The sequence below is a fragment of the Amaranthus tricolor genome, chromosome 1 (genome assembly GCF_026212465.1).
Source record: "Amaranthus tricolor cultivar Red isolate AtriRed21 chromosome 1, ASM2621246v1, whole genome shotgun sequence".
Classification (NCBI taxonomy): domain Eukaryota; kingdom Viridiplantae; phylum Streptophyta; class Magnoliopsida; order Caryophyllales; family Amaranthaceae; genus Amaranthus; species Amaranthus tricolor.
The window spans coordinates 7,370,310-7,619,902 of record NC_080047.1 but is presented as its reverse complement, the minus strand read 5'-3'; the positions used below and the strand labels follow the sequence as shown (position 1 = coordinate 7,619,902).

General features: G+C 32.0%; 25 protein-coding genes, 4 non-coding genes and 2 pseudogenes across 44 annotated transcripts; 17 read left to right on the top strand and 14 right to left on the bottom strand.

The window, feature by feature from the left end:
* The first annotated feature begins 10,751 nt into the window (after positions 1–10,751).
* LOC130828658 (BURP domain protein USPL1-like) lies at positions 10,752–12,715 on the top strand. Its single transcript, XM_057694620.1, has 2 exons — positions 10,752–10,932; positions 11,448–12,715. The coding sequence occupies exons 1-2, from the start codon at positions 10,882–10,884 to the stop codon at positions 12,330–12,332; spliced, it is 936 nt and encodes a 311-aa protein (XP_057550603.1). The 5' UTR covers positions 10,752–10,881; the 3' UTR covers positions 12,333–12,715.
* Positions 12,716–13,209: 494 nt separating this feature from the next.
* On the top strand, positions 13,210–18,258 carry LOC130828663 (ATP-dependent Clp protease proteolytic subunit 6, chloroplastic-like). 3 transcript variants are annotated; one of them, XM_057694624.1, is made up of 9 exons: positions 13,210–13,617; positions 13,719–13,783; positions 15,797–15,863; positions 16,556–16,763; positions 16,851–16,916; positions 17,163–17,303; positions 17,396–17,449; positions 17,613–17,705; positions 17,870–18,258. In XM_057694624.1, the coding sequence occupies exons 1-9, from the start codon at positions 13,523–13,525 to the stop codon at positions 17,915–17,917; spliced, it is 837 nt and encodes a 278-aa protein (XP_057550607.1). In that variant the 5' UTR covers positions 13,210–13,522; the 3' UTR covers positions 17,918–18,258. The 3 variants fall into 3 exon arrangements, with proteins under 3 accessions (XP_057550607.1, XP_057550616.1, XP_057550611.1); XM_057694633.1 differs by having other exon boundaries at positions 13,214–13,617; positions 16,565–16,763; XM_057694628.1 differs by having other exon boundaries at positions 13,214–13,617; positions 16,562–16,763.
* A 154-nt stretch (positions 18,259–18,412) lies between these two features.
* Positions 18,413–25,670, bottom strand: LOC130828674 (uncharacterized). Of its 4 annotated transcripts, none has more exons than XM_057694640.1 (9): positions 25,354–25,670; positions 24,423–24,601; positions 22,194–22,242; positions 21,347–21,617; positions 21,199–21,257; positions 20,708–20,891; positions 20,504–20,600; positions 19,656–19,738; positions 18,413–18,919 (listed from the first exon to the last, which is right to left on the bottom strand). In XM_057694640.1, the coding sequence occupies exons 2-9, from the start codon at positions 24,446–24,448 to the stop codon at positions 18,912–18,914; spliced, it is 777 nt and encodes a 258-aa protein (XP_057550623.1). In that variant the 5' UTR covers positions 24,449–24,601; positions 25,354–25,670; the 3' UTR covers positions 18,413–18,911. The 4 variants fall into 4 exon arrangements, 2 of the variants coding, with proteins under 2 accessions (XP_057550623.1, XP_057550626.1); XR_009047387.1 differs by having other exon boundaries at positions 18,502–18,919; positions 20,449–20,600; positions 25,354–25,659; XM_057694643.1 differs by lacking the exon at positions 24,423–24,601 and having other exon boundaries at positions 18,502–18,919; positions 25,354–25,659.
* Positions 25,671–28,308: 2,638 nt separating this feature from the next.
* Positions 28,309–30,832, bottom strand: LOC130828645 (organ-specific protein P4-like). 2 transcript variants are annotated; one of them, XM_057694610.1, is made up of 3 exons: positions 30,736–30,830; positions 30,213–30,257; positions 28,309–28,782 (listed from the first exon to the last, which is right to left on the bottom strand). In XM_057694610.1, the coding sequence occupies exons 1-3, from the start codon at positions 30,772–30,774 to the stop codon at positions 28,501–28,503; spliced, it is 366 nt and encodes a 121-aa protein (XP_057550593.1). In that variant the 5' UTR covers positions 30,775–30,830; the 3' UTR covers positions 28,309–28,500. The 2 variants fall into 2 exon arrangements, with proteins under 2 accessions (XP_057550593.1, XP_057550598.1); XM_057694615.1 differs by lacking the exon at positions 30,213–30,257 and having other exon boundaries at positions 30,736–30,832.
* Positions 30,833–35,894: 5,062 nt separating this feature from the next.
* LOC130828638 (organ-specific protein P4-like) lies at positions 35,895–38,447 on the bottom strand. Its single transcript, XM_057694605.1, has 2 exons — positions 38,331–38,447; positions 35,895–36,415 (listed from the first exon to the last, which is right to left on the bottom strand). The coding sequence occupies exons 1-2, from the start codon at positions 38,430–38,432 to the stop codon at positions 36,074–36,076; spliced, it is 444 nt and encodes a 147-aa protein (XP_057550588.1). The 5' UTR covers positions 38,433–38,447; the 3' UTR covers positions 35,895–36,073.
* Positions 38,448–44,150: 5,703 nt separating this feature from the next.
* On the top strand, positions 44,151–45,827 carry LOC130828634 (BURP domain-containing protein BNM2A-like). The gene is made up of 2 exons (XM_057694600.1): positions 44,151–44,324; positions 44,413–45,827. Exons 1-2 carry the CDS (start codon positions 44,271–44,273, stop codon positions 45,223–45,225), a joined length of 867 nt encoding a protein of 288 aa, XP_057550583.1. The 5' UTR covers positions 44,151–44,270; the 3' UTR covers positions 45,226–45,827.
* A 2,595-nt stretch (positions 45,828–48,422) lies between these two features.
* On the bottom strand, positions 48,423–54,662 carry LOC130821532 (probable leucine-rich repeat receptor-like protein kinase At1g35710). The gene is made up of 5 exons (XM_057687343.1): positions 54,659–54,662; positions 53,758–54,203; positions 48,741–48,756; positions 48,588–48,655; positions 48,423–48,488 (listed from the first exon to the last, which is right to left on the bottom strand). Exons 1-5 carry the CDS (start codon positions 54,660–54,662, stop codon positions 48,423–48,425), a joined length of 600 nt encoding a protein of 199 aa, XP_057543326.1.
* A 52-nt stretch (positions 54,663–54,714) lies between these two features.
* Positions 54,715–56,286, bottom strand: LOC130828628 (anthocyanidin 3-O-glucosyltransferase 2-like). Its single transcript, XM_057694595.1, has one exon. It carries the CDS (start codon positions 56,247–56,249, stop codon positions 54,816–54,818), a length of 1,434 nt encoding a protein of 477 aa, XP_057550578.1. The 5' UTR covers positions 56,250–56,286; the 3' UTR covers positions 54,715–54,815.
* Positions 56,287–63,652: 7,366 nt separating this feature from the next.
* Positions 63,653–91,634, top strand: LOC130828621 (phosphatidylinositol 4-kinase alpha 1). Its single transcript, XM_057694587.1, has 26 exons — positions 63,653–64,976; positions 66,419–66,760; positions 66,833–66,994; positions 69,334–69,504; positions 69,589–69,747; positions 69,829–69,956; positions 70,665–70,980; positions 72,467–72,635; positions 73,007–73,224; positions 76,083–76,241; positions 76,387–76,569; positions 79,079–79,606; positions 79,718–80,077; positions 80,504–80,718; positions 82,558–82,741; positions 82,836–82,972; positions 83,306–83,456; positions 85,330–85,596; positions 86,118–86,195; positions 86,296–86,343; positions 87,148–87,320; positions 87,409–87,604; positions 89,163–89,303; positions 90,108–90,316; positions 90,916–91,077; positions 91,171–91,634. The coding sequence occupies exons 1-26, from the start codon at positions 63,972–63,974 to the stop codon at positions 91,427–91,429; spliced, it is 6,120 nt and encodes a 2,039-aa protein (XP_057550570.1). The 5' UTR covers positions 63,653–63,971; the 3' UTR covers positions 91,430–91,634.
* A 2,615-nt stretch (positions 91,635–94,249) lies between these two features.
* Positions 94,250–99,992, bottom strand: LOC130828615 (polyol transporter 5-like). Its single transcript, XM_057694582.1, has 3 exons — positions 99,759–99,992; positions 95,625–96,216; positions 94,250–95,385 (listed from the first exon to the last, which is right to left on the bottom strand). Exons 1-3 carry the CDS (start codon positions 99,904–99,906, stop codon positions 94,518–94,520), a joined length of 1,608 nt encoding a protein of 535 aa, XP_057550565.1. The 5' UTR covers positions 99,907–99,992; the 3' UTR covers positions 94,250–94,517.
* Positions 99,993–109,697: 9,705 nt separating this feature from the next.
* On the bottom strand, positions 109,698–115,572 carry LOC130828610 (thioredoxin M3, chloroplastic). Its single transcript, XM_057694577.1, has 3 exons — positions 115,430–115,572; positions 112,246–112,474; positions 109,698–110,205 (listed from the first exon to the last, which is right to left on the bottom strand). The coding sequence occupies exons 2-3, from the start codon at positions 112,454–112,456 to the stop codon at positions 109,886–109,888; spliced, it is 531 nt and encodes a 176-aa protein (XP_057550560.1). The 5' UTR covers positions 112,457–112,474; positions 115,430–115,572; the 3' UTR covers positions 109,698–109,885.
* A 954-nt stretch (positions 115,573–116,526) lies between these two features.
* LOC130828603 (HVA22-like protein k) lies at positions 116,527–124,586 on the top strand. Its single transcript, XM_057694570.1, has 8 exons — positions 116,527–116,788; positions 116,930–116,988; positions 117,130–117,227; positions 120,420–120,471; positions 122,071–122,134; positions 122,824–122,919; positions 123,863–123,935; positions 124,161–124,586. Exons 1-8 carry the CDS (start codon positions 116,756–116,758, stop codon positions 124,295–124,297), a joined length of 612 nt encoding a protein of 203 aa, XP_057550553.1. The 5' UTR covers positions 116,527–116,755; the 3' UTR covers positions 124,298–124,586.
* A 2,612-nt stretch (positions 124,587–127,198) lies between these two features.
* LOC130828590 (deSI-like protein At4g17486) lies at positions 127,199–133,074 on the top strand. The gene is made up of 4 exons (XM_057694557.1): positions 127,199–127,462; positions 128,892–129,159; positions 131,125–131,412; positions 132,048–133,074. Exons 2-4 carry the CDS (start codon positions 128,949–128,951, stop codon positions 132,287–132,289), a joined length of 741 nt encoding a protein of 246 aa, XP_057550540.1. The 5' UTR covers positions 127,199–127,462; positions 128,892–128,948; the 3' UTR covers positions 132,290–133,074.
* Positions 133,075–133,216: 142 nt separating this feature from the next.
* LOC130828596 (NEDD8-conjugating enzyme Ubc12) lies at positions 133,217–137,336 on the bottom strand. 2 transcript variants are annotated; one of them, XM_057694562.1, is made up of 6 exons: positions 137,145–137,336; positions 135,611–135,724; positions 134,144–134,252; positions 133,917–133,995; positions 133,725–133,841; positions 133,217–133,642 (listed from the first exon to the last, which is right to left on the bottom strand). In XM_057694562.1, the coding sequence occupies exons 2-6, from the start codon at positions 135,717–135,719 to the stop codon at positions 133,502–133,504; spliced, it is 555 nt and encodes a 184-aa protein (XP_057550545.1). In that variant the 5' UTR covers positions 135,720–135,724; positions 137,145–137,336; the 3' UTR covers positions 133,217–133,501. The 2 variants fall into 2 exon arrangements, with proteins under 2 accessions (XP_057550545.1, XP_057550549.1); XM_057694566.1 differs by having other exon boundaries at positions 135,611–135,719; positions 137,145–137,293.
* An 11,044-nt stretch (positions 137,337–148,380) lies between these two features.
* On the top strand, positions 148,381–154,065 carry LOC130828584 (dolichyl-diphosphooligosaccharide--protein glycosyltransferase 48 kDa subunit-like). Its single transcript, XM_057694551.1, has 13 exons — positions 148,381–148,782; positions 148,875–149,011; positions 149,691–149,816; positions 150,946–150,999; positions 151,101–151,214; positions 151,348–151,403; positions 151,479–151,520; positions 152,537–152,612; positions 152,797–152,868; positions 152,964–153,089; positions 153,169–153,273; positions 153,559–153,642; positions 153,848–154,065. The coding sequence occupies exons 1-13, from the start codon at positions 148,515–148,517 to the stop codon at positions 153,896–153,898; spliced, it is 1,311 nt and encodes a 436-aa protein (XP_057550534.1). The 5' UTR covers positions 148,381–148,514; the 3' UTR covers positions 153,899–154,065.
* Positions 154,066–155,485: 1,420 nt separating this feature from the next.
* LOC130801248 (small nucleolar RNA snoR83) lies at positions 155,486–155,633 on the bottom strand. Its single transcript, XR_009039545.1, has one exon. It is a non-coding gene; the product is annotated as a small nucleolar RNA snoR83 (small nucleolar RNA).
* An 8,826-nt stretch (positions 155,634–164,459) lies between these two features.
* Positions 164,460–166,834, top strand: LOC130828579 (UPF0496 protein At4g34320-like). The gene is made up of 2 exons (XM_057694546.1): positions 164,460–165,296; positions 165,473–166,834. The coding sequence occupies exon 2, from the start codon at positions 165,501–165,503 to the stop codon at positions 166,617–166,619; it is 1,119 nt and encodes a 372-aa protein (XP_057550529.1). The 5' UTR covers positions 164,460–165,296; positions 165,473–165,500; the 3' UTR covers positions 166,620–166,834.
* Positions 166,835–169,168: 2,334 nt separating this feature from the next.
* On the bottom strand, positions 169,169–173,077 carry LOC130828568 (probable 1-acyl-sn-glycerol-3-phosphate acyltransferase 5). 2 transcript variants are annotated; one of them, XM_057694539.1, is made up of 5 exons: positions 172,666–173,077; positions 172,205–172,283; positions 170,559–171,294; positions 170,058–170,188; positions 169,169–169,692 (listed from the first exon to the last, which is right to left on the bottom strand). In XM_057694539.1, exons 3-5 carry the CDS (start codon positions 171,125–171,127, stop codon positions 169,238–169,240), a joined length of 1,155 nt encoding a protein of 384 aa, XP_057550522.1. In that variant the 5' UTR covers positions 171,128–171,294; positions 172,205–172,283; positions 172,666–173,077; the 3' UTR covers positions 169,169–169,237. The 2 variants fall into 2 exon arrangements, with proteins under 2 accessions (XP_057550522.1, XP_057550518.1); XM_057694535.1 differs by lacking the exon at positions 172,205–172,283.
* A 3,794-nt stretch (positions 173,078–176,871) lies between these two features.
* On the bottom strand, positions 176,872–180,931 carry LOC130828541 (probable 1-acyl-sn-glycerol-3-phosphate acyltransferase 5). Of its 6 annotated transcripts, none has more exons than XM_057694508.1 (5): positions 180,682–180,931; positions 180,440–180,478; positions 178,002–178,617; positions 177,579–177,709; positions 176,872–177,498 (listed from the first exon to the last, which is right to left on the bottom strand). In XM_057694508.1, exons 3-5 carry the CDS (start codon positions 178,535–178,537, stop codon positions 177,044–177,046), a joined length of 1,122 nt encoding a protein of 373 aa, XP_057550491.1. In that variant the 5' UTR covers positions 178,538–178,617; positions 180,440–180,478; positions 180,682–180,931; the 3' UTR covers positions 176,872–177,043. The 6 variants fall into 6 exon arrangements, with proteins under 6 accessions (XP_057550491.1, XP_057550497.1, XP_057550501.1 ...); XM_057694514.1 differs by having other exon boundaries at positions 178,002–178,614; XM_057694518.1 differs by having other exon boundaries at positions 180,836–180,919.
* Positions 180,932–185,267: 4,336 nt separating this feature from the next.
* Positions 185,268–185,682, top strand: LOC130821436 (uncharacterized). Its single transcript, XM_057687244.1, has 2 exons — positions 185,268–185,287; positions 185,364–185,682. Exons 1-2 carry the CDS (start codon positions 185,268–185,270, stop codon positions 185,680–185,682), a joined length of 339 nt encoding a protein of 112 aa, XP_057543227.1.
* A 3,066-nt stretch (positions 185,683–188,748) lies between these two features.
* LOC130828537 (40S ribosomal protein S30) lies at positions 188,749–191,298 on the top strand. The gene is made up of 3 exons (XM_057694503.1): positions 188,749–188,981; positions 189,088–189,225; positions 191,109–191,298. Exons 1-3 carry the CDS (start codon positions 188,978–188,980, stop codon positions 191,153–191,155), a joined length of 189 nt encoding a protein of 62 aa, XP_057550486.1. The 5' UTR covers positions 188,749–188,977; the 3' UTR covers positions 191,156–191,298.
* LOC130801176 (small nucleolar RNA snoR86) lies at positions 189,631–189,755 on the top strand. The gene has a single exon (XR_009039525.1). It is a non-coding gene; the product is annotated as a small nucleolar RNA snoR86 (small nucleolar RNA).
* Positions 191,299–194,713: 3,415 nt separating the features above from the next.
* Positions 194,714–199,656, top strand: LOC130828528 (cytochrome c biogenesis protein CCS1, chloroplastic). Its single transcript, XM_057694498.1, has 8 exons — positions 194,714–195,284; positions 196,136–196,355; positions 196,442–196,553; positions 196,635–196,907; positions 197,047–197,312; positions 197,526–197,682; positions 197,780–197,863; positions 199,100–199,656. The coding sequence occupies exons 1-8, from the start codon at positions 194,888–194,890 to the stop codon at positions 199,253–199,255; spliced, it is 1,665 nt and encodes a 554-aa protein (XP_057550481.1). The 5' UTR covers positions 194,714–194,887; the 3' UTR covers positions 199,256–199,656.
* A 7,041-nt stretch (positions 199,657–206,697) lies between these two features.
* LOC130828518 (protein DETOXIFICATION 33-like) lies at positions 206,698–211,864 on the top strand. The gene is made up of 7 exons (XM_057694489.1): positions 206,698–207,009; positions 208,553–209,097; positions 209,203–209,289; positions 210,070–210,126; positions 210,218–210,456; positions 210,791–210,996; positions 211,479–211,864. The coding sequence occupies exons 1-7, from the start codon at positions 206,767–206,769 to the stop codon at positions 211,539–211,541; spliced, it is 1,440 nt and encodes a 479-aa protein (XP_057550472.1). The 5' UTR covers positions 206,698–206,766; the 3' UTR covers positions 211,542–211,864.
* A 1,839-nt stretch (positions 211,865–213,703) lies between these two features.
* LOC130828478 (4-hydroxy-3-methylbut-2-enyl diphosphate reductase, chloroplastic-like) lies at positions 213,704–218,719 on the bottom strand. 2 transcript variants are annotated; one of them, XM_057694469.1, is made up of 10 exons: positions 218,266–218,719; positions 217,144–217,340; positions 216,178–216,357; positions 215,950–216,081; positions 215,783–215,857; positions 215,583–215,688; positions 215,411–215,505; positions 214,590–214,775; positions 214,419–214,505; positions 213,704–214,177 (listed from the first exon to the last, which is right to left on the bottom strand). In XM_057694469.1, the coding sequence occupies exons 1-10, from the start codon at positions 218,528–218,530 to the stop codon at positions 214,100–214,102; spliced, it is 1,401 nt and encodes a 466-aa protein (XP_057550452.1). In that variant the 5' UTR covers positions 218,531–218,719; the 3' UTR covers positions 213,704–214,099. The 2 variants fall into 2 exon arrangements, with proteins under 2 accessions (XP_057550452.1, XP_057550449.1); XM_057694466.1 differs by having other exon boundaries at positions 213,704–214,505.
* A 514-nt stretch (positions 218,720–219,233) lies between these two features.
* On the top strand, positions 219,234–220,960 carry LOC130821358 (putative receptor-like protein kinase At3g47110; annotated as a pseudogene).
* A 2,044-nt stretch (positions 220,961–223,004) lies between these two features.
* Positions 223,005–223,078, top strand: TRNAI-AAU (transfer RNA isoleucine (anticodon AAU)). Its single transcript has one exon. It is a non-coding gene; the product is annotated as a tRNA-Ile (tRNA).
* A 169-nt stretch (positions 223,079–223,247) lies between these two features.
* On the bottom strand, positions 223,248–223,321 carry TRNAI-AAU (transfer RNA isoleucine (anticodon AAU)). The gene has a single exon. It is a non-coding gene; the product is annotated as a tRNA-Ile (tRNA).
* A 2,629-nt stretch (positions 223,322–225,950) lies between these two features.
* On the bottom strand, positions 225,951–245,868 carry LOC130828491 (4-hydroxy-3-methylbut-2-enyl diphosphate reductase, chloroplastic-like; annotated as a pseudogene).
* On the top strand, positions 228,724–232,994 carry LOC130828454 (probable LRR receptor-like serine/threonine-protein kinase At3g47570). Of its 2 annotated transcripts, XM_057694444.1 has the most exons (3): positions 228,724–231,458; positions 232,018–232,430; positions 232,555–232,994. In XM_057694444.1, the coding sequence occupies exons 1-2, from the start codon at positions 228,791–228,793 to the stop codon at positions 232,422–232,424; spliced, it is 3,075 nt and encodes a 1,024-aa protein (XP_057550427.1). In that variant the 5' UTR covers positions 228,724–228,790; the 3' UTR covers positions 232,425–232,430; positions 232,555–232,994. The 2 variants fall into 2 exon arrangements, with proteins under 2 accessions (XP_057550427.1, XP_057550433.1); XM_057694450.1 differs by lacking the exon at positions 232,018–232,430.
* LOC130828510 (uncharacterized) lies at positions 236,961–238,396 on the top strand. The gene is made up of 2 exons (XM_057694485.1): positions 236,961–237,587; positions 238,238–238,396. The coding sequence occupies exons 1-2, from the start codon at positions 237,306–237,308 to the stop codon at positions 238,259–238,261; spliced, it is 306 nt and encodes a 101-aa protein (XP_057550468.1). The 5' UTR covers positions 236,961–237,305; the 3' UTR covers positions 238,262–238,396.
* Positions 245,869–249,593: the final 3,725 nt, after the last annotated feature.

Genomic DNA, 249,593 nt, shown 5'->3' with positions numbered 1-249,593 from the left:
TATAAATTTGAAAAATAAAATTAATTGTTAAATAGTGATTATTGTTCAAGTGTAATCATTAAAAAACAGTTGTGGAATATTCTAAAAAGGATATATATATATATATATATATATATATATATATATATATATATATATATATATATATATATATATATATATATATATGTATATATAATGATAATGTAATATCCCAATAGGTTTTTATGTATTGTGAGTTGTGACATCTGCCTAGTGCTGGCTACTAAAGGCTAAATATCTAGTAGGGATGCAACTTCATGCAATAATTTTAAAATGCCATAAAATAACAAGCATTTAATTTATTTGATAATTCAATTAAGTAAAATTATTTAAAAAATTTGCTATTATTAGCCAATTAAATTGATAGACACTAAAATAGTATATGAATCAATATCCAAGTATTGTTAATAGCTGAAGTCAACCGTTTAAGAATCATGCTTCGAGTACCATTTTTTATTATTGCTTCGAAAATATGGGGAATATTATTCGGAAATAATAGATTGCTTGCCATTCTCATTAAATGGAATAATGTTATATATAAGAATACAATTTATAATTTAGGAAACTAGATATTTAAACAATAATCTACATAATTATATTGATCATACAAAATATACTATCAATTAAAAGATATTATTCTAACACACCCCCGCAGAAAAATCGGGAGGTTGGCACACGCTGAGACTGGATCGAAAATCATCGAATAAGACCTGAGGAAGTCCTTTAGTGAAAATTTCTGCAATTTGATAACGAGTAGGAACGTGAAGTACCCGAACATCACCACGTTTAACTTTCTCACGAACAAAGTGAATGTCGATCTCAATATGTTCAATGCGCTGGTGATGCACTGAGTTACCGGCTAAATAAACCGCACTAACATTGACGCAATAGACAATAGTAGCCGTAGTAATAGGACAGTGGAGCTCAAGGAGTAAATTACGAATCCAACAACTCTCAAAAACAGCATTAGCAACACCACGATGTTCAGCCTCAGCACTGGATTTAGACACAGTAGGCTGTTGTTTAGCGAACCAAGATACTAGATTATCACCTAGGAAAACACGGTAGCCAGAAGTAGAGCGGCGGGTGTCAGGGCAACCACCCCAGTCAGCATCGGTATAGGATAAAAGAGATAAAAATAGGAGAGCGATACAATTGCAGACCGTGGTTTAGAGTACCCTGGACATAGCGAAGAATGCGGTGATAGCAACCATATGCTCAACTCGAGGATCATGCATATATAGACAAACTTGCTGAACGGCATAGGAAATATCCGGTCGAGTAAAAGTAAGATACTGTAAAGCACCATCCAGACTACGATACAACGTAGGATCATCACAAGGAGAACCCACATTAGCACAAAGTTTCCTAGACGTAGCAACAGGAGTAGAAACAGACTCACAGTGAGACATGCTTGCTTTTTCAAGAATCTCATATGCATACCTCTGTTGAGAGTGAAAGAGTCCTTCAGAAGTACGAGTAACAGCAATACCCAAAAAATAATTGAGAGAACCCAAGTCCTTCATAGAAAACTCAAAGCTAAGTTTGAACATAATAGACTGACAGAGCTTATCAGAAGAAGCCGTAAGAATATATCGTCCACATAAAACAAGAGATAAGCAATATGAGAACCATGACCTTAAACGAAAAGAGAATTATCAGGAATACTGTTAGAAAAACCAATAGTAGTCATAAAAAAAATTGGCAAACCGCTGGTACCAAGCTCGGGGGGCTTGTTTGAGACCATAAAGAGATTTGCGAAGAAGAAAGATATGATCGGGACGAGCAGGATCACGAAAACCCAGAGTTTGACTCATGTAGACGGTTTCAGTCAGGTGACCATGAAGAAAGGCATTCTTAACATCCAGCTGATAAATGGACCAACACTTGGAAAGAGCAATGCTTAAAACAATGCGAATAGAAGCAGGTTTCACAACTGGACTAAAAGTTTCATCACAGTCAATGCCTTCCCTTTGAGATTTACCATCACAAAAATAAGATGCATTTTATAGCGCTCAAAAAAACCATCGGACTTTGTCTTTAGACGAAAAATTCACAAGGACCAGATGACATTAGCATTAGGAGGACGAGGCACAAGATTCCAAGTATGATTCTCAATTAAGGCATCAAATTTCTCTTTCATAGCTAACTTCCAGTTCGCGTCATGAAGGGCATGGAGGGGACTTTTGGGTAAGGGTGAAAAGGAAACGGATAAGGCTTGGAAGTAGTATTTGGGGTTGGGTTTGAAAATACCATGCTTACTGCGTGTGACCATGCCGGGTGGTGAGGATATAAGGTCGGTATGGGAAGAGGAGGAGAAAGAAGTGCGCTGGCAGGGTACTGGGTTGCGTGAGGCAGGTCCAGTATAGGGGGTGGGAGGTGTATTGATGGAGGAGATTAGATCAGGCCCAGTAGTAATGTGAGAGTTGGTTTGGGTTATTGGTCGGCCGGAAACAGGAGCAAGCCCATCAGATGGCGTAGGGGAGCAGGGAAAAGGAGTGTGGGTTGCAGTTGGGCCGAAATGAGGAACAGGCCCAGTAGGAGGCTGGGCTATTTTGAGTAAAAGAAGAGGAAGAGAATCACTGAAGAATTGGCATGCTTTGGGGTACGGTGTATAGGAGCGGGAAAAGGGAAATGTGGCCTCATGAAAAAGAACATGTCGAGATATAATAATTTTACGGGATGAGAGATCATAGCATTTGTAACCCCTATGAGAAGAAAGGTAACCCAAAAAGACACACAGAGCGGAACAAAGTTGAAATTTATGGATAGTAGCAGAGGGAAAGAGAGGGAAACATAAACACCCAAAAACCCGTAGATGAGTATAGGAAGGAGACTTACGCGATAAAGTAAGTGAGTGGCAGTGAGATTCCCAAGGAGTTTAGAAGGGAGAATATTAAGGAGATAAGTGGACGTGGTTAAGGCGTGAGGCCAAAACGACGGAAGAAAAGAAGTTTGACACAAAAGAGTACGAATGATGTTATTGATGGAGCGGATTTTCCGTTTGAATTTGTCATTTTGAGAAGAGGTATAAGGACAAGAGAAACGAAGAGTAAGACCCTGATGAGCACAAAATTGATGAAACATTTTATTGTCATATTCACCCCGTTATCACATTATAAAGATTTGATTTTGAGTTCAAATTGGGTATGAACAAAGGTATTGAAATTAACAAACACATCATATACTTGGGATTTGCGAATTAAGGGAAAAGTCCACACAAAATTAGTATAATTGTCAAGAAAAAGTACATAGTATTTGTATCCCGATGGACTAGAAATAGGAAATGTCCACAAATCACTATGAGTAATATCAAAAGGCTTAGTACTCATAGACATAGAATTAATAAAAGGCAAGTGAATATGTTTTCCCAAAGGACATGAATGACAAACAAAAGTAGGGTCTTTATTGCATTGAATTAAACGAGAAGAATACAAGGAATTTAAAATCGCATTTCTCGGATGGCCTAAACGGGAATGCCAAACACTAGTAGAAAAAACGGAAAAAGCCGACGATGTGGATGAAGTAGTAGAAGCTCCATGTGTTGATTGGAAAGGATAAAGATCACCCGTGCTATTAGATCTCAGAACGATGTTTCCCGTGGCCAAGTCCTTCACAGAAAATCCAAAAGGATCAAATTCAACGGAAACCAATTTATCATGAGAAAATTTGCGGACAGAAATTAAGTTTTTAATAAGTTTGGGTGCATGTAAGACACTTTTGAGGATAAGGGATTTTTGTGAGGAAGGAAAAGAAATTTGCCTGTGACCATGAACTGGAATCATATTACGATAACTAACAACAATAGCATTATTTAATTGATGCTTTAAAGGAAAATATGACATTAAATACCTTGAGATCGAGTCATGTGAGACGTGGTACCTGTATCCATGTAAAAATGCTCATCAGGAGTAGACAAAGAAAGAGTATTCATGGGGTGATCAATATTCGTAGGAACATAACCCATAGAAGGACTAGTCCCGATGTGATAACTTTGAGCCGACTGTGGGCCTAGAAGTCCAGAAGAAGAGGAGGAGGCGTTGCCTTGTGTGGGATGAGGAGCGCATGGAGTAGTAGGAAAAGGGGCAGGTGGTTAGGCCCAAGTCTGACCGGCCCAGTATGACCATGGAGAGGAAGACCAAGGTGTAAAGGGAGATGGGCTAGGATGTTTGGTATTGTTGTTGGGCCGATGACCAAAAGGTTAAGTGGGCCTGGGATTGTGACGTTGTAAGGAATGGCCAAAACTGCTGGTGAAGCCGTGGTGGCTGCCACGGCTGTTCCGGCCACCGCGACAAGGCTGACAGTGGCCACCACGGTGGTGAGGAGTACCACGGGATGCAAAATTTTCGAAATTGTCTTTAGGTGTAGTAACAAGAGCCAAATCTTAAGCAATAGAAGAGTGTTTATGGTTTGAGCGCTCTTCTAATTCCAACATAGAACGAAGAGTATCAAAGGAGGGAATTGGATTCATATGTTGAACAAAAGACCGAAAGGTTTTATAATTCGAATTCAAACCATGAAGAACTTGAAGAGCCAATCGATTATTAGAGATAGAAGCACCAAGATTAGTAAGAGAAGTAGCAATAGTCTCAAGTTCGTTGCAATAAGCTTTGACGTTGGGAAAATTCAAGAGAGAAATTTCATTAAATTGAGACTCAAGATGAAGAATCCAGGAGGTTTTATTATTTTGAAAATTGTTTTCAATACGAGTCCAAGCATCAAAAGCACAATCATCGAGACGAACAATTGATTGGAGAAGGGATGGACTAATAGAACCATAAATCTATGTGCGAACGATGTCATCAAGTCGTAGCCATTCGGAATCTTTAGAAGCCGATGCTTTAGAGAAGTCATCGGGAAGAATGTGAGCATCCACAAGATGAGCCCGACAATAAAGTTTAAATAAAGTGACCCAAGTATGAAAGTTGGTGCCTTCTTCATCAAGTTGGATTGGCACACTAGTTTTAATATTAGTACCAAAGTTGTGGGATGAATCTTTGTGGGAGAAGCCATAAAAGGAACAAGAAAAAGACAAGAGAAAGGGAGGAGAAGTAGGTAGCAACAGCCGTGGATGGTGGCTGGTCGGCAGGGCAGAGGAGGTGGAGGGAGTAGGATGCAAGAAACCTAGGCAAATGATACCATGAAAAAATAAATTGCTTGTAATTCTCATTAGATGGAATAATATTATATACAAGAATACAATCTATAATTTAGGAAACTAAATATTTGCACAATAATCTACGCAATCATATTGATCCTACAATATATCCTATCAATCAAAAGATATTATTCTAATACATTCTACATTACCATGTTTAGGTACCAAAAAATAAGTAGCCGTACTTTTATATTTTTTAATTAAATACTATATTCGATACTTTTTTATTTTCGTATGTCCGTCTTAAATAAAATTTACGAATTTTAATTATAAACTTTGATTATGATTTTGCATGTGGGATATTGATACATTCGTCTCAATATATATTTTCTAAATATCAACTTTTTAAAAATTTAAAAAATCACTATTTAAATTATTTGAGTTTTAAGTTTGCATTGAAATCTACAAAAGAATAAATGAAAAAGACGAATAAAAACAAAGCGAGTAATTATATTTTATACATGAATAGAGAAATTTTATATAAGATATTTAAAATAATGTGTCAAGACACTAGAAGACAAGTTTTATTCAATAATAGTGAATTTAGTTCTTTTGGTAAATAACTAGTTATATTTGGTTAACAAAATTATATCTCGTTCAGCTCAATTAAGTTTATTTAATTTTTTGTTAGATTGAGGTAGCTAAAATGGGACCAAATTATCATACATACATCCTTCTTGATTAAGATTATATGTCTCGTTATAATTTATCGGTTTTTGAGTCACAATCAAGCAACATAATTAGATCAATTTTAAATAGAATTGAATATTTAATAAGTACGTATATATTTATACGCTTTGTTAAATTAGGAGTATTAGTTTAATGATTTCATTATTTATCCATAGTATATACCTCTTTCATATCATTAATTAATTTTGTCTTCTTTTATTTTTTAATATGAAAAAATTGAAGATAATATGAGATAGATTATGTTTACTTTAAGATTTAAGGTCAACCCAACATTAGTATTAGTACTTAAGCATCAATATACTCTTTATAATTAAGTTGTACAATTAGTTTAGGAGATATTTTTGAGAAAGATAGTCTTGTTGAGATGATGACACAATAAAAAGTTTATGTTAATAATTTTACTAATATTTAGTTATTTAATCTATATATAAAACATGTCTTACGGTGAGACTGTCTTATACAAAAATTTGCTCAAAATTATTTCTTTTCTACTATTCAATTTGTTGTTATAAAAACCTTCAATAATTTAAAAATATTGACAATAATAATGCTCAATTGATTGATAAGTACGTGTCAATATACCATGCTAAAACAAATATATTAATATTAGTATATGTCAATAAAAATATAAAATTTTTATAAATGTATACATCTATCGTAACTCATTAATTATTACATTTGGAAATCTTTTAACTTATAAATAAATATCAACTTCGATCGGCCTTTGTATTTACACTAGAAACTAGTAAATCATGTATTCTTTGATAGTGTATTACGTGTAGTTAGCCATAAAAATATATAGAGTTAGCGAACATATATTAATTTATATAAGTATATGGAGTTGGCAAACTAAACGTATGTTAATTTATCTATGCATGTGTGTTCAATCAAACATGTAGGTGTAGTCATTGAGATCAGTTGAAATCACATAAATTAAAAAAATTAAATAGTATATGTAAATACATGTTAGAGTTAGTTAGTGTATTGTATTTCATGTAGGTGACTAGAATTCGAAATCCATTAAGTGTATTTTACTTTTTTTTTGACATCTATTCTTTATTTTCCTGAATTATCACTGGAATCAACTCAACTGTCATGCTTTTCTGTTATATATACTTATGTCATAATGACTTAGGCCTAGATTCCCTTGATTGTAGATATTTATTTACGAAAACTAATAATGAAAATTATTAAAAAGTTAGTAAATTTAATTTTAGTAATGATGTTTTAGAAAATGTTTGGATAAAGAAAGCTGAAAGAGGGGGAAGGGGAAGATTGAGGAAAGAATGTTGTTAATTTAATTCTCTCAATAAAAAAATGAATTTTTTAAATCGGAAGACTCTTTGATCGTATTTTCTTTATGGGTATAGGTTATCGTTTCTTATCTCTTTTTAGAATCTGAACATAATTTCTATAAGTGGAATATATTAGGCAAGATAATAAAATAAACTCCCCCTATTTATAATCTAAATGGAGGAAAATTAATTTATCCATCTTCTTCGATCAAAAGATTGAAAACAAGATGACATGATTGATGTTTGTGTAAGACAGTACATATGGTTAGTAAAGGGTGTGTTCTAAATACAATAGAAATATTTGATGAAAAATAAGTATTAATTACATTATTATTAGTGTTAATTATTAGAAGTTAATTTATATAAAGGTTGCAAATTTGAATCTCATTCATCTTTTATTTCAAGTGAAATATTAAGACTATATCAGATTCTGTTGCATACAATTCAATTTTTTAGACCTAATTAAATTGGAAAATCCAGTTATTTTGTAGGCCTGAACCTAAAGATAATTAAAACAGATCAGATAATATGATATTTTGCCCAACTTTGTTATCGAAACCAATATGACCCGACATCAAAAATTAATTTTCAAATTATATAAAAATTAATATAGACACAAACCCCATTTTAAAATGACTTTTGATCAATTGTTGTTTCTCGATTGATGTTGTGATGATGAAAAAATTTTATCACTTATTATGGTTTGAAATTTCATCATTATTTCTGGAAATTTCCCAACAGGGCTTAGTTGGTACTTTTGAAAGCATCATTGATAGTGTTAGTGTAGTACTAGTGGTATCATGCATATCCAAAATGATGCTTTTCTTTTTTAATTAGCTTATTTGTTATTAATTATTAATTTATTATTATTCTTAAACAAGTTTAAAAGCTTATATAACCTGTAATCCTGTATGAAAGGCAAATTCTAGAAAATAACTCGAGAACATTTAAGTCGGATTATCATGACACGTAGGCTATATTATTATTTAGAAACTGACTTTTTGTCCAATTTTTTTTTTTTTTTAAGTTTTTGCTTCATGTTAGAGAATTTCAGGTAAAAGAAGAAAAAAATAATTTTATTTATAGCCAGAATGAATCAAACTCTATCATAAAGGTAAACTTTTAACCAATAGGCTAACACATAAATCTTGTTGATTAATTTTTAACTTTAAGACCGCTTGTTTGGATCTTCAAACAACTAAAAACTTATTTGGTGAGTGACTTATAAATCAGCTTAAAAATTACCATGTTATATTGGACGTGGCTCATTTTTTTTAAATAAACAACCAACAATTAATAAATAATTTAATCAAATATTTTTAATAATAATCGTTGGCTTTACAATAATAAAAAATATTATTATTAAAGAACATAATCTTCATTCTTTTTAGTAGCTACTTATACATCTATATTTTATGTGAGAATTTTTTAACAAAAGTGTAATTATATAGTAGATAGTATCAAAAGAAAACAAAGGATACTATTAGTAAATTGCTAATTTGAGATTTGGATTTTATCTTAATTGGAGAATTAAGTACCACTTTTCAAGAAAAGGTCACGCGTTTATTTCTTACCTAAATCTTTTTCTTCCTCAACCTACCCCGTAATCAAAAATAGTAAATTGTTAGTTTCAAAAACAAAATGATAGTAAATTGTTGAATTCAACTGTTAATAATTTTATTTTATTTTCTAATTATAAAATAGACCGAGAAAAATGAGAAGAGTATTGATAATGAAATCTATAACTTCTATAAAAGTAATATTTGATCTCCAAAATATATATTTATTAATTTAATAGTATCACATAATCTCTAATAATTTCTATTAGGGGCCGGGCAACAAGTATTAAGTAGTCTTGAAGGGCCAAGGCATTTTGACAATAGGAAGTTTTTTAGTTGTCAACATCCCATAAAGTTTTAAAGCCAAAGATGAAGGGATCAACCCAAAAATATGAAGAAAAGAGGGAATGTATGAAACCCCAAAGTCCAAATCTTTCATATTTAATTTATTCAAAAAGAAGAAAAATTTATAGTGTTAGGGCTAGGAGTTTCCATTACAATAATCTTATTGTCATAATTAGTCCTCCCTTCAAATAAAGCAAGAGGGGAAAAGAGAAAACAATATCTTTTTTTGGGATAATAATCATAATGATTACATTATTTATATTCGTTCATGTAATAATACACATAAGAATGTAATGGGAGGACTTGACATTTCCACAATCGACTTAGAAGTATATATTTTTGATTAACTTTAATTATTATCATCATTTCAATAAGTCTCGCTCAAGACAAGACTGAAGAGAATAGAAAAGAAAGCAAACACAATACCCTCATTCTGAGAAAGTCGCGAAGGAGCCCTTCAACTCAAGTATTGCATGGCATTAAGGTACCTATAAAGTAAAAGCCTGCAAAAGAAAAACAAACAACAAAAAAATCATTAAATTTGAGGAGTTTATGACAAAGTTAATTGTGATTAACAAGTGGTTAGTTATTGGTACTAAATGATGATAAAAGGAATGATATTTAGTGAACAGTTTCATGAAATGTACAATGAAATGTACAATGTCACTGCATAGTAATGAAACATTGAATATTAAAAAGTTATTTTGTTCATAATTTTTCATTACCACCTAATACCATATTTTCGAATGGTAATAAATAGGATTGAATTTTATAAAGAAAATGAGACGATTATTGAAATAGAACAAGTATGAAAATTAAACTTATAAAGAGGTTTTCTGACCAAAAAATTACACAAAACTTTCATTATGATTGTTATGAGTTTTTAGTAGTTAATTGTATGAATTACTATTTGCGGTATAATAATAATGTTATTGTTAGTGCTTGGTCGTAAAAATTTGTAACATCATTTGGAAATATGTAATTGCTAAAAGTTAAATCCATTTTTATAACGTAATAAAATACATTTTTAAAATGTAATTTGTAACTACTTCTTGACAAGGATGATAAATAGAGTTAATTGTCTAAATTGTAAAGTTATCCCAAGAAGATTATATAGCCACCTAACGAAAGGCAAAGAAATAAAGCAAAAGAAAAATGTAGGATTAGGTGATGAAGATTAAGAGATGATAATGCTATAACTTTGGCCGAGAAAGTTGTTAAAGAGGTTGATTAAGAGATGACTTGAAATGCAGAGGATATATGGATAAAGATGAAAAACTGCATCACCCAAATAACCAAGGGGTTAGGAGAATTAGATGTATCATTATGGTGAAGAAGGTCAAGATAGAGATCGAGGAAAAGAAAAAAATGCTATTTCACATTAGGAAAATGTCAAAATAAGAAAAACTTAGTCAGATATAAGGAAATCTATCCATAGAACTAAAATCAATTATTTATAATTATCGAAAATTAAGACTTATCTCAATTAGAATAAATATTATTTTTTAAGAAAAATTTTGATTCTTAACTGAAATCTACCTCAATTATTTATTGAGGTGGTGTAAGTAAAGGTTGTCACAAAAAAGGTAAACTAGGAAGTGGGAATAGTCTTACATTGTGCCAAACATTATTACCTTTAATTGACTAACTCATAATTAATAGTATAATGTGTTGAAACTATGGATCCCTATTCCCTAACCATTCATGTGAGTTGACTTATACTCAGACAGCAACAGGCAACACCGTCACACAACTTTAAAATACAACAAAAACAAAACTAGATTGAGTTTTCCATTTTCCAACAATAAGAGATATGAACACTCAATTCAAACCTTCCATCTTCTTTCTCCTCTTCATTTTCCAAGTAAGTTTTTTATTCCTTATTTATTTAATTTCTACTTAATTACTTTTAATATTAAACAAAATAGCTAGCCAAGCTAGGAAAGGTGTAATTTTAATTTCATAAACTTCATTGATATATATTGAGTAGATCTTGTTCAAAATGGTATTTCTTAATATTGGGTTTTTGAAAGATTTAGACTAACAGATTGACATGATAAATTTGTTTGTTGTCCTTTTCAATTAATATATAAGAATGAAATAGCTCTTATATATGTGGTTTACGGTGTAAATTTAAAGGGACGGAGGGAGCAATTTGAAAAAAAAATTCATGTAGAGGATCTTAAGAAGTCTTGAATTGATTTATCGGTTGATATAGCTAAAGGAAAATTTCATAAAATTTTATATATTACCTCTGTTTTATTATATTTGCTACTGATATTGATATTTCTCACATATTCAGAACGATAGAGGAAATAGTTTTTTTTGTAGTATATATTTTTGCTTCTAAGTTATGATTATAATTGAAAAATATTGCAGTGCATGATCCATGGAAACTTCTGCAGAAAAATAGCTGGAGAAGCTGAACACATCATTGAAACATCATATGATAATGATCATTTGTGTGTGAACCATCATACCCATGATGATGATGAACATGTAAATGATGGATGTCAAAACAATATGATCCCTCATCATATTGATCATGGCCATTCATCATCATCTCAAATGGACCTATCATGGAACATCTTCTTTCACATTAATGACCTTAAATTAGGTAAAAAAATCCCTTTATATTTTCCCATAAAAAATTCATCAATTACGCCGCATATGATCTCAAAACAAGAAGCCGAACAAATCCCATTTTCATCATCCCAACTTCCCGAAATCCTTAAATTTTTCTCATTTCCTCAAAATTCACCCCAAGCTAAAGCCATAAAACACACCCTTATACATTGTGAAATTCCTCCTTTAAAAGGTGAAACCAAATTTTGTGCTACTTCTTTAGAATCTATGCTTGATAATTTAGCCTTAATCTTTGGATTAGGCACTAATTTTAAGGTTTTAACAACTACCCATTTGAAAAATATGATCCCTAATTTACAAAATTATACCATTTTGGAAGATCCTAAAGAGATTATAACCAATAAAGTGATTGCTTGTCATCCTGTGCCTTACCCTTATTCAGTGTACTATTGTCATGGGCAAGTAAGTGATAATAGATTGTTTATGATCTCACTTAAGGGTGAAAAGGATGACTTCAGATTTGAAGCTATTGCAATTTGTCACATGGATACATCTCAGTGGGACCCACATCATGTATCGTTTCATATGCTGAGAATCGAACCTGGAACCTCTCCTGTGTGCCATGTATTTCCTCAAGATAATCTAGTATGGGTTTCAACTCCAAGTTCTTCTAATTAGTTTACAACTATATGTTATATCATGTATACTTAAACAAGTGATATTGATATTGTACACTTGTAGTTGTAGTATATATTTAATTACATAATTGCGTCATTTTGTGTTAAATTAATATCAGTCCAAATTAAATTTGAGTCAAATAATATTGAACTAAAATTGAACTTATATATTGATTGTCTGTTAAAAATATAGTGTTATATTAAATTATTAATTTAGTTCACACTAAAATAGAGTGGGCACTTTCATTTGATGAGTATAATAGAATGATTCAAATCAAAAATGAGAGAATGTTTAGATTGTTTTATAGTATTTCAATGTTGATTAACTTCATATACTCCATTCATTTCATATTGTTGATTACATTGACCTTTTTGCATAATTTTCAAATAGAAGTTGAGTCACAATATTTATAAATAGAGTATGTTTTATAAAAAAATTTTAAAATATACTTTTATATTAAAATTCTTTATATCGAAACGAATCTGATAAGATCTCAAATGAATGAATTTTTGCCTTTATATAAATATTTTTTCTTTTGTATAAAATATTTTAAACATAATCTTCAAAATAAAAGGATAAAGCTTACTAGTGAGGTAGTTACTCTGAGGGGAGAATGCTAATTTTGCGGTTTGGTTTTTCGTTAAACAAAATCAAACCAAATTTAATACATTTTTTATTAATCCATATCTTAACCAAATTTGGTTACAATCCAAATCAAATTAATTCGACTTCAACTTTTTCAGTACAATCCAAACCATCTTTACAATTTAAAAATAAATATAAACTGTAAATTACATTAGAAAACCAAAATAATAAATCAAAAATTTAAAAATTATAGTAGCAAAAGTAGAGATGAAAAAAAAAACTTGAATTGATGATTAAATACGTATTATTGCTTGTAAGAGCGCTTAGGTTTATTTAATATTATAAATTAAAGTAAAAATGAGTCTATTAAAATTTAGAGTCTAGACTATATTCCTCTTTATTCGATTATAATTGATATGATTAATATTTTTGTCCGAATAACTTTTATGCCAAGATAATATAATAACCAGATTGAAATCTGCAAAGCAAAAGCGACGTCGTTGAACTATCGAGAATAGGTAAGGTAAGACCGTAAGAGGATCTTCACTCGGACCTTCCTACGCTCTAAAATCACATATACTCCCGCAAAATTTTGAGAAACAAAAATGGCGGCAGCTGCAATTTCTACTTATTTCACTTGTTCTTCTTCAGTTTCTTCTAAAACAACCACATCTTCGCCATTTCCATCACTCTCTAAAAGGTAAATTCTTTCTTAAACCCATTTTATGCAATTTCTCCCATCGAATTTAGTGTTCCTTTAATCCTTTATAATGTTGTTAACTTATTGTTTTTCGATTGCAGGAATTCGAACAAATCGATTGTCTCTGTATTATCCAATCCGTCCAAGAATTATTCTTCTCTTGCTGGTACCACATTATCAAAATTTTCAATTTCAATTTTATGTGAAATGTAAAAATTGTTAATGCCTCTTTGATAATGGGGCTATTAAAAATTAGTTTTGGGGGCCTGTGCAGTTGGGCACCCCACACCACCCAAAACCGCCTCTGGTGAAAGCATGTGTTGAGTCAAGCCTCAAATCTCAACATGATGGGGGTGAGTTCGATCACCTCGTAGCATACTCATTGGCTTGCACGTTAGAGAGGGTGATAGTGTGTTTGCAAAGGGGATGGAAACTTATGTTTTGGATCACTTGATGAAGTGATCAAAGTGGGAGACTTTGTGTGCCTTGATGAAGGCAAGGGAGTGCTCATGGAAGGTTTCGAAGGTGGCTCGAGTGGTCGAGCATGAAGAGCTCGATCGAGCCACAAAACAGAAGCTGTCCAGTGAGCTCAGAACTGGCGCTCGACTGGTCGAGCCAATCCAGCTCGGGTCGGGCAATGTGCAGCAGCCCACAGTTCGCGATTTTGTTTTGTATTCGGTTTTGTTTGGGCTTTTAAGTCTTTTGCCCTAGGTTATTCTAATATGTTTTAGGGCTATATAAGGAGTCTTAGAACATCATTAGGGGATTAAGTAAGGCATATTCAAGAGAGTAAAACTAGGGTTCACACCATAAGAGTTCTTCCTCTTTGTATTTGCATATGTGAGAGATTAAAGTAAAGGTTCAATCTTTGCTTTTGGAGATTGTTCTTAAAGCTTTGTAAGGTGAGTCATAAATTTATTCTTGCTTATATTAATGATAAGATACTTTGTTTGAGGGAGAGGTATTAGATACCTCATATATTCTTGTGTTTTGCTATTGTTATTGCTTGCTCTGTTTTTAGGTTTTTACTTTGCATTAGTTTGTTCATTGTTCTTCATCAAATATCATAGCCCATTCCCAACACCATGGGAGTTTAGAGATTTTGATAATTAAGGAATGGACTTGGATACTGACATTGCATTTAGAAATTAGAATGGTTTTATCTGTGATAGGTTACTTGATTCTTACCCATGTTTGAGTGCCAAAATTCGGAAAAACATACCAATGCAATATCCTAGTCATTCATGTAAGAATGCGCTTTTATCTTAGCAATTGTTGGAGGAATAACCAAGTAAGTTATATAATATATCTTTAGTTAGAACCATCCAAACCTCTTGAGTTATGGTTGTAATCCCAATATATGTTATATAATCTTTCAACAAGAGCTTGGGCTTCTTGCAAAGGTAACTATGGAAACACTTAACCGATCAAAACACTATGTGTATATGCTCAGGACTTCAAGCTCAGCTGTTACTTTTCTTTCTTTTTGAAGACCGGCATTGTGTCATTCTTTAAGAAGAAAAAGAAGCCAATTGTAAAGGATGTTTTATGTCTTCTTTAGCTTGTGCATTGCTGTAACGCCATGCTAATTCAAGCTGCTACGTCGGATACATTCTGTAATGTTTTGTGAAGTTGAGATAGGCAAAAATATGGGAGATGATTAGGGTATGGACTTATGACGGACATTGCATTTAGAATGGCTTTATCTTTCAAGCCATGTTGCTTGATTGGAGTATTGGTTTGTCCAGATGTTGTGATTTGACAATTTTATGATGTTTTTCCATTTAGTCTGGAATGAAGTGTCAAGTGTCCATACCCATGTTTGAATGTCCGAAATCCTAATTTAGACATAGTGTCAAAATGAAGAGCTCGAGTAAATACACTTATGGAATATTCGTTTTGTTGTTGATGTAAATCATGTGTTTCATCCAAAATCCAAATAAATAATCGAAGGAGAATGGAGAAACCAACTAGACAAGGTAACGTTGAATCCATCTAAAAGGACAAACCGAAAAAATAATCAAAACCAATTTGTGTATAAGTTCAAGACTTCACGTTGATCTGTTGAGCTTCCATTCTTTTGAGAATGATCATTATATCATCTTCTTTAGCTTCTGGATTGCTGTTGTGCCGTGTCTATTCAAGCTGCTACGTCATCTAAGTACTATAATTCTTGCAGGATTACCGAGTAAAAGCATCGATCTTCCTTTAAAGCTTGACCAGTCTGGACTATATACCACTCTAAGGTATATTGTTATCCTTTTCAAGGTGTTTTATCCAATTGTCAATTTGGATCAAGCTCTCTGTTTTCAGTGAGGTGGCTCATTCACACTTATACAAAAAACCTACTTGAATTAAAAAGTAAACAATATAGATTTACTTAATCTACCAAAATTTGTACCTCAGTAAATCATGTATATGTTGCAATTGTTTTTGTGGTTTCATTACTCATTGATTATAATGTGAACATTAACACTATGTTTGGATAGCAAAAAGGAAGGGAAGGGGTGGGGTAAAGAGGGAGAGTACGCATTGCTTGTTTAGAAGGGAAGGGATGGGAAACGGAAGGAAAATTAGTGTTTTCTCTTCAAATATTTCCACTTTAGGAGAAATTGTATTTTTAACAAAATTTCTCTATGAATTTCCTCCAAACCCCTTCTCTCTCTTTTTGTTAACGAAACAAGGGATCCTCCATCCTTCTAAATTCCTCTCCTTCCATTCTCTCCATCCAAACACAGTGCAAGTGTTCTCTTATTTAAGATTAAATATGGTTGCTAGTTTGGATAATCTGGTTCTTGGGTCATTCCGACATTAAGAAAGGAGTCCGATTTTGTTGTCCTGTTTTATATCATTGAAAGATAACATATGGTAGGGACCTTCGTTGACCACTATGGCCTCGCACATTACATTCTTGCTTATCTCCTTTATTTTGTTCAAGCTCCAGCAGTGAGTCTATTGAAGCCAAAAAGGGTAACCCACCCATAATGCCGGCTGTGATGACACCCGGAGGGCCATTGGACCTATCTAGTGTGTTGTTCAGGAACCGAATAATATTCATTGGCCAACCAGTGAACTCGCAGGTGGCTCAGCGGGTTATATCCCAGCTTGTAACTTTGGCAGCTATTGATGAAAACTCTGACATAATGGTATTCTTTCCCCTCTTCATTCAGATTTGTATCGAAACTCAAGTTTGAAATTTATTAAGGTTGATGTGTGTCTTCAATTTTTTTCAGATCTATCTAAACTGCCCTGGTGGAAGTACATATTCTGTTTTAGCAATTTATGACTGCATGTCTTGGGTAAGTTGTCCAGGAAATTTTTTGAGTTTGTTTGTTTGTTTTATTTTATTTTTGAGTTCGGAAAACTTTCCCGGCTACCCCTGTTTCGCCTGTCATGCATGCTGCTACCGTGGTAGCGGAGATTTTTCTCGTCACTGTATCCTTACACTTTTTATAGTTACATCTTGAAATATTCCTAGAGTAACACATTGTGTTACCCATGAATACTTGAAAGCTTATGCTGACAGAGTGTTATTTCACTTACAGATAAAGCCAAAAGTTGGGACAGTTTGTTTTGGCGTAGCTGCAAGTCAAGGTGCGCTTCTCCTTGCTGGTGGAGAAAAGGGCATGCGCTATGCAATGCCAAATTCACGCGTAATGATCCATCAACCACAGAGTGGGTGTGGGGTATGAACTGATTTCTCATAACCGTGGTGATACATGGCTTTAGTTTAGTTGTTTATCATGTTGCATGAGCTTGATCGTGCGTGTTCCTGTAGGGTCATGTTGAGGACGTCAGGCGTCAAGTGAATGAAGCAGTTCAATCTCGCTATGTTAGTATCAGTCTTTAACTCATGCTCTTTGAAGCAAGCATCATTCACATTTAGCTTTTGTATATCTGTGGACTTGGCGTGAATTTAGCCACAATTGAGTGTAACATAGTAATGATTTCGTATGCATAAACCTATAACCTGTTTCCTTGTGGCATTATTGCAGAAAATTGACAAAATGTATGCTGCATTCACCGGTCAACCTCTTGAGAGAGTACAGCAATACACAGAGAGAGATCGATTCTTATCTGTGACCGAGGTAATGTCAAGCAAGTTTAATTTTGCTAAGTGAACTGGTATCCCATCCCGTTTATGTAAGCTGTAGGTCGTAACCTACCTGAGACACCACGAAAGTGTAGTGATTCATTATTGAATAATGCTCAAAGCCATTTTAGCTCAACAATGCACCTTCTTCGTTTGCAGGGGATGGAGTTTGGTCTCATAGATGGCATTTTGGAAACCGAGTTTTAAGATTGCTATATTTGTTGCATTGAGATTGTTTTTCGGATGCATTCTTATAATACTTGTATCAGTAGCATAGTACACAACTTCTTTTGGCATATATTTTGATTTTTGATGTTAAAATTTGGCCTACTTAGTTGAGTCTTATTTCTGTTTGGAGGGACATGGATCATGGCCATAGATGTTTTTGTTTATTTTTAAAAGAGATACTATATTCTTTTCTTTTTCTGCAAAAAAAAAAACGTAAATTGTATGCAGAAATATACACTTGATATTTACTCTTGAAATACAAGAAAGGTGAACTAAAGTTTTCATAATTGATACTTTCTGTGTCCCTTGATAATGCAACCACTATAATTAGGATGATTTTTAAGGATTAGGGGAAAAAGATGTATTTCACAGAGGGAAATATGTATATAGATATTGTATAAGATGAAAAAATCAGTAAAAAAAGTAGTTGAAGATTAAAGATCATATCCACATATAAAATTGTAGCAAATTGAATTGACGAACAAAAAAAAATCGTAGAAAATTCTGTATAAAACATAGCGGTACTCGTACTTGTTTAGATGGCAAATCAGTAATCAATAAAATTGCAAGAAAAGTGCAGCTTTACTAGTACTAAAGCTTGAAGAATGTCCATGTCCATGCTGAGACATTTCCATAACAAAATTGTAACTTCACCATTTCCGGTCTAACAGACATAAGAAAACACATCGCTTGAATGTATCTTTCGACAATATTTTCACTCCGATGAACATGAGAAAAACACATCACTTGAATGCATCTTACGCTAATATTTTCAGTCCGACAGACAAGGACCAAGCTAAAACAAGACAAAGCAATCAAGCTTCACTCAATCCAACTTGAATCAGATGATATCCTCCATTCCATTATCCCTCAAGTATAGTGAGGGGAAGACGAGATATCTCCTCAGCTCCACAAGATTAATATTTACAGAATTCCCAAAAATTAGCTTTTATTTCTGCTTCTGCTATACTTGCTATTTGCCTGCAAAGAGACAATGGCCAAGAAATTGAATAAGATGCCTTGGACTTGGAATAAATAGAAGGCATAGCAAAAATAATGTAATAGCTCAAGTTCGGCATTTAGACAGCCATGCAATTGTTTAGTACTCATTTTGTCCCTATAAATTGCACCCATTTTTCATAGTGTAAATATTAATATGTAGTTGGAGAATAAATCAAAATGCAAATTGATATAAAAATGAGTAGTAAGATGAAAAAAATACGTTTGTTGATGAGATTAAAAAAAGGCAGTGAGACCATTGCCAATGAAAAAGATGGTTCAATTCCATAGGAATAAACAAAAGGCTTGCATCACAGCGAAGAAATAGAGAAATACAAGTTAGATTGGAGCAGACTTGGAAGCATATGTCCTTATCAATGTTATTTGCTAATTTCATGCATACTTTGCCCCAATGGTTTTGCTATATTTGTGAAATATGTTAATTCTCAATGAATTTGCTTGAATTCTATATTTGGATATGGTCCCACATTATGTCTCCTTATTTCAACTACAAACTCAATCTCTCTCTTTGTCACGTCCATAGTTTTTTTTTCGTATACTACTTTTGTCATTTTCTTCCAGTTATTTCGAGCCAACTACTAGAGTTTATAGCAAACTCCTTAGAACAAAGGGAGTCGTAGGTAGTCATTATCTATTGCCAAACGTTTATAAGGTAAAGATAAAAGTAAAAGGATAAATCACTCGATTCAAGACTTACCATAGTTTTGGCGAATTGTTGTAAATCTATATATGGCCTTGATTAAGGAACCGTGTTTGATAGACTTCAGATGGCCCATATGTCTACAATAAAACAAGTGAACAAAATGAATGTCTCATCATCAAAAACATTAGCATTCAACAAGCAAAGACGCAAGCTGCAGAGAAAAAAATCTGGGAACAGCAACACTAGTTTACAGAAGTTAAAGCAACTAATGTTCACCATTCACCAAAATCATCCAAATGAATCAAAAATATCTTATCATCATCATCATCATCATCATCATCGCACCCAGTGTATCCCGCTCATCGGAACTATAATCAAAGTCTAGGGAGGGATGGAAGACAACAACCCATACTCATCCCTCGGCTCAAGAAAAGACCCCCAGATATCTCCTAAAAATTAAATAATTTCCCTCTGTCAAAAGGAGAATTTGATAAATTAAACTAATATAAAGCACAATATGTGTGATTCCGGAAATTAAGAATAAACCCACCTTCCGTGAACCTACCCTGTGCAACAGTGAGATTGTGCGCCTATATATACTCTTTCATTAGTGGTGCTTAACTAGTACAAACAAACTTTGCTTTTAAGGTTAATTCTATTTGGCCTGTATCCCCTAAAGAAGTATGCATTGATTTCTGCATGGAAACACAAGAGAGTGAAAAGGAGGAAGGAGGGAATGGGTAGACCGGAGTGGAACTCAACTTCAAAGGGAATGCAGAGGAAATACAAAGGAATGCATACTACATCTTAATGAGGCATCTTAAAGTGGATGATGTAGACTGTATACTTGTTCAAGGGGCGGAGGCAGAGCCATGGTTCAGACTTGCAGAAGATTCACTTACACAATCTCAGTGTACCGCATCCTCCATGGAGGAAAACCGAGATGACATCTTGTAGGTCCATAAACTAATAGGAGATCAGGATCGGGACCAGAACACCCTGCAAACGATATTTAACAAAAGAAACAACAAAACTGGATGTTACTTGAGACTGGAGACTGAAATCTGAACATAAAACTTATACAAAATATTATAAAAGAAACAAACCAACAAGTTGTAAAGCCTCATCAAAAAGTGCTTCGGTAAATTTTGGCTTGTCTTTATCAGCATCTTTATACTTCAAAAAAAGTAAGTCTGCTGCTTTAGCAATGCCTTCCTTACCATCGGATGACGACACAAACTCTATAGATAATTGACTATGATTTGAGAATGCTTCAGTAGTTTCAACTCCCTGCAAAACAGGATACTTTTACAATACAGCCACTAGCAGAGCTGACAGCAGAAAAGAAAGAGGGGAGTTTGGGTAGAATTTTCGTCTCAAAAAGACATGCAACCAATTGCTTGGTACGTTTCTTTTTGCTGGCCCACTTGCCTAATGCCTTGGCCAAACAGAGCCTATGATCAGCTATATAATCAAATTATTTTTCAATATAAAAATTATACCTGCTGCTAGTCCAAAATGCACTCTGAAAGAAAAAACTACAGAAAATGCGCTGAATAGTTTGCTAGTCCAAACATATTGTGTAAAAAAATCTTACCTTCCATGGTCTAGCATAGCACTTTTCCAAGATGGTCACCTGTGATTCCTTAAGCATTCCTGAACAACCAGAATCTCAGCAAAATGATAACTGCAATTTGGGAAGAACAAAAAAGAGCTTTTGATACTTTTATACGACCATGAATTACCTTCTATATCAAACAAACAAACATGCTTTACACCAATATCAGCCACCAAATGAAGCAATTCAATAACTTGTGATAGACAATGAGCTTCTTCACTTTCAATTGCAATAGCCAAGTATCTAAGTTTACTCAAATCAAGGGATTTGTACTTCTTTAATAATCCACAAGTAATAAAATAGCTCTCAAGCATATGAAGCACATTATTTACCCAGTACCAAGTTGTAACCAAAAAGTGTAGAATGTTCCACAGTAGTGTAGCAGTGTAATTAGTAACCTGCAAAGGCAACTTTCATTATGTAGAGTAAAAAAATATGGAAAGGAAGTAACAACATATAAACCCCCCAAACACACACCAAAGAATCTCAATAGTTGGATCAACTTAGCAAAGAAGCTTCTACACAAGGAACTACACATAAAAGATATCAATGGATGAAGTGCGAATATAACAAATAAATATCTCATGCCTCAAGAAAAATGCTCATTATCAGCTACTCAGATATATGGTTCTGGAGTCTAATATATACAAGAAATTACACCCAATTTGACCTGACCCAATGGCCAATACATAGATTTACCCCATGGGCTTCCCATCCAAAGAGGAAAACAAAGAAATCTTTGCAGGGATTTATTTATCACCCTTTGATCAGAGACTTCCTGTAGGGGAGCGGGAAAAAGACTGGAGATTGCTAGAAGGTACACTTCCTATGTATTTTAGGGATTCATCAAACAAGCACTTTTACAATCTCACTTCTGCCAACTCCAATTACAGAACTTTGAAGCAAATAAAACCTCGGTACCAGATTAAGTTCACCAAACTAATGAACTTTCGTTTTCAAAAGAACTCACTCACCTTTGCCATCCAATACGAAACAAGATCCCTTTCTATAGAATTTCCAAATCTACAATGCAAACATCCAAAAAAATGTCAACATTAATTGAGAAGCGCTGTAGAAAAAACTGATAAGAACTCCACAACAAGAAAAAACAATTGAGAAACTAAATGGAGGATGGAAAATATCTCCAAAAAAATCCAACAGCTAATGTATGGACACATAGATTTCCTTTAAAAATGTGAATTTGAATATGAAATTGCAATTTATGAATTTCGAATGCAAATTTAGTGTTTGGGAAACATAGGATTGCCGATTCTGAAATTATAAATTCCAAATGTTGTTTAAGAAACATTGAAATTCGTGATCCTTCCATATAGTAATTGCAAAGTTTGAAAAGTTTGGGAATCATTAGAATTGGATAGAGTTAAGGCTACTGAAATTTTTTCCTGAACTGCATTTGACCGAAACTAAGACAGAAAAACACAGAAAAAGAATCATTAAAACCTTGATACTTTCTATGATCAACATGATATAAAAACCATCTGAAGTCAAAGTACACAAACTTAACTAACATAGCAATAACTCAAGAGAATCTCAAAAACCAACAAGTTCAAACTAATCCTTAAATAAAAATTTACAATTAAAATTTTCAGAAAGTTATATACAAGCAGCTGAGTAAGAGATATAGCAAAACCTATGTTGTATAAAGAGAGTCAGACTATATAGGTAAATTCATCTAAACCATGGAAAGGTTCAGTAATAAAATTCTGCAATTGATATTGGTGGACTTTCAGAACAAAAAAGTTCTCGAGGGTCTTGGCAAAAAAAAAAAAAAAAAAAAAAAAAAGCAAAAACAACAAACTTAATCTTGAAAGAAGAATAAAAACTTTATCAGAAGCGCAAGAGATTGGAGACAGGGAAAAATCATAGTCTCAGATTTTTTTTTGGGGGGGGGGGGGGGGTTAACGAGAAGATGGTGACGATAATTGAGGAAAACTGGAAAAGATCATTAATAGAGAAGAGAAGATGAACGAGGAATAAAAAAATTCCGAGAAAGGATAGGGAAGGTCGGGCAATAGGGCTTCAACATTTTAGAATGACAAGGATTGGGCGTGTCATTCTCATATTCTCACCTTTGAGTAATTTTCAAAAACAACATCCAAAAGCTCTCACTTCGATTCGCCTGATGTAGAGTATAGTTGTGCGATAGAATTGGTCCAACCCATATTTAACTTTACTGATTTGCATTTGCAAATCAATTTTTTATCACAAACATGCCAACAATGAGTTCAATTCCATCCACCCCATGGAAAGAAGATCAACTTTCTTCTGGAACGACAAACAAAATAGACAATTCAGGAAGAAGTGAAGAGCTTTAGCATGATCTTAACCTTAATTAATCTTGCATTACTCTTCCTTCTTCCTTTCCTAATTGAGCATATACTCTGAATGATACTTTAATTCCTTAGCATTTAGCTATTTATTATCTATACTCTAACCACCTCACCTCGTTCTATACTGTAACCATGTTTCGATTTTCATTGCTCCCTCCCCTTCCGTCAGCCTACACTATATCCCAAAAAAACTCATTCTAAATCATTCAAACTCTTATTTCCTAAACTATCTTTTATCCTGCGGATCCTCAAGGACCTCAACACTTTAACAGGGTATGTAAGACTTCGTTTTGGGCCTAAATCGAGGAATTTTAACATAAAGTAACCAACTTTTACATTAGCTAATTTAAGAATCATCTACTGTTCCATAAAAAGAACATTAACAAAATATTGATTCTAAATTCATTTCAAGCAATACAGATCAACATAATCCAAACTGATAATCAGAATCTCCACCAATGACCAGTCAAAATAATTTTATCGTTCAGAGATTTATTCAACCAATTACACATTTAATGCTTTCTAAACTTAAATCCCACTAAAATTAAGCATAAACAAAAATCAGAACTATAGTATAAATCATACAGAAAATAGGAAATCCAATCATGATATTAAGTTCTAATCACAATTCACACAGATCATCGCTCAGGATACAGGGGAGATACCCTTTTACGAAAAAATAAATGAAAAATCTAAAGTAAGACTCGATGGAAATTCCTACATAATTCAATGAAAATTAGAAAGAACAAAGTTGTAAAAAGTATAAACCTTTTCAACATATTAATGCAAAATAAACAAAATAAATAAATTAAGTCAAAAAGAAAGGGAATGTATCAAGTACCAAGTACCAACCTTTGGTGAACAGTTTGCAAAGTCATGTTATGAGGCTGCAAGTAAGGCTGATGGTCAGTGGTCAAGAAATGTGATATGGTCAAGAAAGGGAATGTATCAAGGAGTCAAGCCCGATTCACCACTATCAACTACGATTCACCGCTATCAACTAGAAAAGGGCTCCTCAGTGAAGTTGTTTCCTGAAGCATAACAACATCACAAATTCATCATCGTGTGTCTTGATGCTACTAAACCTAATATATAACATATTAGGTCTCCTCCTATGACCGTAACACGACCTAGAATCTACTCTAACAATCCAACATCCGATAAATAACAATCACCCATAATAACCTAAAGAAAATTAAGGTTGCTAATGCTCATACTTCTAATGATTTTTCTCAATCTAAACCCTTATTTATAGCATTTTAAACCATTATAATTGTACATGCTCTAATTTTAATTCAACAATATGTCAAATAGACTTTATAGCCAAAAGCCTAGAATTGACCACATTCTCTTAAAAATTATTCACACCCATAATTCTCTAAATATTTCTGAGTAAACTAAAGCAACATGCATTCTATCCCACAACCAATGATTTCCAAAAGAAACTCCTAATTCATTCATGAACTTCAAATCATCCATCACCTTTCCAATAACGAACATTTTCCACCTTTTTTCTTAATTTTAATGTTCATACATTTCATTATAATTATCAAGATCCATCAAATTTAATCCAACATCTATTAAATTACACTAATCATCAATTGTCCAATTATATGATTAAAACAAATATGAACAACAAATCTTGAATATTCCTTAAAGTATAATCAACAATTAACCAACACTAATCATGGTTAAAGAATCCTTGATGGTAAAAAAAAAAAAACAGAAAACTAGTAATTTAGGATTTACATAAGAATTGAGTAGACAAAGCAATAACCACAACCTTACAAGAAAACTTGAAATTTTCGGATCCCACGCAAAGGATCAGCAGCCTGTTTCGAGTAGAAAGCCGAAAGCTGTTGTAGGGGGCTTCGAGATTTAGGGAAATTGATGAGGGAGAAGGGCTTGAATCAGATTGAGAGTGGTGAGGGAGAAACTGCTACTTGTTCAGTTGTATGAATGGTTAGGGAGGCAGCAGGTTTACGTTTCTGAATTTACATAATTTAAAAAAAAAAAAAAAACATAAGGGATTTGGGGGAAGAGAGACAGGGGAGTTCAAAGTACTGGGCAAAAGTTCATTTATTTATTTTTTTTATTTTATTGTTAAAGGAGGAAAGCAATATTAAAAGAGGGAGAAAAATAATACTCCCTCTTATTCAATATTTTTTTCAATTTGATTTCGACACATTTTTTTCATCCCTTCTTGGAACGTCTCACCGTCAAAAGTTTATTATGGTAAAAGTTTCTACGGCTAGTTTTTTGAGAGACTGTCTTTTTGAAAGGTATTTCAAGCTTAGTCTATTAAAGATTAATGTCTTATTACTGTATTTTTAATGTCTACTTACATGATCTTTAACGTTTATTTACCGTATTCTTAATGTCTATGTTCAATATCTTAAATGTCTACTTACATCATTCTTAATGCCTACTTACAATATCTTTTTAAAAAAATATAATGGGTCGGCCTAATTAGAGATGGTCTCTTAAAAAAACCGTCTCTCATAAGAATTTTGTGTTTTTTTTTTAATTTGGTTTTGACACACTTACTAATGTGCTATTTTAATTTTAAGTATCTCTAAATATGCTTGAGTGAAAATTTAAAAAAATTAATATTAATAAAATTTACATTAAGATAAATCAATAAGATTTAATTGGACTATGTTTTAGTTTGTAGATTAAGAACAAAGCAAAGTGATTGACCAATAATGTTTAAAAATTAAATGTAACAATAATAGTGAATATGAGGGAATAATAACTTAATATTGATAATAAAAAAAATAAAGGAAGGTAATTAATTAATACATATCTTTACCTATAGCTCAAAATTCATTTTTTCAATTCAATTGTATTTTGGCTCAAATAATTTATGTTCTCTAACAATATAATTATTTTAAATTCCTAAATTCAAAAATAATATTTTCATATTTTTTTAAACGTTATAGACGACTTCAAGATAAGAAGTTTATAGAGGTAATATTTGTATTATTAGGCAATCAAGCCACATATATAAGGGTGTCTCAAGGTGAAACCTTCTCATACAGAAAGATTTCTGAGTGGGCTTGGCAATTTCTTACAAAGTTTACATCTTTTCTTTTTTATTTATAAAATTATTAATAATTATTTTCTTTCTCCTTTTGCATTAACTATATTTTACATTTTCATTTCAAATTTTTGCTGCAAATTTTAAAATTTGTCTCATATTATTTTTCTAAATCTCATATATACAAGTTACTATCCGTTGCTTCATATCTATTGCTCTAATGTTTGTTTCAATTACATTTTTTTTGCTTATTGGATCATTGCTCTACAAATTTTTATAAGAAATTTCTTTGGAGCTGGCCAAAAAAAAAAAAAAAAAAAAAGTGAAAAAAACAGACATACATAATATACTACGTTGTTTTGAAGATTTTTTATTTTTTATTTTTATTTTTTTGAAGGGACGTTGTTTTGAAGATTCCCATTTCTCTATACAGTTATTGGTTAACAACAAAAGATTTAAATTTAATTTGTTGAATTAAATTTATCTTAACTATGTTATTTTTAAAAATTGAATAACGCACAAGTTAAATCAAATATGGTAAAATATTCGGAAAATTACTTGTGAATAATATAAATTTTCACTGATTTTCATGTAATAATACTAATTTTTGATTAGCCATGAATAAAATCAACTTAGAAAGGTGTCTAGAATAATATCAACTTTAATTTTGTTTATAATATAGGTTATGACAAAAAACAAAGGTAAATTAATGGTTAAACAAAAATTGAACTAGATAGAGTTGAGATTATTTAGAAAAAATTACCAACAATAATCCAACATTTTCATGATTTTCCTACAATAATCCCATTTATTGATTAACCATGAACAATCTCACCTATTGATTAACCATAAATAATTCAAACTTTAGGATGTATTTGCCTAGAGTAAACCCAGTAACCGGGTTACTTGTTATAGTAAGTTTTATTTTTTAAGCAAAAAGATAAATTAAAATAAAATATTGAAAAAAATGTAAAAAAAGATATTTCTAATTTTTTATGTAATTTTCCAAATTTTTCTAATTTTACATTAATTTTCAATTTACTTTTTCGATAAATTATCTACTATAGTAGGTCATTTGATTACCTGAATTTATTTTAATAAAATGCCCACTAAAGTTGAAATTATTCATGGTTAATCAATAGGTGGGATTATTGTAGGAAAATCATAAATATGGTTAATCAAAAGTTATATTATTGTAGGAAAATTAGCAAAATAGAAAAATACTATTCTAAATTAGTATTATTTATAATTTATCAAAAGTTAATATTATTACAAAAAAATGAGAAAAAATTTTTATATTCACCATAATTTTATCAAAGTAAAATTGGTACTTCTTGTTTCAACTTAATCCGTTACTACATTGGGTTTTATCTTACCTTTTTAAAAATTTATGAATAAATATAAAAGTTTATGCCTAGATAGAGTAAATAATTATGCACTAAAATAATGGCAATAGAACAAAACATATGATGTGAAGTACATAAAAGTGACATTGAAGGAATTATTTTACGTTAGATTTTAAAGTTTAATAGCTTAAATGTAATTATTAAGAAACACAAATTCTTAAATAAAACGGTTTTATTGTAAAACTATCATTATTGAATTAGTCCATCTATAATTGGTTTATTAAAAGTGATTACTTATAATTTAAAATGATTAATTAGAGAAATAAGTTAAATATATAAATCCGACTCACCGTAAGACAAGTTGTATACTCAACATTAAAACATTCAAAATTATTAAATTTTATTTTTAAACAATAGATAGATATGAGTATATCAAAACTGATTTTAGTGCTAAAAAACCAGTTATATACCCTAATTAGCCATTGGCAGTAAAAAAAACACACCACAATCTCAAATTTAAAAGATCAGATTGATCTTACACAAATTACTGATTGTAAACAGAAAGATTTATAATTGGTTCAAATTCATCTGCAAATATTTTCTTTGATGCTGATTTTTCATCATGATCATGCTCTGATTTCACAGCTTCATTTGGACTGACATCATAATTTTTGAGGAAATCTTTGATTATTTCTGCTTTGTATTGATCTTTATTATATGACCTAGAAATTATGAATCGTTCAAGAGATTCAGGCATGGGTTCCCCCTTCATCATGTCTCCCCAATACTTATGTAGGTCTTTTCTCCCATCACTTGGCCCTGCAAGCTGGTTCAAGTTCAACATTTGGGTAGTCATCAGAGGCCAAATAAAAATACACAATAGTTTTTATATATTTTTATAAATTTGAGCCATAAAATTAAGTAATTAAACCATAAATAAAGAAATGCAAATTAACGTAAGTTGGTATTTAAAACATCTGATCGAATAGAACCCTTAATTAAAATTAGGGAAATTATCAATGGTATCCTCGTATTGTTTAGCATTTTACAATTGTAATCTTTTCTATTTTTTTGTTCAAAAACAATCAAAACCGTTAAATTTTTTCTTTTTCTTTTATTTTTTAAATGTTTTAAAATGAAAATTAAAAGAAAAGAAAAAAAATTTACGGTTTTGGACGGAAAAAATTAAATAGGGTTACGGTTGTAAAATGTCAATAATACAAGGATACCATTAATAATCGAAAAAACTTAAAAATACTATTACTAAAGTGCAAAAATTAATTCCTTCTTTGAGTACAATAAAGCACTTAATTATAATATGTTGATTGTTGTTACTAAATAGTAGTAGAATATAATATATTATCATTTCTATAAAGATGAAATTATGATCATAAGTAATTTTTTTTTTCACAGTTTTTCCTTACTATAATCTATCGCTTTCCAAATAATAATGCATTGAAATAAATATTATGAAGAAAATAAAATAAATTAATAGATATATATGAATTCTAAACTTATAAGAGTTTTCCTACTAAAAATACACTAATTATTTATTATCATTTTCACTGATTAATAAAGATTATCAAGTGAGTCGTTAAATCTATGGAGCATTATATGAGTTCTCATAGTCATGAGCTGGAATACACGGACACGTCCCTGGACTGGCGTGTCCCGTGTCGGACACGCGACGGACACGCGAAAATCCGTGTCCGACACGCCAAATGAAGTGTCCAATATTTTAATATTTTTTCGTAGACGCGGACATGACAAGGACACGGAAGGGACACGACAATGGACACGGCAAGCAGTCAAGGACACATTTTTTAAAAAAAAAAATTAAAAAAAAATTAAAATCATAATTCATAAGCAGAATTCTGAAGTAGAAGCACTCGTCACTCGAATTCCCTTCCCTCTATTTGTCTTGGCATGACGGATCTTTCTCTCGATGAGCCCGAGTTGGAAACTACTTTTGTAGCAGAGGATGATGATGGATGTCATATGGATGATGTGTGATGATCAAACTTAAATTTACCTATTTATTTGGTTTTCTTTGATTTGGTTTGTATGACTATTTTTAAATACTCATGTTGTTTATTTGGTACTTATTTGCATTTTATGTGAATTTTATATTTTTAAAGTGTTTATTTACATATATCAAATGAAAGATTGTAAAATTATCTTTAATTTGATATATTTATTATAATACCATTTTCGTGTCCCCGTGTTCGCCATTTTTAAGTTGGCGTTTTCCCGTACCTGTGTCGTGTTCGTATCCGTGTCCGTGTCCGTTTTAGTGCAAACCTAGGTCATGAGTAAATGCATGTTATTCAGCAGCAAAGGTTCCCTTTAACGTTGGACTACAAGAGTAAAAATGAATTATTGGCATGTTTATAAAAATTATTAACATAATTGAATACTATAGCTGAAAGATAATAAAATATGAGGTAGAAGTGTAATATTAAGTTATATTGAATTATAAAAAAAATAAAGTTATTGGTGATTGTGGAAAATAAACCACAAGTTCATGTTAATTATTATTTTCATATATACTAAATAATAGCGATATAAAATATAAAATTAAAAGTAAAGTAAAAGATAAGTGATTTTATTATAAAAATAAAATAAATTATATTTTAATGATTCAAATTATTCATCTATTATTACTTACTTTTTACATACTACATACATAAATTATCCGAATTTAGAAGTAATCTAAGAGGATATTATTCCATTTTTATTACTTACTATTACTATTAGTAAATGTATGATTAATGCTTACCAAAACAAGTGAGAGTAGGAAAATGAAGAATGTTTTCATATCTGCAAAAACCAAGATAATAAATTCAGCTATTAAAAAAATGCTATTACCAACTTTGTGGTGCAAAAACATTTCCGTATCCCATGCTTAAATACAAAATCCCACCAAAAAAATACAAAAACAAAATAATTGAAAATTTCACATTTTCAAGGCCCACTCCATATACTTCACGAAAAAGCCAATGAGAAAAATTCACAAAATCCAGACTAGTGTTGGAAAAGAAAATAATACTCACTTTGAAATTTATCAAAATATATTTCTCAAACTAATGTTTATTTAGAAACAAAGCTATTTGATTGTGGTTTGGAAGTTCCAAACCTCTTAATTATATCCAATGCTAAAATAACCAAAAATTAATTTAGAATTAAAACTCATACCTATCAAATAGAATTCTAAAATAGTTTTTATTTTTATTATTATGTTACAGCATCTTTTGATATGCAATACAAATATACAATAAGTTAACTTACTTTTTTTGTGTTTGTTATCTTTGATAGGTTCCGTTGGGTTCAGCTATTTATTATTATTATTATTATTATTATTATTATTATTATTATTTTATTGACTTTATAAAAAATATTTTTGCTATTTTTGACATATAAAAATTTAAGCTCATTTTGGCTTTTTTCTTTTATCAAACTTACTTTTTAAAGTTTAAAAAAAAATCATTTTGTGACTATAACAATAAATTAGTTATGCAATTTAGTAGTAGTTGAAAATTGTAAATATTAGTACATTCAACAATATAAACAAAGCTTTCTTTATAGAAAACACACACACACATATATATATATATAGGGGAGGGATCCATTGAGAAAAGGTTGAAAATGAGAAGGGTAAGAAGGACTCTACACCCTTGATTTCACTAAAATAAAAAAATTTATAGTCACGATTGAGCCAAAAACTCATAATTGTAAAAGTAACTATGTTACACAGAAAGGTAACTATGAAATAATTTTTAAAATGTTTTTAGTTTATAACATAGTATCCTTTTTTGTATATATAGTAACCAAACAAAATCAAACAAAAATCCTTCTCACCCTTCTTATTTTAAAATCCTTCTTATTTTAAAATCCTTCTTATTTGATCCTACATCTATCTATATATATATATATATATATATATATATATATATATATATATATATATATATATATATATATATAGGGTCGCGTTCAGGTGCAAACCACGGTTCTATGCGAACCGTGAGAACCAAAAAATATGTTACCTTTTTACAGAAAAAGTGCTACTTTTGTACAAAAACTGTGTTACTTTTGTTTTTAAAAAAATCTGGTACTTTTTACCAAAAAACCGTAACTGTCAGAAAAAAATACAAATCCAAAGTAACACGTTTTTCTTAAAAAAGTAACACCTCTTTATATAAAAAGTAACACCTTTTTATGGTTCTCACGGTTCTCATATAAGGATGGTTTTCACTTGAACTTTTCCCTATATATATATATATATATATATATATATATATATATATATATATATATATATATATATATATATATATATATATATATATATATATATATAAAATAAAAATTAGAAAATTAGGATATCTAGTTTTGCAAATACCATGATCCAGATACGATATCCAGTTTATAAACCGAATTTCCGGTCCAAATTATTCGGTTTTCAAAATCGGATCAGATATTTTAGAACATCCACAACTGTAAGTTTTCTTTTAAGTTAGAATATTATCATTCTGAGATTTGACTTTTATTTGTAGAAAAATTATTTGCTTTGTGTAGAATTAATAGATTTGGAACTTTCAAATCACAATTAAATAGCTTGAAGCATTGTTCGTAAAACGCCATCGATGGAGTCAGTTGATTCTTCAGGAGAGGAAGAATACGATTTTACCTGTTCTGTTCTCTTTTGCTTTGGTCATTTTGTAATATGAATAAACAAACAAACGAACAAAGCCTTGGTCTTTACATATGGAGATAACTATATGAACCAAAACAAATTAACGTGACATATCATTGGTAATAGAAATGCTATTTTCTTTGTCCTTATTTATTTTACTTATATGTATTTTTGTTATCTTTTCTGTATAGCTGCGTCTCCTATTTTTCCTATTTTTTTCGAGCCGGGAGACTCCTTTTGGTCGCGCTCTCCTTTATGGGTTTAAGTTTTCGCCATCCTTCCCTCCCCAGACCCTGTCCATAGTTTTTTTCTATGAGTGGGATACAATGGGTAGGATGATGATGATGTTTAATTGTTTTTCTATATAAACACTAGTTTGGGAAATAAGTTTTGGTGAACCCAAAGTGGGTATTTTTTGCTTTTCCAACACTAATTAAGCAAATCATTCATGTATTAAAGTGATCACTTACAGTTTTAAAATAATAACTTATAACTTTAAAATGATCAATTAAAAAATAAACTAATTATATAAATTTGTCTCATGATGAGATGATTTCAAACAAAACTAATTATATAACTTCTTAAATGTGATTATCTTTTTCATTATTTTGCCACCTATTGTATTAAAATTACCAAAATGCCCCTATGTACAATTTCCTTATAAGTACTCTTATGCTACTTTTTTTTTTTTGGAAAAATACTATCGTATCACTTTATAACACTATTATCTCTCTTAAAAAAACAAAAATTACTCTCTAAAAAATCATAAATTCAAAACATAAGAACAAGGAAAATTCAATCCGTAAACGAGAATTTAAAATAATTTTGATTTGAATCTTCATAAATTTATTTTAAAAAATCCATAAAGGGTCTACTTGCGTGATTTCTGGGACGCGTTTGTTGCGATGGAACCTTTTTCTGATTTTTTTTCTCTGTTGTATTAATATTTGTATTTGTTTACTTAATAATTTACAGGAGTATTTGTTTAGTTTCATTAATAATAATTTTAGTTTAGTTAGTAAGAAATTTAATTTATTAATTCATATTGATTTATTAAGTTTAATTAATATTGTGTTAATAAACATGAGATAATATGGAGTAGTAATTAATAATTATTTTAGTTTAATTATTAATAATATTCATATTAGATGCACAATCATTTAATTAATAATTAAGTTTTTATGTTGTTATTTTATAATAAAAATATGCAGTAATTAAATGACTTGTAAGTTGTAATCAAGGTAGAGGTAAAGCTTTTTTAGGGATCTTATTGACAGACAACAACTCTAGGTCAATTTTACTGCGAGAGACCCTCATAGGAGGTTCATTTCTGGGTTGGCTTGTCGTGCTAGGAAGAATAATCAGAGGCGACCACACATAGTCAGGTCCATCAATGTAGCACCTTGCACCAGGTGCGTACACCTTTGCGTGACCTTATGAGCGTTCGTGGTTATTCTAGGTCGAGCATTGACAGATATAGCGAGAATGACTACCATGCGTCTGTAGGGGAGCCTGTAGATTGGACGATAGTTCGGATCATGGGGTGGATTTGTTTGCACATGGGCTGACCCTAGTACTTGTGGTGGTATACCCCCAGCAGACAACCAAGTTGAGGATGTAGCTCCACAACCAACAGAGACTAAGGTGATCATTTCTAAGTAGAAATAACATGGGGTCAAGACTCAAGACAACCAACTTTAAACATGAACCTAATTTTAAAATTAGGGTCTAATTTTTTAAAACCCAAGTCTGGATTCGGATAAAAAAAATTGTATGGGTCTGGTTTTCAATTGCACAAATCATCAAACACCATAATGATATTGTTATTTTGTACTCCAATTGAATAAATACATGAAACATACTTAATTCATAGTATTTATTTATATTTTTTTCCATTCATTTAGATAGTATTTGGTAATAAATCGATCATTTTAAATTATCGATTTTAATTATCATTATCATAAATGAAGAATTTGAAAATAGTAAGGTTTGAATAGTCATTATTAAATTTTCAATTTTAATTACTTTTGAAAATAAAATTAGAATGTTTCAAATCCATTTTAATTTTTTTTATTTGTAGAATATTAAAATTTATCCAATTTTAAATTTTCAAATGAATGTATGGTTGCTAAACATAACATTACTAAATAGTTTCTACAATAGGTTAATTATACTTAGCACACACAAACATTCTAAAAAAAACACAATCAACAAATTAACCTAAAATAGAATAAGCTATTCTTATGAGACACCATCTCTTGGTAGACGACTTCAAAATAAGAAATTTATATACTACACAAATTCTTGTATGAGACGGTCTCACCTTAAGACACACCTTATACACGGACTAAATAGCCTAATAATACAAATTATTAATTTGAACATCTTATTTTGAGGTCTTCTCACTAGAGACAATTTTTCAAGAATAGCTTGTGATTATGATATATACACTGTTGCTTATAATTATAACTTACAAATTATAATACTATAACAAATATTATAAAAGCCCCATAATTAAAATTTTGTGCAGAGTCCCACAATATAATCAAAGATCCCTATGCATGAAGAAATTAAGTACTATACTTCCTTCGTTCATTATACTTATTATATTTGGTTTTTTTACGCAATTTAATGTATTATTTTGATCATTTATATATATACTATGCACAACTAAAAATTATAAAAAGTTAATATATAAAATATGTCATTAAAGGATTCAAACAAGATCTCACACATTACCCACTATATATAAAATAAACTTAAACGATAAATAGTGATAATAACCGTAATGTAATAAGTATTTCAGAAGGTAGAAAGTATATAACTTTCATACAATGAGTACACCATGCATGTCGCAATGCACCCCTTCAATTTTAAGGAATTGTGTAAGCCAAGTATCCCAAATAGTGTTATAACAACGCTAGCATGCACAATATTTTCATGCCCTTCACATACGAATATAAAACAAAAATGGCTCACTTAAGCTTCGATGGGGCACAAGATAATTTCCCCAATTATTAAAAAGAGCTGTATAACAAGTTAAGAACTTCTGCCCAAAAAACAATTAATCAGAACTTGAACCAATAAAAAAGCTAAAAGGATTTCAATAATCTGATCTAGGAGATTTATCCCAATTTAATTATTATGTGGGTGCAAAAAAAAAAAAAAAAAAAAAAAAAAAAAAAAAAAAAGTTGAGATAGTCATTTAACAAATAATTTAAGATGATGAGAAGAATTTAAAATTTCCAAAATAAGTAAATTTTATTTTTAAACAAGAGATATGAGTATATTGTAACTGATCTTAGTACACTAAAAATCAGTTACATACCCCAATTAGCCATTGGTAGTAGAAAAATTAAACACACCACAACAATCACAATCTCAAACATAAAATGATCAGATTGATCCTAAACAAATTAAATTATTGATTGTAGACAGAAATATTTGGAATTGGTTCAAATTCATCTGCAAATACTTTCTTTGATGTTGATTGATCGTCATGATCATGCTCTGATTTTAAATATTGTGCATGTTTATGTGATTTCACAGCTTCATTTGGGGTGACATCATTCTGGTAAACAGAAATATTAGGAATTGGATCAAATTCTTTGAGGAAATCTTTGATTATTTCTGCTTTGTATTGATCTTTATTATATGACCTAGAAATTATGAATTGTTCAAGAGATTCAGGCATGGGTTCCCCCTTCATCATGTCTCCCCAATACTTATGTAGGTCTTTTCTCCCATCACTTGGCCCTGCAAGCTGATTCAACATTTGGCTACGTAGTCAGTGGCGGATCCAGTAAAAAAAAGAAGTGATAGTTAATAATTTTAAAAAATATTTTTTATGTAAAACATGCTTTATGAGTTTTTCGAATTCTAGCTAATCTTGTGAAAAACAATACGTTAACTAATTCATCTAAGATATACTCCATTTACATATATTGTTTGATTTTATTTTAAATTTAAGTAATGTCTACTGACCTCAATAACCACATGCTATATCAAATCATGTGGGTACTCATCACGGGCGAATTATAAGCTCACATATTTTTTACATATTTATATAAAATCAAGTAATTAAACTAAAATAAAGAAATGTAAATTAACAAAAGCTAGCTAATATTTAAATTTGTGATTTTAAGGACTTTATAAGACCAGATGTCCAGATGTTTTGCACGTGCACAGTAACTCCAATGGTAAATTTTTTTTAGTATTATTAATCTACTTTACTTTCTTTGAATGCTAGCGATGATGGATTGATGATGAAGTGGGACAACTATAACTTATCTTTCTTAAGTATAAATAAGCACAATAAATTACTTAATTAGATCTACTCCAATTTAATTGTTGATTTTAATGGTGATAATATGAATAATTATTAGTATAAATCGATGAAATTCTGATTATAAATAACTTTTTTGTTTATAATTTTTCATTGCCACATAACGCTGCTTTTTCAAATGATTATGCATTATAATAATTTTTGTGAAGAAAATAAGATGAATAAGTGAATTTTTTTTTTGAAAGAAAGATGAATGAGTAAATATGTATAACTATTAAATTGTCAAAAGTTTTCCTACCAAAAATACAAAATTTTTCATTATCATTAATAATATTATTAACGACAATCAAATGAACCGTTAAAAGCATTGGTTAGTACATGACTTTCATGGTCATGAATAAATGCATGACCAATTGTTAATTGAGCATCCTAAAAGCTTCCCTTTAACGTTAAACTATGTTCTACACGTGTAATTACTGACTTGTTTTCAAACATTATTAATATTATTGAATAGAGCTAAATAATAAATAATATGAGGTAGGAATTAATTAAGTGAAATATTAAATTGATCATTGAATTGAAAAAAATAAAGATATTAGTGATTGTGGAAAATAAGCCATGAGTTCGATCATGTTAAGTATTATTTTTATATATACTAAAGTAATATCAATATAAAAAAAATAAAAAGTGAAGTTAAAATAAGTCATAACTATTATAAAAATAAAATAAAAAACTAAATTCAAATTTTTCTTTTTTACGTACAATACATAGATTGATAATTAGTATTAATTAGGAGTAAGTAATCTATTTCTATTTTATTTCTATTTTTATTTTTATTTTATTTTTATTTTATTTTTACTTTTTGATTTTTTTTATTTGTATCTTATGTTTTTTCTTATTTTTGTTTTTTTATAAATTATTGGTATTGACCATAGTGTGTAAGTTGCAGGTTTTGCGAGTAGCTGCACGTTCTTGAGCCGAGGGACTCTTTGACCGCACTTTTCTTCATGGGTATGAGTTGTCGTCTTCCTTCCCTCCCCAAATCCTGATCATAGTTTTCCTATGAGTAGGATACACTAGGTATGATGATGATGATAATCTAAGATTAAATTTTACTTACTACTTCCTCCGTTTTCATATGTTTTTTTCAAATAGAGTTTATGAATTTTAGTGTTAAACCTTAGCTAAGATTTCTTATTAATCTATAAGATAAAATATATTCAAGTGGGATCTTGTTAGATTCATTTAAATATATACTTTCTACATATCAACTTTCCAGAATTTTTAAAAAAATACAATAATTTAATTTTAAAGTTTACATTGAAATCTGAGAAAAAAAATAAATGAAAAGAATAATCGAAAACAATGGGGTATATAGATAATTAATGCTTACCAAAATAAGTGAAAGTAGGAAAATGAAGAAGATTTTCATTTTTGCAAAAACCAAGATAATAATAATGGTATTTCCAACTTTGTGGTGGAAAAACATTTCCATTTTCCATGCTTAAATACAAAATCTCACCAAAAAAATACAAACAACAAAATAAAAAAATATATCATCATTCATGGCCACTCCATATAATTCAAAAAAAGAAAAACTAATTACCCCACTCCATGTTTTAGACCTAATAATTTAATAATATAATTTATACTTATATGAATAAGTATTATATTATTTAGTGGGGAAATCATGACATATTGAATGACGAATTATCTCTACTACATTATTGAAATTATTCATAGTAATTTTTTATATTTAATTTGGTCCAATAGCCAATAATTAAGAATACTTCATTCATGTTTTAGGGCTCGCTTTGAATGAGTGTAAGTATTAAGAGAGTAAATATTAAAAAGTTTTAATATTATTGAACAACTTTAAGGAATTATTGAGTTGTTTCCGGTTATTTTTATTTAAAAAAATTAAATATTGAGTTGTTCCCGTTTATCTTTTGTGTAGTTTTATTTGTTGTTTTCCTAAGAAATTATTCTATTTATATCATAAATTTTAAACATAATAACTTTTTTATCTTTATTTTAATATTTATTTATGCTTATTGTCCCCACATATTACTCACGATCTTTATTTTAATATTTTTATATTACTTATATTCATTACATTTTTTCCAGGCCACTAACTTTATTTATTTTAAGATATTTTTAATAATTACTAATGTTTTTTTCTGCTAGCTTTATTTTAATATTTTTTAATTTTTATGGTCCCATTTTTTCTCTATAAATTCATTATTCAATAAATTTAACATCTAAAAGTTTCTATTTTTCATAATTATCGTGAAAATTTCTTGCGGGAATAACTTTAAACCGCGGAGCAAGTATCAATTATTGTTATATTCCTTCTATAACTTGAAAATGTCTCATTTGTTTATTGATTATTTACCAATTATATTTAGTTTGTATTTTAATTTTTAATCTATAGATTAAAATATATTTAAGTGAAACTTCGTTTGGTTCATCTTAAAATAAATTTTATTAATATTAATTTTTAATATTTTTTAACTAAACACAATAAAATATATTTAAAATTAAAATAATCAATGGAAAAAAGTACAAAATCAAAATGAGACATTTAATATAAAATTATTACTAAATAATAGAATTGGGATTTGGGACAAATGTTTCTAGTGTAGTAGATGAGATTGGATTCGCAATCTTTTTAGCTCCTTTATCGATTCAGATTCTGATTGATATATTATACCCACCAAACACCATTATTTTTGGGCAGATGTTTTTAACTTCTTCTACAGCTTGCTTTTGCTATTAATTGCCTAAGTGGGGCAATTATGTTATGCCCCATCGAAGCTCACGAGAGTTCTTTTTGTGTTATTATTGAGTAGCGAATCCAGAATTTTAATTATAAAGGTTCTTATAATTAATTATAATAATTATAAAAAATTAAAATATTGAAGGGGTCGCTTTAGGGAATGTTTAATTTGCATAAGAATTCAACATGAAGGGGTCGCTTTAGGGAATGTTTAATTTGCATAAGAATTCAACATGAAGGGGTTAGATTATGACATATTTTGCATATGAATTCAATAAGTATTATTTATTATTTTTATTAAAAAACTCGAATCTTTGCCTTAATAATGCTTTTCGGAAATTACACTAATCGAAAACTTATTTCCCATGATATCGTCCAGACGGTGCCCAAAATTTCTTTTTATTTATTTTTTAGTTTAAATCATTGTCACAAATGACGGTTTGGTGTTAACTTTTTAAAGAAACTGCTCTGAGATGGTGATTTAGTTTAAACTATAATTTTGAAAAAAATAAAATAAAAATATTAGAGTAAACCGCCTGAAAGAACGGTTTTACTTGTTTAAAAAATTTTGACAAAAAAAAATTATGGGCTTCATAAAAGATTGTGGGCCAAAATCGCATTAGTTAAAATACTAAGGCATGAAATCCAATTTAAAAGTTAAGGGCGCAGTTGGTTGGAAAGGTAGCATGAAAGCGCTTGTGAATAGTTGAACGCCGGTTCGATACCACCGAAGAACATTAGCTTTAAATTTTTAATTTTACCCATTTACAAACCAAACTGCTAACGGGTTACTCTTTTATACAAACCGTCTATCGAAAAAAAATTTTAAAATGTTATCCTACATGAACGGTATGTAAGGAAATATGTTTTCTTATTACGTAAAATGGAAATTATTTTATAAAAAAAATATTGTGGCAATAGGCTCTAAAAAAATTCAGTATAATTTATAATTTATGGTAAAGTTTGGGCATTTTTTGGCGTTTTATTAGTACATCTGTCATTGGTATTATGCTAAGTTTACTATGGTATCACTAAGGTTAGAAACATTGCCCAAAATATTTATATATTTAATTTATTAATGCAAATTTAAAAAGATAAAAAAATTATTGGATAATAAATTATTATTGTTTTTTTGAAATGGTTATGGCTTTTGTGTACAAATTTTAGTGATGCACTATATATTTTGTATGTAAAGGGCATGGAAATGGTGTGCATGCTAGTGCTAGCATTGTTAATATTTTGTTATATCACCATGTGGGATATTTAGATTTACACAATTCCCTTCAAATTGAAGCCTTGAAGGGGTGCACTGATAACAGAATGGTGCACTTATGGGATGAGAGTTATAGTATTACTCTCTTCATGCTAATGAATCTTAAGACTTAAAATTGTATTGTGGAACTCTGCACAAAATAAACTTTTCATATCTGAATAATGACTAACATTTTGGTATAAAAAATTATACTCCCTCTTATTCATTATTGTTTTTCATTTAGTTTGAACACATTTGCCAATGCACTATTTCAATTATAAATATCTCTTATTATGCTTGAGTAATAATTATAATAAATTGATATTAATAAAATTTAAGACGAATTAAATAAAATCACACTTGATTATATTTAACTTTTAGATTAAGAATAACACACAAATCAAGAACTAGTATTCACATATGAAGCAAATGGGATGATAATAATGAATAGGAGGAGCTAGTAATATGTTTTAGTGTAATGGGACCCACAAAGATAATCATTAACGAACCATAATTTTAGATTATGAGTATCACCTCTACATCACTTTATTATGAAATAATATCATACCATATTGTATAATAATACCCAGCGATCTCACTTATAAAGTCAGTGTCCGAAGTTAAGAGAGGACATGAGAAATATGGTCAAAGAAAAAAACAAAAGATAGAGCCCTACAAATTGACGTACTTTTATGATTAATTAAATACTAAATATAAACCATTTATAATTTTCTTTAATAAAAAATGGATTATGTTCTCCTTCTAGAACCTAACACCCCTTTCACTTCGTCAATGATACTAGTAGCATCAATAGACACTATCTAGTCCAATAATTGAACTCTTTGCTCTATTCATCAAACCTAAAACTTTCCAAGATGCAACTCAAATTCACCCATTGGAGTTTATCCCTCCATTTGTTAATATTAATGGTTTTGCAGCAAAATTATACTCCCTCTAACTCAGCACTCACGTTTCATTTGCTTTTTAGTCTAGACATTATCTATTCACTAATGGAAAAAAACGTATTTGCTGCTAATCATTTGCTGGGGTTTTTAATATACGCAGCAATAAATATGAAAAACAAAAAAAAAAAAATTCAAATGCTGCGGTTTTAAACCGCAGCATTTAAAATAGGTCATTTGTAACTATCACTATTGCTTGGGGCAAAAACCGCAACAAATAATGGCCAAAAAACCGCAGCAAATAACGTTTTTTCCACTAGTGATCTGTTACTCTTAATTTATATTTTATAATTAATGTATAAGTTAAAACATAGTCGAGTGCGATCTTGTTTGATTCGTTTCATTACAAGGATTATTCATATCATCTTTTAATAATTTTTAATTATACACAATTAGAAATATTAATAATTGAATAAGTACATTAAATAGAGTGTATAAAGTGAATGAGACATTAGTAGTGAATTGAAGGGAATATTGTGGAACTATACACAAATTTTTAACTATGGGTCTTTTGTAATAGAAGTATTTAATATAATATTATAACTTTTGTAATTAAACAACACTAATTAATTTATAAATAATACTATTCATATATAGTCTCACCATCACGTGACTTTACAAAACTAATTGACGTGTATTATTATCAAGTATTGAATAGAACTATTAGTAGATAGTTCTCTTTAATATAAAAATCATTTGTTTCCCTCCTTTCCACTTCAACTATAATACTCCTAAAATCAATAGACTATTTCTAGTCTAATAATTGAAGTATTTTGCACTATTCATCAAATTATTCACCTATCATACTATTTTTTTTGTTTTGATTTTATTTTCATTACGAAATTTCAGTGTCATGACATAAAACATCGACAGGAAAAATATTCTAACAAACAAACAAGGCCAAAAGTTTATAGGTATGACTTTACTACATTCGTAATAAACTTTGAATCTCTAAGCGTTTTAAGTAAGGATGGTTATGGGTCCAGGATTCTGTTGGATCCGCTCTTGATCCGCCCCTTTTTAAGGGTCTGGGTCTTATTTATTGAAACCCATTGGATCCAGGTCAAATCTGGATCTAGAAAATATTTGACGGTTCCGGGTTCCTTGGGATCCGAACCCGGACCCAAGACCCGCCCCTCAGACCCGGACTCGAACCCTATACAATTTAATATTTTTTTACTTTTTAGTAATTATTTTGTATTTGAATCTCATGGACTCGAACAAGTGTTTGTAATACGATAATAAGTTGCTAACAAAAATACAAAAAGACTCGCAAAAGGTTCAATTTTGACAATCAAAGAGACTTTGTTTAAGACCCATTAAGGACCCATCAAACACCCTAGACCCGTCAGATTCGGAGGGTCTAGATCTGGATCTGAAAATTTTGGACCCTTAGGGTCCGGATTCGGGTCTAAATCTATAAAAAATAAAAAGGTCCGAGTTCGGATCTGGCAAAACCCGTTCCAAACCCGCTCTATGACCATCCCTAGTCTCAAGTGTGTGCTATATTTATTTTATTGTATATCTTGTTTATTTAATAAACTTTTCATATTTGAATAATGAATTTTGAAATATAAAACATAATAATTTTTAGTATAAAGAGACCCACAAAGATCAACATCACTTTGTTACAAATTCATACCATAATCTTGCTTATAAAAGTTAGGATTCGGGGCAGAAGAAATAAAATCATATTCTTCCCTTGTCCAAAAAGACGGTGAGAGGAACGTGGTTAAATAGACCAAAAAACATATAGAGCCTTGCGAATTGACGTCTATGATTAATTAAGTATTGTAACAAACTCATATAATTAGTCAATCTTTCTAATTAATCACTTTAACACACTTAATGTATATGATTCAACTTAATAAAAATTAATGATCTTATCATAAAACCATCTCATTTAAGAATTTGTTTTTCTATAATAAAACAGCTAGTCTCTTAAGAGACCGTCTCTTTTAGAGACGTACTCTCAAGCCTAGCCCATTAAAAATTAATGCTTACTTACCGTATTTTTAATTCCTACTTACATTATCCTTAATGCTTACTTATCGTATCTTTAATGTCTACTTTTAATATTTTAAATGTCTACTTAAATTATTCTTAATATCTACTTATAATATTTCAATAAATATATGATGGGTCGACTCAATTAAAAATAGTGTCTCAAAGAAACCGTCTCTTCCGAGAATTTGTGATAATAAAAAGTGCATTATGTTTTCCTTCTAGAACTTAACACCCCTTTCATTTCATCTAAAATATACTTGTAGCATCAATAGACACTAACTAGTCCAATAATTGAACTCTTTGCTCTATTCATCAAACCAAGAACTTTCCAAGATGCAACTCAAATTTCCTCATTGGATTTTATCTCTCTATTTACTAATATTAATGGTTTTATCTTCTTATCCTTTTAATTTCATTTAATTCCATATATTCTTTTTTTATTTCCATCTAATTTTTGAATTATTTTTCTTTGCAGATTTGTTATGCAATTGGAGAAAAAACAGAATTCAAGCAAACCAATGAAAATATTGTTCATCATCATGATTCAACAACACCCCACATGGATCATTCGGTTCTTGTATTCTTCACACCTAACGAACTTAAAATCGGAAACAAAATTCAAGTCTATTTCAAAAAAATCACCCCTTCTTCAAATACCCCTCATTTTCTTCCTAAAGAAGAAGCTAATTTAATACCCTTTTCACATTCAAATCTTAGTTTTTTGATTCAACTTTTTGGGTTTCCCAAATCTTCTTCACAAGCTCAAGCCATGGAAGATACCCTTAAACAATGTGAAATGAGTCCAATCAAAGGAGAAACTAAGTTTTGTGCTGCATCTTTAGAATCTATGCTTGATTTTGTGCACCAAATCTTTGGATTAAACACCCAATTTAAAGCTTTAAGCACAAAAAATAGTGGATTATTGGATAATATCTTGCAAAATTATACAATAATGAATGAACCAAAGGAAGTTTTGGCACCAAAAATGGTTGCTTGTCATACCATGCCATACCCATATGTTGTGTATTATTGTCATTACCAAGTAAGTGAAAGTAAGGTTTTTAAAGTAACATTAATGGGTGAAAATGGTGATGGGGTTGAAGCTGTTGCAGTTTGTCATATGGATACTTCTCAATGGAGTTCTAATCATGTTTCGTTTCGGGTTTTGGGGATAATGCCCGGTTCATCTCCGGTTTGCCATTTCTTTCCTGCTGATAATCTTGTTTGGGTTCCATTGAATGATGGTGATGAGGGTTTTGGAGATGATGGTTTGAGTAGTGTTGTGTGATGGGTTGGTTTGTTGGTAATTGTAGTTGGTGAATAAGCGATCTTTCTGTAATGTTTGTGTTGTTGTATTAGTGTATCAATGAAATATGAAATGATCCAATTTGTGTATGAAATGGGGATTTTGTTTCATTAATGGTTGATCAAAAAAAAAATTTGATGCATGCCCCTTGTTTATGTAGGATTTTTTTGCGAATAATAGTTTTAATGTTTTTGCGAATTACAACTATTTATTGACCATTAAAGTCTCTCTTGATGGAAACCCCCTCCTCGGCGACCCTCCTCCTCGGCAACAGAGCGTTCCTGACCATAGACAAGGTAGGTAGGGATGTAACTAATTTGGTGAAAAATCGAACACCAAACTAAACCAAACCGAATAAACAATTTAGTTTGGAGATATTTTAAATATGTGAAAATACATAAGAAAGACTAAAAAAAAGAGCTATACAATGAAACAGTAGCAAAGACTTCACCATTACTGCTTCCAAGAAGTTTTTATGCTCCTCATCTTTTAGTACTTTATTACAGAAGAGAAAGATTTTACAATCTATTTTAGAAAAGAGGTAAAACTAGATACAATTATTCATCCAAATGAGAAGCATACATCCTATATATATAGATGGCTGGCTAACAACTCATTAAAAGAATCTGTTATAACAGAATCTGTTATAACAGAATCTTGTTATAACAGAATCAGAAATTTGTTATATAAGATTGCTGAGGTGGCATATGAACAAGAACCCAAAATACCCTTATATACTAACATCCCCCCTCAAGCTAGAGAGCATGAGTATCATGGATCCCTAGCTTGCTCAATAGATGATTGTGTTGAGGAGAAGGAAGAGCTTTAGTGAGGAGATCAACTAACTGTTTTTGAGAAGGGGTACACATGAGCTCAATGAGACCCTCCATAACCTTGTCTCTAGTGAAATGACAGTCAAGTTCGACATGTTTGGTTCTTTCATGCAATATTGGATTCTTTCCAATTTGTATGGTTGATTGATTGTCACATTTAAGTGCCACTGGTAACAAATCTTTAATGCCTAGCTCTTGGAGTAACCTTACTAACCAAGTTATTTCAGAAGAAGCAGCTGCCATAGCTCTGTATTCTGATTCAGAGCTAGATCTAGAAACTGTACTTTGCTTCTTAGACTTCCAAAAAATAGGTGACTGACCAATGAGCATGACATAACCAGTAATAGATCTTCTGGTATTAGGGCAGGAAACCCAATCAGAGTCTGAATAAGCATGAAGGGTGAGCTGAGGTGTTGCTTGCAGTAGAATACCTTGCCCTGAAGTATGATTAAGATACCTAAGTACATGTATAAGTGCATGAACATGAGGTAATCTGGGTTGTTGGAGAAACTGACTTAGGGCTTGCACAGAGAATGAAAGATTTGGTCTTGTGTGAGTGAGAAAATTTAGTTTCCCAACAAGACATCTGTAGTGAGTAGGGTCTGAATACACCTCTCCTTTATTACTGAGCAGCTTGACATTAGCTGGTAAGGGAGTATTGGTAGCCTTACTGGTGTCAAAACCACATTCTGCAAGTATTTCTCTTGTGAATTTCTGCTGAGTGAGAACTATGCCATGTGTAACATAGGACACTTCTATTCCAAGAAAATAATTGAGGTGTCCCAAGTCTTTAATGCTGAATATATGATGCAAAATGAAGTTTGAGATCTTTTATAGCATGCTCATTGTTGCCAGTGATGATGATATCTTCAACATACACAACTATAACTATGAAATCCTTTTCACAGTCTTTGATGAAAAGAGAGTAATCATTTTTAGATTGATGAAATCCTTTATGAAGAAGTTCCATGGTGAGTCTAGCAAACCACTGCCGAGAAGCTTGTTTAAGACTATATAAGGATTTATGTAGTTTGCATACTAAGTTATTGGGATTAGAAATTCCCTCTGGAGCCTTCATGTACACCTCTTCACGCAATTCTCCATGAAGAAAGGCGTTATTGATGTCCAGCTGATGTAATGCCCAATTTTTGCTAGCTGCAAGGGCTATGAGACATCTCACTGTTGTCATCTTTATAACTGGTGAGAAGGTTTTGAAGTAGTCTACACCATACTTTTGTGTGAACCCTTTTGCCACTAGTCTAGCCTTTAGTCTCTCAACACTCCCATCAGCTTTCAATTTAACCTTGTAAACCCATTTACTTCCTATAGGTTTTTTACCCTTGGGAAGTGGGACAAGACTCCATGTTCTATTGTCTTCTAATACTTCAATTTCCTTGTGCATTGCAGCTATCCATCCTGGATCCTTGGCTGCTTCTTCATAGTTTACTGGTTCAGTAACCTTATCAAGAACCTGAATATGTTCCTGAGTTTTTGATGATAGATGTGAAAACTCCACTAAATTGCACCAATGAGATATCTGTGAAGAAAGAGAGCAAACATAATCATCCAGGTAAGAAGGTGGCTTATGTTGTCTTGCAGACTGTCTGAGATCTGAGGTTATGGTTGTTGGTTGAAGATGAGAAATAGGTGGGTCAGAATTTGGTGTAATGTCAGGATTGATGTCTGACTATGTGGTTTCTGTTTGAATGACATTTTTTGAGGAAGTGTCAAGTTCTGAATTTTCATAAGGAAGAACGAAAGGATCAGGAGTAGAAGGAAATAATGTAGGTTCAATTTCAGTGTGAGCATGAAGGAAAATAGGCAGTGGTTTATTTGGTGTGGAAGAATAATGAAAGGGTAAATGTTTCTCATGGAAAGTGACATCTCTAGATATTATGATTTTATGAGTCTGTAAGTTCAGAAGTTTGTAAGCCTTTTGGTTAGATGGATACCCTAAGAACACACAGTTTGTAGCTCTTTGATCAAATTTGCTTCTATGAGATCTTAGGGTAAAGACAAAACAAAGACAACCAAACACTCCTAAGTGTTCTAATGAAGGCTTCTTTCCAAATAGCTTCTCATAGGGTGAAATGAAAGCAATGCTGCTAAGCTCTATTCTATTGATCAGATGACATGCACACAACAAACATCCCCCCCAAAACTTTTCTGGAACATTGGATTGAAAGTACAAACTTCTGGCAGTTTCCAACAAGTACCTATGCTTTCTTTCAGCAACTCCATTTTGTTGGGGAGTTTATGCACAAGTTCTTTGGTGCAAAAAACCATTTTTTAAGTAGAATTTTAACATATCACCTTCACATAGTTCCTTGGTTCTACTTCAAACTTCTAACAAGAATCAACGATTTCAAGAAATTGAACAAAGATCAAAACAGAAATTCTGCAAAGCCCGCTCTGATACCATGTGAAAATACACAAGAAAGACTGAAAAAGAGAGCTAAGATGTGATTGAGATTATATACAATGAAGCAGTAGCAAAGACTTCACCATTACTGCTTCCAAGAAGTTTTTATGCTCCTCAGCTTTTAGTACTTTATTACAGAAGAGAAAGAGTTTACAATCTATTTTAGAAAAGAGGAAAAACTAGATTCAACTATTCATCCAAATGAGAAGCATACATCCTATATATATAGATGGTTGGCTAACAACTCATTACAAGAATCTGTTATAACAGAATCAAAGAATTTGTTATATAAGATTGCTAAGGTGGCATATGAACAAGAACCCAAAATACTCTTATATACTAACAAAATATGATTTGGATTGGACTGAAATTTTAAGGTTATTCGGTGTTCGATTCGATTTCAGTTTTGGACCCTATAAAATCGAACTATTAATATTATATGTGCATTTTAGGTGGCCAAGCCCATTGAGAAAAACCCTAACTGGCTTCTATTGTGCCTCTTCTTTTTCCTTTCTAAATCGTTCCGTTCTTTCTAGATTTCTTCATGTAGCATGGTGATCTCTTTCATTCCATTGTCACTTCTTTAGTTCTTTCACAACATCTCAATGGAAGGCCAAAGGTAAATCTTTAATATTTTCTCTCTTTTATTTTATTTTACTGTTTTTTCTATGTTTATTGTAAGATTTGCATTTGATAGATGTAATTTTTTTCGTTTTTGATTTCTTTTTTTGTGAGATGTTTGTTCGATTTTGTTGTGAGATGTGTGTTCGGTTACTATTTTCTTATTTTGGTTTTTATATTTTCAATGTTAGACTATTATTTTTATTTTTCATATTTTTCATGATTTTTGTTAAATCTACATTGTCATTACTCATTCCCTTCGTTTTTTTTTTATTTTTTTCGTTGTTTAGTCATAATTGTTCATTTTTTTGTATAGATTTGTTTTTGTTAATTTTCATTCTTGTTAGATCTATTTTTGTTAAATATGTGACTATGTATTTTTCATTTTTGTTAGATCTGTTTTTTAGTCGTGGCTATGTATAGATTATTCGTTTTCATTTTTCATTATTATTAGATCTATTTTTTTACTCTTATCTATTTTTTAGTGGCTATGTATAGATTATTCATTATTCGTTTGTTAGATTTGTTTTTTAGTCATTATTTTTCATTTTTGTTAGATCAGTGGCGGCGGTATTAGTTTATTTTTCATTTCTTGAACAAACTTGAAGATGGTAACTTATTTACAAATTACATTATTATGTAATACAAACATGAATGCTTTTATTAATTCTTTTTTTTTTTTTTTTTTTGCAAGATTTAAGTAAAATGGTGTTAGAAGATTTCAGTGATGATGGCTCAACATATCACCATTGAGATTGAAGATTGATGCCGGTGGATTTAAAGGCTTATTTGAAGATTAATGTTTAAGTCTTATGTTGTATTAAACTTTATGGAATTTGTAATGAAATTTTTAAGTGAATTTGAATGTTAAATGAAATCATTTAAGTTGTTATAGTGAATTTTTAATAACTCTTTGAATTTTGAAATGTAATGACTTATGTTTGGAAATTTTCAATTTGAACCAATTTTGACAATTCAGTGCTATTCGGATTGTTTTTTAAAAATTTGGTTTGGTTCATTTTGGATTATAAAACTGAAAACATATGATTTGAATTTGGACTGAAAAAATTAACACCGAAATTAATTTGGTTTGATTTGAATTTGTGTATATTCCAAACTAAACACTGAACTTTTACCTCTAAAGGTTAAAGGTAGGCATTTATCTAGGGCCCAAAGTTAGAAAGGGCTCTAAAATTAAAAAATACTAGTTAATAAAGTAGACATTTAAAAATTTGTCATTTATGAGTAGTTTTTTTATTATCTAAGAATTATATGACACGCCTAAATTTTTAATGCTAACTTATAATATATACTGTCCGTATCTATTATTTTTTTAAATATTCGTTTTAAGTTTAGAATCGACTTTCCATAGAGATGATCTATTTTTTTCAGTTTGTGTTGGGCCATATAATACTGGAAACAACACTGTTCGGCAACCAAGTTTCCAGGAGCTCTTTTCTTTCTCTTTCAAGCTCTCACCATTGTCATCGAGGACTACTCATGTCTCTCTTTCTTTGCTTTTTCTCCATCCACCACCTCCTCTGAAACCTCCCTTTCTAGCGAACAATTTCCCGGAATCTCCACCTTGCGACTCACCTTCTAAAAAACCCTTCCCTAAAACCCCTCAACGACACGTCTAAGACTTCCTTGAACAAGTGAGTTCATCATTTTTTAATGTTACTTCATGTCCTATTAATGAATATTGATGTTGATGATGATGATTGAGATCTAATTGAGTTATTCAATTGTTGTTATTGATTAAGGAATGAGATCTAAAGGTGGGTTTTTTTGGGGATTAAAATTGAAATTGAAGGCTAAATGATAATTAAGCATCCAATTGAACAAAATAGAATCACAAATTCTGGATACGGCAAGTAGACATTTAAGATATATTTTTTAAATATTGAGGGTGTTTAGCAAATGACTGATAGTTGGTAGCTGATAGCTGATTATAGTGATTGATTTAACCAGCTGATTATGAACCCGTTGCTATAAGCAGCTTGTTCAAAAACAGTTTATACATATCAATAAGCTGTTCAAGCAGCTAATTCACCAAACACTAACATTAACTGGTTTGACCACCCAACATCTATTTAGATTAAAATAAGCTAAAATTGCTCAATTAGTTAATTTGTCAAACACCCCCATTGTAAGTAGACATTAAGAATGATGTAAGTAAACATTTAAGATATCGAAAGTAGACATTAAGGATACGGTAAGTAAGCATTGAAAATGTAAATAGGCATTAAAAATATGGAAAATAGACATTAATATTTAATAGGCTGAACTTGAGATATGTCCTTCAAAGAGACGATCTTTCAAGAGACTAGCCGAATCGAATAGATATTCAAGGCCAAATTCATCAAAAACCACACGTATGAGGGTGGTGTGTAAAGAATGGTGTAAGGGTTTTATTTTTTAGATGAAAAGTCAAATGTCACTTAGGCTTCTCAACAATCATTGGCATGTCATTTTTACCGAAATTTGATGATCTGTCTTGGATATTGTAGACTTTAATACTTTGATAACTGTAATTAGTGTTGTCTCTGAAATGTTAGAGGCCTTGGGCAAAACAAAAAAATAGGGTCCTTCTTACTTAATTTCTAAAACATAATTTTATAAAGAAAATAGAGATCCTATAAAAAAGTATTTAATAAACATGTTTTTCTTATGAGTTCTTCACAATTAATACAATTTAAGACAACATGCACGAACTCTAACAAGTAACAAGTAACATTGCATTTGTGTTTTATGGTTGATAAAAATGTGTATCATGCTTCTTAAGTGTTTAAGGCTTTAAACAAGTATTTTGAGAAATTTAGGAAATTACTAGCTTAAAGTATGAGTTATCAAACACATTTTTTACCATATAATGAAATTCCAACGGAATTATGAACAATCATTCATCAAAATAAATGACATAAGTTAGTACTTAGAATTCAAGTGTATTAAAACTATATACACATTACATTAAGCCAATACTAACTGCTAACTTAACTAAAACATTATATACCTCTTTTTTAGTAAGGTATTATAGCAGTTTAAAGACTTCACCTTGGAATTTTTAAAACTCCACCTTGCCAATCTTTCTTCACCCCTACATTATTTCTAAAGCCTCTATTCCACACACAAACAAAGAGGTGGAACTTAGTTGGGGCGGGTAGGGGCTTCGCCCCCTCCGAGATTTTCGGCAATTTTTTTTTAATATACATCATCATTTTGTATATTTTTAAAAATTTCAGGCCAACAAATAAAAGCAACACAATTAAAGGAAGAGAATAAATTACTTAAATAAAATTAAAAAAATCTTATAAGTAATAATGAAGTATAAAATTAGGAATGAAATTATTATTTAACAACTGATAAAAAAATGAAAAAGGAGGAAAGAGATTAGCAGAAATAGACAAAATAAAAAAATAAGCTTATAGTTCACAATTGAAGGATATAAAAGTTTGTTTTATATTTTAAATTGAATTTTCTTTTCTTTAATTTATTTTAAATTTATTTTAATAAGTAAATAATTGAATTACTAAAAATCCATACAATAGAATAATTCACGACGATTTTCTTGCTAATAATTTAGCAATATACATTTACAGACAAATAGAAAAGACATATAGTGTCAATGAGATTATAGACAATTTTATAGTGCTAAAAGAGTGTCGAGCTTTATATTTTAATAGACAATTGTATTGATTAGTCATATATTAGTTGAATTCTAAGCTCCGCCTCCGTTAAAATTTTGTTCAAGTTTTACCACTGCAAACAACAAATTTTCACCTTTTCATCATAACAAAAAAAATGAGATTGCTATTCAAAATCAATCTATCCTAAATCAAATAAACAAGCACAACCCATCAATGTAATTTATGCGATAACATTATAGAAGTATTATAAGTTCCAAACCATGGCATAACAAAACAAAAATAACATCAATTAATGTACCTTCTCATTTTCTCTCTGAGATCACTTATCAAAACATCAAAAATATGTTTTTTTTAACATTCAATGAATAATCTTGAACATGAACAATTAAAGATCATTTAAAAGCCATTGTTTCAGAGAAATAAACATGGGAAAACGAATAAGATAAAGGAGATTAAAAGTAGAAGTAACTCTTTGTCCCTTCCCAAGTTTTAAGTTTTTTAATAAGTTTGTTTTTTTAGCTAGCTAATTGTTCATTTCCAATGTATTGTATGTTTCATTTTTTCCTATTTGGGAATTGGGGCCCCTCTTTATTGAAGTCATTTTCATGTATGGGCCCTTTTTACATTTATTTTCTGTTGTCTTTGTTGAGGCCCTAGGCAGTTACGCTTTGGATATTTAAAAAAAATAAGATTATTTAACAACTTAATTCTAAAAATAAGCTCCGTGAAAACTTATTTCCCAAAATAAGCGTTCGTACATCCAAGCTTAGCCTCGGGAAGAGTCGCTGTTAGTAACAGCAAAAGTGAAAAAAAAAATAAAATAAAATAAAAGCCCAAAGTCGCTGTTAGTAACAACAACTTAAAAAAAAATTAAAAGCCCAAAATCGCTGTTACTAACAGCGACTAAAAAAAAAATTTTTTTTTTTTAAGTCGCTGTTAATAACAACGACTTAATGCGTTATATTTTTTTGCACAATTGATTTAATCTTACTAAACAGTATTTGTGAATCGAAATTCCAAGATCAGATTTCTTTGCATCCCCAATTTCTTCAGGAATACCCCCAGAAAGCCCATTATTCTCCATTTCAAGCCTTTCAAGTTGACGCAAATTTCCAATCGATTTGGGTATAGACCCTTCCAATGGATTATTCGACAAGATCAAAGTCTCAATAAGCTGATTATTTTTACCCATTAGATTTCCTATTGAATCGGGTAAAACACCAGTCAATTTATTGTGCGAAGCCCAGAAATTTTCCAGTGAAACAAGTCGACCAATAGACGAAGGAATAGATCCTGAAATCTGATTATTGCTTAAAAACAGAGTATTCAGCCTGGAAAGCTTACCAATCGATGATGGAATTGGACCAGAAAGATTATTATCAACAAGATATAAATAGTATAACTGAGAAAGATCACCTATAAACTCCGGTATACTCCCTTCAAAATTGTTCGACGACAAAAACAAAGTCGAAAGTTTTTGTAATTTTCTTATACCAATTGGAATTTTGCCCGAAAGTTTATTTTCACTTAAATCAAGTGTATCGAGATTATGAATTTTTTTTTTTGTTTTTTTAAGTCGCTGTTAGTAAGAGCGACTTTGGGCATTTTAAATTTTTCTTTTTTTAAGTCGCTGTTACTAATAGCGACTTTGGGCTTTTAATTTTTTTTTTTCACTTTCGCTGTTACTAACAGCGACTCTTCCCGAGGCTAGGCTTGAATGTACGGACGCTTATTTTGGAAAATAAGTTTTTACGGAGCTTATTTTTGAAAAAAAGTTGTTAAATCGTCTTACTTTTTTCAAATTTTCGTTACGCTTTTTAGCTGTAATTTGCATACAAAAAATAAGTAATTCGTAAAAGTTCATAACTTAAATACTATAATTTGCAAATTACTCATGTAAAAATAATTTTACATATAATTATTATGGATGAAATATCAAAAACCCTAATTGAACTAAAAAAGTACTACAAATTTTTTTTAACTAAAACTACTTTATTATGGAATGGACTAAGAGAAGAGAAAAATCAAATGAAATAAAATTTGATTCTCTTAAATCGAACTTTTTAAGAGATCTCTAACAAAAATACTCAACCAATTATAGGAAGAGCCACCATGTTCCAAAACCAACCTACATTTGTTCTTCAATTCCCTTATTCTATCTTTCATATCGTCATCCATACCCATCAATTTTGTCACACCAATTTCCACTTCCTCAGCTTTCACCAAAATCTTTGCTTCATTCTCTTTTAAATTCCTTTGATAATCCATCTTAATCTCGACTGCTAAATTAAATTCTTTAACCAATTCAAACGCATTCAGACTTTGTTCTGAATACATGGGCCATGTAGCAATCGGAACACCAAACCACATGCTCTCTAATATTGAGTTCCATCCACAATGTGACACAAACCCACCAATTGCCGGATGCGAAAGAATTTGAACTTGTGGGGCCCACCCTATAATTTTTCCTCTATTCCCTATTCTATCTAAGAACCCCTGAGGAAGTGCAACCTCAAAAGTCTCATCCTCACTAGGAACAACATAACTATTTTCATTCACCGGCTTTCTAAGTGACCATAAAAACCGATGACCGGAATGTTCTAGACCATTAGCAATCTCTTTTACTTGATCGGCATCGAAGCTTCCCATGCTTCCGAAACAAAGGAACACGACGGAGGAAGAAGGTTGTACGTCTAACCATTCCATAATCGAGTCACGTCCCTTTCGTAGATCTTCTTCGAGTGCCAAAATAGGGCCTACAGGATAAATTGGAGGAATATTCTTCGTACTTTGTAGATCTTCAATAATATTTTGTTCTAATTCCATGAGAGTATTTATCAAAATTCCATCAGTTTCTCGAAATCGGCGAGATAAATCATTGAAGAATTTCGACCATCCGCTACCTTTCTCGAAAAGAAGTAATGGCAAAACTCTAACAGGTACACGATTTTTTAGGCCAGGCAGATCTATAACCGCATCAGAATCAATACTATACTCTTCTCCAACATCAAACCCTTCCTCATCGAAACGCTTTTGTAAATCGAACATTAAACTCAATAAACAAGCGCCGGTAGTAAAATAAATATACGAAGGAACTTGAAATTCTTTAGCAATATCAACCAAATTCACACACATTAAATCAAGTACAAAACCAGAAGGTTTAATCGATCGATTTTCAATGGCTTGTTTAATAAGAGGTTTTTGAAGCTCAACAATGGAGTGAAAGAAGTTTCTAGAAGCTGGGTCTGGTGTATCTTCAAGAGGCGGTAATGTAACGAAAGTGATTCGATTAGGATCGATTTTGCCAGATTGAGATTCGATATACGAATCGACATTGGATGAATTATGGATTGGCATGTGAAATACTAGAACTAAAACAGAGATTTCTGGGTGGTGTTTAACGATTAGTTTCGTGAATTCAATGGTTGAGATTAAGTGACCTTTCCCTGGGGTAGGAACAAATATTAGTTCTGTTTTCGACATTTTTGCACCGGTTAAACAAAATGGAAGGAGAGAATTTGATTTTGTCGAATGTTTGATACTTGATAGTGTAGCACTACGTGTTATATAGTCCCTTCGTCTTCTTTAAAAAATAATTAATTTTAAGAAATTGGTAATAGATAAAGAAAGATAATTAATTATGTGGATGAAATTAAAAAAGATTTAAAATATATGGATGAAATTAAAAAAAAAGTAATGGGTCATTATCTAAAAATAGAAATGATGCAAATAAAGTGGAATGAACTAAAATGAAAAATATTGCAAATTATTTACAATACTATACTCCCTCTATTTCCTAATGTTCTTCCCATTTAGAATATTCTATTTTTGAGAGAAAATTTTGATTTTTTAAAGACTTATATAAATGATAAATTATTAGATTCGTCTTAAATTTACTTTTTTATTATATATTTTTTATAATTTTTATGATGCGTATTTAGAGATATTAAGACTCAAAGTATACTTTCAAAATTATGCAAAAAGTAAATGGGAAGAACATTAGAAAACGGAGGAAGTAAATAATACACTATTTATTTATTTCCGTAGTTTGTAATTAGTTTTTAATTTATAATTTATAATATAGTCAAGTAAAATTTTTTATAATTTAGAAATATTAATTGATGGTTGAGATTAAGACATTAAACAATCAAAATATATGTCTAATTAGTTAGTTTATTTAAAAATAGACAATAAGTAACTTTTATTTTTAGTGGATTGTTTATTATTAACGCTATATTTTTTTCTAAAAATGCTCAAAATGAAGAATTAGTAAAAGTTGATCTAGTCATATGTTGTTTCCTGCATTAGCTCATAGGGAATGCGAATAATTGTTAGTTTGTTAGAATTGTTACCGATTGTTTACATAATTCTGTTACGTTACATAATCAAAAAATTAATTAATAATCTTTTTTTTTCCTTTCCTATCCATCAGTATATTTTAAAAAATATTTTAGTTGTTTTTCTTTTATTTCGATCTATTGGTTTAGATTTAAAGGAAATCAAAATAATTAAATTATTTGATAAATCCAAAATATATCTAAAAAAGGAGTTATCAAATTTTGAACACGTAATTTTATTTATTTCTCTTCAACTAAAATAAGGAATGTTGGTGGATTAACTAAATATCTTGAATAAATAATTTTGTAACCGAAATAGTATTTTAAAAATTTTGAAAAAATTACTTAGAATAATACTCTAACATTTTCATTATTTTTATATACTAATTGCACATATTGATTAACTATGAATAATTCAAACTTTAAGATGTATTTGCTTAGGGTAAACTAATAACCGGAGGACTAGCTCTAAGAATTTTTATTTTAAAAAAAATAAATAAAAATAAAATTCGACAAAATTAGAATTATTTATGGTTAATTAATAGGTCAAATTATTTTAGAAAAGTCATGAAAAATTGAATTATTCAAAGTAATTCTTTAAAAAAATTTATACATCTTATCTAACTTTTGTTTAAAAATATAAAGTATTTTGAAAATTACAGCAAACTTAGATATCTTTGCAAAATTGGAATATTAATGTCTTATATAAATAAGACTAAAAACAACATAATTATATTTGCACGTTAATCTTCCTCCTCCCATCAAGTTAATCTTCTTCTTTATATATTATTGTTAATCTTCATATTTACCATTGTTAATCCACCTCCCATCCTTCATTAAAACAACAAATTAATTAAAGCAGAAATTAATCTTAGTATTTCTATGGCGGTAATCAACCCTCCTACACTCAATCTTTACCCTACTCCCATGCAAAACCCTTCAGTGCATCAACAAGAAAACCCTTCTACACTTAATCTTAATACCATGCCTATCCACTTTTTAAATTTCGGTGAGCAATATCCTTTAACTCTCGAAGAAAAAACCTCTTTAACTTTCGAAGAGGAAAACCCTTCAACTATATCCAAAAGAAAAATTCTTCAAACACTTTCAAAGAAAAAAACACTTTTAATCTCGAAGAGCATAACTCTTCAAAGCTCGTAAACCAAAACCCTTCAACTCTCTAACACAAAAATTCTTCAGCTCTTCAACACCAAAATCCTTTAAATCTCGAACAGCAATACTCTTTAAATCTCGAACAACAAATAAACTCTTTAACTAATATCAAAGAGCAAATGAATCCTTTAACTGATATCGTAGAGCAAAACCTTAAACGAAATTGCACTCCAATAAACAATACAACCACAAATAATTCATTTTCAGTTCATATACAAATTCGAAAATTGGATCTTAATATCCCTTCAACTGATGTCGAAGAGCTATATCCTTTAAATCTTGAAGAGCAAAACCCTTCAACAGATCTCCAACAGCAAAATCCTTCAACTCTGGAACAACAAAAAAAACCTTAAGCAAAATCGCAATAAAAAAAAACTGCCAAAAATGAGACAATAAAACCAATATATATGGGCAATTGAAAAACGGGCCAAAATCCGCGCAACAACCCATTTGATAGAAAACCAAATAAATACCATATCCGGTGAAGTAGAATGCATGAACTGTAATCAACATTATACGATAGATTACGACGTGCATGAAAACTTTAAAAAAATTGCACGTTATATTTTGGAGGAGTTCTATAAAATGGCAACGTCGTGCTCCTAACAGATTGTGCGACTGTACAACTATTTTTCCTACGTGCAATTATTTGGCCAAATTAACGGCCTTAGGCCTATAATTTCTAAAAAGAAAAGAAATATAAATTGGTTATTTTTCTTATATAGTCAACTTTTGGGATGTTGTAATTTGAAACAACGCAAATACTTTGGTAAGCATGCCAAAATTTATATTTCGGGGTCAATGAGTATAATGCTTTATTATACTTACTAGATAGTTCCGTGCAACCTATCATTTTATTAAATTTTTCGACATATTAGTATTTATTAAGAAATTAAAATTTTAAGAAATAAATCTTATATTATAGTTATATTTCATTTTACTCTGAATATATAGTTGTATACATTATATACATTGTATAATTTGTATTATGTTTTGCGTCGTACGTGCAGATAATTTTAAAAATTTAGTTCATGATAAATAAATCACAATAAAACGACCAAAAATTTGATTATATACTTAATATATTTATATATATACTTTAATTTATCTATTTTGAATAAAAGGGCAAATGGTTCGTACCTATAGTATACAATACAAAATTATGAATTTTTTTAATAAAAAATAACATACCAATTTATGCTAACAATAATAAATAGTATTATTTTAATTTTTATAAAGTATTACAACTATTAATAACACATTTGAAAATCAAATTAAACATAAAAATATGTAAAATTATTTTATAAAGTTTAAACAAAATATAATATTTTTTGTTATAAAAAATATAAGTGACATACATAAAGACAGTTACAACCTAAATTATATTAGAATTAAGCATTGCATTTGAGTAACCAATGATATAAATAATCAAAAAACAATCCTAATAAAAGTATATTATGTTTTAACCATCTCAAAATATCTAATACACTAAATATTACTCATTTAATAAATAAAATTAAAAATATTTAATAAATAATTGAAAAAAATAAAATAAAATACTTATATGATTTTCTAATACATTAAATGATGTGACCTAAAAATATAAAATCAATCAATATAAATAATATTATAGTCATAAAGTAATAAAGTCAAAAATATAAATATTAGTCATAAATAACAATGACATCATCATTAGATAAAGTTATATTATTATTAGAAAGAAATTTAATGTACATTTTATATTATTAGGTAAAGTTATAATTTTTTATCTGCATTTAATCATTAGATGTTATTTTTTAATGAATAATATGTGAATTATAGCGTTAAAGTTTATCATTTTTGTGAATTACAGCCTTAATGTTTATTTTTTAAGAATTACAATAAAAAAAGTATCAAAGTTTGCATGTTCAGGTCAATACACAGAATTCTGACCATTTTGGTGGTCGAAATTTTAGGTTAAGTGGTCGAAGCTATGTGTTTATGGCTTGAATTTATAAATTTTGATACTTTGGCGGGTGTAGTTCGCAAAAAATAAATATTGAGGTTATAATTCGCAAAGTGCTAAACTTTAAGGCTGTAATTTGTAAATTATTTTTTTAATTTTATATTGTTTTTCTTAAATTTAGGTTTAAATTATGTTTTTGTTTCTTTATAATTCATTGTGGTTGTCCATTGGTTAATAGTCATGCTCATAGCAGAAGCAGATGATATGTAAAAGTTAATTTTGTTGGTATTTGTTTTGTAATGTTATCGTTATTGTTTTATTAATGTTACAGTATAATATTTTAGGTCTTAATTATCATCTTAAGTTTTTAGTTGAAGTAGTTTCTTGATGTGGTATTAAAAGTCAGCGTGAAAAGAGGTCCAAGTATAAGGAGGACAAAGGATCCTCGTGTGAAGGAGAGTGTTAAAGTACACAACATATAAAGGGGCTTCAAGCCTTCAACCGGAGTTTTGATTGAGTTGGTTCTTTGACAATCATACAACTTATTAAAAGAGTTGTTAAATTTCACATGACACTCTTTTAATAAGATTGTACAAAGGTTCGATAAAATCCAAATGACAATATTTATTCCTTACCCAAAATAAGTAATTATTCATTCAAAAATAATGACATCAAATATTCTTATTTAGTTAAGTTTTTAATACTATGTGATACTTTTGCACTTTATCTTTGCATATTCAGCAACATTTTATTGTATAACACTATAAATTAAGAACGTTATTTACATTACCAAAAATAAATAGTATTTCGCAAACTTTTTATGCGGCAAAAAACATATATTGCATATCTAAAAATAATTAATTATTTGAAAAAATAATTTTAATTTTCATGTTTAGTTATGTTTTCAGTAAGATTTTATTATAACTTTTATTAAGAAGATTATTTATGTCTCTGAATATAAATAGCATTTATTAGACATATTCTACACAAAAAGGTTATTTACATACCCAAACATTATTTATACAAATTTTTTATCTAATACAGAAAAAAATAATTATGTTATTTTATACGGAACAATCACCTCATTATACAGTATTAATCTAATTTATTATATTATTTTTTATAATTCTTAGTTAAATTTATAGAAATTTTATGTTATTTTTAAATTATATTGTCATTCTAACGAAAATATGTAGTCATTATCTAATTTTCATTTCTATTAAAAACTTTTAACAAAAAAAAAAATCAAATATCTATTACACTTTTTCTAGTTTAATTACCAAATTAGGAGTATCTATTTTATCTATATAGATAGCACGCCGTTTTCCATCTACACTTGCACCTTCTGCATTATTTCTTATAAGAATTAATCTCTGGTCATATACAATCAAGTTTCTAAAATCTAAACTATCATTCATTGAAAGTTATCATGTACATTAACTTTTTAAATGAATTATTTGAAAGGTATTTGAAAATTTGGGATTTTATGTTTCTTTAAAATATATATTTGGTTAATATTTTTTTTATTTCTTTAAAATATTAGTTTAACTTCATTAATAGATTTGAGTTAGCTAATGTTAATTATTTCTTTAAAATACCATGAAATTTAAATTAACAAATAAAAATTTTTAAATGATGAAGGATGGAAATTGGTAAGACAATATTAGTTCATGATATCCATTTTTATAGAATTTCAATATTCTAAAAATTTGAGTTAGCCGGTTCAATCGGTCTAAACCTGAACCGGACTAGTTTTCAGGGTTGGACCGGATGCAACAAGTTTGGTCTCCGGGTCTCAAAATTTTAAAATTCAGTCTTTTGGTCCAACCGGTTTCGGTTCGGTCCGGTCCAAGTTTGGATCGGTGTTCATCCCTAACTATGGGTGAAGCTTATAATCAAGTGTATAATGACAAAACTCGTCATATTTTTCTTGGGTACAATCTAGTGCAAAAACTTATCATTAATAGGGTCATAGCTATTGATTATTTGAACAATAAATTTAATTTGAATGATTTTTTCACTAAAATCATAAGTAAGAATTCAATTGAATAAGCCTTGAAAATCAACAACAAAGCCTAATTCACATTTAATTAACGTTGTATTTTGAATTTAATGTTGTGTTGTAATCTTTGAATTTAAAAAGTAACAAGTTTTAGTGACCCAACATTGCGTCATAACATCGCATGAGGAATATCTAATAAGAATATTAAGATAAAAGACAATTTTGTAATTGTCACATCCATCGATACAAATTAGGTAGTTAATTAATACCTGAATATTACTTTTGTGGATTTAATGTATTTCTTTTTTCCATATCATGTTGTTCTTTTTTTTTTTTACTTTGGTTAGAATGTTTGGATGATGTTTAATGTAATTGATTTTTACTTAAAAAAATTGAAATTTATTAATTATAATTAATTTTTATTAATTATAATTGACTTTTAGTTATTAATTATAATTGAACTGAATAGTAATGATTATAACTTAGTTTTATAAATAACTATTTTTTCTATTGACCGAAACTAATTTTAGCGCTTAAACTTATTTTTACAAATTAAAATTTATTTTTACGAATTATTTTTGTAAGTCAACTACTCAGGCCTATTGTTCGAAGGGAATTTGAGATATGAATTAGATGCTTCACCTTATGGCTTATGGGTCAAAGTCTTGTATCTCCATAATTCTATACTTAGTTCCATTGGCCAAAAAACTACTCTACTATGTTAACAATTTATATTGACTAGTTTAAATTATAGCTGTTTATGGATGGGCTTAACCCATTTAACTCGAAAAATAGCCAAATTTAGATAATATTTTATATAAAAATTTAAATTTGGATGAATAATATCTACACACTAGGTTAAATGAGGGGGTGAACCCAAAAAATAATACCTGCAGGTAAATCCGTCCGTCCGTCTATTTCTTAAATATACAATTTTTTTAGTTTTTCTATTTTAAATACTTTTGAGAAGATTCAATGCTCCAAGGGCCTAGATTCTTTATTCCTAATGAGATTATTTTGAAAGTCTAACAATGTGGACTTTTAAGATTTTATACATTTAACTTTAAAACACAAAAACTAGAGTCTAAAAGACACTAGACATTACTTAACAATCATATTTACATTTTTGACGATGCATTGTATTATTTTATTGATGCTAAAACTTAAATTTAAACTTCATATTATGACTATATATCTTGTATGAAATATTATTTTGTGTGAAATATTTGTTTGAATTTTAAAAAGGGTACTTTAATGCAAACTCGCGGGGGCAAGAATAGTAAAAACCAAAAATCAACAAACTTATAATTTTTTTAAAAATTTTAATTTTTATTTAACTTAAAAACTAACCAAACACATTTTTCCTATATGTGAGTATCTGACCAATAAAGACAAAATGTTAAATAAAACATGTCCATTGTCCCCTCGTTATTTCAACAATTTTCAATCGACTCCTCATTCTCAGATTCTCTTTTATTTTTCCCTCCTCCCTCAAACCATAATAAAAGCTGAAAAGAAAACAATGGCAGGGAGACTGCTTCACCATTAACGCCATGACAATGACCTTACCATCAACATCATTCCTTTCAACGATCTCATCCTGTAAACCCTAATTCATTGCTCCAAGTTTCCCCCTAATTTGATCTATTCGATCAATTTTTTACTTGATCTATCTATAGGACGAACCCTAGCACATTTCCCCCTCAATTTCGTATCAATTTTTTTTTTCTAGGTTTCGGTTTTCTTCAATGGAGGCTTTATCTGAGCTTTGCAATTTGATGGCTAAAGAGCCTAAGAAATTCAAAGAGAAAATTGCTTGGATTTGTGGTCGTTGTCCTTCTCCAGAGTCTCTTTCCTCTGGATCATCGAGAATTTCTCGATCTCAGCTTAATGCCGTTCTTGCTGTCGCAAAATTTCTCTCGCAATGCCCCAATCCTCCCGATAATCGTCCTCGTGATGTTGTTGTTGAGTTTCTTCGCTTAATTTCATCGTCATTTCGATCATCTTTTTGGCCTCAGTCATTTGGTAATGATTGCATTTCTTCATTTTACTCTGATTTTCTTCATTTTGTTGTGAATGCCGCTGAAATGTCCGAGGAACTTGCTGATGAGATTGCTGGATTTTTAGGAAAAATTGTGATTTCTGCTTTTAACAATGCCTATAATTATAATTATAATCATGATAGTAGTAATTCTGGTGATTCGAAGATTTGTAAGGCGTTTTTGATGTGTTTGTCGGAAAGTTTTCCGCGAATTTCTCCATTGGATGCTGAAAAGTTAATTAATCTCTTGTTAGAACAAGTTCATGTTGTTGCTTACCCTAGTTCTCCTAGAGAGGCTGGTGTTGCATCTGGTACCTCTTCGTTTCAGAGTTCGCCTGCTAGTTTAAGCTATTTTCAGCATCATGATAGTCCGAATCTGATGAATGGTTCTAGTCAGTTATCTGCTTCATCTGGAGGCACTTGTCCTGGTTCCAAGGTTGTGGTTGATGACACTGCCAGCATGGCTTCATCGCGTGTGTCTGAGATGAATGGGGTGGGCTGCATTGCCTCAAATTTGGATGGTGGGGGTATGGTTCGACAACAGGTTGCAAATTTCGAGGAAGAGTCGGTAGAGAGCTTAGAGAGGCAGGAGATCGTTTTTAAAATGGTTGGATGTATATTGAATAATAGAGTTGAGATTGATCATAAACTTATAGAGCAAGTGCGCTTGATTGCAAAGAGGCAGCTCCAATCGTCCTCTGCCTTTTTAAAGGTATACATTTTCGTACTGCGATTCATAGTGACTTCACATTGTTTTTAGAGATTTTGCAAGCTCATTGACTGAAGTTTTGATCAGAATAATGTACGTCTGGGTGACCATTCTTATTTTTATGGATTTCTCGGCTCTTCCCTATGTTCCTATGGGAATAATAAGTAGGACCAATTGGGCTACCTAGGGGTGGTGCACACAAATTTAAACTTCAAATCTGAATTAAGAAATGTGGTTGTTTTCTATTATCTAAAATACAATTGTTATTATTATAGAGTACGTATTCTCTTCACCTGAAACATATCACTTATTCTTGTTCGAATCACTTTTCAGATCAATGAGATACAGGATTCACATTTCAAAATTGCTTATTAGTGTTGATTAATTTAATTAGTTTAAAATGTGAAATATGAATGATTGATGTTTCCAAAATACACAATACAGAAGTTATAACAGCTTAACAGGATCTTAATATACTATTATATATACATTTTTCATTTTGTACTCGATTGCATGATGTTCTTGACATGTATACTTTTTGTGATTTGTGAGTCAGTGGGCAGGACATAAATGAAGAAGTGAAATGATGCAAGTATAAGGAATAATATGAAACATCTGAAATAAAAAATGTAAAATACATAATGCAAAGACACGAGTAAATATTTTTAAACAATAATAATGAAAGTAAAATTCAATTCAAACTATAAAATATGTTTAGCAAAACAAAATGATCAAATCAGAACAATTCAAATCAAGCCAAACACCAGAATGATTTGGACATCACCTGACATTTTTCATACCTGATGTGACCAGTGACTATAAGGTGATAATTATGGTAATACAAGAGGAAGTTTCAATCTGATAGAAAAAAGAAAGCATAGATAGACTAGAAGTATTCAAAGTTTCTGAAAGTTTAGAACTGCAAATCCTAAGTCTTTATGGAGCTTTTAAAATCTTGAATCTCTTGATGTTTCTCTTAGAAACTTATCAAATGCTTATTGCTTGCCCTTTAGAGAACTTTTTGCTGTTTTTTTTCTCTGCCCTTGATCCCGTTTTTCCAACTATGTGTATTGCTGAACTTTCAAGGGAAAGTATTGGAGATAGTCAGAGAAGAGGTAATTATCTGTAAGTTGGAATTGTAATGATACTTCGGTTGTAAGTGGGATTTCTCTGATTGTTATTATGATTATGAACTTGGAAACGAGGAAGGTCAATAGAATTCTGCTCAGTTGATTTGTTGGACTGACCTGTTTTGGGTTTTCACTATTAATTAATAATAATCAACATTTGTAAAATTGTGAAACAAAGTGTATTTTGAATTTAAGGGGGCCTGATCAGCTTCCAGGGTTGATTCATCCTCACTTGGAGTATTTTACATCTTTATGTACTATGATTTGGTAATTAATCGGTAGTATTCTCTAAAATTGTTGTTTACTTGTTGGCAGTTAAGGAAGCGGGACTGGACAGAGAACGGACATATACTAAAAGCTCGCGTCAATGCTAAATTATCTGCGTATTGTGCTGCAGCTAGACTAAACATTAAATGTCTCACTTCACTTGATTGTGATGTGAAATCAACAAAGAGGTTGTTACTTGAGACCCTAGCTTTGATGATAGATGCTGCAGAAGCTTGTCTACTTTCTGTTTGGAGGAAGCTGAGAATTTGTGAGGAGCTTTTTAGTTGTTTGTTATCTGGAGTTGCTCAAATAGCTATTGCTCGTGGTGGACAACTTCTGCGGGTTTTGTTAATTCGTCTCAAACCCTTAGTACTTACAGCTTGTGCACAGGTATACTAAAATTCATTGCTTGATTTTGTTCATTCTCTTTGTAGTTTGTAGTGATAATTTTATTCTGGACAGGCAGATACCTGGCACAGCAGTCAGGGAGCTATGTTCGAAAGTGTCCTTAGAACAAGCTGTGAGATTATCGAATTTGGCTGGAGTAAGGACCGAGCTCCTGTTGACACTTTCATTTTGGGCCTAGCTACTAGTATTCGTGGGAGAAATGACTATGATGACGAGGTAAGCTGTAATGCAATTTGAGCTTTTAAAGGCAAATTTATGATTTTATCATGTCCATTGATGTTTACATGTGATCATGCATGTCAAATGTTCTATGGCTTTTTACCTTTCACGTGTATGGCCGACTTGTATCAAAGAAATGTAATTTTTAATTTTTTTTAGTTTTTTATCAGCTTTTTTTTTTGATGGTTAATGCTCGTTCCTTTTCCTCTGTGACAATACATGTTAGGGAGAAACCATGTTGCTTGTCTAGCAATAAGTTTGACTTTGAAAATTGATATTTCGCTTTGATGTGTATTGCATTGCGAATAATGTTAAACTTTGTTCCATTATAATAGTTGTTCCTCACTTAACCTCAATGTTTGTATGTTACTGCAACAATATAATTATTGGATTGGGATCCTAGTTATTGTAATGCTGTTTAAAATGATTTATAAAAGATATCTTGGTGCTTATATTGCTCATTGTTGAACTTTTCCTTTGAGGATATGTTTCACATTGAATCGGAGAGGGGGTAATTTGCAGGATAAGAATGGGCTAACATTCTTTTTTGTCCAGACTTATATCTGAGGCATTGGTCAGTGATGTCAATGAGGGTGAAAGATGATGAAGTGCTGTTTCATGATCCTCGTGCTTTGAAAGGACACTAAGCAAAGGGGATACGAAACAAATGTGGTTCAGTTTATTGTCTGATCTCTATTTGAGTTTTTGAAGTGGTTAGGAAAAGCTTTCAGAAGCATAAGATAGCTCAGCAGTCATGCCATTCTTTTGACAACAGGACTTTATATCTAATTGTTTTCCATCTATTGTACCCGCCAAGTATGTTACAGATGATGGAATGATTTGTTGATTTCATAATTGCCTTTTGCATGGGAAGTATATTATTCGTATATGTGATAACTAAGATATCTGTACAATTTGCTTATGTGAATTTGAGGGTTTTGTGCTAATTGGGTGGTGACCAGTTTTGGGAGGGGGAATTTTGCAGCATAAGGTTTAGCTTCTACTTGAGAAGAATATTCTATCTTATCTTTTGTATTCAGGGTATTCATCAATGATGTTACAGAGGTTGTAGATGATATACTGTTTTGGTATGATCCTGTGAGTGGGGAAGGAAACCATGAGCCTATGAGAGGGGGTGTTTGGTATGAGGGAATGGGAATTTGTGGATAAATAGGTGGGATTGGTATTGAAAAATAGATTGTTGGGAATTGTTAAAATATAACCCTTGTTTGGTATGTTAATGGGAATAATTTGAGAGTTGTAATATTTTTATTTAGTAGGTTGGTATGAGATTGGGAATAAAATGAAAATTTACTAATTTACCCTTTAAAAAATAATTTGAGAAGTATAATATCTTTTGTTTAGTTTGTAATTTTTATAAGGGTATGAAAGTCTTTTAATATCTTTCCTCCAATTCCCACCCATCTATTACCAACTCGGCAACTCCCCATGGTAATAATTTGTGACCCAATTTTATTTCCATTCCCAAGCTTAATTTTAATCCCATTCCCACTAACCCAACATGGGATATTCACATTTTGGTATTATTAATTCCATTTTTTTTGTGGGACTTTAGGCAACACTCTTTAATTTATAGTTATGTGTGTGGGTTTTCTTCATTCTCCACAATTGATTGATGTAATGCATTTGTAAAGTACTTTACAAAACGATCACCACGTTCCCAAAGATAGCTTAGTAGGAAAAGACGTGAAAGGAAATTTGTGAGGATGATTGAGAGAGTTGTACATCTTCCTTTGAATAAGTATGTGATTGTTAATGATCCCAGGGGTTTCTTGTAAGGGCAACTTGGTTGAAGTTTATGTTTGGAATCCTTTGAGTGGAGCTGTGGAGGACAAATGTAGGCACCATTTTCTGGAAGGTTCAGCTGTTTTAGTTTTCTGATAAACGTTTGGCAAATGCACAATCTTTTGTTAACGTACTTTTACATATGTGCTTGGTTTTCCTTTTCTGTTGCTGCTGTGTCTTATATTTCCTTGCACCATTTATAACTATGCTTGCTTCTTTTTATGCTGACAATAATTACACCAAATAATTTCCCTTGATCGTTTCCAATTGTCAATGGTGATGTGTCCTTAGATTCCAAGGGGACAGCGAGAAGTTTTGTTTAGTTCGATCAATATATTCTTCATATGATGGAACTAGATTATAAAGAATGTCACTGTCTCAAAGTATTTCATAAAAATGCAGACTTATCTCGTTTTTCCATGTATCTATATGACTACAATTGTGGTGGGTTACGTTTATAAGCTACTTATTTTACTCCTATGCTGGTGTTTCTATCTATATTCTGCTCACACAAGAAACATAATCTTCAGGGCATGAAAGAAAAAGCTGCAATTCCAACTGTTCAGTTGAATGTTATCCGATTGCTAGCAGAAGTGAATGTTTCTGTTAAAAAGTCGGAAGTGGTGGACATGATATTGCCATTATTTATTGAAAGCCTGGAGGAGGGTGAAGCTTCGACACCCGGCCCTTTGCGACTTCGTGTGAGGACATTTTTTAAAATCAAACAGTTGAGTTGATGTTGAAGGATCTGTACATGTTTTTTACTGTTTGTTAAATTCTTACAGCTTCTTGATGCCGTTGCTCGGCTAGCTAGCTTAGGATTTGAGAAGTCATACCGTGAAACAGTTGTTCTGATGACAAGAAGCTACCTGGGAAAATTGTCAATTGTAGGATCAGCAGACAGCAAAACAGTGGCACAGGAAGCGACTACAGAGCGTGTTGAGGTACTTTCTAAGATACAGTTACTTTAATTTTGGTGATCAGCATCTGTTAGTGTGCACATGCTTACTGGTTTCCCACTTTAGACTCTTCCTGCAGCATTTCTTCTTATTGCTCTTGGTCTTAAGGAAAATAAATTGCGGTCTGACTATCGCCACCGTCTACTTTCATTATGCTCAGATGTAGGGTTGGCTGCTGAGTCTAAAGGCGGAAGGTAATACATTTCTACTATTTGGTACCTAATTTTGAGTCGAAATTGTTTTGCCATGTTCTGGTGTATCCTTAGTTAAAAAATGTCCAAGGTACACCAGGAGATTAGGGCTGCACCTCCTGATGGTTCACGCCTCCAGCGCCTGGTGTGCCTCCTGTTACACCTCAGTTCCTCTGCTCACCACTTTAAAGACATCCTAGGCCTTTGCTAATTGTCGCCTCACGCTTGAAGCCAAGTTTTTGAATCAAACGGTGCTTTTTTTTTTGAATAGTGAATCAAATGGTGCTTTATTTCTCTGTATTTGTTTATATTTTATTCGCCAAAAAGCTCCCTCCATTTTTTGTAGTTTCATCATTTCACTTTTTATGTTTCTCAATGCATTATTTTAGTATTGAAAGTTATAAAATTTGATGATTATACATTGAGGTGAATCTAACTAGATCCCACATAACTATATTTGTTCTCAAGTATAGATTACAAATGAGTGTCAAATTAAAACATGTCTATAGGAAAATACCTGGCTGATGCAAGTGAATCTATAAGGAAACAAAGGAAGGATATTCCAGACTTTCATTTCTTGATAGTGGACATTTGTAATTTCGCTGTGTGTGTGTGTGTGTGTGTGTTTTTGTATGTCTTTGCATTAAAGTTAAATATTAGCACATGTGTAATTTACATATTTAAAAAAGCCGCATTCATAACTGTTGCCAGGAGTGGAGCTGACTTTCTGGGACCTCTAATGCCTGCTGTTGCAGAAATTTGTTCCGATTTTGATCCAACTGCTAATATCGAGCCTTCTCTTTTGAAGTTGTTTCGCAACTTGTGGTTCTATATTGCTCTATTCGGATTAGCACCTCCCATTCAAAAAAGCCAGGGTTCGCCAAAGCCTGTCTCTACCGTCTCTACTGGCCTGAGTGGTGTTGGTAGCATGAGTACTATACAACTTCAAGCTGTGGATGGACCATACTTGTGGAATAGTCTATGGGCATCAGCTATTCAGCGCATTGCGCAAGCTACTCCACCTCTCGTAAGTTGATTTGCATACTATTTAATGGCTTTTTTTTGCAAGTTACTCCATCTGTCCCTATGTATTAGCACTTTGTTCCACTTAATTCACTCTCTTTCCTTTTTTGGCAACGATCTCACTTCTTTTCTTTTAATCCCATCCTCAAACTTAATCTCTTTTCATCTTAACCACTTAATTCTACCATCAACTTGTATTTTGTCTTTTTTTTCAACCTACTTCCCCTTCCCACTAAATATACAACAAATTTATTTTGGTGTTTTCTCATAGGGATAGAGGGAATATCTACTTATGTTTTCTCTTTTCTATTTGAAACTGCATGTGTCGTGGAAGTCTTCTTGTTCATCCTAGTGCATTTTTGATATTAGGCCTTTCTCAAGAGGATAAATCATTTGAAATTTGTAAATTAGTAGAGTGTTGAGGGGGCGTCCAACTAGGATGTACTGATATTAAGATGGCATGGAATTACAATAGTAAGTGCTTTACGTACCTTGGGTCATTTCCAAAGAATTATGGAGAATCAGAGATATTGAGTTCGGGTGGGAAATTTCTAAGGGAAATTAAATTTTCTACGCTATGTCTATTTTACTACTATGAGTCAGAATATTTGTAATTGAAGTAGATGAAATCGATAAGTAGAAATTGAATATGCAAAAGCATATGTAAATGAAAGATGGAAAAGGATTTTATTATTTGAACAGAAAAGATTTTTCGTTCATGTATAGGTCTTTCTTTTTGGGAATTGAAATTAAGGCGTTGGCGTTGTTATTCAGGATCACAATCTAATTTAATGTACTAGATTTCGTATGTTTCACAATGATTCTTACAGAAATCTATTTGCAATTAAATGATTGTTGGTGAGCTTGAGTAAGGGACGCTTTGAATTTGGATAATTTGGTGCTGAAAACATGGTTTATATGTCACATTGTTTTCTAAAATATTTGATGTTGTTTCTTTGCGACAAATGGAGTTTCTTTCTTTATTTTGAAAGGGTATTTATCCACATATTTCCCGGGCTAAACACGATGGGATTTTGAACTTTTCCAAGGGGACTTAACTCAACCGTTATGGATTCGTCATATGGTCTATAAATGCTATTAAGACTATAAGACCCATATTTTTTAATGTTTACTTGTAAAATGAAACTAAATATGTGCTAAAATTAAACATTCCACAGAGGCAAAGCTTGAGAATTCCATAAGACATGTTATTTCATCGTCAACGCTCAAGCATATCATTTTTATTTTCAACAATGTTTTCCTTTCTTTGTGCAGTCAATAATGTTACAGAATGATGGTCCTTGATGTAATGTACTATGTATAGGCAAAATTTTGCTAAGGTTGTTTTGCCAGTTGAACCAGATTATTTGATTAGATAGCTAGTTCAACTTATACAAGTATTATATGGCTGTTAACCTTAGGTTTTATTATGTAGTATCTAATATTTATATTAATGCTTAACTTGGTTATGAGTTATGTCTTCTATTTAGGTTGTAAGCTCTGTTAAATGGCTTGAAGATGAGTTTGAACTTAATGCTCTTCATAATCCTGGTAGCGGTCGGGGGAGTGGTAACGAAAAGGCTGCTGCAACCCAAAGAAGCGCTCTTTCTGCCGCATTGGGGGGACGAGTTGATGCTGGAGCAATGAGTACAATTTCAGGTTCATTATATCAACTCACATTTCTATAATACATATTTTGAAATTTACAAAACCAAATAAGTGAGTGATAGATATATTGATCCAATTCTCTTACCATGTCAAATTCTCCTTGCATCTCCCTCTCCCAGACCGCCACAGCAAAATGCAAACAAAGGAAAAGACTAAGATATGTTGGAATTTGAAAATCCTTGCATGCTCTAACAAAACTGTAATGGGAAAGACCTTGCTTCATAATTGGATGAAATGGGCTGTCTATAGACATTTTTTGCTAACACTAGTGCCTTTGAATCTCTTTCACATGACTTTATCCATTAAAGTGCTCTAATTTGGGGCTGAGTGAACAATGTTTTGTCCATTATCATTGCTTTCAGGTGTGAAAGCTACATATTTGCTTGCTGTGGCTTTTTTGGAGATTATACGTTTCAGTAGCAATGGAGGCATCCTTAATGGTGACTTGGAGTTAACAGCCTCTAGAAGTGCCTTCAGCTGTGTGTTTGAATATTTGAAAACACCAAATCTTGCACCTGCTGTTTTTCAGTGTTTGACTGCTACTGTTCACCAGGCGTTTGAAACTGCTGTGTCATGGCTGGTATTCTTTCCATTTGATGCTCTAAAGCTATATATTATACCTTGTACTCGTCCATGTGTTTATGAGGAATTAGGTTATTTGGTGTGTTGATAACTGGATAATGGAACTTGGGTATCTTGGTTGATAATTTCTGACTTTTTTTTGGTTGTTTGTTAGTAGTTTTTCTGGTTTGTGACCTTGTGTTATTTAAAAATGAGCTTTCACAAAACTTTCTATTATCTGATCGAGGGTCTGATATGAAGCATGAAATACGAAACCTCTGTTTTTTTATCCTCTATTTAAGTCTTGTAACAGTTTTATAAGCACCCTAGGGTAAATAATAATTAAGTACCCTACTGGAACTTTGTCGGTGTTATTCACAGTAATAACACATATTACATATCTGATTTCTCACTTTTTTGTTTTTGTTTTTCTTTTGGAGGCCAGTTATATTGTTTTTGCTCATTATATCAGCAGCTTTTGAAATTTTACATTTTATGTTCATTTTTTGGTTGATCCCACAAAAATTGCCATTGTTTTTACTTGTTCTAGAGCTAAATCGTGTTTGTTGATGTACTTAAGAATTTTGTCGAGTTGGCTATTTTATGATGAAAGCATGGAAATGGGGATTCAATTTGATGCTTAATTCAGGGCTGCAATCTTAATTTTAACAATTCTTTTTGCAAACAGATCAAACTCTTTTTGTGGCTTTGGAGAGGCAGTCTATATTAAAGACCTCTGTCCATGCTCTCATACTCCTTGTAGTGGCGTACTTTCTAGTTCAAATCCTTTCCAATTGGTTGTAGTTGTGTACTTTCTCATCTAAAAGAATGGATCAACTTTGTGAGGGTCTGAAAACATAAACAAGAACTTTTGATGCCATATATTTTAATTTAAAACACTAGTTATTGTGAATAGCTGTTCATACTGCAGGTGATGATTTATAGGATAAGTGAACATTAGTGCTAAAGAACATGCATTTTGTTTTCATAAACGTGCTCTGTTATGATAAATATTTGGAGGTATGACTTTCCATTAAAACATGCCAGTGTAGGGAAAACATATGTCTGACAGTGTGTTTGGCTAGAAACCATGAAGAGGAGGGGAGGGAAGGGGAAGTGAAGGAAGGGTGAGAAGAAGGAGCTAGCATTTATCATCTGAATATTTCCAACTGTTGGAGAATTTTGTTTGTTAAAACATAAATAAAATGAATTACATTATTGTCTTGCATTTCCTGATGTCATATACAAACAAGGACAAATGGTTCCACACTTTCCCTTCTCTTGCTTGCTTTCTGTCTTAAGTTTCTTACTGAAATATATGGTTTCTAAGACATTTCTGTCTTATATAGTGCATTCTTTGTGAGCACATGAAAGGACAAGTGATTCATCTCTTACTTACTCCAGTCTTTTGTTAGTCTGTAAATTTTTCTTTATTTAGGGTTTGGCTTGACAATGTCAACCATGTGTAGTTGGAAAAGAAGGCTAAAAGTAATAGATTTTTGAAGTGAGAAAATTTGTTTATTCAATAATTTTTTTGAAATGTAATGAAGGAGGAAATGGATTTGAGGGGCATATTTGTGTTGGATTGGAAATTTAAGGCCTGTTGATCTACAATTACTCTGTTAGAATTTGTGCTTCATCGCGGCAAAAAAGCGCAAGGTGCATCAAGGTGGCTCATAAAGGAAAATGTAAGGATTCCGAGATCAAAAAACAGGCTGCAGAAGTGGGGTAGAAAAAGCACTAGTTGCACCTTAGGTGTACCTTCTATACCGTGTAGACACACCTTTGGCTCCAGTGCTGAGCCTTATGAGATTGTGTGGCGCAGCATGTTGTGCCTTAAAGTAAGAGCGTCAGTCGTGCATTTTTAAATAGTGATGCTTTATTACTTATCTCTTTTAATACAATCATAGATTTTGTACTTCATAATTCATATCTCAAGTTTTTTTGTGCAAAATTTCTCCCCCTCGATTCATCTTAAGTCTCTGTTACCACTTTCTTAGTGAGTATTACCTTTAATTTTATCCTAATTGAAATATAGGGGATTGCCTGAACTTAAGAAAACCCATGTCATAGGCAAGATATATAAAGTAGTTGAAAATGGGGCCCATGTGTTGAGAATAGATCAGTGCATCAGTTTTGTCGATTTATTTTTGCTTGGGTTGTTTTTGGGTCGACGAGTCAAGAGTTCAACCAACTTCTTTTCTTATCAATAAAAAAATTTCATAATTTACTACATTACTTTTTTTGAATTTTGTAAAATTAATTCTCGTAAGAATGAGCTACTATACAACTTCTAAGACTTGGAAATCTGAATGAAGAAGTATAGTGAGTGACTTAAAACTTGAAAGTGATGATGTGGAACTAAAGAAATTTGACAAATTTTGAAAATGGGCAAAGCAGTTGAGTTTGGATTTTGGTTAAATTTGACCCTCTAATTTTCAGTCAAGGTTCTGGCTAATTTTGGTTAGATAAAAACTTGACAAGTCTACATAAAGCTGTTTTAGCTGAAAATGACCCCAAAAAGGAAGTATCTCAATTGGAAAAAATTGAGAGAGAAAGAGAGTATCTTTTAGGCTGGAGCAATGTACATCATATTCACGGATATATTAGTTGGTTTCTTCTTAGCCAATCGTGGCTTGTATCCATACAGTCACTCCTTGATTCTCAATCAGTCAACCTATATAAGCGTTCTAGGTTTCCGATATGTCAAATTTTGCATGTTGCAAACTTTGCCTTAGTTTTTGTTAGTTATTGCATGAGTTATGTTTCTCAGCCATGAAATTACGTCGTGAATTGTGGCATAAGAGCTATATTGATAAAACATTCTAATGCGAGGGTTGGTTTTCCCTGATTACTTTTGTGTACTACATATTTCAGGAAGAACGGATATCTGAAATGGGTAATGAAGCTGATACTAGAGACTCAACTCTCTCCGTCCATGCATCTTTTTTGATTAAAGCCATGTCTCAGAGGGAAGAGCATGTTAGGGATATATCAGTAACTCTACTGGTTCAACTTAGAGATAAGTTTCCACAGGTGATATCTCTAATTATTTTTTATATCTGTTAACCATATTAAAGGCTGAGGGGAAACATCTGTTTTGTTTTTTCTCTTGCTTATTGTTATTTGAAATGCTTGATTTTTTCTTCCCTTTTGACTGAAATTTGGAAGTAATCTGCAGATCCTTTGGAATTCTGCATGTATGGATTGGCTGCTTTATTCTGTCAACAATGATACATCTTCATCACTTGTGAATGATCCTGCCTGCACAGCTTCTATTCGATCATTGTTTCAAAAAGTAGTCAGAGAATGGATAATTATATCACTTTCTTATGCTCCGTGCACGGCGCAGGGTCTTCTTCAGGTTGGCTTGTTTTTGTTACTGAACCTTTTCGGCAAACCAGTTTTTTCATTATTTTAGTGATTTAGTGACTTTTGAACATTGTGGCGACTTGCTCAGCCTTCTAATTATCTTGTTGCTCGAAACATGTGGCATGCTAGTCCTGACTATTATCATTATATTCCTTTAGTTTTTTACCAGTAAACAATCGTATCATTTTCTTTTAGTATGCAAAAGGCAAATGTATGAGTAATATTACCGAATGCTGTTTTATGGGTACATCATTTACTGCCCTCTAACCCTAGGAAGAAAGGAAAAATATTCACATCTGCACTAGAAGATAGACAAAAGGTTGGGTTTGTTTTGTTAGACATTGGTGACTTGGTGCCTTCTTGCCATTTCCTGTTCCAAGTTTACATTTGACTTCCAAAAATTTGACATTGGTGACATGGTGTGCCTTCTTGCCATTTGCAGATGCACTTTTACATTTGACTTCCAAAAGTTTGACATTCCTTCCATTACCTTTATGCCTTTCATCAGGCTTTGGCCTACATATTCTCTGGGGAGTTCCAGCTGAGGGGGTATATGTGGACCACAACCCTTTTTGTTAGGATTTTCTTTCCCCATTAAATTAATTGACTGATGAAGAATGGACTCATCCTTTAAAATTTATGTCTTTGGTAATTTGGTATGAGTATTTCTAATAAAAGTCACTCTAATTCCATTCAAAGGTTCTTTTGTGGCTAAGGATAATGTGTTTAAGCTTAAGAGTTATGTTTAGGTTAAGAATTACCAGATGAATATCAAGAGATTTTCTTCCTAATTGACACCACACTTACACACCTACTATTATGAACAAAGGGAACTTAAAGTTCAAAATAACAATGGATAACAATGTCTAACTTTTTTATTGGTATTCATTAGACACACCACAATACTTTATCAAAGGCTTATAAGATCACAAGTAATCCTGCAAAAGACTACTAAACATAGACACTTCAGCAAGTAATTTCTAATCCTAGAAATAACTCAAAAGCAAAAACAAGCATTAAGCTCGTTACTCAATTTCATTAATTTAAATGTGATTTTTAAGTATATAAATGAGGACTATCTATAGATAAAGTACATGAAAATAACTACTCTTCATGGGTGCTTGAAGTGTGGAAGTAGTGTGATGATCATGGAAGTTGTTGAAGCAAAACTTTTTCTTGGTGGTTGATGGTGGGAGGCATGTGATGGGAGTAGTGGGGGAAGTTATTTTCGCTGATGTTCTATTCAAGAGTACTACTCCAACAAAGTTTGAATTTCATATTTCAACTCCCCTTGTTTTTCTCCTTGCATGATGGATATTTGACTTGTAACTTGTCTTCGTTTGGTTGATTTTCTCCATTGATAAATCACTTAGTACATGCTCAATTACATGATTTGTTTGAGCTTAAAAGTTTTATAGAAAATAAAAATTACAACTCAATCTATCTATACATGAGAATAATATAAATTTAATCCTAAATCCTGACTTAGATTACTCTAAACTTGACTCAAAATGAAATAAAAATTAATGGAAATATTATTAAACATGTTTAAATGACTTAGGGAATTAAATAACAAGAAAATAACATTAAAAAGACTCAAAATTAGTGCTTTTAACAATGTGGGCACATAGTATTGGAGTTGCTCTAGATATTTAATGAATTTCTAGACTTACTAGAGATATTTAATGGACCAAACTCATCTTTTCTTTAGGGAATTGAAAAACAAACTAATACTAGACTCTAAACAATATAAAAAGACATTACATAAAGCAATAAAAGTATGTACCAAAGATCAATTACTAACTATATGAAATAGTTTAGCAAAATGATCAAATGAACCATGGTGAAATAAAGAATCTTGAACCAATGATGGATGGAGTGAATGGAAGGAATATGAACTCCATCAACATACCTCCTGAAAAATTCTTCCTTTATTATTCCAAGTGCAGCATTTTTCTCTTTGGGAATTTTCCTATTAGGTGCAACATTCCAATTTAGGCAAGTATTTAATGTTCATTTGACATTTGCCCACCCCTCTCCCTAACACTGTCTACCCACTTGGGAGTTGGGACCACATCTCCCTCCCTTCTATTAATCAATCTAAATCACGAGCATTGTTTGGAAGGTTGCACTCTCTCTCATATCTCATTTGCATGCCAACATCAAAAGCTCTACTTTTTGAAATTAATGTGAGGAATACAAGAATGTAGGCGACATAGATTGGGGGTCTGGCACTGTAGTTTTATATAAATCATCTTCTCTTTTTAGTTTATATCTTTTGTATGTAAAGCCTTAGAAAACCTGAAGAAATAAAGTTATCATTATGACATTTTGGTTGATCCATTTTCTAAGGATGTTGTATGATGTCTTTATATGCCACTTGGCACTTGCCTGCTCGAGTTTGAGTATAGAATGAAGACTGATGTTTCTTTTCATTGGTTCCGTTGAACTTTTTTTAAAGTCTCGCAATGATTTCATAAACTATCTTCAAATGTATGCAGGAAAAGCTTTGCAAACCAAACCCAGTAGAGAGAGCAAAGCCTACCACTGATGTGGTGTCCTTGTTAACTGAGATACGCATAGGCACAGGCAAAAACAATTGTTTAACTGGAGCACGAACTGCAAATATTCCAGCAGTCATGGCTGCTGCTGCTGCTGCTTCTGGGGAAAGTTTCAATTCAACGGAATCCTTTAGCCTGGAGGTGCTTAGTACTGGTGTAACCAGTGCTGCTGTGAAGTCCAAATTTGCTGGAGAAATTGCCGGAATGAGAAGGTTGTATGATAGCATTGGTGGATTTCAGTCTGGGGCACAAGCTGGGTTTGGTATAGGTATTGGACTTCAAAGGTTAAGATCTGGAGTTTCTTCTCAGCCTCCAATTGAAAATGATTCTTTTAATGAAATCCTGCTGCAAAAGTTTGTGCTTCTACTCCAGAATTTCGTATCCATTGCCGAGAAAGGTGGAATAGTGGAGAAAGCATCATTTCGCGAAGCATGTTCACAAGCTACTGCCTTGCTGCTTTCAAATTTGGTATTGTTTTCGATACATTTATTTTATTTGTTTTTAATATTTATTGATTGCATTTTCTGTATGTGCCTTTCTATTGGTCCTCATTTGAGGTGATTTGATTCTCCTCTACAGGGTTCTCACTCGAAAACAAATGCAGAGTACTTTTCTCAACTACTACGTCTCCTCTGCTGGTGTCCAGCTTATATATGCACCCCTGACGCCATGGAAACCGCTGTTTTTGTGTGGACTTGGTTGGTTTCAGCTGCTCCGCAATTAGGCTGCCTTGTTCTTGCTGAACTCGTGGATGCATGGTTATGGACAGTTGATACCAAAAGAGGCCTTTTTGCATCTGACGCCAAGTGTTCTGGGCCGTCTGCTAAATTACGACCTCACCTTTCTGCAGGGGAGCCAGAAGCTTTACCTGAAAAAGACCCTGTGGAGCAAATAATGGCTCATAGACTCTGGCTTGGCTTTATGATTGATCGATTTGAGGTTAGATTGAGCTTTCCATATACTTTATCTGGGTGGGAGCGTAGGTGGGCTTTGTGGTTTGTATGCTCAATGTTGGTCTTTGTAATTCACACGCCTCCTTCAAAATGCAAAATTCCTTGTTCATATATGATGCACTTTTACAACTTTATTTCTGCCCTGTAATGATTGTTGCATCAGTTGTTGCTGCAATTGATTTGTTTCCAGTTGTGGCTGAGTGCGTGGCACTTGTTAATTTCTCTTTTATGGTCATTATGTTTGTTAACATCATTATGCATTCGATCTGCATCCTCATTATCTTTGTCACCATCATTGTGCATTGGCTACTGCATCCTTGTTTAGTGGACAGAGCTTCCTGGTTTATGCATACCCTAATCTGTCTGACATAGTATCCATTCACACCTTTTTTCCATTTCATAACTAATGTAGGTTGTTAGACATAATAGTGTGGAACAGATGCTGCTGTTTGGCAGAATGTTTCAAGGAACCACTAAACTTCCCTGGAGGTTTTCACAGCATCCTGTAGCTACGGGTACATTTTTCACTTTAATGCTTCTTGGGCTAAAGTATTGTTCTTGCCAATCCCAAGGTAATTTGCAGAACTTCAAAACAGGCCTTCAGCTGCTTGAAGACCGGATATATAGGTGATGCCCTTTTCTGTTTTTGATTGTTGTAAATTTGAGGTAGATCGACATGAAATAATTTTATGTATGGAATGAGGCAGTCAGCAACAAAACAAACCGCCTGATCTGTTCTTGCACAAATGACTTTTTCTCTGTTTCCATGATGAGCATACGTTAACTTTTTCCTAAATGAATAAAACATCTAAAATACTTCATTTTCAATGTTGTGGCCTGTAACGCTGATGTGTCATTATTATTCAAAATAAGGCTGAAGGACAAAGTGGCGAAAACCCTTAGACAATTGCTATGGTATTAATCTACAAAATCATGAATTGTTGAGAGGGACATTCACATGCTAAAATCTGATTCCAGCTACTAAAAACCTCAAATTATCTTGATAGGTGAAGCAATACCCTCAAAATTCCTTTTGTTCTTTCGTTCCATGCACGCCGCCAAATTTCATACATAACGATCTTTGGCACTTCAGCAAGGTGTTTTTTTTTGCTTTCCTTTTCCGGGCTACAAGGACATCTTTGCACTTAACTTATCCCATATCAGGCTAATAAGTGCCAAGTAAGAGCCCAAGGACATAGTTTAAGACTGCAGCTGCTAGAATAGGAAAATGTTTATTTTGGGAATGTCCTTAGTGGCATCTTCTGTTTACTGGTTGAGCTCTAAGAGTAACGTTTTTCTTCCAAATGTCACAAGTATGGAGGAATACCACTCAACCAATATCGTGGTAGTTGCAGATGCTTTTACCAATAATGCAATTTTTATGATAGGACTTGTGTTAAGTCTGCTTCCATGAAATTGCCATTTTCAAAGAATAATTTTGCCTGGTCTCTACACTTCATTTTATCGAAATAATTCTTTTGTTAAATACTGATTTTTATTTATTGTAACTATTTTTTGTCATTCTTTGGTCAGAGTATAATGGACTATAGTGAAACGACTCATTAAATTATGTGCACTTTTTGTTTTTGTGAATTTGTTGATAATAGTTGCTACCAAGGGTCAATCGGAAACAATTTCTTTGTTATCACTAACTAAGGTATAACAAGAGTAAGATTGCGTAGATCCAACTTCCTGAACCCCACCTTAGATGGGAGTCACTTAATGGCATTGGAGTAATGGAATGGGAACTGATTTTTGTTGCTTAAACTAATTCTAATCGATCTCGCTTGTTTTTCTTCTTTGCACCCACTGATTTTTACCTATTATACATAGAACTGATTTATATTGATTTGGATTTTTTTCCCATATCAAAACTGATTTAGTTTTTTCTAATGGTGCGGAAACTTCCTTATTTGTAACTTATGTTGGAAATTGGAATTGCAATTTGAACAAAATCTCAGATATGTATTTTAAGGATTAAAAATGTAATTTTTCTGGTAACAGGTCATGCTTTGCCTCATTTTGTTAAGTATAAGTACAACCTTTACCCTAATACCATTAAAGGGATTTCGACTTGGCAAGGTTTGGGTTTTTAAGGTTGGATGTATGCAATTATATCCTTGTATGAACAAAGTGTGTTTCCCATTGACCTTTGATTGCAAACATTATTTACATGTTTACATAAATTAGTACACATGAGAACCATTGTACTATAGTCTATTACAATTTAGTAAAGGAATGCTATATAGTTGTGGTGGTTTGTTTTGGTAATGCCTCTTAGTTGGTTGTCACAAATGTTTTTAATTTATTTAGTATGGTTCTAGGTTAATGTCATCATTAGGTATCATTGCCACTATAGTGATCTCCTTTATAGCTTCGCTATTTGGAGATCGAACTTATGTGCAATAGTCAAAACTTTCTTCATGACCTGTGGCAATTATTGATGATTCCGAACATAATATGCAGGGCCTGTCTGGGATGGTTTGCTTATGAACCTGAATGGTTTGATACGAGGAGTAAAAATTTCGCTTTAAGTGAGGCACAATCTGTTTCTGCGTTTGTTCAATATCTTACGAATGAGCGAACTGATAATGTTCCATTAGATCTGAAAGCACAGGCACGTGAAAAAGGGAGCTCTCTGGGTGAGGGGGTATGACTGCTGTTCTCAGTATGTCTTTTATTTAGATTCTTTTCATATGATGTACATCCTTGCGTAGTGAATATTATTTTTGAATTCCATGCAGAGAGATCATCATCATCCGGTTTGGGGTTCCATGGAAAACTATGCTGTTGGGAGAGAAAAGCGGAAGAATTTGCTTCTAATGTTGTGCCAACATGAAGCTGACAGACTTGATGTTTGGGCACAACCTACTAATTCAAAGTAATATCTTATGTTTATGCCTAAAAATTACTCACTCTTTCCCCATGAGATTGTATTAGTTTGTGAAAGTGGTGAGTAAATAAAAACAAGTGGGTGGTAGAAATAAGTTGATGATATTATAAGAGAATGAATTTGTTGATGAAGTTAAATTGAATGAGTTAACCATTGCCAAATAAAGAGAGTAGAAAGTAAGTGGGACAACTTAATATAAAAAGGTGCAAAACCATGAGGGTGGAAGGAGTATTATAATATTGTGTTGTTTAGTTCTTCATACTTGGTAGTTGAAGTTTATTTATGTTCAATTATTTCATTTTGGCTCCATGACATTTTTAGGGACTATACACCTCGGCCTAAAATTACCGCTGAAAAATGGGTTGAGTTTGCTCGGACAGCATTTTTTGTGGATCCTCAAATTGCGTTGTCATTAGTGTCACGATTCCCTGCAAATGCATCTCTGAAAGCTGAGGTTACTCAGCTAGTTCAGGTACTTTTTTGATTTGCTACTCATTGTTAGGGTCAGAGAGAGGTTCATGAGAATGTGGTCAATAGAGCCCATTGGATTTCATACTTCTATAATATGAAAATTGTCCAAAATAAATTTAAAAAATAACTTTTATGGATTGCTTACTGAAGTTAAATAACTAAATTGAATAGCTCAATATTCTAATTCAAAGATAAAACCTCATCGAGGATAATAATCGAAAAAAAAGACATTTAAATTATAGGCTTTTGCTAGGTTTTTGCTAGTTGATTTAATTGGTTTGTTTTTTGGTAAATATTAAAATGTACTGAATTTTTATATTTGCAAATTTTAATTTATACAACATTGACGTTACAGTTGACTTTGATTGACTTTTTAAACCCTACTCAATATAAAACCTAGATTTGGTCATGGTAATTTGAGATGGCACTGTTTCATGATTCTTTTGTGATGGTATTTGAGCATATTTAGAGTGTTTGGATGGAAAGAATGGAGGGAAAGAAAGGGGAGGGATTTGGAAGGATGAGATCCCTTATTTGGATTACAAAATGGGAGGGATTTGGAAGGATGAGATCCCTTATTTGGATTACAAAATGGGAGGGAAGGGATTTGGAGGGAAAGAAAGGGGAGGGATTTGGAAGGATGAAATCCCTTATTTGGATTACGAAATGGGAGGGAAGGGATTTGGAGGGAAGGGATTGAGAAGGATTTAAAGGTGGATGTTTTTTGTTAAGGTATCAATCTTTCCAAAGTTGGAAAGATTTGGAGGAAAAATGCTTATTTCCCTTCCATTCCATCGTAAACAACCAAGAGTTTATTCCTTCCATTTCTCTTCTCTTCTCTTCCCCTTCCTTTCCTTTCCTTTCTTTTCTCTCCTAAATTGCTATCCAAACATAGTGTTAATAATGTTGGTTATACTTGTCTAAGACTCTAAGTGTATTGGACGATGGTGCTGGTGGTATGATTATAAATTAAATCATGGTTGGGATTACGATAAAAGCAATGCCTTGCATGTGCTTGCTTTGTAGAAATATAGCATTAATAGTTCTGTGGATTCGCCATCATCTCAGATAAGTAGCTTTTTGTTGCCCTGCATGGGTTTATACTCAACAATTTCCTAAGTTCAAGGAAACTTTGCTTTTCCAAGCTAAAATTCGACATGTGAGTTATGATTAATGGCTAACAATCAGAAGAAATGGCCACTTTCCCCCTGTTCTTAATTTCCTGTCCTTCAATTTTGTTTTGCTAAGAAAAAAAAACTTGAGGTCTGAATTCTCCAATATTCAGGAGCCTCATGGACTGTTGTTGATTTGGTTTAATATTTGGACGTAGCAAGGTCCTAATTGACCAGCATGATAATTGCAAAGGGATGGGTTGTGTTTTCACTCATAATTATAAACATGGGTCCATCGTTTTGACTTTTGAGCGTACAAGCCAATGGTGGACTGGTGGTGATTTTTTTTGTTTTTGCTACAAGATTAAAGTATCTCTATGAGCATGCTGAAGAGTTCCCAGAATCAATTGCATGCTTTCCTTTTTTGAATGTCCCAGAATAAGTGGCAGATTCCATTGTCATTTTCTTCTCACTAATCTTTTTCTGTTACTTTTAATCCCTACAATTTTTCTCTTCTTTCCCCTCCCTTATTCTCTTTGTTCTGCATAGTTTATTATTGTAGCTAATGGGATTGCCTAAGTGCGCCATGCTATTTTTTTAGAACAGGAGAGTGTCTATTTGAATACAAAAATTTTTTCTTGATTTGCTTTGGGCATTTAGACCTGCATATTTCTGTGGAAGTTGCTTTTCATATCTCTCTATTGTGCAGATCATCAAGCTCATATTCTGTGCTAATTTGTTATTTATTGTATTGTGTGGCAGACACATATACTGGAGCTTCGGTGCATACCTGAAGCACTGACATATTTTGTCACGCCAAAGGCAGTAGATGAAAATTCGATGCTGCTGCAACAGTTGCCTCATTGGGCTGCTTGTTCAATAACAAAAGCTCTTGACTTTCTTACTCCTGCATATAAGGGTCATCCACGTGTGATGGCCTATGTGCTTAGGGTTTTGGAATCTTATCCTCCCCATCGTGTGACATTTTTCATGCCTCAGCTTGTGCAGGCTCTGCGTTATGATGAAGGGGTGAGCTTTTTTATTACTGTTGGCTGTTGTCATATTTTATCAACTTAAAGTTGATTGCAACTAATTGTACATATGGATTATCTTATTATGCTTGACAATGATGTAGCTATTTGTTCAATGGGACTTCAATATTGTTTGTTGGGATTTGGTCAAAGAAATATTATTAAATTTTAATCTAGTAGTGCTTTTCCACAAATTGTAAATGCTGCATTAGCGTTGTAGTTTTCAGTTTACTACATGTGGCTTTGTAATGTGTCTATTGAAGGTGTCTGCACACGTTCTTTACAGCATGATGGGTTTTTTTTTCTTTGTAATGTGTATGACCTTGATCATTTAACTTGCTAAAATGCTTAGTCAACTCTCGAGTAAGCTTTTGCTCTTGAAAAATATTCATGACGAGACTCATATAATTGAAATTTTGACAGTATTGTGTTATTAGTTTTGTTCGTATTAGTTGATCTCCCATTCTAAGGGATCATATATTTATTGTTGACATCTTTGTTTATCTTTGTGCCTTATAGAGGTTAGTTGAAGGGTACTTGCTCAGAGCAGCCCAGAGAAGTGATGTGTTCGCTCATATACTTATATGGCATTTACAGGTGCGGGAAATCTATGAATGTGTTTTTCTCACTGCAGTCTTATATAATCCTGTGTGCTTTTCATTATCTTTTAACCAACCATAATGTGCGATGATGACAGGGCGAAACATGTGAACCAGAAGGGGGAAAAGAGGTTGACAGTCAGAAGGTATGCCTGGATTCTTTACCTTATCTTTCCCATCATTATGTCTCTAGTTTTTCTACATACATCTGTATGCATAGGTCATAGAGTACAATTATCAAAAGAGCTCCAATGAGCCTTGAAATCGCCCTTAAATAGAAGAAAACCTGCTCTAGTTTTGATGAAAACGAAACGAAGTCAGCCCTCTCCTCAACACCTGTGCTCACAATTATCTTCATGACTTCATCTCTTGTTTAAACTACATTAGCATTTTCTCTGTGTCAAGTATCATGCCCTGGTCAGGCTAACTGGCCATTGCCTGGGCTTGGCCGCCAATTTATGATGGATAAATTTCTTGCATGTAGAAGAACCATCATGTAGACTGAGGTCATTACAGAAAAAAGTGTGGGTAAGTCGGTTAGACAGAAGCTTAACGGGGACTATTTATGATGGATGATTTACCATTACCTTATGAACCATACTTGGAATTTCTGTGCTATAGAACTTGTTTATCATGTATGAGAGATAAATATTCTTCGAATTTTTTTTGTCTTTAACTGGCACTGGTTACGTAACTTGACAATTTAGTGTCACCCGCAGACCTCAACCAAACTTAATTTTCTTTGCATGGTGTTCCGCCATGATTTATGTTGCTTATTTTCTTGTACAAGGCTCAGCTACTTATTTTTCTAAGTTATTTCTGTTCCCCCATAATTTTATTTCTATATTAGTCATCAATTCATTTTTGTAAAAGTATAAACATTTAATTTATTGAAACATGGATGTTCCATGGTAGCTATGTCAATGCTAATGCAGTTCTATGTACGGCAGAATCGTGCGTTCCTGGCACTCTTGCCACAAGTTAGGCAAAGAATTATTGACAGCTTTAACCCAAAAGCTCTAGATATATTTCAGAGAGAATTTGATTTCTTTGACAAAGTCACATCTATCTCTGGTGTACTCTTTCCACTTCCAAAGGAGGAACGCCGTGCTGGCATACGAAGGTAATCCCTGTTACTAAGGGTATTAGCAGTAACTATGTAGCAAAATTATGTTTGTCTGTTTGATAATTGATTGGTCTTACATAACCAGGGAACTAGAGAGAATTGAAATGCAAGGAGATGACCTCTACCTTCCTACCGCTCCCGAAAAACTTGTAAGGGGTATTCAGGTTGATAGTGGGATCCCTTTGCAGTCAGCAGCTAAAGTTCCCATTATGATCACATTCAATGTAGTTGACAGGGAAGGAAATCCAAATGATGTGAAGCCCCAAGCATGTATCTTCAAGGTATTCCCTATAGCAATCTGGTTACCTGTAATGCTTTTTGCTCTATTACGTTTCCAGCTAATTGACCTAACCTAATCTGATATAATGAATTCTGATTATATCCCTTATTTGTGGTTGGAGCTCAAAGTTTCTGAGACAAGTTATTTTACTATTTTGTGTTTGAAATTTGTTGTAATAAAAGCACTTTCAACCTCTTTCATCACATAAAAAAAACTTGTTTGTTATTACAAGGGTACTATTTCGAACCCCCCAAAATGTCTAGGTAGGAGCCACTTAACAGAATTGGCTAATGGAGTAGTGTTGTTTGAATAATGGACTATAGTAAAACGACTCTTCAAATCATGTATAATTCTTATTTATGTAGATAATGTTAGGTATCAATTGTCAATTAGAAACAACCTCCTTGTTATCACTTATCACAAGGTTAAGATTACTTACATCTAACACCTTTGAATTCCGCCTGGGTGAGCCATTTAATGGGACTGGGAATTGGAATAGTGCAGTATTGTTAAAAAAAAAAGTCTTTTTTATGATATTAAGAAGTTGAGGTTGTCCTTTTATAAGATTCATTGGTGATATTTGTTTGAAAGATAGTCTTGTGAGTGTTGATTATATTCAGTATGCCACATGCAAAAGTTTGATGGTTTTTGGCAATTCTGATTGTCAAAAGTCAAAAATCTTTTATGGTTCAAAACTTGTTCATAAATGAAGGAAATGATAAAGATTTCTATTTTACATTTTCATGAAGTTCATCTTCAAACACGTGTTTGTCTGGAAATTTTCATTAGCACTCCCCTCAGTAAGAGATGTTTGCAGTTGCTCAAGCATCACCATGAACTTTGACCATAATTTTGTAAGAAAGACAAGACTGTAATTGCATTATCATACCCTCCATTTGATACTGGATACCATACCAAAATGACATTATTTCAGAAATGGTCAGATTTCATAATCCACTCTCTTGATAATAAAATGACATGCTGATTTAGTGATTTTAGTTAATTTGGAATTCCGCTGTGTCCAGTTTAATGCTCTACTATCAAAGAGAAGATAACTTACAATTATGCTTAATATTACCTTAGTCTATGACCATGATGATTGTTCTTTAATTTCTATTATTCATTAGATTTGATAATTTACTATGAAGGTATGTGGCATACTTGTCCATGAATCTCATCTGAATAACTCCTACATAAGGTACAATATCTTGGATAATAAGACGACCTATTATATTTGGAAGACTTATTTTTTTTACATGAAAAAGAAATTTTTTTTTAATTACAAAAAAAACACTAGCTAGAATATTTCCTTTAAATATATCAAACCAAACATGGAAAATATGACACCTCAATATAGTTTACTAAGTCTAATAATCTACAATGTCACTTGGGCTTCAGTTTTACCCAGAAAATAATGGAATAATTTCCCTTTTTTGTGTTCTGTCTTGTGCGTGTCTGTTAAGTGTTAATCATATATGTGACATCAATGCTGTGTGTTTGTTTTTCTGCTTGTATGTTGGATTGAATTCTTGATCATCTGTTAATGGGTATTGATCTAGGTTGGAGATGATTGTCGACAAGATGTTCTTGCTTTACAAGTGATTGCACTTCTTAAAGACATTTTCCAGGCAGTAGGACTGAATCTTTATCTTTTCCCCTATGGAGTTCTCCCAACTGGTCCAGAGCGAGGAATAATAGAGGTACACTTGTGCAGCAATGATTTTGTGGCACAAAATGTATATCATCATATGGAAGTTCTCTTTTTCAGGTGTCCAAGGCGAATTTCAATATTTATAATTATACTTATATAATTTTTTGTAATAATAAACTCTGCTTGCTTATCGATCAATGTTCTTGTCCCCAATCCCTGGTGGATATTTGTTTCCTGTTACTCCCTCCGTCCCCAAGAAATTGCCAAGAGTTGAGATGTGCGAATGAGATAAAAGAAAGTGGCGGATACATTTTCATAAAAGGAAATTGTTGCAAAATCAAATGGACTGAAAAGGAAGATGTGGCAAAGGGAGTACATTTTAGTTTCCTCTCTTAATTTTTATTGCGCAAGCATCTGTGTAAATACTGTTGTTTTCACTTTGCACCCAATGAGCATCTGTTAGTATATTTTGTCAATCTTCTTTGCACGTAATTAGCCTCTGCACATTAATTCATGATTCTGGCTGTTGCATCAAGTGATTCGAATGGGTTGTGTAGTATGCTGTTTATGTAAACAACATTCTATTCACTAAAATGCCTTCTTCATTAGTATAAATTGTGGAGAACACCGGCTGCACCAGATTCTAACCTGGGCAGCATTGTTCATACATGTGACATGGTTTAAGTTTGGTTGAAGTTGTGAACCCCACCAATTTTTCTGGCAAAACCATGGATGCACTGCTTCGTGGCGTCATGTTAAAAAATTGATTTTTAGCCTTGGGTATGTAGGATCTTCTTTGAACATGTTTTTTTAAGATGCTATTTCTGATTCTTGAGGGCATTTTGCTCTGTAGGTCGTGCCTAATACGCGGAGTAGAAGCCAAATGGGTGAAACTAATGATGGTGGATTGTATGAGATATTTCAGCAAGATTATGGACCAGTAGGAACACCCAGTTTTGAAGCTGCTCGAGAAAATTTTCTCATTAGTAGTGCGGGTTATGCTGTGGCCAGCCTTCTACTTCAACCAAAAGATAGGCACAATGGAAACCTACTTTTTGACAAGTACGCTTTCTTGATTTTATAAATTTATCTTTATTAAACTGACTCAGAACATGTGCAACTCTTATTTATGAGCAGTTTGGTTTTTTATCAAAGGATCGTTTGGTACGAATGGGGAACATGGAGTGAAGTGGAAACACTTGAGAAATAGAAACGGTAATTATAAGGGTAGTGGAATAGGGTATGTGTTTGAGATTATTGGGTAATAATAAGGGTAGTGAAATAGGGTATATATGTTTAAGATTATAGGGTAATAATAAGGGTAGTGGAATAGGGTATGTATTTGAAACTCTTTAACGGTCATCAACCTCTTTGGTAGCATCAACAATGGCAAAGTGGTATGATCCAACACTGCAAATCTATCTAGGTGGGGAGCCACTTAATGGCATTGGGGGTAATGGAATAGGGTATGTATTAGAGATTTTAGAAGATGACTCAATGATATTTAAATGAACTCTTAGCCCTTGAGATTTTATCTTGCTAGTAGTAATCTACTGAATTGAGCGACTGCTAGGAGAATGATTTGTCTTGCTCTGACAAAGGTCTATTTGATATACCACACAAAGCAAGTTAATACTGGTTATCAATTTTTGCTGATGCAGTGTGGGAAGGCTTGTTCACATTGATTTTGGTTTTATCCTGGAAACATCTCCTGGTGGGAACATGCGCTTTGAGAGTGCTCACTTTAAGCTAAGTCATGAAATGACCCAACTTCTTGATCCTTCGGGTACTATGAAAAGTGAAACTTGGCATAATTTTGTGGGGTAAGAGAACATATGTTCTTTCTCTTTAATTTATCAGCAAAATATAAAAACATTACTATCACCATTACTAACCTTCCATGATTTCCCTTACAGACTCTGTGTAAAGGGCTACCTTACTGCTCGGCGACATATGGATGGAATTATAAACACTGTAGCAATGATGGCCGATAGTGGATTGCCTTGCTTCAGTAGGGGAGAACCCATTGGTAATCTACGGAAGAGATTTCATCCTGAGATGAGTGAACGTGAAGCTGCGAATTTCATGATCCGTGTATGTACTGATGCATATAACAAGTGGACAACTGCAGGGTATGATTTAATACAGTATTTGCAGCAAGGTATTGAGAAGTAGTAGGCATGTATAAAGTAAGTGTAAATTTTTCAAGGCATTGTCACCTAATGTGGCATTCCTACAATTTTTTCGAGGGATTGCAGTGTTGAGAATAGGGCTTGTTTATTTAGCAAGTATAGAATATTTATGTGGTATTCTTCTGAATGTAAAGTGTACGATATAATAGTTTGCATATATCAATGAAATGAACGTTCTTTTGTGTGAACTTTGAAGTGCAACTTATATTTTTCTCATATGATTCACCTTTGTCATGTTGGGATACCAATTTGATGTTCCGATTCGGTTCATCTTTGAAAAAAAAAGGGAGTTCCAACGTTTGAGATTGCGAAGTGTATTGCTTAAAGTGTTACATTGAGGTTTTAGTAACGTTACGTTAAGGATTTATGTTGAAACATAATCCCCTTTGAAAGTTACTCTTGTGCATGCTATCTTTAGGCCATGTGGATGTGGTTATTTTTCATTCTTTCTTAAGTAATACTTCCCCCGTTTCAATTTACTCGCAATATTATAGATAGTTGCATTATTTACTTGTCTACCTTAATTTATGATCAATTTGTAATTTATAAGTTAAAACATAGTCAAGTGAGATCTTGTTTGATTCGTCTCGATGTAAAGATTATTAATATTAAGTTTTTATAATTTTTTATTATACATAATTATATATATTAAGAATTAAATTAGTATATTGGATAGCGTGAAAAATTAAATATTGCAAGTATTTTGAAACTGAAACTGAGGGAGTACTTTACTATATTTCTTCATGGTTGTTGTGTTGTATTTCCTTTTGAATTTATTTGTGTTGTATTCTGCCTTTGGTTTAGATTCTTTTGTCTAGCACTAGTGTTCTATTTAATCAAAGATAAAATGAATTTTTTTGTTTGTTTGCTGTTTTTTGAAATATGGAGTCACTTTTAATATATCATCATCATATTTAGTGTATCCCGCTCATAAAAAATTATAATCAGGATCTGGGGAGGAAAAAAAGACGGCAGCTTATACCCATAGAGGAGAGTGCAGTCAAAGAGTTCCTCGGCTCGAGAAAGATCTTGAGAGAAACATGCAACTTACAAATAAAATAAATAAAATACGTACAAATAATTAAAAATAAAGATAAAACTTTTTTTTTGAGGTTGTAGTAAATATCAACATCTCCAACTCCAAAGGTCAGAAATAAAGCAAGAAAGCTATCTCTTTGATTTTGTTTCACGATACACACTCAAAAAAAAAAAAAATTTAATGTGGTAATCGTTTTGGGTTTTTCACATGATAACCACAATTTTTAAAAAATCTATGCAGTAACTCTGAGGTTTATCAAATTGTTCTACCGTGATCTTTTTGCACATTAAACGGTAGCAAATGTTAACTTCGAAGCTTTGAGGCTACTGTACGTCTATTTATGCGACTTACCATTTCAAATGTCATCAATTTCAACCTTTCTCCCCAAAACATAAACCCTAACTCTACCATCTTTCATCCATATCAAATCTTTTCCCCTAATTTCAAATATGGTAGAGTTAGGGTTTATATTTTGAGTGAAAAAGGTTGAAATTGATGACATTTGAAATGGTGAGTCACAAAAATAGGCGTACAGCAGCCTTGAAGCTTTGAAATTAACGTTTGCTAAAGTTTTATGTGCAAAAAGTTCACGATGTAACAATTTTGTAAACCTTAGGGTTACCGCGTGGATTTTTTAAAAGTTTTAATTACCACGTGAAAAACCCAAAACTTCAGGATTATCATGTGTAATTTTCCAAAAAAAATTCTTCCTTTGATATCCACAATGTAGAAAAATCACAGAATGAAGGAGTATCATTTAAAGTTCAAGGTATTCCCTTCAATCCTTTTAATAGGATTTTACTTCTCACCATCTACAAGATTATTAATTTTTTCTCTTATTGTCGGTAAAAATTCTGTTTACCCTAAAATAACAAAAAGTGCTAAACTTATTCATTCGAGATGATGACTATTTTTAACATTGTGATCATTATGATTTAGAAATTTTGTAAAAGGTAGTCAAATTTATGCAAAAATATTGTAAAATCTGGAGCATTCTTAAAGAATTTTTTAAAACTTATAAATTTTAAGTGGGATTAGTTGACACAGTTTCTCATGATACAAAAACTTCTTTAAAATTGTTTATAATATTCAGATGATAATAAAGATCATGACGATTAACAACACATTTTTTATTGTAAAATTGACAACTCACATTACGATATTTTTGCACATAAAATTAGAAGATGCTTACATATCTAGTAATAACAAATTATATTACTTCATAAAATATTACATGGTGTTAATTATTAATTAGATTCCTGTTGATTTCAATGAGTTGGGTAGAGCAGACCATGTGCAATGTGCATAACGACTAGTTTTATATGGCGAACCCCTAATGCATTGGCTCAATTCTTGGAACCATTTTCATAATTAGTCCTCAATTATTTATTTCAAAATAACATATTTTTCATCTATCATCAATTAGTAATCTTGTTTTTTCCTTCCTTAAATAAAAAAAGAACATATATCTATTTTTCTCATTAGCATATTTAACCTGAGTAAATTAGTACATGCTTTAGTTGAAATAAGATTTATTTTCAGCTTTTTTTTTTTAATAGAGTTAAAGGTTTATAATTCTTTACGGTGGAATTGCAATATAGTAGCCTTGTTGTTTGATTGATTTAATTTTGCAATCAAGCGTTAACTAATTTAAGAATCTTTGCATATATAAAACTAATGTTGCATGCAATCTTCTTACCTTACTAAAGTGGAAATCATTTTGATGAAAAAAATAAAATATGATAGTAGTATTTGCCATTTAAATTAGAACAGTGCATAAAAAATATTATGTTTATATGAAAAAAAATCGTGATTTTAGGACGATGTATGAACAATATATGTTTGTTTTACCTGTGTGTATATACCTCTTTAACACACGACTTAATTACAAGCTTTTAGATCATAATATAACAATTGAGATTGAGTACTAATGGAAGGGCTATAAAAACCAAAGAGCCTTTGTTGTAGGCATATTGTTCTTCAACTATACTTATATACTTGTACATTTACAAAATCATTACTTCATTGCATTTTATTGATTGTTAGTAGTAGTTCCCAATTGTATTTGACTCTTTACATTGATGCCCTCTTTTGTCCTATCCTCATGATTTGACTTCTTACTTTGCAAGGATTCCTTCCATCTAAAATCTTCAAACAATTCATGCATACCCTCAAGTGTTCTTCCTTGAGTCTCAGGGAGAAACGTGAAGAAGAAAAACCAAGCAATAACAGCAATCCCTCCGAAAAGGAAGAACGCGCCACCTGTCGTGATTGCATTGGACAAGGACAAAAATGTCATTGAAATTACACCACTAACAATCCTATTAACTGCCACACCGATACTAGTACCTTGAGCCCTTAGCCTTAATGGGAAAACCTCTGAACTATAAACCCATGTTATTGGTCCTAACCCTATCGAAAACGCCGCAACATAAGCACAAACCATGGTTATACATAAGGCTATAGCCCACGTAATCTTCTCATGGGAATGGTCTATTATGGCTAAAGATGTGGCTAGGGTTAAAAGGGCTATGACCATACCTCCTACACTAGTAAGTAGTAAAGGTCTTCTTCCGAACTTGTCCAAAGTAAATGTTGCAACTAATATGAATAGGGTCTTAACGAATCCAACAGCCACTGTTGCACGTAACTTGTTCATATCACTTGTAACTCCTGCCTTCTCAAAAATTCTTGGACTATATAACACTACGGCGTCTATGCCTGAGGCTTGTTGAAAAAAGTGAATTCCAATGCCAGCAATCAACACTCGCTTCACCGCAGGTGTGGCGTTGATTAAGAGGTCTCTCCAAACTCCCTCCCCAGAATTTCGTTTCGTTTTATCAACTATAACGATATCATCGTCGCACTCTAATGGGATCCCTGCTGCCTCCATTATATCCCTATTAACAAAAATACATTCATAGTTATTAGAATACAACATTTATTTACCTCAATTTATTAAACTAACTCATCTAAATTCTCATATAAACGAAATATAAGAGAGCAAATATATACAATCATATATCCTTATTCTTTATATAAATAAGGAGCTAGATTGTTTTTAATTGATCTTTAATAATAAATCATATGAAGTACTTTTAATATTTTAACATAAATTTAAGATGTAATAATATATTACCTGAGTCTAAGTTGAGCCTCTTCTGGCGAATCTGAAGTACGTTTAAGAACTTTCTTAGCTTCACCAAGTCGTCCTTGCATGACTAGCCACCTCGGTGACTCAGGCATAGCAAGGACACCAACAGCAAGAAATATGCTTGGGATTCCACTAATCCCGAGCATAAACCTCCAACTCAAATGAGTTGGAAGTTTCATAAACGCAAGATTAGAGACATAACCTAGCAAAATACCAGCATTGATAAACACCTCGGGAAAAGAGGTAAGAAATCCCCTGCATGAAGCAGGGGAAACCTCTGCAGTATAAACAGGTGCAATCATAAGTGCATAACCAACTCCGATGCCGGCCACAAAACGGCCGACCATGAGAAAAGCATAGTTGGTAGCGAACCCCATGAGAATAGCTCCGGCGAAGAAGATTGCTCCAGCTAAAACGACGGTGTACCGGCGGCCAATCTTGTCGGAAGTTCTGCCGGCGGCGAAAGAGCCGAAGAGACAATAAACGTTTAAGATTCCTAATAATACTTCCATTTTTACATCGCTTAGATTCCAATCTTTTTTGATGTAGATTGCTGCTCCACTCATTACTCCTATATCTGAGGAAATTAATTTAAATTTAAATAAATATTAGTGCCATGTATTGATTTGTAATAACTCAAAGTTTGTTGATCCTGAGAATTTAACTGTCAGACTAAATTTTTAGTTACATTTATTTTTTTAATGCGGTATTATAAATTAATGTCGGTTACGGATTTAAATCTCATACATCTCTAATTTTAAGTGAATATTTAACGATAGAAATAAGGAGATAATATATATTATGTGTACACTTCAAATTCAAAAGGTTCTGATGTGATAAGGTGTTGCTTCGATATCATAATTGGATAGAGCAATTGCAACATGTAAAAAAAATATATTTGAGTTGTTTATTATACGGATACATAAATTAGTCACTTTTTTCAGCTTGTCTTGTACGTGATTTTTTTTAATTGATTATTTAAAAATTATACGTGATTATCTTTAACAAACTAAATGTATATAAATTAAGCCCAATAAAAATGAGTTAACCATGAGATCGTTTCATTTTAGAATTTGTATATTTTTTTTAGTTAAATACAAAAATATGTTCAAATATGAATGCAATTTTTATGTTCTAAAGACTTGTTTGCATTTATTAGAGTTTATTTTGTGTGTGTTTATATATAAATTAGTGGAAGTGGTTAAAAGCTTCATTTAAAAAAAGTGATGTATTTAAATTTAGAAATTAATGGTAGACTTTTAACATATATCCAATTCTATCTTTTAAGGTTATCTTTTATTGATATATATGGCTTATGGGTATGTTTTTTTGTACTCCACTTTTTGTTGGAAATGAAATAAGCTACTTCTTCAAAGATAACTACCTTCGCCAGAGAATAAAATATGAAGTATTTGCTTTATTCCTATAAAAATGCCATTTAACTCAATAAATATTATTTATTAAGACCGTTTTATTGTAAGATGGCTTAATATGGTTGGCTAATATTTAGTATAAAAAAATAACTGAAAATTAGTTTTTAATTTATTTAATTAATTTTTTTATAAAAAAGACATTAATTGGCTGATGTATGAATTCGTCTCACAGTGAGACGGTTTCATGCAAGACACGCTGTTAACCCTAATATATAATAATTTTAAAAATTATGTTATGCTACTTTTTGAAAGGAAAAAAATTATATTGTGCTTTAGAGACAGTAATATCGAAAAAAAATCAACATGTTATAAAGTTTCTATGGATAATGATGCATTAAAAAATTAGTAAACATTGTGAAGAGTTATCTTATAGGGATTATATATATTTTCAATAAAGTTGGTGAATAGGATAAAAATATTTTTATAAATAAAATTTTTTTAACATAACAAAGAATCCTCCAATTATAAGTTACTTGTTTTTAAAATCCGCCTCAATATTTTAGTTATGTTATTACATTTTAATAGAACTAACACAAACTAATAAGTATATTAAATTTTTAAAATTAACAAAAATAATTAATAATCATGTTACATGGAGTTATATTTTATTGATTAAGTGAATAAACAACATATCATCCTCTAGTTTCTGCTCCCTACGTTTTCAAATATTTGATCTCTTTTACAATATATAAAAGCACTCATTACGACTTACAAAATATAGCATATTCAAAGAAAAAATAAATATCTTTTGTTTTAATAAATATTAATGACCAGGAAATGAGTCACTAATCTAAAAAAAATTCAATAAATTGATGAATTTCTAAAAGTAATGGGCAAACTCTAACTTTATAAACGGGTCTACACTCTACATACAAGTTGTGGATGACAAAAAAACGTGCAACCCTTACATAATTGTTATCTTGTCATTGAATAGTCTTATATCATATGATAAATTATTAAAAAAAAGCACGAAATAAAATGAAAATCAATTTATTTTTAAAAATAAGCGTTTAATTTTTAAATTTGAGGTTTGGTTCTATTCGCAGTTAGTGCGAACATGTGCTTAGTTTTTTAAAAAGGCAAAGAAGTTGTTCCCAGTTAATAACTAGGAACAAGGCTGTTGATTTTTTTGACCCTGTTCGCAGTTAGTAACTGCGAACACCATCGAGCTTAATGAGCTTGTAAGTGACTGCAAATAAGGTCAAAAAAGTCAACAGCTCTATTCGTAGTTATTAACTGCGAACAACTTCTTTGCCTTTTAAAAAAATTAAGCACTACTAACTGCGAACAGAAACAAACCTCAGATTTGAAAATTAGACGCTTACTTTTAGAAATAAGTTAATTTTCGTCTTATTCCATACCTTTTTTAATAATTTATCTTATCTATTTTAATAATTCTATCATATGTAGGGCTAACAAGGTCCACTCTTAATTCAAAATAAGGCTCATTTCTTTGTATTGGTCCAAAGTTTTTACTCCGGTTGCTGGCCATATCTCATTGTATCATTTAGGAAAAAAACTTTTATATTGTAATTTATCATCATCATATTTAGTGTATTCCGCTCAAAGAAAACTATAGTCAGGGTTTGGGGAGGGAAGAAAGACGGCAGCTCATACCCATAGAGAAGAGTGCGGTCAAAGAGTCCCTCGACTAGAGAAAGGTCTTCAACGAGAGAGAAACATGCAACTTACAAATAGAATAATACGTACAAATAACTAAAAATAAAGATAAAAGTAAAGAAGGAGCTAAAGAGCGATAATTAAAGGCAATGAACAATAACAAACGATGGGTAAAAGGTACGGGTTTAGTAATCTAAGACGTGGATACGGCTCCACTAACTGCCCCTTTTCCTGGTCAGGTCCTTAAAGAGGTGAATATTATAATTTAAAATGATGTAAAATAAGTGAGGCAAAAAAGTGTATCATTACATAAATATCTGAAATTAAATTATTACATATATATTTGAATAAGAATTAAAGATAAATGATAATACTATTACCAAAAATAGAAATATTACAAAATAAAATAAGATATCTAAATAAAATTATTGATAAACTCATACAAATATAGAAAGTAATTTTTATTAATTTTCACATATATGGTGACATTCCTTTTAATTTTTGCATTTCTCTACTAAAATGGAGTAATTTGCTCAATCTCAAATTTAGCTTTGTACAAGTTGACTATTGTAAGAAAGGGAGTAATATGCAAGGTGAAGATAGTAAACATTGTTCTTACCAAGAACTCAATTTTATTTAATACCCATCTTGGTTTTTTTACTTCATGATATTTAAAAATCTAGGATTCCATAATCCAGATGAAGAGATTTCTTCATCTCCACTTTAGATCTTACAAAATGGAACACATTATTAGAGTATACTTCCATATCCTTTGAGTTTGCCACCGACAGACTGTGATAATGTGTCACCATTAATACCAATTTCAAAGAAACATAGAGAGTATAGAATTTGTTCGTTTTCTCTCACAATATGTGATTTCGGATTATGGGTTTCGCATCGATTTAAAATGAATAATTTTAATATCATTTTAAAGTTGGGTTAAAATTGGATTTGGTTATAAGATTTTATAAATGTTGGATTATTGAGTCTGTTTTGTACACCTCTAGTGATAAAAAAAAATATGTATAAATATGTAAATTAGAAAAAGAAAAGGCAAAAAACATACCATAGCCAAGCAAGACAGAAGTCATAGAAGCCAAGGTAGCACAAGCAAAAGCAAACTTATTTCTCTTAGGAGGCTTTGTTGTTATGATGTCATCAAAATCTGCAGGAAGTGCTGCTGCTTCTGTCATGCCTTTGGTTCCTTCTTTCATGGTTTTCTGTTTGCTTTTGTTTTTGTAGTTAGTGTGCAGGAATAGCTGTAGAGAGCATTAGTTATATATAGGAGATATTCAGAGATAGTTCATTAAACTACAAAGATTTCTTTAATTGCTTACCTCACACCTAAGACTTAAGGGTCCAAACAGTCCAATTGCTGCAAAACATACGAGTATATCATATAATACGTACTAATAAAAATATTAAAAAATAACAATGTCATTTTTCAAGAGCCTTGATAAGTAAAATTATTTTAATGAATGACAGTTGTTTACATTAATAATATTTACCTAATTTAGAATCTGGTATTTTTGTTTAAAATTAGAGCTAAATTATGTAAAATATTTATATGATTTATTATAGTAATTCTTTTTACCTTACTTTTTAATATGTTTATTTGAATGAAAAAAGTCATGTATTATTCGGTAAATTTAATAAAAATATTATATACTTGCGTCATTATTTGAAATTATTTTTTTATATAATTTTGTACTTATAAATTCGTGTATTCTATGAGTTTCTATATTAGTATATGATATTTATGATTATTGATATTTAGGACTACTAACACTTTATTTGTCCCATTAAATTTGCTATAAGTATATTTGGTGAGTAAACCAAGAAAAAGGATAAAAGGTGGTCGAAAGATAGAAGTATGTTTTATGAAAAAATAAGAGAAATACATAGATGAGATGAAAACATAAAATTAACTGATAAGAATGAAAGAGAGATTGAATCAAAACTAAAAATAAACATGACGAAAATTTGGCGGACGGACTAAACAAAGAAACTAAAAAAAATGGGAAAAGTCTGTGGTAAATTATTTTTCTTAATTCTATTTTATTTTACTGTTTTGCACGTATAGACTTTCACTAAATTAAATTATTAAAATAAACTCATTTGTTGTTTCAAATTTAGGAGTTGTTTGGTTAAAGCAATGAAATAGATTAAATATTCATACTTTAAAACAATAGAAGTATGGATTTAGGGCTTATTTATTTTTTGATTCCATAATTTTTATTTTAATTCATGAATATTGGATTTAGAAACTTAAAGATGATGGCATATTAATTTTAGGGGATGGTATGTCATAAATTGTTAGCAAAGTCTTTTCCAACCAACCACTAGATGGATTGCATCAATTCCAAAATATCTAATTTAATATAATAATAAAAAAAACTTTTTTGTTAGAATGTATGATAGGTTGAGGAAAAGAGATGACTAAAAAATAAAGTCAATGAGAATTAAATTCAAATTCTACCTTAAATAAGTAGTATTTTTCTATTTTCATTTGTTTTTTCTATTTACTTTTTGAATATATCCCAATGCAACTTAAATGTCAAATAATTTTAATTGTGAGTTTTTAAAAATTTTAAAAAGTTAATATTAAAAAATATATATTGAGACGAAGCTATTACAAAATTCCACGCACATGAATATGTTTTTTTATATAGATCAATGAGAAATCATATTCAAAATTATTAGACACTAAAATTCGTAAATGTGATTTGAGAAAAACATGTGAGACGGAAGAGCTACATACTTTAGCTGAGACATACTACAATTTTCTTTTATATAAATAAAAATTGACAATAAAATTGGTAAATTAGGTTATATTGTCTTTGGATACCAAGTAAATTATTGGTATTGCCATATGCCAATTGCCATTACTTTAATATACGATGATTGTTTATAAAGTTGAAAGCTGTCATATAACTAATATCATCCATGCTTAATTTGTTTGTATCTTTACTTTCTTAAAATCATGAAACTTGTCCGTGGATCTTCATTATTTATTAGTTCTTGTCTACTACCAAATTTGCTATTTTGGAGCAAAATTAAGAAAAATAAAATAAAAATAAATTTTGTGATGTAATAGAAAAATATGTAAATGAATTTTAAGATAATGTGTAATGTGTAAATGAATTTTAAGAAAAAACGTTGATACGAGCATCATAAAAAATAAAAATGAGATAAATTTCATGGTAAAAGAAATTAAAGCAATTTTCGATAAGGAAAGTAATTCTTAAAAGACTACTTAATGGTTAAATTAAATATGCTATTCTCAATCATGTTATTATTTTGTTAATAAAATACAAAGTTGTATCTGGGGTAGGGCGGAAAGCATGTGCAGTGTTGTGCGTTTTAGGTTTCAAGTCCCAACATAAAAATAATGAATTTCATTTTATACATGAAAAAAATTTCTGTAAATATATTCACTCACAATATTGTGATGGTTTTTACGGTTAGAATAATAATAAAGCATTTTGTGTGAATGTTAAGAAAATTAATCAAATTGGTAATAATAGTTAATGAAATTCAATCTATTTGAAGCTCATTGTGAAACTTATAAATATTTTTAAGGTTTTAATTGTTCAATACATTTTTATTTATTATTAAAAATCTTATATTAAAACTTAATTATTAAATACGCATTACGCCACCAAAATTTCATAAATGAGGCTGATAAAATGTTATGTCTCCTTACAAATATGTTCAAAATATTCAATCTAATGAATTTGCAACTTGCATACTCTATTATACTATGTCTTTACGTTGTGAACTTGTGTCTAGTGACCATTGGGTAGAGTTGTCAATTTGTTATATCATATGCAATTTTTATATGAAATAATGTCAGTATTAGACGAGTCTATATAATTAGTATATTTCTCTACATTAAATATTGGTCTCTTTAAACGATTAAAAAAATCGTATTTTAAAATTACACAATTATGCAATAAAATACTTCATTTATACATCAAAATTAACTTCATAATTAGTACTTATTTTAATAGGGGTTGAATAAATTAAAAGATACTCCTGTTGATGAACTGATCCATAGACGACATTGACTAATGTTGTAGTTGTAGACTTGTAGCCAAGGGCGGATACAGATTTTTAAAACTAAATTAGCCTTAATTACCCAAATTTTAATACTTTTATATTCTTATATGTTTTTCACCAATTTTATTTTAATATTTTTTAATGTTTGTGGTCTCTTTATCCTAATATTAACTTTATTTTATTAGTTTTTTATTCTTATTGTCTCTACTTTTTTATTATTTAATAAAATAATATCTCTACCATATAAAATATATATCTTTTTTTCATAGTTTTCATGAATATTCGTTATGAAACATCGGAACATATGGAGTATTGATTAGTAGACATGGTCTATACATGCATGTCGTTTTAGTATATAAGATGATTTCTTCTAACTGTTACAATAGAGTGTTAAGAATGATGCTTGTTATTACTTGTGTAATTCGTTAGCAGCATATTAATGGACCAAATAGTGAATGATACATAAAAGTCGGTGTAGACTATCGTCTTAACTAAATTTTTTATGAATGTAATTTTTTAAATTTAATTTATTGATATTATTTAATTTTTTTTTTAGATTCGCAACTGCTTTTAGTTGTATCCTAATAGATGGAATTTTATAGTGATCTAGACTGTAGATTCATGAATATCTTTCCAATCAAATAAATTTTACAAATTTTTAAATGAGATGATCTCACAGTTAGAATATTTTTATTAGTCTTGTTCATATATATATATATATATATATATATATATATATATATATATATATATATATATATATTATATATATATATATATATATATATATATATTATAAATATATATATATATATATATATATATATATATATATATATATATATATATATATATATATATTATATATAGCTGTACCTCCTTTTGTAGTTTGGCATGTACTTACTTCTTTCCTGTCTCATTAAAATTATTCCGTTGGTAATTAGGGAAATTTATGAAAATAAATAAGAAAAATTATCATAAATAATACAATCTTTTGTTTATTTTCATATAATGATATCAACTTTTGATTAATTATGAATAACACTAACTTAGGGGTATTTTTTTAGAGTATCCCTAAAATGTTAAATATCAAATAATAGGAGATTATATGACAAAAACATTTGGTAAATTAGCTAATAAACTAAAGTTGATATTATTCTAGGAAAAAGCACCCCGAAGTTGGTGTTATTCACATGGCCGTCAATTAGCAAGGGCAAAGCGTGCTTTCGCCCAGGGCCCCAAATTTTTTAAGGCCAAAAATTATATATAATTTATGTTTTTTTCTATGTAATATGAATTATTCGTATTTTTTTATATAAAATAGTTAAAACATCAACAATACAAAACAAAAGAAGTAATTATACTTTTAAGTTATTAAGCCTTAAGTTTTTAAGAGCTCTTTGAATCTTTCGTTCTGGGGCCTAAAACTGACGGCCCTAGTTATTCATGACTAATAAAAATTTGGTATTTGTGATTGTGACTAAAATTAGAATTGGGGTAAAGGTGATGAGACACACTAAAAATACACAACTTGTTAAATGAGACGGTTTCATAGTGAGATCATTATTATTGGATTTACTCATATGCATTTAGTTTGTTAAAGTGATTACTTTTAAATTTAATTTGAAAAATAAAATAATTACATGAATTCGTCTCATAGCAAAACAGTCTCATTCAACATAAATTAACAAATAAAATAGGGCAAATTTCATAAGTGTGGAGAGGGTATATATACTTATCGAAAGTGATGGACAATGGTAGTAGTATGGACTATGGAGGAGTGTCGAGTCCAAGAGTCACAAATATTGCAACATATTACTAACAAATAACGTTTCATTTTTTTTTTTCTCATTCTTTTTATTAATATGTAGGTTTGAATTATAGTTTACACTAGACTTGAATGTAATTTAACGTCATTTTGGTTTAGACTTACGCTCAAACTAGTAGTTTTATTTATAATAATAAAAGTGAATCCAACTTAAACTCGAACTCAATAGTGTTTGAGTCTAAACTTAATCATCTAATTTAATAAAATTAATACATACTTTACAAATTAAATATATATTTAGGTTGAATTTAGTAATATTTGTGTTGAAATCAAATTTTATTATTATTATTATTATTATTATTATTATTATTATTATTATTATTATTATTATTATTATTATTATATATATATATATATATATATATATATATATATATATATATATAATTCCTTTGCCTCAAAAGTAAATTACTACGAAATCTAACAAGATTTTTTAAACCTATGTAGAAGTACAATATTAGAATCTTGTAGAATTATTTTTTTTATGTTGTATTGGAGTTGAAATTTTAGTCATCTATACTTTAATACCCACATATGTTACAATAAGTGTTCTATGGGATCGTCTCATCTTATATGAGCTTATATAATTATTAGTTATTTTTCTAATTGATCAGTTTAAGTTGGTAAGTGATCACTTCAAATTATAAGTGATTACAAATGCTCACTTTAATTTAAAACTATAAATTATCACTTTAAGATTATAAAAATTAATCACATTAAAACTGTAAGAGATTGCTTTAAAGCTATAACTTACAACTGATCACTTTCAAATTATTAGATGTACATCGAATGAGCTTAATAAAAGTTCTCAACATAATACTGTATTATTTGAGAATTTGTGTTATAAAAAGAAAAATATATCAAAATAACATGTATTTTAGATTTCATACCTCTAAAACTCCTTTAATACATAGAGTTTGACCAAATTTAGACCCATATATTTTTCTCCTAAGTTCAATTTAGTCTAATAAGTTTATATTTGGACGACTGATTTGTTCAAGTAAGTTCATCCGATAACATGATACCTTCGTTACTTAACATATAAATTTCTGTTTCTTTTAATTTTCTTAGACTCTTAGTATAGTTGATTGTATTTTGTGACAACTTTTTTATTTAACTTTGCACAAAAAGATAAAAGTTTGAGAAAATATATCTAAAACAAAGCTCAAGTTAAACAATTATATTATATTTAATTCAAGTTAGTCATTTTCATTAGACTTTTTTTCATTAAATTAGCAAAAATAAATAAAGATTTGTTTGAAAAATGGTTTAATGTTGCCTTTGAACTTTGGATTTATTAGCTAGTCAAACCGTCAAAAAAATATATTGTAAATGACTCATAAGTTAGTTGAAAAATTGTCTTTTAATCTAGTTTTTTTCATTATCTTTGACTTTTTATTCTCATTTTTTCTAATAAATAAATAATAACTAACAATTAATTTTCAGCTAGTCAAACCAACAAATATAAACATGTTTGACCAACAACTTTAACTATTAATCATTTACGCATTATTTTGAAATGAATAGGGCGGGTCAAAAAAATAGGCTGATAGCCCGATAATGTGAAGGGACAAGGTTCAGTTAGACTTTTTTTTCTGAAATAAGTATTGTCAAGTCCCAAGTTGAGGAGTTTCTACAATTTCAGCTCTATTTTATCATTTTTTTTTTATTTTGCCGACCTACTTTTTGTTATTGTCTTATTTTTAGACTCAATTATGCTTTAAAAAAACTCAAAATAATTATAATTTTTATTCTATTTTCCAGTTTTTTAAGGCAATGTGAAAATATCATCCTATCTATAAGGCAAATATTTCATGAGAATGAACCTAAAAATAATAAAATAAATACTCACAAAATTCTTAAAGAACACAAAAAAATTATAAACTTCTTTATAAAGACAAAATAAGAGTCAGAAAATTGCAGTGTTCCTACATGCTCGCAATATATAATTTAAAAATGATTAATTTACAATCAGCCAAATTGTTTAATCTCCTCCTTTGAATTAATTATATATATATATAAATATATATATATATATATATATATATATATATATATATATATATATATATATATATATATAACACAATGCAATTTGCTAATTAATTATATTCGCGATGCATGTATAAAATATTGGATTTCCGAACCAAACTTTACGCATTTTTATAATTACTAGAAAGAAATTGAATTAAGATGACAAAGGCATGCAAAAATAATAAGTAGAAAAGAAATTAAATGTATAAAATGGATAGACATGAATTGACTAGAACACAATCAGGAACATAATTTGGAAATATTGAGTCGTAATCCCAAAATGACTCGATTCGAAAATGTCGTAAAACATTAGGTTAAATCCTACTGTTTTGACTTGTATTTAAAATTTTGTAACCTTTTCAATTCTACTGGTTCGATATTAAAATTTTTAGTGAAAAACTATTATATTTATAGTTTATATTTGTATTTGAGTGAAAAAATATATTTTCTTGTAAAGAAAATTTTCTTATCATTAAATTTTTTTTAATAAAACCAATATTTTCTTATCATTGTGTTCGGATAGACCCATTATACTTTAGCTTTTTATAAGAAAATATTTTCTATTAAAAATTTAAAACATTATTATATAGTTTTTAAAAAATTTTTTATAAGAAAAAGTAAATAAAATTTATTAATCTATTGAATCGACTCAAACCTAAGAGAGTCCTATACTCAAAATAATCTAATCAATAATAACTCTATTAATCAAAATCCATGGGATCGAATATTTTGACAAGTCTAAAAATAGAATTCTACTTGGTCACAAACGTTATAATTTTTACTAATATTATCCAAAAAAAAAAAGGATTAATGATCAAAATGATGCCACGACATGTTGAATTGTTAAAGAGTAATATAAAGCTAACGAATACTTAAGTTAAAACTTGCTTGACAAATGACATGCATGGGCATGGACCATACAATTCCCGAATCCTCACACTATTTATTTATTAGTCTTATTTAATTTGTCTCAATATAAGAATTACTATTAATATAATTATAAATTATGTATAATTAAAGATATTAAAAGTTAAATCGTAGTCTTAGGCTAAATAGAAAAAGTATCTTTTATTATCACTATTAAAATTTATAATAATAATAATAATAATAATAGACATGAACATCCATATGTTTAACAGCTTAAGCAATGCAAAGTGAGGATTTAGTTATAGTAACATGAACAAAATGATACTGTACTTTAATTTTAGGGCTTATTTTTTAGGAAAAAATTATCTATTTTATTTCAATTTTCTTCTGTTTAATTTACTTTTATTGAAAAAATTAAATGTTACTAATTTATGTTTCCATTATTTTCAATCTAGTTTTGTTTCATTTAGTTTAACACAATTCATTCACTACAAAAAAAAAGACAACTTACCGACTAAAACCCATCAACTAACCCCAAACAGTCGTAAATTTTCGACTGTTTTTCCGACTAACATGCGTTAGTCGGAATTTCCGACTACATTTCTACTGAATAAGTTTTTGGTCAGAATTTTGAATTAGAAAAAAAGAAATTTTACTATTAATTATTTTCCGACTGAATTTTGATCAATAATTTTTCTAACCACTTTCCGACTAAAAGTCGGTCGGAATTTAAGTCGGTGTAAATTTATTTTTTTTCATTTCTTTAGCTGACCAAATATAGATATAAGTGGTAGAAGTGTTATGTTATAAGCATACTAACATTATTAAGATTATCATTAAGTAACTTGTGGCTTAGTGATTAGAGTGTTGGCATTTGTGTGGAAGGAATGTTATTATTGTTGACATGGCAGGCATGTGAGGTGGTGATCTAAGTAGACAGGTGATCCACGTGGCTATGACGTGGCAATCCTTTCAACAACAAAAATAATTTCTTTCTATACCGACTAATTTCCGACTATTTTAAGTAGTCGGAACTGTGTCTTTTTTTTAGTGATTTTAATTTTATTTTAGCACACTAATTAGTAGCCTAAACAAACATGTTCTTTAACTGGCGCATTTTACTATTAGTAGACCAAGAGAATGCCCTTACTCATCTTATATTTTGAAGCTAATTTATCTTTATTCAATTCAATTCAACATGTAGTTTAATTACTTCGATTTTTACTTCATTCAACTAGTTTAGGGGCGAAGTTACATGGGGCTGGGAGAAATTATACATTTACTAATCATCTCAAAATTAAAAGGTAAGAGTCATAAAAATACGATCGAAATAATGAATAAAATTGACATAAACTGTTAACAATATTAGTCGATAAGTTGTATTTGTCTCTTTTAATTTGCATTATTTTCTATTTTAGTTCTTACCACTGATTTTGTATCCTTTTTTTTTCTTTTGCAGTGGTCTCACTTTTTTTTTTTAATTTCATTTACAAATTTTTTTTCTCTCTCCATCTTAATCATTTGTTCTTAGTCTTAGTTTCTAACCCAATTATTTTTTCTACTAATTTCATCCAAAAATCAAATAGTGCTAATTGAAAGGGACTAATCGTGATCCTCTTAAACGATCACTGACGTGACCGTTTTATTATTTGATTAAAGGATTTGCTGGAAAAAGTTGGACAGATTGCTACATCATTAGCTTAATAAAAAGTGCAAAAATATTCAAAATTGGTTGCTGGTTGTATAAAAAAAATGATAAAGATAAGTTTCAAACGCACGTCAAAATATAATAATTGAATTAAATTCATACACTCCACTAACTCCTGTATGTAAGGCATGATTTTAAAGATCATGCAGTGACTTATGAGCTTCAAGATTATTGGAAAGTAGGGCTCATATCTAGTGTCAATCATTTTAAATTTTTAATGATACAATTATACATTTGGCTTCTCTTATCAATATTATCATTATATTAATTTTTAGGATTGCTTTATTTTTTTATATAATCATCATTATATTCAGTGTATTACGCTCATAAAAGTTATGACCAGGGTTGTAAAGATTGAATAATGGTAGATCATACTCTTGTTGACTCTTATTGAAAAAAAGAAAGAGGTTACGGTTCATCAGACTCTCAGCTTGATAAGGAAATTATTGTCTTATTGTCCAACCAAAGAAAGAGGTTACGGTTTATGATAGATAACCAAGTAAAACTTACAAAGTCAAACAAACAATACTTCAATATAATTTCCACATTTCCTTGAAGTTTTGTCTAATAGAACAATCTGCTATTCATTTCCACCAACAAAATTGGTTGGACAACTAAGATTTGATATTGTCTAATATACTTCAACATACAAGTAGAAGAACCTGACTAAAGAGATGTTAATGCATTTTAAGAACTAAGAAGCCAACATTTCGTCGATGGCATCCACATAGAATTCTTTTGGCATCGTACCAGCGATAGAATTTTGAATTTTTCCGTTCTTGAACAGAATAACCACAGGAACAGCTTTGATATCGTATTCCTTGGTTATCATCGAATCATTGTCGGTGTTGAGCACATAGCACTCGAGTTTTCCCTTGTACTCTTCGGCAATTTCATCAATCACTCGATGAACCATATTACAGGGCCCACACCAACTCGCATAGAACTCAACAAGAACAGGAGATTCATTCTTCAGAACTAGTTTGTCCCATGATTTTTGTGTTACTGTTGGAGCTGCACAAGATATAATCAAATGGATGAGCACATGTGAAGTGCTAACCAAGTTTAAGCAGGAAATTTACACCATGTTTATGACATAGAACAAACTTCATGTTATTTGGCAAAGATGTACACAAGTATTGATCCAAAGTTATAAATACCAACCCCTCTGTTACCTGGACTTGGAAGCTCACATCCGACACGAGTACGTGTCTGACTATCCAAGTCCGCTAAATAATTGAACAATTAAATATTTTTAGCCTATAAATATTCCAAGTGTCATATCCATGCCCCAATATAGAGAAACAGGCACGGGTACATGAGGTAAAATGAAGAGTCTAGTTAACAAAGACCACCCCCACACGAGTATATGACTTACCAACTAAAATAGTTGGTGCAACATCCATATTTTTAACAATGACAGAAGCTCGAAAGCAACATGATGGTCGCCATTGAAAGTATAAAGTTAAAAGTTTAACATGGTCGGCTGTGCTTTGCAAGTGTCTAGCCAAATCAGCAGTAAATATCAGGATTAAAAGCAACCTAAGAATTACATTGCGTTCAAACTTCGAAGTCCATACTGGCTAAGCTAGACAGCTTAGGAACTTTAATATTGACTTAAAGATAAATTCCTAAACAATCCTTAGGTTTCTCACAATGGATTAGCGATCAGTTGATCAAAAGCATTACATTATTAGTCAACAGAATAGACAAGCTCTCAAAAAGGACTATATCTGAGATGAAAACAGTTAAAGTCTTCTTTTCATCACCTGACCTTCGGCAGAAGTATAATAAAGAATTTAAAAATTTAGAGAACTTTGTTAGAGACTATACTTTAAGTTGGTATTGCCATGAAGTCTGGATGTAGTTGGAGCATCCTTTTTATACCCCCCCTTCGGCGCATGGTTTCATCCTCTGCCCAGGAGGAAGAAAAGGAGAATCCAAACACAAGTTCCTCTTGTCCCTATAACCATTATTCGACCACATTCTGTCGGTATCTGTTAACTTGGAGGGATTCTTTTAGTGGTGAAGTATAAGCTCCTAAATTTCCTGTCTTCTGGCTTCTTAAAGCTCAACTGAACTAGCTATGCCTTAGAAGTAGAATTTGACCTTGGAAAAGGCACCTTCAACAGAATTTGGGTAGCTAAGTCTAATGATTTGTATTATACATCATATTTGCATTTTGCCTTGATAAGCCCACTGTTATAATGCAAGCTAAAGTGGCGGATCTTGGGTCGTAAATTAGAAGGGGCCGAGAATATTATACAAACAAAAAACTAGGGGGCCAAGGTTCAAACTCTCAATGTCTTGTTTAAAAAGCATAATCTTAAGCATTGAAGCACATCTTATCATTGAAAAACGTAGACATTATTTTGTATTTTTTTGGTTTTACAAATAACCCAAATATTTTCAGTGAGACCAGGCCCTTTTTGGGCCCAAAGAAGATAAATGTCCCAGCTTTTAAGCTGACTATTTTCATGGTCCAACTTTGACGAGCTAAGAAGGTGAATAGGTAGGCTGAAATGACTTGGATAACTGGAGTTCAAAATCACATAAGAGTTAGTATTAGTAGAGCATCTGACAATAGATGATGATGATGAACGAAAGTGGGTGTGGATGATATTGGAAATGACTTATTAGTTACGAATTAGTACTAAATAGGGTACAAATCTTTGATAGCGATTATCACTCACATTGATCTGTTCTCATTTGTGTAGCTAACCTCACGTTATTGGCATTGAAATTTTGGCATTGTTGTTTGGTATCTGATCAACACTAACTTTCCATCATTCCATGTATGTTATTGATTAACCTACACATTGCTCTCTGGAACCCAACACATTCATATGTAGCTTTAAGGGGTTTAAACAAGCAGCAAGCAATAGCCAAGTGTACCACAAAGCAGCATAATGGAAATTCACAAACAAGAGAGAAATTAATGTGTGCATAAAAGCATCATAAACTGCACAGCATTGTACCAGACAATCAATCAGGATATAATCAAGGCAACAAGCTATGCTATACCTAAACAAATCACAGATTATTAGTACTTACTCTTAGGTTGGAGAGCGCAAACAACTAGAGGTCGTGGTGTTACTCTGAGAAATCCAGAGCGATTTTGCTGGGATAGAGAGTGAAAGGGCATGGATGGCAATGATAATGCTACAGAGCTTCTACATTTAACTGCAAATACACCCCTGCATTGCTGGAAGCCCCGGCAGCAATCAGAATATGACATTAGGGCCATAGAGGCTGTTGATGCCATGATGAATGATGATGAGTTCTGAAAAAAGTACACATAATTGTTATTTGATTTTAGTCTGATATAGTCAAAACAATATAATGCAACTAATGATGAGGTATCAAGTTCACTGTTGCCAAATAATCCAATATTTGTTTGAAAACTGTAAATCCAAGTATTGACAGGACACTTTCTCTTAACTAGTTCTGAAACTCTAGCCATTGCAATTGCATTTTCTGGGGTTCACAATGTCACTGTCAGTTTGAAGGTGGAAGGGCTTGGCTAAAACTGATAATAAGCAACATACTCATTCAGCTAGGGAACTTAACTAGAATTTGCCAAATTCACATAAACCAATTTGTATCCAGACATAAATAGTCTGCCCATCAAACTGCTTGGAAAACATGATCATTCAAGCTGCAGTCACAAAGCTTTCTCACCTCTCCTTAAATTCAGAAAAAACTTATTTTTAGTAGCTTGATGCCTTGATCAATGAACCATTATGTTTGAATAAGCACAAGACTCGTTTACCCAACTACAAAAGTAAAGAAAAGGTTTGTAGTGTACACTCTCTCCATCCTCCATAGTCCACATAGAGTATCAAGTATCAACTATGATTTTTTCAGTATCTTTATTTCATTGAAATAACAAAACGACTTGGCAAAAGTAAAAACAAATGATCAAATCATAATGCAAAAAAGGAATTTTAGTTGCAATTGTGTTAAAGGTCATGGTAATTCGGTGATGCAATTGTCATACTTCAATAACATGAGATATCCCTTGAATCGGCCCAAAACGTGGTTTTTTTACACCTTCATGATGCAAGTTAATCAGATAGTACCTATTCAGTGAATTTGTAAAAGTTATTCAACTCGACAAATACAATACAACGCACCCTTCTTTTTGCCTTATGAAACCAATATGTCAAGGGAGTTCTTGTACAAGTGAAGGGTGGAAAATATTACAAAGGTTGTTTGACTGTATTTGCATATTGCTTTGGAAGTGATCACACTCATTCAGATGCAATGTAAAGGTTTTCAAAAAAAGAAAAACGATGTTACCCACATTGTAAAGCTGTACAAAAAAACCATAATTTTGCCTTTTCAAGAAATATCTCATATTTTCGGTTGATATTTAATGTTACATGACCGCATCACTCCCGTTACCGCATCACCGCATCACTGTCTTATTACCGCGATTGCGACAGTTATCACATTTTTATACAATGGTGAGATAGGGATATGAAAGGGGGATAGGAGAAATGTAGTGATTATTTAAGGGGGTATGGATAAGAAATGGTTGGGATAAGGATAAAAACCCCACTTTAAGTCTTTTTCCCCGCAATCTTATACAAGGCGGTAGGTTTGTAGAGGAGGATTAAGATAAAGGCTATAAATGGTCTAATTTTAATTAGTTAACCCAACCTATGCTCAATTCCTACCAATCTTTTCATCCAATTCCACCCCACAATTCCACATTTAGATCTCACTATTTTACCACTTTAATCCTTATCCCACATACCAAACCCTATTCTTTAGGCACTCATCCCTTCCTAAATCAAAGTGAATATAACCTTTAAGGGCTCAGTTAAATTTGTACCTAAGATCATTTTAGCAGCACAATCAATGAGTTAGTGAACATAAGATCCATTTATAGCAAATATCCACTGAAGCTAGCTAAACCTAAAGCTTTAATGATTCAAGAAATATATATATATATATATATATATATATATATATATATATATATATATATATATATATATATATATATATATATATATAGATATCAACTGGCACACCAGTAATATATTCTAAGCTCTAATTCACTCCATAATCTCCATCCTAACAAGAGCATCCAAAAATATTAGTTCTCAAAATTTCCAGTGACTCGGGAATTGCTTGTAGTACACAACTACATTATGTTCATCAAGACGAATTTTCTTTATAGATTCACTAGAGAATTTGGATACACAACTCTTTCTACAACCTCATATGACCTCCCATAAAATTCTCTCTTATCTTAATCAAGAGTAGCAATACAAGTAGATCTATTCATAATGTAAATAGTTCAACTGGATAACATCACTAAGCCAACACTTCTAGAAGACCATCCCCGAGTTACCTACTTACCAACTACATATTCATGAATGCAAGAACAACCTCATAACTAATCAAATATAAGTATATGACCAATCCAATCAATTGACTAGCTCATAAGATGTAATTTCCTTCGCATAAGAATTATAACATAAGGTATTCTCAATAATTGACTAAAAAGGAAACAGCCCCATTTTAGGTACATTAATTCTCAATAATTGTTTCTAATCATGGCCATGAATCATAACATAAAAATTATAATTTCATTGGTATTATATTTCTGAAATAAAAAACACAATGTAACAAAAATCTTTAAAAAAATTTAAAAATCTTTAAATTCAAACCAAATAAACTACACTAATAACAACTATTATGACAATTGCTGCATAAACCTAAACACCTCATCGATATGAACTCAGGGCAGGCAATATACGACGATCACTGAACAGCATTCGATAAAGTGCATCAGCAATTTCAGATTTAGTAGCTCTGCTAAATAAGCATTTAAATCATGAAACTTCAAATGTGTATGAAATAATTACTCCTGTTATGCACTTTAATTTTCACAATTTCTCAAAATCAATCAAAGAAAAGAAGACCCAATTCACTGCTACACATGAAAAAACCCTGGATCAAAGATCAGCCAAAAACATCAAGAACCTACTCAGTGTCGTAACTAATCATTAGTCCGAAAGAATGCATAAAGTTGTAATAAAAGAAAGTAACATCATCCCAAAAACTGCACAATACTTCATCAGAAATCTGAGTTTAGATTACACTATAAAACAGTATGCTTAATCAATCAGGAAAAACACAGATTTAATTAACGAATGATCAAAGAGCATATGACATTTGTAGAAAGAAATCGGAAAGTGATTTGGAGATTTGATTAACTTACAGACAAATGGAATTTGGAATTGGAATTGTAGAATTGTATTGAAATAGTGCTGTATGCTAACTGGTAAGTGAAAATTTGTCAGAAGGCAGATGGATCTTTCCATTTATATTGGCATGGCATTGGCTAATAGCCGTGATGGAATCATGGAAATAATAAGTGGAGTAATTTGCCGATTCTATTAATTATTTTATTGAATAATAAATTTTGAGAAAAAAAAGTAAAAATTATAAATAATAAAACAGAATATTAAAAGAAAAATATGGAGATCACAATTATAAAAAATATTTTAATAAAGCTAATAAAAAATGTGGAAAATTTTTTATAGTGTTGGAGTTATTATTCATAACCATAAAATAATTACTTATAATAACTGATCAATTCTTATAATAACTAATCAATTGAAGAAGTACACTATTATATTGACCCGTCTCATGAGACGGCCTTATACAAAACGAAATTTATAAAGATATTAAGGGAAATTTCACGTGGTAATCCAGTTTTGACTTTTCTATAAATATTTTTTAAATTCACGTTGTGACCTTGAGATTTTATGTTTTCCACGTGGTAGAAAAATTGTTAAGTTTTTTGTTAAATCAAGTACTTATGTCGACTGAATTTCAGAATATATGGTCAATTAGGATGATCACAACATTTGTATTTTTTTGAGAAAAATGTCATTACGTTTGGTAAAATAGCATAAAGTAAACAAAAAAAACTTATTTTTTGTTTACCACATAAAAAAGTTGTAAGGTCAATGTCACCACGTGAATAAAAAAAAATTATTTGTCTACCACGTGAAAAACCCAAAAATACATGGTAACCACGTGATAAATGTGAATAATTATAAATATATATATATATATATATATATATATATATATATATATATATATATATATATATATATATATATATATATTAAGATGAATCTAATAAGAACACTTTTTATCTCTTATATCTTTCTAAAAACTTTTTTATCACTTTAAAAGTGAAATATTTCAAATAAAAAAACATTTAAAAATAAACAAAGTATTTATTACCTATTTTTATAAAAAAATACTCCATATTGAGATTGGAGCACCGACTAACAAATGAAAAGAGAAAGTATATTTAAAAATCCTTTCGAAAAAAAGCCATTTAAAAAAAAACTAATAATTGATTTTTCATGCCTGTCAAAGTGACGAAACCCAAAAGTTGCTAATGATCTGGAAAACCCCAAATCGCCAATTCGGTTTAAACAAGTTACTAATTTCCTCAGATTCCAATTGCAATTCATATTCCCTTCATTTTTTCGAACAAATCTGAAACTTCCTCATCAATTTACTGATGGCGTTTACCGGATCAAATAACATTCTCGAGGTTTCGCCTTCTCTCTGCCATCAGTGTCTGCTACTTATAATTCTAGTTTTTATTTAGCGAATTATGATAGGATTACATTAATATGGGGTTTCAGTTTTTATCCCATTTTATTTAATTCTTAAAATGTGATAATTTTTTCAGGTGGGTTTGCGATTGTTACTTAGTCCACCTGGTTCAAACATTATTGTTCGAACTGCTTGGTTAGTTTGATTAGTCTGAGCATAAGTTTGATTTTTGATTGTAATTGTTGTGAATTTCTGGGTTAATTAGTGAGGTTTTGCATGAATTGTTTGATGTATATGTGTGTAATTTTGTGGGTGTTTTTAATTTTTATTTTGCAGTTGTTCAGTAGGGGTAGTTTTGCCGGTTTATAATACTTTTAAAGCAATCGAAAGGAAAGATCCTGATGAGCAACACAAGTGTCTTGTTTATTGGGCAGGTTAGCGTTCTCCGTTGCATCATCTTTATGTTGTCCTTGCTTAATTTAGATTGTGTTTGGTTTTGCATTTGTGATTATTATTTGTGAACTTCAATTTGTTTTTGATGAATTAGTTTTCAATTTTCATTGCGTTTATTTAGTTTGATGTGTATAGAAAGAGAGGAGTGAGAGGGTGGAAAAGTGGGGATGGACGAGGGTTGAACCGTCCAAAGGTAAAGAGTTGATTTGCAAAAGGTCGCATTTCTTCTTAGCAATGGCTGTTTCAGTTTGACAGTGCTATCTAACTCACAATTCACTCTATTTTGGGCGAATTAGGAATAGCAAAATAGAGAGTCAGAGCACACATTACAATGTTACAATGCCTCAAACCTACAATTGGTTCTCCGTTAGAGTATCTTTTTGTAAACCCTCAATAATTCACTTTTACATATGATAGTCAAAGTTTTCTTTAGTTCACATGATAATCTCAGGGTTTGTAAAAATACACTCATGTGTTCTTACATACCAAAAAATGTTATACAAAATAGTATTTAAAATGCTAAATTACTAATATATCCCTATGTTTCCCCTCCATTATAGCGTCCTGTGAAACCCAATGCTGCAATAAGCTTTATTTCTAACATAATCTGATATTACTCCCCCAATTCAATTTCTTCCAAATTACCCCCATTCAAAAACCTCTGAGTCTTTTAATTTAATGTTTTGCTCTGATTGTTCATTCTAGTGCTTCGCCAAAATGTTGAGAATTTGGTAAAGCTAGAGCTCCTTACTCGTAGACTAGTACGAAGATCCATATTAGGGACAAAATGACTTTTCTTGTTGGAATAACTATATTCTTGGTCTGATTTGGTTATGACTTGATATTTAGTGCATTCAGACCACCTGTGATGTTGCATTACGGAACCAAGCAAGAAGTTCATTCCCACCGTCTTCACCCCGTGGGCAAGAAGAAAAAAGATACCTCCAAATACATGATAAAAAAAACCAATATTGGAACCTTTGGGCATTGTTGTAAATATTCATTGTTCATTTCTGCATGAGTAGTTTTAGAGGGGAATATATCACCGATTGTATATCTTGCAACTGACAATGCAACAATATAGAAGTATGGTTATATTTTGTATATATGTAGGTTTTGGATCATGTGAAAACCAATTAAAGTAGTGAAAACTGAAAACACGTGTACATAAAAGCTTAAATGGTGTACATATTCTATGGCAATTTTGTAAATAATTGGACATTTTCTAAAAGGTGCACATACATGCTTAAAAGATGTACATATTCGAATGACATGTCTGTAAATAATATGAACTTTTCCTTCACAAAAATATGTACATCTTATAAGATATTATGTATAACTTTTGCCGCAATATGTATATGTCAGTGTTTTCAGCACTTTAGTTGTTTTCACTTGATATTGGACTATATATATAGAGAGAGAGTATGAGTTTGAGGGAGTAGATGGAAGAGAAATTAGTTTTTGAGGGTTGTGTGTTTGAGGAGGAAGAATGAGTTAGAGCTAGCTCTTGATCCCAAGAAGGAAGAATAAAGTTTCTTTAAGTAAATTTTAAATGATTTATAGATTTGTTTCTCAGTTAAAATGAATGCTAATTAGTTATGTTAGTCCTTAATAAGTTAATTATTCATCAAATAGATAACAGTGTCTTAATATTTTTTCATAAGTTAATGCCAAATTTAATTAGATTGCGTGTGTATTTTTACACCCTCAAAAAAATGTTGCTTGTTTTGGGTTATTTATTTAACTTTTATTTCCCAAATAAAAATAGAAATTTGAAAATTTTTTAAATTAGTATTTGGGGCAAAAATCCTACTCAATCAGAAATATCCTAGTGGTAGTCGATAGTGGCCCATTTAGTGGTTGTTATTGAATGGGGTAATGGAAAGAATTTATATTGTAAATTTTCATAAAATGTATCATGTCATTCCCATAGTGATAAAACTTTGATAACAAAAGATTTTTTTTTTTTTGTTACATTTTTCCATTACATACCAGCTCTCCAAATAGTAATGCTTTGGGAACTTTGTAAAGAAAATGAGAGGATCAAAGTAACTCAAGCATTGACCATTGCACTTGTCAAGAGATTTTCCTACCAAAATTTGATACCGACAATCAAACGGGTTGTAGATATTTCAGTTGCAATTCTGGATTGTAGTGATAATTTTGACGGCCTTTGTCTTTTGTAGCTGTTAAAAGGTGCAAAGTTCAGCTTAAGTATAAATTAACGCGCAATTTTTGTTGAAACGAACCCTAAGATTCAGTTAGTTGAGTTTTATCCTTTGCATCGCTGCTGTTGTGCTGGATGTTTTCTTTCACATGTCATTGTTCTGCTATGGTGAACTATATCGGTCACATGTGATCCTGTTTTAGTTTATATTATGAATCTAAGTGTAAATTAGATGATTAGATATTTCTATCTAGTAAGTTAAACTATAAGGTAATTATGTCACCTAAATATGATGTGGAACTGAGTCCTACTTAGCTTCTCTCTCGTTTTTTTTCACCTCATATAAGTGGTTTGTTCTATTGTTTGCTTAACTGCTAAGGCGACTGTTTTAATTATTAGTCATCTCCAATTGAATTACCAATGGAGTTGTCTATGGTATCTTCAACTTTTGAGCTTGTTAATGTATCAAGTAATCAAAGATTTTGAGTTAAATAGATTAAGGATGACATTATTTATCATTATATTGGCATGTTCTTCTTTTGAAGGGCATATTTGGCCTTTGTTCAGAACTAGAAAGATAATTCTTTTAAAAGAAACATGGGATGTTCCACAGGCTATCTTGTATAAAGAAACTTAAATTCATATTTTCTACTACTGGCCGTTTAGCGGAAATTATTCCAACTGCAAGATTTCTTATAGAGGAACAACATGAGCTAAGTAGTGCATCTTTGTTACCATAATTGATATGTGGTTTATTCTTTGTATACTTTAGTTCGGTTCATATTTTTTTCAGTTGTACTAAAGGTGTATATCCTTGAAGATTCCTTCTTGTATAATCTCAATGTCAAGCTTGTATGTGATTCAGATTCACTGGCATTGAATTCCCAGGAACGTAGTTGAAGTGTTATTCTTGTTGGACCGTCCATATATATCTCATTGTCTACTGGGTTCTCTATTTGTCTTTCCATTAACTTTTTATCTGATGACAGCTCTTCTCTGTATGCAGCATATGGATCATTTACTGTTGCTGAAATGATTACGGATAAGCTCATTTATTGGTACCATTCTTAAGCTTAATCACTTTCCTAGTCTAACTGTTTAAGTTTGTTGTTTGTTTACTGACATATATTATGTATCATGATACTATTATGTTAAATTCATCTGGCTTTTTTTTTTTTTGTATTTGATATGTTAAAGGGAAGAGTTTCTTGCATTCCTTTGAACAATTTTTTGCTCTGTCCTCATAATATAGAGATCATAGCCCGGTGATCTGTTGGCAAAGCTATTTGATTTCACAGAAACCATAAAATAGCACAGGAGAGAAAATAGATAGGTGAACCTTGGTGAATATTGTGTCAGGACCATGTGTGATGTTACTAGATTCTTAACTTCTCATTTGTCCGTATTTGATCTTTGATTTCCCTTGCTTTTTGGATATTCATCGTGGGAAAAATTTGCATCTTAGCTGGTTAAAATTATCCTGAAATTACCTTCTAAATACGGTCTTTATGTCAAGAGTGTCCTTTTAACTTCATTGATTTGGGTGCAAAGTTACTACATTTAGAGTCTTAGACCCATTTAGGTGAAATGTGCTAACATTGGCTAGATTTTGATGGTAAATTCCTAATTTACCTCGTAGTTGCATAAGTGAATGCTTAATTAGAAATTTCCAGATATCCCAATTGAACTTTTGTGGTGAAATTTAACTGCAAATTGAACCTCTGAAATTCGGTCAAAGCTAATAATTATGATGTCAAATGGATTTAGAAGGTATGGTTTTGGAAAAAAATGAAGACTAGAAGTGGCAAAACATCATATATGTAAGGTATTAAGTCTATTAACGAACAAATTCCCCTACAAGAAGGAATTGTTATTTCATGATGCTTTAAGGTTTGCCTGGACAAGTAACCTATTTATGTATTTGCAAGGGTGGGCAAATGTGTGTCAGAAATTTAGACAGGAGATCAATCTTTACATTTGGTTACTTTATCACTGTGATTTCCCTCTTACTTACTCCTATATGTTCGTGATTTCCTACTATATAATTTAAAGTACTTGTGGTTTAGGAGATGAGGGTGACATTGTATTTTGTTTCCTAGTGATCTACTTGTACTGCAGATGTATTTTTTGATTAATTTTACGAGCTTCACCATTACGTACATGATTCATTTGCCATTTGACATCATTGTGTGAAGTGTGAACCATTGACATGTTAAGTTTGCAGTCTTACTTTTTCTGTTCCAAAGAAGAATTCTTTCGTATTGAAGAATGTTTTGTTGAACAATAATGCCTACTTAATTATTTATATCCCGAATTCCCAATCCCTCCCTTAATTACAAATTGCAATTTGAAATTAAATTGTATGTATATTTAACTGATATGAAAAATCGAAAATTATATGCTTAAGATAATAAATTCCTCTTAGTTGAACACCTTATAAAAAAAAAAATAGAACACAAATATCTTTTTAAGATTGGTTATGCTAAATGGATTCTTTGTCTGTTTTTGTTAAATTTTATTTTTGCAATCCCCAGTTTGAATTTGATTTAACTTCTATGTTTTTGTTAAATTTTATTTTTGCAATCCCCAGTTTGAATTTGATTTAACTTCTAAATTTTACATTACTAAAAACTATGATTCCTTGTTCCTTTTGTTAGGTTTCCCCTTTACTACCATATGAAGTTTGCTTTTCTTGTGTGGCTTCAACTTCCGCCTTCCGATGTAAGCTTCTTTGCATGACATTTCCTTCTTTTCCACATGAATACTTTTTTAGGCTGTGTTTGGGAATAAGTATTTTATTTACAAAATATAGATTTCAATTATGAAATTATAAATGAAGAATTTGAGAATGATAGAGTTTGGAATCATTCTCAAATTCTCAACTTTAACTAGCATTTAAAACAATGGTGGAATTAGCTCAAATCCAAACTTTATCTTTTAATTAGTAAAATACTAAATTTGAGCTAAATTCTAGATTTCCGAATTAATTATCATTCCCAAACATAGCATTATTAAATTTGTACTATTCGAGCTCTAAACAAATTCTTTTTATGTTGCTTTTATATAAAATTTTATGAACAATAGAGTCACTGGTATTTGGCTTATTGCAGCTTGCCAGTAAATTGTATATGATGATAAAATTTGACTTTTATGCAAAAGATCGTTGCGTGTTTGCACATTGTTGGGTGTGTATTTACATATATTTGCATGAGTTGAGAATTCAGATAAGCTTTCTCTTGCTCTGGTGTAGTTCCCCACCTACAGCCTCCAGGCCATTAGTTTGTTGGTTGTTGTGTGGACTGTAAATAGACTTCTTTTGGCGCACGGGATAGGGGTTGGTGCCCTTTAAGATCACTTGGATTTATGAGTGATATGCAAGTTGGGCTTATTGTCTGTATTCTGTATGACAGGGAGCAACACAGCTGTATATGAACCACATACGTCCTTTCCTCTTGAGACATCAAGCTAAACTTGATCATATTGTGGGACTTATGTATAGCGAAATGGTAAGGTTCTTTGTTTATTCTTAACACGCTCCACATTTTTACTAATAGAGATTTTATTTGGCTTAAAGTTACGACTTACAAGATTATTAATTTTGTGCTGGCATTTGTGTGTCGTCAATTCAAATAGGATATGGAATACGCAGTGGAAGATATATATGTATATGTATGAAAAAAACTTAGTTGACCCAGTGGGTAAATAGCTAATAGACAAATAAAACATGTTCATTATTGATGAGTTGGATTTCACTATTTATTGATGTCTAGTAGTGGATTGTTTACCCAGTAGGTAGATATAGCTAGGCTCATATATGTATCGACTTTTCAGTTTTCCCCGTGTCACTAAACGACCAGTCTGATCTCTGATGTACCTCCGGGATCCGCACTCTCCTAATCATTCTCTATCACAACAACCTTTGTTCTGTGGTTTCTCCTTATTCATGTTCGAATTTTTTTTCTCATCTAACATGTAAATTGTCCATCACCCCATCCCTTTTATTCCTTCTCCATTTTAAAACCTAGTAAAAAGATTGTTTGAGACGGTGTAACATAATTCACTTGCTAATTCGCTTTTGGAATTCGTAATTCGCTCAAATTTGCCCAATAGCCCAAAACTGACCATAATTCACTTTTTTCGATTTACGATTCGCGAGGAAATTAGCAAATCATCTGACACGAATTTGGGGAGTGAAGACTTACCAGTTTTTACTCTGTTTTCTTAATAAAAGGATGAGATGACAGTTTCGTGCTTCTTGGCTTTTGAAATTTGAATTAATAATCTGTTCTAATTTTCTTTCCCGTGGTTGTACATTCTCCCATTTGGTTCATAGAAAATCAGTTTTTATGTCATCTTATTATGCCTGAACTTCTTGAAGCCACTTTATTTATTTAATATCAAGAAATAATACACCGGGGCTGAAAGTTTAAAAGCTTCTTCAATTTGCAGGCTAAATTTGCTGCTGTGCACCAAGCAGAACTCCAATTTGTAAAGAAAATCCTTGGCAGCATTGTTGATTCAGGTGTGTTTATTAAGGATTTCCTCATCCTAAAGTTTTCTCGATATCTTTTCAATTTCCAAATCCTTAAGCTGATTTTGATGTACCCTTAATATCTTTCACTTTACATCAGATTCTCTTTCTTACACTACTTCGTTTTTTCATCGTGTTATTCTGTATTATTCTAGTAACTCGTTTTATGCTTTTGCTCATTTTTTTACTCACTCTCTTCTGTTGCGCTCGGTTCAGCAACGCAAGCTCTTGGGGGAATCCTGCATCCGACCCATGGAAGACGACGTGGTGGTGCTGGAAATAATAGTAATGGTGGTGGTTATGCTGCAATCGAAGGTCCAGAAGAGGAAGAAGATCCAGAACATGAAGATTGATCATTACCTTAATGCAATGTGTAATGTTTTCAATTTTTATTCGTCGTTTCGTGCTGATTGCTGATCTTTATCTTATGCACACATTAATCCCAATATCTGGGAGCTTAAACAGATTTGCTTTAAAAGAAACCCAGTTTTCTGCAGTGCTGTAAATTGTAGAGCTGTATAGCGTATAGCCGTATAGGATAGTATAAGTGTAGATTATGTTTTTGTTTTTTGTATTAGTAGTTACATGCTTGTAGCTTACCAATCAAATTTCCCATTTAAGTTTTTTTTTTTTTTTTTTTTTTTTTTTTTTTTTTTTTGAAGTTTTGGTTTGGTTTATAGCCAAGTAGACTAATGACTCGTTTGTTTGTATCAATCTATTTGGTCATATGAGATAGGAGGCTCGGGCAAATTCAAAACGTTAGTATATATATTCTTGTAAAATTAATTATGTTATCATTTCTCATTGTAACATGTTATAATGTTTAATACTAATATGATGCTTAATTAAATAACTCGAGCTATGACGTAAGCAGTTACCACTTACCATTTAACCCAAAAGATGATTTTGGTGAGTATAAACTTTATGAGTGAAAATTAGCTCACTTGGTTATTTTGATTGACCAATATGTTAGTTTTATTTGTAAGCTTGGATTTTACTTCATTTTATCCCAATGAATTCCATAAGTTTTCAAATTATCATATATAATCACATTATATCTCTTTATTTTATCAAAATTTTAAAACTCGATAATTATTTTTAATTTTATTTATATATGTTTTCACCCTCCATTTTTTATCTATTACTCTCTTATACTTTTAATTAAACTTATACAAAATAAAATATAACAAACACTTAGAGACAGACTAGTAAATAGTAATGCATCGATGAGAGATTAGCTCCTTCCTCTCCATGTCATACCCTTTATTCTCAAGATGTAATAAGGGTATACAAATGAAATAAAATATAATTGTGGATAATTAATATTTTTTTTTTTGTGTGTGGAATGAAATTATTTATTTTTCCAAAATCAGTAATTTATTTACATTAATAAAAAAATAGAAAAAGGAGCGTCATTATAGGGAAAGTGATTCACGAAAAGCATAAAATCAAAGGGAAATTGACGCAAATCAGACAAAAGCTTAATTCTTCCGAATTCCCATTGCTTTTTGTCGTTTGTTTCCTCTGCTGCCGACTTTAATAATTACAAGCTTACTTAAGTCTTAATTTTATTAACCAAATCCATGCTTATTACCACCATTTCTCTGTCAATTCGTATACTTGGAAGATTGACCTCTGACTACCATCTTATTCAAATTCCTTTGATTTTTTAAGTACACTGTAAGAAGAATATGGCTAGAGTCAGAGCAATGAGAATCGATTATAAAAATAAAATCTTACCTAAAAATTGAGTTAAAATTCGATTTTTTAAAATTTTGTAAAAGTCTAAATTAGTTCTCTTCGAATAAGAATCTAATTCAAATATGTTAAATTTTTAGATTTATCTTTCGAATTCTATTTGGTAATCTATTAAAATATATTTTGTAGTTGAAGAGTTTTTTTTATCTCATGTAGAGCGTATTTTAATGTTATGTTGATTTTAAATTTATATATATATTATAAATAAATATTAAGAATAGTTAAGAAGGTATTGATGATAAAATTAGTTTTAAAAAATTTAGTAATACTTGACAATTATTAAGAATATAAGAGTTAGAGTATACTAATTTGATAAACTGCTTTAAGTTAATTATTTTCCCCAAAAAATTTTACTTTATTAGGCATGACATTTATATTCTATTGGACTCAATTTAAATAGAAAAAAAATTAATTTTTATTTGAATATAAAATTTTCAATTCTCAAATTTTATCTCCATTAAAAAGCAAGTATCACTTTTCAGAAAAGATCATGAATTTGATTTTCACATAATCTTCCCTCCCCTCAATCTACCTTTAACGTAAAGATAAATTTTATCCGATATATAAAATTTTCTAGCTTACCTTTTTTGTTTTGAAAATCAAAAACTCTATGTATTTACCACTTGCTAATTGCTATACTTCATGAATTAAGCATACAAAACAAATACATGTATGCATGCCATGAGGAAGCTTCAATTAGAAATTTTTATCATAGAAAGATTAATCATTCATCATAATTTTTTTTAGTCATTCATCATAATCTTCTTTAATTATTCATCAAAATTTAAAAGAGCACAAATATTTTTTGACTTTTTCCATGGAATCCTACAAAGAGGGTGGTTTGAAAAATCCATATTACAATATCATCATTATGTGCTGTATAATATGTACTTCTATAGTCTATACAAACATAATGGGACCCAAATTCTCTTCTTATCTTATCTTATTAAAAGAGAAAGTCTTAGTAAATAACGGTTATTTGTGAGGTTAATAAATTACCCTTATATAGTAGGATGTGTTAAGAAAGATTTATTGTTTTAAATTTTATTTATCTTAATATTATGCTTTTTATCGTTTTGTGATAATTTACAAAATCACAATTATTTATTAGAATTTTTTGTTATTAAAATGAAACAAACATAATGAAAGGCATACACAAACAAACTGTATATGATGTAAACTTATCATTTTCTCATGGGTTGCTTCCTTACTTGGGGAACCTGTCTCTCTCTATCCCTTTCCTTTAAAAAATAAAAATAAATAAAGAATTAAAAAAATTACTTTCTTTTTATTTAAAATATTTTATTTTAAGAAGAGAAAAATTTAATTAATATTTATGAGACATATTTAGAATAAAATACATGTGAGATCTTATTATATTCATTTTAATATATATTTTTTTATTATATAATTTTTATAATTTTTTATTTCATATATTTAAAGATATTAAGATTTAAGATTTATTTTTAAAATTATACAAAAGTAGATGTGAGAAAAAAAAGAGTAATAAAGAATGAATCTTGGGCAGTAGCTAAAAACAGCCTTCATATTTCCAAGTCATTTTTGTCAGAAATATGTGGGTTTCATTTACAGGAACTCCACTATCAGGTGCTTTTAATTAAGCTTTAGAATCCCAAAATAAAGAAGGGGAAGGGAGAAAATTTGGGGTTTATTGACCAAAATAATTACAAAAATGGTGAGTATGTACTAGGTCACCCATTTCTCTACAACTTTGATGGTGGTTCTTCCTTGATTCGAAGGTGATTATTTTTTGGGTCTCTTTATTTTTCTCTTTAAAAGGGTTCTTTTGAAATTTGGATTTTTATGTACATTTTGTTGATATTTCAGCTATATCAATTTAAAAATGGAAATGGGTTCATTTTGATTTTTAGAATGTGTTGTTTTTTTCTCCAAGATTGAATCTTTTCCTGGGATTGTTCATTTCATTATTTGATGCAAATCTGTTTGCCAAATGCTGTGTTCTTGTTGAGCTGCATTACATTTCTAAGATCTGATTTATTTTCCCAATTATTTACTATTTTCTCTCTGGGATCTGCTGGTTATTTGAATTAATCTTCCTATATAAGTTGTAGCATTATCCCATGAAAAAAGGACAGAGGATGATGCAGAATAGAAATGTGCTTAAATTCATATGTTTCCCTGGAAAATCAAGAATTTTTTCTTGAGAAGAGGGTGCAAATTTTCTGTGTTTTCATTGTTTTTATTATTATTTCTACATTATTGAATCTTTAAATCTCTAAATTTATGTGCTTTATTTACAAAGCTAAATCTTAATGCTATACATTTCTTTTGGTAGCTCTGTTATCAAAAAATCAAGCTATTTGTATCTAAATGAGTCAACAAAAGCAGTTTGGTCGTCTTGTTTTGGTAATATGATTGACTGATGAACAGCTTCCTGTTAGGCGCCCTGACAATTTGTCACATGATCACCCATGAGCCCACACCCACCGGGCGCCGGGGCTTGGGCCTACAAACCCACGAGTGATGACCGTTGACTTGTGTACACATTTGATGAAGTTCATTCTTTCTCAATAGGAGAGCATTATTCACCAAGCATTATATGCAAATACACATCCCAATATTTTAGCGATGTGGAATATTTCTCACATGTGAAGTATTTTCCAACACTTCCATGATTAGTAAGCGTTAGAAAATTTTGTGGCATTTGATAAATGGATTGGTCAAAATTAAGAACTCCGTCCCTTTGAATTTTGCTACATAGTAGTTCTCACGATGTAGCAAATTCGAAGGACAAAAGAGTATATGTAGTGAAGCTGATTCTGGAATTAGCAATGAAATAAAACATAAGTTATTTCTAGATTTAGTAGCAAGTTGAGCTTAGGTGATGGGTATTGGATTGACATAAGGAATGGTGCATATTTTTAAAGGAAAAGAAGTCATTCATTTCACCACTCACCTGCAGGCTGCAGCTGCAAACTGTTCTTGTATGACTGGAGATGACTCCTTATAATATGGGGCCAAGGTTCAAGATAAGCCTATTTAAAAAGTATTGATGATTCATACGACTTGATTGCGCTTTGTTTCTGATTGTTATATATATTGTTGATGTAAAGAATGTTAAAGACAGTTAATTTCAGTATGATTGTGTTATTTAGTGTGTTTTATGAGTGTTCTGATTGTGCTGCTTTGATGGTTTCGATATTCCAGGTTGGACCTACACATCAAGGAATTTCTCGTTTCATAGGATCCTTCCTCACGGAAAACATGAAACGGGATTCCAAAAATGCACTGTGCAGTAGTAAGCCTGGTCGTTATAGAGGCAAATTTACGTCTCGCTTTTGTATGTTCCCCAAAGTGAAATCTGCGGATAGCAGCCCAGGATTTGTTCCGGTCTACCTAAATGTCTACGACTTAACCCCTGCCAATGGCTACATGTACTGGGCAGGACTTGGTATCTATCACACCGGTGTTGAAAGTGAGCTTATCTTCTCAAGTGAAACTTAATTTAAAATTCCTTTTATGGAATCTTAATGTTTATAGGAGCATTGCTAATAGATGTTATTTCACAAAAAGTATAAGTGGATTTTATTAGAAAATAACCCACATCCACATGTAATCCCTCATCGAAGAATTAGAGAGAGTTTGATTAATATGTATACTTGATGAACTAGTCCTAATAAAAATTGGTTTTAGGATGGAACCTTATTGGATTTATGTGCTTCCAACTCTCCACTAATGTGGGTCTTGTTGTGTACTAAGCTTGTTGGGTGTAGGTGACGGGATTTTGACTTTATGACCTTAAAGTCCCCTACCCCCTCTTCCCTAAAACTGATTCATAAGCATAAAAAGGTCACATCAAGCCCATGTGAAAAAAAGATAGTATTGTTTTATAGGAGCAGGTTCATAGATGTTATTTCATGAAAAATATCAGTGGATTTAAGCATACATAGTCTTACCTGTGAGTCTGTGACCAGTAAATATATTTCTTTTCTTAATCTCATCCCTCTTTGGAGTAGCGCCTTTTCTCCTACTATCTCAATCTATGTTACTTGGACTCAAGCACTAATGTTGGATATCGGTACGTGTCCAAGTGTTGGATATTATGTCTAAATATACAATTTTACGCCTAAAATGAAGTGTCTAAGTGTCATACCAATGTCCGAGCATCAAGGATCGAGTAGGATACGTAAAGTAAATAGAAGAGTCTGAGTAACATAGATTTCAATATAATTTGTTAGCAGGAAGATTTTGATTATCCCTTTGATGAAACTATTGACCAGGAGTTAGGTGCTAAGCTTGCTAGATGTAGGTGAGGGGATTTCAACTTTGTGACCTTAAAAGTAACTTATCTTATACTCCCTCCGTTTCTTAAAGAAGTTCTCATTTTCTATTTTAGGGTATTTCAATTGTTGTTCCCATAAAAAATCTTTTTATTTATATCACAAATTTTGAACAAAAATAACCTTACCTATCCTCATTTTAATATTTTAATAATGATTATGGTCCTCACATATCTTCCACTAACTCTATTTTATCATTTATATATTCCTTATGGTTCCCACATGTTTTCCATTAACTTTATAAAAACATTTTTTAATTAGTTGTAGTCCCTATATTTTTTCCACTAACTTTCTTTTAATACTTTTTTAATATTTGTGGTTCCCACTTTTCCTCCTTCAAATTTATTATTCAATAAAATAATATCTCCACTATCTAAAAGATTTTTTTTTTCTTAATTCCTTTAAACTTTTCTTACGGGAACTCCATTAAGGAATGGAGGGAGTAGTAATGTTTTGATCATCCTTTTGATGAAGACTAGGAATTGGGTACTAAGCTTGCTAGGTGTAGGTGACGAGATTTCGACTTTGTGACCTTAAAGTCCCCTACCGCCCCAATGTTTTGATTATCCTTTTGATAAAACTAGTGAACAGGAGGACTTGGATACTAAGCTTGCTACGTGTAGGTGACGGGATTTCGACCTTAAACTCCCCCTCCCCCCCCCTGTAACACCCCCCCCCCCCCCCCCCTCTTCCCCAAGCATAAAAAGGGCACACCAAGCCCATATGAAAAAAAAAAGATAGTATGTTATGTACTCTCGTCTCCCCCTATTTGGGCATGTAGTGTGAACACGAACACGGGTAACATTGTCGCTCCATAGTGCCCATACAAGAAACTGATGCACTTTATCTGAAATTTCTCAAATAGGAATGTGGTGCACTTAAAAAACCAGTTGTAGTTGGTACAGGACGATTCATCACCAACCATGTTAAAACAAATTGAACTACTAGTTCTCTTAAACGCTTGATTGATTTGGGCCTTCCACAAATCTTTAGCATATATATAATACAGAACTGTTTGCCGATGCTTATGATTCCTAGTCGTCAAATTATGAATTGCAACATCGTCTAGGTGCTGAAATGTGTTTCCTCTTTTTTGACAGTATATGGTGCGGAATATGCTTTTGGTGCTCATGACTTTCCTACAAGTGGTGTGTTTGAGGTTGAACCCCGGCAATGCCCTGGTTTTAAGTTTAGGAAAGCTATATTCATGGGAACAACGTCTCTCGAGCCTAGTGAAGTTAGAGAGTTCATGGAGCAACAATCTAGAAACTACTATGGTGATACCTATCACTTGATAGTCAAGAACTGCAACCATTTCTGTGATGATATTTCGTACAAGTTAACAGGAAAGAGGATCCCTAAATGGGTTAATCGACTTGCAAGGATAGGTATGAAGATTCTGAGCTTAAAATTTCATTTTTTACAATTCCTTGATCACAAATACACTAAATATGACCCTGCATATCTTTATTCCGTTGTAAAATTTAATAAGAATTCACATGGATCGGTTTGGAGAATCGCAAGAATGGAAATGGGCATTCTCACTAAAGCAATTAAATCAAAAAATTTCTATACATTAGAAAAATGGATGTTCTGTATAAGTTAATCACAAATCCCTTGTCCTTTTACAATGATATATAGGGTGTGACCGTGTGTTTGATAAAATGATGTTTTGGTTTGCTTTTGGCTTTTTGGTCGGTCAAAAAACCATAAAAAGTGTGTGCCAAAAAACAATTGTGTCTTAATGAGTAGCTGTTTATTGACTTTTTGATGGTCAACAACCAACAAACAACTAATAATTTTTACTTAACATCTTCATAACAGTTATTTTAGTCAAACTAGCCAACAACTTCAGCTAACAGCTATTAGCCATTAGCCATTAGTCATTTGCCAAACAGACCCATATAAATTTTGTTGATAACAAGCTTATCACGCATGTTATCTATTCGGTCATTGTAATATCCTTGATCTTTCGTTTGCAACGATCTCGTTTGTCACTCTTACGCTCATTATAAATTGACAGGTTCACACTGCAACTGCATACTTCCGGAAAGTCTCAAAGCCTCGACTATCCCGGACCCCCACATTGAAGTATATGAAAGTGAAAAGAAGCACCTACGACCTTTCAGCTGTTTTTCGTCCTTCTCAATGTCTCAGAAAGAAGAATCAGTTTCTTCCTTCTTTTTACATTCACACTATAGTGGATGTCTTCCACCTTGGGACTCAAAAAGAACAAGATCTGGGTTTTTTGAAGAAGATGACTGACAATAAAAGAAATCTGAGATTTTTAGAGTTGTTAGTCAATAGTTTCATTTGTGATCATTGTGCATAGATCTTAGAGGGGTGAGTGTAAATGTGCCGTCTCGCCATTTTGTTTCGGTTAAAGTAGTTGGTTTTCTGTACAAGAGGACTCGACTCTCGAGTGTCCTTACATAAGGGTGTTATGCATAAACGGATAAACCTAGGATTTGTTTCGTCATTTTGTATCTCAAGTTCAACGTTTCCTTGTGTGGAGGACAGGCCCAAGGGGCCGAGACAGTCGATTCCTTTCCAGATTGTTTACCATCCAAGACCATCTTAGGGCAATGTTTGCGCAGCTTAGTCTTCAGTTTGCTTCTTCACAACGGAACAAGGGATACCTCTAGTGGAAACCTCGATATTTAAAACATCTCGTCAATTCTTACATTATGTAATTTTAATCTTTGATTTGAGAGTGCCCTTATAATCATGAACCCAAATACTTGATTGAAGACTTGCCTTTGAGTTCTCGAAATTTAGTGCCATTTTGCAGCATTGGCCGCTCCCTAAAATAGTACGGATGTTCATTTCCGTCACTTCATATTGTACCACAATCTAGGGCTTTCAAGAGTGGTGTTAAACTCAACTACGGGCTTCCAAAAGTCGTTAAAATCAATTTATAATTCGCAAGAGGGATGAATTAAGGGAACAATGATCCAAGATCATGCATCTCAATTCTCCTTAAAGAGGCCATTTCTAAAATCGGGCACTTCTAAACTCGCTCATCTATAAACAGGCAAAGAACCGACAACCTGAAAGTCGCTCATCAATAACCAGACTGACGAATAATGCAATCGACTACAATGCAAAACCCCATTTGTAGTGTACTTGCTCAAACAGAAATAAGGTTAAAAGCGGATATCACTAATCGTAAAAGATTGCACAATCGACATGTTTAATGTCCTCACAAAACGAGATTTGTCCTCTCCTTCTTGGTAGATATATTAACAGAGGAAAAACAAAAACTACAAATGTTTGCATAACTTACAGTTGACCAATGTTTAGGCATCAGAAGAAACCATGGAAATTCAAGCCAAGCGGCTAATTTCTCGTTGAAACAGAGTATAACAAGCATACCAAATACACTCCCAAAGGAATCAGTACAGAGATTGGATTTAGCAATCATTAATCACGAAGCCAAGCGCACATTTTGCATTCACATTCATTTCCTCGGAACACTCAAGAGATGCACCGAGTGAAGTGCGTTTGCCCCACATAACCCCCGGCCATAGCTCTTCTAACATTAGACTCGAACATTTTTGGATTATCCCTCAACACAGCGGCAGCATCATGGTTTAAAGGGTCTTCGTGATTTGGTTGCTGCATACGCACAAAAATCTCAATCTAATGCAACCCACAAAGAATTTTAAATGACATTCCAAATAATGAAACGTGTTAGTACCGTGAAGAGGTGAAACAACCCGTAGATGATGGTGTTAATGCTCAAAACAGGTTTCCAGTCTTCTCTTAGAATGTTAAGGCAGACATTACCTTCTAGGTCGATGTTAGGATGGTATACCTGTCAAATGAAAACGTAGAGTGAGAATCGACTAATGTATGCACCATGTGGAAGTTTTTCATGCACTCTCTTTACCTTCGTCTTGCACTTGACCTTAGGCGGCTCGTGTGGGTATACAGATGGAACTTGGAAAGTGAACACAAATGTGCCACCTCTGTATTTAAAAACCCGATTAACATCAGTAATTCAGTATGCTAATATGTCAAGAAACTAAAAAGAAACGATGTGTACATAAGAAACGTAGAAGCTAAAGGATCATATGACAAGATATAGGAGAACGAGAATGAAAAAGAGACACTTACACATAATATCCTTCATCAGGGCAAATGGTAACTTCAAAGTTCATCAGATCGTCTTTTCCATTGGGAAAGGATATGGTGCACGACTTTGGCAAGTTCAGCTCAGTGATATCTAGAAAGGAAAAATCATAAAATCAAAAGAGGCCTTAAGATATCACAGTGATTTGCAGCCCAAAAAAGATTTATGTAAACAAATGCCTCACAAATAAAAAATCACAACGGGTAACTTCCAAGTTTAGAAACGCTAATTGTGAAGTGGTAAAGGTACTAGGAAACTCTTCCAAGTACAGTAGGATCAGCGTCATACAAAAAATAAAAAAATAAAGGAGCCTCGAGTTGATCTTGTCATTGAGGAAAAAGACCACCTCCCCACCCTACCTCACTGGCAATCAGAGAAACAAACCCTCAATCCCACACTTCAATATCAAATGAATGAAATAAGATAAAATTGAGTCTAGAGCCATATACTAATTTGTCACAACAATGACACAAAAGTCAGCAACGATGTCAAAGCCTTAATCCCAACAATATGAGGTCAACTACATCAACTAAAACAAAGCAACGTAGAAAATCATCGCTAATAATGACTTATCCATCCATAAAAGTCTAATACTAATCTAAAACTAGGGCCGTTCCTGGGGGTAAGAAGTGAGTGCCGCCGCCCAGGGCCCAGCATACATAGAGACCTAATTTCAGTGTAATCCGTGAGTCTACAGTAGACAATTTAAGGAAGAAGCCATGTTTGAGAGAGGAGTAAGAAGATGGATCTTAAAAAAATAATTTATTTCAATATAAAAGGATTCGTCTCTTAATTTTTCAAGTACTTATTAAAGATCAGAATCGATCATCTATAAAGAGGGCTCATATCTATTATTTTGCCTAGGGCCAACAAAATGTCAGGAATCTACAACTAAGAATATCAATTGTAAGATGATCTACATATGTTCTCTTCCATTTAATCTTATCTATTGTTATATGCTCTTACAAATCCCAAGTTTTCAAGTTATTTTCCACTTCATTTAGGTTACTTTCATCCTACCCCTTTCTCTTGCAAGCTTTTCAAAGTTCCTACCTTCGCTCTTTGAATTGCTGCATTTTTTAATCTTCATTGCACATGACCAATCATAAAATAAATTTTCTCTCATTTTCTCTTCAAAATCTGTAATTTCAAGGCCGAGTTTTTATCTTCATTACGAATGAAATCCTTTAAGGTATATACATTCATTATTCATTCATCTTAACATACACATCTCACCACTATCATCAACATACACATCTCATCACTAGAAAAGTATAAAATTTTCATTCTATGTTTGCTAAATATGATGAGGAGCCACAAACAGAAGTGGCATTTAACAAGTGAGCCACGATGTTTGGTGCATAACGCCTTATCCTTGATCACAAGGGCACAACAACAACATCAAGTATATTCACATCAAATGTTACTCATTGCTTTTCAAGACATTATACCTTTGTGAAGACGCAACTCTCCAGCTGTTTGTTTCTTGACAGGCGGCTTGCCATTAGCATTTTCAGCAGTTTCTCTTTGTTTTGCTTTCACTTTAAACAAATTAATCATCTTCTCTGAGCATGAAAAAAATACAAGGATGAAATATCACTACAAGTATTATATGCAATGAAAATTGCAAAAGCACATCCAAACATGAGGGATCCACAAGCTAGAGTTGCCTTCAAAAACCAAATGTTCATCCCATATATATACATTACTGACATTCACAACACTTAAAATAATTTCAGCAAGAATGGCCAAAGATATATACACCCAAACAACCATACATAATACATTATACCCACTATCAGAACAAACCATTCAGCAGCGTCATTAATTAAGACTCAAACGAGTTTAACATTCTTAAATGCAGCTCCAACCTTAAATCAGTCTGCAAGATCTATTTGCATCATTCTAGCACAACTACAAAAGGTTCATCAGCAAGTAAAACATTAAAGCTTTACCAGAAGACAATAAAGCCACTTGGCATCCCATACAGCTTCATCCTACAATCTTCATGCCCCTAGATGGTAAAGTCTATTGTGTAAATCATAATGTAAAAATTGGTAATGGTCACGATTGCAGTAATGGAACGCTGATGCGGTAACGGGAGTAATGCAGTTCTTATAGAGCCCAAATATCGGTCGAAACCATTGATACGGGCCAAAATGCAGCTGTTCATTTTGAAAACCTTTACAACTCGGCCGATACGATGTGATACAACCTTGTTTTTACTCTATGGTGTAACAATAACCCTTTATAAAGATAAATAACTTTCCACCACTAGAAAACCTTGATAAAAATGAACTTTCAACCCAAATAAACCTTGATAACAATGATTTCCAACCCTAAAAATTTGCAAGACAAACACATATACCCTTGAAAGACATAATACTCCTATCGGCTATAACAATTAGGATACCAATATCAATAATTGTGCCTATTATCAACAGAAAACAGCTGAATTGTATGACACTAAACAATATTTTCACTCGTGTATCAATACAAATAAATTTTACATTAAAACAATTACTCAAGCAAGTGATTGTACAACTGTAAAGAACACAACAAATTACCAGAAACTTTTACACAAGCATAATCATTAAATGACCATTTCTAAATTACAATTCAACAACTTTAATATTGCAAAAAAAATAACCTAAAAATAATCAAATGATTAAAAAAATACCGCCTAGATATAAACTAACAATCTTGCATAATAATATCAATATAAAAAAATTCAACAATTCCTAAATGAAACATGAATACTCCATAAGCTAAACCCAGCAGCGAAATCAAAATCCCACAACAACCCAGCAAGCAATTAAACAAAGTATCCATAAACAATTTGCATATAACTTCTGTGATAGCAAAGATCGCAACTTTACGTGACAAAACCCACAAATTCAATCCAATTGATTAAGAAGTTTAACAGTTTTTATTTATGATCCAAAAAAATATCAATTTTTAATCATGGGTATTAATAAAAATTACCTGATAATGATTAATAAGATTCTAGAAAAAACAAGAGTAAATGAATGGAGCAAAGAAAATAGAGAGAGAAGGCGAGAGGTAAGTGAAGAAAAGAGAAAATGGAAAAAACGATGAGAGAAATTATGAGAGAGAGAATCAGGAAAAAAATTGATTTTTTTAATATTTTATTTTAAAATAGTACTTTTTTCCTGATTCTCAATAGGAGAACGAACAAAATACGAATAATAAATAATAAAAATAATTTTTGGGGGGATTTTAGAAATTCTCTCATGGTGTAATTTCAACGCTTAAATGAAAAATATATACTTCAAATGATGGGCAACCAATAACTTTAGATCCCTTCATCTTGTTTATCCTTAAGGTTATCTATTTTTCATAAAATTGTCATATGAGACGGTTTTACGATAAAATTATTTCTATTGGACTGACTCAATCAACTTTTATAGTTTAAAAATAAAATAATTATAATCACTTATGTAAAAGCCCCGAATTACCTTCCGTTGTTTACGATTTTTGATTTCGTTTAAGGGGTTGAAAATTCAGGAATTTTCAACCCCTTAAACGAAAACAAAACCTTAAAAGGCGGGAGGAAATTCGGGTGTTACAACTTAAGTTCTTAGAGCGATTAATTAAAGCATTAAGTAATCACTTAAAAGCTTAAAGGATCACTTTTTATAGTTTTAGAGTGGTGACTAATGAATATGATCATTTGCAATATTAAAGTGATTAATTATAATTTTAAAATTATCGCTTAAAGTTTGAAGGTGATTATTTTTTAGTCTTAAAGTGATAACTTACAAAATTCTTAAAATGATTAATAAATAGTTTAATAGGTTGATTGTTGAGGTCTTATACAAGACATGATTGTGAGGTCTTACACAAGACTTATTGTCTTTTTTAAATTTTTTAAATGTCAATCAATTTTAAATTTAAATGAAAAAGTATTTAGTTGAATTTCAAAGGAAGTGTTTGAAATTTGAGTTAAAGTTTTTTAGATTTTATTTTTTTTAATAATTATATTATTATTTTATTTGAAAATATATATACCAACCTATATTATTTTATATAGATTTTTTTAAAAAAATTGAGTTGAGCCATTGAGCAAAAATGGATATCAATTCACAAGTTAGTTTTGAGACTTATAAAATATATAGAATATAGAATGCAACTAAGTAGAGTGTTCGGATAACAGAGTAAACCAATTTAGAGACATGTAAATAGTATTTCTTCTGGTTTTAGTAGTTGGTATGTTTCTGTTTGTCACGCAATTGCACAATTTTTATTTTTGATATCTTTAATTTTATATGATATAAAATTCCAAGAAATTAATATTATAAAAATATGCATTAAAACAAATTAACAAGATCTCATCTGACTATATTTTACATTTTACATAGAGAAGGATATGCCAAATAAAATTTGTTGACAACATCTCACTTGACTATATTTGACAATATGTATAGAGAAATATACAATAAATAAAATCTTTGATGAACTACAGCATTATTATTAGGGAAATTCTGCATGGTAGCATTCAGTTTTAATGAAATACTAGTGGTAACACTTTTTAAAGAAAATTTCACATGGTAGCATTCAGTTTATGCACAAACTAATTGCCGTAGTATTTTCCGTTAAGTTCTTGTTAAATTCCGTTTAATTCATCATTTTGTAAGTTTTTTCCACATGGTAGCATCCAAGTTTTGTTTAATTCACAATTTTAACATTTAATTCACCAATTTAATATTTAATTCACCGTTTAATTCATTAACGCCCATAAATATTGCAATAATTTGTTTTCATTCAAATTGTTGGCATTATAAAGTTCAAAAGGTAAGTAGCCAAACACTAATACTAATACAAGAATAGTGGGCAGTCTTTAGCTTTCTTAATTAAGAAGGATGAGAACTAATTTAAGGGAATAAAATGGGTATATACCGCCAGCTCAAAGAAAGAAGTAAGGAGGTGACTTTGCTAAGGCTTGAAGTTCTCCCTTATTTCATGTCACATAGTAGCTTAGGTGGATTGGTGTCACGTATTGACTGCTTGCTAGTATGGAAGACTAATTAGAACATAAGAAGTTATTTTAAAGGCTTAAAACACTAGACATAAAGAATTAAAAATTAAAGGGTCATAATTGTGTACATTATTGTACATTGAGGTGCTTACTTACCTTAACTAACTTGAAAACAAAAAATGTAATTATGCCTACATTGCATAATTTTGGACATGAGTGAAATTTTGCTTACCATAGCTAACTTGAAAACAAAAAAAATGCTTGAAATCCTTCAAACCCCAACTTTTATCCGTTCCTATATTTCCCATACCATAATAAACTCCAATTGTTAGCCGCACTTGATAAACATTGTATCAAATCCTAAATGGCACCCTCCTAAAAAAATACTTCCACATCCCCTCTCCTCTATTCCCCGGTTCTGTCAGTAGAGGAATCGACAAACAACCAATTCTATTTTTAGAACAGGGTATTCCTATCATTGCAATTGCTACTCTGCCCCCAATATATTAGTTTGGTAAGTTAAGATAACAAAAATGTACTTCAAAGTACGTACATAATGAATTCCTCAGCTGTGGGTAACAGTCAGCAAAATTCACACTGCTAGTGCCAAGTGCTAAGTGCTAACTGCAATTGCATAGCCGGCAGCAGTGTCTCAGCATTCTATTCTCAAGATGTCTATTGTCTCTTGTGGATACCAGACATGGGTTTAGCTACTTCTACAAATATTACCCTGCCATCAAGAAACTGAAAGTGGAAATTTGATCAAAAAACTAATTGGTCATGTGCTGCTCAGATATGAAAGACATCAAAGTCAAGTATGTGTACAAGATGTGCAAGCAAGAAATTGAGAAAATATATCCATCTTCCCTAAGCTTCGTTGTAGATTCAACAAAAAAAGAACTTGACTAACTAATTTATTCAACAAGATTTAGAGGACAAACAAGATGCCCAATGACAGGATAAGTAGTACTCATATCCAATTATAAGACCAAATAAGATGTCCAACAAGACTCATAAGTCCTACTATAAAGTTATGGGAAAGAATACCAGAATGGGTGAATAGATGTTAGACCAATTTGGATTATGTGGGGAGATCTTACAATGAAAGCAATTCATGGGTTAAGACAAGTAATGAGACACTATAAGGCAAAAAGAGATTTGTTGCGTAATGTTAATACATATACCCCTATTAGTCTTCATAACAATAATATATAAATTCATGTTCTTAGTTTTGGTAATTTTAATTTTCTATTCAGTAGTATTTCATTGATATATATGTATATCATTTCTTTCCTCTGTATTTGTAGATTTTTCAATTTCTTCAATTCAATTTTCCTGTTCTTCTTCTTTCTTCATCTTTGTTCAAATTCCAAATGGGTTACAATTCAATCTTCAACATGGTATCAGACGCCTTCCATTCTTCTTCAATCTCGTTGGTAATCATTCTTCACTGATTTTTTTTTTCTCTTCTTCGTCTTCTTCGTTTCTCCATTTTCCTTTCTTTATCTTCATCCTGTTTTTTTTTTTTTTTCCTTCTTGAGACTTCTTTCATTATTCATCATGTCTGCAACCCTAAATAATTCCAGCAACAAAATTCTTGACCCTATTCAAGATCCTGTTTCACCTTATTATCTTCATCCGAGTGATTCTCAGCTATTATTGGTTCCGATCCCCTTCAATGGCACTGGATTTAATGATTGGAAACGTTCCGTTACTATTACCCTTTCTTCCAAGAATAAACTTGCCTTCATTAATGGTCAGATTCCCCAACCTAATTCTACAGATCCTACTTTCAAATCCTGGGAAAGAATCAATAGTACAATCATTTCTTGGTTTATGAAAGTTCTTGACCCCCAAATTGCTCGAAGCGTTTTGTATTTCCCAACTGCACAAGCAATTTGGCAAAATCTTGAAGAACGATTTGGAATCACTTCTAGAACACAGATCTACTCTCTTACTCAACAAATTTTTGCAATTGACCAAGGTTCTGATTGTATCTCTACTTATTACACCAAGATTAAAATGTTATGGGATGAATTCGATGCTTCACATCCTCTACCTACCTGTAATTGTACCAATTGTACTTGTGGAATCAACAACAAGTTAATCCAGATGCGCGAAGAACAAAGATTAATCCTCTTCCTTATGAAACTTAACCCTGCCTATAAAACTATTCGAGGTAATATACTCATGCAACAACCCCTTCCCAGTATCTCATCTGCCTATCGATTAATCATGCAAGAAGAGAAACACTCTGATTTAGCCTCCCATCCAACCTCTACTATTGATGAAGATATAGGCCTTGCTGCTGTTCACAAACAGAAACTCTACAATAATCATACCCATCATGTTTCCCCATCTCCTAATATTTCCTATAAACCTCCTCCTTTTGGCACTACCAACACTACTACCAGAAGATCCAACCTATTTTGTAATTACTGTAAGAAACAAGGACATACAAAAGACAATTGTTACAAATTGCATGGGTTCCCACCTAATTTTACAAGAAATAATTGGAACAATAAGAAGATTGCTGCAATGGTCCAAAATGACACCTGCATCACCAATAGCACTGTTTCTCCCAAACTCACAGTTGACCAGTACAACCAAATTCTTTCTCTTCTTGCTCAACATGACTCTCACAATACTTCGACAAAGGAGGCTACTAATGAAGATGACACCTCTCTTTTAGCTGGTAAATCATGTTTTCTTTCAATGACTAAATCTACTTGGATTATTGATAGTGGTGCTACAAACCACATGTGTTGTGATCTTTCTTTGTTTACTTCTTACACTATTGTTCCTGCTAGCACTACTAATCACATCACCATCCCAAATGGCACTCTTATAAACATAGCTCACAAAGGGACTGTTGTTTTAGGACCTGACCTCATTCTTTATAATGTTCTTCATGTTCCTGATTTTCATTTCAATCTCATTTCTGTTACCAAGCTTTGTAGTGATATGCATTGTTCTCTTATTTTTTCCAACAATTTTTGTTCTGTTCAGGGCCCTTCTCTGAGCAGGCCAATCTTGCTTGGTAATCTTGTTCAAGGCCTCTACCATCTTGTTGCCAAATTTCCTGAATCAATTCAACAATCTCCTAATGATTCTTCCACTTCTATATGCTGCGCTACTTCAGACACTGAACACACCAAGTTATGGCATCTCCGACTTGGTCATGCTCCATTTCCTGTAATCAAACACATTTTTCCTTCTTTAAATGTCTCTGATTGCATAAATAAATGTCTTTGTAAGATTTGTCCATCAGCAAGACAAACTAGATTCCCCTTTCCCACTAGTTCAATCAAAACTAATAAAGCATTTCAATTACTACACATGGATGTATGGGGACCTTATAAACACCCTACCTATAACAAATGTAATTCATTTCTTACTATTGTTGATGACTTCACAAGGACTACTTGGATTTTTCTATTGAAAAACAGATCCCAAGTTCCTATTATCTTTGAGTATTTCCATTCTTACGTTTTTAATCAATTTCACAGCAACATTCACAGTGTTAGGACTGATAATGCTCCTGAGTTATGTGAAGGCAAAATCAAAGAATTTTATCATCATAAAGGCATTCTTAACTATAAATCTTGCCCTCATACTCCACAACAAAATGGTGTTGTGGAAAGAAAACACAAGCATTTGTTAGAAACCGCTAGAGCACTATATTTTCAGTCTAATGTTCCAATCAAATTTTGGGGTGAATGTGTTTTAACTGCTGCTTATCTAATTAACAGAATGCCATTACAAAGTTTAAATAACATCTCCCCCTACCAAAAACTGCTTGGTATCCCTCCTAACTTGGATCACTTAAAATGTTTCGGTTGTCTTTGCTATGCTTCAAATACATCTCCTCATAAAACAAAATTTGATACAAGGGCAAATCCTTGTATATTTCTTGGTTATCCTAACAATCAAAAGGCTTACAAACTATATAACCTCACCACACACACAATAATCATATCAAGAGATGTTTTTTTTTATGAAAAACATTATCCATATCACCAGTACTCAGCCACCACACACAATAAGCCACATTATCCCTTTTTCCTCCCTATATCTACACCTACTGATATTCTTGTGGATGACCTTTTTCAAACACCAATTTTTCCAGACAATCATACTATTACTAAGCACAATAATTCACAACCAACTCCTGACATATCACCATATCATACTATTGATCCTTCACACAGCACTACTCAACATGATCATATTACACCTCAACTCCAGCTCAGACAATCTCACAGACAGACTAAAATTCCTACTTATCTCTCAGATTACATTTGTAACAATGTTTCTTATGCTGCTAACAGTTGGTGCTCTGTGATGACATGTAATGCTTTCACAAACTCACACACATGTCTTATGACTCATATTTCTTCTATTACTGAACCTACCTCATATAAAGTTGCCTCTCAAGACCCTAAATGGGTTCTTGCTATGCAGCAAGAATTAAAAGCCTTGTCAGCAAATAAGACTTGGCTATTAGTTGACCTTCCTAAAAATAAGAAACCTATTGGGAATAAATGGGTCTACAAAATAAAATTTCATGCTGATGGCTCCATTGAAAGATACAAAGCCAGGTTGGTAGCCAAAGGTTATAATCAAAAGTATGGTATTGATTACGATGAAACTTTTTCCCCTGTTGTTAAAATGGCTACTATAAGAAGCCTTCTAACCCTTGCTGTACATCATAAATGGCAAATATTCCAACTTGATGTTAATAATGCTTTCCTCCATGGTGATCTACATGAGGAAATATATATGAAGGTTCCAGATGGTCTATCAAATCCTCTAAATCAGGTTTGTTTACTTAAAAAGTCTTTATATGGTCTTAAACAAGCCTCAAGGCAATGGTTTCACAAATTAATGCTTTCCTTAAAATCCCAGAATTTTGTTCAATCAAAGAATGACTATAGCCTCTTCATAAAGAAGGATGGCAACACTATTACCATAGTTGCTGTTTATGTTGATGATATCATTTTAACTGGTAATGATGTTCACTGTATTTCTCAACTCAAGCAACACCTTCATGATACATTTAGTATTAAAGACTTAGGCATCTTGCATTATTTTCTTGGTTTGGAAGTTTCTTATATTGATGCAGGGCTTTTTCTTTCCCAAGCAAAGTTCACCACAGACCTTCTTAAAGAATCCAAACACCAAACATTCAAACATGTTGTTACTCCTCTACCACATAATCTGAAACTGACTACTGATCAGGGAGAACTTTATGATGATCCTAGTTATTATAGAACCATGGTTGGTAAGTTGAATTTTTTAACCAACACCAGACCTGATCTAGCTTTCACTGTTCAATATCTTAGTCAATTTATGCAAAATCCTCGCATCCCACATGCTTCTGCTTTACAACACACCTTGAATTATGTACATACAACAGCAAGCCAAGGTATCATCATCAGAGGTTCTGCTCAATTAAAACTTCAAGCCTATTCTGACTCAGACTGGGCTTCATGTCCAAATAGTAGAAGATCAATCACGGGATACATATTATTATTGGGCTCCTCCCCCATAAGCTGGAAATCCAAGAAGCAAGGGACTGTTTCAAGATCGTCAAGTGAAGCTGAATACAGAGCCATGGCCTCTGCTGCAAGTGAAGTTACTTGGTTAGTTAGATTATTAGAAGAACTTCAACTCACCTCTTTGAAGCCTGTTCTACTGCATTGTGACAATATAAGTGCTATACATATTGCCAAGAACCCGGTGTTCCATGAACGTACTAAGCACATTGACATCGATTGTCACTTCACTAGAGATAAAGTGCTAGAAGGACTTCTTCAACTGACATACTTACCAACTCAGAATCAGTTGGCTGACGTTTTAACAAAGATCTTGCCCTCTCATCAGCATTACCAGTTAATGAGCAAACTAGGCATGTCATCCATCCCTAGTTTGAGGGGGGGTGTTAATACATATACCCCTATTAGTCTTCATAACAATAATATATAAATTCATGTTCTTAGTTTTGGTAATTTTAATTTTCTATTCAGTAGTATTTCATTGATATATATGTATATCATTTCTTTCCTCTGTATTTGTAGATTTTTCAATTTCTTCAATTCAATTTTCCTGTTCTTCTTCTTTCTTCATCTTTGTTCAAATTCCAAATGGGTTACAATTCAATCTTCAACACGTAAGACAAGGTATCAAGAAAACAACTCCACTAGACAATGACAAAGGGTATTACAAGAAAATATATTAATACAGTGCAAGATAAGAGCATCAAAGAATATAAAATTCTCCAGTCACAACTGGCCTTTATCGGGCTTTGGCCCTAAGCTCTTTTCTTTTTGCAATAGTCCTAGAAGTGACCCAACATATTTAGTGTGCGTAGTAACAATTGGGATATTATGTGTTTAAGGTGTAGCCCTATATCTTAAGGGCGAGTTAAAACGAACGGTCATTCGACTAGCGCTACTAAATATGGAACCAAAAAAGAGGACAACAAAAAGCTGTCAATAAGACTAAAAAATATATAAAAATTAAGAATTACAAGTTGAGATGGTACAAAAAATTGAATTGAACGGAGAAGGGGAATTCATGTGGACAACAATCGGGACTAATCTCTCGGTGAATGTAGTTGACCAAATCTTTTGGGATTAAAGGCTTTGGAATTGTTGTCGTAAGGCTCTTTTGCACTTAATTGTAAAAAAGGTTTGATCTTTTTCGGATGCATATACAAATATAATGAAAACATTACAAAAAGATTGAACCTAGTTGTCTAATTAGCAAGACGACATAAGACTTATTAGAAGTTCACAAGAGAGCCATATTACAGCGCTCAAAGTTTAATTCCAATGATTTAACTGGATTGGCAGCATGCAGCTGGCTTTTTTCTCATTTCTCACTGATAGCTGAATAGGAAATTAAGAACCTATAACCCTGATACCATTCTATTCAGACAGAACAGCTGAACAACTTGACAAATAAAGCTAAGGACAACAATCTGACTTTATGGTAAGAAGGCAACAAAAGTCGTACAAGTTTTACAAATAAAGCTAAGGTCAACAACCTGTTAGCATTGAAAGATGATTACAGCACATACCTTTCCATGCATTCCTTCAATGGCTTTCTTAGCCTCCTCTTCAGTTTCATAACGGAGGAAAGCAAAGCCCCTTGGTCTCTTTGCAATCTTATACATCACCAGGTTCACTAAAGCAATTTCAAGAAAACTAAGCAATGAATACCTTAAAAAATCTAACTGCTCCACATAGAAATGATGAATGAACTTTTGTATATATTTGTCAGTTTGTCACCTTCCACAAGTTGGCCAAACTTTTCAAAAGCGTTTCGTAAACTTTCTTGAGTTGTGCGGAAGGAGAGACCTGCAAGCAGTAGCAAAGATTAGCCTGCCAATATACTATGTTAACTATTTGCCTTGGGTGCAGGGCTCATAACAGCTGATATTAGTTATTACCATACTGCATATGTGAACAAGAAAGTTCATGAAATGGAAGACAAGCAAAAAACAAGACCAAATTATCGTCATAACACAAAAAAACTCAGTAGATACTATCAGATGTTATCGATTCATCAAGAAGAACCACATTCATTTTCCTTCATGTATTGAATGGGCTCACCATCACTGACTTCCATCAGTTCGATTAATTTGCAGACTTAAACTTGAAGTTTCAAAAAACTTACCAGCAAGATTCTTTTTTAGTCCTCAAATAGGAATGATCAAATGGCGCTCTACTTTTTATAAGCACAAGGTTGCATATATCTAACCACCCTAATTTTGCCTAAAGAGAGCCGAAGTGGGAGCCCTTTGTTGGCATTGGGCCTTAGGTAATGAAATGTTGTATAAAAGAAAAGAAGAAAACAAAGTCACACGCAAAAGTTGACTTTTTGGTTTGGCAAAAAATTTGCACGAGGTAGTGAGGTAGTACCGCAAAAAGGTTGTCATAAATAACATTGTTTCCATATTAGCTAAGGTAAGCAAAATTATGGGAAAAATAACAAAAAATGTAATTATGGGAAAAATTATCAAAAAATTTAATTATGCCTACATTGCATAATTTACATAATTACGACCCTTTAATTTCTAATTCTTCATGTCTAGTGTTTTAAGCCTTCAAAATAACTTCTTATGTTCTAATTAGCCTTCTATACTAGCAAGCATGTCAATACGTGACACCAATCCACCTAAGCTACTATGTGGCATGAAATAAGGGAGAACTTCAAGCCTAAGCAAAGTCACCTCCTTACTTCTTTCTTTGAGCTGGCGGCATATACTCATTTTATTCCCTTATATTAGTTCTCATCCTTCTTAATTAAGAAAGCTAAAGACTGCCCACTATTCTGAAAACTTTCCCCTACATACTCAAGCAAGAAATCTTTTCAAACCTTGCACAAAAGATCACCAAAAAACACCACCAAAGAGGCAGCAGCAACACGCCTAGCAGGCGTGTTTGTGGCGAGTGGTTTCTTCAACCTTTTGGTGATTTTAACCCACGAATTACTTCAAGTAAAATTAGAGATAATTCTAATAATAAAAGCAAGTATTTTTATGCTAAAAAAGATTTGTTGCAAAAAAGTTACCTATTTCTTTATCTTTTTCTTTATAATTTATGAAAAAAATTACAAACCAATATTACAAAAAACTAATGATCACGCCGTTAACAAACAGAAAGATGACAAGTAGGATTTGGTGTTGATGGAGACGACGGGGAACTAGTGTTCATAACCTCTAACAAAACCTTAGCCTTCTGTTGTATCCACTTGTGCATCATTTTATTATTATTAGAATTATCTCTAATTTTGCTTGGAGTAAATACGTATTAGTATTAGTGCTTAGCTACTTACCTTTTGAACTTTATAATGCCAACAATTTAAATGAAAACAAAATTATTATAACATTTATGGGCGTTAATGAATTAAACGGTGAATTAAACATTAAATTGGTGAATTAAACGTTAAAATTGTAAATTAAACAAAAACTGGATGCTACCATGTGGAAAAATAAAACAAAATGATGAATTAACGGAATTTAACAAGAACTTAACGGAAAATGACACGACAATTACTTTGTGCATAAATTGGATGCTATCATGTAGAATTTTCTTAAAAAAGTGCTACGACATTTCATGAAAACTGAATGCTACCGTGTGAAATTTTCATTATTATTATTATTATTATTATTATTATTATTATTAAACACAAATTGGACAACTCCAAATGTACAAATCGGGAAGATTATTCAAGTCTAACCCGTCGAATGATCGAACAAAGTCGAGTGAAAGTAAACATAAGTAAACCCGTCTGCGGGAGTAAGAACGGCTCCTAAAACCCTCCATTTTTTTCTTGCATCATCAACAATGGCGAAGATCATTACAATCGCGAGCTTACTTCTCTTCATTACAACCCATACTCTTTCCTTTTCACCTGAAAACCCTTCAAATCGTCAAATCTTGGTTCTACTTGATGATTTTGCCATTAAGTCTTCTCACTCTATCTTCTTCAATTCCCTCATTTCTCGTGGCTATCACCTTGATTTCAAACTCGCTGATGATCCTAAGATCGCATTGCAACGTTACGGACAGTTTTTGTATGACGGTCTCATCATCTTCGCTCCGTTCCTAGATCGTACTGTCTCGTTTTATCTTTTAATTTTTTTAGATTTTGGTATAAGCTGTGAATTGTTTGAAATTTGATTGATGTTTTTTTCTGAATTGAAGGTTTTGGAGGATCGGTAAATCAAGCCACTGTGTTGGAATTTGTTGATTCTGGACGTGATTTGATTCTTGCGCTTGATGTTAATTCGTCTGATCTGATTCGTGAGATTGCTACTGAATGTGGTGTTGAATTTGATGATGTGAGCTATATTTTTCTTACTGAATTTCCTTCTTTCTGCTTGCATTCTGTTTGGATGAAAAAGTTTCAATATTTCTGAAACTGCAGCTGTGGTACGCTGTCAAATGTACGAATGTGTGATTATGTCGGTCATTTTTTTCATTATTCCCATTTTTCTACCTGCCTTTCTGTAATTTGTGTTATATCTTAGAGTGCGTATTTTTTTTTGGGTACAATAGCCATTCCTTGAAAGGCTTTGAGAATGTTGTAACTTGTAATATACCTATTCGAACTTAGACATTTTGTTTTGATGAGACAGGTTTGCTCTTATTTATAAGAATTAAGAAAAAATGTGAAAAGGATATGAACATGCGTAATTTATATAGAAGTAAATTTTATCATGTTTTCCTCAGCTTAGAGCTTAGAGATGAACTGAATCAAACTTAATTTATTATTTCTTGCTAAATAATGAAAATATGAGTGTTGAAGTGATGGGCAAAGCTTATTAGAATAAAAGTAACCTTGATAATAATGTATTTTTGTTCTATCATAATTCATATCATACACTTCGATATTTTCTTCGTAGAAGTGTACTTGCTCATTTACGGTTTTTTTTAATCTGATTGAATTAAGGGAGCTGGTATTTCTGGAAGTTTGTGCTACTGTTCCTGCCTGATTTTGTTGTCTGTGTCGGTGTGTAGGATCCTGCTGCAATGGTTGTAGATCATACTAGCTATGCCGTGTCAACCTTTGAAGGTGATCATACACTAATTGCAAGTGATGCCTTTATTGAATCAAGTGTCATTTTGGGAAGCAAGAAAATTGAGGCAAGTTCGATATATGTTTTTTTTTTTGCTTTTGTATGCTTAGCCAAACTGTAGAAAATGTTTGATATTCCTCAAAGAGGTGGTAAATTGTGTTGGGCCCACCAACCGTGAATTATCCGCATTAGTATGCTATTGTCTAGAGCCTGCACACATTTTTTTTGAGCACCTTCCCCAAAGGTCTCATACTAATTTAGAGTTGGATCACTTATATGTTTCTCAACTTATTCGTATTTTCCGGTGTGGGACTTGGGATGACTCAACAAATTGTGTCTGGAGGCACTTTGCTTGATTGCATCTAATATAGTTGTTTGTGGGTGATGTATGTCTCTAGAGGATTTTACTTCTGTTTCTTCTCGTGAGCAATTATATATTCAGGGTCCATTTTACTACTAAATTTATTGAACTTATTAGCACTTCCCTAACTATATACATTATACTGAATTTTAGTCAACAATAAATGAGAGAACAAGTAATGGTTAGTGCTGTACCAAATCTTTTTGAACTTACTAGTTGAGAAATTTTACTATTCTGACCTTACCAGTTGAAGAACTATACTTATCTGAACTTACTTTTGGAATATGTGCGTGAATAAGCAGTGCTTAGTTTTGAACTGAATAGTACTTATTTGAACTTCTATATTCAAGGATCGGACTTGACTATTCCTTTTGGTAAATATATGAGACAATAAGTAGTGAATATGAGTGGTGCTGAATCAAGCTTATCTGATATTATAAGTGGTCTACTGAACGTATATGAACTTATTAGTGTTGAAATGAATTTATCTGAAACTGAACTATATTTTTAGTGTTTAATGAACTCATGTAAACTTTCAGTGCTAAAGTGTTTATATGTACATTTCAATGGTAAAGTGGACTTATATGGACTTATCTGCCATTGATATATCTGAGCTGAATTTATCTAAAATTTATTTTTGGTGAAAATATCTTTTGATAAGTAACAAGTTGAAAATAACAAGGTCTTGACCTGTGTAAATTCCTTGCATTAATGCTTTTTTTCAGATTCATTGTTCATGTCTATATTGCATATGCATTGCATGACCTTTCTTTTCACAATATGTCCTGGAAGTTTAAACAGTGAATGATGGTATTTTATCATGAATATGCACCAGGCACCAGTACTTTTTCAGGGCATTGGTCATTCATTAAATCCTTTAAACAACCTCGTAAGTAATACTTTATTGGTTATATCATGCTACAGAACATTGACTACACTGTTAAGATCTTTCCTTATCTTCTTTTTGGGTTGTCTACACAACTTTATTAGGTGTTGCCGGTTCTTTCCGCCTCACCATCTGCCTATTCTGCCAATCCTGTGTCCAAGTTATCAAATGCCCCAACACTTACTGGATCCAGAATTTCATTAGTTTCAGTCGTGCAGGTATTTCATTGCTCTAAGCTTTTCCGCACTTCTAGCGGAATCACTAAATCATTTAGTCCTGCTACTGCAAAACAGTGTTCCAAAATAAGTTGTAGACTTTGATACTTAATTTGTCATTTACTATTTGCTGTAGGCAAGAAACAACGCTCGTATTATGATTTCAGGCTCATTGAAAATGTTCAGTGATCGGTAAGCTCGTGTGTTTTTGAAAATATACTCTCTTTTTTTTTGTTCGAAATTATTGAAATTTTGTCTTGTTTACAGATTTTTGAGATCTGGAGCAGAGAAGGCTGGGAGCTTAACTAGGTAATGAGAGCTTCTGACTTTTTTGAAAATTAAGAACTGTTATGTGGAGACAGCATTATTTCTCTATCATTGGTTGGAATAGTTTCTCAGTTCATCTTTGACATCTCCAACATCCAAATTAAACTTCTAAATGAAGCTTCTGATGAAAAAACTAAAACATTAAGAAAACTACCTTGAGTATGTAGCTTCCCTTTCGTGTTTGCGAAGCGGTTCTTCCTTTTCTAGCCTAGTTTGTAAAAGGTTTCTTTTGGAGTTAATATATTGCTCTTTTAACTGCCAGTTATGTGAGAACCAAAAACTCGTAATATGTTTACATGTCCAAGCCGCATGAATGTGTACATTTTTCTGCTTTCTGGTTATAGCAGTTACGTTGTTTTAGTTTCAGCTGATCTCATTGTGAGCTTACTTGTTGCAACCTGGAAGTGGAACTAAAATCTGGCAGTTGTCTATGCAAAAAGTTCCATGTACTAAACTTAGTGAAAGGTATCTGTGAGGAACTATTTTTTCTTCATTAGAAACATTGAATTCTCAGATGGAATCTGGTCTAAATAGCTTGTTCTAAGCTTGTGATGCTTAAGGACTCTCATCCTTATTTACAACATTCTGGCACGTATATGTGTGGTTCTTTGTGAGAACCATATCTTAGGAAAGCTTGATGGAACACTTTGATGCAAGAATCTTAATGCTTTTGTGTTAACGTCATATGTTGACACCACTCTTGAAATATTAATTGGCAGTAGAGTGCGTTTCTTAATGAAGCCTCCACTGCTTCGTCATGTTGCTTACATATTCATCATTTAGTTTATTGCTCAATGTTATTAATAAGCTCGTAGTATTTTCTACTTATACTTGGTGTCTCTCTGGGTCTATCTTTTTTGTATACATAAAAAGGCAGTGAGTATGCTTTGATGCTAGCCTTCTGTTTAATATCATCTTCTAAATTTCTCAAAAGTATGTTTTTGAAATGGATGGTTCATTCTGTAAGTTGTATTATGATAGCAAGTCTTTTGTGACAGATTTGACAAAGCTGGTAATGAGGAGTTTGTAACTGAACTAAGCAAATGGATTTTCCATGAAAGAGGTCATCTCAAGGTTCGTATGCTGTTTTGCTAAATTTCATGTTCTTGATGTAATTTTTTTCCTGCTAGATCAAATAAGATGTATTTCTTTGCCTGATATACTGAAATAGTATTTGGAACTATGAATTCCGGATGTGGGGCCGAGTAAGTGAGTATTGTTTAGGTCTTGGAGCATGACTACATGCTTGATTTTACAGGCTGTGAATGTAAGACACAACAAGGTTGGGCAGACCGATGAACCTTCATTGTACAGGATCACTGATGACCTGGTAATTTTAGTTCCCCTTTAATTTTACTTTTTGTTACCATATTTTTAATTCTAATATATGCAACCTAATTTCTGTTGCAATTTGAATATGCAAAGGAATACTCTCTTGAGATTTATGAGTGGTCTGGATCGAGTTGGGAGCCATATGTGGCGGATGATGTTCAACTGCAATTCTATATGATGAGCCCTTATGTGCTAAAGACAATGTCAACTGATAAGAAGGTGCTTATCTTTATAATTTTGCTATATTGTTGACTATCTTTTCCGTATTAACTCTCCCATCATCACTTTTCCTTTGCAGGGTCTTTATCATGCTTCTTTTAAAGTGCCAGATGTATATGGTGTTTTCCAGTTCAAAGTTGAGTACCAGAGGCTTGGATATACTAGTTTGTCTCTTTCAAAGCAGGTATACAAGATTACTAGTGTTTTTATTACTGTGTTGAAATACTGGAAACATTTTTGATGCCCTCAAAGCCGCAAGATCATAAGTCATCATTCAATGTCCTGTGAACTTTGTGCATTGGAATCTTGCACCATGTTGGCTAATTTTATGACATGAAATTATTATACTTCCGATATTCATCATAAATCATCGACTGTTATCCATAGTACTTGAATAACGTGGCAACACGTCTTTTATCTTATAAATTGGTTATGCTGAGTTCACGCAAATGCTGTGGTTTGATTTCAGATTCCTGTACGACCATTCAGACACGATGAATATGAAAGATTTATAACAGCAGCATATCCGTATTATGGAGCATGCTTCTCAATGGTACATAATATTCTTGTTGATTTACACCTCTACTTTACATTGGATTTTTTTCACGTCTTTCTGATGCTAGTTTTGCTTGACCCTTTTTTTCAAGGGGCTTTGTTTTTTTGGGTCTCTGATTCTTCTTTAATTTTGTTTGTGAGGATGTATTACATATGTACAATTTTGAACCGATTAACCTCATTTTCTCTTTTCATGAATGCAGATGGCTGGATTCTTCGTCTTCACAGTAGTTCATCTATACAGTGGCAAGTAGGAGCGTAATCAATTTAGCTGGAGACTTTCACAAAGTTCCATTATTGTAGTATCACAAATTTTGTTAGTTTATTATGAATTTCTCCATGGTACGATGATAGATTTATACATTTGTCTTATTTATCGGATCTACTTGCTAAAAACCAGTATCTCAATTTGCAAAGACTCCATCCCCTATCTCTATCCTTTTTTGGGAAGGTGTTTGTCACCGAACTTGTTTTCCAAAAGAAACCCCTATTAATTTTAATTTTTTTTTCAATTTCAAAATATGGTTGTTGCCTGTTGGACACAACACAAGAATGTGTTGGATAATGGTAGCTGAAGAGTGCTTAAAATTGTTCTAGCTGAATGCGTTTGATCATGATCTACACCATTTAGCCCATGGTCAAATACAATAGGTTTATGTTAGGGTTATAGCCGAATGCGATCCACATATCTTCGCCCATAATTTAGATGCGAATATTTGTGGTGTCTTAATTAACTTTTTAACATCCAGTCTTATTTCAGTTTTAAGCAAATACCGTCTTTTTCAAGCAAAGTAAGCATTTCTTATAAAATATGAGCTACACCAAATCCTTCTCGATCCCAAACCTCCATTCCTCCTACCCGTTGTTCCCTTGCTTGGCTCTTCCTCTTGAACGGACATCAATTTTATCAACTTGATGAGTTCAATATATAAGGATTTTCTATTACATTAGGCTGTTCAAAAGGATCTCCCCTTCTTCCATCAAAAGGATTTCCTATTACTAGTGCATAATGTCCTCCTTGCTTCGCTGTTTGCTTATTGGATTCATATAATTCCGAAATCACTAATTTTCTCAAAGCCTCTTTTTCATATTTCTCTACTCTAGCTAACAAAATTCAAATATTGACTCAACCTATCATTAAAAAACATTTCATAAATCAATTTTTCCCTATGTTTAAAATTTTCCATTGAACAAAACGAAAAAATAGTAATCATTTCACTTTCCGATTAAAAATGTTTCAATGACGTTAGAGTATATAATATATCTTGGGCCTCAACCATCAGCTTAAGCTTTTGGTTGAGTTGGTTCTTTGACATGGTATCAGAAGCCAACGTGAGAGGTTATCTTGGGGCCTCAACCATCAGCTTAAGCTTTTGGTTGAGTTGGTTCTTGACAAATAAAAATCATAATGTTTTATAATAAATCACACAATCCATACATTTTTCTCTGGTCTCTTGTTCGAGAGCACGTAAGCTAGAGATCATAATAGGCCATTGCAGCAGCAGATTTCAATCAATTCTGGTGTCTAAATACCCTGTATTTGTTAATTTCACAAATTAATTCCATAAACACTGATGATAAAAGTACTCGCAATGTTCCGCACTCAACGAATATTAGAGCCTCAAAAAATGGAAGAAAAATGAAATGTTTGATGCTTTTATCAATTCATCTTATAGTCGCTAATTTTCTCCAACACTCATAACCTAATTTTTCAGATACAGTTCACATCATTTCCCTAACACCCTAATTTGATAAGCTCTACAGATTTCAATATCATTAAAATCATTAACTTCAAAAAATAATTAAAATTTAAAAGATAAAGAACAAAATGAAAAGGAAAAAAATGTGGGAGAAGTTACTAATGAAACGCCTTCATTGAACAAGAAAAGGCGTTATCAGCGAAACTTTCCAGAAACATTAATGTCGGCCTCCCATGAATCAGCTAAGCACCAAAACTGAATGTTATTCAATTCTCAGCTTACCTGGGATTATGAAGGCCTTTCTGCTCTTAAAATTTACGAAAATAGAAGGAGAAACAAAATTCAATTGAAAATAAGCTTGAAAAAACATGGATATTGTAAACAACCAGTCAAAAAAACGATTTGATTGAGCAAAACTAATTGAAACAAGTAGGAGACCTGATAAATATGTTCGGCGATGAAAATCTGGGAAATAAAGCGTGTTTATATAGTTGAACTGTTGAAGTCATGAATTTGTCAGGAGCAAACCCTAAAATTAGCACGCTAGCAAAATGCTTGGTTCAGTATTGGGCTTGTGTATCCGGGCTTTGAACTAATCAGGAGCAAACCCTAAAATTGGCACTTACTGTAAATACTTGATTTTAGATTGGGCCTTTTAAGACAAATAATAATTTACTCTAACAGCTAGTCTCTTGAGATATCGTCTCTTTAAGAGATATATCTCAAGTCCAATTCATTAAAGATTAATACTTACTTGCCGTATTCTTAATAACTACTTACATTATCCTTAATGTCTAGTTACTGTATCCTTAATACCTACTTTTAATATCTTAAATGTCTATTTACGTCAATTTTAATATCTACTTACAATATTTTAAAAAATATATAATGGGACGGCTCAAAAGAGATGTTCTCCCATAGAGACCGTCTCCCACAAGAATTTGTGAATTTTTTTTAATTCATCAATTCATACTGTATGAGATTGTAATACTGTAAAGCATACTTATATTATAATTAGTCTATTTCATTATATATACGATAACTTTTATTATATATTATACCAGCCAGTGCCATCCATCCAAAATTAAGAGTTAACTTGGATTTTTTTTCATAAGCACATTATTCTTCTTCTTATTATTATTATTATCATTATTATTATATTAGTTCTCAAAAATATTGCAAAAAGGAACTTTCAAGCAGAAGGTAGGTGGAGTAGAGTATTAAGAAATCACGTGCTTTTGGTTTGGTTGTCACGTGGAAGCAATTATGAACTAATTCTTAAAGACTTATAGTGACAGCCAGTTGGAACTTGACGCGTGGTTTAATTGTTATCTTTACTTGCAAAAATAAAATAAGAAACCAACAAATGTAACTGAATAAATAAAATACTGTAACAAGTAATCACTTGCAAAATAAAATTTTTAATTTTTGTACACTTTAAAATTATAAAATATTCACTTTAAAGTTATAATTAATACTTTAAGATAACAGTGATTACTAAACACTTTAAGAATATAAGTAATTACTCTAAGATTTTAAGAGTATGTTTAGCCAACTCAACAAAGAGAATCTCATCGTGAGACAAAATTTGCGAACTGACACAATATGCTAATTGATGAATGGTAATGGGCAAAGTTTTATTAGCTACTTTTATTTGAGATTGTCTTTCAATGATACGACCTCATACAAGAAGTCTATATTTTAATAATATGTATGAAATGAGCTATTTAATTCATATATAAGATGTGTCTTTCAATATCTTACCGTATTGTTAATGCGTACTTGCATTATCTTTAATGCTTACTTATCGTATCCTTAATGTCTATTTTTAATATCTTAAGTGTCCACTTATATTATTCTTAATGCCTATTTATAATATTTTAAAAACATATAATTTAGGCCAATGTAGCCCAAGATAAAAGGTAGGCCATATGATCTGGTTTTATATTGATTTATTGACAGTTAAAACTTACACAACACTTTTTTACATAACAACTTCGTTTTCAATATTTTACATAACAACTTTTTAACTATTTTAAAAATCGTTTTTCAAATATTTTTTCCGATTATTTAATCTAGCTAAAGCCGAAAAAACCAACAAAAAGAATTTTTTTGCCAAACATCTAAAAAAATTTTAACGACTAGCGGTTCTACAGTATTAGTGCACTTAGACCAATATGCATGGTGTATCGAAGTGGTTGTTTACTTGTAAACTCCATAATTAGAAAATAATATTTTCTTGTGTACAAAAATAATATTGAAAAAAATGTTGCAATTGTTATCTGGAAATAACAGTAAAACTTACTGAATACAATTGTTGAATTTATTATAAAAGTATTACTCATGTAACACATTGTAAATCTTTATTTATCGACTTAAATTTTTAATTAAATTGATTTATTGATAGTTTTCTTTTTATAATCCCAAAAAGTGAGGAAAAAGGGCATAAATGGATAAAAAAAATATTTACTTGCTTCCCAAGTTTCAGATTGTGTTTAAAAAACTATACAAGCCTAGAATAGTGTTGGATTTTGAGAAATGCTTTCAAACATTCACATTATTATTCAGATCACTTGTTGGCTTCTCTGTTGGTCCAACTGATAAAACAAATTATTGTTAACTCTGAAAATCAGGTAATTGTTCATTTTTGGTTTTATATAGTATAACATGTATTTTTGGTAATTAAAATTAACTATACTATTATACGCCTGCCGTATTTATTTAAATGTCTCATTTGATTTTGACCCAACTGTAAGAAAAATGGTGGGAGACCGCATGAAGGAGTGAGTTAGGTTAAAAATGAGGAAAAAGGATGATTTAATGGAAATTGTGTTAAATATTGAATCCCATAAAAGCATAAGTAAGGGAAAATGTTATCAAATAAAAAAAAATATAATATATAATATGAATAAGTCAAAAATATAATAAGACAATTGATTAGAATATGAGAGTCGTATATGCTTAATTTCTCAATTTAATATCTTGTTAATATATTCATTTTGCCATTAGTATATAATACTTTCTCCGTTTGTTTTTGTTCTTTTGCACAGTTTTCAATGCAAATTTTAAACCTCAATATCTTTAATACATATAAGAAAAAATTATAAAAAATATAAAATAAAAAAATATACATTAAGACGAATCTAACGAGATCTTACATGGATATATTTTATGATCTAGATATGTGTCAAAAACATTAATTAAATTTTTCTCTCCTTAAGTTGAATATTCTAATGGGAACAACATTAGAGAACAAAGGGAGTAGAACATTAATTACTGGCACATCTATAATTGATTTATTAATCTAATATCCATAGTTAATTAAATGTGTAAAAGATGTGGGGTATTTTGCAAAATAGCTTATTGAGAAATTTTAGTTTATTTTGATACAAATAGAGAGTTAGGCAGTCAAACTAGCCAATGCTAATGTTTGGTGAACTAGTTGGTTGAAACAGCTTGATGATATGAATAAGCTGATTTTGAACAAGCTGCTCATAGTAGTTCGTTCAAAATCATCTTGTCAAACCAGTTAATAAAATCAGCTGATCAAATCAACTATCAGTTATTAGTTGTTGCTATTTTAGCTTTTATTTGTAGTGTATATACATATATCTATCACAATATTCTTGAATTAGTAATATTCTCAGAGATTTAACAGTCCAATGTTTGGTATATAACGATATGTCAACAACAATGTTAAAATTATAGTAAAAATGTAACACCTCTGAATTTTCATCTCCTTAAACAAAATCAAAATCGTGAAGGACAATAGGAAATTCGGGTGTTACATAAAAAGAAAAAGAATAAGATTTAAATAAACGTTAAAGATTAACTTAAAAAGGTGAGTGAGTGGAAATTTCGACAACACCTCTGTTGAAATTGAGGATATAACATAGATCGATAAATGGAGTAATTCAACTAAACTAATCGAAGGTATCCATGCCCTCCAAAAGGTGTCAGGACGGGATGAATCATCGTCGGCTCATCAATTCAATAATTCCAACACGGATCGTGGTTCCAAGGTTAACGCATCGGTTTAACGGATACAAAAGAATTATTCTTACAATCGTACATTCAGAAAAACTACGCAGCGGACTATAACTTTACAAGGAATCACATGGCCCCAAAAAAATTAATTATACAACTCAGCACTTAACAAATAATATAAGAGTTACAACTTCAGGCTAATCGTATAGTAATTGCTATAATCGTATTCCACTCTTTCCCCAAAACCAAGCAAAAGAAGCTCCTATACCTGTTATGCAAGCTATGATCCTCCTGCTACTCAACATAATGACCAAAGTCAAATGTATCAATGTAGGAACATCATAGAAGGTCATGAACAAACAACAACAAACACATGCATGTCAGTAATCAATGAACTTATAACAATTAGAATCATAGAACAAGAGAATAGCAACGACATAGCACAACAATACGAATCTACTCATCTGACTAAACACTTATATTTACCCATGGTTTCCCTTCAACTACTAATCCCTCGAAGTATATTCAAAGGTAATGGATCTTTTCTCTATTCATGGCATAGCGACACGACCAAGGGCATTATCAGCCACCCGGCGCCCATGACAAAGTATGAGCTCATACCCCCTCCAACTGACCCTCTCGGGTTCTACCTTCAGGAAAACTAACACACTGGGGTACCAATCCAGTGAAGAGGCCATCATATTGGGGTTTGCAAGGCTTGCATGGTAACACCTCGGTCAAGGGGTGGTATCGGCCACCCGGCGCCCAATGACAAAAGTATGCTCATACCCCCCTTACGGTGATCCCGTTGGATCTCACCTGGGGGACTACTAAATCAACCGGACATAATCCAGTTGAGCCACGCCAACTCATCATAATCAAGGCTCAATAACTAGGAAATCACTTCGATACCACACACAACGATGGTGTGTTCTCAACTATTTAGGAGTTTGTTCTCATAGTCTTCTAATGCTTTCATTCTACTTGCTTATACCACTATTATGATTATTCAATAGCAGAGTTTACTTTCTGGTGCTCTATAATTCTAATACAATGCATATAACCACGAAATATTGATAATACTTTGAAACAATGAATATGATAGTTAATCACTGTGTGTACGTACCTGTAAGCATCATTGCAAGATCAAAAGTCACAAAATCACCCAACTTAGATTCTACTTTCCTCTTATGAAATGGGCACCTATATAAGTTATGAGTAGAACTAATAAGTCCACTTATCTACTTTGTCATACCAACTAAAAATGTCAAAGTAACCACTATCATCCATATAAGTAAGTTTCCAATTACTTTAGCATACACACATTTCATTCACTGCAAGTCGTAATCACTAGCTCAACAATAACATAAGTCTTTCCATCAACAAAAAATATAAAATAAAATAAAAAGGGTTATGTGAATCGTTCCTTTACATCAACTAAATTTGAGTCATAAAGATTTACGTTACCATTAAATAGAATAGTGTGTCACATTTAAATCTTACGGTGGTAATATAGCACTAATGTGACAATAACGACAATTCTTAAGGTTATCGAGTCGCAACATCATTTATTACATTCTCCAAAGTTAGAAAGAACTATAATCAAACACCATGTACAACTCTCAACAATAAGTTGACACTATGCTCATAACTTTACTAAAACTATTTATTTATAACTTCAATAACCTAACGAGGGTACTTGTAATTTAAACAATCAAACCACAATACTTAACAACTATTACTCCCAATTGACAACTAACCCTTTCCACTATCATACAACAACATTTAATCAATCAAGTAGGCCTTAAAACAACTTGTAAGATTATCTAACAATCATCATACCTCCAAAATATAGAATAAAAGCACACATCATCAGTAATTCCATCTCTAAATCCAAACCCTAGTCATTTCATGTTCAAAGATTACACTTTTAACTATTATCCATAGCAAGAAACAATAAAACTGATACACCACCAAAATATAACATGAAAGCCCACTCCATTACTAATTTCAACTCTAAATCAAATCCTAATTATTTAATATTCAAAGATAACACCTTTAATTATTACTCATAGTAAGATTCACTAATCATAAGGCAAAAATCAACACTATACTCATAAACTTGATAAAATTCTAATTAGAAACTAATTACTTTGAGTAAAGATAAGAGGCTTACAAAAGTGAGACTAGAAAAGGGTGAAATTATAAGTGTTAGTTGTGGTGGTGGTGTAGATGGAGGACGGTGATGGTAGGGCCAAAAGGGATAGCCGCTGCTGCCGGTCAGGGGGCGAAAATGCAGCAGCAGCGAAAATGCAGCAGCAGCTGCTCGTGGAGGGAGGAAAATGTGTTGGTTCTGCTCGTTGCTGTCGTGGGGAGGAGAGGAACCGGTTGTTGTTGCTGCTAGGACCGCCTGCTTCTGGTGGTTCTGGCGGCTGCTGCTGAAAGGAGTGAGAGGGGAGTGAGAGCCTGAGAGGGAGAGAAGAGAAGAGAAGAGAAGAGAGGAGAGGAAGAAGGGAGACGTGATGTAAGTGTATGAAGGAGTAATGGGTGTTTACTACTTAAAATCCTAACACCTTTTTTATTTTATTTATTTATTTATTAATTAATTTATTTATTTTTAGATAACCTTCTAGAAGCGTCAAACTAAGAAAGCTCACTTATGTGTGCTCATAAGTTCTAATAAATAGTATGATTTCGATTTGAATCTCTTTATTTTTGGTAATCGTAAATTTATTTTTAATATAAGTATATTAATGTTTAAATTCGTATATGAAAGAAATTTATTAAAAATAATTAAATATAATCGTAAAATCTTTAAAAGTTATTAAAATATTAAATAATTACGTCATTAAAATCTCGGGGTGTTACAAAAAACTTCGACTGTATTTAATGTTTCAATTATGGCAAACACTATGTATATTAATTTACACAAGAGTTACCATATAATAGAAAGTCAAAAATTAGTAGTTGTTTCAAAGTATGTAGCTAAAAAGAAAGAAGTTAATCAAGACTTCTCTTGTGCTATCTCTTTTTCAAAAATTTCACATCTGTTTAAAAATATATCTAATGAATAGTTGGATAGTAAGTTAAATTCATTGAGATTTCATCGTATACTAGTATTTTGATATGGTCAATAAGATAAAATTAGCACGGAAACTCCAAAAATACAAAACGACCTTGATCACAAAGTATAGAGATAGCTTTATAACACAAAGTAAATCACTGCGTCACACTAAGAAACCATTGACTATTGAGGATTTTTTGAGGATTTATATGTAAATATTTCTCGAGTCGAAAAACTCTTTGGTTGCACTCTTCTTTATGACTGGGTTTAAGTTGTCGCCTTCTTTCTCTTTCTAAAACCTGATCATATTTTCCTATAAACGGAATACATTGAATAAGTTGAAGATGATGACACAAAGTACCCATTGACACGAAAGCAAAACTTCCACATACCTACTATGAAATTCCTTATAGTTTTCCCAAGAATTATGTGTTAAAAAATGTGGCCCTAGTTTTGAAGGTGGCTGCTTACCATGATACCATCATCGAGATATTGCTTGTGAGGTTTTTTGCATTGCGTAATGTATGTAGAAATTTGTTCTTTCATTAATTATAGAGGAAGATGCATTATAACTTGGCACTCAATTCCGAGAAATAATATATATTCATGAATGTTACAAACTTACAATGAATAATGACATACAGTGAAAAGAACACAAAACAAAAATAATTTTTTTTATTATTTATAATTTTTTTGTTACACATTGTATCATTATTTTTGCTATAAACTTGTATATATTTCTTAATACATAATTTTTTTTAATTTATAAAATACTTTCGATAATTAAATTAATGTACGTCATTTAAAGTGAAAATGTCATGTTTGTTTTTAGTTTATAAATAATGTTGTAATTATTTGGCACAATTCATCACAAATATTATTCCCTATGTAATTTTATTGTAGGTTTATGTGGTATATTTATAGTTGGAAATCAATTGCAAAATATAAATTGATATAAAGAACAGAGAAAATAACTTTGTATATGAGATAATAAGACATGATGTTAAGTTACGACTAAATAAAAGTATAGGAATAGTAAAATGTAAAGAACAATTCAAAATAACAAGTGTAATAATAGTAAAAGAAAGGGGTTAGATCCAACGCCAATCCTAAATTTTAAAAGGCCCAGGACAAGATAACAATTATAGGTCTCTAATTATATATTGAAGTGAAAGATCAGTAGGAGTCTCATGATTGAATAAATATAATTTTTAATTAAGCTTGTTCTAATTTTTTGAAATGGACTCTGAGCGCAAGCCCCTCTTGCAACTTCATAGGGCCGGCTTTGTAATAGGTCATAGATGAATAATGAATTGAATTTGGACTTGCGAGAAATCTTGTAGGTGAAGAATGATGGTCTTGGTCCCTTGATTATAGAGTTCTGATTTTATTCGAACTAGCTGTAGAAAAGCTCACGTATTAACCAAATTCTTTTCACGGCTTAACGTGACGGGGTTGGCTGCCACTTGCTAATCATATAGGAGTATTTTTTATTTTAAAGTGATCGTAATACTTTTTATTTTAATAGTTTAAGAAAAATTTAAAACTTTATCAAATGATGGTAGATAAAAAATGTATCGTTAATTATTATAGATGAGACGACTTACATATCTTATACAAGTAATATCTATCTAAATTCAATTTACAAATCTTATTCAAAATAATTTTTGTATACAACAAGTATTTATAATAAGATTCAATGTAAATAAGTTTTTCCTGAAATAATTATAAACAAGTAGACTTAAAATATGACATTCTCATAATTATTAACGAGTAAAATGATGAATCGACTCTAGATTTCTACTTCAATTTCATATAATATGATAATCGTGAAGATACTATTATATATATATATATATATATATATATATATATATATATATATATATATATATATAGAAGATAAGGTAATAACTCCCTATTATGCTAATGTGCTTTTTAATTAGCCACTAACTAATGAACAAATTATACATTACGCTATCATAAATTACATATAGATATCTAAACACAAATAGCTATAAGGCTATAATTATATATTCCTCAGTGTTATCCATACAACTACAAATCGCTTTTAACCCTTATTCATCATCTGAATAATCAGAGTCGTGTTAAAAAATTTATGGGTCATGGGGCAAAACTTTTATTTTGCGCCTTATTTATTGTAAATATATTTATTTTATTAATAAATTTAATATATTTCTTTTTTTTGGATTAACTTTTACATACACCAAAAAGATCATATGCGGTCGATCACCTCTGATAATTGATGTTGAAATCTCAAAGCAACATCCATCAATCCTATGTCACACTACAACTCCTACTACATATTACATAACCTAACATGATGTAGCAAATTAACAACATCACAAAAACTTGCAAGAAAAAGTAGAAAAAAATAAAGGTATACTACTAAGATTGCTTCCCGCGTTTTCTATCTGTCTCTTAATAACCACATTTCTCATTCAACTTCATGCGTGCAAGCCATTCTCATTCTCTTATACCACATCTCTCTCTTACATCTCTTAGACTATCACTTTTCATTAACGGTTTCATTTCTCTGCAACCTTCTTTAATCTTCTCTCTTTCTCTTCTTATCTTTTCTCCACATTTATGTCATTTTGCTTTCTCTAAACACTAACCATCCTATTCTTAAACTCCCTTAAAAAGATCTCTCTCAATTAAAATATCTTATCTTCAACCAGTTTATAAGAAAAACTTTAAAAGACCTTTTTTTATGAGATTTCTTCACTTTTTTCGTTCGGGTTTTGTTCTTTTTTCATAATTTTAAGTGGGTTTTGAATCTTCTCCTCAGATTTCTAAGTTTTTACTGTTTTTAAATTCATTTGTCTTTCTGGGTTTTCTCTGTTAATCAGAAATTCATGAATTCAAATACCCAAATAGGTAAGGATTGATTTTGTAGTTTTGATTCATTTGCATTTCTGGGTTTTCTCTGTTTAATCAGAATTTCATGATTTCAAATACCCAAATAGCTAATTCGCTTGATTTGCTCGAATGACCTGAAAACAAATAGATATTACTTCAATCATGTGTTTGATTATAGGGTTTTTTTCTTGCAGTGTGATTTAGGGTTCAAAATCTGTAATCATGGGAGGACATATGAGCAAAAAAGCAGCAGAAAGTTCAACAGAAATCAGTAATCTACAGTACACAACAGACCTAACATCATATGAAGCAGCTTGTAAAACAGATACAGATTTACAATCTTTTGACACAAATCTACAAGCTAGAACAAATCATGTAATCAATTCATTAGCAGTTGGTGTCGAAGTTCGATCGCTTTCGTTCAATTCAATGAAGGAAGTGACTGAATGTTTGTTGGAAATGAATCAGGAAGTTGTGAAACTTATCTTAGAATGCAAGCAAGACATATGGAAAACACCAGAATTATTTGAACTTGTTGAAGAATACTTCGAAAATAGTTTACAAACCCTAGATTTCTGTGCAGCATTAGAAAAATGCCTTAAAAGGGTTAAAGATAGTCAATTGCTTATAATGGTAGCTTTACAACAGTTTGAGGATGAAGATGGTAAAGGGGAAATTAGGTATTACAAAACTCTGCAAGAATTGAAGAACTTTAAAGCTGCTGGTGATCCATTTACTGATGAATTTTTTCAGATTTTTCAGTCTGTTTATAAACAGCAATTGTTAGTGCTTGAGAAATTGCAAGTTAAGAAGAATAAATTGGATAAGAAGTTGAAATATGTTCATGCTTGGAGGAAGGTTTCTAGTATTATATTTGTGGCCACGTTTGCAGCGGTTTTGATCTGCTCGGTGGTGGCGGCTGCCACCATGGCACCACCGGTTGCAGCGGCATTAGCAGCTGCAACCGCGGTCCCTGTGGGGTCCATGGGGAAATGGATTGATTCCCTTTGGAGGAACTTTGAGAATGCATTGAAAGGGCAAAAGGAGGTGATTAGTAGTATGCAGATAGGGACTTATGTTGCTATAAAAGACTTGGATAATATTAGAGTGTTGATTGATAGACTGGAAATCGAGCTCGAATTGTTGTTAAAAAGCGCGGAGATTGCGGTTTGTGAAGATGCTGTTAAGCTTGGTATTGAAGAGATTAAGAAGAAAATGGTTGGTTTTACAAAGAATGTTGAAGATTTGGGTGTGCAAGCTGATATGTGCAGTAGAGATATCAGAAGGGCAAGAACTGTTGTCCTGCAGAGGATCATTAAGCATTCTAACAATCATGCATAAAAACTTTCATAATTCTTTTTTATCTTATGTTGTGTTAACACTTTGAAATTCAAATACTTACATTGTAATTTGTTAAACTAAATTCTTTTTATTTGTTATTGTTCCAAAATCCAAATGATTGGATCTAAATTCCTTTGTTGAATAGAGTATATTTACTAAATAAAGATATCATGTTTAAATTTCGTAGAATGTCTAAATTCTTGGTTGTAAAGACCATCTCGTAAATTGATTTGTTTTGTTCATGTACCACTTGACCCATCTCCCCATCTGATGGATTGATTTGTTTTGTTTATGTAGCTCGCCTCATCACCACATCTCATGTATTGATTTGTTTCGTTCATGTAGCTGACTTTGTCTATAAAGAGTAAGGTATTGGTATAGTTATTATTTTGAATTTTGTTTTCTATAGGTTTGATTCATGGAAATTGGAATGTTTTTAAGTTTTAATAATTACATAATGATGTATATTTAACTTTAAATAATTACAATTAGGTATTGTATAAGTTTTTTGCCATTTGCTGTCCACACTCAACTCCTCACATAAAAAGTCAAATTGGAGTAAAGCAAGGTTACTTATCTAGGAATATGGTAGAAATGATTGTATTAGGCAACTAATAGTAATAACATATGAATCTGTCCATATCTCTAACATGTAACATCTACTAGTATGTTGAAAAATTCATTGCACCTAGGGAATTATTAACATATCATTACAATAATACTCCCTCTGTTTTATGAGTTTTGCTATATTTTTTTTATTTTAATCCTTTTTATTAATATTGTTATATTTTTAGTTTTAGCTATAGTCCGTAATCTTTAATTTTTTTATCCAAATATTTAAATTATTTTTTATCTTCTTACATATTGCGTAAATTTTATCCTTATAACAAATGCTACGGAACAGAGGGAGTATATTATCATGTTATAAACATGATAAATGAATCCAAAAACCATATAATATCATTTCAGTTTTCTACCAAATTGACATTTGGCAAAATAAACTTCTTCGATAATGACTAGGAAAATTCCTAATCTTAAGATGCTAAGATTTGCTAGATAATATTCTTAAGAATCGTCAAAAAAGCTCATAATACCAAAGAAAGGGTCAAATAAGTTTTTGTAATTGGTACAAAATAGATCAAAAATGGTAAATATTCCGTGAAGTTGAAGGCAGATAAAGGGGTCATAGATGATAGTAATTGACATTAATGTGGCATGTCTTAGTGTACACATTCTTGACAAGCAAAAGACCTACTAAAACTACTAATTTCAAATTTGACATTTATAAGATTATGTCTATCAACGCAATTACCTTCCCGTCCTCTTAAAGAGATGTACTAGAGTGAATTTTTTGTCGAGTTTTAAGTAGTAAATTTAAAAGTTTCATAAGAAATTTTTTTGAACAGATCGATTATCAACGTCTCATAAAGTTTTAATTAGAGTCTACCTATTTTCATTTCAGAGATGATAAAATCATCTAATTTCAAGTCTAATTAGTCAAGATACCCTAAATAATCTTTCAAGTCAAACCAGAAAAAAATGTCAAATTCCCAAAATTGAAAGTTTTCCATCCTCTAATATAATCAAGAATCAATTTACTCATCACTATTACTTCAAGATTATGATGAGCAAGGAAACATTAAATGACTTCTAGTTCAAACCATCTACTGGATTTAAGTACACCATACTCTATTCCTTTGAGTTTGCCCTCCTCTCTTAGTAAGACTCCCACAAGAACACGGAAAAGGGGCAAAATGAATGTGACCGAGTTCGGAGGAGTTATAAAATAGAGCAAATTCAGATCACTAATAAAGTATTATCAAATAGAGCATCAACTATGATAATCTTACTTCTACCATACTTTTACTGACGACCATTGAACTATAATATATTATTTATGTAGTTGACCCTAATCTTTTGGGATTAAGACTCTAATATTTACAACACTTTGCTGCATACGTCAAACTAACAAAGTAGTGATGTAAAAACACATTTCTGGAGCTTGAGTTATCCCACCAACTCCATATATTTTATAGCAATTTAAATGTTTATTATTGCTTGTGAGGCTATAGAACGAAGCAGCAGAAGTAATCTTTAAGACAGCTAGTATAATTATGTTGCAACATGCTGCAAGTACCAGCATATTATATCACATAACACATTGGAAATAAGAAATTTAAACAGACACTACTTACATCTACAGAGTTTAATTGTTCGTCTATTTTTGAATCGTATCTTATAATCTTGCCATATGCCATCTAACGTCACCTAAAGTCGTTATTGGAAACAATAAAAGTAAAATACCTTTTCCCCAAATAGTAGTAAGCATAAAATAATGCATATCACCATCTCAAAACGAAATATGATGCATGCAACATTTAATCAACCCAAATCTCAATGTTATTAAGTGGCTTATGTCGGGTTTGAGAGTCAGATGTATGCAACAAGCTCACTTGTAAAAACAAGAAGGTGGTTTGCAATCGACCCTCAATAACAAACATCTGTAACTTCACATAAATGTTGAAATATCGAGAAATCAGAAACATACCGCAATCAAATATAATGTTGAAATATCATTGAAAATTCAATTGGTTAGTGTATATCACAGTACAGCGGCATTAATCACATGCCTGCTTCACATTTTTAAGCTTAGAGTGTCGTTTCGATAAGCAAAATATAGGCGATGGCCTATAGTTAAATGTTGTTGCACATACCAGAATAACACATACTAGAACAACATAAATCTTAAACCAGAATGAAGAGAAAAAAGTGAGGAATGTACAGATGATGGTTAGAATCAAGATGACGATGAAATTCACCAAGCAGTATACCGTGCTCAGCTCATTTTCTGTTCCTTCATTGGGGAAATGGCCAGTGCTGTAAAATTCGCGGAGAAGCTTGTCCTTGAGACAAAATGTGTCCATCAACCAAGCGCCAATCTCCTCTTCGGAATTAGGAATGTCGTTGATAGCAAGTCGTCGAATGTGGATATGAACTTCAGACGGATTCACGCCAAACACGTTGTCTAAGAAGAAAGGACAACGAGGCTTGTATCCAATGATAACATCATAGACTGCAGCACAAAAATATTTTCAGGTAAAGACGATTATTTTCTGATTGTGTCAAGGAAACAACTCAACCAAAAGCTTAAGTTGATGGTTGAGGTCCTAAGATATGTTATATACCCTAACACGCCCTCTCACACGAGAGTCTTTTAGGCTAGAAGTATGGATGCAACACAGGCCCTCTTCATACCTGGCGCTGAATATTCCACTTAAACGAGGGGTGGTTGAGATTCGAACATGTGACCTCTTGTCACGTTGGAACTAACTCAACTAAAAGTTTTAAGCTGATGGTTGAGGTCCCAACCTCCCAGTATATGTTATATACTGTAACAGTGATAACAGACATTGAAAGCAACTAAAACAAAATACACACCCGCATCAAGAGAATTCCTTAATTCTTCCATGCAGACAAAGAAGCCCTTAGTCTTTGGAAGCAGAACATGAGTCAGGACAGGTAACCCATGATCAGCAGCATACTTTTGATTACGAATACACTTCTGCTCACTGGATCATTAAGATAAGAAATTAGGATATCACTAGAGAACAATGTTTCTGACAAAAGACGACGCACATCAATGCTTGAAGAAAAGAAAACATGGGGACAGGGAAGTCTAGATTATTTTTACAAAGCTAAGTTTTACGTGACCTCCAGCGAATGTCCCTTGATACTTGACAGCATTAGGTAGCCTATTGGACATATCTAACCTAAACTGATCAAAGGGCCTTAGGAATTTGACATAAAACCAATGTGATACTTTATGCAACGGTTGAGTAAGACCGAACAAATATTTTTGTCCGTGTCCAAATGATCAAGCAATAAAACGCATCCAAATGAAATGAGATTAATAACCATAATAGAGAATAAGAAATTTACGTGAAATCTGTGCCTTCCGGGAAAATAGCAAGCCAAATGGGATCTTGGGGGTCCTTTAGAGTTGAAAGCCTTTGATACATGATGGGTTCATCGATTTCCCACTTTCTTTCAACGGGAATGAATTCCAGTAAATTAAAAGCCCATCCAAATACAGGGAGTTTCATTAAACTGCTCTTAAGAACATACTTGATGTAACCCAAGCAACCCTTTCTCAATGCTAGGTTCCATAAGTACATCCAGTCAACCTCAGTTCTATGGTTAGCAATTAACAGAACACGCTTCTCGACAGGCAGAGTCTCTCCAGAGAAGACCACCTTAGTCTTGTTGATTTTCTCAAACAGGGAAGGCCATAAAACGAGCCAGGAAGCGAAGAATATAGAAGTCACTTTTTTGCTATAGCTTACGCTGAAAAATCTTAACAAAAACGCACTTGCAAACCCAAAATAGACCATCATCATAAAAGCGGTTGAGGCAAGCACCAGCAAACATATCATGCCTCTCAAAAACCTCAACGGTGTTAACGTTCGATGTTCCAATTTATCATTCAAAGGAGGTTTTTTAGCTTCCATTTCCCCGCAATATCTACAATAATTATAAAACTCTATACAGAGCTCCCCTTCACCCCTAATCTCTTAGGATCAACCAAAGTTTCAGTTAAGCAATCAATTGTCCTCTGAAAGAAGTCCAAATACATACGAAGCAATCACAAGTTTGTAACTAATGCTGATAATGCAGGCTGCATGGGATAGATTAATAAGCGAAGAATTAAGTTTTTGTTGATAATACTACAAAAATAGTTTTCTAGTAGAAGAAAAGCTGAATATAAAATGGAAAATTCCTACTTGACAATTATTGATTGGGAAATTGGAGACAAGACCAGTGGCGGCTCTAATGTGATGTTACTGTGGTCAGGTGACATCGCTTAAATCCAACAAATATTACATGTAAACAAACCCTAGATGAGTTGGTTAGTATATTGTATTCCACATATGTGACTTGGATCAAAAACAACTAGTGCATTTTACTTAAATTGACTTCACTCGTTTTTTTTTCTTAGAACAGCCACTGATCAAGACGCATGAACATCATGTTTCATTTATCTTATTGTTGATTAGCAAATCATATTTGCAATCAAGCTAAAAATCCTCAAATAATGCAATAACACGTCATCACCCCAAATCCCGATGCAGTGTGTGGCTCCCGCCTAGGCCAGGTTTATATAAAAAACACTCCATTTGACTTAAATATGTGAGAGTTTTTTGTAGTTAAATGTTTTCTCAAAGGGACAAGATGTAGTACATAACTCAAATTGTTGTCCATAAACCAAATAATCACAAACCAAAGTACAAACCTTCTATTTATAGTACTCAAAATTTTAAAATACAAAGACATACAAAACTACAAACATGTCTACGATTAATAATTAATTCACAATCCCCAAAAATTCATCTTTCTCTAATTAGATGTTACATTGATTTCTACTTAGAACCTTGACCAATCCAAACAAAGGCCAACTTGCTTGAATTGAAATTAAACATACTATGCATGACTTTCCCAATCTTTAATCCACTAATCTCTAGCAGACATCATAAAGTTTACTAGAATATAAATACAGATCAATTTATTAACAAAGATACAAGCCTAACCTTCATGTCATCAATTACTCCTCAGTTATTTTATTAATCATTAAGAGGATGCCCAAGTTTTGTAAAGACCTCATTCACACTCCCCAATACCGGAAAAATCCAAATTGATAACAGACACAATTAGTTAACAAATCAAAGTCTAGATCCGTGATAATAAAAATGTCAAAGCTTGCACGTTGGTTTCTGATAGCGACGTCACGTATCCATTTAAATCCATTAATTGTTGAATTAAATCTCTAATCATATACTATATGTTATATACTCTATTAAGTTTGAATATGACGGCATTAATAGTTTAATACTGAATCAAAGCATCAAAAGGAAGCACAAAATTACAAGCAAAATTCAATAATATCTACATCATTAAATAGTACCATCCTGTAGAAGAATAAGTCTACCAGATTCAAATAGAGAGAAACTCATAAAAATATCGTAAAACAAAGGAAAAGAAATCAACTTACTTCGAGAGAAAAAACCCACTTCAGTTTAAGTAAAGATGAGAGGAAAAAACCCAGATACACCATTAAAATAGAATCGCAATACCCACAATTGGAGCATTTATAGTCAAATTTTTGACTAATGAAATTCAAATTTTTGGGATTTGGGGATTTAAGCAGCCGTAATCGCCGTGTTTTGAAGCGTCGCTGAGGTAGTTAGGTGGTTAAAGGTGAGAAGTAAAGGGTAAGATAAGATTGACGGAGTTGTGTTATGTGGGTATTAGTAATTGGAATTGGTGGTGAATGGTGATGGTGTGCTTAGATTGAAAGTCTAAGTTGAAGAAACTGATAGTAGTGTACTATTTGATTGATAGTAACATCAATTTTTTGGATTTTTGTTTCTCTCATCAAAGATCTAAAAGTTGTCATGTCACATGGATATGGGTGGGGTGGGATGGGGTGGTGAAGAGACATCTTTAATGGGTCGGGACTCGGGCCGGGTAAAAAATATATATACTTCCTTCGGTCTTTAAAGCTTGCTCTATTTGATCACCGAGCACTATTCATCACAAAATTTGATTTTTTTATTTTCGTTAATCTATAAGTTAAAATAGTCATACGAGATCTTGTTTGAATCATCTCGATCTAAAATATATACTCCATTAATTTGTTATTTCCATAATTTTTTGATAAATATAAATAGACATATTAATAATTGAAAACAAATAAAGTTATGCATTGGGGAAAGATAAAAGACAAATGGTACAAGATTTAAAGAACAAAACTAGTATACTTTGAAATTTGAGTTGTTCATGTGCGGACTACCCAATAGACTCAATGCACCAAACTTGAAAATTGAGCAAGTTTGGACAATATTTTTAAAAATTTAAAATTTGGACAAGTAATACATGTCCTCTTAATTAAATGAGCAGCTAATGAAACAAAAACAATACATGCGGGTATACACGTCCATTCGCACATTATATTTTTTATTTTAAATTATAGTCCCTCCTATTATGCCTATTAGTCATATTTATTTTTGTTGCTATTCACTTATTACTTTTAATTTTTATTTTATTTTTAATCTATAAGTTAAAACATAGTCATATGGGATCTTATCTGGTTCCTATCAATACAAGAATTATTAATATCAAGTTTTATAATTTTTAATAAGAACAATCAGAGATATTAAGAGTTGAAATAAAGTCTCGACAAGTGTGAAAAATTAAATGGGATAATGGGTTGAATAGGAGATAGTATAAGAAGATACAATACTCCAAAAGCCAAAACTCTAAGTCCATAGCCTCATTACTTTGATAGGCTAATAATATACTACGTTGTCAATGATGTTAAGAATTAATTTTAGACTTTGTATTGTGATTACGATTATATTTCTTGTGTGAAATGTTTGTTTGGATTTTTAAGATTGCATTTTAAAAAGTTTATATTGGTCATACCCAATTATACGTGAATCTAACTATCTAAGAAAAATGGGTAGGCAATGGCAAGATAATTAGATTCGTAGTGGCGGAAGGACTTTTGAAAATTCAAGCTCGCAGACAAACATGAGCTGTCCGCCCCCACCATGAACACTTCTATTTGAAATATAATCTCACCTATTTACTTTGCTTCAATGGTAGAATCAAAGTGAGTTTATTTATATTCTGTAGCAAAATCATAAAGACATCGGGCAAATAAAAAGTATTAGTGCAATAGTACTTGAAGTCATTTGTTTGTTTTACAAGCAATGGATATAGAATATGATTTACACGAGAATTATATAACAAAATATATACTTACGTTATGAATGAGGCACATAATAAAATTGAGACTTGAGATTTGAAACTTGTTTAGAATTTTAGAATATAAATATAAACTTTTCGTGATGAAAATAAATAACAAAATAATTATGGTTTCAAACCACTTGAAAAGTAGCTTTGCGCAATCTTATATTGTAGATGAGTATTTTGTTCATAATGATGCTTCGTAAAGGGTTTTGTTTTTGTTTTGATTGTCTTTTTGGTGTGGTCTTTGTATTTTGGTTTCTTTTTTGGGCTTTTTTTTTTTGTATTTTTTAGTCTTTTTCGGATAAAAAAAATTGAGGAAAAAATTTGACAAAATATATTTGTGATTTTCTTATAATGTTTCATTCTAGTTTCTTTCTTACTATACAAGAACAAGACATAAAATTTACATAGTTTCACCACTGAACTATTAATTCTCCATCAAGTCTTATCTCCAGGAGTTTTAATTTTCATTCTCATTTACCAAACAATCTTTTAGAGTCTATTCAATTATATTGTTGTGATTGGTCCATAAAGCAAAAGAAAACATCTAAAATTTTTTCCCAAAACACTGTCCAAAGGGCCTTATAATAACAAATAATATATGATTTGAGTCTATGAAAAATAAAGCTGATAGAATTACTAAGAACTTGAACAATGTTAAGTTTGGATTGAAAAAAATACGAATTAAATACTATAACTATACTGAAAGCCATTTGAAAAATAAATTTTTATCGATTGTATAATTATAGTTTATTGAGGGCATTACTTTTATATGGTATGAGTATGAATTATCCGTTATTTTATCTCACCTGAATTTTGTTTTTAAGCGAGATATAAGATTAATGATGATTATAATTGTGATTTGTGGCATTACTTTGGGGGACAATTCTAAGATCTGGGGAGTTGTCAAGTCACATGAAATGGGTGGGTTGGTGAAGGAGACACCTTCCTTCAACTGGGTAGAACTTGGGCAGGGTTATTTTAGAGCCCGTCTGTCTTTTTTGTTGTTACTTGTCCCTAAAGGAAAAGTGCAAAAAGCAAAGAAATTAATTAAGAAAAAAAAATAAAATGGCCTAAGCTAGTCAAAAGATATAAACATGTATGAATAAGCATCATCCATTATTTGATTATAGCATTGAGTTTTTTGGATTTGTTTTGGAAGTGGAATGTCTCTCCCTTGTCATTTTTCATATCTTGTTGAACAAGTTTTGGTTATTTCAAAAGTGATATATTTTTTAGAATCAGATTTTATCTTAGTTGAAGAGTAAATATTATTTTTTAGGTAAGATTTCGAATTCGATTTTCATCTAATCCTATCCCCTTTCCACAGTCTATCATATAATCATAAAAAAATAAATATAAATTAATTTATTTCACAATTAAGTTCAATATTTGGATGCACCTACATTTTAGATACACTCAAATGCAACTAACTAGTTGTGTTCATTTACGGTATGTAAAAGTGTAGAGTATTACAATTACTTTTGTGAAAGACTGTTTCTCAATGAAACGATTTTAAAATAAGAAGTCTATTTACTTATAATTTATATAAATTGGACTATATAACCATATATCAAACGCGCCTCATAAAAAAACTGTCTCATATAATAATTTGTGTGAACAAAATATTGTTCCCAACTTGATCACTATAACCTTCTTGAATCTTGACTAAATGAGTAGTGTGTAACAATTGGACCTAATATTACACATTAACAAATGCGATTTCTTGGATTTACTAAGAGGTTAAACATTGACCCTAAGTCATCTTGGACTTGTTTATTTTATCCCAAAATCATCTTGGCCTTGTTCATTTTGTCCCATAGGCCCGCCCAAATGCTTCATTTACACTATTAATTGGGCACTTCATTTTTTAATTGGGCTATATAGTCCAATTTAACTAAACTAAAACATTCATTTCTACTTAAAATACTCGTTTTTAATTGTTTAATGTTTATCACGATTACGTAACAACTTTTGCAATCAATTCGGTCGATTCTCGATTCAAACATTTTGCTCTATATGCCCTGAAATACAGCAGATTCAACTTTGTCAAATCCACATTCTTGTTTCCAATTTAACCCATACAAACTAGTAAAATTATGTGTTAAGGAAGTTCTAACATTCTGATTTTCTAGGAGAACAAGCAACAATCTGTCATGCATTCGACTTTTAAGTACCAAAAATCGATCAAACAACTCATGTCGTTATGCATATGTTTAGCGGTTGAAAGTTATTAGCGTATTTTAGAGACAAACTATGTAGTCGAGACTAAGGAGATATAACTCGTGTGCATTATGCTGCAGTTAGAACCTATAATAAAACGAAATCTTCAAAGAGGATTCGATAATGGACAATCATCTACCAAGTTTGTCCATTCATCCGAATGTGAACCTCATTGAAACCTAGTCGGTGTCTTGCCATCGTAAAACCAGTAAATACGTAATAAGACCGATCAAACATAGAGTACGAGTATTCTTATTTCAATGGATACAAATCTAAACCAAGCAAAGAGTAAGTTATACATTACGAAAATTTACTTACTTGAAAGAAATCAGGAGCCGATTCATGATGAAACATCGTTGAAGATACATCGATAGAGTATATTGCACAAGCCGCTAGTCAAGTGCTTGCTTAATATTGTTGTGTTTGAGGGATTGATTCGAAAAGCAAAATATTGGTAATGGTCGATAGTTTAACTTTGTCGCAAATGTGAAATAAACGCATACTAGAAGAACATAAATCTTAAACCATACGAAGGAGAAAAACGTGAGGAAAGTACAGATGGTTGTTAAGGTCAAGGTAGCGATAACATTCACCAAGCAGTTATTCGTGTTGAGCTCGTTTTCTGTTCCTTCGTTGGGGAAATGACCCGTGGAATAAAATTCAGTAAGAAGCTTGTCCTTGCGACAAAATGTGTCCATCAACCAAGTACCCGTCCCAGCTTCTGAATCGGGAATATTGCTAAGAGAGAGGCGTCGGATGTGAATATGAACTTCAGAAGGGTTTAGTCCGTACACATTGTCTAAGAAGAAAGGGCAGCTAGGTTTGTACCCGATGGTAACATCGTAGACTGCAGTAGAAATGAAATTTAAAGCGAGAAGAGGAAATTAAACACGACAACAATAGCAACAAACTTGTGAAAGTACAAACCTGCGTCGAGAGTGTTCCTCAACTCGTCTATGCAGGCGAAGAATCCTTTTGTTTTCGGAAGCAGAACATTATTCAGTATAGGTAGCCCATGTTCGGCTGCATACTTTTGACTTCGAATACATTTCTGCTCACTGTATTGGAACAATATAGATAATGGAAGAGCTTAGTAAAGCATTAGAAAACATAGTCAAATGAGATCTTATTTGATTCGTCCCAACATAAGGTTAATTAATATCTAGTTTTTATAACTTTTAATCATGCACAATTAGAGATATTAAAAGTAATATTAGTGCGCCGGCAAACGTGCCCAAACCAAATGGGACATTTGAAAAGACACGGATAGAGCATGATTTTGATGAGAAAAAGTGGAAAACTCGTTCATTTCGTAACAAAATAGAAACGCAAGAAAGAAGAAGAGATTACGTGAAATCTGTGCCTTCCGGGAAAATAGCAAGCCAAAGGGGATCATGTCGATCCTTCAAAGTCGAAAGCATTTGGTGCATGATCGGTTCATCAATCTCCCACTTTCTTTGCACCGGAATGAACTCCAATATGTGAAATGACCAACCAAATATAGGTAGTTTCATTAAGCTACTCTTTAGAACATACTTGATGTAACCCAAGCTATTTTTTCTCAGTGCCAAGTCCCATAAGTACATCCAATCGACTTCAGTTCTGTGGTTAGCGAGTAATAAAATACGCTCTTTGATAGGAACAGTCTCCCCAGAAAATACAACCTTAGTCTTATTGATTTTTTCAAACAAAAACGGCCATAAAGCAAGCCAAGAAGCAAACACTACAGAAGTCATTTTTCTGCTGTAGTGTATGCTGAAAAAACGGAATATAACTGCACTCATAAAACCAAAGTACACCAGCATCATGAATGCTGTTGAGATTAGCACCAACAAACATATGCCGCCTCTTACAAACCTTAATGGTGTTATAGCTCGGTGCTTCATGTTATTATTCGGACTTCAGAGCAAGAGGTTTCTCGCTGCTGCTATGATTTATCAGGTGGTAACCCTTCCTTTTGACCCTACTAACATCCGAGGATCAAATCAAGGTAGTGCAACAAAGAAAAAAACATAAGGGTTTTTCGAGGGAATTGGTGATAAAATTTTCGTCAAGCAATCAAATGAACATGGCAAACCAAGAACAAATATGTATCATTAAGAACTATGCTATAATTGCAAACCAAGTTATTTACTATATAATTCAACCTTTGATCATAGAGATATATGAACAAAAATTCATCTTATCGTATTAAAGTTGTAGATGTCGTGTGTTATCAAGGGTCAATCAAAACCTTCTTTGTTATCATTTACCAGGTTAAGGTTGCATATATTCGACCTCCAAACCCGCCTAGGTGGGAGCCACTTAATGTCGTGTAATGGAATGTGTGTATTTGTACACAACACAAAACTTAGACTTGCTAGATACACTGAAACTAATTTTTGTAGATAGAATCGTAATCTTTATAAAGCTAGAGATGTTAAAATAATTTGATATCTTGAATTATCCCTTCTGGATATTATTCAACAATTCCCCCATTTAGTTCATATCTTGTGTGGACAATAATACTAACATATGCTGACATAAACTTAAATCACAGGAGATTATATGATGATCTTCTCAAATCACTTCTTAGGATGCCTAATTATCCTTCAACTAAAGCACATTTTCTTGATATTACAATACTGGAAGTATAAACTAGGTATACTCCTGTATTTTTTGTTTTAAAGTATAGCATCTATAAATTTACTATGACAATAAAGAGCAAATATGTAAAGACAACCTCCACAACAATGTTAGATGCATTTCATTCTCAGCTTATAATTCTATTCAGAGGTTCCCCAACAAATGGTACTTAAACATACAAGCATTGTTGTATCTTTATTGCTAACTCCCTCAAACTCTTCTAAATCTTGTGCTCTATACCGATCACTGAAAAATATACACCAACTAAACTCACTTAATTCTTGTGGCTCGAACCTCTATACCATGGACAATGCAGCCTTGATGCAAATTCCATCAAAGCTTTGTCCATTTATGGCTAAAAGTCAAAGAATACGACCCTCATTGTCAATGAACATCTCAACAAAAAGCTTAAGTTGATAGTCTCTATGATGCCCCCTGATACGAGTCTTTGGGCTAGAAGTGCGGATACAACACAATTTTCTCTCATAATTTGACGCTAAGGGGTGAATGACAGCTGGAACCTTGACTTGAGCTTCTAATAACTTGTCAAAGAACCATCTCAACCAAAAACCGACGTATGTTATATATCTCTATGACTTAGACAACGGTCATGGGGAATTATCAGACAATTTAGCCAAAACATACATCTTGGTGTTCCACCATAATCTTTTTTTTTCACCTTCTTCCACAACAAACAGTAAGAAATAAGAATAATGGGATGACAAATTTTGGAAATTGGAAAGTATTCCAACAAAAATTCAGGTAAATGTAATTAGAAATAAGTAACATCATCATCAACCCAATATACTGTTTGAAAACAGGATTTGGGTGAACGAAGGTGACAGACAATCCATATTCATACTCGTAATCCTCTCAAAAAGACGACTAGAAAAATGAGGTCAATTTTACCCTAAAAGTAAGAACCCAATATAAAGAGAAGACTACAGGAATGTAATTAGAAATAAGTATGCTTTGATTCAACTTTGACATACAAAAATGATAATTTCCAAATCTGGGTCATCAGAATTCCACCAAAACATTTCAGGGTTCTTCAACAGATACATAAGCTATAACCACACACAAATAAAAACAGAGAAAATACTACAAACAACATACAAAACCCATAAAAAGAGGCTCAAAATAAACAGAATTAGTGAAATTACCCAGATAATATCATGAATCAGAGCAGCATTGTGAACCTCCTACACAAGAAGAAAGTATTGAATAAGAAAACTGAGTGAGATATAAAAAGTTGTGGACATAAAATGAGGAACTACTGTTACATATTTTAGGGTACACCAACAATTAATAGTAAGAAAAAGGAAAAGGGGGCACAGAAAAACTGTGGGCTAGAGAGAATTAAAGTACAGAGAAAGAATGGGTCGTGGGTAAATGGGTAGCATACAAGATAGGAGTACAAGGATGAGTCAGGAGTAGACATGATTCTGTACAAGAAATGAGAGTGCGGGAAAATGAAACCGCTCGAGTTCCTAGATCACTCATCAAACTGTTACTATAAATAATAAAATCTATACTTTTCTGGAAATTCTTTACTTAACAACATGGGGATGGGCCCTCCACTTTCATCTACTCTAGAGTACTCTCTCCCTGCTAAGATGCCATGGTCACCATTTTCCTCTTCGCAAATTTCTGTGAGAGAGTCCCCTTTTGAAAATATCTATAATTTGGTCGGCTCATTATATATTTTTAAAATATTATAAATCGACATTTACGATATTGAAAATATGCAATAAGAATACAATAAGTAAATAGGGAAGGCCATGAATCTTGAACCCGGCTTGAATCCGCGAATCTAGATCCGTTTTTACGGGTCTGGATCCTAAAATTTTGGACCCATCGGATCCGAGTTGAATTTAGATCCGTTTAAAATGACGGATCTAGATCCGGGTCTAAAAGAATACCCTAACTCAGACCTGTGGATCCTTAAAACCTTTTTTTTTTTTTTTTTAAATAACCCTTTAGAATAATAATTGCAATCTAATTTACTTAATAAACCTAAATTACCCCTGCCCAATCCCTTTGTTCTGTAAGTCTATGATACTAATAAACCTAAACCCAAATTTCCCAAATCCCATTCATCTTCTGTTCTAATAACATGAGTTTGTGTAGTCAGTAGTGTTATTCATGAGACTTCAATATTGGAGTATTACATGTTTTGAAATTACTTTGTCAGTCTACACTTTCTTTTATTTTTATTTTTTTTACTGATTAAAATAAATTCATGTAAAGTGTGGGTATTTTCAAGATAAGATTTAGTTGTATAATGTTATTTTGGATGATAAATTGTGTAGTTATATATATATTATTATCATTTGTTAATGAATATAATTTTATCGCAATCTCAATACAATCAAAAATTCATCAAACAAGCAAAAATAAGTTGGACCCGGATTCGATACTGGATCCGGATCTAGGTCTCGCCTCTAAAATCGGATCTGCATCCGGGTCCATTTGGACCCGTTCCAGATCCGACCCGTTACCATCCCTAATTAAGGATAATATTAGTAGGCAATAAGAATACGGTAAATAGGCATTAATCTTTGATGAGCTGGGCTTGAGATATGTCTCTCAAAGAGACGGTCTCTCCAGAGACGAGCTGTTTCATTTTAGTTTGATTTATTTTCATTTTAGTTCGATTGGATTTTACTGTTGACGGATGCAGAATTTAAAATCATGGATAATACCAATTTATTGGAGTCAATAATATAAGTAATTATAAAAATTTAGCAGAGTTTTGTTTGTAAAGTGAATGCCCACAAAAATTAATTACTCTAAATTGACATATACAAACTGAGTAATATAATAATAATCTCAAAGCGTGAGAAAGAAAGGAAAAACCTTAATTCCTAAAACCAAAAAGAAATTGAAAAAAAAAAATCATATATTTTTTATTTACACATCTTATCTTATTATCATTTACTTTTTTAATTTTAAATTTTAATCATATGCTTTAGTGGTTTTATCAATATCTTAATATGTGTGTTAATTGTTAGTGATGCAATAGGAACCAATTCAACTAATAGCTTAAGCTGATGGTCAAGGGTCTTGAAACCTCAGGATATGTTATATAGTGTAACACGTCTCCTTACACGAGAGTCTTTTGGCTAAAAGTGTGGATTCAACTCAGGTCCTCCTTATACCTAATGCGAAATATTCCATTTGAATTTGATATTGGTCAAGGGTCTTGAAACCTCAGGATATGTTATATAGTGTAACGCGTTTCCTTACACGAGAGTCTTTTGGCTAGAAGTGTGGATTCAACTCAGGTCCTCCTTATACCTAATGCGAAATATTCCATTTGAATTTGATGGGTGGTTGAGATTCGAACCTGTGACCTCTTGTCACGTTGGCTTATGATACCATGTCAGATAACCGACTCAACCAAAAGGTTAAACTAATGATTGAGGCCCTAAGATATGTTATATACTCTAACAATCCGTTGGAGGAAAAGAAGCAATTGTTTTTGTTGTCAAACTACTTATGCACAAGAAATGGAGTTTTTTTGTTTTTCTTTTTCTTGTAATTGATTTGTAGATCTAATAATGTCAATTTAATTTTTTTATTATGGTTAGGAGAATTTCTACAGTCAAGTTGGAATATTTTTTGATTATAGGAAAGTTTAAGGAGAGGATAATTATGTGAGAATGGAATTAAAAACTTACTTAGAAACTAAAAGTGATAGTTGCTCCAACTAAAACAAGACATAATTCTTTCGCTAATGAAAATTTTACACTATGTGTAAGTATCAGAATCAAATTTTGTTTCCAAGGTGAAAGATTAGATTTCAACCATTATACCTAAGCATGAATCTCCAAATTAAAAATAATTCATTTTATATAATTGACCTTTAAAAATATTTAAAACTGTAATTTGATTAATATATTTACAGTAGAAATTACAAAATTCACTCATAGTTTTCAAGGGTGCGTATTGTATGTTTGTTGTAATAGTTTATATAATTGTTAGTTGTTATAGTTTTATTTTAAGATTTTCTCAACAAATTTTAAATTCAATAGCATAACTTTTACTGAACAATATATGTTTTACAAAATAAATAAATATCTATAGCGTAAATCCTGTTGAGTGAGCTCGCTAACAACTACTCATATCTTCAAAAACAATATATACTTTATAACTAGGGGGTTTTTGTTCATTTAAACTCAATCTAATGATATTATGTTAGCTAAATTTTAAGGGCGTTCTAAAAAATATGAACTATTTTGGGTATATTAAAGTTAAAAATTTAAAATTAAATAAAAATATATATATATACCGATATATAAGAAAATAAATGAAAAGTATAATGCTTATATACGGCATTGAAGATTGCATGAATTATTTCTCATTATTCAATATTCTTTATTTTTTTATTTAGTTTCTTTTAATGAAACATGAAGAATAGGTGCTTTAGTACTTTCAAAAGGGCCGGGCCTACTTCAATGTCCATTCGAATTCAACATCACCGACCAGTGCTTCGAAAGCAACTGAAGCATTATACATGTTGACAACCTAAGTACCTTATGCCACATTTGTTATTATTATTATTTTTTTATTTTTTTATTTATTATAGGACATATATATATTACTTTGAAAATTAAGAATATCACATTAACTATTATTTCTCCTCCTTTGCCTATAAAAATTCTCTGTGTACTCCAAAAAAAAGTATCACGCATTATAATCAAAAAAAACATTTCTTAATAACAATGAAATATTTATACGTGGTGTATGCATTAAGTTTAACACACACACATAAGTCATTAAGTCAATCGTAAATACTCATAAATCATGAGCTAACTACTACTTCCCTTCTTTTCATATGGTCTTTTTATTTACTTTTTTCGTAAATCTCAATGTAAATTTAAAAATTAAATAATTTTAATTATGAGTTTCTAAAAATTTCAAATAGTTAATATTTAAAAAGTATATATTGAGACAAATCTAACAAAATTCTACTTAAATATATTTTTTCTTATAGATCGATGAGAACTCGTAATTAAAATTTAACATTAAAATTTATAAATTTTATTTCAGAAAAACATAAAAAAAAAAAATTTAATGTAGCAATAATAAATGTCGTACAATTTTTTCATGATTGATAGAAATGGTATATTCTTTTGTTTCAAAATACTCGTATTATAATTTTTTACACAATTCAATACATTAATTTAGTTTTTAATATTTTTTATTATGTATAATAAAAAAAATAATTTGATATTAGTAAATCTTTGCATTGAGAGGAATCAAATAAGATCTCATTTGGCTATGTTTGAACTTATAAGTTAAAAATTAATCACACTACAACAAATTTAACTTTTTGCGACATTGGATTTAGTGGCATTAAAAAAATGCAATTGATTCATATTTTTAGTGTAATAATTATTGGTTTTTATTTTATGTTCCACTATAAAACGATTTAGCGATACTTTATTTGGTCTTTAGTGGCATATGTAATTGTTACTATAGTCTATAGTAACATTTGTGATAAATGTCACTAAATCCTATATCACAAAGAACAGACTTTATAACTATTAATTATTTTTTGATTGTCATAAAATTTGCCCCACGAAATTTAAAACTGACTTAGATATTTTTCCTCTTAATCCACTCAAATGAACGATTCAAAAATCTTTGTAGGTTAATTAACTACCAATAATTTTAGTTGAATTTAAACGATAGACGAATTCAAACAAGGTGAAATTTAAAATTAGAACCGTCTTAGTTAGAGATCAAACATTATTTTCTAGGAAATGTCATAGATTTCATTCCAACATAGCCTCCTTTGTAATATAAAAAAATTAATTTGTGAGTTATAGTGTTAAAGTTTAAATCTTTTGTAAATTACAGTTAATTATAATCACCAAAGTACTAATATTTATAATTTTCAGGTCAAATTGCAGAATTCCAACCACTCAACCTAAAATCTCGACCAGTAAAATTACAAGATTCCAACCATTCAACCTAAAGCGAATGTCAGAGAATGCTAGGAGGTAGCTAATATCATTAGCTTATATAAGAGAGCATCGGATCGTGAGTTAATTTTGACAAGATGAAAATTTCGTTTAGTACAAGAGTATCCATTTTTAGGAGACTTGAGATTTTGGAGTTATTGCATGTTAAAGAGGTAGATTGTCATACGAAATATTTGGGGTTACCTACTATTGTTGGCAGATCAAAGAAAGACATCTTCTCCTTCCTTAAGGAGCACATTTGGAATAAAATCGAAGGTTGGAAAGAAAGGTTGTTATCTAGAGCGGGCAAGGAGGTTTTCTTAAAGGCAGTGGTGCAGGCTATTCCGATATACATGATGAGTATCTTTAAAATCTCAGATGGTATAATTGATAATATTCAATCCATGATGGCACGGTTTCAATGGGATCATTAAGAGACAACCATAAAACAAATTGGCACAACTAAGAGCACTTATGCTTACAAAAGAGTCAAGAAGGTATGTGTTTCAAAGATTTAAAGTGCTTTAATCAAGCCCTCTTGGCGAAACAGACGTGGAGACTCTATAAAGGCTCAAATCCCCTCCTGACAGCAATTTTTAAAGCTCGTTACTTCAAACACGATGATGTTTTAGATGCTAGAAGGGGTTTTGACCCAAGTTTCACCTGGAGAAGTATTTAGGGAGCCAAGTCTCTTCTCTTAGAAGGCTTGGATTGGAGAATGGGTTCGGAATGGTCCATTAATGCGATGAGGGATAAATGGTTGATGCTTAAGGGGATACTTGCGACTTAAATGCTGCTGAATGAATATATAACTGATGTTCAGGTGGGTGAGCTAACAACTCTGATGGTATGACATGGAATGTGGACAAATTGAGGGCTTTGTTTGACAATGGTACTGTGGAAGGGATACTCGCTATTCCTTTTGATTCGAAATGGAACCGCTAATAGAAGGTTTTAGGGATACAACAAAAATAGCTTCTACTCAGTGAAGTCTGGTTATTGGTTAGGTATCTTGGGGGTTCCACGAGGAGCTCCTAATGAGGCTACTAGGGCTAAATAAAGTTTGATCTAAACCGTAAATCAAACTGGAATTTTAGTAATTGGTCTGGTCTATGGTTTAAATGGTCTGGTCTGTTTTTTTTCCGAATTAAGTTACGGTTTACGGTTTAGTCTCGGTTTTTTATTTTCCAGACTAGACAGGACCGCAAACCAAACTATGGTCAAAAATCATAATTTTTTATATAAAAAATTAAGTTGCTACCTATATATTTCAAGATGTAGTTATTTTTATATAGTAATATATAGTATAATGATGTTGATGTTAACAACTAATTACAAATTATTATATTGATAGATCGTAGGTGTGAAATATTTGCATAAATACATGTATTAATTTGGATAAAAATATAAAAATAAAAAATCTTAGACCAAACCAGACTAAACCGTTGTAAAACGGTTTGGTCCGGTCCGGTCTGAAAAATTTTCGGATAAAATTTTTTGGTTTGGTCTGATTTTAGTATCAGACCAGACCAAACAGAACCGAATCGTGTTCACTCTTAGAGGCTACGATTGATAACAGTAACATGTGGAAGGTGATTTGGCAGTCAAATGGGCCCCCAAAATTGAGTCATTTTCTTTGGAGAGCTTGCAAGAACTCTCATCCTATTAATGCAGTGCGTCACTATTTCCTCTCCTATATGTTCTAGGTGTAATGAAGGCCTTGAGTCTATTTGCCATGCCCTTTTTGATTGCAATAAAGTGTGTGAAATATAGAAATCACACCCTTACTTTGACTCTGTACAAGCAGCCCCGCGTGTTTCCTCTGTGGATTGCTTCTTATGGCTTCTTTCTCACTCATCCACAAATGGTTTTGAATCTATATGTGCATCTATGCGTGTGCTGGTTTGCTAGGATTAAAAAGGGGATGGAAGGCTCTCAAAGTACCATTGAACTTTTCACAACTTATGTGAAGATGCTCAAGGAATACCAAATCTATGTTGATAAGGTATTTTCTTATCGATCTCCTACCTGATAACCTTCACAAAATTGGTGTGCTTGTAACACCCGAATATGGTGGCCTCTTCACTGGTTTAGTACTCCAGTGTGTTAGTTTTTCCCGAAGGTAGGACCTGAGAGGGTCAGCTGGAGGGGGCATGAGCTCATACTTTGCCATGGGCGTCGGGTGGGCGATAACGCCCTTGGCCGTGTCACTATGCCATTAATAGAGAAAAGATTCACTACCCTTGAATGTACTTCGAGAAATTAGCAGTTTGAAAGAGAAATTATGAGTAAAATAGAGGTGTTTAGACAGATGAGTAGACTCGCTATTGCCATACTATATCGTTGTCTATAGTTTTGTTCAATGACTCTAATTGTTATAAGTTCATTAATTACTGACGTGTATGAGTTTGTTGTTATTTGCTCATGACTCTCTATGATTTTCCTGCTATGACACATCTGACTATGGTCATTATGTTGAGCAGCAGGAGGATCATAGCTTGACATGACAGGTATAGGAGCTTTTTTTGCTTTGCATTGGGGGAGAGAGCGGAGTACGGTCGTAACAATTGTGTACAAATTGTCTAATGCTTCTAGCTTCTATATTACATGTAAAGTTTTCTTTTGGGATTGTATAATTTCTTTTGTATAGAGCCATGTGACTCCTTGTATGATCCATAGTTTAGCTGCGTAGTTTTTTTGGATGTATAGAAGTGAGAATACTCCTTTAGTATTCATCAGATCGATGCGTTAACACTGGAACCACGATTCTCGTTAGAGTTGATGATTTGTGAAGCCGACGATGATTTTTTCTGTCGCGGCGTATTCTTGAAGGCATTAAAGGCCTTAGATTAATTTAGTTATGTTATCCATTTATATATTCTTGTCACATCCTCAGTTTTCGGCAGAGATGTTGCCGAAATTTCCACCTACTTACCTTTTCAATTAATCTCTAGCGTCTATTTTAATTATTTTTTTTCTTTCTTTTCCTTTTCTTTTTATGTAACACCCAAATTTTCTCCATTCCTTCACGATTCAGGTTTCGTTTAAGGGGTTGGAAATTCAGGGATGTTACAGTGCTTCTCAAAAAGGCTGGGTAAAAATTAATTGTGATGCACATGTTAGGGCTGACATGTTGAGAGAGGTAGGAGTGGCTGCTCGAGACAATAATGGCATGGTTCCGTTCACCAGTACAAAGAGATTTATAGTTTTTTTGGAGTGTGGAAGTTACTGAGCTTGCAGCTGCCTGTTACGATTAAGAGATGACTCGCAGATTCGAAGTGGACAACGTTCACTTGGAAGGGGACTCTTTGAATGTGATGTATAAGAAGGAGAAGGGAATAGCTCCTATTCATTCTCTATTTGATCATGTTTTTGATTTGTGTTTGCACTTTAATAATTTTAACTATAGCTTTGTTCGTATGAAGGGGGACACTATAGCTCACATCACATGGTTGCTAGACTAAATACGGATTACGCCCATAAAAAGATTTGTATGAACCCTTTTTATCCTAGGCTACGGGCGATGGTAAAACTTGATTTAATCTAATTGTTACATGTTTTACTTAAAAAAAAAAAAGTAAATAAATAAAACCTAATATATTTTCACCCTGTCTTTTAAACTCGCACATCTATCATATCCAAAAACCTAACACCTATACCGGCGCATCCAAGGAGGAAAAGGAGTGAGAAACCCTAGAAGCAAGCAGCAGTCGAGAAGCAAGAACAGCCATGGGTATATTCATCTTTCTTCTTCTTGTAGCTAGAGCATTTGTTTGCTTTCCATTTCCTTAATCGATTATTTTATGGTTGAATAAGTAGTGATGATTATGAATGTGTAGGTAAGGTTCATGGATCATTGGCTCGTGCCGGAAAGGTGAGAGGGCAAACCCCAAAAGTTGCCAAGCAAGACAAGAAGAAGAAGCCCCGTGGTCGTGCTCACAAGCGTATGCAATACAATCGCCGTTTCGTTACTGCTGGTACACCTTTTTCTCCTCTTTTTAGGGCAATTTTCTGTTTTTCAATTTTCTGATCAATAACTAATACTATTGTGGATTTCTTTTAAAATTGGAATTGAAAGATTCAGATCTGCAGAATAATATTGGCAGCAAATGTGTTTATAAGTTAATTGTATAATGGAGTTTTTTCGTTACTTGTATCGAAGTTGTTTAGAGAAAAATTGCAGGTTTTATTGGGTGGTATGTGTATTTTAGCTGTTGGGAATTAATATTGCACTTGAGTAGGGCCTTAGTATTACAATGGGAAAATAAATTTGATTGAAAGCCCCACAAATCAAACAAATAATTTTTCAAATAGGTTGGAAAAAGATATTCGGATTCATGGATGAGTGATTGTTGCGTGTGGTGGAAAATTGCCAATTTGCAGAGCAAGGTTATCAAATTGGAATGATGCAATCTTGCATTGAAGGTTGGCTATAAAAACATGGCGATTCTCCGTGCCTTTCGAACTTTCCTTATATCGATTGTGGCCTCGAACAAATTGCTACATGTTTTATCTTTTGCTTTTTTGTCCATGTTGGACACACATTTGTTGCTTGCCATGGCTGACATTTTAGTAGTGTATGTCGTTGAACTCTTACGTTACCCAAACGCAAATCTAAGTGTCGGTGAACACCTGGAAATTTGGGACTTGAGACATTCTCCCAATTTGGTTGACGGGCACAACAATATTTGTTTTCTGTATATGACAACAAGTATAGTACGACTATATTCATTTAAAAAAAATTCATTGAATTAAAATTTTGAAATTTAATTTGTTGTGTTACTTGAAATTTGAAAGTTTCAAAGCCTAAATAGAGCAATGTTTCTGCTCGTTTACATTAAAATAAATTATAAAGCAAAAAAATAAAGACAACCAGGTAGGTTTGTTAAACTGTTTGGGCTGAGTCTGACATGTCTCTTGTGAGTTGTGTACGTGTCGTGTTGACATGGCTGCAGCGGCTAAATGCGTCATATTTGGGTTACATAGGTTGAACCTTTTGTCTTCTATTGCTTTTATTCCAAACTTATTGTCATTTGTCCCAAGAGTGTTAAGTTTCCTACAGAAGTTCTAAATTAGCATTGTTGTGGACCTGAACTGAAGAAAGCTTTAGTAATATTACTCACCTTTATCTCATGATGATCACTGTTTTAGCTTATTATGTACATTTTGTTCCTGAAAATTGTTGGATTGTGGCGTAAGAGACTTATAGCTAAAAGTTGTGGGTGGTTATGTACTTTGAGATGCATCATGCATGTGTTGGCTACTTTGGATAATTGCCAACTTTCCAGAACAAGGTCACGAAATATGAATGATGAACCTTGCATTGAAGGTAGGCTATGTAAAATATCAGGCAATTCTATATCTCTTTCGGACTTTGTCGTCATGGCAATTGTGCACTTGTGTGCTTGTACTTTCATATCGTTAGCTCACCTCTATAAATAGGTGCAGCAGACTGCAAATCCTATGTTAATAAATCTAGAGTTATAACTAATGTCCTACTTTCATATCGTTACTTTCATATTGTTAGTTGAGAATCTAGTTTTATATTAGGAGTAAGTTATAGCTTATGTGCTACTTTCATATCGTTAGTTCACCTCTATAACTTATGTCTTCATGATTCCATTTGGAAATCTAGAATTGACACTTATTTAATGTTTGACAAATCAATGAAATTCAATTTTTTTTTGAGCGAATTCCACCATTGTTTTAAAAGCAAGTAAAGTTTAGATCTACAATTTGAAATGAATTACTTATTTCCAAACACAATTTAAGTTCATTTTGAAATGAATGTGGTTTGCTGCCTCGTTTTTTGTTATTTCATTAAAACTGATTGGCTGATTTTGCTGCGTTTGATTTACAGTTGTAGGATTCGGGAAGAAGAGAGGGCCAAACTCATCAGAGAAGTAAGATACAATGTTATTTCCAGGATATCCATGTAGAACCTCTTATTTAATATCTGTTTAGTAATGAATGAACCTTGTCTAGATTTTGGTACCATGATATGAACAATTGTTTGATTCTAAATTTGAAGTTTTGGTTCTTACCTTCAATTTCATTTCTAGCTTTCCAAATTCAGTAGACTACAGAGCAGTATAGATATTTGCCTTCTAAGATGAGAAATTCTGCATTTTAAGGTATTTTCATATCAACGTTGCATCTTTTTTTAATTTTGTGTTTAGAAATCACTAATTTATTTTTAAATTATTATAGATTTTAATTATAAAATTAAAAATAAAGAATTTGAGGATGATAAGGATTGAGTTATATTAACGTTCTTAACTATAGCTACTTTTAAAAGTATAGCTACTCTAGCAAAAAATGGTTACACGGTGAGTTGATTTCAAAACAAAGAATTTATTATTTGATTTTCCTTTCAATTTGTATAAGTTGAACTATTTTGGTTTTAAATCTTGCGCATTTTAGGGTGAGATTATTTCCTACAACAAACAATACTTAATATAGTAAGTGTCAAATTGCCTCAAATTAGAGTTGAATTTTTTTATTTGCCAAATATTGAATTTTCAGCAATTTTAATTATGGTATAATGGTTTTCAAACACGAGAATAGTATTTATGCAATCCTATGTTATTAACAAGAAGACCAACATGTATTATTGTATTGTAATTTAAACCTAAAATTATAATAATTTAAGGCATGTATCTTAATATATACATCTCATGATCTTTTGTTGGAGTTGTGGTCTACTTTCGTCCAAAACTAGTTCCGCCTTGATTACACATAACTCGACTTATTATTAATTATTAATTATTAATTATTAATTATTAATTATTAATTAGCATCACGAATGCACTTTATAAACATGGAAATTTGACTTGTCAAACATGATCAAATAATCAAATGCAAGCCCAAAATACTTTATTAAATTTGGATTCGTTTATAAATTATAGCAGCTAAATTTGAGTCATTTATAAATTATAATTGTAAAATTCAATATTTATATTATAGTCACTATAAATCAAAAAATGCAATTATTTTAACTACTTTATAAGATTTCGGTTATAAATGACATTTAACCTTTCCTCTTCTGACCCAAGTTAGCTAAACTACCCTCCTCTTTCTCTTAATTTGCTTCTTCCTTCCTCTTTCATCCTAACTCACACTTTTCGCCCATCATGAAAATTAATCTCAAGAAGTTCAACGATTTCTGAAGTTACAATATACTCCCTCCGTTTCTTAATGTTCTCTCGTTTATTTGTTGTACAATTTTCAAAGTAATTTTTGAGTTTTAATATCTTTAAACACATTTCATAAAAAATTATAAAAAATATATAATAAAAAAGTATACTTTAAAACGAATCTAATAAGATTTCACATAGATATATTTTATAATCTATATATATCTTAAAAATCTTAATCAAATTTTTCTTTTCAAAATAAAATATTCTTAACATTAGAAAACAAAGAAAGTACTAAATAATTGAGAAATACCCGACCATAACCATAATCCTATCAACAACTAAAAAATCTAGAGTGATTAATCGGTGGGTATTTGTGATGTTATTCTTTCTATTTGTAATTCCAGATTTGTTGTGTGAATTCCGACTTGGAAGGTTTAAATTTAAATATTTTTGTAGTTATTTATACTCTATTTTATAAGATGTAGTCATATCTTCCAGAATTATGAAATGGGTTTGCTCAATTTTCTTTAATATGGGTTTCAATTCAAACTATAAGTAAGGAGCTTTGGATATGAGATTTATCAGTTTTTTTTAATCTGAAATTCAGTAGCACCATATTCCATAACATGTGATGTCACCATTCCTCAATTACTTTGAAACCGATCATAAACTAATTTGATATTACAATCTATTATTATTCTAAAGTCATTTATAATGCTGGTGACTGAAATCCAACCAAATGGTTACAATGATTGTATTTTTCGATTTATAGTGACTATGACTCATAAATACTCCTTAAACTTTGCTGTTATAGTTATAAATAACTCAAATATTACGGCTATAATTTATAAATGATTTTTAAATTTAAATAAATATCAAATGGTTGGTATTATTTTTAAAAATGTTTCTTAAAAAATAAAAAAAGTATATATTAAAATTCTATATAACGAGACAAATTAAAAAATCCTATACGAACATATTTTGACTTATAAGCACGAAAGATTATGATTTTCGGTCAAAGTACAGTTTGCGGTTTGATTTGGTCTTAAAAATGAAAAATCTAAACCAGACCGTAAAACTTAAATTTAAAAAAAAAAAACAGACCAAACTATTTAGACCGTAGAGTAAACTAAATACTAACATTACGGTTTAATCCGATTTGATTTGCGGTTTAGACCAAACTTTGTTCAGCCCTACTTATAATTTAGTTTAGGTAGTCAAATTTCTATGTCTAACACTCCAATTACAATAAAATGGAAGTTTAGTGAAAATCTAGTGAATTTTAAAGTGTTAAAAAAGTTGACCTAATTTTTAAAGAAAGAGGGTCAATTAATCTTGAAAAGTTTATAAATAAAATAGTGACATAATAAAAAAAATAACGAGAAATATTAAATATGTATAAAAAAAATTAATTGCGAATTACAATTTTGATATATTTTTTTTTTGCGAATTACAACCTTCAAATTAACTTTTTGATCACTATTTGAGTCAAGTGACCGATTTCATACGATATAACCGGTTCACCATACTTTTTTAACTTTGACTTTTCTTATTCCCCTTAGACCCACTTTTCCATTGTTAGAGACTTAGAGTAGATCAAAGCTTTGAGTTTATTTATTTTTTTTCTCATTTAATTCCATCCCTTAACATTTAACACATTTTCATCAATTTGAGTTTTATTTTTTTCTCATTCAATTTATTTTTTTTGGTAACCCTAAATTTCAATTTTGCACTTATAAATGACAAACTCCATTAATAAAAGCTCTTCAAATTGCTAAATCCCTCTTCTCTACCCTGTCCCAAATGGTTAGTTAGGCTAATTTCTGATCTTCTCATTCAATTTTTTTTTTTGTTAACCCCAAATTTCAATTCTGCCAATGGATTTTTCTTGTCTGAATACTTCAATTCTGAGGGTTTTTGTCTTTTAAAGCTGAAAGATGAGTTTGATGATGAATACAATAATCTGAGAAATTGGGATGCTAATAGTGAAACCACCTTATAAATGGAAAGGTGTGACTTGTTCTAATAATACTTATCAACCTGTAGTGTTGTCTCTTAGTCTCACAAAGACGATGAATCTTTCTGGGTCTTAGGACCTAGCATTGGCCTTATTAACCCACCTCATATTTCTTGATGTTTCTTTCATTTCATTGGGTGGGAAACTGGCCTTATTAAAAAAAATTGGAAATTGAATGAGAAAAAAAAAAAATATTAGAACTCAAATTGATGAATAAAAGTGTGGTCAATGAATAGGTTACTTGGCTTGAATAGTAATCAAAAAACTATTTTTAAAATTATAAGTCCCAAAAAAAATATTAATACTGTAATTTGCAAAAGCATTAAACATTAAAACTGTAATTCGTAATCATTCATTAAAAAAAATAAAAAAAAAATGTAAGACAACATTAAATCATGGCAAACAATGGAAAGGATAAGTAGATAACGGTTTATACGAAAAGAAGTTGTAGTAACCTCCACAAGTTGAAGAAACCCACCAAACATGAAAGCTTCAAATTCAATTTTTACAAAATCCCTTCATCTTCATCAACCCACTAACTTCAAATTCCTCCATTTTCACCACTTTCATAAAACCTACATACCCAATTTACAAAATCCCAATAAGATTACATTTTTCAGGGTTTGTTGCAAAATCAAAGTACCACAAGATAAGAACAAGCCTGTTTCCCAGAAAAATGTACTTTTTGATGGTGCTCCATCTTTGAAAGAGGATAAAAAGGAAGGTGATAATGGCGGGGAAGGTTCTCCACAACCCAAAAAGCCAACTTCTTCAATGAATAAGTTTTTGAAGAGATTACCTCAAAAGGGTTTAGCTTTCTTGTCAAATTTGCCTCTTGCTATTGGTGAAATGTTTGCCATTGCTGGCCTTATGGCACTTGGTACTTCTCTTTTTTCCCCTTCTTCTCATAAGTTTTATCGTGCTTGGTTGTTTCTTTGTTTGATGGGTTCAATTTGGAACTGGGGGTGTTTTATTTTTTAATTTAGTTACTAGGCTAAAGCAAGATTCTGGGGGGTGTTCCATGATATTTGATTGTAAAATTATATGTTTTCTGTGATTTTGTTGCTTGGTTTGATCATTCTACTTGTTTTTTGTAGTTTCATGGGATTTTGCATTATAGTCTCTCTGGATATGTACGAGAATACATTACATTTGCACTAGGCATGGTTGAATGGAAAGAGTGGAGTGTTGTCATCTGTGACGAATGATAAATCATAAGTTAAACTTTTCATTCTTGTAGTTGACCCATCTTTTGGGTTTAAAGTTTTGGCATTGTTGTTGTATATTGTTCATTTAGTTGCAAATTATTTCGTAGATTCAATGTGGAACTCGAGGGTGTTTAATTTTGATATTAATGATATTGATTGAAATTTAGATTTCTACTACTATCTATATGTTTTCTATGGCAGTATGTTGCTGGGTTTGATCATTTCAATTTTTATGGATTTTGTCTTAGCCTCTTCGGATAAGTAGTAGAATATATTGCACTAGGTAGGGTTGAATGGTAACAGATGATTGGTGTCATCTGTGATGATTGACGAACTCATATGTGAAACCGATCTTTTGGGATCAAGGCTTTGGTATTGGTGTTGAATGTTGTTCACTTAGTGGCAAATCATGTAAAATTGTACCCACTCCGGTTCCTTATGCTTTAGCAATTGCCTAATGTATAAGGACAGAATAGGGGAAATATGTTATTTGGGACATAAGTGTAGTGAATCTGTACTGCAGGGACTGCCATTGAACAAGGTGAGGCTCCTGATTTTTATTTTCAAAAGTACCCAGAAGATCATCCTCTGCTCGGATTCTTTACTTGGAGGTGGGTTCTAACACCTGGGTTCGACCACATGTTCTCATCGCCAATATTTCTTGGATCCTTGGGGCTTTTGGCGGCATCTTTAATGGCATGTACTTACACTACCCAGATTCCCCTGGTTAAGGTCGCACGAAGGTCTAATAATTTGATTCTTTAAATTTACTGTTGTTCGAAGCCAACTTAGATATAAATATATTAAAGTGTATGTGTACTTTTGACAGATGGGGTTTCTTAAAGTCTGCAGAGACTATTTGCAAGCAGGACTTTGCAGAAAAACTTCCCAGAGCTTCTGTTCAAGATTTGGGTGTTGTTCTTATGGGAGCTGGATATGAGGTACATTACTGCAAGTTTTACGTTTGCAAGAATCGGTTCAGCGTCTCTTCTTATAATGTTAGTGGAATATTGTTGCTGTAGGTGTTCTTGAAAGGACCATATTTGTATGCTTTTAAGGGCCTGGCTGGGCGTTATGCCCCGATTGGAGTTCACCTGGCTATGCTACTGATAATGGTTGGAGCAACTCTTAGTGCCACCGGGAGCTTCAGAGGCTCCGTTACTGTTCCTCAAGGACTAAATTTTGTTGTGGGCGATGTGCTTAGTCCAAGTGGATTCCTCTCGAATCCAACTGAAACTTTCAATACAGAGGTCCATGTAAATAGATTTACTATGGACTATTATGAGACCGGAGAGGTTGGTAAGACTTTTCATCTCCTTTCAAATCCTTTCCATCGTGATGCTATCTTTGCTGCACCATCGAAACACTTCACTACCTTTCTGCTAAGTGCTTTGTAGGAGATTATTTGATTCTATATGTCTTGTATTTATACAGGTATCTCAATATCACACCGATCTTTCTCTATATGATCTTAACGGGAAGGAGGTGATCAGGAAAACAATAAGTGTGAATGACCCTTTGAGATATGGTGGAATTACCATCTACCAAACAGATTGGGGCTTCTCAGCTTTGCAGATTCTCAAAGACGATGAAGGCCCTTTTAATTTGGCTATGGCTCCTCTGAAGCTGAATGGTGACAAAAAGCTTTTTGGAGCTTTTCTACCAGTTGGAAATGACGATTCTCAGAATGTAAAGGGAATGTGAGTACTTAGTTGCTTTATATGCAAAGTATCACAAAACCATATTTTCTTATTGTGTAGCAAAATTATGTCATGTTTCTAGCATCAGGTTCCTTTGAGATTCTTAAAATTTACAAGAAGCACTTTTACATCGCAATCTTTTGATATAAAAATCACGTGTACCAAAAGTCTACATCTACTATTTGGAAATTTTTATATTATTTGTTTATGCAGATCAATGCTTGCTCGTGACCTACAATCAATTGTGTTGTATGATCAAGAAGGGAAATTTGTTGGGGTTCGACGGCCAAATTCAAACCTTCCAATTGAAATTGATGGCATAAAGATAGTAATTCAAGATGCCATAGGAAGTACGGGCCTTGAACTAAAGGTTACTAATTCGATTAACCATTTTTGTGAACTTGTTATTTATTCTTAAAATCTTGTTTCTTTACGTCTTGGCTAATCTGCACTTCATTAATACTCAGACTGACCCTGGAGTGCCCATTGTATATGCTGGATTTGGTTTCCTAATGCTCACAACATGCATAAGCTTTTTATCTCATGCACAGGTAGTTTTCTGAGCTGTTAATATATTGTTCTTGATGATTCTTGTGAGCTCTCAAAAAATGGAGGTATTGACATTCTTTTAGCCCTACTTCACATCCGCGTAAACGCTTTAAGTCCATACAACTATTAAAATGACTCATTTAATTATGTGCACTTCTTGTTATGGGACTTTGCATTAATGTTTGCTACTAAGGCCATGTTTGGATTGGGTGTAAATATTTAAGGGGTGAAAAAAAGACAAAGTAAGAAAATGAATTTGATAAATGAGAAATTAGTGAAATTTGATTGTTGTAGAGGTGGAAGAATGGTTGCAAAGTGAAGAAAAATGAAGGGAGCTCTCAATTTTGTGGGGTAATATTTATCCTATGGGAGGGTGGGGGAATGTATTATCTCCATAATAGGGGAAATCATCTTCTTTTTCCTTTATTATTATTTTTATTACAGGTTCATTTTACCTTCTTCACAACTATCTCAACTACTTCAAATGTATCTCTATTTGCTTTCATTTCATCAGTTTGACATTATTTCTCACTTTAAATATTTACACCCAATCTAAGCATGCCCTAAGGGTCAATCATAAACTACTTCTTTGTTATCACTAACAAGGATAATGTTGCGTACATTGACCCTTTTTACCCTTCCAAGTTCCAACCCCCACTTGGGTGGGAGTCATTTAATGGCATTAGGGTAATGAAATGTTGTTGACAAAAAGATTAAATGGTGTAAATTTTTTCCCTTGAAGAACTTCAGTAGAAGAAAGGGGCACCAGTTTCGTAATTGTTAGGTCTTATAGCATAATGCCATACATATATTACCTGCTTCCTTGATCAATTGCTGTCTACTGCCCAAGATTAAAGTGGTTTTTTTTTGTATCTTGTAGTGAGTTAATGACCTTAAAAAATACACAAATTCTCAAATGAGACGGTCTCACGGTGTATCTCTATTAGGTTGCCCGATATAAAGTGATCACTTAGTCATAACTCATAACCTTAAAGTCATCACCTACTGGTTTAAAATGATCATTCAGTCATAACCTTAAAGTAATCAAATAAAGAAATGAGCTAACTATATGGACTCGTCTCATGATGACATGGTCTCATATAAGACTTGCTGGAAAAAATATAATGAAGTACTGCATACCTACTGATTTACTTTGTTTATTCATTATTGAATCTGCTGGTCACCTTTTATTTTACGCTACTGATCCATGTTTGGGTTGGTTTGCAAATATTCTCAAGATATGGGCTTTACAAGACGGAACAACAGTGGTAGTTGGTGGAAAAACAAATCGTGCAAAGGGAGAATTCCCAGCTGAAATGAACCGCTTGCTTGATCGAGTTCCAGAATTATTAGAAAAAATCCAAAACAATCCATCTGATAGCATAAGTGGGTAGCTTGTGATTCAAGTGAAGTAATCAGCATGAACAATGGAACATGAGGTAATTTGGGGAATAAAAGAAAATCCCGAGCTCAATATGATTCACAGTATACCAGTTACATGCAGTAAGAGTACACCTGCAACTTGACATATATACAAAAAGTCGAAACATTTGCGATCTCATTGATGACTTCGGTCCATATAGAGCTTTAGCAATTCTTTGAGAGTGTATACTGTGATTTTTGAAGCTTAAGCAGGAAGTCGTCTTGTTTAATTTCAATTCTCTTCCTGATATATGTTAATATAGTACTCATACCAAAAATCTGTAAGTTGTATGTATAAGTGAAAGAACTCGTATATATACACAAAATTTGTTTTTCTATTATACAAATTTACTCGTCATTTCTTTTGGTGTAACTTTATTAATCTGTGTGTTACGCTCACAAAAATGCCTATTTTAATACTCTGCTCTTCAAGTTCTTTTCGTTTTGTTTTGCTCCTTTCCTAATGTCATAGCGCAAGGGGGAGGAAAGGCTACAAGTCGCCCAGTGGTAAGTTAGTTTCTACGATTTTAATCTCACTTGTATAGCCATGTATATACCGTCCTATGCAACAGTTTGTGCTTACACTTATAACTTTAGTGGTAAACTGGTATGTCTGATGCACATTGCACAATGTGTCATTGAACCAGTTCTTGTATCCTGGCTTCATTACCGCCATCTTTGTGCTTCGATGATGAATAATATATTGATTCCTAATTATGAATCGATGCTATCTTATTCTTGATCCACATTCACATCTGTATCTGGATGTGTGATAGCTATGGTGAGTACTAACCGACTCTTACTGTTCATAACCTCACACGGAGATCTTTACGTGGACGCTTAGTGAAAATGAAGTGGGATTTGTGATCTGAAATTTTTTCGAATTCTTGTGCAGTTATAAGCTTGGATCTGAAATTCAAGAACAGCAATGAGACTGGAGAGCTATCAAATTTCGAAAGGACGAACTGATGTGCATTGTTCAGAACAACACTGCCTCAAAACAGGAAAAAAGGAGTAACCAAGGCTAATATTAAACTTTCTCTTGACATTCATGGTTAGTCCTCATTGATCAATCTTAAATTTTCACTATCTCAAGCTCATCAAGTGGTCTATATATATACGCAACCTTATCCTTGTATAAACAAAGAGATTTTATTGATACATAGAAGTAACTTGCATCTCGCTTTAGCCTATGTGCACGGTACTGTGAGAAATTTATTTGTTTTTGGTGTATGGTTGAAAGCTTGAAATTAAGCTTTTAGACAACAATTGAATATCGACTTTTATAGTAATTAAAGTAATTAATATTTTTTTTTTCTAATAAAATTCCGAAGTTAATTTTCACATTCTCTCAATATATCTATAATTAAAAAAATGTTAGTGGGTATTTTTTCGAAAAACAAATTTAAATTTATAGTAATCCTCAAAAACTAAAAATTAAAGTGAATTCTGTCTGACAGATTTGACTTCCCCACTTAAAAAAGGTATTATATTTGTAAAATATAGTACCAACTACCAAGTGCTCTAATGAAGTAGATAGTATGTAATTTTCTAAAAGATGTTCTTTTATGTTTTTTTTTTTTTAAAAATGATTCTTATATGTTATTTTGACATTTGTTATTTTTATAAAGAATTTTTTTTATTTATATTCAATTATTTTAGTCAAATTTAACCCTTTTTTTATTATAAAATCTCGTTATTTTATTATTATATCCCTATATATTTCCACTTTCAATTAAAATCAATATAAATTATCTAATATACAAAAAATCATATTTATATTTTATTTATTTTCATTATATTTTATTTGTGGTCCCTACATGGCTCCATGTTCCTCACTTACTGTCATAATCCATATAAAATATTTTCATCATTTACCTTATCATTACTCCGATAATAAAAAGTTTATGATAACTAGATAATAATGTACATCCATGAGTGTTGTTGAAGCATTGAATTTATATGTTTTTATGTTATAAACTTTGATCAAAAAAAGATTCAAGTTGTTGATAATAGAAATTATACATGAGTGAGGTCAAGCAAAGTTTGATATGTGGGATAATGTCTTGGTAAGTAACGAAATAATATAATTTTGCATAGTTGTGTACATATTGGAATTTTGAGGGTATATATCACATTTTTGTTGGTTATTTTTTGTTGCTCCATTGTAACACGCCCTGTTGGTTACATCTTATTCAAGCATAAACACATTCATATCAAAATTTGTGTGTTTATGTTCACATAGCCCTGCTACTGATTTTTATGTTACATCTTATCCAAGCATAAACACATTCATATTAAAATTATACGCCCTGTTGGTTTTTATGTTCACGTACAACACCTGTTAGCAGATTGTTCCTTAAAATTGTACATAATAAGCTGATTTTAATTTGAATGCAACAATGATATTTGAAAAACTGTTAAAAGTGTATTCTTGTGTTTTGTTTGATTAAAAGATATTCAACTAATATCTTTTATTTTCTAGGCGGAATCTTTGTGTAAAGTTTTGAAGTTTTTCAAGCATCCAAGTAAGAAGGATGTGTCCTCTTTTGATATGGAAAGGATTCCGTTCGAGGGTGAAACAAATGCAAATGTTGATTGTTCCATTTTTGGTTGTGGAGTGAATAGTATGGATGTGAGAGATAATGTGGAACATACCCAAGTAAATGACAATTACAAGTGTAGAGTTTAATAATGTTAAGTATTTTGAGGCTTCAATGGATTGTTTGTGTTCTTGTAAAATGTTCGAGTCCATGGGAATGTTGTGTCGTCATGCTCTTTTTACATTAAAAGGGAAAAATATGAAAAAAAATCCCTAAGCAATACCTGTTGAATCAATGGAGCAAAAATGCAATGAAATTGCCAATATTTGAAAATTTTGGCAAATGTTTGAATGAATCTGCCGATAGGGATTAGAAAATACAGTTACTTGGCCATTTGTGGAGTAAATTTTTTTTTTTTTTTAAGTCGCTGTTAGTAACAACAACTTTGGGCTTAAAAATTTTTTTTTAAGTCGCTGTTTTGGGCTTTTAATTTTTTTTTTCACTATCGCTGTTACTAACAGTGACTCTTCCCGAGGCTTGACTTGGATGTACGGACGCTTATTTTGGAAAATAAGTTTTCACGGAGCTTATTTTGGGAAAAAAGTTGTTAAATTGTCTTACTTTTTTCAAATTTTCGCATAATGATGGTACCTCTATGCATATACATGAGAACATGTAAAGCCATATTGAATTGTTTGTTGGTTCAAATGAAATAGAGATCGATATCCTCAATCCCCCTAAGTCTTCGAACAAAGGAAGTGGTACTGGAAAAAGGAAAAAGAGTGATTGAGATATTGCAATTGAAATCTAGAAAAAATCTCAGACTATGTCGAACTTGTGAACAATATGGAACACATGATAGTCGAAAGAAAAAATCTTGCCAAGGTGATAAGTAAATTTTTGTTTTGATTATTTATAAATTATATCAAATGCATATAATATGTTTTGATTATTTTTGTTTTGTGCTAGATGCAAATAAGAGAAATAAAGATTTAACATGTTAAGGAACCAACTCAACCAAAAGCTTAAGCTAATGGTTGAAGCCCCATGATATGTTATATACTTTAACACGCCCCCTCACACGAGAGCCCTTTGGGCTAGAAGTGTGGATGCAACACATGTTCTCCTCATACATGGTGCTCAATATTCCACTTTGAATGAGGGGTGGTTGAGATTCGAACCCGTGACCTTTTGTCACATTGGCTTCTGATACCATGTCAAGGAACCAACTCAACCAAAAGCTTAAGCTAATGGTTGAAGCCCCAGGATATGTTATATACTCTAACTAACATGACAAATAAATAGGTATAAACTGTAATTTGTGCTACTATGTCAAATTATACACCTATTTTTTTCAACTTTAGTATCCCTCTTTTGAAAAATATGTAACACGATTAAAAACTGCAAATTGTTTTCTACAAAATACACTTATGTACATTGTTTAGTTATATATATATATATATATATATATGAGTATATGTATAGTACTTAGAATTTCTAGAGTAGGTGAAACAAAAAAGAGGTTACAATATGAGCAGCGTTTGGTACAACAATTTAATGTTATGCAGCAGCCTTCTATTGCACCTGTGAATTTTTTTTTCACATCCCAAATAAGTAGCCTAATCAGGCAGAATGAGCATAAGTTGTGATACTTTAAATATTTTGTACATATAAGTTAAATGTTGAATAATAGCTATGAATCATGGCAAATTATTTTTATTGATCAAAATTATTATGTATAATAATTTACAATTTTGGTTGTAAATTATTATGTATCTTAAACTATAAATTTTTGGTTTGATATATGTTATTTGTTTATTGATTGAAGGAAATAATGTATGCAAGCCACACATAGATGATGATCTTGAAAGTTGAAGTTGTAATGGTGTAAAGTGTTTGCTCAACTATTTTGGAGTTTTTATAAGTATGTATCTTATATATAGTATTCATCATTATATTATTTTAACAATTACACATATGTATCCCTAATGAATAAATATGTACCTTTACCTTTACAAAAATGATTATGTTAAAAAATGGTTATGTGAAGAATGAAACTGATATGTGAGGAAGGGGTGGCATGCGAATAGAGAGGAAACAGAAGAGAGAAAATAAAATGAAAAAAAATATTCATGTCAAAAAACCCTTAATTGTGCAATTCAATCTCAACCGTTCAGATCCTAGATAGAAAGATTCGTGATACCCATTGAGATAGTGTTGCACTTGTCAAAGTGTTGTGGTCAAACCACATTGTTGAAGAGGCCACATGGGAGGCTGAGGATGCCATGAGGCGTGAGTACCCGCATGTGTTTGCAGGTACTATGTTATCCGTATATGTATAGTTAGTGTTGCATTTCCATAGTTCGTTAGAAGTGTGTTTAGTATTGACTAGAATCGTATGATTTCAGGAGAGAAATTAATAACTTTTATTATTAGTAGGTTATATACATTTATGAGCCATTATTGAGTTATCAACGACTTAAGAAATATAGTTAATTGAATATATATATATATATATATATATATATATATATATATATATATATATATATATATATATATATATATATATATATATATATATATATATATATATATATATATATATATATATATATATATCTCTAGTTTCTTAACTTCTAAATTCATATACACAAATTCTTGTGAGAGACTGATTGGGTCGACCTATAAAAAAAATTATAAAGAGTAGATAATAAGTTTTAATGGATTATGACATCGCATATATCAAATTATGACATGGCATCATTACGTGATTTGCATGTATTTTTGTTGGCCCCACCTTTCTAATAACAAATTTCCACTATGTGAAATGATAATTTCCATTATTTCTGGGCTAAAATGAGAGACTTCTTTTAATGTCTTGCTAGTAGTTTAAATTGATATATACATAAGGTCAAACTCAAACACTTTCAAATGGTAAATAAGTATTTGAAGGAGTAATTATAATTTTGGTATAGTTAGTTTTTTAATATGATATATTTAAAATTTGTTATAGGTTTAAATTTTATTTATTTTTTATTTTAAGTGAAATTATTAGCATTAAAGTTGATTAATAAATAGTATTTATTGTACGTTTAAGTGTAATTCTCATTTAAAAAACAGAGAAATTAAAGTATATTGAACTTAATGATTTAGTAGCATTACATTTTTCCTATCTTATCAACTCTTTTTATTTTTGATATGAGCAAGTACTTTTTTTAATTTTATTTTTCTTTTTTTTTTTATAGATTCATTTTGTATTGATTATCATTTAAGAAGATCTGTTTTGACCTCAACTTTGTATATCTTAATTTACATATGATATTTTTTTTTTTTTGAAAATTAATTTACATATGATATTTGCATAAACTATATTGAACAAAAAAATCTATTTCGGTTATCTACTTTAAGTCTCTTCTAAATATTGTTTAGAGTGATAGTCTACTTCACATAAATAAATAAAGGCCTATTGATAACTTTAATTTCAATAATATAAAACTTAAGTTTAAACTTTAAAAATTTAATTTTATGGCAGTTTAATTAGCACTGCATATTAATTTTGTTCGAACTTTTATATATATTATTTTTAATTTTAGGTCATTTTATATTAGAAATTTGAATTAATCCAGTCCAATTCAAATAATTTTAACCTTTAGGTAAAATGTATAAAAAAAACCTCACCAAATAACATTTGTGATCATCTAAACAAAAAAAGGAACTTACTTCCTCCCTCCAATGTCAATTTTACATATCATTTATTTTTTTTGTTGTCGTTGTGGTTTTGTTTTATTTTATTCATAGACATCAACCCATAATCTCATTTCTAATATCATCTAAAGATTCAATCTATTACTTTAATTATTTCTTCTATATGTTAGTAATAATCCATGCAACAAAATTAGGGGAATCCGGTCCCTTCGGTCTATTTTATTCTCCTTTAAAATATATTAATTTGTGATTTAATAGATTTGTTAAATGTAGAATTTTTGAATATAAATTTTTTTGGAATTTTTAGAACCCGCAATTGAAATTATTTAAGTTTTAAATATTACATCTTGCTCCCAGCTTTATCCCATGAGAATGATACAACTTTTATTTGGTATGTGTCTTTTATTTTGCAATATTTCATTTTGAGTAATGTTCTCCCCACTTTTTAATTTGTATTCATATATTTTCATTCATTTTGAATCTAATTTTAATGTTCCTACCACTTTCATAATATTTACACAAAAGTATTAGCATATTTAATACGCATAGGAGCAAAGAGGGTAATATTAAAAAAACAGTCCGTTTTGTATAAGACTGTCTCATTGTGAGATGGGTCCGTATAAAAGGTCTATTAGTAAAAAAACATTAAAAAATATAAAAAACAATGAAAATCAAATTCTCACTTGTACAGAAAACGATTTTTTAAAAATAGTCTGAGCTAATATAATTGAAGTCGTCTCAAGGTGAGATGACTTAAAAAGTAAGTGACAAGAAATTATTCCCTCCATCCCTATGCACCCAAATTATTTTTGGGTGAAAAGTAGTGGAAAATAAATTTGAGTTGGAGGATAAGATAAAAAAAATGATAAATGATAGAAATAAGTGATTAAGATAGAAAAAAATAATAGTTCAATGACTAATTAAATTGAAAAAAAAAGTGAGTATTTGAGTATATTATTACTAATTTTTATTAATAAATAACTCCATCTTTTTCTCCTAGTTTTCAGAAATTTTGATATACAGTAAAGTTGTCCTTTTTGAGCCCACTTGACCCCACACAAACAACCTTCCACTCCACTCCCCAGTCTGTGGCCACTTAAGCAGTCATCACTGGTTGATTACACACCATCTGCAAACACCAAAATAAAACACAGAAGAAAATCAAAAAAGTTGTCCTTTTCCTCTTAAAATTGTTGTTCCATCTTTGTTGATACAAAACAAAGCCAGCAAAAATGGAGCAACAAAACAATTCTATTAGTGTTAATACAACTATGAATAGTCACAAAAATGGAGGAAGAGTATGGCAAGAATCTAAAAAAATGTGGAAAATTGCAGGGCCTGCAATTCTGATGTTGGTTTCTCAATACTCGTTTGAATTTGTCACTTGTGCTACTGTTGGCCATTTGGGTTCCCTTGAACTTGCTGCGGTTTCCATTGTTCAGAATGTTATCAAAGGTTTTGTCTATGGTTTAATGGTGATTTTCTGCACTTTTTCTTTTTTTTTATTCATTTAGTTTTATTTATTTTTATTCCCGAGTATGAAATAAAAAATGGGTTACTTTTGCATTTATCAACTTGCATGCAAGATTTGTACTTTTGATTATTGCTCAAGTTTAATTTTAATTTGTAGGAGTAGAAGATATGACCCAGATTAAATTTATGGAGAATTTCCTCATGCTGAATTGGTTTGAACAAGAAAAATTTTATGTGAAAATGAAATGCTGAATTTTGTGAAAGTCACTTTTTTGGTAGGATTTATGGTGCAAGTCATTTTTTTACCTTAATGTCAACATGATTTTTATAAAAAGTTTTATGCTTTAAATGGGGAATAGTATATTTGCATCCTTCATGATGAATAATGGTATATCTTGCAAATATTTTGGGCACAATGGGAAAAATAATGGGGTGATTTGGAAAAAGCTAAAGGAAAATAAGGTTTTCCTTTTTTATTTTTTGAAATTGATGAACAACAATTGTTAATTATATAGGGTTTGAGAATATGATTGTTTTGTTCTAGACAAACTTTATCTTGCATCTCAAGTTACACTCTAGGGTAAAAGTTCTACACCTTAACATAGAGAAATTCATAGGTTTGGTTCTTTCAATTTGGTTTCATTGGCTTTCAAATGGACTTGTGTTTCATAAGTTTATTTGGTTCGAAGGTAAAGGAGATACCAAGGGTCAATCGGAAATAACCTCTTTGGTATCACTAACTTGGTTAAGGTTGCGTATATTCGACTTACCAAACCCCGCCTAGGTGGGAGCCACTTAATGCAATTGAAATAATAGGACATTGTTGTTGAACATGTAAGGAACAAAGCCTTATTCTTGCACCGTGGCATTTGTATTTGTTGTGCGGACAGCGGAAGCGATTTCCAAAACAATAAAAGAAGCAGTAGAGATTCATAAACAATGATAAAGAAAATCACACCAAGAATTACGTGATTCACTATCAATGTGATAGCTAATGTTCACAAACACCAATAAATCAAAGTTTCACTATATAACCGTTACAAGATGAATCTTAGAAAAAAATTCTCTAATGGCGTTCTCACTTGTGTAAATTGCATGCCCTTACCCTAATTACATAGGGTGTTTATATAGCAAACCTCCTATAAAGAGAAATTAGGTTAAATAAAATACAAAGCCCGACTCAAGAAAACGAGAAGCCGCCACCTGCACAAAAAGCCGAGTAGGCTTTTGTGCCACCCCAATCCAAGCCGAGTCGGCTTTTGTTTCTGGACAAAACCCCATAAAATAGAAGCACACACCGAGTCAGCTTTTGGTGCTGAAAAACGTCTGATTTTAGTCTAACGCTGACTTGTCTTCATCTAAGCCCACCAAACGTCGACTCGGCGTTTGGGCCCTGGAACACGCCAAACTCGACTCATCTCCTCTCATGTCTTAGACTCAGTTTGAGTCACCAAAACACCGACATTATTGATTGTTGAAGCATCAATAGGTACATTGATAGAACTAAAATGAAATCTGAACTTAATGCTAGTAATTTTGTAGTAGCTCGGGATGGGGAGTGCTCTAGAGACGCTTTGTGGACAAGCAGTTGGAGCAGGACAGATAAATATGTTAGGAATATACTTACAAAGATCATGGATCATCACTGGAATTACTGCTGTGCTTTTAACACCAATTTACATCTTCACTTCCCCAATACTGAAACTTCTGCATCAAGACAAACACATCTCCGAACTTGCAGGAAAGTACGCGTTGTGGGTGGTTCCGCAATTATTTGCATTTGCTTTAAATTTCCCTATCCAAAAGTTCCTCCAATCTCAGAGTATAGTGTGGGTTATGACAATACTGTCCATGGTTGTCTTAGGAATACATGCTTTGTTGAATTGGGTTGTGCTAATGAAGTTTTCTTCGCACGGCCTGTTTGGTGCTGCAATGGTTGCAAATTTCTCTTGGTTTCTCCTCATTTTGGGTCAGTTAATCTATATTATGTGCGGTTTCTTCCCGGATGCTTGGACTGGATTCTCGATGTTGGCTTTCAAGTCATTGAAGGGTTTCACCAAACTTACACTTGCTTCAGCATTAATGTTATGGTAAATCATTATTGTTTCAACTATTTTAAGGCGTACTTGAATCTCCTTTGACAGTATTTCTTACGTTTGATAAGCGATGATGTTCATATATGTAATGGTTTGCAGTTTAGAGCTGTGGTATTTCTTAATCATGATTCTCATGGTGGGATGGTTGAAGAATCCAGAAGTTGCACTTGATGCTGTTTCTATATGGTATGACATAAAATCATCATTATGCTTTTAGTTCTAGATTATTAATACAACAACAATTCCACATCCATAATCCTAAAAGTCAGGTCAGCTACACAAACCAATATATCAGTCCCAATGGTCGCCACATGCATTCTTTTTCTCCATTCATTTTAGTTTTATACAACTCCACCCGTAAATCTAAATTTTCATATTATTTTCCACTCTTGCCCCCTTAGTCATCTTCGGTCTTCTTCGTCATCGTTTAATTCTCCTAATTTTCCGTTTGGTAATCGGTACTAAATAGTGGGAATGGTAATGTAAAAATTAGTGAAATTTTAATAGGAATATCTATTGACAAACTTAATGGCCATGCTTATTCTCCTTTAACAATCTTATTTTCTTTACTAAATTTTATTCCATTACATTACCATTTGAACATGTGGTATTAGTTAATAATGGAAAATTATGAACAAAAAACTTTTTTATGATTAAACTTTCATTACCATGGGAATGAAATGATACATATAATGAAATTTTACACTACTAATCATTTCCATTACCACCAATTAGTACCATAAACCAAACGGGCCGTAAGTTTCAACTCTCTATTTTCCTTACCGGCTCTCCTCATCCTAGATATTTAGTGTTGGTGTTAAATACATAGGGTAACTAGAATAGTAGCATATGTATGGCTAGTTTGAATGGGGTAACATATATTATAGAACCATAGAAATCTTCAAACCAAACAATGCAAACTGGTACAGATACAGAATAGAAGCTCATATTTGATTCTAATTGCAGTATGAATTTGGACATTTGGGGTCTAATGGTTGCTTTAGGCTTTAATGCAGCAGTCAGGTAATATTTTCACTATTTACTGCCCACATCTTGTAAATTTAGTTCAAAAGATCAGAGAGCACCACTTTTATGTTACCTAATGGTTTTGCAGTGTGCGAGTGTCTAATGAGCTCGGAGCAGGGCGCCCCAACGTTGCTAAATTTGCTATATCAATTGCAAGCATGACGTCAACGATAATAGGGACTATAATGACCGTCATGATCCTCGTATTGAAGGAGCAATATCCGAAGTTGTTCTTTGAAAAGCCACTAGTCATAGCCGAGGCCTCAAAGCTCGGGTATCTTCTAGCTGCTTCGATATTTCTAAATAATATACAATCGGTTCTTCAAGGTATATATTCAAAGTTTCTTATCTACTATAAGTGATTTCTCTTTGTTATGCTATGAATGTTTTTGGAAAATCACACATCGAAGAATTAGAGAGGTTGACTAACATATAAGCTTAACCCACATGTGATCACACATCGAAGAATTAGAGAGGTTGACTAACATATAAGCTTGATGGGCTACTCCTATAACCAATTGGTTTTAGGATGCAACCTCATCGGGTTTGTGTGCAGTCAAGTCTTCTCTTGTATGGGTCTTGTGTACAAGCCCAAATTTATCAAATATACGTTATGTTTGATCAAGCTAGTGGATATTCTCATGGAACGTTACAACTTCAGGTGTTGCGGTTGGGGCAGGATGGCAAACACTGGTCGCACTACTAAACATTGGTTTCTACTACTTAGTTGGGCTACCCCTTGGCGCTCTACTTGGTTACAAATTCAAGCTTGGGGTTCATGGAATTTGGGCCGGATTGCTAATCGGATTATTGTCACAAACCGTGATTTTGCTGTTCATTGTGTGGAGGACTAATTGGCATAAAGAAGTAAGTTGAGCTCAGTGGAACATAACTTGCTGGCCGATTTACTTTTTGAATTTGTGATTCGCTCAAATTTTCCCAAGAATAGACCAAACCGACTATTATTGCTTTTTTCATTCGCGATTCGCGGGGAGATTAGCGAATCATGTGACAATGGTTGAGCTATACAGGATTGTTCTATATTCACCTCAAAAAATAATAGGTTCTCGAACCAAAGTTTGGGCTGGTTAAGCTACAACAAAATCATATGAGGGCCAATATCAATCGATTGATACAACGAATAGTACTTTTGAATTTTGATAAAGGGAAATAAGAAAAAGAACGAAGATTGTTTCGATATTGTTTCAGAAGAGAAAATCGTGTTAATCTTTGGAGAGCCTACACGAAGAGGCTTTGTTTTGTATCGATATGGTTATTACTTATACATATGCATAATTTTGTCTAATGATTGTAACTACTCCTAATACTTTTGTTTGATTATCTTGTAGGCCTCTCAATCGAAGAAACGGATGAGAGTCTGGGGTGACTCAACGGATCCCCAATCGACATGAAAATAGCTCATTCGGAGAACAATACAGGATTAAAACAACAGATTGGTTTTAGCTTTGTTGCCCAGAAAATATGTTGTGAATTCTCATGCAATTTGATGCATCAGATGAGCAGTTGAGTTCACATATTTTTCAAATAGCTACCGTTCAATCTAGGGTCTTGTGCAGCTTTGTTGTCACAATGCAAAAGGAAGCACACCAAAAGTTATTTTCAGGAACATCTAGCATCTATGATTTTGTCCTCGTTTTTCGATGGGTTAAATATTTATAGTTCTTTGGTTTTAATTTATGACGAATCTCAGTAAAATGACTATTGAATCATGTGCATTTTTAATTATGTTAACTTGCAGATAATACTTGTTATTAAGGGTTAATCGTAAATAATCTCTTTGCTATCAACAACGGTTTGGTTGTGTACATCTGAAACTTAATCCTTGCCTAGGTGAGTATTACTTAATGACATTGCAATAATGCCAGTATGTAACATATTGTCTATGTGTGTGCGTTAGTTGTTGCTTAGGATGTTGTCATTTAGAGCGTATGATGGTCATCGGAAGTTAAATTAAATAAATTAATTTAAATAAATTAATTTGATTATATCCAAAGGTTGCAAAGTGTGTGTTTTGAGCAAAATATAGTGGTCAGGGATCGTGAAACAACTCGGGGCTCGCGAGGAAGGAGGAAAAATTTCTGTTTTGGGGAACACATAGGTCGCGGCTTGTGAGCTATCTGTGCGAAGTTTCTGGTTTTTGCTGTTTCCTTTGTGAAAGTTAGTTTCTCGTTTAGGTTGGTTATAATATAACTTCCAACGGTTAATTATGGTTATATTAACCATATGTATTGGGATGGTTTGGTTCAAAGGCGACATTAGTTCGTGAACCAATCTCGTGTTTCGTGAAGTAACATGTTGCTTCGTGAAGTGGTGTGAACTATTCTATAAATATAAAATGCTTGTGTGGTTTTTATATATGATGCAATTTCTGTTTTCTTTTCTTTTCAAGCAATTTACATCGAGAACTTGCAATCCTCGTTTGTAATTTTTCGTATTTTTCATCCTTCTAAGTTTTTCCTCACATCGTTCTAGATTCCGTGTGCTAAGAGTTTAGTGTGATTCTCTGTATCTCAGAACTTATTTCCGGTTTATTCCCAAGCACGTTAGTAGGGAAGAAATGATGTTTTAGGAAAGAGCATCTCGCCTAGATTTAATATCAAGTTCAAACAAAATCTTCATGTTACTTTGTTCAGGTTTGAAGATCGGTTTCTCGGAGATCGTGGTGGTGTACATAAGCATGGCTCTTGAATGTTATATATAACTTGTTTTTCTTTTACAAAGTTATATCTTTATTATATGGTGCATTATATAAATAAAGTTACATGTATAACATAGCAGTCATAGGGCATTTGATAGAGGAAAATCGAGAGGTTGAGATGAGAAGCAGCGAAACTATGAAAGCATCATACATATTAGAATTGGACAAGATTTTGAAAAGATTCTCAATAAAATGCAATTGTAACTTCTGCTTCAAAACTTGTTCTACAGAAATATCTTCTTTTCTGAACAGCTTTTTTGTTGAACCTACAATGACCTTTAAATTTACAAAATCTCTTAGTGATAAGTATTATAAAATTTTGGTATTCAAGCTTCATGGAACAAAACTTTAGTTTTTTTGGCTTTGGATTATCAAAAACTATGGAAAAATAGTATGTAAAGCAAAATCAAAGGTACGGACTAAAATAGTATATGAAAATCAAAGGGATGATAATAAATTGAAATCTTTGTTCGAAACTATTTTTGACATAGAATTACTTTGGTTCATGTACGGCCTTATATATTGTTTGTATTGTCATCTTTGAAGTGTAGTTGACATAAAGAAGTTTGAACTTTCATGTATTGGACATTTGGACTTTGTTCGCTTTGATTGATTTCGTAACTATGATATTAATTACGTTGATTTTTCAACATAAACAATCTTTTACCAAATTTTTTTAATCCAAACCCACTAGTAGGGATTTCATTTTAGCTAATAAAATTAATAAAATTGAATCATTCCAAAATGAGGCTAGAATGGGTTTTTTTGGGGGTAAACTTGGTCTAGCTATAATTTTATTTAGCCTTTGGTAATCTAGATGGGTACAAAAATGCTCTAAAGAAGATCAATTATAGAGAAGGATCCGAAATTCTAACTCCCAATTGATAAATTATAAGCTCAGCATAATCTGCAAGGTTGTCTCCCAGATGACAGGGGAATAATGCATGATCAAGCAACATCCATACTTCCACCCAATTTTGGTAAACCAAACTTTACTCTCAAGTCTCAAACTACTAAACTCCAGGAACTCTGAATGTCCGTGTAGTCGTGACAAACAAAACAATGCCTAGGGTTGAAAGTAACATACGATTTGCGAACTAGCTAGGAAACCATTTCATACATACATGTTTCAACCACAGTTGCACAGGATCAGTTACAAAATACTCCTCTTCCGACTACTAGCTAAACAGCATCAGTTTTAATAAACACAGCCATTTGAATCATGGCTACAAATCAAACTGCCTTAGACCCTTAAGCGGCCACAGCTTCTTGCTGCAATGCTTCATCCCGTTTAAGATCAAATACCTTTATCAAAACATCTTCGACAACCTGGAAAGGAAAACTCGAAAAGATTGAGGATCAACACTAATATAATGAAAAAATAGGTATAATAACACCAAATGCCTGAGCATCAACAATTCAAGAAGAGAACTATCCCTTGCATCTATATTCGCAAATCGCAGGTTAAAAGTTGAATATGCTGCTGAATAGTGTAGTCATTGCAATAAGTTCTTAGCCTACCAGTCTTGCTGAATACCGGGTAAACCAAAAAAAAAGTTTGAGTGTATACCTTATCAGGTGTAGAAGCACCAGAAGTTACACCAATGGTGATTGGCCCTTCCGGCAGCCAATTTTCTTTCTCAACAAGCTCCCCATGCTGAATACCGGAGATATCATGAGTAACATATAGACATGGAGTATATTGTTATGTAGCAGTACAATATCTGTAGTGTTTACTTACGTTCAACTTGTAACTTATTCTGTTTCCAGGGCCAATTCTTGCTTCACTGTCAATCCAATATGACGGGATACCACGGTCCTCAGCTATCTCTTGCAAATGAGAGGTGTTACTGGAGTTCCAGCCGCCAATTACCAGCATAAGGTCTACCTTTTCATCCACCAGCTTATACATCGCATCTTGTCGCTCCTAGAAATGGAACAGTAGGTAAGAGTGATAATAGTTCTAGCAAGTTAATAGAAGAACCTATTATCTCTAATGTAATTCCTAGTTACCGACTGCGATGGTCCAATCAAACCAGAAAGGGAAAGGAGAGTATTCATATGTTAAATGTTAAGAAGTACGTAATATATCTTACATATTATATATTATACATGTGTGCTATGTGTTTCATGTTATACATAAAATTTGAACCCCCTAAACTTTAGACAACAAAAAAGCTGATCCAGATAGTCTAAACACTGAACTCTTTCTTGTCAGTACAAAGCAACATACTTCAGACTAGATTTTCCGGCTACATAACTCCAATCCTTAACGGCAACAAGCTGCTAGCTAGCTAGGTGGCGCTACTTAATATTAGGATTGCAAGATTTTGTTTTCATTTAAACAAAATCAACTTGCATGTAGAAAGTAACTATTAAGGCAAGTTCAATCTCAGCGAAAAGTCGCCAACTTTAGCTAAGTAGGTGTTACTTCTTGGCAGTGCATCTAGGAGAAATTATGCAGATTGGAAAATTACTACTGAATTTAATCATGTTTCATGCAATAAAGAAAGACCGAGGCGATAAAAAACTGGTTTTGAGAGCCTAGAGAAAAGAAAGTACTTGTGTAGCATCACAAATTGTGTTGAAACTCATGAAGTGGTTGTTAACATTCTCAACTCCATACTTGCGCATCATAGTCCTCTCAACCAACTTCCCTAAAAAAACCAGAAAACAACATCATTAATTTTTAGAGTAATAAGAACTAACATAATTTTGCAAAGTTGAAGCTAACCAATTTCTTCTGTTTCTCCCTTGAGCATAGTAGTTTGGTTTGCTATCCCAACTTTAACAAGGTCTCTATCAGGATCAAACCCATCGGAAACAGCATATTTGAATTTCTGCAATTAATGTAATAACATTAGGAGGCACAACAAATGAGTGGTAGAAAGATGTTCCCCTACCCCCAATGATACACAATAGATGGAGATTTACCTCTAAAAATGCCTCTCTGCTTGAACTAGACCCATCAAGTTGCCCCCGGAGAATATAATCACAAACATAAGTTGCCTGGATAAAGCACAAATGTAGAAGATATGAATGAACCAGCTAAGATACTATGGTAAAAAAAAGTATCTGAAAGAACCTAGCATATGACCTACCTCCTTCATATTCTTCACAATTATGTAGGTCCCAGCAAAAGATGAAGTTGCAACAGTCTCCTCGTGAGCATATTTCCCATGAATAATTGAAGTGTAGTCTCCTTTCTTGTGCTTCTCGACAACATTCCACACCTATAACATAGAAAGGCAATCAGAGAAAGAGAGAGAGTGAGATTATCTAACATATAACTTTCTGAGGGTGGCAAGTGGAACAGCAGCTAATTATACCTTATTCACCCAAGGACAAGTTGTATCTACTATTTGTACTTTTTTCTCGCTCAATGTCAACATTTCATCTACAGCAGCTCCGAAAGCTGGTAAAATCACAACATCACCTTGGTCAACAACCTCAAACAGCTTCTTTCCTTCCTCGACGGGGATATTCTGCACTTCCATATCTTGCAATCGCTGCAACAGAACAATTTTGTTATTTAAAATGGGAGTGACAATCACCATGCTGATTAAGGGAACATATGCAGGTAAATAGAACATTTACAATGGGGACTATACACCAGCAGAATCGTAAGTGCAGTCGAGATTGAGATCAATAAAAAAAACTTACGGCCTAATCCCCAACAAAGGAAAAAGAAGAAAGCTAACTGACAAATTATTTAACTTAGTTGCATTTCAATTGGCATATCCAACTTCACCAAACACTGAACACAAAATGTTTGAAAGTATTCAACACACCAAAATTCTTTTTTGGAAGAAGGGATGTCAGTTTGCAGGAAGCCACAAAAGCGCAAAATACTGCAAAATATAGATGGATTTATACTCAAGTTATAGTACTAGCACACAGAAAGGACTTGTTGCTGATGCCCACATCAACACCTCTATCGCTTTTGCAGTATTTTTCTCTTGACCATAACTACAGATTTCGAAAGAAATAAGTAGTCCACCAACAAATTTTAGTAGGATTCACATAGACAGTAGTTGCCCAGATCCATCAACCCCAAGGTTAGAAAAAAATATTGCTGAGCTCATAGCCAATAATCAATTGAACATTTGAACCTCCTAAACCATTGCTCTCTTTCACCAACTCTCAGATTCTAGGCACATCTTATTTTTAGGAATCTACTTTGTATTCTACTTCAAGAACTTGAAATTCAACATAATTCTAATAATTGCAAATTCAACTGACAAGTCCAAACGCTTAAAATTTTAAATTATCCTAAGATAAAAGGATTTGCAGACCTTATTAACAGTTGGGTTGTGAATGATTTCATTAGTGATCCAGATTCTCTCACTGGGAAACTGTTTCCTTGCTTCATATGCAATCTGAACGGCTCTTTCCACACCCCAGCAAAATCCAAAAGCTTCGGCCAACTTCACTGTGACATTGCCCCATGTATACTCATATCCATTCTCCTTCAAAGTCTTTACTATATCACCTGATGTAAAAAATTAGAAATATAAAACATTAGTTGTGCATAACTCATACTCGAAACTTTTGTGAAATCTATACACCCTAATACAAGCGTGTTCTTTTCACCTTGTAAATTATGTTTTCAGATCACAAACAACCAGGATCAATCAAGAAAATTTTTTTACATACAATCTCCAACCAGGAAGGACTAATATTGACCATGACTGATAAGTACTAATGAAGTAAACAATAATAATATAATAATAATATAATAATAACAGTAATAATAATAATAATAATAATAATAATAATAATAATAATAATAATAATAATGTGTGTAGAAAACACTCTACATCGTCGGTGCAATTTCGCCTCATTTCATTAAACTGAGAGGGGTAGGAATGTTATATCGATAAAGATACAGGAATAAAATTACAAAACATTAATTTCAAAATTTAGCCAAATCAATAACAGAATTGCCTTCATTTACAATAGCATCACTTCAAAAATGATTCAACAGTACTGATTTTTAAATTACTTTAAAATTGTAGCAAAAGAATGACATAGATAAGTTCAATTCATATCTAAACATCAGCTATACATAAGTCCAAATTTTAATCTAATTGTTCCTGCCAACTGGTGATTGAAAAATGATATAAGCATAATCTCCAGAAAAAATGAACAAGCTGAAAAAAATTGTAACAAAGCATCAATTTGTAAAATTGTATGAGTAAATGAAATAAAACTAGTTCACTTCTGAATTAAATCAATAATAAATTGCAATTCACAGACTAATTTAACTTGTCTAGAGCTTAAAACCACCGAATTGACCACTAATTTTGCATGACAAATTTTCAACAACATCAAGCGGAAAAACAATAATCAATAGAATTCACAATAAAATTCAACAAAATAAAAGTAAACAAGCAAAACAATGAACAAAACGTAACTAGTATACTCGCGATTCATAAGCTGAAGAGTCTCTGCTTTGCGACCAAAACCTTTACGATTATAATTATCACTTCTCGTCAAATTATGATGAAACTTTTTCGCATCAAATTGAGAATCAACAGTCGACGACGCAGCAGAAGATTCATCAGCGGCGCATCGGACGGACAATTGAGGCTTCCGGTAGAAGATTGAACGGCTGTGAGTTTCCGGCAAGCGAAGTTCACTGAAGGTGAAAACTCGAGTGAGATTAGGAGAAATCGCCATTGTTAATTTACTTGTTGAAGCAAAGGAGAGAGAAAATAATTAACGGTATAAATGGATTTGCGGGAATTTTATCTGTTTAGTATTACTCAATATTATATTAACAAATCTGTTTATTATATACTTTATATAGCGCGGAATTATATTGTTAACAAAATAATTGTATTATTGTAATTTAGTTATTTTCTCGCCAAACACATGGGATGGTAGTTTAGGAATTGTGTATCGTTTTCATTGAATCTTAGTCTCACATTTTTTTTAACATGTTTTGAAATTATTGTTGTATGGGAACTTATTTTTGATGGTGTACTAATATACTTGTATTACTAAATAATTTCCGTGCAATGCACAATTTTATTAAAATTTTTGACATATTTGTATAACAAAAAGTTTAAAACTTTACGTTTTCATGTTTTAACCGTCTTAAAATATCCTATATTCATTTAATATATATAACATTAAAAAGATTTTATAAAATATTGAAAAAAATAAAATAAAATATACTTCTATGATTTTTTAATACGTTAAATGATGTTACTTTATTGGAGATTGCTCTACAACTTATCAAACCTGTGGATTTTCATATGACTTTTCTACAGCTAACATTCCCTATCAGTATCCTTTTTCTGCAAAATGAAAAAGCCATTTACTTATATAATTCTTCATATACATACAGTTATGCTAGCATATCTCCCTAACTTTATACATGTCTCAGTTTTCGAATTACTCGATTGTATGTGCTACAGCTCTATTATACTGTCTTCTGTTCTGTATTGCAGAAAATACTGGGGCAGATCAAATGGCATTGCTAGAAATCAAGTCGAAAATAACCCGTGATCCTCAAGGTTTCTTGAGCTCATGGAACGATACAGTCCACTTATGTGATTGGCATGGGGTTACTTGTGGTCAGCATCATGGAAGAGCAACAATCTTGGACCTGCAATCCTCGCAACTTACAGGTACGATCTCTCCCTATATAGGAAATCTAAGCTTTCTTAAGGAGCTTCACCTCCAGAACAATAGCTTTAGTGGGATACTTCCTCGAGAAATTGGTCGTTTGCACAGGTTGCAGCTTCTATTGCTTCGTAATAACTCCATTGGTGGACAAAGTCCATCCAATTTCTCAGGTTGCTCCAATCTTATTGCATTAGATGTATGGAATAACAGATTGACAGGAGAAATCCGACTGAGCTTGGTTCCTTGTCATACTTGCAAAATCTTACATTGTCAGCAAATAACTTGACAGGAATGATACCTTCATCTTTAGGGAACTTATCATCCCTAGTTATATTTTACTCTTCTAGAAATGATTTGGTTGGAAACATCCCGGATAGACTAGGAAAATTAAAAAGTTTGAGCATCCTAGCATTAGGCATGAATAAGTTGTCTGGAATAGTCCCATCCTCTATCTTCAACATCTCATCTTTGACAGCTTTAGATTTAGGATTCAATGAATTTGAAGGAAATCTTCTTGATTGGTAGGGGTGGTTTTAGGGCTGTCTACAAGGGAGTTCTTGATCACGGTAGAACAATTGTTGCAGTTAAGTTATTTAACCTTGCAAATTGTGGTGCTTCAAAGAGCTTCATGGCTGAATGCAGGGCACTACGTACAGAACATCAAACATCGGAATCTTGTCAAAGTGATAACAGCTTGTTCAAGTGTTGATTATCAAGGAGCCGATTTCAAGGCTTTGGTTTACGAGTATATGATCAATGGTAGCTTGGATAATTGGTTGCACCCCGAGACAATTACATCAATTGAAAGAAGTGATATTACACCGAGGAAACTAAATCTTCGTGAAAGAATGGATATTACAGTTGATGTTGCCGTTGCTTTGAGTTATCTCCATCATGAATGTGGTACAAGTATAGTTCATTGTGACCTTAAGCCTGGAAATGTTCTCTTAGACGAAAAATTGGTCACCCATGTTAGTGACTTCGGGTTGGCCAAATTTCTCTTAGAAGACATCGGTAACTCCCACGATTCCAGCTCAATTGGAGTTAGGGGAACTGTTGGATATGCTACTCCAGGTATTAACTCTCATGGTTTATCTGCTATAATTCATGAACATTTATCTTTCATTTTTGTATCATTCGTTTTGTTACATGAGTTGCAGAATACGGTTTAGGAAATGAGGCGTCTATGAATGGTGATGTTTACAGTCTCGGGATACTTTTACTCGAAATTTTTACGGGAAAGAGGCCTACTAATGATATGTTTAAGGAGAGTCACAATCTTCATCACTATGTGAAAGAAGCTTTCCCAAACCAGGTGATCGACATTCTTGATTCTGCGCTTCTACAAGACATAGCTGAAGCGGATGTCGATATCAGAATAGTATCAGATGCCATGATTCCTGTACTTGAAATAGCGTTGTCTTGCTCGTCTGAGCTTCCACACGAAAGATTGGACACGAGAGATGTTGTTGCAAAGCTATCTTTGATCAGAAACGAGCACGAGAAAAATCATTTACTATGATCACAGAGTCATGTAATAAGAGCCCAAAAAAACCACTCTAGCAATTTAACATCAAACAATGTGTCTACCACGAAAAAAAAAGATGTAAATAAATAAATAGCATATAATTGACCAATTTTTCATACTAATACATACAAACCATTTTTCACCAAACAATAAATTACTTTCAATTTCTCCAAAACCTATTTTACATTGTGATTATGAATCAATATGGAAATCTTGGATGGTACCCATTTATTTTGGTAATGATTGTCTTATTAGGGGCACCCCTAATAATGAAAAATAACTATCATTCTCCAATGTTAGTTATCACCACTATTTGTGTGACGCTTTTGATTGTGTGGCTTGCCTTAGATTATAATTACAAACAAAATATACGTGCGTTCAAGCGCCAGATTGAACAAGACGATGATTTTGTTCGGCGTAAACGTAATTATGGTTCGCCTGGACGTGATAATAAAGATTAAGAACATGGCTTTGTTTCTTGTGCTTTGCTTCTTTTAGTTTTTACATTTTACATATGTTCTCATTGAACACAATGTAGAGCTTTCTTCACAATTATAATTATTATTATTATCATAATGCAAAGCACATATTTATCATTTCAATTGATTTTGTTTATCTATAATTTTTGAATTATTCGTATTTTATATTATTTATTGTTAAATTTTATGGTAAATTACATATTTTAAATAGGCAAAAATATAATTATGTGAAAATTTGTTCTATTTATCTACCACATAATTTCATAATATAAATTTTTTATAATTTTTAGTTATATGTTTAACTTAAGATAAAAATAATCTAACAAAATGGAGAAAGTGTTTATTTATGTGGTCATACTTTACAACTATTAAAATTTACTTTCTTGAAGAAAACCCTAATTTTGATGTAGGTTTAATTTGTTGCAACTTTCAAAGAATAAATTTCACTTTACATCTAGCCACAAAAATATATATATATATATATATATATATGAATTCATTAAACTAATACTACATTTAAATAAAAATTATACTCTGGATTAATTTTATTTTATTGATATGATATATTGCATTTTAATTTCCCTAAAATCCATATGAATATATATCATATTATCATACGTTGGATAACATGATGAACATGGAAGCTAGCAATTTCCTTCGTTTTAATTTGAACGAATTATATTAATTTATAGTATAGAAATGTGTATGTATAAGAAATACAAAGCGAGAGCAAATTATATTAATTTATCGCTTATGTGATCATTCACCCTTACAAATAAGAATTCGATTCTCACCACTTACACAAATTAAAAAATAATTATGTTCTTGGAAAAATTTAAGGAATTATTTTGGTAGGGATTCTTTTTTGAATGGGACCTTGAATAATATATGTAAGTTGTAAAAATTATGTTCTCCAAAAAAAAAGTTGTAACTATTAAAATACTGGCAATTCAAAATGGTAAGAAAGAAAAACAGTGGAAAACCAAAGGATTTATCCAAATGGTATGTCGATCAAAATCATCCCCAATCCTTAAATATAGCCACCATTTTTATTTTATCGCCACCCCCTTCAATGAAATTACGAATTTACCCCTGATTTTTAAAAAATTACAATTTTGCCACTCCCTACAAATTTCTTATTTATAATAATAATAATAATAATAATAATAATAATAATAACAATAATAATAATAATAATATCAATAACAACAATAATAATAATAATTAACTTTTTTATATTCTTCAAAAAGAATATAAATAAAATTAATAATAATAACATTAATAATAATAATAATAACAACAATAATAAAATTAAAAATAATAATAATTATTCAAAAAGAAAAAAAAAATGAATCGCTTAGAATCGGGCGATTGGACCTCGGTTCAATTGCCAAAAAAGTGGCGATTGAACAGGGGTCCAATCGCCCAATTCTGGACGACTCTTTTTTTTTTTCTTTTTGAATAATAATAATAATAATAATAATAATAATAATAATAATTTATAGATTAATGTGGCCTATTAGTTCAGTTGGTTAGAGCATTGTGCTAATAATGCAAAGGTTGCAGGTTCGAGACCTGCACAGGCCATTATTTAATAATTATTAAATTTTTATCATATATTATTATTATTATTATTATTATTATTATTATTATTATTATTATTATTATTATTGATATAAATATTCATAAAGAAAAAAAAAAAAAAATAATAATAATAATAATAATATATGATAAAAAATTAATAATTATTAAATAATGGCCTGTGCAGGTCTCGAATCTGCAACCCTCGCGTTATTAGCACAACGCTCTAACCAACTGAGCTAATAAGCCACATTAACCTATAAATTATTATTAATATTAATATTATTATTATTATTATTAATATAAATATTCAAAAAGAAAATATTTATATATATATATATATATATATATATATATATATATATATATATATATATATATATATATATATATATATATATATATATATATATATATATATATATATATATATATATATATATATATATATATATATATATATATATATATATATATATATATATATATATATATATATATATATATATATATATATATATATATATATATATATGAATCGCCCGATTCTGGGCGATTCATTTTTTTTCTTTTTGAATAATTATTAAAATTTCTAATTTTATTATTGTTGTTATTATTATTATTATTATTACTGTTATTATTATTAATTTTATTTATATATTTTTTGAAGAATATAATAAAGTTAATTATTATTATTATTGTTGTTATTGATATTATTATTATTATTATTATTATTATTATTATTATTATTATTATTATAAATAAGAAATTTGTAGAGAGTGGCAAAATTGTAATTTTTTAAAAATCAGGGGCAAATTCGTAATTTTATTTAGAGGGGATTGGCGATAAAATGAAAAGGGGTGGCGAAATTTAGTAATACCCTCATCATCTTATTGGTAACCGAATAATTATAACCGTTTAAGGATAAAAAAAATTTGTTATAAAAAAAAGGATAAATTTTTTTATGAATTTAGCCCATTTAAACAAAGAGAGAGAAATTGTCTTTAAATCAATACAAAGAGTTCATATGCTAGTATATTAGTTGGGTGTTTGGACTATTCAATCTATCATACAGCCCGTCTTGTATACGGTGAGATGACTTCAAAACAAGAAGCCCATTAGCTAAAAGTTTCAATTATTGGATTATTTAACCCAACTATAAGGCAAGTCTCATGGTAAGATCGTCTCATACAAGAATTTGTGATTATAAAGAGCATCTTACGGTGAAACCGTCTCATGTAAAAATTTATATTATATAATGATACTTTTCCACTTTAAAAGTAGAGCAAGTTAAACACAGTTGCTCTCCTGAGAGACCATCTCTTTGAGAGATGTCTCCGAGGGTCGGCCCATAAACCATAATTTCCTCTTTCTGTATCTTTAATGTCCACTTATATTATCTTTAATGTCTACTTATAATATACTTAATGCACACCTTAATGCTTTTCTGTATCCTTAATGTCAATTTATATTATCCTTAATGTCTACTGATAATATACTCAATGCACACCTTAATAATTGTTGCCCGTCCCCGGCAACGGCGCCAAATTTTGATAGGTCGTTTTACTACCAAAAATAATTCCTAATTCACCTAACTAGTATAGTTGGAAAAGTAGGGTCGAACCACTGTGGAAGGACACATAAAGTCACAATTTGAATCAAGTTCACTATTGCTAACAATCAAATGTTGGATTTTTGTTTATCTAAGTAGAACGCAAAAAACAAGAGATGAATAAAATTCAATAATTAAAAACCTAGGGTTAAAAGGATTCACTATGCATCGATCATGATTCATGAACAACAATTGGGATAGGAATGAATATAGGCGAAGGAAGATGTTGCTCTCGCAAACAAATTCGACAATCAAACAATAAAACAAGCTATCGCGATTAAGGCTTAATTGTTCAAAGAAGGAAATCGTTCACTCAAACTCGCAACTCTCGCTTATAGAGTTGAGCGAATAAAACTTGCAAATTGGCCAAACATGCAATCAATCTAAAACCCATCAATTGAATCGCCTAGACAAACCAAATTTAAATCCTAAAATCGAACAAGAATCATGACCTTTTGCATAGTTTCACCAAACCCTAGAAATAAAACTACTCACTAAGCATATTAAAACTAACAAGAGATTCAACAATTAAATTCATGGAGAAAATCAAATTCAAATTAAATGTAGAAACAAACATTCAAAGATAACAACGATAAACAAGAACAAGAAATTAGAATTGAAACTAATACCTTCAATATAATTAAGATTACAATATCGAAATGTTGATTAACAATCCCTCAAGGCAAGTAATATGATAAATCCCTTTCAATACCAAGCCCTCAAAACAGAGAAAAAATTGTCCCAAAAATTCCTCACAAAAGCTATTTATATCCCCCTTAAAAGAGATCGGAGGATATGGGAAGTTACAAAAAAAAAAATAACTGCTTGACCCGGCCGGGTATGTGGAAACCCGCCCGGGTACGCAGCAAAGCATTTTAATCTTCAGTGGAAACCCGCCCGGGTACGCAGCAAAGCATTTAATCTTCAGTGCAAACCCGGCCGGGTATGTGGAAACCCGCCCGGGTATGAGAGGCTCACCCGACCGGGTATGTGGAAACCCGGCCGGGTGCGTGTGGAACTTTTTCCTCTAAATAGCGTCTTCAAATTCTTCTAAGTATCAAGTGCAAACCCGGTCGGGTATGTGGAAACCCACCCGGGTATGTGGAAACCCACCCGGGTATGAGAGGCTCACCCGGCCGGGTATGTGAAAACCCACCCGGGTATGAGACCTGGTCAGCACAAAAATGATCTTTGAGTAGCTTATGACCTTCCAACTTGCAAATCTCGCTCCAAGAGTCGATTCCTAGCATAATTAGAGCTTTGTACGTACAAAATAGATAAGAAACAAACACTCCAACCAAGCATAAAAACCAATAGAAAATTGAGCAAAATACGCGAGAAATGCTATGAAAATACAATGAGGGCATGGTAGAAAATAATATATAAAATACACACATCACCCATAAACCATAATTTCCACTTTCTGTATCCTTAATGTCCACTTATATTATCTTTAATGTCTACTTATAATATACTTAATGCACACCTTAATGCTTTTCTGTATCCTTAATGTCTACTTATATTATCCTTAATGTCTACTGATAATATACTCAATGCACACCTTAATGCCCACCGACAAAGGGCTTAAATTGCCCTACTTATAATTTTCTTAATGTCTAACAAGAAACTTAGCCTATTAACCTACTTATCATATCCTTAATGCCCACTTATAATATCTCTAATGCCTACTTACAATATACTTAATGCCCACCGAGTAAGTACTTAAGTACTCAAAATATTCTAAACGCCCACTTACAATATTCTTAATGCCTATCGAGAAACTTACTCTATATTTTCTTTTTTGGGCTAGCACAATTAGAGATGATTTCTCAAAGAAATCGTCTCTTATAAGAATTAGTGAGTGAAAAATAGAGAATGGAAAAATAATGTTGGCTTTAGTGGCCCAAATATTTTGGTCCAATACGTTAATATTTCTGTGGGGCAACATGGCTCCACATTGGATGTGTTAGAGTATATAAAATATTCTGGGTCCTCAATCATAAGCTTAAGCTGATGGTTGAGTTGGTTTCTTAACATAATATTGGAGCCAAAGTGACAAGAGGTCACGAGTTCGAATCTCAACCACCCCTCATTTAAAGTGAAAATATTTAGCGGCTATGCGCATTCACGCTTTTAGCTCAAAGAGCTCTTGTATGGAGGGGTGTATTAGAGTATATAATACATCCTGAGGCCTCAACCATAAGATTAAGCTGATGGTTGAGTTAATTTCTTAACAAGATGGATATCAAGGTGATCATCTTAAATATTTGTAAGGATGTAGTATTAAGTACATAGGGACCTTAAATAGAAATAGTTCGTTATAGGAGCAATGATAAGTTGCATGAAAGAACAAAGACATACTTTTTCTTATGAAGTATGTAAACTTTCACAAAATGAGCAAAATGTATTATCAAATGCCCTAGTGCATGTACAATGAGAGGTTGCCATGTCAAAAGACAACTGACTCTATTAAAAAAAACTAAGAAAAGAGTATGCGACCACACACACCAAATCAACGGTATACACAAAGGTCAAAGAGGATATTCATTGGTAATTTAGGATTTCCATTACTTCTCACTCATTGATAAATAACACTTGTAGTAAATAACATTAATTAAGGCCTCACGCCACAGAGAAACTTTTGTTAAGTTCCTCCAAGTTAAGACTATAGCGCATTTGTGATAGAGCTTCCTAGGTACTCCATGATTACATAACTCACCTACTTGAGCATCGAAGCAACCCCCGAAGACAACCTCCAAACCCCTTCAATGCTTGTTACTTGTGCAGACCCTCGAAATAATTTTGCTGCAAGAAGAGCTAGGCCCCTTTAGTATGTCCAGAAGTTTTCATTGATGATATCTTCGTGATACAGTTTAGAAAATCTATTTTAGTAGAAAATAGTCATTTTAAATCTGTTTCATCATAAGACGATTTTATACGAGAATTGCTTTGAGCATTTTGGGACTAAACTCAAATATTTATTTTTTAAATCTAAAAAAAAAATCATTTTATACAACAATTTGTTTATAAAATTAGTGCTAGATTTAAGATGACTGAGTGTGCCAAATTACAACCAATAAATTCTTCATTTAATACAGTTATATCCATAAAATTTTGTTGAATATTAAGTCATCAAATTAAATTTTGGGTTTGATATTTCAAACCAAGTCATTGAATAAATTTTGGATAGAACTAATTGTAATTATTTGATTTCATATCGTTGTCAAAATTTCTGATAAGATCGAAGCATATTGCATTGGTTTACTTCAACCCATTGGTCCACATTGCCGCTAGATCATAGAAGTACTTCCTCTTAGTATAAGTGAATATTTCATTCGATATAGCACCTATTTTTAAAGAATGTGATAGGAATTATGTGGGAAAAGTGAGTTAAAAAAATAATTTAATGATAATTTTATAATTAATAGTATAATTTAATCAAAATAAATTATTTAATAAAAATTTAATAAAAATACATCATAAGATAAAATGAGAACTTTAATATAGAATAGGATAAAAATAGGGGTAGGTAGAACTTTAAATGATTGTTTATTACTAAAAACGAAAATGTAGCAAGTAATAAAAAATTACCAAAAATAAAAAATATAACGGGTATTATAGAACGGAGGAAGTACTTATTTGATGACTGATGTCCCAACCACTTCTATAGCAATTTGCATGTTATCCAGTGACTTATTCTACATACTTCCATGATTGAAATTGCTGACTGATGTCCCAACCACTTCTATAGCAATTTGCATGTTATCTAGTGAATTATTCTACGTACTTCCATGATTGAAACTATGCGTGTTTCATAAAATATCTTATTGACCTATTTTAGCTTATTTTAACACAAATAGATAGTTGGATAGTTTCTGGAAAATCAACTAATTTGAACAAATAGCTCCTAACAATGTGTTTAAAATCGGTTGGTCAATCAAAACAATCCAATTAATTACAATCTATCTGCTATCAACTAGCAGCTATCAACACTTCGTGAAACACCCCTATATATTTGCAAATCACAACAACAACAATCATGGACATAACTTTTGCCTTACTTCATTCCACAAGCCTTCATTCTCAATTCTTCATAGACCACAACGATGTCCCATTTCTCTCTATTTCATATCTTCCTTATTGTAACCTCTCCATTATATTATCTTCCATCATCTAGAGCTCAAAACAATGAAACAGATCTAACATCATTACTCAAAATCAAAGCCCAAATAACCCATGATCCACTTAATGTATTAACATCATGGAACCAAACTATCCACCATTGTAAATGGTATGGTGTTACATGTAGCCCTCCAAACCAAAGAGTAACAATACTTGACTTAAGTTCCTCAGAACTCTCAGGTAATATTTCTCCTTATCTAGGTAATTTAACCTTCCTTAGAGAATTATACCTTCAAAATAACACATTTAATGGAATAATTCCCTTAGAAATTAGTCATTTACATAGACTAGAAATCCTTCATTTGTTTAATAATTCCATCCAAGGGGAAATTCCATTGAATATATCAAGTTGTTATAGTCTTATAAATTTACACCTTAGTAGTAACAATTTGGTGGGTCCCATCCCACCAACAATAGGGTTTTTGTCAAATTTACAATCCCTTTCTTTAGCTAAGTTGAATTTGATAGGCAACATTCCCTCTTCATTTGGGAACCTATCTTCCCTTTTCAAGCTTACTCTTGCTTATAACAATTTGAATGGAATGATCCCAAAAAATTTAGGTAACTTAAACTTAACTAAATTGCTTCTAGGTGCTAATAGGTTATCGGGTTTAGTACCTCGTTCAATCTTTAATATGTCTTCATTGACACTCCTTGCATTATCTCAAAATGATCTAGAAGGAACGCTTCCTTCAGATTTAGGTGACACTCTTCCGAATCTTAGGATGTTATACGTAAGTTCTAATCGATTTATTGGACTCATTCCATTGTCGATATCAAATTCTTCGAATTTAGAAGTTCTAGAAATGGATGAAAATAGATTTTATGGTGCAATTCCGTCTTTGCACAAGTTAGTAAATCTTACCGATCTTATCCTTTATAATAACTCTCTCGGTTATGACCATATCGATGATTTAAATTTTATTTCTTCCTTAGGGAATGCCACTAATTTACAATCGATTCAAATAAGTCGAAATAACTTCCATGGGGTTTTACCAAATTCAATATGCAATTTCTCATCACTTATTATGATGTACTTAGGTGATAATCATTTGTTTGGAGAAATTCCTAAGTGTATAGAAAACTTATCAAATCTGCAACATTTTGTAGCAAAAAATAATGAATTTTCAGGTGTGATTCCTCAAGGTATAGGAAAGCTAAAAAACTTGTACTTACTATTTTTAGGAAGTAACAAATTATCAGGGTTCATTCCATCCACAATTGGAAACTTAAGCATGTTATCTACTCTTCACTTGTCAAATAACAATCTAGAAGGAAATATAGTTTCAACTATAGGAAATTGCAAATCTTTAGTAGAAGTATATCTAGCTTATAACAATCTTAGTGGAAGGATACCATCCCAACTTTTTAGTCTCCCTAGCTTGTCTATTGGACTAAACCTGACCGGAAACCGTCTATCTGGGACCCTTCCTGAAGAAATTGGGCAAATGAGAAATCTTAATGGACTTGATCTTTCTAATAACATGTTATCAGGTGAAATACCAAGTACTTTTGGTAGTTGTGTGTCTTTAGTGTTTGTATACATGGGTAATAACAATTTTGAAGGGAACATTCCCAATTCATTACAAGCATTAAAGGGTCTTGCTGAACTAAATTTGTCATTCAACAAATTTTATGGTGAAATCCCAAAGTTTTTAGCAAGTTTTAAGCTTCAAATCCTTGATTTATCACATAATAATCTTGTTGGTGAAGTACCCATTGGTGGAGTTTTCAATAATGGAAGTGGACTTTCCATAATTGGAAATAATAAGATTTGTGGAGGTTCATCTATGTTAAAGTTGCCTAATTGTGATGTTGAAAACATGAACAAGAGGAAGAGATCAATAATCTTGGTTGTTTGTGGGTTTTTGGGATTGGTTTTGCTAGTGATTTTACTAATGTTATTATATCTTTTCAACCAAAAAAGGAAAGCTAAGCAACCTATAGTTCCTATTCTTTCAAAAAAGTTTCCAAATTTATCATACAAAACCCTTCTAGAAGCTACAAATGGGTTCTCTTCTATGAATTTAATTGGGTATGGAGCATTTGGGACTGTATACAATGGAGTCCTTAAGCAAGAGGGCGATAGAGATAGCAAGTTGATTGTGGCAATTAAGATTTTTGACCTCGAACACTGTGGTGCATTAAAGAGTTTCATGGCCGAATGTGAGGTTCTCCGAAGCATCAAACATCGAAATATTGTCAAGATCATAACGGTGTGTTCTAGTATTGATTATCAAGGAAATGATTTCAAAGCATTGGTATATGAATACATGGTGAATGGGAGTTTGGATGATTGGTTACACCCAATTGATCTAATGGATAAAGTTGAAGGTATGAATGGTATGTCAAGGAGCTTGAATCTTTGCAAAAGAGTAGATATTGCAGTTGATGTTGCATTTGCATTGGATTATCTACACCATCATTGTTATGGTCCCATAGTCCATGGCGATCTCAAGCCGAGCAATGTTCTTCTTGATGATCAAATGGTTGCACATGTTAGTGACTTTGGGATGGCCAAGTTCCTTTCAGAAGCATGCACCAACTCTTGCACAATTGGAGTTAAAGGAACAATTGGTTATGTTCCTCCAGGTATAGAAATATATACGTCTAATAGAGTATATAACATATCTAAAAGACACAGTTATCAGACATTTAGGCTACAAGTGTATGCAATACAAGTTTCTTTATACCTGAAGTTAAATATTCCACTTAAAATAAAGGGTGCTGCGTGACATTCAAAGCCACGACCTTTCAACATGTTAGGCTTTTGTTAATTGATACCATGTAAGAGACCAATTCAACCAAAAGTTTTAGCCGCTGGTTGTAGCCCTAGGGTATGTCAATGTCATCTTAAAATCTACATATTTTCTATGTAGTAGTTTCATGCTTGAAGCTTGATAGTTGCAAATAGAGGTTTACAAAACAGACTTGACAATTCGATATTCAATGGATCTTATAAATGAACCCAATTTGACCCAACTTAAAAATGGATTTACAATCATGTTAAAACCAATATGGACACAAGACCCGATTTTGAATCAACCCACAACCGACCCGATGACCTGGATGAACACCTTCTGTTGCAAATTCTAAATTATAGAATATCAAATATTGTTTCCATGAACATTATTTGTGGTACTATGTGCAGAATATGGACTGGGAAATGAGGTCTCTACTAGTGGCGATGTGTATAGTTATGGTATCTTTTTGCTAGAAATGTTCACAGGAAAGAGGCCTACCCACCAAATGTTTGAAGGAAACTTAACCTTACATGACTTTGTTGAACAATCTTTTCCTAATCAAGTAACCAACGTTATAGACCATGTTCTTCTTGAAGACATATATAGTGTAGACAATGATAGTGTTCTTTTGAATGTGCCAATATCAATACTTAAAATAGCACTTTCATGCTCAATTGAGAATCCAAAACAAAGATTGGATATGGGTTATGTTGCTCGAAAATTATCTTCAATTAAAATGATCTTTCGAACTCGTTTGAAACAACTTCGTACACCAAGCAATGATACATCACTATTGTTTTCCTCTCAACGATGATATTAGGTAACGATAAATACTCCCTACGTTGATTGATTAACATTTTTATAATTCTTATGATCTTCAAACATGAACAGAGAGAACGAGATCTATATGACTTACTACAAGTTAAATGTTATTATTGTCGCAGGCATACGAGGTTATTGATTAACATTTAGCTTAAAATTGGATTGATATACTACTCATATCAACAAGGTGTAATTTTTCTTCATGAGAGCCATTTGCTAAGCACTCCATAGTTAAGCGTGCTTGGTGGGGAGTAATCTTAAGATGGGTGACCTTCTGAGAAGTTTTCCTAGGTGGACACGAGTGAGACCAAAGTACACTGATAAGATTTGTGTTGGTTTGTAAGGCCAGTCTATAGTCTTTATAAGTAGTCATCAGCGGCCAGAGTGTTACAGCATCAATTTTGTACGAATTCCTTACTGGAATTTTGCTAGTCGAGTGGATCAGAATAGAACTTTCTGGCTCTGCCATAGCTCTCTAGACTGTTATTGAGTATTCTAGCTGTGCTTGTAAGCATGTATGTAAAAATAATAAGCATAATGTATCTTCAATTATGTTTTTAAATGTACTTAGAATCACGGATGCTATGAACTTCAGGAGTTTTTAAGTGAAAGTTAAATATGAGCTAATTGAATAAAAAGTTATATATTTATTTTTAAGTGATAATAATAAATAACTAGAGCTAATTCTTTATTAGATAAAAAAATAATTTGTTCAATTAATTTAACTATTACTCAAGAAGAAAATAGAACAATTTTATAGGAATAATAGGCTACTTAGTTACCAAAATTGAATATTTATCAATAAAAAAACCAAACAATACCTATCAATAATTATCAAACAAGTAGTCATTATCAAGCTAATGAATCATAAAAAGTATTGATATAGAATATATGAAGATGTATTTTTATTACAAAAGAAAGTTATATTTTTGGAGTAATATTTAATTCAAAAATCAAATATACTAATTTTTTTGGTCTATAAAATAAAGGCACTCTGTGTTAAATGAATGATTTTTGTTTTCGTTGATCGCATACGGATTAGCTTTAGTTTTGGCAAAATTAAAAGGTCATCTTATCTTTTTGTTTGCATTATGGATTTCTCCAAATATTGGGGCCTATTAAATTTTACTTGTTTTATTATATAAATTTCTTAATTTTGAAGCATCTATTTGAATTTTGGGTGCAATATATTTTAGATGGGGTTATCTTTAATTTTGTGAATAAATTTTTCAACACAGTTTAATTTTGTATAGATACTTAAATTTTTTTTCATATAAGAAAATCAAAATAAGACCGAATTAATTTTATCTTGATAATACATTTAAATCTTTATTAGACTCTGGGCATACTAAGAGAAAAATTGGACATTGAGTAAGTCAAAAGTCAAGCAATTCTTGTCCCTACTTGGAAGTCCAAGTTGTAAAAGAGGTAGCTAAATTCCATAACTAATGTCCCTACTATGCAATTCCATATATTTATTTTCTAACGTATTAGTGAGATTAGATATATTTATTTTTCTAACGTATTAGTGAGATTTGATATTTATTTTTCTAACGTATTAGTGAGATTAGATATATTTATTTTTCTAACGTATTAGTGAGATTAGATATATTTATTTTTCTAACGTATTAGTGAGATTAGATATATTTATTTTTTCCCACATATCTCTCAGAGTTAAAGTCATCAACTTAGTATCCCGCATAAGTTAGGGTTCGAGGGGAAAAAGGGTAGCAGACAGATTATATTCGTTCTCCCTCCAAAAGGACAAGGAGAACACATCTCTATAAGTACTAAATGCAGGAAGATGATTCCTTACACCAACATAAATTTGCTTTAGTTTTCTACTCACAAAACAAAAGGATGTCCCCCTCATTTTCTTTATTTTACTCCATCATTTTTACCACATTGATGCTGTATAATCTTGTACTCTCAATAACTGAGAAAAACAACCACGACAAGCTAGCCTTACTTGAAATCAAAGCCGAAATAAGTGAGGACTCTTTGGGTGTACTAAGCTCATGGAATGATACCGTGCACTATTGTGAGTGGCGTGGCGTTACATGTGGTCATAAGCATCGAAGGGTGACAATACTCGACTTGCGTTCATCAAAACTCGCAGGTATTCTCTCTCCTTATCTTGGCAATTTGACATATGTCAAGGAGTTGTACCTTCACAACAACAATTTCGGGGGTGTAATACCGCCGAAAATTAGTCGTTTACATAGGTTACAAACTCTTTGGTTGATGAATAACTCAATTGGAGGGGAAATACCATGGAATATATCAAGTTGTTATGGTCTTGTTGATATGCACCTTTCTAATAACAAATTGATGGGAGAAATCCCCCTACACTTGGTTCCTTAACACGATTAGAAAATCTGACAATGTCGAATAACAACTTGACAGGAAACATTCCAACATCGATAGGGAACCTATCGTCTCTCTCTATACTCTTGATAAGTCGAAACAATTTATTCGGCAAGATCCCACAATCGTTAGGCAAGCTTAAGAATTTGGCTACCTTAGGTTTATGTGATAATAAGTTTTCTAGTGTAATACCACCTTCAATCTTTAACTTCTCTAGGCTAACATTTTTATGTTTGTACCAAAATGAGTTTGAGGGAGATTTACCTTCAAATCTAGGTAACACTCTTCCAAATCTTCAATGGTTCTCAATATATAATAATCGATTTAGTGGCTATATTCCAACTTCCTTATCAAATTCCTCAAATCTACAAATTCTTGATTTGGCCAAGAACAATCTTCATGGTCAAGTTCCGTCTTTGCAAAAATTAGTAAATCTAGTTTATCTTATTCTATACTCTAATTCCCTTGGCTATGCCCAATTAGGAGACTTGAAATTTGTTTCTACATTAACCAATGCTACTAATTTACAATGGTTAGAGATACATCACAATAACTTCAAAGATGTATTACCTAAAATCTTATGCAATTTCTCATCAATTACTTTTGTTGAATTAAGCAACAACGCATTAGTTGGAGAAATTCCAAATTGCATAGAAAATTTAATCCAATTACAACATTTTGGTGCTAATAACAATGCACTTTTTGGGAGTATCACCCAAGGGATAGGCAAGCTTCAAAACTTGAACTTTTTGAGCCTAAAAGGAAACCAATTCTCTGGGAATATTCCAACCTCGTTTGGAAATTTAACCAAGTTATCATTGTTATCCTTTTCGCAAAATAGTCTCGAGGGCCAAATACCCCTCGAGCTAGGAAGTTGTATATCAATTCTAGGGATAGATCTTTCAAATAACAAGCTTAGTGGTATGATACCCTCGCAACTTTACAGTCTTCCAAATTTAGATATTGGACTATCTCTATATAAAAATCGCCTTACAAGATCTTTGTCTGAAGAAATTGGACAACTAAAGAATGCTAACGCCCTTGATGTATCACAAAACATGTTATCTGGCGAGATTCCTAGTTCGCTTGGTGATTGTGTTTCGTTAGAGATCTTAGCGTTGAGTGGAAATCATTTCCAAGGAACCATTCCGAATTCATTACATGAACTAAAAGGCCTTCTTTATTTTGATTTGTCATATAATAATTTATCTGGCGAAATACCAAAGTTTATGTCGAATCTTCAATTGCAAGCGCTAAATATTTCATATAATAGCTTTGAAGGCGAAGTGCCAGTTAAGGGAGTTTTTAGCGATGCGAAAAATATTTCTGTAATGGGAAATAAAGGTCTTTGTGGAGGTATTTCAGAGTTGAAGTTGCCTCAATGCAAAAAAAGCCTCAACATCCAAGAAAGAACTTCATCGAAACATCGAAAAAAACTCACAATTGCGATCATTTTAATGTCAATTGGGGTTATTAGTCTCGTGTCATCCCTTTTACTATTGCACAAGTTTTGGAAAAAGAAGAGGACTAACACACCCTCAAGTTCTAATGACTTAAAAAAATTTCCTAATTTGTCTTTCCAAAAACTTCTTAAAGCCACAAATGGGTTCTCCCCAGAAAACTTGATTGGTAGTGGCACGTATGGGGTCGTATACAAAGGGGTACTCGACGAAGATGGAACAATGGTTGCTATCAAAATTTTTAATCTTGAACATTATGGTGCTTCCAAGAGCTTTTTGGCCGAATGTAAGGTGCTTCAAAACATACGACATAGAAATCTCGTCAAGGTGATAACAGCTTGTTCGAGTGTCGATCATCAAGGGCGAGATTTCAAGGCTTTGGTTTTCGAGTATATGGTAAATGGAAGTTTGGAAGATTGGTTACATACAAGTAACACATCAAGAAAGTTGACTTTTACTCAAAGAGTTGATATTGCAATAGATGTTGCATATTGTTTGGATTATGTTCATAATCAATGTGGTGCTTATTTGATTCATTGTGACCTTAAGCCTAGCAATGTTCTTCTTGATGTTGAAATGGTAGCATATGTTGGTGACTTTGGGGTTGCTAAATTCTTTCCAAAAGATACTAATAATAGCTCTCAACTGATTCAGTCTAGCACTAATACAATCAGAGGAACTATTGGGTACACTCCTCCAGGTATGTAATATTTAATCTTAAGCTTATTTACCACCAAAACTATAATTCAATATATTTTATGGTAAAACTTTTGAAGATTAAAGCTAAGGTTTTAATTGTTTGATATATTTTTATTTGTTATCAACGGCCCCTGGAAGCCATTAAAGATATTACGATAATCAAATATTGTGTTCATATTAAAGTTTGATATTAAATTCGTTCTACCCCACCAAAAATCTAAAAACAGACTTGCTTTTGAAAATATGCAGAATATGGCTTGGGAAATGAAGTATCTACAAGTGGTGATGTTTATAGTTTTGGGATTCTTTTACTAGAATTATTTACAGGGAAAAGGCCAACCAATGAGATGTTCAAAGGGGACTTAAGTCTTCATTGCTTTGTGAAAGAAGCTTTGGGTGATCAAATAACCACAATTCTAGATCATGCTGTTCTTCAAGACATTGAAAGCCAGGAAGAAGATTGCAATTTGAAACTAGAGGCCATAAATTGTATACTTGAAATTGCACTTTCTTGCTCAAATGATGTACCACAACAAAGGTTGGACATGACTTATGTTGCTACAAAGCTATCTTCAATTAGGAAAAACTTTATTGGAGCTTGTTCACAACAAAGAAGACAATCCAACCAAGTATGCTTTCAAATAATTATAATAATACATCACTTATCCTTATATAATGTTTTTTTTATTACATGGTAACCCGAGAAAAGGAAAGAATTAGGTAAAATTTGAATTCAGAATTTTAACTGAAAAAGTATATACTTAGCTTCCACTCAAACTGAAATAAGACCAGATTCATGTTCCTATATAATGCTTCACAAAGAACATAATTCGGTAAATAGTGGGCAACCGGGCATGCATATTAGATAGCTAAAATTTTATATCTATGTTTTGATCTCATGTCAGTTTACTTATTGATGAAAAAAGTTTTTTGAAAAAGCATTTTCTAATGAATAGGGCATATGATATTAGGTTTTCTAAACCAAAAAACTAAATATAAAAAAAATTGATGCAAGTATTACTATACAAACTAAATTAAGCTTACCATTTTTTTAAAATTTATTTTTTAAAAAATTAGAGAGATTATTCTCAAATCAAAATTTATTTAGTACAAAAATTTAATCTTGTATTTGAAGCATAAATCACTTTTCTCACGAAAAACCTGAAATTAATTCAAGATGGATTCGTGGACTTTTTCGTTCCTCCGCCTAGTATGTATCCACAAAAAATATTTATATGGTATAACTTATGTCAGATGTTTGCTTTCATTTCTTATTCAGGGAAACAATAGGGATGCATTTTAAGTCAAGTTGATCTGCCTCTAAACTCAAAATAAGCAGGAGTTATTTGCTTTCATGATTTCTTCCAAAAGAATTATATATTTTTCTTTTCCTTTTAGTATTAGACTTCTTGTAATAACATGATATCATTTCCATTTTGAAAGTTACATTTTGTCTCCATTTTTCATCATTGGAGATTTCATGGGAAATCACACAAAATACAAAATATTGCATTTGAAGGGCTCAAGTCAACTTACACTTTCAATCAAGAGGTTTCCAGCAATAAACATGACCATGAATTATAAACAAGATATGTTGTTTATAATATTCTTATATATTATTTCATGGATTTACATGTATTTCTTGACATAGCACGCTTTGCTCTTGTTAATCGACGGTCATGTCTCCCATCTCCATAGATGAAGCTGGATGAAAACTCCATGTGCGCAATATAATTTCTAATGTTTGTGGATCTAACTAAAAGAAGACAATTTTGTATTCTTCAACTTGTCCACAACAATTCAAATATTCATACCAGTTCTCAAATAATAATGGCATTTTTAGATGTTCAGGCCTTTCATTAACATAAGTTCTTACCTGTAGTATCCTGATTCCTATGTAAACATGGCTGGCTCATACCTTTTCTTTTACCAAATTGCTTTAGCCATATCAGTCCTATGCTTTTTTAAGCCGTCAACAGCTGGAAACAACCAAACTGATAGGTTACCATTCTTTGATATCAAAGCCAAAATAAGCCACGATCCTCTCAGTGTCATGAGCTCATGGAACCACTCCCTTCACTTTTGCGACTGGTATGGAGTCATCTGTAACCAGAAACACCAAAGAGTGGAGACTCTTGATTTGCAATCGTCCAAGCTCCCAGATACAATCTCTCATCATATCGGAAATCTAAGTTTTCTACAGCGCTTATATCTTTCTAACCATAGTTTTGCGGGCACAATTCTACTCGAAATTCATCGTTTGTGTAGGTTGAAAGCTATGTTTTTGTACAATAATTTCCTAGAAGGGGAGATTCCTTTGAATACATCAAGTTGCTATAACCTTGTCTACATAAATGTTTCCAATAACAGGTTGGTGGGTGAAATCCCCCATACATTCGGTTTGCTTGAAAATTTGCAAGATCTTATCTTAACTAAGAGCAACTTAAAAGGAGACATCCCTTCCTCTTTAGGCAACTTATCCGCCCTATCTACCCTCTACATATCTGAAAACTACTTGGTCGGAAAGATACCAGATTCTCTAGGCAAACTACAAAATCTAACCGCTCTAGTATTTGAAAATAACAGGTTATCAGGAACAATTCCATCCTCAATCTATAACCTCTCTTTATTGACAGATTTAAGTTTTTTACAGAGTGAGTTGGAAGGTTACCTCCCTTCATCTTTAGGCAACACTCTTCCTCATCTTGTATGGTTTAGCATATACGATAACCAATTCACAGGATATATTCCAGCTTCCATATCTAATGCAACAAATCTAGAAGTTATCGATATATCAAAAAATAATCTTAAAAGGCAAGTTCCTAACATGCACACTCTTACAAGGCTTTATCAACTTGTAATGGCCAGATCAAAGACTTGACATTTGTTCCTTCTTTGGCCAATGCCACCAATTTACAAAGCCTTCAATTACAGGGAAACAATTTGAGAGGGGTTTTACCAAAAATCATATGCAATTTCTCATCCCTTACAATTTGACGTTATGTGACAACAAGCCATCCGGAGAAATACCAAATTGCATAGAAAATGTAAGAAGATTGCAAATTTTCACAGCTAGTAATAATTAATTTTCCGGTGTCATTCCTAGAGGCATAGGCAAGCTTCAAGATCTCAGTTGGTTATATTTACATCTCAACCATCTATCTGGTTTCATTCCTTTCTCGATTGGAAATTTAACCAAACTGTATAAAAATAGACAATTCGTAATAATAGTCTTGAAGGCAAAATACCTTCCACTCTTGGAAATTGTAAATCATTAGGATACTTAGATCTTTCTCATAATAGATTTTCTGGCACCTTTATTTTCACAGCTATTTAGTCTCCCTGTTTTAACCATCAAGCTCAATTTATCCAGAAACCATTTAATAGGGTCCCTTCCTAAAGAAGTTGGACAATTAAAAAATCTTGACAAATTGGATGTTTCTCATAATAGGCTATCAGGTCAGATCCCAAGTTCTCTAGGTAGCTGCGTGTCGTTAGAATTCTTATGCATGCAACAAAACAATTTTCAAGGAACTATTCCTGATGCCTTACAGACATTACAGGGCTTACTGTACTTAGATTTATCGGACAACAACTTAAATGGTGAAATCCCAAAAAGCCTCAATCTATCACATAATAATTTTCAAGGTGAAGTCCCCGTAGGTGGAGTATTCAGCAATACAACCGGTGTCTCATTAACAGGAAACAACAGGCTTTGTGGTGGTATGCCTAAGTTAAAGTTGCCTCGTTGTGATTTTAGCCGCAGTACGCAACAGAAAAGAGTGTTGAAACATAAGGCAAAGTTGACAATTGTAGTACTTTAAGGGTTTTTTGAGTAAGGTTGATGGTAGCTTTGTCATTATACATTTCCCGGCAGAGGAAGATTAAGAAATGTACAACCTCAGCTGATTTGAAAATTTGTCCAAATTATATGTCTTACCGAACTCTCCCTTAAAGCAACGAACGAGTTTTCTCATAAAAATTTACTAGGAAGAGGTTCATGTGGATTAGTTTACAAGGGTATCCTTGATGAGAAGGAATCACCAATGGCCATCAAGATATTTGACTTAGAGTACCAAGGTGTTTCCAAGACTTTTATGGCTGAATGTGGAGTCCTCCAAAGTGTCAGGCACCGGAATCTTGTCAAGGTGATAACAGCTTGTTCAAGTGTTGATTATAAAGGCAAGGAGTTTAAGGCTTTGGTTTACGAATACACGGAGAATGGTAGTTTGGAAGATTGGTTGCATCTAACAGAGACAGTGAGAGAGGAAGAAAAAAAATAGTACCTTAAGATTGCTGCTGAATAGTGTAGTCATTGCAATAAGTTCTTAGCCTACCAGTCTTGCTGAATACCGGGTAAACCAAAAAAAAAAAAGTTTGAGTGTATATACCTTATCAGGTCTAGAAGCACCAGACGTTACACCAATGGTGATTGGCCCTTCCGGCAGCCAATTTTCTTTCTCAACAAGCTCCCCATGCTGAATACCGGAGATATCGTGAGTAACATATAGACATGGAGTATATTGTTATGTAGCAGTACAATGTCTGTAGTGTTTACTTACGTTCAACTTGTAACTTATTCTGTTACCAGGGCCAATTCTTGCTTCACTGTCGATCCAATATGACGGGATACCACGGTCCTCGGCTATCTCTTGCAAATGAGAGGTGTTACTGGAGTTCCAGCCACCAATTACCAGCATAAGGTCTACCTTTTCATCCACCAGCTTATACATCGCCTCTTGTCGCTCCTAGAAATGTAACAGTAGGTAAGAGTGATAATAGTTCTAGCAAGTTAATAGAAGAACCTATTATCTCTAATGTAATTCCTAGTTACCGACTGCGATGGTCCAATCAAACCAGAAAGGGAAAGGAGAGTATTCATATGTTAAATGTTAAGAAGTACGTAATATATCTTACATATTATATATTATACATGTGTGCTATGTGTTTCATGTTATACATAAAATTTGAACCCCTAAACTTTAGACAACAAAAAAGCTGATCCAGATAGTCTAAACACTGAACTCTTTCTTGTCAGTACAAAGCAACATACTTCAGACTAGATTTTCCGGCTACATAACTCCAATCCTTAACGGCAACAAGCTGCTAGCTAGCTAGGTGGCGCTACTTAATATTAGGATTGCAAGATTTTGTTTTCATTTAAACAAAATCAACTTGCATGTAGAAAGTAACTATTACGGCAAGTTCAATCTCAGCGAAAAGTCGCCACCTTTAGCTAAGTAGGTGTTACTTCTTGGCAGTGCATCTATGAGAAATTATGCAGATTGGAAAATTACTACTGAATTTAATCATGTTTCATGCAATAAAGAAAGACCAAGGCAATAAAAAACTGGTTTTGAGAGCCTAGAGAAAAGAGAGTACTTGTGTAGCATCACAAATTGAGTTGAAACTCATGAAGTGGTTGTTAACATTCTCAACTCCATACTTGCGCATCATAGTCCTCTCAACCAACTTCCCTAAAAAAACCAGAAAACAACATCATTAATTTTTAGAGTAATAAGAACTAACATAATTTTGCAAAGTTGAAGCTAACCAATTTCTTCTGTTTCTCCCTTGAGCATAGTAGTTTGGTTTGCTATCCCAACTTTAACAAGGTCTCTATCTTGATCAAACCCATCAGAAACAGCATATTTGAATTACTGCAATTAATGTAATTACATTAGGAGGCACAACAAATGAGTGGTAGAAAGATGTTCCCCTACCCCCAATGATACACAATAGATGGAGATTTACCTCTAGAAATGCCTCTCTGCTTGAACTAGACCCATCAAGTTGCCCCCGGAGAATATAATCACAAACATAAATTGCCTGGATAAAGCACAAACGTAGAAGATATGAATGAACCAGCTAAAATACTATGGTAAAAAAAAGTATCTGAAAGAACCTAGCATATGACCTACCTCCATATTCTTCACAATTATGTAGGTCCCAGCAAAAGATGAAGTTGCAACAGTCTCCTCGTGAGCATATTTCCCATGAATAATTGAAGTGTAGTCTCCTTTCTTGTGCTTCTCGACAACATTCCACACCTATAATATAGAAAGGCAATCAGAGAGAGAGAAAGAGAGTGAGATTATCTAACATATAACTTTCTGAGGGTGGCAAGTGGAACAGCAGCTAATTATACCTTATTCACCCAAGGACAAGTTGTATCTACTATCTGTACTTTTTTCTTGCTCAATGTCAACATTTCATCTACAGCAGCTCCGAAAGCTGGTAAAATCACACCATCACCTTGGTCAACAACCTCAAACAGCTTCTTTCCTTCCTCGACGGGGATGTTCTGCACTTCCATATCTTGCAATCGCTGCAACAGAACAATTTTATTATTTAAAATGGGAGTGACAATGATCATGCTGATTAGGGGAACATATGCAGGTAAATAGAACATTTACAATGAGGACTATACACCAGCAGAATCGTAAGTGCAGTCGAGATTGAGATCAATAAAAAGAACTTACTGCCTAATCCCCAGCGAAGGAAAAAGAAAAAAGCTAACTGACAAATTATTTAACTTTCTTGCATTTCAATTGGCATATCCAACTTCACCAAACACTGAACACAAAATGTTTGAAAGTATTCAATCCACCAAATTTCTTTTTTGGAGGAAGGGATGTCAGTTGCAGGAAGCCACAAAAGCGCAAAATACTGCAAAATATAGATGGATTTATACTCAAGTTATAGTACTAGCACACAGAAAGGACTTGTTGCTGATGCCCACATCAACACCTCTATCGCTTTTGCAGTATTTTTCTCTTGACCATAAGTACAGATTTCGAAAGAAATAAGTAGTCCACCAACAAAATTTAGTAGGATTCACATAGACAGTAGTTGGCCAGATCCATCAACCCCAAGGTTAGAGAAAAATATTGCTGAGCTCATAGCCAATAATCAATTGAACATTTGAACCTCCTAAACCATTGCTCTCTTTCACCAACTCTCAGATTCTATGCACATCTTATTTTTAGGAATGTACTTTTTATTCTACTTCAAGAACTTGAAATTCAACACAATTCTAATAATTGCAAATTCAACTGATAAGTCCAAACGCTTAAAATTTTATATTATCCTAAGATAAAAGGATTTGCAGACCTTATTAACAGTTGGGTTGTGCATGATTTCATTAGTGATCCAGATTCTCTCACTGGGAAACTGTTTCCTTGCTTCATATGCAATCTGAACGGCTCTTTCCACACCCCAGCAAAATCCAAAAGCTTCGGCCAACTTCACTGTGACATTGCCCCATGTATACTCATATCCATTTTCCTTCAAAGTCTTTACTATATCACCTGATGTAAAAAATTAGGAATATAAAACATTAGTTGTGCATAAGTCATACACGAAACTTTTGTGAAATCTATACACCCTAATACGAGCGTGTTCTTTTCACCTTGTAAATTATGTTTTCAGATCACAAACAACCAGGATCAATCAAGGAAATTCTTTTACATACAATCTCCAACCAGGAAGGACAAATATTGACCCTGACTGATAAGTACTAATTAAGTAAACAATAATAATAATAATAATAATAATAATAATAATAATAATGTGTGTAGAAAACACTCTACATCGTCAGTGGAATTTCGCCTCATTTCATTAAACTGAGAGGGGTAGAAATGTTATATCGATAAAGATATTAGGCCGTGATAATTCGTCACATAATTTTTCACCTTGGCCCAATAATGTGTGTAGAAAACACTCTACATCGTCGGTGCAATTTCGCCTCATTTCATTAAACTGAGAGGGGTAGAAATGTTATATCGATAAAGATATTAGGCTGTGATAATTCGTCACATAATTTTCACCGTGGCCCACTCGTGTGGACACGGGAGACCCGTGGGCTTGAGCCTACAAATCCACGAGTCAGAGTCAAGAGCGTTGACTTGCACATACACTTGGTGAGGTTCATTATTTCCCAAAACCATATGGTAGTAGGAAGATGAGCTCACCCACTATATATGCAAGTCAACGACCCACTATTGTGGGATCTTGTCTCATATGTGAAGTATTTCCAACAAAAGATACACGAATAAAATTACAAAACATTAATTTCAAATTTTAGCCAAATCAATAACAGAATTGCCTTAATTTACAATAGCATCACTTCAAAAATGATTCAACAGTACTGATTTTTAAAAAACTTTAAAATTGTAGCAAAAGAATGACATAGATAAGTTCAATTCATATCTAAACATCAGCTATACATAAGTCCAAATTTTAATTTATTCCTGCAACTGGTGATTGAAAAATGATATAAGCATAATCTCCAGAAAAAATGAACAAGCTGAAAAAAATTGTAACAAAGCATCAATTTGTAAAATTGTATGAGTAAATGAAATAAAACTAGTTCAATTCAGAATTAAATCAATAATAAATTGCAATTCACAGACTAATTTAACTTGTCTAGAGCTTAAAACCACCGAATTGACCACTAATTTTGCATCACAAATTTTCAACAACATCAAGCGGAAAAACAATAATCAATAGAATTCACAACAAAATTCAACAAAATAAAAGTAAACAAGCAAAACAATGAACGAAACGTAACTAGTATACTCGCGATTCATAAGCTGAAGAGTCTCTGCTTTGCGACCAAAACCTTTACGATTATAATTATCACTTCTCGTCAAATTATGATGAAACTTTTTCGCATCAAATTGAGAATCAACAGTCGACGACGCAGCAGAAGATTCATCAGCAGCGCATCGGACGGACAATTGAGGTTTCCGGTAGGAGATTGAACGGCTGTGATTTTCCGGCAAGCGAAGTTCACTGAAGGTGAAAACTCGAGTGAGATTAGGAGAAATCGCCATTGTTAATTTACTTTTTGAAGCAAAGGAGAGAGAAAATAATTAACGGTATAAATGGATTTGCGGGAATTTTATCTGTTTAGTATTACTCAATATTATATTAACAAATCTGTTTATTATATACTTTATATAGCGTGGAATTGTATTGTTAACAAAATAATTGTATTATTGTAATTTAGTTGTTTTCTCGCCAAACACATGGGATGTACTTGTTTAAAATTGAACCGACTCGAAAATCCGAAATGAAACTGAAAGTAAACCGACCGAAAATGTGTTCCTTTTTTTAGTTTATCGAACCGACAGTACCCGAACTGAAATTGTACCCGAACCGGTTGACAACCGAAAATGGGAAAGCTGAACCCGAGCTGTAACCGATTTTTGTAACCGACACATAACCGTTAACCGAGATTACCCGAACCTAATAATGATCGACCCCGAATTCTATCCGACTTAACCCGAACGAATTTTAGATCGAACTGCTGTAAACCTGAACCAATTTTTAACATAGAAGTATGATAGACTCATATTCAATCATCTTATTATTCTTAAACTAATAAAGTGTTAGATATTTTAATAAATTAAATTTTATAAATACATGGTTTCCTATATTCAGAGTTAATAATCAATGGTCAATGTTTATTTAACTACTTTTAATCGAATTAGATGAATATTGAAAGAACTTTATAATTTAATTTCCGGTCAAACAAGTAAAAGTAACAAAATAATATGATTACTAATTAATTTGCATTTTAACTATTTTGCTTTAAATAAAGGGAATCTTATCATCAATTAAATATTGACTAACAACTTAATTTGATATTGATTCGATCGATAGTAATTAGTAATACGTAACTGAATTTTGCTTTTAAAAAAAAAACTCGAACCCGATCTGTAGCCGACAAAACCGAACCAATTAGTAATCGATGACAACCCGAGACCGATTGACACTCGACACGAACTTCAACCGACACCGAACTGATGCTAACCCGATAGCTTGAATAACCGATCTCCATCCGAACTGTGACTAACCGACTCGACCCGAGTGTGACCCGTTGTAACAACAGCCGAAAAAATACCGATCCGAAATGCAACCGAATCGAATGACACCCGTCCGAAATCGACCCGATCACCCGAATGAATACCTCTAGATGGTAATTTAGGAATTGTGTATCGTCTTCATTGAATCTTAGTCTCACATTTTTTTTACATGTTTTGAAATTATTGTTGTATGGGAACTTATTTTTACTTGTATTACTAAATAATGTCCGTGCAATGCACAATTTTATTAAAATTTCTGACACATTTGTATAACAAAAAATTTTAAAATTTACGTTTTCATGTTTTAACCGTCTTAAAATATCCTATACTCATTTAATATATATAACATTAAAAAGATTTTATAAAATATTGAAAAAAATAAAATAAAATATACTTTTATGATTTTTTAATACATTAAATGATGTGACCTAAACAATAAAAGTCAATCAATATAGATAATATTATAGTCATATTTAAAAAGTAGTAAAATTAAAGGCACTCAACTTGTTAGTAGTACAAAGTGGACTTTATTGGAGATTGCTCTACAACTTATCAAACCCGTGGATTTTCATATCTCCCTAACTTTATACATGTCTCAGTTTTCGAATTACTCGATTGTATGTGCTACAGCTCTATTATACTGTCTTCTGTTCTGTATTGCAGAAAATACTGGGCAGATCAAATGGCATTGCTAGAAATCAAGTCGAAAATAACCCGTGATCCTCAAGGTGTCTTGAGCTCATGGAACGACACAATCCACTTATGTGATTGGCATGGGGTTACTTGTGGTCAGCATCATCGGAGAGCAACAATCTTGGACCTGCAATCCTCGCAACTTACAGGTACGATCTCTCCCTATATAGGAAATCTAAGCTTTCTTAAGGAGCTTCACCTCCAGAACAACAGCTTTAGTGGGATACTTCCTCGAGAAATTGGTCGTTTGCACAGGTTGCAGCTTCTATTGCTTCGTAATAACTCCATTGGTGGACAAATTCCATCCAATATCTCAGGTTGCTCCAATCTTATTGCATTACATGTATGGAATAACAGATTGACAGGAGAAATCCGACTGAGCTTGGTTCCTTGTCATACTTGCAAAATCTTACATTGTCAGCAAATAACTTGACAGGAATGATACCTTCATCTTTAGGGAACTTATCATCCCTAGTTATATTTTACTCTTCTAGAAATGATTTGGTTGGAAACATCCCGGATAGACTAGGAAAATTAAAAAGTTTGAGCATCCTAGCATTAGGCATGAATAAGTTGTCTGGAATAGTCCCATCCTCTATCTTCAACATCTCATCTTTGACAGCTTTAGATTTAGGATTCAATGAATTTGAAGGAAATCTTCCTACAGATTTAGGTAACACGCTTTCCAATCTACATTTTTTCTCCGCTGAGCACAATCAGTTTGTTGGACCTATTCCCGCTTCACTGTCTAATTTATCTAATTTGGATATGCTCCTCCAGGTATTAACTCTCATGGTTTATCTACTATAATTCATGAACGTTTATCTTACATTTTTGTATCATTCGTTTTGTTATATGAGTAGCAGAATACGATTTAGGAAATGAGCCGTCTATGAATGGTGATGTTTACAGTCTCGGGATACTTTTACTCGAAATTTTTACGGGAAAGAGGCCTACTAATGATATGTTTAAGGAGAGTCACAATCTTCATCACTATGTGAAAGAAGCTTTCCCAAACCAGGTGATCGACATTCTTGATTCTGCGCTTCTACAAGACATAGCTGAAGCGGATGTCGATATCAGAATAGTATCAGATGCCATGATTCCTGTACTTGAAATAGCGTTGTCTTGCTCGTCTGAGCTTCCACACGAAAGATTGGACACGAGAGATGTTGTTGCAAAGCTATCTTTGATCAGAAACGAGCACGAGAAAAATCATTTACTATGATCACAGAGTCATGTAATAAGAGCCCAAAAAAACCACTCTAGCAATTTAACATCAAACAATGTGTCTACCACGAAAAAAAAAGATGTAAATTTATAAATAGCATATAATTGACCAATTTTTCATACTAATACATACAAACCATTTTTCACCAAACAATAAATTACTTTCAATTTCTCCAAAACCTATTTTACATTGTGATTATGAATCAATATGGAAATCTTGGATGGTACCCATTTATTTTGGTAATGATTGTCTTATTAGGGGCACCCCTAATAATGAAAAATAACTATCATTCTCCAATGTTAGTTATCACCACTATTTGTGTGACGCTTTTGATTGTGTGGCTTGCCTTAGATTATAATTACAAACAAAATATACGTGCGTTCAAGCGCCAGATTGAACAAGACGATGATTTTGTTCGGCGTAAACGTAATTATGGTTCGCCTGGACGTGATAATAAAGATTAAGAACATGGCTTTGTTTCTTGTGCTTTGCTTCTTTTAGTTTTTACATTTTACATATGTTCTCATTGAACACAATGTAGAGCTTTCTTCACAATTATAATTATTATTATTATTATCATAATTCATAGCACATATTTATCATTACAGATTCGATTTTGTTTATCTATAGTTTTTGAATTATTCGTATTTTATATTATTTATTGTTAAATTTTATGGTATTTTACATATTTTAAATAGGAAAAAACATAATTATGTGAAAATTTGTTTTATTTGTCTCCCACATAATTTCATAATATAAATTTTTTATAATTTTTAATTATATTTTTAACTTAAGATAAAAATAATCCAACAAAATGGAGAAAGCGTTTATTTATGTGG

Coding starts and splice junctions, on each gene's coding strand:
- LOC130828528 (XM_057694498.1), top strand. CDS start 194,888: ATGAAAGCTTCAAATTCAATTTTTACAAAATCCCTTCATCTTCATCAA. Junction 195,285..196,135: donor TGCTGGCCTTATGGCACTTG/GTACTTCTCTTT, acceptor TCTGTACTGCAG/GGACTGCCATTGAACAAGGT. Junction 197,683..197,779: donor GTACGGGCCTTGAACTAAAG/GTTACTAATTCG, acceptor ATTAATACTCAG/ACTGACCCTGGAGTGCCCAT.
- LOC130828541 (XM_057694508.1), bottom strand. CDS start 178,537: ATGAAGCACCGAGCTATAACACCATTAAGGTTTGTAAGAGGCGGCATA. Junction 177,710..178,001: donor CCGGAAGGCACAGATTTCAC/GTAATCTCTTCT, acceptor GTTCCAATACAG/TGAGCAGAAATGTATTCGAA. Junction 177,499..177,578: donor GAGGAACACTCTCGACGCAG/GTTTGTACTTTC, acceptor TTTCTACTGCAG/TCTACGATGTTACCATCGGG.
- LOC130828454 (XM_057694444.1), top strand. CDS start 228,791: ATGTCCCATTTCTCTCTATTTCATATCTTCCTTATTGTAACCTCTCCA. Junction 231,459..232,017: donor AATTGGTTATGTTCCTCCAG/GTATAGAAATAT, acceptor TACTATGTGCAG/AATATGGACTGGGAAATGAG.
- LOC130828610 (XM_057694577.1), bottom strand. CDS start 112,456: ATGGCATCAACAGCCTCTATGGCCCTAATGTCATATTCTGATTGCTGC. Junction 110,206..112,245: donor TTGCGCTCTCCAACCTAAGA/GTAAGTACTAAT, acceptor TATCTTGTGCAG/CTCCAACAGTAACACAAAAA.
- LOC130828621 (XM_057694587.1), top strand. CDS start 63,972: ATGGAGGCTTTATCTGAGCTTTGCAATTTGATGGCTAAAGAGCCTAAG. Junction 69,957..70,664: donor GCTGAGTCTAAAGGCGGAAG/GTAATACATTTC, acceptor AACTGTTGCCAG/GAGTGGAGCTGACTTTCTGG. Junction 72,636..73,006: donor AGCAATGAGTACAATTTCAG/GTTCATTATATC, acceptor CATTGCTTTCAG/GTGTGAAAGCTACATATTTG.
- LOC130828674 (XM_057694640.1), bottom strand. CDS start 24,448: ATGACTTTGCAAACTGTTCACCAAAG. Junction 20,892..21,198: donor GCTATGCTAGACCATGGAAG/GTAAGATTTTTT, acceptor CCTGTTTTGCAG/GGAGTTGAAACTACTGAAGC. Junction 19,739..20,503: donor ATGCGGTACACTGAGATTGT/GTAAGTGAATCT, acceptor GTTTTATTGTAG/ACATATGGGCCATCTGAAGT.
- LOC130828615 (XM_057694582.1), bottom strand. CDS start 99,906: ATGAAAGAAGGAACCAAAGGCATGACAGAAGCAGCAGCACTTCCTGCA. Junction 96,217..99,758: donor TTCTGTCTTGCTTGGCTATG/GTATGTTTTTTG, acceptor TAATTTCCTCAG/ATATAGGAGTAATGAGTGGA. Junction 95,386..95,624: donor GAGGCTCAACTTAGACTCAG/GTAATATATTAT, acceptor TTTTGTTAATAG/GGATATAATGGAGGCAGCAG.
- LOC130828478 (XM_057694466.1), bottom strand. CDS start 218,530: ATGGCGATTTCTCCTAATCTCACTCGAGTTTTCACCTTCAGTGAACTT. Junction 215,506..215,582: donor GGGAGAAACAGAAGAAATTG/GTTAGCTTCAAC, acceptor TGGTTTTTTTAG/GGAAGTTGGTTGAGAGGACT. Junction 214,776..215,410: donor CAATTTGTGATGCTACACAA/GTACTTTCTTTT, acceptor TTCCATTTCTAG/GAGCGACAAGATGCGATGTA.
- LOC130828568 (XM_057694539.1), bottom strand. CDS start 171,127: ATGGAAGCTAAAAAACCTCCTTTGAATGATAAATTGGAACATCGAACG. Junction 170,189..170,558: donor CCGGAAGGCACAGATTTCAC/GTAAATTTCTTA, acceptor TTAATGATCCAG/TGAGCAGAAGTGTATTCGTA. Junction 169,693..170,057: donor AAGGAATTCTCTTGATGCGG/GTGTGTATTTTG, acceptor TTTGTGCTGCAG/TCTATGATGTTATCATTGGA.
- LOC130828510 (XM_057694485.1), top strand. CDS start 237,306: ATGTTCAAAGGGGACTTAAGTCTTCATTGCTTTGTGAAAGAAGCTTTG. Junction 237,588..238,237: donor AAAGAAGACAATCCAACCAA/GTATGCTTTCAA, acceptor TTTCTTATTCAG/GGAAACAATAGGGATGCATT.
- LOC130828590 (XM_057694557.1), top strand. CDS start 128,949: ATGAAACGGGATTCCAAAAATGCACTGTGCAGTAGTAAGCCTGGTCGT. Junction 129,160..131,124: donor CTATCACACCGGTGTTGAAA/GTGAGCTTATCT, acceptor CTTTTTTGACAG/TATATGGTGCGGAATATGCT. Junction 131,413..132,047: donor TAATCGACTTGCAAGGATAG/GTATGAAGATTC, acceptor ATAAATTGACAG/GTTCACACTGCAACTGCATA.
- LOC130821436 (XM_057687244.1), top strand. CDS start 185,268: ATGTCAGAGAATGCTAGGAG. Junction 185,288..185,363: donor ATGTCAGAGAATGCTAGGAG/GTAGCTAATATC, acceptor AATTTCGTTTAG/TACAAGAGTATCCATTTTTA.
- LOC130828579 (XM_057694546.1), top strand. CDS start 165,501: ATGGGAGGACATATGAGCAAAAAAGCAGCAGAAAGTTCAACAGAAATC.
- LOC130821532 (XM_057687343.1), bottom strand. Junction 48,489..48,587: donor ATAAAAACTTCTTGGAAGCA/GTAATGGTGAAG, acceptor ACATGGTATCAG/AGCGGGCTTTGCAGAATTTC.
- LOC130828658 (XM_057694620.1), top strand. CDS start 10,882: ATGAACACTCAATTCAAACCTTCCATCTTCTTTCTCCTCTTCATTTTC. Junction 10,933..11,447: donor TTCTCCTCTTCATTTTCCAA/GTAAGTTTTTTA, acceptor AAAATATTGCAG/TGCATGATCCATGGAAACTT.
- LOC130828663 (XM_057694624.1), top strand. CDS start 13,523: ATGGCGGCAGCTGCAATTTCTACTTATTTCACTTGTTCTTCTTCAGTT. Junction 13,618..13,718: donor TTTCCATCACTCTCTAAAAG/GTAAATTCTTTC, acceptor TTTCGATTGCAG/GAATTCGAACAAATCGATTG. Junction 13,784..15,796: donor GAATTATTCTTCTCTTGCTG/GTACCACATTAT, acceptor TAATTCTTGCAG/GATTACCGAGTAAAAGCATC.
- LOC130828518 (XM_057694489.1), top strand. CDS start 206,767: ATGGAGCAACAAAACAATTCTATTAGTGTTAATACAACTATGAATAGT. Junction 207,010..208,552: donor GTTTTGTCTATGGTTTAATG/GTGATTTTCTGC, acceptor ATTTTGTAGTAG/CTCGGGATGGGGAGTGCTCT. Junction 210,457..210,790: donor TATACAATCGGTTCTTCAAG/GTATATATTCAA, acceptor TTACAACTTCAG/GTGTTGCGGTTGGGGCAGGA.
- LOC130828645 (XM_057694610.1), bottom strand. CDS start 30,774: ATGAAAACATTCTTCATTTTCCTACTCTCACTTGTTTTG. Junction 30,258..30,735: donor TCCTACTCTCACTTGTTTTG/GTAAGCATTAAT, acceptor CTCATGACCTAG/GTTTGCACTAAAACGGACAC. Junction 28,783..30,212: donor CGGATACGAACACGACACAG/GTACGGGAAAAC, acceptor AACTTGAACCAG/CTTGCAGGGCCAAGTGATGG.
- LOC130828603 (XM_057694570.1), top strand. CDS start 116,756: ATGGCGTTTACCGGATCAAATAACATTCTCGAG. Junction 116,789..116,929: donor GATCAAATAACATTCTCGAG/GTTTCGCCTTCT, acceptor TAATTTTTTCAG/GTGGGTTTGCGATTGTTACT. Junction 122,135..122,823: donor TTCAACTTCCGCCTTCCGAT/GTAAGCTTCTTT, acceptor TCTGTATGACAG/GGAGCAACACAGCTGTATAT.
- LOC130828537 (XM_057694503.1), top strand. Junction 189,226..191,108: donor TCGCCGTTTCGTTACTGCTG/GTACACCTTTTT, acceptor TTTGATTTACAG/TTGTAGGATTCGGGAAGAAG.
- LOC130828628 (XM_057694595.1), bottom strand. CDS start 56,249: ATGTCGAAAACAGAACTAATATTTGTTCCTACCCCAGGGAAAGGTCAC.
- LOC130828584 (XM_057694551.1), top strand. CDS start 148,515: ATGGCGAAGATCATTACAATCGCGAGCTTACTTCTCTTCATTACAACC. Junction 149,012..149,690: donor GTGGTGTTGAATTTGATGAT/GTGAGCTATATT, acceptor GTCGGTGTGTAG/GATCCTGCTGCAATGGTTGT. Junction 151,521..152,536: donor AAGGCTGGGAGCTTAACTAG/GTAATGAGAGCT, acceptor CTTTTGTGACAG/ATTTGACAAAGCTGGTAATG.
- LOC130828634 (XM_057694600.1), top strand. CDS start 44,271: ATGCAACTCAAATTTCCTCATTGGATTTTATCTCTCTATTTACTAATA. Junction 44,325..44,412: donor TCTATTTACTAATATTAATG/GTTTTATCTTCT, acceptor TTTTCTTTGCAG/ATTTGTTATGCAATTGGAGA.
- LOC130828638 (XM_057694605.1), bottom strand. CDS start 38,432: ATGGAAATGTTTTTCCACCACAAAGTTGGAAATACCATTATTATTATC. Junction 36,416..38,330: donor TCCTACTTTCACTTATTTTG/GTAAGCATTAAT, acceptor ATGTTGAATCAG/CTTGCAGGGCCAAGTGATGG.
- LOC130828596 (XM_057694562.1), bottom strand. CDS start 135,719: ATGATTAATTTGTTTAAAGTGAAAGCAAAACAAAGAGAAACTGCTGAA. Junction 133,996..134,143: donor CCTGATGAAGGATATTATGT/GTAAGTGTCTCT, acceptor TTTTAAATACAG/AGGTGGCACATTTGTGTTCA. Junction 133,842..133,916: donor AGGTCAAGTGCAAGACGAAG/GTAAAGAGAGTG, acceptor TTCATTTGACAG/GTATACCATCCTAACATCGA.